The sequence below is a fragment of the Lepeophtheirus salmonis genome, chromosome 5 (genome assembly GCF_016086655.4).
Source record: "Lepeophtheirus salmonis chromosome 5, UVic_Lsal_1.4, whole genome shotgun sequence".
NCBI lineage: Eukaryota > Metazoa > Arthropoda > Copepoda > Siphonostomatoida > Caligidae > Lepeophtheirus > Lepeophtheirus salmonis.
The window spans coordinates 7,118,453-7,406,810 of NC_052135.2; the positions used below are offsets into that span (position 1 = coordinate 7,118,453).

The 288,358-nt window shown below is 31.7% G+C and overlaps 8 protein-coding genes and 4 long non-coding RNA genes across 16 annotated transcripts; 2 read left to right on the forward strand and 10 right to left on the reverse strand.

The window, feature by feature from the left end:
- Positions 1-31,741: 31,741 nt before the first annotated feature.
- wb (wing blister) lies at positions 31,742-60,629 on the reverse strand. Its single transcript, XM_040713666.2, is given in 26 exon segments — positions 31,742-32,186; positions 33,380-33,691; positions 33,931-34,245; positions 36,613-37,015; positions 37,873-38,073; positions 38,978-39,288; positions 39,347-39,796; positions 39,863-40,580; positions 40,639-41,261; positions 41,316-41,477; positions 41,480-41,785; positions 41,844-43,299; positions 43,958-44,295; positions 44,886-45,026; positions 45,086-45,456; positions 45,514-45,982; positions 46,048-46,366; positions 48,832-49,076; positions 49,136-49,361; positions 49,421-49,677; positions 49,734-49,981; positions 50,051-50,528; positions 50,592-50,828; positions 59,413-59,691; positions 59,757-60,286; positions 60,347-60,629. Coding segments are annotated over 26 exon segments (9,771 nt in total). The 5' UTR covers positions 60,417-60,629; the 3' UTR covers positions 31,742-31,880.
- Positions 52,307-53,254, reverse strand: LOC121119053 (uncharacterized). Its single transcript, XR_011779953.1, has 2 exons — positions 52,935-53,254; positions 52,307-52,876 (listed from the first exon to the last, which is right to left on the reverse strand). It is a non-coding gene; the product is annotated as an uncharacterized lncRNA (long non-coding RNA).
- LOC121119054 (uncharacterized) lies at positions 53,440-54,754 on the forward strand. The gene is made up of 2 exons (XR_005864658.2): positions 53,440-53,677; positions 53,747-54,754. It is a non-coding gene; the product is annotated as an uncharacterized lncRNA (long non-coding RNA).
- A 6,579-nt stretch (positions 60,630-67,208) lies between the features above and the next one.
- On the reverse strand, positions 67,209-67,886 carry LOC121117974 (uncharacterized). The gene is made up of 2 exons (XR_005864288.2): positions 67,601-67,886; positions 67,209-67,524 (listed from the first exon to the last, which is right to left on the reverse strand). It is a non-coding gene; the product is annotated as an uncharacterized lncRNA (long non-coding RNA).
- Positions 67,887-69,022: 1,136 nt separating this feature from the next.
- On the reverse strand, positions 69,023-71,788 carry LOC121118384 (uncharacterized). 5 transcript variants are annotated; one of them, XM_040712954.2, is made up of 6 exons: positions 71,644-71,788; positions 71,437-71,553; positions 70,666-71,380; positions 69,996-70,600; positions 69,631-69,939; positions 69,023-69,569 (listed from the first exon to the last, which is right to left on the reverse strand). In XM_040712954.2, exons 1-6 carry the CDS (start codon positions 71,695-71,697, stop codon positions 69,300-69,302), a joined length of 2,070 nt encoding a protein of 689 aa, XP_040568888.1. In that variant the 5' UTR covers positions 71,698-71,788; the 3' UTR covers positions 69,023-69,299. The 5 variants fall into 5 exon arrangements, with proteins under 5 accessions (XP_040568888.1, XP_040568890.1, XP_040568889.1 ...); XM_040712956.2 differs by having other exon boundaries at positions 71,649-71,787; XM_040712955.2 differs by having other exon boundaries at positions 71,437-71,566; positions 71,644-71,778.
- A 9,065-nt stretch (positions 71,789-80,853) lies between these two features.
- On the reverse strand, positions 80,854-194,522 carry LOC121118473 (uncharacterized). The gene is made up of 4 exons (XM_040713054.2): positions 194,174-194,522; positions 174,405-174,943; positions 84,816-85,311; positions 80,854-81,203 (listed from the first exon to the last, which is right to left on the reverse strand). Exons 1-3 carry the CDS (start codon positions 194,385-194,387, stop codon positions 84,931-84,933), a joined length of 1,134 nt encoding a protein of 377 aa, XP_040568988.1. The 5' UTR covers positions 194,388-194,522; the 3' UTR covers positions 80,854-81,203; positions 84,816-84,930.
- Positions 110,129-112,316, reverse strand: LOC139905308 (uncharacterized). The gene is made up of 2 exons (XR_011779956.1): positions 112,190-112,316; positions 110,129-111,211 (listed from the first exon to the last, which is right to left on the reverse strand). It is a non-coding gene; the product is annotated as an uncharacterized lncRNA (long non-coding RNA).
- Positions 194,523-221,802: 27,280 nt separating the features above from the next.
- On the reverse strand, positions 221,803-225,820 carry LOC121117715 (sorting nexin-25). The gene is made up of 5 exons (XM_040712196.2): positions 225,468-225,820; positions 223,976-225,403; positions 223,492-223,916; positions 223,242-223,430; positions 221,803-223,171 (listed from the first exon to the last, which is right to left on the reverse strand). Exons 2-5 carry the CDS (start codon positions 225,321-225,323, stop codon positions 222,212-222,214), a joined length of 2,922 nt encoding a protein of 973 aa, XP_040568130.1. The 5' UTR covers positions 225,324-225,403; positions 225,468-225,820; the 3' UTR covers positions 221,803-222,211.
- A 13,589-nt stretch (positions 225,821-239,409) lies between these two features.
- On the reverse strand, positions 239,410-240,373 carry LOC121117238 (uncharacterized). The gene is made up of 2 exons (XM_040711608.2): positions 240,274-240,373; positions 239,410-240,203 (listed from the first exon to the last, which is right to left on the reverse strand). Exons 1-2 carry the CDS (start codon positions 240,283-240,285, stop codon positions 239,580-239,582), a joined length of 636 nt encoding a protein of 211 aa, XP_040567542.1. The 5' UTR covers positions 240,286-240,373; the 3' UTR covers positions 239,410-239,579.
- Positions 240,374-242,717: 2,344 nt separating this feature from the next.
- LOC121117239 (uncharacterized) lies at positions 242,718-243,681 on the forward strand. The gene is made up of 2 exons (XM_040711609.2): positions 242,718-242,817; positions 242,888-243,681. Exons 1-2 carry the CDS (start codon positions 242,806-242,808, stop codon positions 243,509-243,511), a joined length of 636 nt encoding a protein of 211 aa, XP_040567543.1. The 5' UTR covers positions 242,718-242,805; the 3' UTR covers positions 243,512-243,681.
- A 4,951-nt stretch (positions 243,682-248,632) lies between these two features.
- Positions 248,633-249,528, reverse strand: LOC139905309 (uncharacterized). Its single transcript, XM_071888146.1, has 2 exons — positions 249,437-249,528; positions 248,633-249,374 (listed from the first exon to the last, which is right to left on the reverse strand). The coding sequence occupies exons 1-2, from the start codon at positions 249,446-249,448 to the stop codon at positions 248,796-248,798; spliced, it is 591 nt and encodes a 196-aa protein (XP_071744247.1). The 5' UTR covers positions 249,449-249,528; the 3' UTR covers positions 248,633-248,795.
- Positions 249,529-252,562: 3,034 nt separating this feature from the next.
- Positions 252,563-253,641, reverse strand: LOC121119117 (uncharacterized). The gene is made up of 2 exons (XM_040713752.2): positions 253,394-253,641; positions 252,563-253,323 (listed from the first exon to the last, which is right to left on the reverse strand). Exons 1-2 carry the CDS (start codon positions 253,403-253,405, stop codon positions 252,736-252,738), a joined length of 600 nt encoding a protein of 199 aa, XP_040569686.2. The 5' UTR covers positions 253,406-253,641; the 3' UTR covers positions 252,563-252,735.
- Between the last annotated feature and the right edge of the window lie 34,717 nt (positions 253,642-288,358).

Here is a 288,358-nt window from a genome sequence, read left to right on the forward strand (position 1 = left end):
AAGAGTTGATGTTATTATAAATTCCCAGGAGTCCAACTTTATTGAATTAATAGAGATAACGCTCCATGTAAGGAACTGTGGAAAACATTTAACTCTTCTATGTATACAATCTTTCGTGGATTGTCCCACTGTTTGGGTTTTAAAACAATTTATTGCCATAAATTTAAAGTGACTGGATGACCCGGAATCAAAATTCATAAAAGCACTGGTTTTGTTTGGACTTTTAAAAAGCAAGGAATCCCCAACAAATACGAATACGTTATAATTAGCCTTACATACTTACATATTTGGGTAATTTATTTATCCAATGTGACCATACAGCATTAATCATTGTTTTACAATCATTAATTTTTATAAGCATTATATAACATAAATAAAGTTTTTTTCTAAAGCTTCCCTATGGAGCAAAAAGATAGAATAACATCACCAAATTTTGATTTTTCCTTTCTGAAAAAGTGAAAAAATGGATGCACGCTTTACCTGGATCATCTTTTACTAATTTTTTTTTTTTTTGTTCAATAAGACATTTTTGGAAAAAAACATTTTATGTACTTTTTATAGGTTAGAAAAAATGTATATCAAAACAGAATCCCCCCTGTATATAGTAAATCTGTATAAAGTTTACCGTTATCAAAGGGAAAATCCAATATTGTTAGGATGCTGTTATTGAAGGCGTTTTTACCAGGTTTAGGCCAAGCTTAGGCTCAAGGCCTTGGAGGAAAGACGTATACTATACATTTTGTTTTAATTGTATAAATAAATTTCATCGTGATACACCTATTAAATACGAAGTTGGGCTTTTATGTTCACACCTTATAATTATAAATGATGTGATAAACTATGAAATTCTAGATACATAGAAATCTAATGGACCCAATTTTGTTTTCCTTTTTTCTTCCCTTGAGTCATATATCCTAATTCTTATATCAATGTAATTCATACACAATATTTGAAAAATCATTCTAGCCTGCTTTTGCGTTGACAGAACAAAAAAACTTAAAAAACATTACATTTTTTGAACACAAAAATATATATTCAAGTGGCGTCAAATCGAAAGAAGGTATAGAATATATTTTCTTAATAAATTACAAGTTCCGAAATTCCCCTAACCAAAAAGAAATAATTTTTATAAAAATATATGCTTTTAAAAAAATTCATCCTAGGGGCGTTATAATTTACATATTTCCTCCCCCAAGAAAATTACTAGATATGCATTTGTTTTGTCCGTAGAAATAATTGTAAAACGAATGCAAAAAAGCATTTTATTTTTGTCCATGATTCAATTTCAGAACTTTCTTAATAAATGTACCGAAATACTAAAATTTATTATATTAAATAAGGTGTTATTTTGACAATCTTGTATTGTTCTCGAATATAGGTTGAAGAACGAGGGATTCCTTATATTTTTTTTCCGATTTATAATGATCATTTTAATCATCATTGTTTTACTTTACATAAAGCAAAATAGTATAAGATGCAGATAGATAGTTATTGCATTATTAATGTTTGTGTTATACAAGCTTTTCTAAATGTTTTTAGTGTCTGTATCCAAACAAAATATATAAATAGCACAGCTTTAAATGTTAATGTTTGCTTTTTTAACTGATTGCGACTCGGATAGTAGCAATTAAATAATAATAAAGTATGTATTTATTTGTCACAAACAAATAGCTATACTAAGAATCCTCTCAAGATCCAAAAACACATTAAGATGACTTTTTTTTCTTTTTTTGGTCAAATATTATATTAATTAATTATATAGTTTCTACTACACTATTGATTAATGCTAGGGAATGGTCTATTTCTCAAACTACTTACGAATCATATTTATTTTATTGAAGTGAGTTATTAAATAATTACATATATATGGAGGAATTATAAGACAGTCCAGGCTTAGACCCAGGGGTGTTACTTAGAATATATACCCCAAGAATCAACACTAAAATTCAAAATTATCATAGTTTACAGAATATCAATATAATTGGACACTCACCCTGATATTCTTCTTCTACTTTAATGCTGCTGATAAGTGAATTGAATCATTTTCTGTATGTGTTTTAAACTTATCTTTGTATCGTTGTTTAACATTCCCAATGGCAAGTTTCGTTATTAAGTCGATATGAGAAGTTACCAAGATCTTGGGATAAATTCCAAGGAGAGGCATCACACTGTTTAGACCCCTTTTATATTAGTTGTAAGAACGTTGAAGTATACAATTAGTTTATGACAGAAAGTATATGATTCGTGTTCTTTTATTTTTAACCCCAATTTCAACATCAAAATACATTCTACTCTATCAAAGAACCATTCCCCTTAGCGTCATTGCCCCACAATTACCGAGGAAAGTCCTCCTACTATCCGACATAAAGTCCTCGATTCGACACTGTAACGTTCGACTCCCAATGTTCCACGAAAAGAGTTCAAAAACCGGGTTATTTAGGGCATAGTGAACTTTTAAAGCTCATAGGGTAAAGGATTGTTCAGGCGAGATTAATAGCGTTCTATCCGCGCTCCCTTTCCATATTCTGAAAGATGTACCTCCCGTTGATCTTACTTCTTCCCATAAAATTTTAAAATTGAAAGTCCTGAAGGAATGGGCCACATCTGAACTCAAAAGTGGGTAAGAAGAGCCATAGGCAGAAGAATCGATGTCATCCCAGAAGTTTTTTGCGATCTTGAAGGCTCTATTGGACTTATTATACGTTACAAACACCGTCTACTATGAGCACAACCAAATGTTCAATCTGGTTTCGTATACATCAAAGATAGCTTGAATGTAGTAAAAATAAGGAAGTTAACTCATTTGGACTAAAATAATAGTGATAGGAGTTTAGGAAAAGAAAATTTATTCCATAAGTTTCCAACTCCAAACACATGTTAGCTAAATTGTGCCACCGATTTGCATCACTTTCTATCCTGTTTCCGGTTTAATATTGTTTTCTCCTACACATGACTTTGGTATAGTTTGAGGCTTTTAGGGCATTTTTGAACTGGAACAAGTAATTTTAATTTGGTATTTATCAAACATGACATTTTTGAGGTATTCCTAGTTGAAGTGATAAAACCGTTAAGCTCCAAATCGTTGAGCACAAAATAGACCTATTACATTATTAAGGACAACCTGAACAATATTTTCTCTCAAAAAACCAAATAAGCCTAATAATATTTAACTGCATTCTGATCAATAAGGGCAGGAAGTAGAGGTTTGAAATTTTATTTATATGTTCTAATAATTATAATAAAGACTAAAGGATTTGTGGGTCTTGACCACGTCCACAGAGCAGACTTTGTCCCAGTACTTGATGATAGATCCCTTCAAAGAGCTGATGCTGTTGTGTAAATTGGCAGGGACCTTCTTCTCTAGCTCCCTCTCAAAGAAGTAATCATTGGGAATCATATCGGGGGAGTTAGAAGGCCGGGTTTTGGGGTTCCAAAATGCTACTTTCTATTATTTCAGAAATTTTTGGGTCTTGAGGTCCATGTGAGAGGGGACCGAGTCTTGTTGAAACAGTAACCCAACACCATTGGCCTCAGCTTTCATACAAGGTATCAGTTGGTCAGACAGGAGTTCATAACCTCTCAGTATCCACCCTCCCTTTTGGCTCAAAGAAGATGGGAACAAGCCACTGGCATGGTTCCCAATGACCCCAAGGGTCATGATGCCAGCTGGAAGCATTGATTTAAAGACCTGGGGGACATTAACTCTCTTTGTGAACACCATTTACCTTTCTGGATGTTGTAGGATCTATTTACAGTCAATTGTTTCTCATCCGAATAAAAGATGGTTCGGTTATCATGAAACTTCAAATCTTCTTGATGTACTGTGAGCGGTGTCTCGCAACTAACTTAAAGCTAACGCTCAACCTCTCACTTAAAATTGAAATATCCGAGTTAAATGTTTTCACTATTGTTCAGGGGATAGTTAAAGATGAACCGGATATTCCTAAATAACCCTGTAGGACTCAAAACATCATATTTTTTACGGTAAAAGAGTCTTGAAAATGACATATTACGACCGAAAATCACATTTTCATTTAAATTTAAACAACTTGATAAAATACTAATTTTTTTATTCAATCTGTTACCTCAATAACTTCTCATTCATGTATTTTTGCATCACAAAATTTTTGTTTCAATTTTTGTCACAATTTTTCTTACTTTGCAATTATGTACTTATACTTAGTAAATCTTTGTAGGATCCAAGAAGACTTGAGAAATGTTTATGTTCATACATATTGCGTTTTGTATATCTTGGTAGCTCTAAATCTACTTTATTCTGGTTCTATTTCCAAATAAAAAAGTCATATTTAGTATAAGGGAGAGTATCTATAAATATTATCATGGGTATATATGTATTTCTTGAATTTTTATAACATAACATTTCATTGATAATAGCCGGGTGAAAATGACCAGTAAGACAATTTCTGTACAAAAGTTGACCATTATTGTGCGCCTTTGTGTCGGTTGCACGCCCAATGAGATTATTGACTTAACGAAGCTGCCAAATAAAACCAAAGCTTTCATGAGCTTGATGGGTCAGAAATACATACCTGCAAGGATTTGTCATGATCGTTTTTAGAGCCAAAATCGCACTAGAGACTTCCTGAATATTTTGGGGAAAGAAAAAGTGGCCACGTAGATACTTGAATCTGAAACCTATGGACTGCTATGTGTGAGGCGTCCTGAAGAAAATTTCCATTGAGCGCGCACTTAGCACGGTTGGCTCCTTGCAGGGTTTCATTCTTGAGGCAGTGGCTAAGATGGAGAAGGAGTCTCTCATCAAGGTTTGGGCCAGGTTTGAGAGTGTGGTTGACGTTGACGTTGTTTGGTCTGAGTGATTAACTACAAAATAGACTCCTACATGTAAGAGCAAAAAAAAATTGTGAATTCCGGAATGGATTTCGGAAAATAAATAGGAACATAAATTATCCTTATATTTTACGGATTTAAAATCCACACCCTGTATATATTTGATAAAACATAGCTCTTCTTCTTTTCATTACTCTAGTTCTACTATGGGTATTGATGATATAAAGACATGGAAGATATAAGGTAATTATAGGTTTTTAAAATCCTATCCCTTATTTTGTTGGGCGGTACTGCACAAATACAATTTAGACGTCTTGGAGCAATGCATTATAGTAAATGAATGTTATACAGGATATATTCAATAGAAATGTGCATTATATAACTTTAAAGAACATTAAAATAATCAAAAAATGGTAAGGTCTTACGTATTTTTTCATACGAAATAATTGTTTAAGACGTCTTGCACCACCTTTAAAAGATTGTTTTTTATTCTAAAATAGTGATTTATCATAAACAAAGTGTTGAATTGTTTGTAATGAAAAAAAAAATGAAAAAAAATGCGAGAGGAGAATACGTAACAAACGTGTTCCAAGCAGATCTGGTTGGTGCAGCAATTTATATTTATGCGCAATAAGTAGAAATGATATATTTGTGATGAAAAAAAGAGTGGGAGACAAAAGACGAGGGGAAGACATATTGTACACGTGAATTAAGACACTATTTCAGCTATAATTACAAAGGAAAACCTTTTACATTTAAAATAGTAACAGTGGAGGGAATTTTATCATAATTATATTTAAATTCATATTTATTTCGTTTATTATTCATTTGACACCAAAGATAGGTTGTAATGCATACTTCAGAGTCGAGGAATTAACAACACGAGGACCAATTAATTAATGAACAAAAGAAGAAAGAGCCTACACAAGAGCCGTTTTTCCATTTTTCATTTCTAAAGGTAGTTTTTTCATTACAAATCACTCAAACTCTAATTCAGAATTACTCTACTTTTACTTATGCTGACTATTTTCCGGTTCAGAATATTATTATTCTTTAAATCTAAAGAAAATGTAAATACTTTAAGGCCAATTGTGTAACATCTAAACATTAATCAATTTGTATGTATATTTCTTACTTTTTTTACTAAAAAGTACAATGTTTAGATGACCCATTGTTCTATTGAAATCTGAACACTTGCTATTTTAATAATTAATAAGGGTCGAGGGATGGAAATAAATTCATATTTAAATATATATTAAAGCATAAGCAATTAGTTTTTAAAACTCAAACTAGAGCTTTCTAGCTTACGTACAAGTCGAACAAATTACCCTTGAAACGAATTTCCATCAGCGCACTCGCCGTAGTTTCGCATATCCAGGACCACCTTCTATGCCAAGTCAAATACGTTGAAGAGGAAGAAAGGCTCTATCAAATAGGCCAAACTGAACCCGAAGGAGTTAAAGAAAACATGCTAGGCCATTCTTCTCAAGTATATGTGGGTCAATACGTGTGATCTTGAGGTTGTAAGCTAGACTGTCAAGAGAGCTCTAATAAAGTGGGCAAAAAGAACCTTGTGATGTCAGAGAGGCCACTTTTGGCAACAGCAATGAAAGAAACCAATCTCCTCCGTTGCAAAACTCTTTTGAGTTATTTTCAAATCTTTTTTGACACGTTTGTATCCCCTACAGCCCTGTTGTATACACCCTTGACTACACCTTTTTAGTGCATATCGAAGGGAAGGCCTGCAATGTTCGTTATTCAAACACTGAGGCCCTCAAAGCCATTGTCAACCATCACTGGGATGCCATGACAGATGACTACATTTGAAGCGGAGAGAAGGCCTTCTGCGGCTAAGAGCAGTTATATTAATGATTCAGAGAGCTCAGGCACACATCTATTTATAGAATTAATTTGGATGATATTATACATTTAATTAACTAATTATATCTTGTTGAAGTTTAAAATTCAAAGTGTGCAGATTTTAATGGACCACACGGTATCCACTCAAAAGAAGAAGAAAAAAACAATTTAAGATCCAATTTAATGAGGAAAAAAAACACTTTGATGAAACTTTAATTTTTATTTATTTAAATAGCCATCCATATTAATGGTAACTTTAACACCTCGGTTTCAAATTTCCTCTCATGTACACACCTTTTACATAATATGGTTGACAACCATGAAACCATAAAAAATATGATGATAGATTGTTTTATTGATCATAATTATTCCTATATTCTCCGATAATTTTGAATGAAATATACCTCATATAAATATGTATATGTATCTGCAGATAAAAGTTATATTTTCTAAATTTGTTTACACACCTTCATATTTAAAAGTAAAGTTGGAAGATAATCCCCCCCCACAAAAAAAAAAAATCTCTGCAGGTATTTGAATAATAATAATAATAAAAATACATCTACTCTGAATTTCGTACTTAAATTTATGAACTTCTTTATTAAAAATATAATTTGTTGGATATTTTTTAAATATAAAAAAATTCATTTTTAGATTTCCTTCTTTTTTTTTATTCCAAATTTATATATGTCAAAATTATATTTTATTGCATTATAAATTATTATATTCATGTCATTTTTTATATCTATGCAGAGAGAGTTAGATTTATGTGGATAGTTACCAAATAACCAACAGGAACTCTAAATACAGGTGAGAATTAATGGCATTATTAAGTTTTTACGACTTTTAATTTGCATAATAAATATTAAGCAAAGATATATTTTATGGAATTCATCAGAAATATGGTATTGTTAAACAAATATAAAGAAGATATTAAAAATTCTATGTTGAGACGTATTGATAGGAATCCAATGGGTTGTGTTATCTTTTTCTAATATTTATGCGGTGTGTATGAGTTCCCCTTATTCATGATGTTGCTTTCCAAACTATTATAATCTATTTTAAAAAAGCAAGGTTTATCTGTACGTAAGAGTGAATATATAATTGTATGTTGGAGTGAAAAACGGTCATTTTTGATCTGATAAATTGTAATGTAGTCATATTAATATTTTTCATATAGCATTGAGCGTGTATACAAGGTACACTGTATATAGTACTCCCAGATGTGAATCATTACAGCTGAAAATCGTTTGTTCTTAAACATAGTTATTATGACAAATGTATGTCAAAATTTTAAGAGAGAGTAATTGATAAAAAACATCGTCTATGTCCGTTGCATTCATAACGTTTGGAAATTTTAGTTATCAGTGAGGAAAAAATAATTTTGAGCTCAATTTTATAGAAAAACTTTTTATTCATTACAATTCGTCAATAATATTACGTACTCATTATGTTATGATCTAATTAGTGCTTGAAATATAAAGTTTCAAGATCTAATGAGTTTTTTTTTAATATTTTCTTCGAAATTTCTTACCGCTCACGGGTTAATCTCCTTTTTAGTAAAGTATATCTACAAGAAATTTTTTAATGTTGTTACAGAAATATATAAGTTCAATTTATTTAGAATTAAAAAACCCAACAAATTAGAGGGAAATCACAATAAATCCATCCCTTTCACAAAACTTTAAATAAATATTTCAAGCTAAATTCGAAATATAATATTGGGACTATAAGCGTGCACAATTTTCTATATCATCTTTGATGATAAATGCTAAAGTTATGGCAGCTTAAAATTGTTGAGACATTGGTGTCCCTCTGGGGTTGAATGGCTTTTTTTTCTTCTCTTTTTATTAGATATAAATTGTTTCTACAGGTATCTTTGATTTTCTTCTTTTAGAGTATTCATATAAAAGTAACCTTTATTAGTGGATAGATTACAATGTAAAACATGTGCATTCACATATTTTTTATGAACATATTTTCATAGAATATAGAGTTGTTCATAAACTGGATAAAGTAATGAAAACAAAGAACAATATATTTTAACCTTTTTCAGCAGAACTATTTGTCCCACAATTTATAGCATTTTAGACGAAGTAGACACTGCCAATGAAGAATACATTGACCTTTTATTAAACAAATCATATATTTAATTTATAGCTGATTAAGAGTACTCATAGAAAGGAATGCATAGGATGCTTCATTGATTGCTGAAGCCAGCATTCACGTCGTTATATATGATACTTTAAAATTTTCATTTTGATGATAATTTCAAAGATAATAAAAGTGATAACGAATATAAAGCAAGACAACTGATGGTCTATCGGGACAAAAGTTCGCAACTTTTTGTCCTAGGATTGTAAAGCTCAACAACATAGGCAAGGGGAAACATCTAATTGTTTCATAATACCTACATTGCAAGTAATCAACACGTTTTTATCAAAGAATCTTCTTTGATTTTTTTATATAACATGCACAAATAGCAATATTGTTAAATATCCAAATAAATATAGGTTCTTGTCTACAAAATTGGAATTGCTAAGAGTCTGATTATATATTATGAAGGGCGTCAAAGGGGACCCCAATCGTCTATAAGTATCTCTAACATACCAGAAAATAATAACAGATGTATAAAACCTACCTCTGTCATGGTCTGGGCAACAATTTTATTTAAAGGAAAGACGCTTATACTGATTTGTCTTTATCAAAGAGTAAAAATCATTTCCCTAATCTACACAGACAACATTCTGGAGCCGGTAGTGTACCTTTGATTCGTAGAAAATACAACAAGTAGCAGATTCTACTTCTATCTATTATTTTACGTAGGGATTCGAAGTAAGGAAGGTTAATCAGTCCAGCGCATGAAATAAGCCATTTAAAACGTAATATTTTACGGGAATAGAACAAAATACCTGAGAAATATATTCATCACTACTGCACCACTCTGAAGAACTGCTTGAGGCTGTAATTTAAAAGCAAGGATATTTTTATGTACATATATAGAATGAATAAAAAACAATAAAATTGTTTTTTCTAGTAGATCTAATATATACAATTTATATTGGTTTGCTTTCATTTTTTTGGATGTAAAAATCACTATGTATAATTCAGTACAAATGAATGGTGTAGTATTTGTACTCATATATTTGTGCCAAAAAAAAAAAGAAGTTGAAGGAATTAAATCAATATTTCTTTTATAGTATACTTTTCAAAAAGTATAGAAGATCTGGAATCCTTAACGCACATATTTAGAAAATGATCATTTTAACAAGGATATAATTGTGAAAGATTGTAGAAAATATATTAGTTTAAATATAGTTTATTTTGAAAACAAGTTTATCTAAATGACACGTCCATCAAAAAAAAAATATAATAAAAAGAGAAAGAGCTTTTGGTTTGCTCAACACCCAAATCCCTCATATCAAAATAAAAAGAGAATAATGGAGGTTCCTTGAATTCCATTTTGAGACTGCAATCAAGATTGCTGACCATACGGAGTGTACAAGTGGCATGGAAGGATTTTATTACATTTAAATTGGACGAATATTTTCTACATGACTTTCAAGCCAGCTTCAAAGTATTTTTTTGCCAAAAAAGCCGAATAAAAGGTTTTGATAAAAAAAGTTGAGAATCACAGTAGATTAAAACTTTGTACCCTGAGATTGATATAATTTGGCAACAGAACTCGACACCTTCGCATGGAGAAGAATATATGATAAAAATGGAGAAAGAAATGTCCTGGAAAAAAGAGAAATGAAGATCGCTTTCCTTTGACCTCGATCCTCTCAATTTTTACATTTGGGTTATAATTAAAAGCCATGTGTCAAATTATGATTACCATTTCTGTTATTTCTGTATTTTTTGAGTTATCATACAGTTTTAAAAACTAAATAGTTAGTGGATATTTGAACTTAACCTGATTCAAGTGCAAAAGAAAAAGAAAACAAAAAAAGGCCATAATTTAAAATCAAAAATTATGATAAACATAATATGTTTGTATTATGAAAAAACTAATTAGAGATTGTGGACTAGCGTGTCAAGTAGAAAGAAAGAAGGGCTAGTTGACACGAAATGAAGTTTTTGGCATATGACTCAACTTGTTGAAGGGATATTGAGACGATTTAAAAAAATAAGTTCAAAATAATTTGCAACTTTTGGCATTAATTTCATAGTACATTTTAGTTAATTGTATATTTGGTAGTTGTAGTATCAAGTTTATTGATTGATTCGTGATTCTCTTAGTCTTTTTTCATTATTACTAATGCCACAAGCTACTCCAAACAGTATATTTCCAATTGTTCTTCAACTATTCTATAACTTCAAGAACAGATATCTAAGTGAATAATTAATCGGTTAACAACATTTTTAACAACGGTTTTTGGGAACACAACAGATCCACATGGCTTTGGGACTTTTTTAGTCGTAATACCTATAAAATGGGAGCTATTATTTTTTAAAGTACACTTTTATTATATTTCCCTTGTTTTTTTAGTATGGTTAGGGCATTAAAAACATTTTATTCATCATAAATTATTTAAAATAATTTATACCAGACAAGATACTTAATTTTAGATTTTATGGTAATTTGGGTATTTAATTGATTTTTATCCTGGTCATTTCAAGCAGAAAGTTTGAATGCTAACCAAAACTTTAAATTCCAGATGTATCAAATCAATTACTTACAGGACACTTCCCTCATGAAAAGTTATACACTTCTGTTTTACGAATTTATAGGCATATTAGAAACGAACTCTTCAACTACAACAAAAATTCTTGTGTGCCTCAATATATAGTTTTTTATCATTTATTATCATGAAATAACAAAAAAACATGATAATATGGTAATATACCGCACTATACAGAGGGTTAGAATAATTCAAAATCCCGACTTATAAAAAATCCATGTTATTTGAAACCTCCTTTATATTAACTTCAAAGACAATTCTTAGGTCATATGGGGAGTAATTGTAATACTATAATGTTAATTTATAATTAATCAGTGCTGTTAATTTATAATTAATCGGTGCAACCCCATCTGACTAATTGAAGTAATATTTAAAAAAATCCTCTGCAAATATTTATATATTCATAAAGTAAAGTATGTATATCTGCATGTATCTATGTTGAAATTAAGCCATCTTGGAGTGTAGATACTTGATCTCAAAAAAATTAATACGATTAAGTGTGGGCGTCATATTAAAAAAGAAAAAATATAGTATTTATTAAAAATTGTATACAAACGTTATGTAAAAAAGAATAAAATCTGGCAAGTTAACTCTTATTAAAAAATAAAAATAAATCGGAAGTACTTTATATGAAAAAAAAAATGTATGTGTTTCTTCATGAGGTTTAGCAATGAGCTAAAGTACTCCCTGGCACATCATATTATATTAAACAAAAAGCTTAAGCTGTTATTTGTAATTTTTTTTCTTGAGGAGAGACTAATCTAAGTATTGAGTAGTTACGTGTGAGTGTGCTCATGAACAACGGAGAGTAACACTTATATAGGATTTATATGGGAGTTATGATTTAAAATATTATATCAAAGTTTGTCGGTTCGTTAAGCCCTAAAACTATAATGCCTGGCACTACCGCTAGTATTTTCATAAAATAAAGAGAATTAAGCTAATACTTGAGCGTTAATTGAAAATGAATCAACATGAAAAAGTTTACTCTAATGGGAACCATTTAGAAAATAATTCCGAGTACAAGATTGGGTGTACTCCCCACTCTCAAGACACCAAGGCTAATAAAGCAATAATTGGTACTAATACTAGGTTATTCCATGAAACTTGCTAGAAATCGAAGAAAACCTAACTTTCCCTATGTTCTAACTAGCCCCGCTCTCCAATATAATATACAGAGTGTAGCAAAATAATTGGATCACTTGTGATAGCGCTTAAAGGGGGGGGGTAGATTTCGTGATTGTAAAGTAAGAAAGAGGGAGTGAAGAACCATTGCTCACCCTTTCAAAAAAGCCGGAACACCTCTATCTTTGAAAAGCCCACTTGAATGACTTGAAGTTGCCACCTACTGTTCGTGTCATCAACTTCAGAACCACGAGAGAAGGGTTGACATAATCTTGGCTATGTGGCCTCCTCTGACATTGCCATTCCTCTTATCTGGTTCCTAGTGGTCTATAACCTCACAACTGTTTAGTACGTGAACACGAACAAATCAATTTTATTCCTTTGATCGATGAGGGAAAATGAATATCGCCAGCAGGAAGGAGCACCTACTTACACCGCCAATCTAAAGCAAAACTTACTTAAGGAAACTCTCCTCTTCTGGGCCAAGAAGTTCTTACCCCCATAAAGCCCCGATCTCAATCCCTCCAACTTCACTGTGTGGCTGCACGCCGAGTTTAATGGCTGCTCCGTTTGCCACCCAAACATCATCTCCTTGAAGGCCTCTGCCGAGGTGCACTTTGCCAACACGACCAAGGAGATGATCATCAACAGTTCTAGAGCCTTCAGTAAATCCCTAGAGGCTATCATAGAGGTTTACGGATGCAGCATTGATGATTAAGATGGAGGAGGCACATGAAAAGATTTTCAGAAATTTTCATTAGTAAATTATTCAAATGAGACTAAATAATGTTAAATTAAATCAAATAAGGCTTAGTGATACAATTTTTTCGTAAGACTCCTTAATTAAATATAGAACTAAAAGAATATATTTAATGATTTGTGTAATTAATCAACACGTCGGTACATATTTTCGAAATCTCATGAAACATTGTACATGAATTGAAGAATGGAAGTATGTAGAAAAACTTCTTGTCACTTTCCGATTTTGACAAAATTTAATTTCGCATTTCGATAAAGGTGTTTATTATTACTTATTACTATATACATATGTACATACATACATATAACAGAAAAAGCCAATGTCTGTTATTTTTTATTAGCATGTTTAGGGGAAGGAAGATTATACCAGTGGATCATTCTAACAAACTTTGTCATTTTTCATTTCTTTTGCAATAGAATGATATATATGTTTTATTTATTTATTAGGTTATAAATATCATGTCATTCTTTTCTAATGAATTGTCTACTTTGCTGACAAGGGTCTCTTCTACATTCATGCATCCCTCTTGATTTATTTCATTCCTATAGCCAGCCATAACAATAAATATTAAGGCTATAATTACACTATGCAACATGGTTGAACGTTCGTATCTGCTCATAAAAGACGGAGAGTAACCTTGAGGGTTTTTTGCAGAGTTATAGTTTCAAGTCCTAATTGGATTAAGAGTAGAATTGAGGATGGTCAGCAGAGTTGTTCTTGACAATGCCGTTGTTTATTTATTTCTCCCCCTCCTCCCTTGTCATGGCCGATTTAATGAAACATCATAACAGCTAAGCTGCTCTCTTCAAATTGTCAGTGTCACCATGATCATTTTCGGTTTCTTTCTTTAAAACAATCACAATAGGTGATCGCTCTGCCCCAACCTTTTTCGATCTTCCTGCCATGCGTGTAGTCTTGAGGTTTGATATACTGATGTTAAATAAAGAATTTCACATAAATTGTAAAATATCACGCGTTGGCACATTCTTATTTTCGATCAGTGCTATCTCGTAAAAAAATCATTTGTTCTTTTTTTTTACTTTGTTATATTTTTGTACAACTCAGCTATCTGCAAAGTTCTAAAACATCTTCAATCGTTAAATCTGGAGCTACAGGTTTCTAGACACACATTGTTCTTTAAAATCCTAACGTTGTTGAGTTTGCCGTCAGGATTAATGTTTAAGTCACAGTTTTGACAGAAATAACGTCAGCATTGATTAAAGCAAGTAACGCTGACGCAAAGAAGATTAATTTAAGTTATGCTTTATGTCTACAAATATCGTAATGAACCCGTAACGAGTATTTCAAAACAAATTAAAAGTTCTTGGAGACCTCCATCCATTGTACTAGGATGGAGTACTCATAGTTACGAATGGTAAATAGAAATCCGTGAAACTAAAAAAAATCGCAGAGAAAAAAATTAATCCCCCCCCCTCTCTTTTTGTCCGGAAAGGTTTCTGTGTGAATTAAAAATGAAATATGAAATAAACTTATTTTTTCTTTATATATAAAAAGCTTTAAGTGCTTAAAAAATGATGTTGAACTATGTAATTTTTTTCTTAAGTTAAATCTCTTACTTCTACAGCGAGATAAACGTTGCACCCCCGGATTTAGTGCGAAAATAGACGAAAAAAATAAAAATTACTTATGAAAAGGAGACAATTCTGCACATGTATTACTTTCTGCTCTGTATGAAGATGATGTATGGTTTCAGGAAGAGGTAACTACATTTTGGAGAGATCATGGTCAAAGTAACAGGAAACTTTAAAAAATGTATAATGGACAAAAACTTTGAAATAAGTTGATATTCACTTTGATTTTAGGAGGACTTTTTACGCTCTCCCAAATGCCGATTCTAGCTAGTTCATTATTTGAAATGGGGTACTTAAATCGGATGAATATTATCTTAAAAGGCACTCGGCTTCTTATCCAGTGAAAGAATTATATGCACCGTTCCTGTGTATATCAGTATTAAAGCATTTTCTTCCTTGAATTTGCTGCCCAGTCATCAAGGGTGCATTCTAAAATCTTTATTACATTATTTCTTGTTGTTTTTTTCGAGTAAATACATTTCTGAAAATGATGAATAACATCTTTTCTCTCTACCTTACATAAAACCCACATTTATTTTGATGTTAAAGCCGTCAAACATAAAAATGAACCCTTATGCCTTCAACCGACATAGATTTGGCATTTACAGTCTTTTTTTAATCACACTTTTAGAGCAATGTTATGATATAGAGACAATTGATAAAAAACATTTTGCATTTAAAAGATAAACTATTCATTAAGTTATATTGAATACAATTCTTTCAAAATGTATCTAATCATACAAAAATCCTGTAAAAAGAAGGATCCTATTAGGAAGCTAATGTTTTTTTTCAATTTTTTAATATTACTACTAAAAATAAAGAATCAATTTCATAACACATCTTTAACAATTGGCTGTAAAAAAAAAGGTAGATTTTGATTGATTTTCAGTTTTATTTATAATATTTTATGGAATATTTAATAAATAAGTAGTAAAAAAAGTTTGGTGAAACGTTGAGAAATTCAATATAAATAAGTTGATTAGATGATTTAATTTTTAATAAATATTAATCAAATAAAAAGGATATGAAATGTACTCAAATTATATTTAATCTCCTTTCCTATAAAATATTGATGACTTATTACAATTAATCGACTAGGATATATTTCATTTCGAAACATTTCTTTCAAACAACCTTCAATTGGTTATTGTTTAAATATACCATAAGAAAATTAAAAGTTGAACTGAAAAAAATGAATCAAAATCGAACTTCTTTTTTTTTTAAGTGTGAATCTTTTGAGGTTGTAATATTATGTTCATTCTTTGGTTATAGCTTTAATATAGATCGCTTTTTTACAGTGAAACTTTGATTCGGAGCCTTAGGTAGATATAAAAATAAAGTTTAAAATAAATTGATAAAAATACTTCAGCATATTATGAATACAATTTGTAAAAAATGTTTCTAATCATACAAAAACCAAATAAAATGAATGATTCATTAAATTAATTTTCCAAAATTAAATACAATTCCAAATCTGTACTAAACACATTGAATATGAAGCATATTTAAATTGCAGTTAATTTCCTTCCTCTAAAAAGTTAATTACATATCACAATTAATTAAATAATTGAGTTAATTTCTATTTTATTTCCAAACATTTCTTAAAGCAACCTTAAATAACTTATTTATTTAAAAGTTTAAAAAGAGTACTAAATCTTGTCATATAGTCTATTCCGACCATGATAAGGTCGTGGCAATGGGTTTTCAACTCCTACAACTGCCTGGAGAGCACCTCTTTGTCCACTAACTTCATCACCCGCTAACGCCGCGTGTTGGGTTCATGGTTTCCCTTGAAACAAACATGTCTTTATCATTTCAGAACAGGCTAATACAAATTTTGTATGTCACTTATTACATTTTTTGACCCCAAGATTCAAGCAACAAAATGTATCCATTAATTATCGTAATATTTATATTTTAAAAATTATGAAGCAAGGTACAGGAAATGAAAAATTCTTGTTTGAAGGTTCAACTCTACAAAACCACCTTGCATAATCTCAAAACTCAATTGCAACATTAATACGTTTGCAAGGGGCTTGCTTTTATTAGTTCATATAAACAGATAGGCTCATAAAGAGTTGTATTTTTTAATGATATAATAATTTATCGATTAAAATCAATGTATAAATGTAGATATTATGAATCTTGTACTACAAATCATTGTTAAAAAAATATTTATGTACAATAACATAGAAGTAACTGTGAAAAAGGTGGTAAAATGAGTGTTCATTTTGTTCATTTCCTCTGCCATGGAAGTTGAACGGAGATTATATCTTTGCCTTGAGTTGTTAGGTTGTTTGTAAGCAGTTAGGGATATATTTTAGTGAATCTTTTTAGGAATGTTATATATGTATGTTAACCGTAATAGTCCATTAAACTTTGAGAGATCAGTATGACACGAAACGTTATTTATTTAGTTCCAGGATTTGAGAAAAAGTTACAAATCAATTTAGGTCAAATGTATATATCAAAAGTAAGAGGACATTACATTTTGAGAGGTCAAAGGCACACACGGTGTAAAAAACCAAAGTGAACATAAGTGTTGAGCAAATCGAGATGCAAAATTCAAATTATACTTTTTTTTTTTTCTTTAGTAAAGATATTTTTAATTCCTATAATAATTTAGATTGGATTTGAGATTTTTAAGATACATTAAAACCGTACATTTCATGAAAATTAAATGACAGAAGTTTATGCCATCTTGTGGCAAAAATAAGGAGCTCCCTCAATGATCATATTATTAAATATAAAATATAGGCGTATGTTACTCACATAGAGAGAGCCGTGAAAATTATTTTCAGCATGCACCATTTAAAAAGAAATAACTACTTCAATTAACAAGCTACAGACTGTTACACCACCTTGTACATATTTTTTTTTTTTTTTTTTGCAGTTTTATCATCCTCCATAGATACGCACGTACGTGTGTGTTTTCAGAATTTCTGTTTGTAGTGGGGACTGACGTAGAAAGTTGATTACTTTCTTTTAGAAAGTACATTTTTTATTTTTAGGTGATTGAGGTGGGAATTTAAAGGATTTCGTCATTGGTATGCCAACGTATATGACGTAGTGGAAGCTACAGGTATCAGTTCCATACTTTTCATTTGAGTATAGTTTTAAATAAGTCAGTATCATTAAAGTAACGCTATACCAAACTATTTTGTAGGTACAATTTGTTTCTATAGAAATAAAGAACTGAATATATTCGGACCACAATTGTGACCAGAATGCCCAATTTTATAGACAAGTCTGCAAATATATTTGTTTATTTCACATTTTCCGATGGTTAAAATTTATTTTCACTTTTTCTAAATGTATTTAAAATAGCAGCAATTACCGATTGAGTATCAGATCAAATTATTACGTTTTTAAATGGTTTTTCTTGGTTAAGAAAAGCTACCACTGATTGTGTGGTGGCGATGATTTCTGTAAAGACGATATTCGTTATATCTTCTTTACTGATGATTGTTGAATTGACATGTCACCTCGATTTATAGCCCATCCTTTACCGGTGTTGCATTTCTCATCTCAGGATCTGTTTGTATATATATAAAATTGTAACAGGGTGTTCAACTTGACGGTTGTTGACCCAGATACGATTGCCGGTGATAAAGTCACTTACTGTATTCAATTAAATTTGATCACGTATTTTATCACAAAGAAAACGATGGCCACGTCAAGGTGAGTGATGCCCAACACTGTCTCTATTCCTGTTGTTGGCGTTAATCGGAGGGTATGAGACATGCCCAAAGTGTTTTTCTCTGAATGGTGGTTAATTTTCTTATTCCACGATTCTTTACAATAACGGTGTGCCCACATACAAGACACCCATAGGGGATGATTGGTCGGATTATTGTTTCGTAGAGCCAGAGAACTTTGTCTAATGTTAACCCCTACTTTTGACTTATGACTGTTTTTTCCATGTTCCATATATAGAAACACTTTGACGCTTTTTCTTCCAGGTGTTTGGTAAAAGTGTGAAAGGAATGGTTATTACATACAAAAAAAGTAAAAAATGTTAATAGCAACATATCTTATTCTATAATTGTGGATAAGTAATTGATAACATAATTAATATGGGGCTATTTTAAAAAATTCTTAAAATGTTATTTTTTCCGAATTAAACCGATTTTAATTACCCAATTTCAAAAAGTTGCAAAACCTAGAGTTTTTTCATGATACCACATATGATGACATAAATTTTATCCGTCTTAAATTATTGTATATGGAGGTGTTTTTGTTCAAATTATTTTGCAAATTTCAAATAATAAAATTGTATTGAACAAATTGTTTTTTGTGTTTTAAAAGTTGAAGCAATTTACTGATTTTCATCAATCGTCCCAATAATAACTCAAGCACAATTGGACATTTTCTCGAAAACTTTATTCCAGAAAAGGACATCGCCGAATGCAATTTTGCCCAAGGGACACTTTGCCAAAAAAATTATTAAATATATTTGATGATGATTCATACAGCAATAATCTGTAATAATGGATCCCATTTATGTTGCACAACTTTTAAAAGAGAAAATGTTTAATTATTTTCCACTAATTGCAAATGATTAAGTTTTGATTAATTAATCATTGATTGATATCATTATGAGGATACTTCAACAGTTGGCTCAAGTCACTATTAGAACCATTGTCACAAAAATAATGACAACCGCCTAATCAATAAATAAATTAGACAGATAAAAAATGTTTAAAGAAGAGAAGGAGTGAATCAATCCATGATCCAAAGAGGGGGTCACGACCGATGTGAGGAGCGAAGAAACAACGGGGGGGGGGGTTGTAAGATGATTTCCAAAAATTGACATTACTTTGAGTGGCATCAAAACTTAAATAATGATGAATGTTGTATATATTTTTTATAAGAGATTGTAAAAGTATCAATAACAAAAAGTTATGTTGCAGTATATAGCCATAAATACATTTTTTCCCCTCAAATTGCAAATCATGGGCATTTCATATGATTAATAAGCTCCCCCATGATGTTAACTAATTCCTCCAAATCAAGGAAATACAGGTCCAGGAATTTATGTTTGAACATGGAGAACAGGTTCCTCAGTCTGTAGTATGGTATGTTCTGAAGTCTTTGCTCAAGTGGTCTGAAGCCCGTAAAAATGATTCGAGACGTGAATAATAAGCATCTCTACTTCGCAAATAAACCGATAAAGCTTTTTCTAAGAAAGTAAATAGTGTTAAGAGGGCAAAATAAATTCCTAACTCAACAAATTAATATTGCTGCGAAAACATAAAGATCTTCATATTTAATTGCACATGCAAAAACAAAACAAAACATGGGGATGGAGAAAGTGTGATAACCCCTGCTGCTATGGCCATGAGTCAGGTTATGCACGGAGAAAAAAAGGTTTCATAGCTTCAACAAGCCCGTTCTCAGATGGAACTGTGTATCGGTGCAACAGTGACACTGTACAGGATATTAAGTATCAGTTAATTGATGCCTTGAAAGGTGGAAAGTATTCCAGGCAACAAGATTAATCTAACGATATCTCAAACTTAGCACAGCCTCTTGACTTTGTCAAATTAAAAAGAGTATCTATCAGTATACACAGATGGTTCTGGAGCAATACTAGGGGAAAATAAAGGATTGAATTCACGAGTTCAGGAAGTTGCACTCCATGTCTATTTTACACACTATATTATACGCCCACAAGTCCTATGCATGTAAAACATTGACTGCAGAGGTGAGAGATGGTTTACACCCCAAGAAAAATTGTTAATATGAGATGGGGTCTGAGCATCAGGTTCTACTGTTGTAAACTGATGTGAGGTGGCCATTGCAAGGCAACGTGCTAAAGGGGTATTACGAACTGGGGGATGAGGTGTGCATTTTCCTCATTGGCCAAAAATTTCGTCTCGTCGAGGAAATAAATGAATCTGACTGGGTTACAAAACTAGCGTATTTTTCCTCAATATTTGATCAAATGAATTCACTTAATATCTCACTTCAGTTACAAAATACAAGTATATTATCTCTCAGTATTAAAATACGTACTTTTGTTCGTTTATTGGAGCGCTGGATTAACAAAATTAAAATACGACATATAAACTTTTTGCCTGACATCGTACTTTTTTCAAAAATAAATACAGATTGCAGTCTCAAGTTTAACATTATTAACCGCAAAAAAGAGAATTGATAGTATAGAAATGATTCCAAGTTGTATATATATTGCTGATTTTAAATTTATACTATATTCAATTATTTCTTCTTGTCTTTTTTTATATTTTTCAATCATATCTTTATTTTTGATCAATAAAGTCAAATAATTTATATTATCAACTTCTGAGTCGAATTATATAAGGTTGATATGGCATCTATATACATAAAATGCACTTCAAATTTTATAATAATCTCTCAATGGGATGTGTAAGGGTTGCACGTGGTCTAGCTACATAATTTGAAGGTCGAACTCAAAAAAGTTTGGGAACCACTGGTCCAGTAAATAAATTCATTGTATTACAGCATGAATCATCATCAAATACAGGGAGCGGGGATCAAATTGTCGCCAAAATATTTTTCTACAAAAAACAACACAAAATATACATTTTTTAACTTTTTTATTGAAAATCAAAACTATGACGAGCATATAGGTATAGAGTAGCCATTCATTTGATATAATCACCGTTGGCATCAATAACGGCCTCAATACGGCCTCTGAACCGGCCGCATGCTCTTCTGACCATATCATTGTCCATGTTGCCGAATACCTCCTTGATGGAGTCCATCAGCCTGGCCTTGGTGCTATGGGGATGTCTGTAGATATGTCTCTCGACATAGCCCCAGACAAAATAGTCCAAAGGATTAAGGTCGGGAGAGTCAGGAGGCCACAAATCCTTGGTTACGACGTCATAACAGTTCTCGGTTAACCACTGCATGGAGATTTTGGACAAATGGCAGGGTGCTGAGTCCTGTTGCCACGCCCAGGGCCTGTCTCCGGCCACCCCTTGGATCCAGGGCATTACCACCTTCTCCATAACATCCAGGTAGACCTCTGTATTGACCTTTAGACCCGTTTCAAACATGTGGGGAGGCATAACATGACCTTGGGTGCCCTCTTTATGGTGACATCAACATCTCAGGTGTCCTCTAGCTTCTTACGGATACACCTAACAGTCCGTAAATTCACTCCTAAGGTTGAAACAATCGTTGAATTGGAGATTTCACCTCCATTATTAACCAATGCCATGACTACGGCGGACCTCGAAAGCTCCTCGTTCCACTTATAGCTCTTTATCTTCTCATATGATGACGGCATGATGCTAACTGAACTACGTATCGTCAGTTGACGAGAATACTTTCCTATTAGGTAACCGGTTTTTTATTTGATAATGTCCTCTTCAAGTTATCAAGGTTTTAAGTAGGCGAAAATTTGATCCCCGCTCCCTGTATATTTATTATTTTTTTGGCAATTTGAGATTTTGTAATATTTATTTTCAACACAAACATACGTTACTGACTACTCTAACGTAAGATACAAACTAACTCTATTTTCAAGAACACATTAGAATTTTGCCTATAGAGTGAAGCCCCGCCCACCTCGCTACTACTTCTACAGCCGGATTGCCACGCAATATAACAAAGGGATTAACTTTGTAGCACCCTGTATAATAGGTATATACATACTAATGAATAACCATAAGCCTAGATAGGAAGATGCAATAAATTGTAGAATGGAGTGGTTTGATTTTCTACTTTTTTTCGAATATAGATTAGGGCTATTGCAGAAAAGCTGTCATTTAGTATTAAAATAACCTATACAAAATTACATTATCCTAGGAGGCTAGCTTAAGGTCGCATATCTTGATCAAATTAAGAAAAAAAAGAAAAATAACTATTAACTTAATGAATAAAGATACTATGAAGACATTTTGAGTTATTTTGCATTTAATAATTTGGATAGACATCATTTTGACCTAAAAAAAGTGATAATAATTATTTTTTTTTGTAAAACTGTCCTAAACAACAAATAAAGAGAAAAAAGTTAGAATAATTTGATAATCTGCGTATCCTGTTTTAAAATTTTCAAAAATTTTATTTCAAAATTTTTAAATGTTTTGATCTAATTTTTGCAGCATAGTGTAGATTTAGAAAAAAAGTTAGAATATTCCTATAGGTTATAATAATGTCTATCATAATTATTTCATGCAGAATCCTTATTCACGAAATTTAATATCTTTTGTTTCCATTCAAACTTTAAAGCTAGATATGCTACCTAAAGATGACATTTTGCAACGGTTATTTTCTTACAACATGACAACTTTTCCAAACTAGCGGTAATCGAAGTTCAAGAAAAGTTGGAAAACAAACCACCCTATTGTACAACCATATTAAGTAGTTATTTTAGATACAAATATTTATAAACAAAAAGATGACCATACTACATCGTACTTGTATACCAATAAAGGAATAATAATCGAAATAAAATAAATATGTCGGAATTGAATTCTTTTTATTTCAATTTAAAAAAGAATTTAATTAAAAATATAGTTAAGGTTTTGTTTTTGTTTTCTTCTCCGTTTTGTTTCTGCTTTCAAAAGATTTCAACAACTTAATGACATGTTCAAAAAATAGGAGAGGGAAAAAAAGTATACTATTTTATTATTTTGCAGTTATAGGATTTGCAATAAGTATTACTAATAAGGAAATGAATAGCTAATGTAATCATTCATTTAATATTTTCCTATTATTTTAATAATATCAATAATCAAATATGGCTGAATGAGCAAGAAAATAAATAAATCTGTGTAGATCATTTATCAATTGGGTAAATGACCAATGAAATCCATCTTAATATGGACTATATAATATGTGCAATCTACATAATATATTGCCCGTTTACACAAACGCTAGATAGAATAGTTTTTATCAAAATAGAATTTGGATTCCATTTGTATTTTTCTTCAAATTTTCCTCAATTTCGTGGAAAACAAATGATTCTTATTAAACCTTTGGAAGTTCTAAAAATCGTGATTGAAGTAGACTAAATTTATCCTCACAATAAAAAAATGAGAAGTTGATAGATTTTATTTGAAAAGGGAAATATGGCGGCCAATATAAGTCATTTATATCAAATAAAGGCTATAAAAAAATTGATTCTTTTATTCAACCTCCTTTTTAGGGAATATATGTTGGCCATTAACACAAAAGCAAGTTTGAATGATTTTTTTATAAAATTGGGTGCGGATTACATTTGTATTCTTTGACGAATATTCATCGATTTCTATCAACAAATTAATAATTCATATTAATCATTTGTGTTTGTTGCAAATTAGGATATAAATAACCAAAATTAATTCCAACAATGAAAGAAAGAAAAATTTATTTACTTTATTTGAAGTGGGCTACATTGGGAAACTATGAGTATTTTAAATCAAATATAAGTTCTAAAAATTTTAATCTTTTGTTCAAAGTTCCTTATAGTGAAAATATTTTGCTCGTAGGTCAAAAACAAGATAGAATGATTTATGTCAAATTTAGTGTAAATTAAATTTGTATTATTCAGTGAATTATCGTTCATTTCTATCAACAAATTATTCTTATAACCCTTCGGGTGTATCGCAAATTGTGCTTCAAATAGCCAAAATTAATCGTCACAATGAGAAAACGATAGATTTTGTGAATGAATAGGACCATGTTGTGGACAATAAGTCTCTTAAAGCATATATAGGCAATAAAATTTTGAATATTTTTTAAAAAATATTTCCCTGATTTCCCTACACCCTGTAAGTGCACTGGCGACACCATTTTTTGCATGAATGTTTCATCACCAAGTATCACATTTGAGAGAATAGTTTAGATGATCCTTCAAAAATTTAAAAATCTTTGGCGTTTAATGCACCCTAACTATCATATATGAAGGAGTATTATTATTAATTTATGCATACTTGATTTTATTATCTAGTAGGTATGTAATGACCTTTGGATATTAAGTAATCCTTTTTCCATATTTGATATCTGAAGCTAACTTTTTAAACTAAACTCGTAAGAATATTATATGTATGAGAATATACATATTATGTAATATAATTGATTTAAAATTTAAAGGCTATTCAGAACTTCGTACACAATTTTAAATAAAAATATGTCATGCATTAGTTAAAGGTAACTATTTCACAGTTATTTTGTGTAAATTATATATATTTACATACTACATAAATAATTTTTTTTATTACCAGACTACAGCCTTGGTGGCTGCTGTATTGAAAACAGTAGGTGCAATTCTTGATGAATTTGTTAAATCTACCTTCACTGCAAGACGAAATAAAAGAAATATTCACCATAAAATATCAAGCAGCTATGGGAGGGAAGGAAATAAACACAAACCCCAGTCTTTATCAAACAAGGACATCGACTTGAATTTCTCCGTTATGGTCCTTAATTCTACTCTGTATACAATAAAGACTAGAAATAGGATCCCAAATATCTGAGTTCGGTATTTGGTAAATAAACTTGTATTATACGAAAATATTAGAGTTCCAATCAGGCTCCTGATACTCGAAGTTTTACGAACCTTAAAATTTCCAAAAGATTTTACGGATTTTAAAAGCTTATAGTATTACTTAATAGAGATTGAAAGTGTTTTGGATCAGGATTGAGTAATGGGTACGGTTAAGTAAGTTTGTATTATCCAAGACTTGAGATCCAAACCGGCTTAGGGTACTCGAATTTTTACGAATCTGAAAAGCTTATAGAATGGCTTAGTTCTTAATCCTAGTTATAAAAAATATTTTACCAATATGAAAGTATCATTTCTATTTATCTTGATTATTGCTTGTAATAGTATCTACATACACAGTTTCATCGCCTGTTTATTTTAATATTATTATACTAATCATTAAGAAAAGTTATAATTGTAATAACAATGTGTTTTTCATTTATAAGGAAGTAGTAATCAGAATAAATATATATACCCTTAATCTGAACACTATTTTATTTAGGTCCGAACTTCAGGTAAAATTCTTATAAAATTCGAGACCAGTATAATTTGGGATTTGGATACCTGAAATTTACTAAAATATTTACATCTGAAGATCCGAACATGGCCGACAAAAAATTTGAATCTGTTCTAATTTTAACAATGACTTACATGTACAAATCCTTAGTGTTACTCTGCGTTTTTCATGAGCATACGCACTTTATACTTTGATTTAGTCTCCTAAAGAATTAATGATTAATGCTATCAGGTTTGAAAAGTAAGAAAAACACAGTTAACATTAAGTAAAAAATGCTTAGAATTTACAACTCTGTATATATAGGGTGGTGATTTTAAATCAGGAAGATTTAAGGGTAATGTATATTGAAATTTATTTCACAAAATAAATTCAGCAATGCACAAATCTTACCTTAGTTATGTCCATCACTTAAACCAACCACCTTTAACAGAAAACATAAAAAATATTTGAATTGTGGTCATCAGTGTATTCAAGAGTATATATAAATAACCATGGAATATTTCGTGAATCAACACATCAAACTTTTACTATAGTCGGGTTATAACCAATAATTTTTTGGTGGCACAGATGCTCATTAATATGAATGCATATTAATGAATTCTAAAAAAAATAATAGTTTTCAAAAGGCAAACTTTATTTCTTAAATATTCATTCATCAAAAAGATAAATTGATTTAAAAAAATCCTTCTTGAATAGATTATAATAAATATTCACATTAGATACATTAACATTCTTATCCGGATCGAATTTTAAGCAGATTTCTTTCAACTATGGACGCGAAACTTTTCAAATACGAGTAAAAGAAATACATAAATATTTGGTAACTTTGGTATGTGGAAAATACTCAAGTAGCAAAATTCAGCCCGCAGCACATCACTAATTTTTATTATTATGGGAGTAGGTACCTAAATAGTGATTTTTTAAATTGACTAATTCTAGGCTTTCTTTGAATAATTGAAGTACTTTGAGACTGTCAAAGAAGTATCATATATTATATTTCCATTTATTTACTACAGAATACAAGGTGGAGATTTTAAGGGTACACTTTTCTCAACAATCAACATACTTCTACATTGTGTTGTCTGTGGTTAAACATAAATTATACATTCTACGGAGAAAGGATATCAGTCTAGGAATATTTACATTATATAATCAGGGGCATCTGCAGGGCGTGGCTTATAGGTTGCTATAGCATCCCCCAAAAAAAAAAAAAAAAAAAATCCAGAATGTGGAAGAAAAAATTTAATAATAACTTTTTTTATGGATATCCTTTTACAAAAAGGGAGGTCATTTCATCAAATACATGGGTCGTAAAAAAAATGAATTCAACCATCTTTCCCCTCCCACTGTCAAAAAAATAATCCTGCACCCCCCTAAAAATAGGACCTTTGTTTGGACGAATTTCGAAGAAATTTTTAGATACACGAGACAAGTTTTAGGTGTATATCAGTGGTGGGCATTTCCCTAATAACTTCCATTAATTTGTAGTCTAAGGAAAAATTAACAGATTGATGGATTGAGGGATATAATTATCCCTCCAGCCTCGATCATGGCCTTAATACGGCTTCTGAAGCGGGAGAAGGCCTATATGACGAGATCCCTGGGTATAGATTCGAAGTACCCCCGAACTTACCTTAGTTTTTGGGACGTCTATTAGTCTGTGCCTCAAGATAGCCCTTGACAAAATAGTCCATCACATTAAGATCAGGGCTGCTGGATGGGAGGGGCACTGGTCATTGGTCACGAGGTTGTAGCTGTTCTCCTCAAGCTATACATGTACACATGTCAGTTTGCAGAGTCCTGCTTCCACACACTGGGACAGACCCTGATTTGTGACAGTTGCTAATTTGTCCTAGATTATTAATTAGACATATAACTACAGGGCATTTCTGTTCCTCTTCTGTGAACGGAATCTCTGGCAGCTTCGAGTATAGTTCGTCCATTGTGACGAAATTAGACTGAATGAATGGGTATTGTCGTTTTATTACACTGGATAAAAAAAATGATATGACAACAATATTTGATTCTAGGGCCACCAAATGAGGGATAGGATTTCATCTTCAAGCCCTATTCCTTTGCATTAAAATATTTTAATTAGTAAATTAATGTTAGTGGACCCATGAACCAATTAAATTATTTAAATTATATATTGCAGAACACCCTACAAAATTGGCTCAAAGATTAGTTTAATGTGTAGCTGGATCTAGGAGGTCAAAGGACGGGTGCGGGGGTAGTTGTCTGGGCGTGGGTGCAGGTGCCCAAAAGTCTTCTAAAACATTTATATTTATACTATATTTATTATTTGAGGGCACTGAGATGCTATTTATTAGGAGTATATAGTCCCATTGAATAAAGAACCTCTTGTCATAATATTTGACTCTTTTTCCCCATTTGGGGAGCGGTAAGGGATTTTATCCGTTTTAAGAAAGTTTTATTTCAAGAACACGACTAATTTCTGTCCCCCACTTAATTGTCATAATTCCTCCCTTGTTGTTCCTCCCTAGACAGATTCCTTGGTAATCTGTAAGTCATTTGACATAACTTTGCATTGAAATAATTTAATTAATGGATTAACATTAGAGGTTTAGCGTTATCGGACCCACAAACCTACAAAATGTGATAACCGAGGGGCCAAGAAAATTAGCTGATTAGCATTTAGCAGACTAACAAAAAATTAGTTGGTTTTCAATCCTGGTATCATTTTTACTGACTTAATAAAACTCGAGTACTAATTGACGAGCTTTGCTGCCGGCACACCATTAATAATAATATATCTTTCTATTCCTTCCTTTTTCTGACCATTTTTATGCAAATCCTAGATTCCAACCATACAATTATATATTAATACATGCATTATTTAGTATCTTTAAGGGTGCACTTACTACACCCATCATGCATTAGAGGGAATATATTGTTTATGTATACAGGATGACAGGGCCTTGAAAATGCATTTCCCTCATTTTATCGAATGTTCCATGTTTTGCTCCAATACTCCTTGCCAGAAAACCCGCAGCACTGAATTAATTTAACAGCTTGAATATAATACATACATACTAGGTTGGGGAAAAAGTAATTGTGTATTCCCCACCCCAAAACTAAATATATTGTGTTAATTATTGTAAATAAAGTGCTGTCAAGGTGTAAGTGTATACAACAAATGTTTTTGTACAGTATTGCAATTGACCGGTTCAGTCTTGAGTTATCGTGCGTCAAGTATGGAGATCACAAACGAAGAAATTCACCATATTTTACATTTTACTACCTAAAAGGGAAACATGCATCGAAAGCAAATAAGAAAATTTGCGATGTGTGCGGGGCTAATACGTTTTTGGTTCATGTTGCACAACAGTGGTTCAAGCGATTTTATTAAGGATTAATTCTGCGCCAGAAGCACTGGGAGATTGAATGGGAAGTGTTTATGAATCCACCATACAGTGCAGACCTGACACCAAGTGACTACAACCTGTTCCTGTCTAGGGCCAACGAGCTTGGGGGTACGAATTAGGCCTCAATAGAAGCATGTGAAAATTGATTGTCCAAGTTTTTTGACAATAAGACAAGGGCATCTACAAAACGGGTATTATTGTGTTGGATTCTGGCTGGCAACAAGTTATGGAGCATAGCAGGACATAATTGGCATTACTCGGATGATTCTAACACTTCTAGTAAAGCATTGAAATAAAGAGAAAAATACTCAAATACTTTTTCTCCAACATTTTATGATCATTTTTGAGCCACCCTTTCGATTTGTACCTAAAGTGGGGATATTATAGACAGACAGATAAAGAAGCAGGGAGAGGTAGGAGGCGTTCCAATGAACTACCTACAATTAGATTGTCACGAAAAGTGGTAGACGTACAATTGTTTTTATTATTTTTTTGTTTTTGTTTTTCAAAGTATAATTTGAACCTGTCAAAAATAAAGTGTGTGGAGCATAAATTTTATCAAGCTAGGAGTGAAGCAATCTACCGCTTTTGTATATATGTACGTACATTAGAGGGGCTTGATTTTCAACTATTTTCGAATTTTGGTTACGGCTAGTTCAGAAAAGTTATCATATGGTATGAAAATTACCTATGCAAAATTTCATTGTTCTTCAATATCATCTTTAGATCGCATATTTCGATCAAATTAAGAAAAAAGACAAAAGCTCTTTACTTATTAAATATGAATACTAAGAAGACATTTTTGAACCTACAAAAAGTGTCAAAAAAGTTTTTTTTTCTAAAATTGTCCTATGGAACAAAAAAAGAGAAGCAAATTAGGAAAATATGATGATTTTTGTATAGCACGCATCATTTATTATATTTTCAGAAAGGAATTATCAAGTTTCATATGCTTTTCTCTTTTGATCCATCGGGTAGCTTTATTAAAATTAAAATAAATTGTACTGTTTGTTTTATGTCAATATAATGTCTCTCATAATTAGTAAATGCAAAATAATAATGAATGCTGTATTTTAATCTTTATTAACGAAGAAAAAAACTTTTGTACCTTTTGCAACGTTGAACTACCTAAAGATCTTACATCTTAGGTAAAATGACATTATACATAGTTTCTTACCATATCACAACTTTTCCGAACTAGCCCTAATCGAAATTTTAAAAAATTTGAAAAATAAACCACCCTATTGTACATGGTTTTGTTCCTTAATAAATAATGTTGAAAAAAGGGTTTTGTAATGAGAAGCCTGGGATTACTCCTCTGTTAAATATATATATTTATGTATTTATATAGTGTATAGAATAGTGACTTACTTTTTTAAAGTAATTTTTTCACTCTTAAAGTAAAATAAGATGTGTAATAATACAATAAGAATGAATTGTCCCACGAGGATCCACGCATGAAAATGCAATCCCTCTAGTAGTATCACTACTACTCTGTTTTGTGTTAGTTTCAAAATAACTATGATATTTACCTCATATAAAAGTAGATAGGCACAAGGCAGATACTTGGGTTGTACGTACCTATAGTTAGGGCTGTAAATCCTAAGCATTTTTAGCGTCCAAGTTTTCTTGTTGTTGGAAACTTACTTTTACGACGGTGTATCAAATATATTTCCCGATGCAGAACCCGAACTTCATTAAAAACTATGTACTTAATGAGTCTAATGTTGTTACACCTTTTTATATTTAGGTACTTTTTTACATATAGTTTAAATTTACTACAGCTCAATATGACAATATGTATAGACTTAATGATGGTCTCCAACCTGGGTCAAAGGCAGGGCATAATCTCCTGAGTAATTCCTTGTCCATATCATATCAAATCTCACTGACAGAGGCTTTCAGGGGCTCAGTTTTGGGGTTGCCTTGCTCTCCACGTTCACATAGAAGGCAAAGTCCTACGAGTTGACGTCTAGTGAGTATGCTGGCCACATTGTCTTGTGCCAAAAAATAGTCTTCTTCTAGAGAAAGGACTGGATCACTTTGGCGGTAAATGCAGGCGAAAATAAAGTTTTACCATTGCTACAATAAAACTCTCGCTGGTTAGGAACGTTTATTTATTAAATTTGAATGATCTACTGTTTAGCAGTGAGTAATAATTTCATAGTTGGGTTGAATGGCCTGACTGCTACAAACTAATTTTCAGGCTTTTTTCTGTTTCTTTTTGAGAAAAGGTTGCAAAATGGAACATAGGTAACGACGTGACATAGGTAAAGGTGTTAACTCATGGACACAAAAATATACACTGTATTATATTGACAATTGTAAATGTTTTTGCGTATTTCTCAAAATCAGTGTTCTGAGCGTTGATTGGTTCAATTTCAGTTAGCTCCTTTTAAACTCCGAAAAATTATCAACAATCATAGAAAAAATAGTTATAATGTTGGAAAGAATTGTCAAACTACGACCTTATTTTGTGCATTTTCCCCTTTTTTTTTCTCTCAGTTGGAAGGTTTTGTGATAAAATAAGGGTAACAACGTGACATAGTTATGTATAACCACATGCATGTTCTTTATAAATATATGTTTCTCATAAATATAGTACATTGATATAAATTTACAAGCACAAAACTCTTTTCAAGTTAAAACAACAAAGAAATTGAAATGTCTTTAATTTTTTTTTTTTTTTAAATAGAGCATCCATCCTCTACGACCCCCTTGGATGTAATCAACTTCATGGATTCCATGTTTTTTCCATTGATAAATACGTTTCGGAGACATCCCATATAAGAGAGCTCCCCGCTTAACATCCCGAAAATTATCTCTGTAAAGTTATATGAAAGAACTTGATCTGTGTCACTGGAAGAATCCGTCACTCCGTCCACGATTAACTTGACTCGCTTATCGTTGTTTACGGAGATCTCTATTTTATGCCACACATTGGGGCATATAAATTTGGAGCCATGGAGTTGCTCACTCCCCAATTTCACTTCCTAATTGAAAGAAGAAAAAATATGTACTTATTATTAGTGAGACTCGGTCCAGCACTGTTTTTTAGTTTTTTTTCTCCCTTTGATCTAAAGTGATTTTGTCAAAACTGATTTAGAGCACTTTTTTTTTCGATCCAGATATTTACATAATATTAAACAAAGATCTTAGATAGATTATAAGCATCTGGATAATTTTGAAAATATAAAATGTACACAAAATGCTTTAGAACAAATACTTTATACATATAAAATTCAGATTAATTCAGAATCGGTCCATCGATATATTACATGAAGTTAGAGCCATAAAACTAAATTATTTATCCAATTTGAAATTTAGAAATGTTTTTAATTTGATAATTGCTAAAGCCTATCATTATTTTTTATTCATTAAGACTGGATTAAGTTGAATTCTGTGTTCTCCGAGAGAGAGAATGAAAGGAATAAAGTTTTAACTTGATCATTCATCTCCAGAGATGCTCAAACTCAGATTTCTGTATTCCAGGAATGACATCATAAACAATTTATACGTAAAATCGATTTCAACCAAATTTTGAATGGTACTAGGTACTTTGCTCGGGGGAAATTTCACTTTAAAGCCATTTTACCTGAAGGATATTTCGTCTTAAAATATCAATAAATTATGATAAAATTATGTCTCCAAATTGGAATAGATACATACTTTTAAAATCTCATTCTATAATGAGTTCGAACAAAACACAAAATATTCCATAAAATTAGTATATTATAATAAGAAAAAGAAAAATAAACAAACTGGACAAGGATTCGAACAGAGGAAGTGTTAATTACTACTCTGTTAATAAATAGGCATTAGACATGATTGATTATTCTTGTTAGAAAAGACTCATAGATTGACGAAATATCATAATATGAGGAAAAGCAGAAATCTTTAAATCATTGATATATTTCAGGCAGAATAGCTTTAATGCGAATTGTCCTAATGCAAAAAAGTTTCAAGCGAAAGTAACCAGACACCATTTTAAATAAAGCTTTTTTGGGGGCTCAAACTAGATTGAATTGGTTTTTTGGACTGATCTCCTTTAGACTGGTCCATATTGATTATTTTGAACTTTTCTTTCAAAACGGTCCAACCCGCACTTTTTATTGGAAAAAACAGTCTGAGACCGGAACCCAACACTAGTATTTATGTAACGAATAAATAATCAAATATGTATTACAAATTTCCCATTCAATAGAGAGGCAGTCACACCCGGTGTTCCCGTCTCTAGCTGTAAGATGGAAAATAGTCTTTGATCCAGAACAGAGGGTGTTTTAAACTCTAAGGATATGGTGAGGTATACACTTGGCGAGGGTGAGACGGTGGGGAAGTCATAGACAGCATGGCTTCCATTGGTGACAAAGTAGTTTCCACTTCCCACTTGTTGAAAACATGGAAGAAGGGGTTTGGTGGACTTGCGATTGTAGCGAAAGGAATCCATATTTGAATTGACAAATATTTCCTTCAGACATCCCACAAATGGAGAGTACAGCTGAAAAACAGGTATATGTAATGTAAATGAATGTATCATGAGTAGTCATAAACGTAAATATTTAACGTTGATTTATGAGTAATGGTCAAGAAAATTCATGTATGTAAAGACGAGTATTTATTCATATTAAAAAAAGAATAATGTTGTTTGACGAACATTATTAATTAAAAGTATACTTTCACGTTTAGTAATTTGTTTTTCGTTGGTTGGTTTGCTCTACCAAAAATAAATATATGTACCTTTGGACTAATTTTTTCAACTGCTTTGGGAGCCCTTCCAAAATAAATTGTTTTGGCGAGGGGTGCAAGGGGTCGACTATGAGCAAATTGAATTTTTTGTACACGCTCCTTATCCACAAAAAGCTCTAGAATATGAGCTGCAGACTCGATGCTATACTTCATTCCCACATTGTTCCACCTAAGAGGGGTTTTGGTCTCTTGTAATGACTTCTGAAGATTCAAAGCTCCAGAAGTGAGTCCGAGAAGGGCACAGTTGAGGACATCATCATTCAAATAGATAATGATATACTTTTGATTTTCACCTTTCTTACGAAGCTGAAATAAAGTTAGGTATTATGTAAGTATGTATAATTCATGTGCTGAAAAGTCTCAGGCTTAACAAAGAAAACACTTCTTTTTTCTCTTTATTCAAAATTGTGTGTTTTTTTTTTAATAATTATTATTTTTTTATTAACTTTATGAACTGGAGCCCCTATTACACTTTTCAAGGCATTGCTTAGGTTGAACGGTATTTTTCTCCAGTTCAAAAATTACTGTAAAATAAAAACACAAAATTGTTTTTCATTCATTGTTTTAGAAATAACAAAAGTAACGTCACTCTCAGCAAAATAACTCCGAAACTACAGAACTGATTATCCTCCAATTTTGACATCTGTATTTTGAAGGTTGATACCAATTGAAAATGAGACGAATTTAAAAAATAGGACCATCTATGTGTGAAGCCTGCGACTTTTCAACCCATTTATTACATCATAATTCAAACAAATTTACAGAGTTTATATTTAAGAGTTGTGTAAAATATGAAACGCGGGTATATAAAAATGAATGAAATATCGCAGGTCTTTAGTTGAACCATGGAATTTTATATCATTTCCAATTCCAAATGAAAACAATCCAATTCAAAAGGAAATTATCGAATAGTCTAATTCAAAATGAGAATAGTCAAATTCAAAATATATAAATAGTAATCAAATTATTGTGTCATCTTTTTCAAAAGTACTAAAAAATCTATCTATGTATTATAAATATAATGTTTAAAATGTTGCATCTCATTTTATGGTTGCAATGTTTACAATCTGCTTGTACAAGTTATTAATTGCAAAGTTGTAACTTGTATACATATATATATATATGGAATGATTAAAATTAGAGAAGGTTGATCAAGAAAAAGTTCAAGGAGCATATACATATAATTAATTAAAGGAATTAGCAATTTGGGGTGGATGCACAATAAATTAAGGAGAGGTTCGTTTAAGAAAGAAGATGCTCTTAACATGATGAACCTTTTGTACTTGAAATCGATCATGCTCCTTGTCATTTGGAAGTGAAAGATATTCTAACGGGTGAATACGCTTCATGTAAAATAATTAAAATGGGCCCTTATAGTCTTATGCTCAATGTCTGGTTAATTGTAAAGAGTCACACGAAAAAACAACTTGCCAAGAAGCTGTGAAATACTTTAAACTCCCAACCCCAAAATCTAACCATTCAAAAAAAAAGAATCAACACAACAAATTACTCCAGAAACCTGTGCAAAATGTATCGCTAATATAAAAAGTAAAGTCAGTTCTTCTTTAAATCTTAAGGATATGACTTTTTAAAAGAATATCCAGCATCACTTTCTTGTTATTATTTATATATATAGTGTATTCTAACACTAATATATATAAATATATTATATTATACGTAATTCAAAAATAAATATACCTTTTAAGTCCTAATTATATGCCCATCACTTTGATTTTAAACTCTGATATATATAGACCTTCAACTTTCAACAATATACATATTCGAGTATATACTACTATTTTTTGACTACCCTTATAAGTTAATATAAGTTTAAATATTCTCATTTTGAATTTGACTGGTCTCATTTTGAATTGGACTATTTTCGTTTTGAATTTGACTATTCCATTTTGAATTGGACAATTCTCCTTTTGAATTTGATTATTTCATTTTGAATTGGACAATTCCCATCTTTAATTAGACTATTCTCATTTTGAAGTGGAAATGGTATAGAAACATGGAAAATCATGCATAATTTGTATTCCTAGATGAGGGGAACATAAAATGAGTAATTAGTTGAATATAGTCAACATATTTTTTTACTCAATTCTGTCAAGAGAAAAGAGAATAAAAAAACAAGCTAAGCTGCCTGCATAATTTTTCCATGAATCTGGAATTCCATGGTTCAACCAATGACTTTTTTTTAGTTTAACACATATTAAAAAAAAAGAAAAAAGGAAGAACTTTATATATATTTTTTTCTCAATATTTTGACATTAGATGAGGTTTAGCAACGAGCTAACGTACTCCAATGCTCATCCAGTAATATTTTGAATAAATTATTCAGCTGTTATTATTATTTTTTTATTCTTGAGTAGATAAATTCAGCTGAGGAGTATTGAGTTACTATAACCACTTATATTGTAGTTATGGGTATTTCCTAGAGGCTATTCATGTTCGAATTATTGATAATATAATGGGAAGAACAAATAACAAGGATAAAGTTATTGGCATAGAAAATTTATTGCTACTTCAATAAATAAAGTTTTTATACCATTTGGAGTATATTTACGAAGGGGGCTACAACTACAAGCTCAATAAATTACACTCATTAAAGAGGTACTCCTGAAAAGGGAATAAATTCTCCTAATTATAGGTTTAACTTTAATTACTCACTTTAAATGCGAAAAGAACTCCATTAGAACGACTAGTACGAAACTCTAAGGATACTTCCAGATGTTTTGGAGAATGAAGCGATGATGACTTTCGAACAAATCCCTCAATTCCACCAAATCCAAAAGCGCCATCCTCCAATTCAGCTCCTTCAGCGATCATAGTACACATTCGCTGATTAAAGCTGCCCTCCTGTTCCAAGATATTCATTCTTTGTAAACCCTCCTCTTCTTGATCTTGCATTTCCAAAGAGGACGTATAGGTAAGAGTATTTTGTGAAATGGAGGAAGAATGAATGTAACTCGTCATATGAAAAAAATTGGTCATCTTTTCATAATTATCATCACGACCAATTCCAGCATTTAAGAAACTAATAGGATTGGTCATGGACACCATGCGCACGGACCTGCAACACATGTTAAGTAAACGCACATGGTTTTTTCCCAAATACCAAGTGGTCCATTAAAATCTGGACACCTTGAATTTTACACTTCAACAAGATTTAAATTATTATGCAAAAAAATTAATAGTATAAATATATGTGTGTCTGAGCTATCTTAATCATTTATGTAGCGGCAATTATGCCTTCCAAGCAGTGGTAGAAGGCCTGGTGTTAGATGAAGGACACTGCAGGCCTTCCCTTTGACATGCACCCAAAAAGTTTAATCTAGGGTTATGGCATCAGGGTTGCAGGGGTAGGATGGGTGGGGCAAAAGTGTCAAAACAGAGTTCAAAAGACTCATTCTAAAATGTCTTGCAACAGAGGAGATGAGTTTCTTTCATTGCTGGTGTAAAAAAGGGCATCTCCACCTTGACAAGTCTCTTTCCACCCACTTTTTTGATAACTCTCTGGGCAGTCTGTTGTCAAACGCCGAGATCTCTTGCAATGGGCCCTCATGGACTTGAGAGGATTACCATGGGCTGTTTTATTTAACTCCTCGGGTTCCAGTTTGAACTTTTTGACAAAGTTCTTCTTCCTCTCCAACGTTTCGGACTTGCTGATGACGTAGATGGTGGTCCTGTTGACACCTAACTGTTTGGAGTGCGCATAATGGAAATTCTTCGATCACATTCAAGTTTTATTTTTCTCGACTTGTATGTCAGCTACAGAGCTCAAGTTTTTTTGCTTTTTTTTTGTAACTACATAATTATTTATGCTTTAATATATAGAAATATGATTTAATTTCAATCCCTCAACCTTCATTAACTATTGAATTAGTAATTATTCAGATTTCAATGGACTATCCGGTACTCAAGACTTACAAATCATCAATAAATACAATGTCCTTAATTAGACCGTTCAAATTATGCATAGACTTTCCCATTCCTGAGACAGAGGATCTAAGATGATTTGGAATCCCTCCTACATAGAGTCCTCCCGTTATGGGTGCAGGTATTTCATTAACCGCTAAATAAACTCCATCATTTCCACTAATGACTCCGTCATCCACGTAAATGGAAACCCTAAGAGATTTATTATAACGATAATATAAATAAGCATTAAACATGTTCGTTATGGTTAGTTTGACAAAAAAATGAGTTGATATTTTATCTGAAAAAGGAATAATCAAAATGAAATATTGTATTTATTTTAAATCTTTCTGTGATGTCAGCAAAAGCATATTTATCAACTTAATTTTTTACTTCTATACAAAATCTATCAAAAATTTCGATGACTTGTACGAAAAGAAACAAATTCCTTTTTATTTTCTCTTAATTTAATAATATATATAGTTTTTTAAAAAGAGGAAAGGTGTCAAAAAAAAAAAAAAAAAACTCAAATATTCCTTTGTCTGATTTATTAAGTTTATACATCTAAATAATATATAACGAGTTCTCAAAATACCTCATAAAAAGTATTCTAGGAACTTTGATTCCGCTCATTTGAGCAAATGTCACCCGAGCAACATTCCTTTGGTAGAGTTTCCTTTCAGTGACATTTATTCCAGCAACATTTTCATAGAATAAACCTTTCAAGATAAATGAACTCTTACTAAACTTAATTCCTTAGCAAAGCGGTGTTTAAAATCTAACGATATAAATCCAGCAGGATCAATTGAGGCTCTGTCAGATTTCCTATCAACTCCGTTAGTTTTCCTGTGCAGGAAAAAATTAAAAAAAACTCATTGAACTTAATCGATGGGTTTTTATGTAGTAAGGTCTTGAAAAAAAGATTCAGATTATCCGATCATTCTGATTGTGAATATTATGAAATTTGACTCATTGGGCATTTTGTTCTTTTTTGTGTTTTAATAATGACGTCATTCATCTTGTAATGCTTATTATATGAAAATGTAACTGAAATTAACCTCGCTGAAAATGCTTGGCAAAATAAATTGTCGTTGAAATAACTGGCGTATTAACTTACCGTCTTCCTCTTTTGATGGCAACAACAGTGTGCATTTCCCCATCATCATAAACTTCCTCACTTACAAAGCTTCGAGGAGATGAAGTGTCATCCTCGGAGCCGAATAGAAATACCAATTTCCCATTCATCAAGGTCACAGAAAAGTAATTTTTGTCCGAATTTTTGATTGGCTGTCCCATAAATGTAGAGAGAATCAAAAGAGCATTAGGTTGCTTTGTTTGGAGAGTGAATCCAAAAGTGCAATCCCTTCTCAATGGTTGGGATTTCAGCTCTAAAAAACCATTTCCTCGGAGTAGAACAGATTTATGTGCCTATCAAATAGAGAAAAGAAGTCATGCTTTGTCTTGAGATATGTACAAGAACTCTAACCTTTGGATTACAGTCAGCTTCTACCCCATAAAATGTGTTTTTAAGTTCAGTTGCTGTAAAGAGTGGATTGATCATGGTATTATATCCGGGATTTGAGAGCGTAATTCCTTTCAAATGACCAGAATAGTGATCTTTATAATTCAATCCATGTTTCTCCAGAAACTTCTTTATGGAAAAGTCCGGAGGAAATCCTCCAAAGTACATTGTACTATTACTCATATCAAACTCTACGTCGGGTAAAGTATCCATAAGATCCTCACCGATCCCATTATGAACAATACGAAGAACTCCAGTCTCCATCGAGTTTCTTAGAGCTCTGGCCATTTCTACTTTCACCCAAGTTCCACTATTATAGGATTTATTGGACAAAAATTTCAATTTCTTATTATGTCCATAATGTATGATGAAATGAATCCGTCCATTTTTTAGCTCCAGTGCCAGAAACTGCTCCTAAAATAGATATAATCATAATTTTAGAAAAGTAATTATTTTCTTTTGACACATTTTGATATATACGTTTTCGTGTTTTAAAGAAAAGAAAATCATGGAATCTGTATCATAGCTCATGAACTCCAAGGATATCGATAGGTATCGTGGGTCAAAAGCCTTCAGATTCATTTGAGTAGCATAGGATCCCCTTCCATGAAATACATAACAGGAATGTAATTGAATGCTACTATGAAGGATTCCGGAATGTGTAGCTCTACAACCTGAGGTTCGAACAAAGTTCCAAAGGCCAATATTATTATCATCTAGAGTAAGATCGTATATTGCTCCTGAGAGCTTTCCATTAGATCGAAGGTCTGGTGATTGATAAGCCTCTGGGACACCTCCAACATAGATTAAGTCATTTTCTTTGACATCAAGAACACTAGCTTCAGGGGATGACTCTCCAACTACCCATCTATGAAAATCGGGTATATCATAAATTGGTTTAACTTTTCTCACATTCAATCGACCAATATGTCCAATTCGTTCTGCTGTAATCCGATACCAAGCATGATCATCTTTTAAAAGAGATTTAGCAGTATCAATGGTGACATTATGAGTAATTACTGCTGTTCCCTTTCCGTTATTCCATAAAAAACGTATTTTACGGTCCACCATTTCAATGGCCATAAAGTCCCTATTCTCTATGGACTCAGACTTCTTTCCAGAAGGTAAGTATACAAGAAGACCACTGGTTGCATTAGGATTTTCTATTCCAAAGATGATACTTATTTCATTGCTTACACTGCTCAAAAAAATATAATATATATAAACATTGTTTAAAAAAAAAGCTTTGATCTTACCTAGGGGAGAGGTTTACTTGATAGGATCGAATACAATGATTATCAGGAGATTCATTCGTAATAGATATTTTGATGGTGGATGCTAATTGATTTCCAAGTCCTACTCTGTCAATTATCTGTTCAAAATTTTTCATAACAAATGTATCAGCCTTAAGTATATCCAAATTTCGTCGCTCCAAATAAATAGCTTGTTTCTCAACATTGTACATGGTACGAGATGTCTCAGTAATTTTATGTGGAATGTTCTCCAACTCTCCTGGAATAAAACTTTGTAGTTGTTCAGCAGCATTTCTGAGCTGGATTTGAATTTGAGACTGAGTTTCAAGAATTTCATTGATCATTAGTTCCACTTCTTTTAAAGCATTTTGAGCAAACGTCTCAGTGTTCTTAAACGATCCCACAATGATTGTGAAACGCTTGATTTCGGGAATGAATGTCTCCAACATGGAAAAGTGATCAACAATATTGTTTTTATAGTACTGCCACTTTTTTGTTATTTCACTCAAGTAAAATTTTAAATCCAAAGAATTTTTTTTCAAACCTTCAGCTTCTTGAAGAAGATCTTTGGACTTTATACGAACCTCTTCTGCTCGATTACTCAAAGGCTTATTATCATTTTTAGCCTATAAAAATGAAAAAATAAAGATCAGGCAATGAAAAATATCCTAACAACATACTTTGTTAAGAGCTAAATTCGCTTTCTTTAAAGCTGATTTTGAAGCTATTTGTGCCCTTTCGATGGCAGTTACAATGTTCCCATAAACATTCACGGCCTTAAGTGTCTGCTCAACATGATTGCCCACAGTATTTTGAAGCATTTTTGCAAGTTCTTGGGCTATTTTTGAAGTTGAAGACCATGTTGTTCACAAGGCTCAATATATCTTTGTCGATAATCCTCCACCACTCCAGATATTCCAATTTCTTCATCCTCCAAGGTTTTCCCTACCGATCCAGAAAGAATTTTATACTTATCAGGAAGAGCAGAAAAGGACTCCCATGCTTCTCCTAGAACATCATGTCCATTTTGATACATATTTAAACTAGTAAAAATAGTCTTGTCACTCTTTTGATTCAAAAGAATGGTTTTGGTGAAGGAATTTAAGATTTCGTACAGAGTTAGATTATTTTTTCGGTTCTTGTTAGCTGTCTAAGAAATAAAAACTATATATTAATACCAAAGTATGATACTTGCATGTTAGTCTTACAAAACGTGAGTTCCCTAACCCATGGTCAATGAACTTGAGCAAATCATTCAGCTTATTTTCACCCTTATATAAATCCTCTTTCAATCGGGGAATCTCATTTGTACCATAAATAAGCTTTTTCATGTTTTCATGTAATATTCTGGCATGACTAAGCTCAGTACGAGCATTAATATCAATCTCCCCAAAATTATGGGTTTTCATTTCATTCAACCATTGTTTTGCCTCAAATAATACTTGATTAATTGAAGCCTCCGATCCAATACCACTCACAGAATAGCTGTTGAGTCTATCAACAATGTTTCGCAGATTCTTTCGTATTATACTAATATCTGTTTCTATGTTAATTGATTCTTGATAGATGTTCTCTGCTTCGTATGCTAATTTTTTTGCTGTTTTAAGATTTTTATTTACTTCCAGTTGAATTATCTCAGATTGAGGCTCTGTTCCAGAGCCAATTTTATGAATTTGGATCATTCTGTTTTTATTTCTGAGTGCAGCATTAATGTCATCCTCTAATGCAGATGATCTTCTTTTTAGATTCGTCAGACGAATATTAGGTGCTGGATCTAACTCTGTTACATTAGCAGCCCATAACACATTTTCCATTAAGTCCACAAAATTTAAAAGATATGAAGTACAACCTGAATCTTCACAGTTTTGACACTTTTGGTTTCTAGTCAAGATATGACGAGGTTGACACTGTGAGCAATCTCTGCCAACAATGTCAAGACTCGCACAAGAACACTGACCGGTCTTGGAGTGACATTGATCTGAAAGACTCCCCAATTCATTGCAATTACAAGGAACGCATTTTCCATTTTCTGACTTTGGACTACCATAATAACCATAGTCACATTGCTCACATTTAGGCCCTGTATAACCTTTCTGACATTCACAAAAAAAAATTCCCTCTTCATTCACAGAGCAGGTAGTCGCAAAATTTCTACTGGCAGAGGGGCATTTACATGGTTGGCATCCTCTTGGCTGATTTGGAGATCCATAATAACCAGAGGTACAAATATCACAATGTAGTCCTGCAGTATTATCTCTACAATTTAAACATAGTCCAGTTTCCGGTGCACATTCATTTGTTCTTCCATTACATGAACACTGCCGGGAGTTACCCACATATTTGATAAAAGAGGTGGTTATGGTCTCCTCTTCATGTTTATCATAATTACGGTAATAGCCTTTTCCAGGATTTTGACATGATGAAGAGGAGTATTCCTTGGGACAGTCACATTGCTCAACACCCACGGCAAGTCTTAAACTTCTTCCTTGATCTAGTAGTGGCTTTCCAACATCGAGCGTCACACCTTTCAATTGAATTTTAGTTGCCTTCATTTTGTCTGTTGCTCTTACTAGAATTTTTTTAACGTTTTGTAGAACAATCATAAGAGTTTCTCTGTTGACGGAAGTTCGACTCTTCCTCAACTTCCATTCCTTCTCCAAAAGTCTATGAATAGAAACATATATTCTAAGTCCTTTATTACCATACTTGCCTTAAGGATATTTTATCTTTTATATTAATAAATGAAGTTTCTACAAAGTTATTGTATACTTGGGTTAGAATTGATGTTCCCTTTGAATTTTCTAAATCAAAATATGTAATATGTATTACTTTAAAATGCAATAAATGGTTGTTTTATGCATTTTTAAAAAATGATGAAATTATGCTCTTGCTTAATATTATGTTTGTCCATCAATCCATAAGTCTTTTCTAGTATGAATAATCCATCATGTTTAATGGCAATTACTAACGGAGAAACGATTAGCAGTTCTTCTATTCAAATCTTTACCGTGTTTTTTTTTTTGGTTTTTTTTAATACCAATTTTATCACTTACTTTGTTTTTGGTTCAAATTCATTACATAGTAAGATTTTGTTGGTGTATGCATTGAAATTTGGGGCATGATTCCATGATTTTTCTAACAGAAACAACCATTTAATGCATTTAATAGTAATCCACATTACATATTTTGATTCAAAAATTCCAAAGGAACATCAATTGTAACCAAAATAACAAAAATGACCAACAAAATATTATTTATTCATATATTCCGTCGAAATATCCGTAATGCAAATTTACTTTGCGACAATCATAACATTACATACCTCACTTCATAACGGCCACTACTACTTATTTTTCTTTGATAATGCTCAATGACAATCCCATTCACGCCCTGTATCTGAACAAGCGGAAATAAAGGTGCAGATTTGAAGCTTAATTCTCCATCAGAATGTATCGTGAACCGTATATATCCGTTATAAGAAGTGAGCTTATCTCCAAGGAATTGAGTCGTTAAATCCCAATAGAGTGGCTCTTCATAAGGACCTAAAATCCCAATTGAAACGTCAAACTCTTGGAAGGGTATTAAGGTTAATCCTTCGGTGACGTTCAATGGAGAGTTTCCACGAGTAATACTCAATGTCCTCCCTTCAGGAAAAGCCAACTATAAAAACATATTATTAAATTCATAGGAGCTCATTTGATGCAAGTAAAAACGGTTTATTTTTTTAAAAGAATATCAATATGTTAGTAGGTATGTTTATTAAGTCACTTTTTCATCAGAATTCCAAACAAATACTTAATTTATCCACAAATAAAATCACTAAAAAGGAAGTTTTTATCTCTAACATACATTGTTGTTTTTTTTTGTTTCGGGGTATGCTGATCCCAAATAAAGTCTAATTCCTAGTTCAAAATTACCATTTCATTTTGATAGAAGGACTCGTATGTCTATTTTTAAGTGTATTCTCGTATTAGTTTCAAAATTTAAAAAAAACAGTCTAAAGCACAAAAGTATTAAACATATAGAAATCAAAAATTATCTAATGTTGATGGGATTTTTTTTGTAGATTAAATAGAAATAAAAACGTCAATTACTTTTAAAACATAAAACCTGGAATCGATTTTTTTTAATTTTTGTCAAGTAAAATTTGGTAGAATTTGATAATTAATTTTACTTCAGAGTAATTCATAAGACGGCTTTTAACTGTTGCATATATTTATATATATATATATAAATATGATTGATTTTACCTGAGTCCAAAAGTAATCAGCTTGTGTGCAAGACTGAGTTCTGTCAAAACAAAAACAGTTTGTGCATCCCAAAGGATTTTCTAAAGAAAGTCCAAACGTTCCAAGCTTACAAGATGCACATTTTTTCCCTTCCACGTTTTCCTGAAAAGTGAAGCAACATTATCTATCTGTAAACATAGAATATATCTTTAAATTCATACTTTACAAGAACATGCTCCATCTTCATTACATTTACAAAGCCCATCATCAAAGCACTCTCCACTTGCAGTTCCTGCTGGATTGCAATTGCAAGGTCGGCAATTCGGAAAATTATAATATCCAGGACTGCACTGATCACAAAGTTGTCCTTCAAATCCAGTCATACATTTACACTGTCCATTAAGAAGATCACATTGCTCTGACAAGGACCCTTTCGAATGGCACTTACAATATTGACATCCTTTATATGAATGATAGTCCCAAGTACCTGATGCACAGAGGGAACAATCGTCTCCATGGGTTAAAGGGGGACAAATGCATCTCCCAGTATCTGGATCACAAACATGTCCAGGTTTATCACAAGGAAAGCATTCTAAATAAAATATTTATTATGATTGACTCTAATAAAGATTTTCAAGCTTCTGCTTACTTTTGCATCCCGTTGGTGAAAACCCCCAAAATCCAACAACGCAAGCATCACAAAGTGTTCCACCAACACCGGGCTTACATGCACATTGACCACTAATATCATCACAGTCATTATGAGCAGAGCCCATCATATCACATCGACATTTTGTACAACCCTTCTTGGAATTAATATTCCAATAGTTGACCATACATTCTTCACATTGAGATCCATGAACATTGTCCTTACAGTAGCATTGCCCATTAAAAAGGTCACATTGTTCTTCTTTCGATCCATGAGGATGGCAATTACAGGGGCGACAACCATCAATAGAAAATCCAAAGTTGAAGGGCTTGCATTTATCACATGTTAGACCATCAATCCCCGGCCTACAGTGACATTGACCTGAATGAGCATCACAAAAATCTGAGACAGATCCCGTAGGGTTACAATTACACTGTCTGCAACCCGCTCTCAAATTTCCAAATCCATCCTAACAAAATAATATTGGAGTTAAATGCAATCTATATCAGGAATGTCCTTCAATCCTTTTATTACCTTACATTTTGAGCAAGTCCGTCCCAAATATTTTTTCTCTCTACAATTGCATTGTCCCGTTGTAGGATGACATTCAGTACTGGAGGATCCATAAGGATTACAATCACAAGGTAGACATCTCCCAGCTAAAGCATTTCCGTAAAAACCAGGCATACACCTTTCACATTTCCGCCCAATTGTATTACCCATACAGATGAGACATTGACCTGTTCGATGATCACACCAATCTGGAGAATATGGGTTTGAATTTCCATTACAATCACATGGCTTACACACGTTTCCAACAGCAAGGGGATTTCCAAAATATCCATTCTCACATCTTTATGTAAAGTAATAATTATTCAATCAGTACATGTTAATGTCGAAAGTATATCTAAAGCAGAATTTCAATTGTCTGATAATAACTCGGTTTTAACCGTTTAAATTAGTTTATCGGCGACATTTACTTGAACAATCGGAATGACAGGAGGGAAAATGATATTGTGTTCCTGTTTTTTTTATTGAAAAAAAAAGTATATGGTTATTCAAAATATTCTCACCAAGCACTTTTTGATATCAATTTTAATCATTTGTTTGCTAAGTACAACTACCAATAAATTGTCTGGTGCTAATTTTATGAAGTGGTAATTCTGGAGTTAGTATATGCTTAATACATATATGGTCAATGCATGAAAAATTTACTTTTTAATTAAATTTTTACTTTTTTAACTCAATTTGAATAAAATTTAGTAGGGATGTCAAATAAACTATGATTTGGATCTCAATAATGAAATTTCAGATCTTTAACTTCATCTACTTTTGAGCTCTTTTAAATGATGAATTGGATCAAAAGTCGTCTTTAAGACCCCTTGGACTGTGTATTGTAGTTCGTAAACAACTCAACTGATGGATTCATGAAATACATTATTCCATAGTTATGTAACATAATACTATCTACATTTTTTTTTTAAATTCTGTTATTAAAAAAGTATTCTTCACTTTCGCCATATTTTTTAAATGTCACAAAAATCGCATTCTCTAATTTCAATATTTTTTTATCAAATCCAGATCAAATTAATTTCTCGCTTTCGAAAAAAAAATTAGTGTGGCAGGTCTATGGGTTTGGGAGATTTGAGAGGTTTAATTAGTTCATATTTATAGGGTTCGTGAGCAAAGCGTGGACTTTTAATTAATGTTAATTTTCTAATTAAAGTAGGAAGGTTTAGTAATTATCTTTTGACATTCTGGTTCAGCTATTTTTTGTGCATAAACAAACTGTATTAAATCTTTCGTTATCATAAGTGAGCAAAAAAAACAAAAAGCATCGCATCTCAGATTTCCTAGATGTTGAAGTTGCTGCAAATAGGATTATAGACATTGTGAAGTGCTCCAGGAGCCTTATTTTCAAGGTGGCCAAGATCAAGATATGATTTAAAGAAGATCCAGAGTCCCTTTCAAGCTTTGAGAAGAAGATCAAGAAGAACTCCATCAAATTGATCAATTGCTTTGTTTACGACTTATCCGTGGCTGATAGGACAATCAAGAGGGCTGTGAAGGGCGACTTTGGGTTGCCCTCACTCACGAATACCCCACAAAACTTTTGGACAGAGGTGCTCAGGAGGCTAGAGAACCTATACTTTGCTGATTATGTAATCAAATGCCACATTTAATTGTTTTCAGTGGGGTAATGCTTATTAAATCAAGGGAATCTTGTTATTTTGAGCCAATTTACTTATAATACTTTAATTGTTTTCAGTGGGATAATGCTTACTAAATAAAGCAAATCTTGTGATGTCGAGCCAATTTACTTATAATAATCATTTCCATAAAATGATTATTTTAAAAATGAATTTCTTAACCTAAACCAATGGTTTAACTGCACTATTGGCTGTAAAAATCAAACAATTAAACTAAGAGATTATCTTAATATCTAACCAATATATACAGAATTATTTAAATAGTAACGATACTCTATAGCCAATAGGAGAGGTTTAATTTGTTTCCATATTTTTTCCGACATTCAGTGGTTTCTATGGCAGTAATGCTTATATAATATATTCAATCTTAAAGTTAGAATACAAGAACTGTTTAGTAATTAAAAATAGAAACTTAATTTAATTGTTTACAGATTTTAACCCCTTTATACAACCAATGGCTCAAATAAACCATTGGTTTTGTGTGAGAAATCTTTGCAATAATATAAATTATTAGAATGAATAGAATGCGTGAATTGGTTTAAAATCACAACTTGGACTTGTTGCTGGCAGCTCCCCCGACTAGCAGGGAGGCCTCATGTTAATGGACACACTCAAAAGAAGCTTGACCATTCTAGACAACTTCTTCTCCTTTGTGGCAGTCGTAAAAAGATTTTTCTTCATCTTTGCTCTTGGTTTTGCTCCCAAGTCATAATTTAAAGATACAGTCATGATAGATAAAAACAATTGTAAATGATTATTAGAATATTAGACAGTCTCATTTTTCTAAAAATTCCTATCAAAACTGGGGCTGTGGGTATTTACTTAAATGTAAACTTAAATATGACGCATTGGGGGTAATAGCAAGTACTTCAAGATATTTCGTTTATAAAATACATTAAAATTTGAAAAAAACATATGATTGATATATAAGATGGAGATGGAAAAAATATATCTATGTATGTTTTTTGGGAATCATTTTGATAGCTTCATGTATATTTCATTGATATATATTTAAATATAGAGATATATATCATGTATTATGTCTCTTTTATGCTCAATCACATTTATTTATTTAAAATATTATCTGAAAATATATATGAAGACTGACCTCTCACAGTGTGGTCCAGCATAACCCCGTGGACATGCATTACACACATATTCGTTTGGGGCAAGAGAATATTTGTCATAGTCCAAGCTGGACACTTCTTGGCATGTAGGACTGAAATTATTTGATGAAATATCCAATGGACATTTACACGGCTTACAATCAGCCGGTGTTCCACTAAGAGGATTTCCATAGAAGCCATCAATACAACGCTCACATTGATCTCCAATAGTGTTATGTTGGCACTCCTGTTTGTTTTGCATAAAGAGGCTAGTATTTTAGACTACTACTTGTGTATGAAACTTACAGCACATTTCAGGGTGTAAGGATCACAGGAAGCAGCATGCCCATTACAGTTGCATTTTCTACACATTCCTTCGTAGAGTGTTTCATTGTAGCGGGTATAGCCATAGCTACACTGTTCACAGGAAAGGCCTTCATATCCAGGTGGACAAATGCAACGTTCCACTGCCAAAGTTTTTTTTAAACTCACGCTCCGTTCTGATCCAAACTCAATTTCTGCCGTGTGTAGTCTACAACCAAAATGAGGCTGTTCATATGGGGATATGATCTCAAATATTTATTAACTTACGTTCCTTCTAACTGGTCCGTGTGGTATTTTGATCGAAACAACATCCTTGCCATGGATCCTAGGACTTTCATGAATTCAACTTTGGAGACGGGGAGTCCCACAAAATCAGGAATTTCATTATCTGATCCACTAGCTTTTATTTGCCTAAGATTGCTGGGTATATGATACCATCCTTCTTCAACAAGGTTTACATTGATTGTGGCATTGTTTCGGTTTTTATATCGAGTTGTTCCATATGCAATCATCATGTTTTCCCCCTAATTTTGTCAAAATATTTTTCTAAAACAAAATCTTTAAAAAAATGAATATTTACCTCTAAAATCACTTCTGGAGCTCGTATTGGAGATCCTGCAGTATCTCCTCTTGCTTTATGCCATGAAGTTCTCACTCGAATTTCCTGACCATAGCTTACTAGTCGATTTCCAATGTATTGAGAGGGAGCTTCCCAAAAATAAGTTTCTATTCCTTGCATATCCTCTTCAGCAACAGTTACTCCATTTGTCACGGTTGACCAATATGGTTCTACAACCACGGAACGTCGTAGATCAGTAACTTTCCATCCTATGAAAGAAAAAAGTAGAATCAAGAGTTCATGCTTATATCTATTTGAATCCATATCAATCTAGGTACCTTCTCCATGCTGCAATACTTCTACTCCTAAATAAGCGGCTTCACAATCCTCCGTTACTCCATAGCAAAAACACTTCAGACAACCATTGGAATTAGATTCATGAAGGGCAAAGTATCCTGGTTTGCATGCATCACAACTACTCCCTATTACGTTATCCTTACACTCACAGTATCCTATGCATGCTCCATTCTTTGTTCCAGCCAAATTACAGGTACAAGGGATGCAATTAGGATAACCATGGTATCCACGATCGCACTTCTCACACTTTTTCCCAGTATAACCCTCTTTACAAACACAATCCCCACCTCGTTTCTCACTATCATGGACTTGATTCGGATAACAACTACCTGTGGATCCCGGATTATTAATGGAATCACAATCACATCTTCTACATGGCTTTGAATCAAACTGACTCATATCATTCGGCCTATAAAATCCTTCTCGGCAGGACTCACAATTGATGCCAATAGTTTCATCCTATAATGTAGTAGGTCTATGATTATAAGAAGATTTCTAGTCTGCGTAAAAGAAAATTCATACACGACAGTTTATGCAAACTCCTCCACCTTCATATTTGCCATCAGAGTTCAAAGATTTTCGCTCTGCTTCCACTTGAGGATCAAAGTAACATTCATCCGCATGATTAAAGCATTGACACCGCTCACAGTAATTCCCTGATATAAATTTTCCTGGTCGCCATCTTTTTTGGTTATACATTGGGCAACATTGATTACATAGAGTACCACATGTATTGTGCTTACATTTGCACTCATATTTCTATAACACAAAAAAGCAATTAGTTTAATATTTGGAAAATTAGAAGCATATTTATTATTTACAATATTTAATCTACCAGAATAACATTTTAAGATTGGCTTTTCTAATTAAATAAACTGATAACATAAATCACCAAATAAACTATATAAATATAAAACATTTTGCCTTGATAATTTGAAAAATGTTAAACCAATGTAGATAGATCGATTGCATCGTTTGTAACTTAAAGTCTTAAGCACATTTGATTCTAACATAAGCTTATAGTCATTTGAATAAAAATAAGATGAGTTAAAGCTTAAAGAAAGTGTTCAAATCGCAACAGAAATATGATTCTTTAGTATATAATAAATAGGTAATCTTAGTAGATCAAAATGAAATGACACAATCAACTATTAGTTGCTGACACAATGATATATATGTAGTTGAATAAAGCATAATTAGACGTAGAAATCTTTACTTGTACAATCTGAAATTACTTGTAAAACTTGTAAAGAACGTATATATATTTTTTTATGGCGGTAGGTACTTTCGCCTTAATCTATTTTCTTCAAGGATATTTCGTCATAATATATAAATAAATGAAATTTATACGTCGTTATTATTTATTTTTGGTTGACATTTTGAATTTTGAAATCAAAATATATAAAGTTTATTACATTAAAAAAAAATTGATTGGTTTTTTTAGGCAAAAGCAGTTATTTCCAATTTGTTATGAACCAGAATAAGTCATAAGAAAAGGCGTTGGGTGTAGTGAGGCAAACTACTTAAAGGAATCGGAGAGGTACTCAAAGGTAGGGGCATAATTAACATCTAGACACTTCTTCTTCTGACACGTTCTGAATTATAACGAATTAATAATCACTGTTCTTGCCTCATATTATGCATGTTCGTGATAATAATTCATTATTCGAAGGATAATTAATAATGGATACTGAAAAAAGCGATTAGCATTTCTTCCAAAATGTCTTGTAGGCGAAACGTTCTTAGGCAAAATAGATTATCTCGAAAGTACTAGACATCTTTTTTATATAGTATGTCAAACCTAAGTTCTCTATAGTGTAACCAATGAATATTAAAACAATAAAATATTATTGGTATAACCATGGAATCTAATGTGTTCCATAATAAAACCAATGAGTTTAGTTAATAATACCAAACACAATTATATTATTAGGTTACGTGAGTTTCAACAAATAAGTTCCGTTATATTATAATTCTTATGGTGTTATTTTCTGTTAATTAGATGAGTTAATTTGATAATATTTTTAAATTTTGTTCCTTACGTAAAGTATTGACGCATATATTTTTTATTAAAGAGCAAGAATTATTCCTTTGTTTGAAAAAAAACTATCATAAAATAAAAACTAAGACATTCAAAAGGTAGAATTTTCCTAAATTATATAGAAGATGTTACATAATTCATTCAAACAAGAATATTTACGAATGAATAATCAAAATATTTTGTTTGATAATGATGATGGCGGTAATCTTTACACAGATGCATTTAAAATTTATTATTTTCTAATTTAATTATAAAATAAATCTACAGACAATAAAAAAATAGAAAAAATAATATATATGACTGTAAATCTATAAAAATCGTTAAGGAATTTTAATGTATTCCTTTATTCTTTGCATTTTCTTCCTATGCAAAACATTTCTAATTAGATTTTGGATGGAAAATATTTCATTTATGAAGTGAGAAATAGATTCAATCAGTCTAATTATTATGGAGTCTAACTAGATAATGAAGCGTGGAATGATGAAGCAATGATATCATAGCTCTAAACAATATTCCTGTTGGAAAGTGGGACCATTGTAGCTTCTTTATGGACTTCCATTCGAGAAATTTTATTACGAAAATCTGTATGAAATATGGAGTACATTGTCCACCAAATATAAATATGCATCCCAGCTATAATGGCTGTAATACCAGAGGCGTAAAGTGGGTAAAGCCCCGATATAATGTTCCAAATGCCTATTGAGACAAAGACAGTAATAATGACAGGATAGAAAAAGAGCCATGGAACAAGGAGTGCATGTTTAATCTACGGAAATAAAGGAAAATCAATCTTTAATATCCGGAAACGGAATGTAATATTTTACGTGTTTATTTTTATAGAGTCCTGCAATAGCTAATGTGTCCACGAACAAGGAACAAATGATGATAATCGGAGCAAGAGAGCCAAATTTATAGGGATCATCAGGTCTTCTTGGAGATGACGTATCTTCTGGTCGATCATATGATGAAGGGAACCAATAAATGATGCAGGGAATGTACATCATCCCGAGGGTTGTCCATAGTAAGGATGAGAGGATCGTGGACAAAAACACACCTCTTTGTAAGCTATAACAGAAGCAAAATCTCTCAAGAATCATGATAGAGGAACTTATGGTGTGAGGCAAACAAAATTCATGTCATCAGTAAAAGTAGAATAATAATAACAATGAATATATGGGGAAAAATAAACTATATCGAAGGCAGACTCCAAAAACTGGTTTTCATATTTTATTGGGGATGATAACACATGCCGAAACACACAACCACTCAAGCACGATGATGTTGATATGTATAGACGTAGTATATACCTGGTACTATGAACTTATCTCAATTGTCACGGAATTTTTATATTAAGTATTTATATTGCAATAAACTGGTGAATAGAGACATCCGTAAAATTAATAATTGTCTTTACATTGGAGCTAAACAACAACAAGTTACTTAAAACAAAACCATATCAATTATTTTTCTAAACAGATGAAAATATATGTATATTTTGATACAATTCTACGAACATCAATTTCTTTCATTAACCTCTATCCTTAATAATAATGACATTCTAATATAGGTAACTCAGTGAATTGTCTACAAGCATAATTAACAATCTTTCTTTTCTAACTGCTTATCAAATATGTAGATTCGAGCAAATACAGCAAGAAGGTACTCTACTAAAAATTAATAAAGTTAAGAATGTCCGTCTGGTTGACGTTAGCTGAAAACTTTTTTTGATGATGTCACAACGGAGCCAAGTTCAGTATTACTCACCACTGATAAGTGTTAATTAATCATAATGAATAAATACTAGGAGCCGAGCGAGGGTAAAAAAGTTGTGAACGGCGTGGAAATACATTTAATTCATAGTAATTCGGTTGGATCTTCCGTACGAAGGATTCGGATATATTCATCAGCATCCACCCATACTTTCCTAGGAATTCATATCTTTCCATTTGGATAATCAATACGTCTTCTGATCCTCTCTTCAACTTCATGTTAAAGGGACTTCGCCTCTTAGTTTTTGCGCCTCACTCGGTGGATATCATCTTATTTAATGGAAGAATTGTGCATTGTACAAATGCGTTTCACATCAAGGTCTATGATAGTGACTTTTGACCTCGTGAATCATTGCCTCTACGCTCAAGAATTTATATTTTTCCAGATATTTTACGAGATCATCGTATACTTCTATATATAAGAACTATGGAGTTCCATAAAACGACAGAATAATCGACTGAAAGATCCAGTGAGGACCATTGGTACTTCTCATTCTTCATCCACTGCTCCTTAATTTAAGTTCTTGAGTCCTTTTCTTCTTAAGTAAACTCTACTTCGTCTTTTACTCTAAGAAAACTATTTCATTGATAGTATCCTTGATGTATATAATGCAGAAATGTATGGTCTATATGAATAATTACATAACCTGGACACTTTAAGCCTGAACCCTAATTAGTAATTTCTTTATTACTTGTGAGTTTTTTTTGTGATTGGAAAACAAGTGGAAGATTATTCTAGAATTTATGGGTAATGTGTCTCTCTTTTCTTGATAGTTTTGTCTGCAAAGCATATTCTATTCTGCTATTGATTATATGTAAATAGTTATTCGGAACTATTAAGTAATTATATGTGAAAAAATATAGTGACTTCTTAACTTCTGTAGATTTATTGGAATATTTGAATGTCGTTGTAATTTCCAAATTTATTGACTCAGGAATCCTCTTCTAAGCAGCGAAAATCTGGGATCTTTACAAAAATAAATAAATTACTAAGTGTGTGCCATACGAGCTAATTATAAGTTGTTTGATTGAAGACAATATTTTAAATGTATCAAAATTATATTACAATTATTTGATTCATTCGGTTTTATTTTGAACTTGCAAATGCTATTTCGTTATTGAAATTCTTTTCAGTCGAGTAGAACTGCAAAATCATTCCTATTATTAGTCAAATAACTATTATTGGTTTGTATTACTAACTATTTCATGCTATATAAAAGTGGGGATGTTTAGGAAAACTTGATTGACGAATTGTTGGTTTTGAAAATCTATGTGAAGTCACGTGCTACAATTAATATATTTTCCATCAAGAAAACATTTTTGAACTGAAATAAAAATGTTTTTGATTAAAAAAACCTGCGTAACATAAGTGTTTCAATCGGAGAGTGATAAATATATTACTTTTAACATTTTTCTACAATGACAAAAAAATTACTAAAAGTAAAGTTTAAATTGAACATTTTATCCGTTAAAGTTAAGAGTCATCTTTTTGTCGAAGGATGTACACCTGTACAACATAACATATTAAGTAAATCTTTAGTAGAGAATTAAGAAAGAATGGGAGGATCGAAGGGTTGAATGATGATTACTTGATTAATAATATTATTATTATAGTAAACAGTATTGTGTGCGTGTCATTTTCATTTTTCACTGAATATTATAAATTAATTTTGCTTTTAAGCATATTTACTATATGTTGTTGAAGGGCGAATTCTAAGATATTCATCATAAGAAGTATTTTTGATATTTTATTCAAATGTACATATCAAAGTATGTGATTTATTTTTTGAACTGATGATAAACCAAAAATATATTTAAAAACTAAAAAATAACACTGCAATTATTTATTGCATATATATGCTGGAAAATGTAGTATTTTTTATATGCGCAATTCCATTTTGCCTATGATTTAATATATGAAATTATTTTATTAAGTATTATTATACAAACTATAATTTAAAAAGATTTTATTAAGTTTTTCAAAAATGGTGTATTGTTTTTATATATAAAATAATAGCAATTCAATTACTGCTTAACAAAATGATGGGGGGCATCTTCTAACAAAAATACTTTGAAGAGGTAATTGTAGATTACCTTTTCACATTTATCACAGATAGAATGTATTTTTACAACTACACTACTAATTATGCTATTATTATATTAAAAAAATTAATAATAATTTTCAGTGATGAAATGAAAATGGCACATACACAATATTGTCTAATATAATATTAATATTATTAATCATAATTCAGCCCTTTGATTTTCTCTCTCATTCTTAATTATCTATTAAGATTTATGTTATATATGTTGTACAATGTACATCCTTTGCCAAAAAAATGACCCCAAATATTAACAGATAAAATTTTCGATCTACTTTTGGTAATTTTTTTGTAATTGACTTGTAGAAAAATGATAATGGTAATATTTGTATCACTCTCCGATTGAAACACGCAAGTTTTTTTTTAATCAAAAACATTTTTATTGCAGTTTAAGATTTGCTCGCTACCATATATATAATCGTGGAGATTTTCTGTATCTTTTTGTAGGAAAGAGTTAGAAACACAATTGAGATTGCTATGTGATTTATAGTCCCTTGAACGTTTATACATATACTAAATATGTATTATATACAGAGTTGGGAATCAAAACGTGGACTTTGTTATAAGATGGTTTGGGTTCCTTGTGTATGAAGACAATCTAAAGTCGCCTTCACGGCCCTCCCGGTAGTCCTAGCAGCAACGGAGAAGTCTTTAAAGATTTGGTGGGATCCTCCTTGATCTTCTTCTCCAAGCTGGACAGGCCACTCCGGATCCCTCATTAAATTGTGCCCTACACTTCGTGCTTTCCTGGAGAGGTCTTCTTCATCATTCTTCATGTTAGCCTCCTTGAAAACAAGGCTCCTGGGGCACTTCACAATGTCTATAATCCTCATCACCTCTCATAATGAGATAACGAAATGTTTATTATAGACAGTTTGTTTATGCACAGAGAATGGCTGATCCAGAATGTTAAAAAATAATAACTAAACCTTTCTATATTAATGAGAAAATGAATATTAATTAACAGTCCACGTTTTGTAGTCCAACTCTGTATATATAAATCAGCTGTAAATATACCATCTATTTAAGAAAAAGTTCAATAGTTGAGGAGAATAAAATAATTTTCCTTCTGTCACATTGTCATTACATTTCTGACCTTTTTGAAAGATTGAAAGATGCAATTATTTAATGCTATGTAAATTATATACATTAAACATTAGAAGAACAAATCTTAAATAAAATAATTTGTTTCATACTTTGTTAAATCATTTTTTTAAATTCTAAAGTCAACTCAAATGCTCATTCTAACTTTATGATGAGGTTTACCGATATTCATCTAACGAAGCAAATATGGTGTAATGTTTGAAAGGGTTGTTTTTACATTTTATACTAAATTTACAAGAATTATGTGGAACAAAAAGAGCTGAAATTTACTAATATGAGTAGAGTAAACCAGTGTTTTCCTAAGGTTTATTCTACATATGTATGCATTATGTCACATGGTCAAAACCCTGGACTATATGTGCAGGGCTGTAAAGCAAAACGTAGACTGTTAAGTGATTATTTTTGAGTTACTGGTTCAACCATTCATTGTGTATGTATAAACAAACAACATATAATAAACATCTCGTCATCATGAGCAGCAAAAGGCCAAAAGCCTTTCTCAAATTTCAGATGTTGAAGTTGAGGTGGCGAGGATAATGGGCATTGTAAAGTGCACCAGCGGGGGGGGGTCATAATTTGAAGATGAATTATGAGTTCCACTTTAGCGGGCAACTTGGGATTGTCCTCAACCACAAGGACCCCACGCAACCTTCTGAAAGAGGTTTTTAAGGTCAGAAACCTCTCGAGTCCACGTTTTGCTACCCACCACTGTACCTTAGAGTCAATTTTAAAAGCCAGATCCCTCAACTCTCAAGCAATGTTAAACGATTAATTGATCTGTATTCTGTCACTCTAACAGTACCATTATTCTTAAAAGTAGGATAGGGATTTTAAATCCGGAACAAGCTTAGACCTTAACATCTTGGTAACCCTGAGATCTATACTTATGAAAGTATACTCATTAGATTTAGCTGACAAAACTGTCTAAGAAAAAATACAAGATACTTGAGATGTTCTCTGAAGTACGCAAATAACTCAATTAATAATTATGTTAAAGAGCTTAAATTGATTTTAACAGATCTGATGTCAAGCTAGAAATTTAAACTGTTGGGATTTGTCCAAATCGGGTAATTGAATCCGGATTTATTACGGAGAACCAACATTTTTAAGACCTTTAGATTTTTGGCAAAGGAAATGTGGTCTCCTAGCTACTCTGACCCGAACCCCTAGGATTACTATTTGTTGGCGTCTGAAGAGAGAGTCCATTAATCGTGCACATAGCACTGTTGACTCCTTTTTGGTCTCTATTCTCGAGGCAGTGGCCAACATTGATAAAAATTTCGTCATAAATGCCGTTACCAGGCTCGGACCAGGTTTTAGACTGTGGTTGAAGCTTGTGCTAGTTGTTTTAAGGGATGTCCTTCACTATGGACCCCGTCATGTCAGAGTAAAAGATTTGTGAATTGCTGAATTCATTTTTGGGGAAATTATATACATTCTCTGCATTTAAAATCTCCACTCTGTCTACAACAAACAAGTAATTTTAATAGATCAAAATGACATCAATTAATAGTTGGTAATAGTTGTACAAACTGATAATACCAGTTGTAACTTGTATAAAATTGCAACTTGTACACAGCCTAAACGAGGGTTGTCTGAAACGTGTCAGACCTCAACGTGAAGATGGGAGTACTCCTAAATAAAGGCTAGTCACATCTATCTAGAATCTATTGACAGCCCTTCCCTAAAGTTACGTCCATTTTGGACGCACAATTGTTAAATAAAGTCGTTTGAGTGAGTTGATGTGACTGTTTTTGGGAAAATGGACAAAATCGAGTGTAGTCTTGTCATTAAATATTTATTTTTGAAAGTGTAGCCTTTAACTAGATTCATACAATTGCAGAAATATGTATAAAGATTTGTTGAGTTAAAATTTGACGTGTCTAAGTCAATACAACTCGTTATAATGGAGCAAAAAGCAAAAGTGTCTTGTGAACAATTATTTTAGAGAGAAAAAGGCTGAATATTATTTGGAAATGATCAAGAGATGGGAGAATCACTGGAAGAAGTGTGTAGAGTTACAAGAAGACTATGTAGACAAATAAAAATTCAGAAAAAATGTCTTATATCTTTGTTAGGTCGGAAACTTTTCAGACCACCCTCGTAAATACATAATAAATTTACTATTGATATTTTTATCCATAAATCTAATCCTCCAACTAAAGCATCATTTTATTTAAAATTTTGGAGAGCGGAATTGTACATAATATTTATATGTAAGTGCATATATTAATGCATATGTGGGCATACATGTATCATATTCAAGTACAATACATATATTAGGTTTTGTTTTTGATTTCAGGTAACATTAAATTAAGGGCTCTTACCATAGTTTCATGATCAACTGGGCATTCATTTGCATGTCCATTACATGGACATTGTCCACCAATCGTAATGTCCTTAATACTATAAAAATAACGCCTGGCCTGAGTTGCAATGGAATCATCTGCTCGAATAGCATTAAATCCACTCATTAAATAAGAATCTGAAGGTAAAAGTTGAAGTTTTAAAAATCGAAAGCGTATAAATCTTGCTTGAATAAAATCCACGAGCGTTCGAGATGGACCTGATGCTCCGGGACGGCCATTTACAAGACTAACATGTATCTGAAAATGAAGAGATGGGAATATGTAAAATGATTATCATATTGGATGTGTTCCAATTGCAGTACTTGTGCATGCTCCAGGGGTTCTAATTTGGAATAATATGATGTACAAATAACTTCTGCATCCGAATGATAAGAGGGTTTATCCTTTCTTGGTTCTACGCCAAAGGCAGTCCAACATTCTTCATCTGAATCCGCAAAGAACTGCCAGGGAGCCCAAATTTTTCCATCTATTGACCTTTCAAGAAGCCAATTTCCGGGTCTTGGACTTATTCCTGTCGTTATTAATACATATGCAACTTGAAAAACCTCTTTTAGGTCAACTGTAATTGTTGCATAGTTGGATTCGAGGCCAGTTTGTAGGGATGAGGCCTGCCACCATGTGTTTTCATTTCCGTCTATAGCAAACTCAATAGGGTGATTTTTATCTTTCTTTGCAGCATCACAAATTCCACATTGACGAGCAGAAGAGGTTTCAGAGAGTAGTTTACAGTAAATTTCTTGTTCAGAGGCTCCACAGGTCGTATTACTGAAAATATCTGCTCCCTCTGCTAAGTTGAAGACGGAAGGGAAAAGACCAGAAGATCTTCGATAATCTAAAAGAACATAAAATAATGTAAATAGCCCGATTTTCTTACCATTAGAGTAACACTTACCATAGGGATGCTGAGTGATTCCTACTCGTACAAAGGATAATACTACCACGACCAATAATGTAATGCACATCCTGAAATAAATGCTGTCCTTTAATGCAATGATACCATTTTTATAAAAACTATGGTTTCAGCTAAATAACCAAATACTTTCAAAATAGAAATTTATCACAGATGATTTAATAAATCAGTCACTGAAGGAATATTCTTTAAACTAAGGATTTTTTTTTCTTTTGGGCACCCGTAGTATGATGATAGTTGTCTTCTACATATACATATTTTCCTTGAGTGCATCGCGCTCCCCCCAAGAAGAAAACCGGGCAGAATTTTATTTGTACCTGAATGGGTTATTTAAAGGTACTATGGATGGTACAAGGTATGGATAAATGGAGAAGAGGCAAAGGTAATTAGCAAGAAGATAGATAGACACACACTCAGATCGTTACACTCATATTACGGACATATTAGAGTTGATAACATTGCTTGAAAGGTAAAAGTTTGAGAGACTGAAGGAACTATAGCACATAAGTATATGTAGCCTAAAATTTATAGGGATTTTCAGTCCCTACCTGATATATTTAGGCCTTCAAAGTAGGAACAATAAATTTCCAATAAGGAGCATTTAATGGAAATAAAACTGTTTTTTACAAAATAATGTGGTATTTCAAGAGAAACATACATATAGAGAGAATGACTTACTTGACGCATCAAGCAACTTAAATATATTCGATTTCTAGCAAGCTTATACGGTTTTAATGAAACATTTTCGTGGAATAACCCCCTATTAGCTCTACACCTCTCCTTAAGAGGGGTGTTTAGTGTTATGTCAGTCTTTATTTAGTACTGAACCCTACAATCTCGTCTAGCCCAGTCTCGGTCCGTTCCAAATCAGTCCTAAATACTTATAACACTCGGACCTTGGTTACTTTATTTCTTCTTTCAATATCAGTTCTAATATTGACAGTCCATAGTACTGACAGTCATAAGGACTAATGACACAGGTCTTAAAACCGGACTTGGCTGGACTGAATAAATAATGACTCACACAACACTATTGGTGATCAGGGGCGTTGCCAGCTTTCACCATTTGGAGGGGTGGGACTTAGAGCCAAAATTTATTTACACTCTTATATTATTATTAAGGTTGATAATTTTGGTAAGAATACAAAAGCGTGCGAGGAGAAGGGAAGAAATAATTATGGCATCATTGATTAAATAGCACACATCTTCTTCTATCAAGAACGTTATCATTCCCGCCTTTATTATTCAATCTTTTTTGATGCCCTTAATAAGGAGTTATATCGCCGGATATTACTAAATAATTATTTTTTGCACTATATCTATACGATGGATTTAATTCTAACATTTTTATATAAGTATATTTATTGTCTAATTTTATGATTTTGATATTAATAATTATTTAGATCTCATCAATATCTATCCTGTGCACATTGTATTACCATATTAGGAAAACAGGGTGATGATCTTTTTGATTTAACTCCACGTTTGGCTTGTGTTTAGCAACTAAAAGTTATGACATATTTAACTGAATTTATGTCAGAACAAGAAAATATTATTTGGATCAATCTATTATTTCAATATTCTGTATTTATAATTGATTGTTATTATTAGTTATTTGATTACAATTGTTTAATCTTGTATATTTGACATAAATGTATGATGGTTTATTTTTTAGTATGTAGATTATATTTAATTTAAGCCTTCTTTTTAAATTTGGAGCTTCAAATATATTTCGAAATACTCTACTTTGTCGTTTCATTAGCTATTATTCTGAGAATATGGTTCATACTGAATTACAATTTCATGGAGTGTTACGCTTTCAAATCTACTGTAACGGATAAAAAATGTATAAGTCAATTATACGTAGTATATCTTCATTAAACATTTTGGTAATAAATACTTTCGTTATACCCTCAAAAATCATAATAAAGTAGGCAGTTGATAGTCACCTCAGTATTTTAAACAATGATACCATAAGTCTTTTCCCCCTCCCTTCTCCTTGCACACGTTTTTCTCTACAGAATTATCAACTTTGATTATTACTAGGGCTGGGCATCGAGCAAGTGTGTGTAAAAAGCGGGAGCGAGACACATGGTACTATTGATTAAAATTTACGGTTATGGAGGATAGAATATCACTTGATGCTGGATAAAAATGAAAATCTTCTATATTTAATATTACACTAGAAGAGTGAATATAAAAAGTAGTTGAAATTTTCAATTTCAGGAATACCTGACTTACTTCGTGAGAATCATGAAAAAACTTCCAAATTTCTATATTCTAGATTTATTATAAATAATAATAAAAGTCACTAGTATGATATGTCATACAACGAGTAGTCAAAAACTTATGATTCCTCTCCAATTTTTTAATGAATTCTGATATCGGGGGCTGGCTAAACAACGCACCATCCCTAGAACACCTTGAGGACGGACTGCAGTAGGTTACCTAATCCGGTAAACTATTGCTAGGGCACCGAAAGTTAAAGTTATTTTTACATGTGCCCGTACTGATTGTATGTTGTATATTAAGTGTAGCAATAAATGTTTTGTTTTTTTAAGTTAATTACTTGTGAATTTATAAATTAAAGTATTATAAATGTATATTTTTTTATTAAGTTAATTACTATTGTATGTTGTAATTTAAATAAATTAAAGTATTATGATGTATATTTGTGATATTAAGTTAAAGAAGTATGAGTAAAATAAAAATATGCTTAAAAAACGATTAATTATAACGAAAAATATTAATTGTAAATTTTAATTGTAGCTATACACAGAAAGTGAAACAAATTAATAATAACAAACGACACTAAATATTACAAATGGATTTAACAAATTACCTATTAGGGAAGTATATATTTAATTAATTTTGGAATATTTAAATACATCAATAATAACTTAACCAAGTCTTTACACGAAGAAACTGATGTTAGACAACCTATTTGCACTCCATTTGAAGCTAAGACCCCCTTTGACACCATTCATGCTGTTGTTCTTGACCATATTACTGTTTTTAGGAATAAATTACATTTATTCCTAAAAAGTTATTTGAAAAATACTCCTGTTACGAATCTAATATTTCAATATTCCATTTTATAATTAGCTTGCTCCTGAAACTTTTTACTGATAAACAGAATCTTTTTTTTTTTTGTATAAATGGCTCTCAATATGCTAAAAATCCTCTTTATGTCACGATTTACAATAGGTGTATTTCCGTAAATTGTTTCCTCAGAATTTGCTAGGACTCGCAAATCCTTTTACGCTGGGTTTTCATATAAAAATGTATTTAATTTTGTTTTGAATGGCTCTAGCTTGATATCAACGCGTAAATGTTCGACAATAGTTAGGCTAACAAGTAAAGGGAGTCTCCTTCTAACACGGTATTGGCCTTGCTAACTGTTTGAAATTATGATTAATTATTGACAATTCTTCATCAATAAACTCCTCATTTATAATCTCCTTAGCTTTAACGACCGTTGGTGTATTTTCATTAAGGTTGTTTAAATATTCCCTGATTACTTCGAAGTTATTGAAATAGTCAATCCAGGCGTAGGGATGATTTTTTTTTTGGTATTTGACTAATTTTATTGTACAAATTCAAAGCTACTCGGCGAACAACAGATTCTTGGAGGAGATGTTGGCACAATAATAACTCGAGGAAAAATGAATAAATAAGAAAGTTTCCCTTTTCTAATCTCAAAATATTAATTTATTTCACCAAACAGCCCAGCTTTAATTAACACTTATATCAATAGATTTATTTTATATATATACCACCAGAGGAGGCCGTATTGCAGGGCTGAAAGGAGGGAATATAAATAAAGAATGAGGGTTGAAAAAAAGAGAAACAGAGACTAGAATGAGACAAAAGGTGAAGAGAAGTGAAAACAGGATCTTAATGACCTTGGAGACCAAAAAAAGATTAAATTTAAGACTGATCTGTTCGACCATTTTGAATATGTGATAACACCAATAATATAAATGATTTTTTTTTTAAGGGGGGGGGGGCAGCTAAGCCCTTGAGTAAACCCAATTCAAAGGTAGGACAATTTTCTGAATTGATTTGGAGCTTTGTGTTAATTTTGTTATATTCATTAATTTTCTTTTTCAATTCTAGTAATTGTTTATATTCTGATCAAAATATTATTAAATTATTTATGGTTAATATAAGGGCTAAGAATTCAGGGATATTTAAATTCAAAGTGTAGCTAGCGGGAATGCGGGGTAACACTGGTAGGACAACAACAAAAAGGGTGGGAAAATAATGGCACAAAGTCTCGAATAAAATTTTTTGTACATCCTGTTAAATGAAATACTAATTGGTGCAGTTGAATTCGAGTTAAAATTCTCGAGTTTTATTATTGAAGTAGAGGTAAGTTTGAGTAAGGTGATGATAATCATATTTTACTTTGAGTTACTTTGAAAATGGAGGTCGTGTTGGCTATCAAGAAATAACATGAATAAGAGATGTTTGGTTGCTTATTAATTGGATATATGAATATTTCATTTAAAATCACTGATTCACGTTTGGTTAAAATAGGGAAGTTATTTCAAAAGATGGATGCATCAGTTTTGATAGTTACTGAATAATCTACAATTGAATACTTTATTAAACGAGATTAACATGAAGGGTAATGAGCATATCTGTTATATTATAATTGATCCTATTTCTCTGCTTAGACACTATTTCCCCAGCAGACAAGAAGACCCTCTTACTAGGAGCTGAAGTTGTGGGTTTTGATAAATATCTAATGGCTAACTTAAAACGGTTAGAAAAAACTTCCTTACCTTTAGTGTTCTACACCTTTAGCGAGTCATTTGATCAATCAATACAGGGCAATTCTAAATATTGATTCTTAAAAATAAAACATAAAGTTTATAATATTCCGTGCCCCTTGGCCAACGCATTTAAAAATGCCAGTTATAAACTGCAAGAGTATGACGGCCCTTATAAATAGTTATAACTTGTATAATTGTTATAATTCGTAGATGATGGGGTCATTCCTATCCTTTGTATGAATAATTACATAAAAATATATTTAATTTTGGAGGTATCAGTATCCTGTATTGTGAATAGTTAGTTATATGTACATTTGTATTTTGCAGGAATAATTAAACATTATCGAATAATATCAAAGATATATAAATAAACACTTGATTACTCGAAAGTCATATGTATATTTCGATTTTCCGTAGTTAGAGTTATAACTATATGAAATTTTTCAAAAGATATTTTTGACAAATTTGAGTAATTTACAAAAAAATAAAAAAATCGTCCGTACTTATATCGAGTATTTTTCGAGTTGTAGTAATACTCGAATCCAACTCTGCTAATTTATGATCAAAGTTTATATTTAATTTTCTATATAATGATGTAGTATACATATGTTTATTAATTAATTAGATTATTTAAAATATATTTTTTTGATTACTCTTGTTTCATTTATACCGATAAACTCAATTATTTTCTATTTTAATTTAAGAATAATAACTACTGCTCAACTACTTCTATCGATGGTACAAATTGACCACAAAAAATTGCCAACATTAAAATGGATATTACAGATAAAATACCATTAGATATTTAATTAAAATTACGCCCAAAATCGCATATTTTGTGTATATATGGGCTCTGCAAAAAATTACTTAAATCTCAATCTGTCACTTTTACTGACTGAGAAATATTCCGAAAATGGGGAAATTCACCAACTAACCCAACTCCTTCCCTCACTTTAGAAAAACAGAAAGCTTGATTAATAAAAAGTGATGGTTATTTCGGAAGGGCGAGGAGAAAGACGGAGTGACACTTTACATTTTGTACTATTGATTTATGGACAATTTTAACATCAGCTGCCTGTTATATGATTTTCACTGGATAAAATGTATTACTTTTTTAGAAAGGAAAACCTTGAACATTTATAATAGCATTAATATTGGGAAAATATTGTAAATCGATATTTAAATATATGCAGATATTCAGAACAAAATCTGGTGCTTCAGATTTCCAGTTTTTTTTGAATAAATTTTGCAATTTTTTTTTTTTTTTTTTTGTAAATATACATAAAAACGTTTTACTTAGTAGACAAAACCCCGCCCTTGAGTCAACAAGTGAAGATTTCCAGCCTATTACATTTTCAAAGGCAGAAAACGGGGCCACTGTTTGGATGATTTTGGTGAATAACAATCTAGATACTAGCAATGCTGGGGTGTCAAAGATCTGGCAGCAAGACTCTACTCCCTTCCATACCTCCAACACGACTCAGGATTGGCTCCAGGAAATTTCTACGACTGATTATTTAATAAAATTTGTCTCGTAGCTTCTCCAACCTTAATCCGATAGATTATTTTGTTTAAAAATACCTTGAGTCAAAGATCAACAGAGGTTCTCATACCACCAAGAAGCTTATAATCGACTCCATCGTCTTAGAATGAAGGAATTGAGATGAATTCCTAGTTTCCAGGGCCTGCATGCGGTTCAACATCTGAATTGAGGCGTTATTGAGGCTAACGTAGACTATATTGAGTGAAATATATTCTCAATGATTGTATTTGGTGTTTTTTTTTTTTTTTTTTTTTGAATAAGTCTTAAAAAATGACTATATAAATGATCAAAAGCGCCGAATTGTACTGTTATACCCTGTATTGAAAAAAAATACACCCAAAGTAGGCGGGAATTTATCATTTTGAGCGAGTTGTTAGCCCAAGAATTTTGTTTAAAGAATGATTAAAAAGAAAGACATCACCAACAGTTTTTCCTATCCTAAATTCAAAACTACTTTTTTTTCCATATGTTTCACATTTCTATTTCGGGCTGAGTCCTTCGATTTTGTAAAAAAACAAACTTGTACTTTTTTCTAATAATTTAATTTTTAAATAAATAGAATAATTAATTGTACATGCAACAAAGTTAATGGATACTCAACAGAATGAATTAAAAAGAAAAATTATTAAAAAAATCCTTGACTTGGCTCAAGTCTAATGCATCATGGAGTAACAAAATGATGTAGATCCACTTGCAAGGTTTTTTAATTGTGAACTACGACGGCGAGTCATGCGTTGATATTTCATATTTGGAGGTGCCTCAGAGATGGAGGGACTTCTTGAGTTCGGAGCACTAGCATTTCGAATTGGAACGGCCGATAATTGATCATCAGTATTCTACAAAATACCAATTGAATAAATAAACTAGTTTATAATTTGAGATCCTTAGCATGTATATTATGTATGTACTTACAATTGGCTTGCCAGTCATTTTTAAGTATTGGTTTATAGGTAGTAAATATTTTATATTCTTTATTTATATTTTTTCCCGCTTTACTCTGGAAGAACTGATTGAGAAGGATAGGATCCTTCGTATTTATACTTTAGTTTTGCTTATCTTATTTGACGAATTTAAACAAACTAAATGGCGTTGTTTTTCTCTTATCATCAAAACATGTGTCGCATTGTAATCAGATCCATCTTTTCAAACTACATACTTTGTCTTTGGACTTGTTGCAAAATTATAAGTACATATATCATACGCTTGAGGCATAATGCATAATAATAACAAAATTAAATGTTCATATTTCAGGTTTAAAAATAGCTCACTTAGGTACAACATACAAATTCACATTGTACTTGTAGTCAGCTGTCAAATTTACTGCTCCCCCTTCCCTATATAATTATTCTGAATGGTGGAGTTAAAATTAGCTCTTGTTAACCTGTGAACCATTCCCAACCATTATTATTAAATAATAGGTAAATATTTGGAGTAACTACTTTCATCTGATTGTTGTTATTTTTACGTATTTCATTTTGGAAGAACAGTTGCAAGATACAGTCAATGATGTAGGCTACCGGGGGGTCTATTGAAATTGGAGCACTTACTTATTCTTTAATAAATTAAGGTTGAGTGATTAATATATTAAAACATAAACAATTAGTTACAAACAAAAAAATCTGAACTCTTTAGCTCACGTTGAGAAAATGACACTTGAACCTGATTGACGAATTGCCATTCGCGCACTCCAAGCAGTTGGGCGTCTCCAGGACCACCTTTTTACGCCATAAGCAAATTCAACACGTTGTAGAGGAAGAAGGGCTCCTTCAAAAAGGCCAAAGTGGATCCGGAGGAGTTAAAGAATACAGCCCTGGCCAATCCCCTCAAGTCCATGAGGGCTAATTCAAGAGATCTTGGGGTTTCTTACCAGACTGAGAGCATTAAAAGAAGTGGGTGGACAGAGTCTTGTTAGGTGGGAGAGACCACTTTTGACACCAGCAATGAAATAAGCCCGCCTCCTCCATTGCAAGGCACTTTATCAGGAGTTTTGAATGAGTTTTTTGAGTTCCTTTACGCTCTTTTTTTTTTAATATCACTTTTGGCCCCCTAAAGCTCTGATGCCACCTCAACTAAACATTTGGGTGCATGTCGAGGAGAAGTTCTGCAGTGTCTGTCATTCAAATATCGAGAGCTCCTCAAAGCCACGGTCAGCCAGCACTGGGACGCCATGACAGAGTACTACATCTGCAGCAGGAGTCAGGCCTTCCACCTCCTTCTCGAATCCATCATTGCCACTAAGTGTGCCTACATTAATGACAAGAGAGCTCATACACAAATCTATTTATAGTATTCATTTTGTTGAAATTATATTTTTAGAAATAAATTATATTTTGGTGAAGTTTAAAATTCAAAATGTTCAGATTTTAATGGGCCATTCGGTACTGAATGATTTATTTTATATAATTATCAAAGTTTGAATTCAAATTATATAATAATTGATCAATCCTATGGCAGGTACAGAGATATTCAAAGTCTCTTCATTTATGGGCTGTAAGACTCGTCATTGATGTAGTCTTTCAGGAACACCCTTTCAAACCAAGTCGACAAACCAAGTCCATCTTCCAATGAAGAAAATAATTACATATGAGTACCATTGCTTTAATGTATGGACTTATTTAGGGAGACATTGGTTAAACCAATTTGATGGGACAATTGCTGATGCTCCATTAATTCGCTCTGTTGAGAGTTTATTCCTGAGGGACATCTTCCATTCTTTTTTCTTAAAGTCATAGTACTCAACGGATTGAGATGATCCCTCTCCACCGGCTACTACAATCCACTTTCTTTCGATTATGCCAATTCCAGGATATCTCATTCTAGCTTCAATCATATTTCCCAAACTAGATACAAGAGTTTGCTGTCCTTTGTTCCAAAAGATAGCCTGAATTGAAAAAAAAAAAATGTATCGTTAAATCATTTGTGTATCTATGGAGCACTTATACCTCCACAGAATTGATGGGCTGTTGATATGAATCCATTCCTCCTGCAATCAGAATTACATACTTCCTATTAAATTTTGTTGGAAAGCAGGCATGAGTGGCTCGTGGAGTTCGAATTTCTTTGACTTTCTCCCACGATTTTGTGCTTTCAAATTTGACTACATCCTTCAGCACTACAGATCTCTTTTCACTTGAAATAGTCCAACCCCCAATGATATATATATTTTTTTTAATTGTCACGGCACAGTGTCCCCACAAGGGATAGGGTAAATTTTCTTCTCTACTCCAAACCTCTGTTCTCAGATCCATTACCTATCCAAAGAAAAATATGTATAGGAAATAACTAATAAAACAATACAAATTGTTACTTGAGTATCCACCATCTCTTTCCCATGAGAAAACCCTCCTATAACATATAACTTTTCATGAAGTATCGTTATTGCTCCATACGAGAATCTACTTGGCATATAGCCTGAGATTCGCGACCATTTATTTCCATTAAATCCTCTTTTATATTTCCAACATTCATTGGAATCCACACGACTCGAGTCTACACCTCCACATAGAATCAACGAATTTGAGGATTTGTGGAAAATAATGGAGTAGCCTACCCTTTTGAAAGGAAGGTGAGCCATATATTCAATAGGGAAAATACAATTCCCGTTTGATTTTGTAATTATATCAAAAGTATTGGGTTCCCGATTCCCACCAAACATCATAAGCAAATCAAATGAGTGTTGTGTAGCATATTCATTATATTTCTTTGATATTGTAATGTTCTGTAGACTAAAGGAAGGAGAGGAGGATCTAGAAGTCATTAATATCAGAACAATAGCGATTATAATCAAGAGAAGTAACACAACTCCAGTAATAATTAGTGCTCTAACATTGTAATTTGATGTCTTTGTTGAAGCCTCAACTTCATTAGTATCATCATCTATTTGTGGAGGATTGTGTACTACTGGATTAGGATCTGTAAAATATAAAAAATAAATTGGTCATATTTTCACAAATATTAAATCCATATCTGTAACCTACCGGGTGCTGGATATTTTTTTCTACTTCGTTTCTTCCTTGTGTCTTTGGGAGGAGAATGAATTTGTGCTGTGGTTATGATTCCACTTGATTCTGTATCTACAGATTTGATGGCATCGAATTCATCAGTTCCAAGAGCATCGTTGTTCAATCGGTCCATAGATTCCTGGACCCTACTGGACATTGATTCATTCATGTCTAAATTTTGAATGGAAGGAGTTCTTCTTCCAATATCATCATGACACTTCTTCACCATTACATCTTTTAGCTCATCAATAACGAGTTTGGGTAATGGTTCATGGATTTTCTCTTCGGTTTGAGTGTTTCCATCGACTGGATCTTCGTATGATGTGGTTTTCCCCTCTTGAATATAATCTCCAATAATTTCTTCTCTCTCGTAGTTATTACTACTTTCCTTCACTGAAATGGCTCCTTTATCAACTAATGATTGATTACCATTTTTTTCCAATGGATTGGCTGCTATAATTTCACTAGATTGGTTACCATATTTCTCCTTTAAAGTGGCTCCTATATCATCAAAAGGTTGTTTACCATTTTCCTCCACTGAAGTGACTCTTATATCATCCAGAGATTGGTTAGCATTTTTCTCCACTGAAGTAGTTCTTATATCATCAATAGTTTGGTTACCATTTTCCTCCAACGGATTGGCTGGTAATACTTTATTCGCTAGATATTCCCCTTCGCTCAGTTCTGGGCTCTGATTAATATTGCTTTCAGATACTTTATGGGCTGTTAAAAGTAAACGATGACTACCTTTAACTGAGTTACGCTTTGAACTCGGACCGCTTGATATTGAGACTGCAGAGCCTCCAACGTTTGAATTCTTTTTTGTGTTATTTGAAAAATGGTTGCATATCCTTGATGTGTCACCTTAAGCAAATGACTAATGTTATTAAATCTTTGGATCAATTCGTTAATTAATTAATAATAATATTGGTCATATAATAGGTATATAATTACTTTACATTGATTATAAAAGTATATATTGAGATTTGGCACATTCCCTTGTGACATCCTCACTTTTTTGTCTTTTCTAAATTGTATTTTTATTCATTTTCTTTTAATTATTAATATCTCACTTATTGCTTAATGTAAACTAAAACATTTTGATCCCCTTTTTTCTTGCTTCATCCACAATTAAATAAACAAATCATTTTAAACCCGTCCTGACGTACAAATTGCGAAATATTACATCTGTGTAATCATTTGAGACCAATAAATAATAATTCAAAAATAATTCATATTTTAACAATAAATATATTGTTCATATCCAACTTTACTCATTAACTAGCATCCTTGTTTTTTCCCCCGGAATGGAAATATTTAAAGTACATACATTAGTTTGGTACTAAATTAATACAAAATCTGAAAAGACCCTCACCTGCTCTATATTACGATTAAATCGTGTCCCTCCCTCTCAATCCCCTGAAGTCTTTATATATATATATATAATACCTAATGAGAGCGTACTGCGTAGTACTGTCACCTATACATACCCTGGCAGACAGGCAACTGTCAGGGAGTATGTCTATTTAATTGTATTGTTAATCATCTTTTCAAGTCTCCTCCATGCTAGTGCGGTGTCAATCATTATATAAGCCAAAGAGTAATGTGCAGTCCAGTCTGGTGGCCTCCAGTCCCACATGTCAGTCCTAAAAGAAGAAATTGTTTTTTTTTCCTTTTTATAATGACTCCATGATATAACAGAATAAATTATTTAACAAAGTAAAAATAATATATTATATTATAATGAAATATGAATACTTTTTCAAGACATGTGCAATTCTTTAAGTACGTATATCATCACTCAATCCCCCCCAAACAAAAACCCTCCCACTGCTCCCTGTCAATGCATGAGAATTGTGGCAAACAATATTTTGCTTCTATATTTTTAGTAAAAATATATCTTTTACTTTTATAGTAATTTTTGAACTATTCATTATTATAACTGAACATCATTCACATCTTATGAACACCACACCACACCAAGCAAAGGCCATTTTTAATATAAATATAAATATCTTGTATTGAATATAATCACGTATTTATATACTTTGTATATAAGTATTTTTGTATATTTGTATTGAGATATATTTTATAAAGGATGTGCTAGCTCTCTCTGCCGCAAAAATGATCTTTTTTTCAAGCACAATTTTCTCTCCAACCAGTTATCAAATTTAAAACAATAAAACCAAAATCTGAAAGCTTGATGGATTCTGATTTAATTTATATAACAAAATCACCTTCAGTCTCTATACAAGGCCTCAAGCGTGAGTAGGTGTTCACCACTCCTTCTCGATTCGACTCATAATTTTGTCTTTGGTGTTGCAAGAGGATCGGTTGGTTTGTTATTCTATCCCATCCCATACAAAAAAAAATCCATCAGATTCAGATCTGGCGAGTTTGGAGGCCAAGATGAAGTCGTCAAAATTGTCTTGGAGCCATTTGAGACTTTGTCTCGAGGTGTGGGAAGGAACCGAGTCCGTAAAAGTTCTCAAACTCCCTCCTAACCTCGTAAAATAACGTCTTGCTAAGTACCAGAGTTCAATTAATTGTGATGTTGTTACTCCTGGTTTTGGACTCCAAGGAGGACTCCGTGCCTTTTCAAAATATTTGGGACCACCAATTTCCTTTTTTTCAGTAGCGGAATAGATAGCATGCTCATTCTGTATATATTTGAGCCAATATAGGCATAATTAATCCGATTCTTAATCATTTCACAATGGTTTGAAGCAAAAAAGTTTATGGCAAAAATACCGAGCACCAGTAATTACACTATCGAAAATTACTTTTTTTTTTTTTTGTCTATAAACGACATATGATGAAGTAAGTAAAATTTGATCACCTAATTAAAAATTTGGCCTAATTTTTTTTAAGTAAACTCATGTCATTCAAAAAAAAGGCCATGATTTTTTATATAATTTTTGGCTATCATTATTATTTAAAGATTATTTTAAGCGCTTGGTGTTGAAGATAGAGATAAATTATCTTATAAATAATATATTTTCATTTCTTACGTTTAAAAATTCTAAAACCGTTCTTTCATGTTCATACCTTGAATTATTTTTGCTTAAAGTTGCAAATTTGTGCCTTTTATTCCGAGACTCATAGCTTCAAGATGGACAAAGTGAGAAAGTTTAAAATATCTCATATTACAACTGAAAGTGTTAATTTAATTTTTTTAACCTCCTCAAACACACTCTATATTGTTGTCAAGTTAAGATAAGGCACCTCCAGTATTTGAACGAAATAACTCATTTTTGAATAGATCTTAAAAGAGAAGTCCATATATTAGAGTGGCATATCATGGTGTTACCTTGTTAATACAAAAATACCATATGTATTGGGTTTTTAGCTGTCGATTACCTTTTCTCGCTTGATACGTCATGGCTAGCTCATAATTTATTCTTTTTGATAAATAAACAAAATAATATGTTATTCTGTACTTATGCTCCGTTTCCAAAAGGGCAGGAATATGTTGATCCCTAGTAGTATATTTTAGTGATGTGTTGTTCGAGAACGTAACAGCTGTATTAGCCGGCTCTTTGAAGTAAACGACAGGAGCAGGTTCCCTCTTTAATCCGGATCCAGTTCAGAGTGTCTCTCCCCCGGATCGTCCGGGAAAATTATGCAGCAGATGAGGGGCGTCCTCAGGTTTTTTTTGGGGGGGTGGAAGGGGACCTTGTTTTTCATATATATGCTGGACATAGCTCCATCCATGACCATACATTATTATATCAATTTACTTTTGGAATACTAAAAATAGGTATCTGGTGCGTTATACAATGGCCTTTGAGATCTTATGACTACGGTCGACTTTGATGTTAATCTGTCTCAAGATATGATGACTAAACTTTTTGAAAATATATACCTTGATTTAGCTCCAAAATATTAGGAATTGAGTCATTCTTAGCAGTAATATGTCAAAGGGATTCTGATGATGATCGTTGCAAGTCATATTATATTTAATTTAAACATTTCAAGTCGAAACGTGAATGTGACAAACAATAAATTATAACGATAATTAATATTAAATAAAATGGCTGAAAGATAAAATACTACTTAGTTATTTTAATTTTGGTTTAAATTGTTCTGACAAAATTTCAATAATGATAAATAGTTTTAAAATTTCGAATCTACATTTTATAGTTGATACACAAGGAACAAGAAGAAGACTATTTAACCAAATTTATCTGTAACCTTTTGAGGAGAGAGACTTGAGTAACCGACAATCATCCAGATTCTTCCCACTGACGATGATTTTACTTTGAGTCATCGTAAATATTTTTTCATGTCCTCCTTTCATCACCTTTAGAAAATGTTAATTAGATTTTTGCATCATATTGCTTTCCTGAAATTGATTTTCACAAATTCTGGGTGTCTTTCAAAGGCGACTCATTCAATAAAAAGTTATTTCCCAAATCTTTCTCCTTGAACGATCTTTCAGAAAATCCGGTAAATCACATTTTTACGTGAGTCAAAAATGGCAAACACACAGATCCAAGATTCATTGCGGGATTCAATCACCAGTCACTATATTAATAGAGGTTTAGGAATTTTTAAAAATAAAAGTTTTATCTAATTACTATGAATGGGATTAAAAGGCAATATTTATATGAATATCATTTATATTTTTCCTATCAGCTCTGAAAACAATTCTTCTATTTAGCTTAAGCAGCAGTCGGTAAGGTACAACAATTTGAAAAGGAGGGGAGGCCTAATGTATGTTATTGACATATGTACATTCAATTTCAAGTTACCTTGATTATTTCTATTAAATTTTAGTAGTCATACACAAATGTATAAACAAATAATGTAAAGCTACGCTTTTAATAAAATATTAAATAAAATATTACAAAGCAATATTGTAATACAGTATTGAATATAATACGATGTTGGATTTTAATATTAAGGAATATATGTGTATATGTGATTCATTTTAAAAATTGTGAAGAAATAATATGCCAGTCTAGGTGTAGATAATGATGAATAGCAGTTGGTATGATTGACTTATTTGGATAACTACCATATGATTTCAGGTCTTTTTTCTGTTTATTTTTTGGAAAAAAGGTTGCGTATTACAATAAAGGTAAAGACGTGACTTAGATTATAAATTTAAAAAGAGATCAGATGAAAAAAAGGAAAAGCTACAAATAACAAATAGCTTAAAACATGCTTGACACTTTACACGTATGGGAACTTGTAGAAAAGTGGAGGAAAGACAGAGAGGAACATAAGTGTCAAATTAAATCCCTCAGTAGACTAGAATCCCGAATTTTACATGGTTGCTCATCAAAAAACAGTCTGCATTTGTGGAAAGGAATCCCTGGCAACAAAAAACCCCACTGAACTACCCCTGGCAAATAGGAGTTGATTTTGTGATAATCTGCTGCAATGATTCTCTTGAATGTCCTTATCTTCGAATAAAGTAATTATAATTACTTAGTACTTGATTTCATACCTCCATGAATAAAAAATTAATAGTATCTGCTTTAACATTTAGGTTGCAACTACAAAAAGTCTTGCAAGTCTTCCAAATCATATTGATACAATTCTATCAACAAAACTGAAGGAGAATAATAATGTTGATATGTTGAAAAGTATTTGTTAGTTTCCTATACAACAAAATGTAATTTGAATGATCTATTCATTGGCTCATGTTCTGTCAAATACTGCATAAAATCCCTTAGTTCATAAATTCAATCAAGATTATTTGTACGTATGTGAGTCTTTTTGCAGCTTTTCCACCATAGTTGACATAGAGAATATGAAATAAAAAAATTGCTGTTGTATCTCTGCTTGAATTTATTTTACAGACATGAAATAAATTTTTGAATTAATTATGCTTCAATAAATGTATACAAAAATTTAGAACATAATAAAAAGAAAGTGATTTATTGATGTTGAAGATTTTTTTTTTTTTTTTTTGAGGAAACTATATTTGATTTTGATAACTATAAAAACAAATATCTCTGAAATGAATGAATCATAAGAGTCTGCTCAAGAAATCTTGAGCGCCATCCCCACTCAATTAAAAATGAGGGGCACTCATTTTTCGCTCGTATTGGAGTATTTGAAAACTCTTTATGATTGAAATTAAATGCTTGAAATTTTATAAATTGTTTATTCCAAAAATGAAGAGAAATAGGGATAATAAAAAGTATTTTTTCAAAGTTTTCAGCTTTCAAACTCTGGTATCTAACCTTAAATAATTGACCACCTTTAAAAAATAATCTCTCAACGGTAGCTGAGGACAGCAGTGTATAAATCAGCAGCTAAAATATGTGCTTGATTAGATCTAACAGCAATTTTGCCAAATATACAAATTCATATTACCACATGCAAATCAGATAATATTATGTGCTAATGGATAGTGGTTCTCAAATAGGGTCTCTTGAGGTAAGTTCAAATGTTCTGTACGATTTGTGACAACCATATATAATTTGCAATAGCTTATAATAATCCAAGTAATTGGCTTAATTAAATAAGTGAGCCAAGAGATTTTTATTTGTCTTTTCAAGTTCCTAGGGCAGAAAAAGTTTGGGAATCACTGTCTTAGGAGAATTATAGTAAAAGGTTTGTGCACTATCATTCAGTTAAACCTGGTAATTAGTTAGAGATTAAACACAGGGTTCTCAAGTTTTTGAACTTAGTCTTGCGTGAGATTTTGAGATATTATGTCAGTATAATACATTAAAAAAATAAGGAAATTGTAATTTTGTCAGGAAAATTCGTTTACTACAAAAAAGAAAGATTTATCTTCCAACATAATCTCTACACACAAAGGAGATGGGAGTGTCTTTGAGGGAACTGATGTCTGAGTCTTCTTCGAGTAGACAGCTACATAAAAGGCAAACTCGTCCACCGAGGACAGGAGAAAGCCACAGATACAGCATAGAAAATTGATTCCAGTTTATCTTGAGATTTAACTTCAACTGCCTTTTCTTACAATCTTAATAATTATTCTTTAATTCTCAAATTTGTTGATGTTATCTCAAAAGACATAGAAAAAGTAAATTAAATTTATATACATGAGCGAAAATCCGAGCAATTACGTTGTAATCTAGGGGTATGATTTTAAAGACCTTTCTTTCAAAAATAGAAGATTTTGTGACACTTATAAAGGTTTTATTTGTTTATAAAATGAAATTTTTATCCAGTAATGATTTCCTAATAGAAAGAAACATGTGTCTTACTTGATGAATACTTGTCTTAGTTTCAAGTCTTTTTTTTTCTTGGAAGAAGAGGTTAGGAGATGCAATGAATATATGATCAAAATAAATTAACTATTCGATCTGCTATATTATTTTTGTATTCGTGAACAAATTTTACACAGCTCAACTTTATCAAGATTATTAAAAAGTGGAAGTAGTAAGACAATTAGACTTTATAAAGGTATTTATTTTACATAAGTAATTCAATCTCAAAGTGAACACCGTTGGTCTCCAGCATGGCCTTTATCTTAGGCCTGACGGCCTACTTCATGTATACCTTTGACATATCAACCGGAGCAGACATTTAGGACATTCACATTGGAGCTGACATAGGCTTTCCTCTTGATGGCAACCCAGATTGCATAGTCAAGAGGGTTGCATTCTAGTTAGGACGGAGGCCACATTGACCAGGGACATAAATTTGTCGAGTTTTTTTCACAGTAAGGCTTCCTCTAAAGATTCTTGTTGCTGTCCTTCAGTTTTTTCAATTTAGCAATGAGAACCCTCGAGCAGGGAACGATGCAGGAGATTTGTCTTAGCTTATTCCTGCGTCAAATTGCGCTGAAACACGATTTATTTTTACCTCCATGAAGTGACGGCTGGTGGCACGAGGGTGCTTTTACATAAAACATGGGGTGGGTGGTTGGTGAGCAAAGTGAGCGAACAGCTGGGGGAGTTGGGGATCGCTGTAAAACTTCCCAAATAAAATTTTGGATAATTGAATAATTTTAGGGTCTTTTTGAGACCTATTGAGGGAGTGAAATCCTGAAATTTATAGTGGTTTTCGTATGATAATATGCAGTAGATTTATTAGTTTAATATTTGTTTAAATTTTAATTCCTATAAATTGAAATGCATATTTCCACAAATAAATTTTGTTTACTATTGTTATTTTGACAAGTTTGTTATATTAATTTGAACAGTAACCTTTTAGTTCGGTTTCAAGATTTTAATATATAAATATAAGGAAAAATGATCTAATCTGATGTTTTGTGATTTAATAAAATATGATATTCCAATAAAACAACCAGAACTTTCTTAAATATAAGGATAATTGAATGAAATTTACATGAATTACAGAGTAGAGTATTGTGCAAAAGATGATACTTTCAAATTTTTACAATTAAATTGTATAATATGAAATTCGAGTACATGAAAATCTCCCCACGCTTGATAATTATTGAAAAAGAAAAAGAAATTGGTTAGAAATTAAGACAAAGTACTTTCATATTGCGCAGTAATAAAGATTGAAAATTCTACTGTCGGGTTGAAATTTATGTACTTTGCATTTGATTGGAAACTTTACAAGATAAAAAATGTAGGGTATCCTCTAAAAGTTTTCCCGCGTGTCATCCTTTCTCTTTCTATCTCGAAATGGAAGACAGGGACAGAGGATATTTGTATTTCAATCATCGCAATTTTTTTATAATAAGGAAATAACTTCGGTACGAAGTGAAGAGGAGAAGGATCTCTACTTTTTCGAGTTATTCAGATAATTAGGATTTCGATAGGTCGCAAAATCCTTATTATTAAAAGGTTGCGAAAATTGAATTTCAACTATCCTCTGTCGCTGTTGCCAATTTCGAGATAAAAAGAGAAAGTATGACGTGAAGGCAAACTTATACAGGATACTTTAAATCAAGACTACTAAAAACAAATGGAAGTGCGTCTTAAAACCCGGCTCACTTTTGTTCCACATGATGAGGCTGACACATTCCCCCTTTGTTTTATAAATTATAATAAAGGAAAACGTGGGTCACAAAAGTTAACTAACTTGTTTTGTCATTGCTTAATTAATAATGTTGTACATGAGTTCTGCTCCTGGATATAAACAGAGCTATGACGGCATTACAAAGGATCCGGACGTGAGCTTTCACAAATCCCCTTATAAAAGACTCCAAAAACCTACCAAAATGGTCATGCCAACAGATACGATTAACAGTTAATTAATAACTAGACACCAACGGGCAACCTCGAATTCAAGACTGCATTTTAAAGTGACTGATTTTGTCACTGAATCTTTAGATCAATCCCGTAATAAAGGAAAATCACTTCAACGAAGGTAAGCATTTCTTCCCAATGCTATGAAATTGCTTCATCTTTGCAAACCTCTGAGACGGCTCTTTCTTTGCTTAATTTCCTTTCGAATATTTTTAGAAGCACTGTCTTATGCTCTTCAAATGTAAGTACAAGAATTTATAGTTAAGAAGTATTCCTTTCAGATGTCTTCCCCTGTAATTTTAGTAATCAATAATAATTATCAATGATATATTCACAGGCGATTGAAAGATGATGCCATCCCATCAAAGTGGCAGAATCTGGCAAGCTATCTCTCATTAATATGACATTGTAGGTCATTTTAGACTATTGTGGAAAATCTCCTAACTATAAAGCTTTTTCCAGGATCTTCAATAACAAGAGAAATAGTATTTTATATTGGCGGATATATATCACAATCATTGTTAATACTCCAACGGAAAGAAAAGTCAAACTTTAAAACGGTTGTACGATTTACGATATCAGAAATGGCTTGTAGTTACCAAGAAATAGTTTGCAGTGTGCATCAATTGATGAAATCTGCCTCTGAAATAATAAAATGATTCTAGTTATTGCAAGAAAAAAAAAACAATTTTTAGTGAGTTCTTCATCGTCTTATCAATTGTATTGCCCATACCAGGAAAAATAATTAGTGAATATACATAATTGTACATGGTAATATGCTAGCATATATAGCTTGGGTATTTTGAATATTTTTAACCATTATTCTGTAAATAAATTCCCGGATTCCATTTGTGATGACTTTAAAAAAAAAAGATAACTTATAAAGGTCGTGATAATAATAAAGTCAAACTACAATTTGTTATCAAAGTTTATTCATAAATTCAATTTACTTTTCACTCCCTAAAATAATGTACAATTTATTTCGATGTATGTATAATGAAATAAGATATAAGACTTTTTTTTTCAGAATGGTGAATTTCTTTATTTGAACTAATTTGACATTGATTGATTTTACGCTTTACATTATGTATGTACAATAGCACTGTAATTGAATTGAGACGTTGTAGTAGAGCCCTTGAGGATTCCAAGAAAAACTTTCAGAAAAAATGAGTAATGTATTATCACAGATCTTTGTTCGACGAATTGTTTTTATTTTCTAATATATACATTGTAGCAGTTTGTTCTTCAACTTTCCATAATTTCGATAATGGATACTGCGGAGACGTTGTAATATAGTCTTAAAATCACCTGTACAAACGTGAATTGTTCTACAAGGTCATCTTTAGGTCGCACATCTCGATAAAACTATGGAAAAAGACAAAAACATTTTACTTTTTAAATATAGTTACTATGAAGATATTATTCGTTATTTTACAAAAAAATAATTTTGATAGATATTTTTCTAACCTAAAAAAAGTTAATTTTAATTTTTTTTTCTTATAAAATTGTTTTACGAAAAAAATTAGAGAAATAAGTAAGGAAGATTGGATAATTTGCGTATAAAATAAAATAATGTGTATGATAATTAATAATTGGAAAATAATAATTAACCCATTAAGACCAAAGTTTTAACATTTTTTCTGAATTTGAACAGCTCCTTATTTTTAAATGAAATTTTTTTTAAATAGAAAATTAATTGTAAGTCTCAAAATATACACATATTTTATCTGACTATTCCTTAACAATAATTATTAAGGTGTAAAAAGGTATGTCTAAAAATTTTACCGAAAAGACTCTTTCAATTGTTGTGCAAATAAGAATAAATTTGATAAAACCTCCGTCAGTTCGAAATGATATTTTTTAAATAGTAGACATGAACTAAGTCTACTGTACTAATGTCATATTTTATTGAAAGCGTAGCTATACATTTGTAATTCTGTTCTATCCTAGCTATTTTAGAAACAGATACCAAAACTTTACAATAAGAATCTGGTCACCCATCTATGACCTGTGTTCCTTCTCTTACATCATCCTCTTTTTGCTGATTGCTCTAACTTCAACTAAGTAAAAGGGATGGCGGGAGGGACTATTGACAAATGTATGGCTACGCCTTTAATAATATGACATGAATACAATACTTAATTCATGTCTACTATTTTATGTCATAGCGTAGCTATACATTTGTAATCCTACAAAGTTGTTTTACTCCAAACCAGTTGGAATGAAGGAACACAAATTAAATCCCAATTATTATTTACTTTACTAAATATCCATTTGCAGTACTTCGTAAACTTCGAATTTTAATACCGGCCTGTAATGAATACAATAATAGTTTATCAATATTAAATTAACTATTTCCTTATGGGAACATTATAAAACCGATGAAAAGCTCGTGATTCCTACCACTAAAAACCTTGCTTAATAACTTCCTCAACTGAACTGTCATTAGTACTTTTTAAACCTACAACATCCCCTCTTAAGTTATGAGCTTTAAAAACTTTAATATTAATACCTTTCATTTGCACGATCTCTTAGCCATTTATTAGCAGTCTGAGTTGTGAAGGGGTGGCAATTTCCCTCAAAGTCACAAGCTATTTATCTTTGAATTCTAGTCTGATTACATATTCAATTATATGTCTGACTGGATCCAGTCTCTTCTCTGAGAAAAACTTGCTAAATTAATTCCACTTCTAATATGGCCTAAATTTAAACTTTTATAGCCACAACAAGGGAAAGGGAAATAGAAAATCGCTATCTATTCTTTAGCTCGAACTTAATAAAGTTAAGGAGCTAGCTCTAGCTATACTTGCCAAAACTTTTAAAATAAGGGTATTTTTTGCCAGTATTTCATATGGTAAAACTATCTAGACATCCTGAACCTCTATACTTATTAAGGATCATTTTAACATTCTACTTATCTTGATATTTAAGTAATGGAGGATTTACATTGCATGAACCTCACAAGAATCTACCCAACAACTTATCTGACGATAACACCTCCGACCTTAATTAATTCTTTACTAAAGCCACTTTTCTTGTTGCAAGGGTGTTATTGGAAAACGTGAGATGTGATGCTTAGTAATTAATTACGACGTTCTCTCACATGTTAAAGGGAGATAAACCCTCTCCTAAATAAAACTGATAAGAATGTTTAAAACCCCGATGTGTAAGTCCTCGTGGTTGAGGATCGAATATTAGAAAAAATGATATTAAAAGCCTTAGAATCGAAACCTTGATTTAATAAAGGTCCCTCTAAATCAACCATGCTAATATAATTCCTATTTGTGCGAGGTTCTTAGTGTCTAGGCACGAGAGAATTCTCCTCGCTGCCCTCAATCATACTGACTCCCTCAATACCTCCTGCACTGTGTGAACCATTTTGTCCCTGTTCATTAGGGGGTTATCAGAATTGCTGGGGAGTAATTTTGTTTTTCCCATCTGCTTGTAACTCTCGGAAGCATTGGAACTGGAGGGAAGAAGTTAATCTTTTTCTTCCACATAATGAAATACGCATTTAAGGCCTGTGCTTGATCGTCTCTCATCAAAGATACGTTATTTGACTTTGCGTGGAAATCTCTTGAGAAGAAGAAATCCACCTCGGATTGGAACAATGGGAGGTTATTTGGTTAAATAATTCTTCTTTCAATCCGAACTCCCAAGTGTGAAGAGACTGCATTGATAAAAAGTCCGCTTGCGTGTTCTTTTTTGAAAGGAATCCAGACAAAATCTGCCCCAAATCATCTTTTCCTCAAACGCTTCCATGTTCTTAATGCAATATCGTTTAGACATTTCACCTTGGCATCACCCTTCTTTAAAAAGAGTAGTTGTATTATCCACATGAACTAATATCTATGAGTGATATGAAATCGAAATAACACTTTCTCTACAGATTACATTCTGAGCTCGTTAATATGAAGACCTCGATCATTCCCTGTCCACCAACTCTGTTCAAAGGAGCTGTATGATAATGAAATGCCATAACCTGGTAAGGAAGCATCCGTCAAAACTTCCAGCGTTGGATTAGATTTTTCACACTGATGAACAGGCTATTCTTAGTTCTTCCCACTTGAATTTCTGGATTGAAAGGGTCATCAAAATTTCCTTTTTTTTTTATTTAGCTGAAGGTTTGTCTGAAAGAGTGGGGGTAGCCTAAAGCTGGTCTCACACTCCCAATTTACCCAGTTATTTGTTGAAGCTCTCGGAACTACAACCATCTCCTTTAGTGAAATTTAGCAACAAGATCTCGGATCTTTTGTGAAGTAATTTGTTGAATGTCTCAGACCAACAAACCTTGCCTTTGGCGTAATTTAGCAACAAGATCTTGGATCTTGTTGCTAAATTATTTGTTGAAGGTCCTGGACCGACAACCATCGCCTTAGGAGGAATTAAGTAGCAAGATCTCAGATCTTTCGCACAGTTATTTGTTGAAGTTCTCGGAACTTCAACCTTCTCCGGTGGAGGAATTTAGCAGCAAGATCATGGATCTATTACGCTTTTTCCTCAAGAAGGGTAAGAGTCATAGACACATAGTACCATAACAACCCAAGATGAATAAGCTGTGGAGTCTGTTTCTAAAATAGCTAGGATAGAACGGAATTACAAATGTATAGGTACGCTATGACATAAAAAATTTGATTTTCAAGTCTTGCATTTTTTAACTTGCTCTTATAAATATAACGACATATTTAAAGTACTTCATATCTAAAAAGAAAAAAGTATTATCCCGATCATCATAAGCGTACTTTGCAAAAAAAAAAAAAAAAGGTACAAATAAGTGACATATTCATGGAAATATTACATGTTTAAATAATATAAATAGCCATGTAGAAAAATCTACACTTCGGTCTTAATGTGTGGTTTATTTAAATCTTTTTTGACGAATTATAGAACTTCAATCTCCTTCCAAACATTGCATTGGGTTTCATTTATAGCAGGGCTTTACAGAGAAACAAAATTTCATATAGGTTATTTTCTTACCATAAAACACCTTTTTCGAACCAACTGTAATCGAAATTCAAAAAAGTTGGAAAACAAACCGCTCTAATGTGCACATTTATGAACGAAATTCAAAATGAGTAGTTGTCGGGGTCCTCTATTCAAGGTTATCTACCATGCTCGTACCTCTCGGATGAGCCTCCTCATTTTTACCACAAATAATAACTCCATTGAAGAGTCTCTCCATTCCACATCGAATATCCTTTTCAAGATGAACCGTAAATAGGGGTATGAGAATAATAAAGAGGAATCCCACCGTGTATTTGACGATGAGAAACGTAAAGTAATTCTCTGTGAAGTAGGCCTCTGATAAAAACATGTGGATAGGATATGTAAAGAGGAAAATGAAGGAAAAGACAGAGATGAGGAGCCAACCAGGTCCTTTTTGACTAAAGTCTGTCCGCTGTGTCTCTTCGTTTCCGGTGTCAAAATGAGTGCAAGATTTGCAAATAAAGCGTCCAATGAGAGCAAAAATACCCTACAAAGAGAAAAAGGGGATCATAAATAGGAATCTAGATTTGCATTTTATATATTTTTTAAATATACATGTTCCAATAAATCATACACTCAAAAAAAAAACTAGACTAAAAAATTATCATTTTTTGGTGTATAACATGACATTAAAATAAAATTTATCTATGTCTCCTACTAAATAAATAAAAAACATTTAAAATTTATGAAGGGTAATATTGAAGAGCATATAAAGTTTAAATAATTAAAACAAATAATTAAAATAATAAATATAATTTAGGCTCTTAAAGAATGATTTTTTTACAAAAAAAAAAAAGGAAAAAAGAAAAAAACCTTTTTCTGTGCATTGATGGCGTTTTATATCAACTCTTAATTTCTTCCTCTACTTCACTATCTAAATTTCCTAATTTGTATCAATTACCAGGTGATTGATTGAAATCTGAACTATTACTAATTCAATAATTAATTAAGGTGGAGTGGTTGAAAGTAATAAGTATTTTGATATATTCGAGTATAAACAATCAATTACAAAACAAATCAAACCTGCTTACGTACAAGTCGAGAAAATGACACTTGAATGTGACCGACGAATTTCCATTCGTGTACTACAAGCAGTTGGGTATCTCCAGGAACACCAACTACTCCGTTAGCAAGTTCGAAACTTTGGTAGGAAGAAGTACTCTGTCAAAAGGCCAAACTGGGCCCACAGGAGTTAAGGAAAGCACCCCAAGACAATCCCTTCAAGTCCATGGAGGCCATGCAAGAGGTCTTGGGGTTTGACACCAGACTATCCAGAGAGCTATAAAAAAGTTTGTGAAAAAAGCCTTTTGAGAGTGGAGAGGCCACTTTTAACACTAGCAATGAAAGAAAACCATCTCCTCCGTTACAGTCCTCTTTTGAATGAGTCTTTTGAACTCTTTTTTGATACTATTGACTCCCCTATAACCCTAATGCCAACCCTCTTGACTACACCTTTTGTGTGCCTATCTAGGAGAAGGCCTACTGTGTCCGTCATCAAGACACCAATACCTCCAAAACCACTGCCAGTCAGCACTGGGACGCCAGACAGAGGAATACACCCAAATTGTGTGCCAGGCCTTCCACCGCCGCGTGGAATCCATCTTTGCCCCTAATGGTGGCGTCATTAATTATTAAGAGAGCTCCAATGCACATTTATTTATAGTATTATTTTTGTAATTATAACGTTAATTAGTTAAATATATCTTGTTGAAGTTTAAAATACAAAATGTTCAGATTTTAATGGATCACTCGGTATAGGAATACAAAAATATTTACTGCAATCGTTACACAAGCAAAAAGAGCATAATGTTCATTTCATGCTGAGAAAAGTTCCACCCAGAGACAGTAAGGAGAATGATTATAAAAATATTATTATTAAAAGTGAAAATTAGAATATAGCTTAATTTGATATACTGGTTGTAGTATAAAAAGTCAGATTCTTTTTTGAATAGATGGGTTTTTGTAATGTGTATCTGGTGTTGTAAAAGTGTAATTTGGCTTATCCTGGATGGTGTTGGGAAAATAAGTGGCCTTATCTTAAATTGACAACGATATAGAGCATTATTGGAGAACCTCTCTTTATAAATTAAAGTTCATACTTTCAACTATCAAATGCAATACTTTTAAGCTTTTTGAATCTGTTAGTCTTGTAGCTATGCGCCTCTGAACAAAAAGGACATATTACCCACTTTAAACAAAGATAACTAGAGTCAAAAGTATGATACAGATATTTTAAAAAAGGTTTTGGAATTTTGTAACATTCAGCTTTAAAATATATAAACATAATTTATCCTTATCTTGAACACCGAGGGCCTATCAAAAAAATATTTGGCCTTTTTTTGAATGTCACAAGGCTATGAGAGAAAAAATAAGGCTATATTTTGAATCAAGGGATCAAATCTATTGAATAGAGCATATACTGTTTTTGTACCTTTTCGCTGTCGGACAGTGTTATTAATTAAACAGCTGAATTACTTTAAACTGACCGTATCTTTTGTCCTTTTTTTCTAAAACAGGATTTATCCTTGCTGTGTACTTAACTTATGGTTGGGATGGATGCAAGATTTGTGAGTTTGTATCCCAGCATTCCTATCAGGTACTTCTAAATCATTCTATCAGCTATTTACTATTAGAAATAATAAATAATGCATACTCTTTGGAGATAAACAAAAGGTTCCTCAATTCTACTGCGAGTCCAACAAGGTTTTCAATGTGTCTAATAATTAATAAGAATTAGTCAAGTTTGTCTGCTTAGCAGTCTTGTAATTCTAGCGGTTCAAGTAATTCTGCTACTTGAATTGCTAGAACCGGTACCGACAAAGTCGAACCGAGACCACAATATATTGTTTATCAGTCTCGGTTCTTGTGCTTTCGTTCCTATATAAAATGAAATATATTTTATAAAAAATAAATTAGCCAAGTATAAGGTAGCTGCAGACCTGTTTTTATGGGATATCATTTCCTGGGGCAGAATTTGTTTTAAGTGCATGTTACCGAACTGATCATTTATTAAAAAGAACCGAGACAGAAGACCGAAACCGTTGAAATGAAAGAGCCAAGACTGGGAACGATAGAACTTCTGAATCTGAACTGGGCAAAACCTTGGAATTAGTTTGATAATAATTAAAAGTTGGCAGCAAGGAAAATACGGAAGGCTAGCTACTTTAGGTTTTTTCGAAATTTTTATTTTCTCGTTAGTTAGTCAATTTTGAGATGAGATAAAAAAGTATATCATTGATATAGCACGGATATGGGCAGATCTATTACGATGTCAACCCTCAAATCTACTCCGAGTCCAACAAGGACTTACACTTATACCTCCAAAACAAATCCTCTCAGTTACTATTTGTCTTTCATGCACAAGTGATTATTTTATATTTGATGCTGTCTCTTCAAGAATAAAAGAATAATTATGACGTGGTGAGGTAGAAAACAAAAACAAACATTAAAAGCCATTACCATTATAATATGTACTACTTTCATCTATGATAATAACGGATAAAAACGACTGAAGAAAAATTGAAAATCAACTCTATGAGAGGAGAGTTAAAGAGGATATGCTTCTAGATGAAAATAATCACATCCGGCAGTATGTTAAAAAAAAAAAAAAAAAAAAACTTGAAAATTAATATCGTCATGCTGATAATTAAAACAATATGTTTAGGAGGAGAGCAGCTGCGCTATAATGGTCTTTCATTAAATCTGCTGCAAGGAGCTAAGAGAGTAAATAAGCAATAACCTCACTCTGTATCTTGCAATGATATGGACAGGAGTTACTCCGGTACGTGGAGGTCATTGAGGTAGGGGTATTTCCCTAATTGAAGGCATATTATGCTAAGGGCTATTATTTTTTCGACCATGACTCTGCTCCCGCCCATAATGGGGGGAAAATTAAAAGTTGAATGAAGACAACTTGGCAAATTTATGACCCTGGTCAATGTGGCCTCCGCCCTCATCCGTCTGCGACCCTCTTAACTAAGGGATCTGAAGCGCCATCGAGAAAATGGAATTTGAGTTTTGTCAGGCTTTTCATAATTTAGGTATTTCCGGGTAGTTGGACTAGTTTTCAGAAAATGATCGACTTTATTAAAGTAGAGTTCCAGTAATACACCAACCAACACTATTAGGTAGAGGGAGCGGGGATCAAATTGTCGCCAAAATATTTTTCTACAAAAAACAACACAAAATATACATTTTTAACTTTTTTATTGAAAATCAAAACTATGACGAGCATATAGGTATAGAGTAGCCATTCATTCGATATAATCACCGTCGGCATCAATAACAGCCTCAATACGGCCTCTGAACCGGCTGCAGGCTCTTCTGACCTTCTCATTGTCCATGTTGCCGAATACCTCCTTGATGGAGTCCATCAGGTTGGCCTTGGTGCTATGGGGATGTCTGTTGGTATGTCTCTCGACATAGCCCCAGACAAAATAGTCCAAAGGATTAAGGTTGGGAGAGTTAGGAGGCCACAAATCCTTGGTTACGACGTCATAACAGTTCTCAGTTAACCACTGCATGGAGATTTTGGACACATGGAAGGGTGCTGAGTCCTGTTGCCACACCCAGGGCCTGTCTCATGGCAGCCCAGATCCCTCGTCATGGCCTTCATGAACCTGGTAGGGTCATCCTCAACCATCTTCTTCACCTTGTCGACAAAGTTGGTGTCCCTGACCTTCCTGTCGGCGCCCTCCTCCTTGGGTGCCCTCTTTATGGTGGCATCAACATCCCAGGTGTCCTCTAGCTTCTTACGGATACGCTGAAAAGTCCGTAAATTCACTCCTAAGGTTGAAGCAATCGTTGAATTGGACATTTCACCTCCATTATTAACCAATGCCATGACTACGGTGGACCTCGAAAGCTCCTCGTTCCACTTATAGCTATTTATCTCCTCATATGATGACCGCATGATGCTAACTGAACTACGGATCGTCAGCTGACGAGAATAGCTTTCCTATTTGGTAACCAGTTTTTTATTTGATAATGTCGTCTTCAAGTTATCAAGGTTTAAAGAGCGGGGAAAATTTGATCCCCGCTCCCTGTATATGAATAATGAATATACATGCGCCTATATAAATTCTCATTTGGGAATTCATTTTACTCCATATTGGAGAAGGTATAATAATCAAAATATTTATTAATCTATTAACTGTGTTCTACATCATTTTTTCAAGTCTCTATAGAAATCAAAAGTTTTTGTATATATAAATTATAATTGTTGTATATCTCATTTTAATTATTAATAAATATTATGAAAGAGAGGGGATCAGACTTCAAATTGATTGTGTTCTTTTTGTATACAAAAAATTATGTTAGAAAATTGTGAACCCCGATTTTTTATCCAACAATTTCTCCAAACATATTATTGTATTTTCGTATAGTATAATCTAGAACTGGGAACTCGGAGTAGAGTGCAATAAAAGTCTTAAATATTTCTGGCCAAAATCCTGGTCAAAATCCTAGTCAAAATGTTATAGACTGAATCAGGACTCGTTTTTCAAAGAAACTATCGAACCACAGTGAAAACTTCAGGTTACCTCATACGATTCACTATTCTATACTTTAATATTCTAAATACTTCAAAAACTAAGATGCTAATTTAATAAGATGAAGCAAAATATTTATTTAAGGAATTCAAGTCTAATTTCATTTTCACACGTTTTAAAATAAATATCAGTAGTAACTATTATTTTAGATGTATTTTTACTATGTTAGTATACTACTAATATCAGTTGGCAGCCTGTTTATTCTAGAATAGGCTTTCCCAACCTTTCCCCTCCTCCCCCTAAAAAAAAAAAAAAAAAAAGATATTATAATCCTGTGGACACCCCTTGTCATATCCCCCTTTAACGTATTGAAACATAACTATGTACCTCTAAATTAAAAAACAAACAAGTAAAATAACCCAATTCTATTCGTTTTTTCCTTTGTGAATTATAATGATAATTTCGTTTTTACGCATTCAATTTAATTATCTATCTACAAGATTATAACTTAAATTCTCTAACAGATCTATAATGAGAATAATCGACTTAATCCTTCATATATTAAATTTATTATCTTTAAAGTGTGACTAATCATAATAAATGCCTTTACTCAATTTAGCCACTTTTTGAAGCAATAATCTTTCTCAATCTTCTCGGAACAGTTTTTACACAGGCACAAACAGTATTTAGTGAAATAACATTCCGTTCTTTCACCAATATTAATTCAATGAATTAATATTTTGATGATCCATTTGGCAGGGTTTTTCTTCAAGTAATGACCAAAGTGAAAAATAAAAGGGATTTATATCTGGGCTTGGAGATACCGGGCCGTGCAAAATTATTTACCGATGATGTAAATATACTTTTTAAGAGGTTTGGTGTTTCGTATTTTTACAGTTAAAATAAACAAAAATCCTTTCTGTGAGAGCGTAACAACTTCCACACGTGAGACCATGTCCAATCAGGAAACAAAGAGGATCGAAATTGCAGCCCTCCTCCGCGCGGGAGTGCCTCATAACAACATTAAGGAACAGGTTGGGGCCTTGTTGAAGACAATTTACAACGTTTCCAAGCCCTTGGAGGCTGGGGGTGATCTCAAGCATTCCCCTGGGGCTGGCAGGAAGCCCACTGTCTCAACAAGGCAAGTAAAGGCAGTGTTCAAGAGGACTCCCAACAGGTCCATTGCCGACATGGCCAGAAAGATGGGAACGTCGGGATCAACTGTTTCAAGGGCATTGAAAAGGGCTGGAGGAAAGTCCCTGAGGCGTAATGAACGCCCTCTGCCTACTGAACGTCAGCGAGAAGTCAGACTTGAGCGTGCCAGAAAATCTTGAATGATATCAAAAGCTCATCTGGACGCATCATCATTTTTTCAGATGAGAAAACTTTTACGGTCGATCCTGTTTTCAACAGGCGAAATGACCGTGTTGTGACCTTTGGAGATGTGCAAGATAAGCACCGCTATGTGGCAACAACAAAGCACCCTGCTTCGGTGAAGATATTGGGTCTTGTGGCCTCCAACGAGAAGGCCATGAAGCCAAGGTCCTTCCGTGGATCAAATTCATAGTCGGCAACTCTGTTTGGGGTTTTCAACAAGATGGAGCACCCGCCACGCTTCTAAGAAAGCTCAGGAGTGGCTCAAGGACAACATGAACTTTTTGTCCAAGGACTACTGGCCCCCAGAGCCCAGACCTGAACCCACTAGACTTCTCTATCTAGGCGCACGTGGAAACCAAGGCCTGCAAAAAACGACACAAGAACATAAATGCCTCAAAGGCTACTGTCAACAAGGCCTGGGCCTCCATGGACGCTGATTACATCCAGCAAGTATGTGGCAGCTTCAGACGTCGCCTGACCAGTGTCATTGAGTCAAATGGTGGCTACCTTGATTGAATTTGATCACAAACTATTTTATTATTCTAAAAATGTATGATAATTGTTTCTCCAGTCATTTGAAATGCCATTATTGTCCCCGATATGTTCTAAACAATAATCGGTAAATAATTCTGCACGGCCCGGTATTCCCTAATATCCTTGGCTGAAGTTAGAATCCGACAATGGAGTTAGGAATACATTGTGAATGAATACTAGAAATTGGTATACTATGTATCATGACACCAGATGCAATCTATTTTTTTATAAGGTGGAGCTTGTAATATCAATAATGGATAAGAATCTCGATATTTGTGTTCCCAGCTTATGAGGGAGGTTTCTCTTTCTAACATATTTTTCTATTTTATATTGGTGAATGTCAAAGGGGTGATTGTCCATATTATACTAGAGATATATTAGCAATATAATTTCTTGTATTATATGGTTGTAGAGGTTGTTTACTTGAAGACAGTCACAACTCTTTGCGGATAACATATACTTTTAGCTTGCTCATGCCCTATTATTCCTCCTTCTTTTAAAAATTCTAACGTATTAGCAAACAAATAAAATTAAACTTTATTGCTTTGTACCCTCTCCAAATTTAGCTAATATTCCCATCTCTAGAATAACAACTAAGCTGATCTCCTCTGGAGCATTCTTCAGATTATTATCACTTCACTTATCGTGATTTTTTTTTAAATAGAGACAATACCTTTGATTCACAACTCTAATCATAGCATTACAATGCATAATTAGAGCTCTAAAAAAAAGTACTAACGCAACTTTTCATACATACCATCAATTGTTGCTCTATTAGCCATGGTTAAACTCATATCATACAAGCAGGAATTATTAGACGTCGACAATAGGCAGAGAGACAAACTTTACTTTATTAATATAGCTATGTTCCCTTTTCCTTATCTTTCCTTTTTTAGTATGACTCACTGAGCTTAAGCTACAGAGGCTTGGTTATTATTTCTTAGATAAAAAAGTAATCAAATTCTAAAATATTCCAGCGATGCTCTTATCTCTGTAGCCCGTCCAAAGAAAGGGTAGGGGGAGAAAAACGTGGACTAGAAGAGATGGATTTAGAAGTTCATCAATAGTTTTATATTTTCTAAGCAAAAAAACAACATTAACAAATTATTTAGACAAAAATTCACCCAACATGGCCACCTTCATTATCAATCACAACCTTTACACGTTGCCTGAAGGCCATGCAGGAGTTGATGACAACGTCATCTGACAAGTGGTCGCATGCAGCCACCACCATAGAGGACTTGAATGAGTCCACATTCGGGTGTGAGGTCCTGTTGGTTTCCATCTCCAAAGTCCAGTGGGCTCAAGTCTTGTGTGGAAAGGGCTATATATCTTTGGAACAGAATCGAGCCATGTTGTCTGCCCAGAAATTTTGGCACTTGGCGGACGTATGTTGGGGTATACCGTCTCTGGATAGTTGGTCTTGAGCCATGGCAAGAAGGTGTACCTACACCTTATAGTAGGGCTATCTTTTTCTCTGCTAAATAATTGTTTAAGATGCACTTTTGTTTCGGGCTCAATTACTCCGATTTGGATTGACTAAGATACGCCATATTTTAACACAACAAACCTGGAGACGTCTGCTATTGCTTGAATCTATTTATAGATTACATTTTTAAATATTTAAGGACAACTTGATACTCGAACTTGTCCATTTTCACAAAAACACTTGCAGTAACTCACTCAAACGACAGGTACAAAACATCTGCGCATCCTAAAAGCATAAAACTTTCCTGAGTAACTGTCAATAAATGCTAGATAGATGGAACTAGGTCTTGTTTATGAGTGCTGCAATCTTCACGTTGAGGACAGAAACTTTTGAGACCCCCCTTGTAAATACAATTATAACTACGTAAGAAATGAAAAATGATGTCTCGCCAAATATACAAACAGACTAAAAAACTTTCTTGTATTAATATACATAGATATAAAATGCAAAAATATAAAATAATTATATTTGCTACTGCAAACTTTCTCGATTAATTTTTCTTTGTTATAAATTCCATATAATTTAATGAACATTTAGATTAAATCTAAACTTTTTCTTTTTTATAAAATTATTTTTAGAAGGTTTCTAAGGAATTTAATTCGAGGTATTTATTCTATAAAAATATTCTTACACATGTACGTATGTAAATAACTATAGGTATGTAGTATTCCATTCTATGTAAACACTGCAAGATTCCCTTCAAATATCTGCTTCAAAGACCTTTCACATTAAATATATATATTAATTAATATTATATACTCTTATAGCTCTAAGCTTATAAAAACGTACAACCTTTGAAAGTACGAAGAAATTTGTCTTAATGTAAACCTTTATTTTTAAGTATGTCAGAAGGGTGGTTCGTTTTTCAATCTTTTTCGAATTTCGATTATAACTAGTTCAGAAACATTTTCATGTCGTAAGAGAATAGTCTCTGTAAAATTTCACTTCCCTACGATGTCATCTTTAGATAGCGTATCTAGTTCAAAGTTTGAAAGAAGACAAAAATTATTTATTTCACTAAAAAGGATTAAATAATCATTATTTTGTATTATTTGATATTGATAGACATTATTCCAACATTTCAGAAACATAATTTAAGTTTTTTTTATCTAAAGCTACCTACCTTAAAATAATTAACCTCATCCAGATCCTGTTTAAGTAAGATTTACTTGTCCTCTTTTACAAAATAACTAAATTTAATAATTTTCGAGAGTAAAAAAGTTGCCTGATTTAGAAGAAAAAAAAATTGTTTCAATTTAGTCTCTTTTAACTCTAAAATTGAAGATAAAGTTGTTGTCCTTTCTTAAAAAAATTATTTCAATTTAAGTTTGAACATTTGTAAAACTGACATTGAAACTTTGTACATTACTATGTCGAGGTATTTTGATGAATGATCAAAATTCATGACAAATAAATTCACTATTCACGTGGTGTGGTAGGTATAACATTGCAAAAACAAGAATAAAAATGATTTTTTTTAAATATATTCATAGCTCCAATATGTAATTATTAATGTTGTTCATCACATTGTTTTAATGATTGAAAGCAGTGTTATACTTTGTTTAAGAGCCCTTTTAAACTCACTTTAATTATGACACAAAATGGTGGTTTCTGATGTTGTTGTGAGCATGTTATTGTATACATTTTTATGAAGAAAAGCTAGAAAGAACAAAATAAGATTATGTTGGTATATTAGTACTCAAGGAGAGTTACAGTTCACAAAGAAGAGTTTTATCTTTAAGAGGCTCATTTATCAAGGGATTTCCTTTCATTACAATAATTGAAACTCATGTCACGACTACCAATAGAGAATAATGCTACATGAAATAGCAAAACTCATTCTTACATAGCAATTATGATCTGGTAAAGAATACTAAAAATATACATATTACTCAAAAATAGATTTTCGAATATTAACTTTAGTTAGGAACCTTTATTGGATTTCAGAGACTTAGATTTTAATTGAAAGGGAATATTGGGGCCAATATATAAATTTATCATATTTTCATTCTGACGATTAATTTTTGCTACTTTAAGTGCAATTTCGACTCCTGCAAAGAGAGTACATATTTTGTTGGTAGAGTTTGACGATAATTTGTCCAAGAATTCAAATGTCATTTTTTTTTCACACTCAATTTTGAGAAAAATAAATCCAGCTTGCTTTTGTAATTAATAACCCACATTTACTTATTGCTAATCTATGAATATTCGAAATATTTAATAAAGACAAAGCGTTACCCCAATATTACAAAAAATTACTAGAATTGTTTTTTCACTTGTCGGTTTTTCTAGATACTTATCTTCGACTTATTAGTGTTTTAAATGTCAATTTTACTGAGCTCCTGTTAAGCAGTAAAAATTATCCACAATTTTATTAAGAATAATTCCACTTTAAAAAAATATGTGGTACGTCAACAAAAAATCAAGTTAGAACGTTTTTCATAATTTAGTATAAATTATATACATTCTTCATCGAATTATCATCAATTTTAGAAATATAAACTATTGTTACTAATCCATTGGAGACGTCAATTGATCATCACAATGAAAGAATGATAAATTGATATATCTTAAAGAAGACGGACTTGACTCAACCAACACAATAAAACAAAGATGTTTAGAGGATCAGTAAAATTTAATTGATTCGTCTTCATTGGATACATCTTCAGAAATAATAATATGACAAAATTATTTAATTACCAATCTTTCACAAACAATAAAAAAATTAAAATATTAAACTAAGAATATTTAAGATAATAGATACGAGTACATTAATAATTAAAAAGTATCAAAATATTGTCCGTGTACTGGATCGTAACATCATATAAATTTATAATTATATTACGAAAAAAGGGATTTTTTTAAAACGAAAATGTTATACAGTAAATTTAACAAACGTCCCATTCAATGTCTATTCATTCCAGTGGGTGTTTTGGAATGAAATTGATTGATATACCATTTTTCTTGAACCAAAAGCTCTGTTTCATATCAGCATCAGATCTTATAGGCCGGACTTGTTCTGTACACTCATATCAGATTTATTATGTCCTATCGAATTGAATGGTTCTCCAGTGGCTTAATATACTTTGTTGTAAGACCATATCATGTAAATCTCTTAATTTAAATAAAGATTATGAACTATAGTTAAATTTTTTGAGTATTTTAAAACATCTCACAAATTTGAATAAAATGCCTATAATTGGCTCATATAGATTTTTGAAATATATGAATTAAAACATTCTATTAGGATTTTTCCTGTCTGGAGTTTTGTGCAAGATTGTTTTTATGTTGCTGCATCACGTCTTATACTTTTATAAGTCTATTTTTGGTATTATCATACATGGAGACCAAAGCGGTCAAACAGATTAGTCTGAAATTTTAGAAGTAGACGTATAGAATAACCAAGCATGTTCCTATGATATTTTTGTGGGCCTCCTAGGCCATTGAGAGACTGTTTTTTTTTACCAAAACAACAACTCCTCTTCTCTTTTCTCTCTGTCTCATTCTACGTCCCTCTCTCTATCTCTTTTCTTCTACTTTCATTCTTTGTTTATATTCATCTCTATTCAGCACTGCAACGCGGGCACCCTCTGATAGTATGCTATAGAGATGTAAAAAATGCTGGACTCTTGGTCAATTTACGTTTGTAATATGGAACACATTTATGCACTTATTAATTATTGCTCTTTATTTTGAAAATTCAAACGTTATTAGCGGGAAAAGAGCACAATAGTAATCTTATTTTGGGCTATATTTTCTTTTATGAGGAAAAGTTGTCAGATCCTATAAAGAGAAGTTTGTGAAGAATAGTCCAACATTTGGAAAGAATTACGTAGTTAACTAAATATTTCGGGTCTATTTTTATACATTTTTTTATTCAGGAACATTGAATAAATAACTTTATCCCTATGACTCAGATCTAAGATTATAAGATGATTATGAATATAAATAGATAATTTGTTATCCAATGTTTTTCAATATTAATGCCTTCAAAGGAATTCAACGATCTACAAGGTTAAACTAATATATGTTTTCGATAGAATACGTAAATATTTAGAATGATTTGATGATTGACGAGATGTTATTCTCTGATTTGAAAATAACTTACTGTTTTCTTTTAAAAATATACCTACCTTAAGAGTCAAATTGAAATTTTCTTCAAAATATAGTAACACATCTATTCTAATTGTACACGTTGTTCATAAGTGTATAGTTTTGGAGCATACATATATATCATTTATTTCTAAGGACATTGTATATTTGCTTTTTGTATTTCTTGACCTTTATTTATAGAATTCATTTAACTTAAAAATATATTATAACACCACCAGTGGTGTCGCCTGCCCTTTTTTTTTTTTTTGTAGGAGGGGGGGGTAAATATATCTCTTATATATATATATATATAAAAGACTGTTTTCCCAAATGGTACAAAATATCACTCTGAAATTTAGTAATTGGAATTATAAAATAACCAAAAATGATCTGAAGATATTTTTTGAGCCTCCGGGGACATTAAGAGCCTGCTTTTAACCAAAATAAAAATTTATATTTTCCTTCTCTCTTTCTATATCTCGCTTCTTCTCTTACCTCTTCTCTTCTCCATTTGTTTCTTTTTACATCCCTTTCTCTGGTTCTTTTTTCTACATTCATTCTTTGTATCTATTCTACTCTATTCGTCCCCGCAACACCCGCCCCTTCTACTATTACAAAAATGTATATAATCAACTTATTTATAGTATAAGTAATTATATAACAGTTTAGCTCCCCCGAAAAAAAAAGGATGCAGTTTAACGCGTATAAACACTTCCATATTGAAATAACATTCGTAGACAAGTTTATAAAAAACAAAACAAAAGCTCCGTAGTTATGACTTAATAAAATTCGTTACACAAATAGTCAATAAAATAATCTCCAAACTGCTACTTACTAAAAAAAAACACTTATATTATGTTTTGCAATATTTACTATATTTCATTAGTGTTAATTTTCTCTTGTAAAATCTTTAGGGTACCAACTTAAATTACTTTGTGTGAAAATTTAAAAAAAAAAAGGGTTCAAATTAGTTCTTTTTGATATAAAAACACGATTCACAAAGTTTTAACAATTCTTATGAATATTTAGAGGTAGCTCAAATGCTTTACAGTTTCAAAATTTTACATATTTTAGGAAAAAAACGTTATTCCGTTTTAATATAATCCGTATACTACACAGTTTTTTAGCAAAATTGACAAATTTAAGTAAGTTAAACTTTAATCAAAAGTTTTTTGATAAATGTTTACGTGTTTTAAAGAACGATGAAAATTTTTATATAAGATGTAGCCTTTTTTGCATTCTAGTCTGTTAGTTTGCGTATCACAGTCAATGAGCGATTACTTTTAGGAATAAAAAATTAGAAGAAATATCAGCTGTAATTTGTCATTCGTTAACAAGCCACTATATTCTTTTATAAGCGCAACTCCCCTTTTGGCAAGATCATTAATGACATTGAGATAACCAATCATTCCTGATACCTACTTGAAATCATCCCTATAATTCAATGATGCATGATCAGCTTCTTAAAGTCCATAAGGTGTTTGAGCTTTAGTAGTTTAATAAACAGGTTAGAATGCCGCTCTCTTTAGCACTAGGTACTGGTCAAGGGAATTATTATAAATATGGGATTTACCATGACGTTGGATATTTAATATATTGATTATTAGTTCATGATAATATATTCTAAGCATAACATAAGGAAGGCTTATAATTTTCATAATATATTTCATCTTATCTGTGACAAAGTCTCATAAATTTTAATGTGCATCTTTACATGGAACTGTTGCAGCTACCTATTATTTACTTTTAAAGAGTTCAGCATCTGCCTTTTGAATGAAAACTTACTCGACCATAAAAAAATATGAGTCCTACAAGTTCCTACGACATGTATAATGAATGTCAGGAAATTTTCCATGATGTTATTTTGTAAATTTTACTATAAAATAGTTGAGTATTTTATTAATGACTTCATTAAATTAAGGTCGTAGTAAGGAGTGTCTAAGGCCTTAGATGCATTGATCCAGACTTTGTTATATTTTCTTACTATTAAAACAAATATATCACGTAATCCTTGTTCTTCTTTCGGAGTTAAAATTAATTTAAACATTCAGATTTTAAGACTATATAAGACTTTTGATAGCCAAGAAACATGGTTCATAAATTTAACTCCTCGCTTAGGAGCAGCACCTACAAATATTATGACTAGTTTACTATCCCCTATTATCGTCCCTTGGAATTTTATTTTTGAGATATTTATTTAGGAAATTCAATGGTGCCTTGTCGTATGCCTTCAACAGGCATAGTCAACACTTTATCTGCCTTTCCCTAATCATGCTTCGTTTTATTAATCGACTGCCAATTTTTTTTTAAATCTTTTAAGTAATGGAACTTTGGGAAAAGGTGTGCCAACCAAACATCCTTGAAAAATAGACCCGATAATTAATCCCAAGATATGGTCACAATATGCAAATGGAAAGATATTTTTCCCAAGCAATTTTTCAAGCAAGACACAAGCTCAAGTATTCCTAGCAGAGTCAAAACACATTTCTTTGACATTATTGATAATGCCCATTCTTTTATCGTTGTGAAAACAACTGTTGCTTGTGCCTCCCTCGTTCCTGACGGAAGCTCGGGGACAGATAACAAATTTGAAATTCCTTTTCCCGAAACCAATATAGGTAACCGATCAACTTTTTTCAATAAGATTTGGAATCATTTTCCATCCCAATAAATAACGAGGGGAACTCTAGGTTGGAGTGCTGTTTTAACATCGTTTGGTTTTTTACATCTGTGTTTACTTCTTATTGTTCGAATTGTGTCTTTATTAAGAATAAGCTCATCAAAATTATCATCAAATCTTTTTACAGTTTTTTTGTTCCAATTTTGAACTGTTTTTATAAAAATATTTTCATCGTTCTTCAAGACATATAAAAAATGATTTGTCATAAGCATTTATAAATAAAACTTTTGATTGAAGTTTAATTTAACTAAATTTTGCTCAAAAGCTGTATGTGTAGTATAAGGATAATATTAGAACGAAATCCCCAAAAAAAAAAATTCTAAAATTTCAAAACTTTAAGGCCTTTGAGTTAATTTTAAATATTCATAGAAATTGTTCAAACTTTGTGAATTGTATTTTTATATAAAAAGTAACTCATTTCAAACCTCTTCCTTTTTTTTTTACTTTTCACAAAAAGTGCACCTTGAACCAAAAGAGGTACAATTTGATAGATGAAATTCAATATTTGTTGATTTGATACGGGCTGATTTTTTTCAGATGGTTCCGTATCCGTATTATATTTTGGCTCTGATACTGAGTTGCACCTTTGATACGGAGCTTTGGGGTTTCTAATATTCGGCATACAAGGCACTCTCCTCACTTATCCTGAAAAATTATCCGTTTCAAAATAAATATGCCAAGATGAATTAAACTTTGAAAGTTGTAAAATTTTCCAACATGGATTTTTCTCTCCTCCGAACAGGAAACATTTCAAATCACAGAACCTCTATATTTTGAAAGTGAGAATGATTGAGGTTTAAAGATTATAATATGCAAAGTTCTTACTAATAAATCACATGTACATGCATGAAGGATATAATAACCCAACATATTTTTTTCTGCATATTTCTTTCTTCGAAATAAGCACACTATTTTATACCCTTTGAATGATTTATTTTGATTTGATTGAGGGCTTGGTAAAATAAGATGATACATTGTGCACTTCATAATATTTTTTATTTATTTTGGCTTTGACAAAAAAGGTATTCATTATTTTCACAAATAAATAAAGTTTAATTATTTATGAATTATTATGCAAAATGTATTATTCTAATTTTTTCAAGACATTATTCATTTGCACTGTTAAGAAAAGACATGCATAATTTACTCTCTGATTCCAAGGTTACTTTACATGTAATATTAATTCACTTATTATCTGATTAAATGAAAGGAATCTACACCATAAACAAGTAACAAAGTTTTATTTGAGGATAATGTTATCATATGATTTCATGTCAGCTGTTGCTAAGGTAATTTTTTTTACTTCATATATACAGGACCCTGCACTACAATTGGAACACACTTTGACATCATCCAGATCCCTTGAAAGTGCATCCCGTCCGATTTTTTCCTGTTCATACAAAAGATTAAGTGAATCAATAAATGAATTACCCCTTGTTTTCATTTTGAGTCAGTTGTCGAGATAGAGGAGCCTAGAAGAAACACGATAGTCGAATTATTCCACACGGGCTACACAGCAAAATCCATCACCACACAAGCCAAGGACAGGTCTTAGGTGAAGAATGCGACTCCTACATTCAAAGAAAGGGCTGACGAAATCCATCAAGGCTAATCCAGGGACCCCCATGTATGGACTGGCGAAAAAGCGCTCGCTTCATTGCTCGACCATAAGCAGGGATGTCAAAAGCATGGGTTCGTACTCATACAAGTGGATCAAGGCCCATTACTTGACATCAGCCGTGAAGGACATAGGTAGAAAGATCTTGAAAAGCTTGAAGTCGATGTCTACGCCAAGCCTGAAATTCTTTTCAGATGATAAATGTGATTGATGCTGAAGGTGGCCATATTGAGTGACCAAGTTTGGAAAGAGCCTGTCACCAAGTTTTTGCTAAAATTATTATTTTTTGTTGTTATGGATATTATTTATATATATATATATATATTTCGAATAGCTCAAGTCTACGTTTAGCTTCCTAGCTAGTATACTGTGCATAAATACAGTAAAAATATTATAGAAGTAAACTATACTGACCCTTGAATTTAATCTACCTATTTATCTTTATTTTTATACTTTACCACATTTACACTAATCAATAATAATAATAATGAACAAAAAAAAGCATTACTTTCTAATTTTATATCCTTTTTTTGCATTTTTAATGAGTTTTTCTCCTGTATCATTACGTTTTTTAAACATTGAGAAAACAGGCTTCTATTAATACACTTAAAAATAAAAATAAATCAAAGCGTATGAAGTCAAAGAATAGATACCTATTGGCTATGTTTTAAGAGCAATATACACATCTTGGAAAAAATATTAATATTTTCATTACATATAATGTATTATAAGGACATATAGTTTATCTATTTGATACTCATATAAAAAGTAGTTCTTTTAAACGTTTGTAATTTTCTCTGGCCTCATCCCATCCCCTCCTAATCGGGTATAATACAAATACACAATAATGGAAAGAAAGTTCGGTCCGAACCCCACTCTACTACGACATTTGCTGATTATACTTCATTTGGACGACATACCTCATATTATTATTTTAATCATGAACAAAAACGGTGTTCCCTTTTTTGTATTCTGTGAAATTTAAATGGTAGAATGGACAACGTATTTTGTAAAGCCGTCGGGTGTACTACTTAATGCGTACAGTAATTCAGAAAACGTGTCAAGAAGGATGATGAAGACCCACTGACGATGATTTTCCGAAAGCTTTGTTACTCGGAAGCTGGCAAAATCGTCCAAAGCCCTACTTTATTGAGAAAATTAAGAAGAATCCCTGCCAATCAATGATTGTGATCGCTGACAGCATCGGCATAACGTCCTTTTCAACTGTCCATCGTGTCATCAATGATTACATACGGTACACTAATGCACGTTGCAAGGGGCAGCGTCTAACCCCGTCAAACAGGGAGAAAAGGATTACCTAAACCAAGGTTTTGATCATCCTAAAATAGAACCCCTCCTTCAAAGATGGTCCGGGTTCTTCTCAGATTAGAAAAAAATATGTCAAACCCTGAAGAATAACTTGAGGAACAATCTATGGTTAGCAAAAAGTCATTATAACGTCCCTAGTATCATGAAAGCTAAGTACTCATCAGTGTTTTGCGTACCAAAGTCTTTCTCTGGATCGGCAGCATCATGAAATACCGACCTTGGATCTGGAAGCAAAACAGAGCACACTGTTACACCAGCAAAAGAACACTCCATTTTCTACTTTACGAGAATGTGATGTATGTTATACTAAGTTTTGGCCTCCTAACTCAATGGGATTGGACCCTTTCGACTATTTTGTCTGAAACAATGTTAAACAGGTTTATAAAGAAGGTCCCCAGAGCCCCACAACTTTTCTGAGAGCTGGGATAAGGAAGGTATTCCGGACTTTACCAAGTGGGACGTTAAATAAGGCAGTGGGACCTTTCTGGGACGTTGCGAACGTATGCCCAATCTAATGGCCATTTTATGAATTGAATGTCAAATTTATGTTATAAAGTTGATTTTTTTTTAAATTTTAATAAAATCCGTTTATAAATAAAGTCACAGCACCGTTTCACTTTTTTTTCTCGCTTTGCGAACGTTGAGATGAACCATCCTTTAGGTGTGTACTTTTACATGTATGTGTTACATATAATTGTATGGAACTGAACCCATTTTCGCTTGGAATATATTATAAAGAAATGATACGCGAACAAGACGTAATTAATCTCAACTGACATTAATTATCTTACACATACAATATATAAATATGTACAAAGTTCAAAAGGAAAGGAAGTATAAGTTCAGTCAAGAGGTTGTATAATAAATTAGATGTTGATTTATGGTCCTACAAATAGAGGGGATGCTTTATCTGATAATACAGGGTGCGACAATAGAACATCTTTTTTATAATGTGTGGCAGTCAAGCTGTAGAAATAGTTGCTGGTGGGCGTAGTTTCATTCTAGAGACAAAATTTTAAGATTTATTTTTGGAAATACAGGCAGTTGCTATCATGCGTTGGAGTAGTGATGAACATGCGTTGGATGTGGAAAAAATTTTTCAACTTAATTCTTAATTGAAAACTTTGAATGCAAAAGCGCCACAAACAATAATACTAAAGAGCTCAAATTGGAGCCATCGAATTTGGTGTCATTCAAAAATTCTAATTTGGTAAAGTTTGTCTAAATCGCGTAACTGGAACCGGATTTATTACAAAAAAGGAGAAAAAAAACAGAAGCAATCACTAATTGTCTAGCCAACTAATCATCCACAATCAGCGCATGCGATAGGATGCCTATTAAATTTTGCATCCTTCAGTATAAAATAATCATCCTTTTAAATCGTCTCAATGAAAATTTATTATAAAAGAAACAAAAAAATGAAAATATCAATGGTTTCGGTTTTTCGGTGTATGGACAATGGGCTATAAGATATATGTGTACTATACCTAATAGTCCATTAAAATTTGAACACTTTGAATTTTAAACTTTAATAAGATATAATTAACAATTGAATTTTAACAAAACGAATACTATTAGTAGATGTGAGTCTTGTAACGGAGGAGAATGGTTTTTTTTTATTGATGGTCATAATTGCTAGCATAATAACCCTAATTAGTTATAATTGAAGAAACAATGTGGATATTGCATATCTAGAACACTCAAATTTTGCCTTTTCCGTAGACATTAGACATTTGAAACATCCAAATTGAGATGTAGACCTAATAAGGAAAAGGATATTACAGCTTCTCAAGCTTTCACTACCTCCTCCTCTAAAAAAATAGATAGTCCATGTATCGGTACTCTATACTTGAGTGTCTGGGGTCTATTATATAATATAACAGAGGAATTATATATAGGGCAGATGTATATTTGTTTTAGCTTTTATAAGTCGTCCGTCTTCAGCAGCAGAAGTACTAATTACCTGATGAATATAGGGCATCCCCCTTTCCTTAATCCAGTATTTCTCCAAGTGTGTGTCACGGTTAAAATGGTGATTAATGAAGATAGGACGTTGAATATGAGATAAGGTGACATGGAATTGGACAAATTTTGGATATAAGTGAAAAAATCGTACCCAGCGGCTTCAACTTGTGCACTTGTCTGTGGGTAATGAGCTTTTTAAATCTGACGTATATCAAGAACAAGTACAGGGTAAGACTGAGGACTGTGGACCAGGAGCTTCGTGTCTGGCTCTCATCCATCCCTTCCAGGATAGGTTGGTTGTATGCGTGATACCAGGTTCATGTTTCGCATTGATGGTAAGCCACCTACCTCCTCTCTCAATTGTTTTTAAAGGTTAATGTTAAGTTATAATTATTTACAGTTCTTATAATTATCTGTTCACTACTGCCTCGTCTAATTTAATAGGACATTTTCATTTCATTGCCATTTTGAATAATATTTTACATTGGGTGCCTTCATATTTTATGCGCTTAAGAAAGGTACAAGAAGATTGTGAAACAATGCCCTCATTTAATTCTGGATCCATAAACAGCTGTAATTGCATCCAAGACATCCACTCATCCTATATTTAGAAATGCTATAAGGAACTATGAAATTCACTTATTCCTTTTCTACTCCCTTGCTTTAGAAAATGGCTAAGTAATAGGGCCTATGTTTTTTTCACACAAGACTTTCGAAAACATTCCTATTACATGAAGAGTATACAATAATTAAAATACGTTTTCTCAGCTTATATTTCCATCATCATGGAAATGATTGAAAATAATCTTGAGCGACATCAAGGATCACAAAAAACATTTCCAATTGAAATTTAATGAGTAGACCTACAACTTTACAAGATATTTGCCTCTCCTAGAAGCCATACTTGTGAATTGAACAAAACTCTCGATTTGAGATAGATTCTTGAGTATTGCAGCTCCCCCAGTAAATAATGAAGGCCTTTATTTTTATAAAATGTCAAATAAAGTACCCCAGACGACTGATAAACAGTAATTAATTAATAAAGGTTGCATGCAGATTGAAAAATGCATACTTATATGTAATGGTAAATTAATTAATTTATTAATAGGATAATAACATTATTTGCTCTGTTAAATATGTATTAGAATATTATATAATTAAAAAGAAAAAAAACATTCTCAATGACGTCACAAGGGATTTGTTTTACCTTTTTTTAAGGACCGATCAGTTTGACTGGACTGGACTGCAATCCTATGTACTACTTGACTAAAAGTGTATAAAAGCATATCCTAAAAAGTGGGAGCCGTTTTTTCTAGTTTGTCATCTGAGCAGGATTTTTATTAATTTTTGAGGACAGAACATCTAAGTATAAAGTAATAACTAGTGCGTGTACCCATGATAAACGAAGAGGAACAACGAGGTTTTGCTCGGAAGTGATAAGTATAAGACTTTGTTTAACTTAGAGTCTCGATATTGGAGTAATTCCTGCCTATATTAATGCTAATTATGGAGTGGGTTTTTGGTATATTTCCTTCCTCTCACAGCTACTTGCAACGGATCTATTAAAACGTAATGAACGCTAAGCTGTTTTCCTCCCAAAATATTCCTCAAATTGTCAGCGTGACTCACCACATTCAGTTTATGTTTCTTTTATATACCAGTGGGGCATATTTTATACATGGTGATTAAAATGGTGTGTATTTTGGGAATGTTAAAAGAAAAGAAAATCAACTTGGTAACCCTGACAATTTGAAGACTGTTTTAGAGAAGAGCAGCTGAGCTGTCATGATGTTTCATTAGATCAGTTACAATCAGCTCTGACAATGGAGGAGTGAGAGAAGGAATGTATATAAGGAAATTGTCAAGAATTACTCCGATATTGATCCTCAATTGTACTCAAAGTACAACAAGGGCATACTATTATAACTCTGCAACAAATCCTCAAGGTTACTCGCCGTCTTTTATGAGCACACACGAATGTTCAATAAGGTTTTGAATATTTGAATATACTACTTAAGAGTTAAATAATATTAACAGAAAATTCATTCTTCAGATTACCAATTTCGATTTACATCACCAATTATGCATCACTGTAGATGAGGGCTACAACACTAGGTATAGGCTGTTATGCCAATATATTGCTGAACATTTCAGTACGAGACGTGCTATTTTTGTCTTTGAATCTTCTACATAAAGCTTTAAAACATCTTTTTGAGCATGTTTATGACTTTCGAGTAGTTTTTATTAACCTGTATTATTTAGAGGTGATCGTATTCATAATGAAAAAAAGTAATGATCAAAGATTTGCTTATAATAAATTTATGATTGTTTGGGGTGTTAAATTTCACATTTAGACAAATTAAATATATTAAGCTCTATTAGCAAGGAGTTCTTATAGTTTTTGCATGTAAAAATGTATAAATAGAATTGTTATATTCGTAGTTTATGACTTATACAATAACATGAGCATATTTATGTTTGTTCATGCTATCAATATACACTCTTGATTAAAGGACGGTCAACAACGTCTATTTTTAAGGTTACACAAATATTTTTTTTGCGAAATTATAATCCGAAATGATAAAACAGTCATCAGTTATTTTTAAAGTCTTAAAGAATTTTATGGAGAAGTAGGCTGACAAAAGAATCTATTCATTTTACATTATACAGCCAGTGGATCAAGTATCTTGGATTTTAATAAATGATAAAGATCTAGTTAACATAATAAATTATGTAAAATTTGGACTCATTTTAATCAGTGATTGCATAGATATAGTTGCTTGTGTTCCTTACCAATTTTTCAAATTTTAAGGATAATTTTGTTATAGAAGGAAAATTAACATATAAATATGTTGGCAATAATAAATCACAAAAAGTTGCAACTGTTAATATTTAATCCTCTTTTATTGCTATGTTCAAAACAGACCTTATAACTCAAATAAACGAATGAAAATGCTCCAAATATAATAATTTATTCTTTTTAAGTATCTCCGTATTTCAACAGATAAATTTATATCTATTAAAATATGGCACATTTAAGTTAAACTGAAACTTTAGTGTTTGATGTTAAAACTTTTGCGTAAATGACAATGAATTGATGATGATATGTGTATTTTGAGTAATTCATTTGTATTAGTGTTGTGTCGTATCTTACTTAGGACCGACTACCGGTATCCAGTATAGTCTCACTTGTAAGTCCTTAAAGAAGGTAAAATCGATTCCTCGATATGTAATTTGGAGTGTTTTTCCTTGGAATCGACTAAACTGAGAAAATAAGCACGAAGACAACACTTATTTGCATTGATAATTAAAATCTTTCTCCTTGTAGAGATGTAAAAAAGAGCCTTCCCGGCTAGTGTCGATCACTCTAAAATCATGTCAGATACGTGGTTGTATATCAATATTTTGAGATAAGAAAATTGTAGTACATATTTCGATGAACACAACTGTACTTTTGATGAAAATTTCCAGATACTTACTTTCAAAAATGAGGTTGAAAATTATCAAAAAGGTAAAAAGATGGAGGTGTTTTAAAATTTTTTGAGCCATTAAAATGAGTTATGTCCAAAAATTATAAATTGTTGTAGTTAAACCATTTACCTTGGTTATGGGGAGTTATAGTCTCTTTTTTCTAATTTAGCAATAAAAACTAATGTGCTAAGGTTAATTTGAACATAATGTTACAGCTCTTTGCACAGATATTCAAATTAAATTTTTTTCTACCATAAAATTAATTCTAAAATTGGATTAAAAAATGGAACAAAAGCACATTGTGTAGATTGAGTCCAATTTTCGAATGATTCACTATTTTAATTAGATCAAAATACATGTTTAAAAAAAATATATTAAAATCAAAGAAACTTGTTTCTTAAACACTTGAAACCTCTGCAATATGATATGAATTGATACAAAAGGCAAATTCAGTCAATTGCATCATACTCAAATAAAAACAAAATGACTTCATAAGATACATATTTTATGCCAAAAACAATTCAAATGCATTAGAATACGATATATAGGGGCGTCCGCAGGGAAGGGGACTGGCCTGAAGAGGAATTATTTTAGGGATTTATTTTCTAAGAAAATGGTCATTTGATTATATTATTATATAGGTATAGACACCCCCAAAAAAAAAAAAAAAAAAAAAAAAAAAATATATATATATATAACCTTGCGGACACCCCTGATACATGCATGTCAATATGTTTATTATTTAAAATTTATTTTGACAAAAACAAACTCTATGTAAATAAGTACAACTGATAAGGAGTTGATTAAATTAAAGTTACTATGTACATTACATTTTTTGCTGGGTTTAAATTTCATAAAACAAAAAGAAAAATGTTGTTGAAGTTTCTTAATCATTTCGTGAAAGTAATTTAATTACTCCTGATTCAACAATAACTTGATGTATTATATTTTTACTTTGAATTTATATATTTGCTCTTTTGTAAGGTGTCCACTGTTTATACAAATAACGAGCAACAGATATACTTGAATATATAATTGAAAATAGGTAAATAAAAGGCTGTCAAAAAAATTAATAAGGTATTACGATCAAAGCCAATTTAAGAGGGGGGATATATAACTTCATCTCTTTGTCTACAATATTAGACCACATAGGATCGACACATGTGCTCATTGTCCAAGTTGTTTATACAATTCCCCCCCAAAAAAAAAAAAATATATATATATACAGGGTAGGACAGCAAACCGTAGATTCGAGAGTTGGATTTATAAATACATCAGTGATTTTATATTTTCAAAAATAGGGGAAAAATAATGTTAACAAAACATGTAGGCAAGGTTTTGCCGAAACTTTTTTCACTCAAAATGGCCACCTTCATAATAAATCACAGCATTTACAAGTCGTCTGAAGGCCATGCAGAAGTTGATGACAAACTTCTCTAACACGTTTTTTCATGCCACCAATATGGAGGGTTTCAATGAGTCCATATTAGGGTGTGAGGTCCGGTTGGTTCTCTCTCTAAAGTTTTTCATATAGAAAAGTCTAGTGGGTTCAAATCTGGTAAGGAAAGGGCCATACTATTAGGACCAGAATTGAGCCATGTTATCTGCGCAGAACTTTTGGGACTTCGGGGACGTGTGAGAGGTGGCGTCGTCCAGAGTCCAGTTGGCTTCAGCCTTGACATGTTGGTGTACCTAAGCACCTAATAGTAGGTATCCTGGCCGATTTTCTCTCCAGCCTTGAAAAAGAACGGAGGTATCTTCTTTCCATAAGAGGCCACAACAGCCGATGATCATTGTTCGGGCTGGATATTTGGTAAAACCCTTGGACCTTTTCTTTTATTTACACAAGCCAACGGTCGTTCCGGCGGTTGTGGAATTGATCAACTGTGAAAGTCTTCTTTTCCGATAAAATTTTCATAATTGACCCATTTGCATTGCACCTCTCAAGCCTCCTGGCTTTCAATCCCTTCGTCAAAAGGTGACGTTGTGTCTTTGTGAAAGAAACTAATCCCAAGTTCTGCTTTATATAGGATCTTCATTTATATTTTGATCCAAACTTAACAAAAACTCCATATTTATCTTTAAATTATGCCCTCCACTTTCCTGACATCCATAGAGGTATTTTCCATTTGGTTACATCTTGGCTAACTTAAAAACCAGGCTCCTAGAACACTTAACAATGTCCGTAATCTTCATCATATCAACTTCAGCATCTAGGAGATCTGAGATGCGCTACCTTTTTGCTTGTTGCTCGCTCATGATGATGAAATGACTAAACGATCATATAGTTTGTTTATGTGAAAATGAAGACGGAAACAGAGTATCGAAAAATAATCACCAAACCTTTAGATAGTAATGAGAAAATAAAAATTAATTAACTGTCCACGTTTTACTGACCTACCCTATACAAATACGCATATAGAATGTTTACTAATAATTATTAGTTAGAACTAACTCAAGATTCTCTCTTCATTATATTATTTATTTATGAGATCTCTGGATTAGCAGGTGTTTTTTTTATCCTTGTGTAGTTGACTTAATTTTAATTAAAAAAGTATGTGTCGTTTCTTCTTTGCTTTTTAAAATAATGAATAGTGATAAAACTCTTTCAGTTATTTTATAAATGTGTTGTTCAGAATGAATAAATAAATATATATATAAAGGGATCCTGCTTGTTATAATTTGGACAAAGGAATATCAATGATATACTCGTATTTTAAATGATTAATTAATCGTCGGTTTTATTACAATTAGTGATAAAAATCGTGCATATTTTGAGCTTATAAATAAACAAACCAAAAATTAACATGGTAATCCTGACAATTTGAATAATGTTTGAAAATGAGTAACTACAATCAGCTGTGACAAAGAAGGGGCAGAAGGAAATAAACAAGGACATTGGCAAGGATTTTGATCCCCAATTCTATTCTGAGTCCAACAAGGACTTACAATTATAACTCCGCCATAAATCATCCAGGTTACTTTACTTATGAGCACACATGAACGTTCAATCAGGTTTTGAATATAATTGAATCTATTTAGGAAAGGAAGTTCACTACTCGGGAATAAAATAATAAAGAAAACTTATGAAAAAAAAAAAAAATTCAGATTAACAATTCCAAAAAATGGGCCTGCTAAAAAATTCACAGGATTTACATCACTGCCCGTAACATACAGTGTACGTAATCAAAATCTGAGAAATGTTAGTCAAACAATATTTGGCCATATATCTCAAGAACAATAAGAGATAGAAACTTTAAATTTTATTTAATAAATCATCATATAATTAAATTATAATTTATTCAATTTAATTCCCATTACCTGCCACAACGGCCTCCAAACGGTTCCTGAAGACAATCCAAGTCTTCCTTATGTAGGCCTTATCCATTTGTGGCTAGCTAAAAAATACATACGATTTACATCACTAAGCATAACACTAGCGTTAGTACCCAGCATTGCCCGGAAATATTAGGCTTTGACGAACATGCAAATTTTGCTTCAATAATATATAAGATAACTCTGCATAAGTTTCCTTGGTGTTCCTCTCAGTTTGAGCACACTCACACGTAGTTACTCACTCAATACTACTTAGGCGTTCTCTCCTCGAGCATAATATAATAATAAGAATAACAACTTGGAAAAAAAAATTACTGATGAGCCAGGGAGTTCTTTAGCTCGTTGCTAAACATCATCTAAAGTTCCTAAAATCAACCACAAATTTCATTCCGCTTTGTAGTACACTATACAAATGTATTACACATATTAAAGTTATATATATATATTTAATATATATTAAATTTCATTAAATTAAGCAGGTTCAACATCCCACATTTTTCTCTTCAATATGAAAAATAAATTATATTTCATTAAGAAAAAATGGCCATAAGAAGAGGTTTGCGCTTTACTATACTAGTTAATAATTAATTCTTTCATTTCTTCTTTAACCATCTTTTATCTTTCTAATTTATTTATTTATTGGGGGATGGGGGGGGGGGGTATCATATTTTTCGTCAAAATAGTTTTATTAGCAATTCGCGCCGACGGTTGAATCCTTCTTATATTGAATTGAATTTACTATGCATTAATCAGCACTTAATGAATTCAATTCATAGCAATTAATTAAACATTTTATCTTTTAAAATTAGATTAATTTAAATAATTAAAAAGTATTGTAACAAGAGTCACCATAAAATAAGTATATTTACTATTTTTTGGGCAATGTGTCCTAGAACCTTCAATGCCTATGAAAGATAGTGGGGCGAATTATTGATTGATAATTTATCTATAAACTTGATAACCTATTAACTTAATTTACAATTTTTAATTTTCTAGAAATGTATAAGTGTAGATTACTAATTTGCACATCTCTACACATCTCTAGATCCTTAACTTTAATGTTAAAAGCATATTTTTTCAAGTCATTGACTTCTTGTTGTCAAGCTGAACATATAGTTTAAAAGAAAGTGACAATTCATTAAGAACAATGTATATATAAGTCCATAGAGTCACTGTTTTCACTAAATGGCTATTAGAGCTGTGCTGTTGTTTTATTAAGTGAGGGAAAGTTATGAGTGTAATTAAGACGAAATACATATACATAACTTAATTGTTTCTGGTTGCTTAATACAATTAACTTACTCCAAATATGTATTTACTATGCAAAACATTATTGTAATTAATTAATAACCATGGCTCTATTTATATTATGCGTCATCCGTAAAGTGTGCTTTTATGACAGCTCAGCTTACAGTGTGCGTAAGCAAAAATGCACCATGGATTAAATTATGTCTGAGCTCTTGAGAATTTTGTTAATTTTGTCCGCTATAAGGATTTTTGCATTTTGATTTTGTAGACACACTTGTCTTTGTGACCTTTATGCAAAAACCTTGCACACGCACTTGTGATTACTTAATACTTAGATTATCTGTTTTCGATAATAAAATATTAATGGCAACAGCATTGCCAAAGAAAAAGTTATGCTCAAATTATCAACTAGAAAAAGCTGCTCTCGCTTTATGATGCATGTTTTATACACCTTTAGGCATGAGTAGACTAGAGTAGTGTATTACAGAAGAAAAAAAACCTTTAAATATTAGAAAAGAAAAATGGGTTATTGTGTGTGCTCTTTCTTCTTTTTTATTCATTATTTAATCAGTCGTTGTGGTGTTAACTTCTCCCTCTGCAGTATGCACCATTACCGATCCTTCGTCTAAACTATTTTATATATTCATAATAAATTTAATATCTATGAAATTAACTATTTTTCAGTGCAAAAGGCTCTCTTTTTAATAGCTGTTATTCATTTACTCATCCCTAGCCCCTCAAAAAAAAAGTAATAATAATCATGTAACATGCAATTGATAATAACAAGGGTCTTAAATCAAGTGTACAATATCTATCGCTCTTGCCTTTTCCCTTCCCTCTTTTTTCATTAAAAGCCTAGGCATGAAGGTTATTTACTTATATAATTTTGTTTACATAAGGTTAGAGAGTGACACCGTTTTGTGGCAAAACTATACCACTCCATGAATAATATTTTTGGATCAGTTTTAAAAAACTACAAAGACTACAGTCCTATCAGTCCGGCCGTAACAAAATTTGTAAGACCTACGACGGGTCCTTATCGGTCTTTTATGGTAACTACAAGAGCTGAAATTATGTAGTAGAGGGATACATTTTTGATAGATTGTAAGGTGTAAGTCCTTGAAAATTTGTTGGCCCCATTTTGACGTGATCCAATAGTTCACTAGTTTCCTTAATATTAATGAAAAAAAGGTTTTCATTGTTATACATCTTGATTGTTTAAGCATTCCTAAATGGAATATATCAAAGTTGTGATGTCACGTGTACGTTTTGTAAAATTTATGTGACAGATAAATGATCATTTTGGTTCATCATTGATAATTAATTGAATTTTAATTTGAAAAACTTAGATAGAAAAGAACAGCAAACCCCATTAATTATAACTAAACCTCATTCATTCCAATATATATATTATAAAGACACAACATATCCTTTCAATTATTTAATTCATTTTTCAAGCCATGGACAATATGTCACAAAAGAACCTCATTTCTATATTTAAAAATTTATTAATGTTTTTGTATTTTTCATCATTTTTTTTTTTGTTAGTAGCAATTTATGATATCTACATTAGGATGGCCCCTTTTTTTGGGATAAAACCAGTTATTGGGCAATTGATGGTTATAAAAAGTTGATAAGTTCTGTTGAAAAACAGCATGCAAAATTTCAGCTCTGAAAATATTTTTTTTATCTGCCGAAACTCGATTGAAATTTACAATGTTTTAATTTTTCTAAAGTTTTGACTTTTATTATATCAAAAAGTATTCAATGCAAAAAGATTGTTTATGTGTTGTCGCAAATTATATTTATATAAAAATATTATTAATTGTGTAACAAATAGAATCGAGAACGATAAAGATTTTAAGTCCAAATTAATCAAAAAAAAAAAAAAATCTGACTTAATATAATAATACCTGTATTTGTTTTAACAACAATTACTACAGCCAATGCTTTTTAAGGGAGTACTTGCCCTTGGCCTCACGCTTTATGTCAAATATAGGAGCCCCATATTTTATCTTTATCTAAGGTCCCACTCAATGTATAAATAGGCCTAACGACAGCCCTTTTCAGAAAATTCAATCAATGTAAACTTATAATTCCTACTTATTATGTATAATATAACAAGTCATAATCGATTTACTAACTTTTTGAGTTGCGGCCCGCCCTAATGTACATATTATTTACAATACATTCCTATAAACTATATTTAGCTCACATAATATTTATGTAATTTAAATAACGTTTCTTCTAATCTACATACATAAAGAGATTCAAAGGAAACCTTATAGGAATATTTATATCCAATGTGGAAGTTGAATAAATAATTTTAAATAACCTATTTTTGATAGGGTAAGAAGCAATCCCATGCTATATTAACTTGGGCAATGTTAAGATCCATTACATACATATATTGAGTGCCTACAGCCATTAAAAGTAGAACCAATAAATTATTTATACTTATTGATAGTTAACAGGTTATAGATAACCAAGCAAAAAGTACTTATAAGAAGTCTTGTGTCGGTCTGTATTAAACCCCATCTAGTTTAGTATCAGTCCTATCCAGTTCACTCCTCTATATTCGTCCTCACACTTTTAAATTTCGGGAAGTTGATGACATCAATCAACTTTATTTCTTAATCAGTTCTAGTACTGACAGTCTGAAGGACTGGTCCTAAAACTTGACTGTACAAGACCAAATAAATAAGGACTGATACAAAACTACCGAGTTTTGTATACAAAAAATCTGAACACTTTGAATTTTAAACTTCAACAAGATATAATTTATTAATTAATAATAGAATGTTAATAAAATTAATATATGATTAAATGTGTGTCTGAGTTCTCTTAATAAAATAATGAAGCACCACCCATAGAGACAATGCTGGGTTCCTGGTGGCAGCGGAACGCCTGGCCCCTGCTACAGATATAGGACCTTGTTGTCTGAATGACGGACAGTGCAGGCCTTCCTCTCGACACGCACCCAAAAGATGCAGTCGAGGGGGGGGGCGGCAAAAGTGTCAAAAAAGAGTTGAAAAGAGCTAAAACGACTTCTTCAAAACTCTTTCAAAAGAGTCTTGCAACGGAGGAAATTGATTTTTTTTTTTTCATTGTTCGTATCAAAAGTGGCCTATCAACCCTACCAAGGCTCTTTCTACCTACTTTTTTTAAAGCTCTCTGGACGTTCTGGTGTGAAACCCTGAGATCTCTTGCATGGGCTCTCAGGGACTTGAGGTTTTGGCCTCGGCTGTTTTCTTTCATTCCGCCTTGTTCAATTTGGCGTTTTAACAGAGTTCTTCTTCCTGACCAACGTTTCGAACTTGCTGAAGGTGCTGACGGCGGTCCAAGAGACGCCCAGCTGCTTAGCGAGAATCGAAAGTTGTTTGTCACCTGAGATAGAAAGCTCAGGGTTGTTTTGTTTTGTAACTAATTCCTTATGGTTTAATATATCGGAATATAAATTAACTTTAAGCACTGAGCCTTCATTAATTGTGGAATTAGTAAATGATCAAATTTCAATGGATCAACTGGTACTTAAGACAGTAGAATGGTTTAAAACGATTGGATTTATAAAAAAGAAAAAGACAGAAAAAGGGGGGAGACTGATTAGGAAATATTTCTTAAGGTTGATCCAATACCATAAATAATTAATAAGATTACTTATATCTTGTAAGTTACCCCCTATACTTTTTTTAATGTATACTCGCGAGGATTTCGACAATTTTCACATCCTTATAAATAGTCCACAAAAAAAATCAACGGCAACAAAATATAAGTACGAGCAACAAAAATAAAAAGAGATCAACGTGTATGAACCCGTGAGTATTGTTGTCCGTCGTTATTTAGGACTAACGACTATAGTCTCGTCCAGTTTAATCTTGGCCCGGTGTAGTTCAGTTCGGTTTGTATATCAGTCCTAAAAATAATTAAGTTATGTCTTCAATAACTTCACTTAACTGTATTTCTTCCATTTTTTTTTATCATTTATAGTACTGACAGTAATTAGAACCTACGGTTTTAAGTTTAAGGGAAACCAATGTTACATATCAAAATTCATTTATTCTTAATTACATTACTAGTTATGTTATAGTTTCTCTTTCTATCTCAATATCTTCATTTTGTTGTTGTTGTTGTCGTAGTTTCTTAATTTCTTTTTCTTCATCTTAAATATACTTATCATTAAACAGATTCCTACAGCTACATACCTAGTTGATAAGTATCTTCAGTTTACCATTTTAAAAGTGGTACACCTATTAAAAAATATTTAATATTTACATGTTTTTTAACGATTGAGTTTTAATCGTTTAAAGACCAAACCAAAAACCATGAATAATTTAGGTTCTTTCGGGTGCTTGGCCTTTTGGAAGACATAACGGAGTCAGTTATGGAAAAATCATTTTTACTTTATAAAATAATAGTTATTGTCTTTTTTATGAAAGACACAAAAAACTCGAAAACTGAATTTTAAAAAAATCATTTGGAAAATTTTGATTCAAAAAAATTTGTTTTCACAAATAAAATTCAATAATTAAAAAAATTCTATATATAATTAGAAGCTGTCAAGTTAAATTTTTTTTTGTAATATACGCAAAAATAATACAGCAGGATCAAAAAGTTTGTAAATGTACACAATATTGCTATAGTTTACAACAATGAGTTAATATCTTCTTCATCTTATTGATTTTATTTTTGTCAAGTTAATTTACCATTTTCCATTTTTTTAATGTGCATTCAATATACGTTCTCCCTTTTTCCGCAAGTATAATAATTTTTTTTTTTTTTTTGTGGTACATTTTCGAAGCTACAACCATAGCTTAGAAAAACTTTGAGACAGGGGATATTGCTCTTTTGCTTTATGAAAAAAAATCACTAATTTGTAAAAAAAGAAGAAAAAAACTTACTCTCCAGAGCCTATGAATCTGTTCTGATCAAAATTAAACATGATCCATGGTAAAAACTGAGAACTCTGAGCAATTTATATTTTATGTCTAGAGTATGTGACGGGTGGCCCATCTAGCGGTTGCATTTTGAACTACCACTTTTTTGACGTCTGACAGCTGTAGTAACATTCTTTTGTGTCTAATATTTTGTAAAAGGTCCCCGGTTTACGAAATGGTTAAGTTTACGCTCAAAGAAAATTGGGAATACTAAAGACTTACTTCTAAAATGGAGAGTCTTCAAACAAAGCTCCAAGAAAATTACGTCAGTCGAAATAAAGCGCCTTCCGGGAAGTTTGTGGATACATTTGTGAAGCGTGTGCGCGAAACTGGTTCGTTAATTGATAAAACAACGCGTTCCTGTATTCGTCCAGTGCGCTCAATCGAAAACTTTGCTGCTGTTGCCGAAAGCGAAAAAACGAGCAAGGAACTGCCGTTACGGTCAATGGTGAGCGCTATCGGGCCATGTTGGAAGATTTTTGTTCCCCAAATGGAAAAGGAAGACATCGACGACTTTTAGTTCCAACAGGATGGCGCTACGTTCCACACAGGTAAAGTTACAGTGGATCTTTTGCGCACTATCTTTGACAATCGCATCATAAGTCGAAACGGCAACGTCAACTGGCCACCTCGTAGCTGCGATTTGACTCCGTAGGACTATTTTTTGTGGGTAACCGTCAAGGATAATTGTTATGTCAACCATCCAGAGATGATGAACGATTTAAAACACGAAATTTGAGTCACCATTGCTGCTATTGAAGCTCACACAATCGAAAATGTATTGAAAAATTGGGTCGACAGAATGGGTTACTGTAAGGCCAGCGATGGCGGCCATATGAATAAAGGGGTGTTCCATTATTAACCGGAATGTTAAAGCTTTTAAATAAAAAATAATTATTGAAAAATATCCATTCGTCTTTTTTTTATAGTAATATCAAAAAGAAAAAGGTTCGTGGGCAACTCTTAATCTGTCTCCATTTTGGCAAAATTTCACATTTAAAAGTAATACTAAAATTTTGTACTATAATATAGAAAACAGGGCTCCGCCAACTAGGCCCTTCTGTCAACGGCCTTTTACTTGGGTTCGCCAACTTTAAGACATACCAATATTACGTATTTTTCAACAAAATAATGATTAAGTATAATAGTTTTAACTTCCTCTGCATAACTGATTTGGTCGTTCGAACAACGTTGCAGAACTTTCGTACTTAAAACAAGTCATTTTTGCATCTTTATGTAGTGTTAAAGAATGTCATCTTAGCTTTGAATCTTCAAAGATTTTCATATCATTCCAACCGTGTACATTTACAAGGTCATCTGCAGTGTACTTTACTTCACCATGACAATGATTAGGTTTTTTATAGAAAAGTCAAGGATATTTTTATAGTTCTAACAGAAATATGTTCCTCCTACAATCATCATTAAAATACATACCAAGATTATACGATTTTTAATATAATATTGATGGAGGAATCATGTACATTGGAAAATACTTATAAATAAATACACTTTATTATTGTTATTAAATCCTCAACGGGAAGTGAGAACCCTTATATAGAAAATTTGATTATATACATGTGTCTACAAAATAACTCAAGTGACTTACATATTTTGCAGAAATGCATTTATTTGCTTAGAAAACGATGTATATTTTATTAACTTAGCTCTACAATGTCCATTAAGAGTGTTAGAGCGTCTCAGGCAACCCTACTTCCCTTCTTTCTCGTTTGGGCAGAACGTTGATTAATTAATAATATGTGGACTGTAATATTTTCTTTAGATAAATTATATTCTATTGTTATCAGACGGGAATCAAATTGCAAATTGATAAATATACTCTCTAATACAAAAAGAATAAAGATAATACCTTTTAATGTTCCTCCAATCACAACCCAGTGCTGCCATACATATATAAATCCTACCCTACAAAACCCTCACTCGTTTACGAGTAAATAAAGGGGTATATGAAGGACCAAACAATGAGCTATCACGGGGGCAGACGTCTCAAAATGGGTCATTTGTAAATAAAAATCCTTTTATTAAAATAAAATTGCCCAGCACTCTATCCGACGGGCCGCCTTTTTGTCCAGAAAGGTTTATGTATAAGGTAAAATAAAATTCTTATACATTAAACTTTTTTTTGTGACGAATAAAAAAGCTTTACCTATTTCAAAAAATGACTTTGTATTTCATCTAATATATACATTTAAGTTAAATCTGTCACTTTTAGAGCACAATAAACGTTGCATATCCAATTATTGAGTTAGAAAATAAACAAAATATATACAAAGGAGAAAATTCTGCATATACGATATTTTTTTTCCAAATAAGTTTGTATATAATAATGTGGATAGATTAAATATTATTCATATTTCCTTAATCTGTCATGACTATTATTTTTACATCTATGACATAGAATAAAAAAATAACTCATTATTGATATTTGATTTTTATTATAATTATTATTTTTCCAATTAATATATATGTTTGTTGGATGATTATTGAAATTTAAAATTAAATAAGAGCTTAGACTCAAATTGCAATCTTTTTGTTTCATAAAAAGCTGAATACTCAAGTTCTTATACAACTAAAATGTCCCTAATGTTTAATAGGGCACGAGCAAACTAAAAAATATGTACTATTTGCAAGGTAATGTGACTCACTGTCGCTTGGGCTAATATGAGTATTGACATCCAACCATTTCTGTGGCAGCAATTGGACGTTCATGCAATTATGGACAGTCATATTCCTGCTTCCTCTCTGCGAAGAAGAAGTAAACCAGATACAGAGATCTTTCCCAATAAGAGAAAAAAACAGTCAAAAAGCACGGCTTCTTGATTGTTGGTCGATTGTTAAGTCTATTCCCCCATTGTTTTAAAATGAAGCATTCTGATAAAAAGAAATTGGAACCAAATTTGTGGTCTTCTTTCCTTACAAAATTTTCAATGAACTAAAATTGAAAATGGACATCAATAGAACAAATTATTTAAATACAAGAGGGGGTAGAGATGGAAGATGATGCATTAATGAATCACTTGATGTCAATGAATCCTTACATCATTTGTTTTCAAGATATTACGTCGGAAATATCTTCTTCTTGCAATAATATCTGTCTCATTTACTTACCATTATATTTCATTGTTTTTTTTTAGCGGAAATAGATATAATAGAAAAGCATTGTCTCTCTTATATAAAAAATCAAAAATGTTTCCTGTATTAAAGAGTTCTCCTACTGAAGCGATTGGTATAAAATTCGAATTTCTTCATATGGGATGGGTTTTTCAATTTAATAAATGCCTATAGGCCAAATGGAAAAACCTCCTTTTTACAAGAAGTTTTAAATAACCAAAATAAAGGATTCCACTCAATTCCTGCTAATCGGGGATTTAAATATTGATCTCTATAAATTTTATTCACACTATCCAAATTTTACTTCTCTAGAAATTATAAGTTTTAAGTTAAACCTCGCTGACTTGAGTAAAAAAATTCAGTCCGTAAGATAGTATTTCCCAGAGGAAAAGGGAATCAGTAACCCATTCTGTCGACCCAATTTTTCAATACATTTTCGATTGTGTGAGCTTCAATAGCTGCAATGGCGACTCAAATTTCGTGTTTCAAATCGTTCATCATCTCTGGATGGTTGACATAACATTTACCCTTGACGTTTACCCAAAAAATAGTCATACGGAGTCAAATCGCATCTACGAGGTGGCCAGTTGACGTTGCCGTTTCGACTTATAATGCGATTGTCGAAGATAGTGCGCAAAAGATCCACTGTAACGTTGCCTGTGTGGCACGTAGCACCATCCTGTTGGAACCAAATGTCGTTGATGTCTTCCTTTTCCATTTGGGGGAACAAAAATCTTCCAACATGGCCCCATAGCGCTCACTATTGACCGTAACGGCAGCTCCTTGCTCGTTTTTTTGCTTTCGGCAACAGCAGCAATGTTTTCGATTGAGTGCACTGGACGAACACAGGAACGCGTTGTTTTATCCATTAAGGAACCAGTTTCGCGCACACGCTTCACATATGTATCCAAAAACTGCCCGGAAGGCGCTTTATTTCGACTGACGTAATTTTCTTGCAGTTTCGTTTGAACACTCTCCATTTTAGAAGTAAGTCTTCAGTATTTCCCAATTTTCTTTGAGCGTAAACTTAACCATTTCGTAAACCGGGGACCTTTTACAAAATATTATACACAATGAGAATGTTACTACAGCTGTCAGACGTCAAAAAAGTGGTAGTTCAAAATGCAACCGCTAGATGGGCCACCCGTTACATACTCTAGACATAAAATATAAATTGCTCAGAATTCTGAGTTTTTACCATGGATCATGTTTAATTTTGATCAGAACAGATTCATAGGCTCTGGAGAGCAAGTTTTACAAACAGTTGCATTGGGCAATTCGTTAACTGTATTCTATCCTAAGTATTACTCTTTGTTTTCCAAGAGCACACTCACACGTAACTACTCAATACTTATATCAATTCATATGACGTGTTCTGCCCTTAAGAATGAAGGAATACTAATAAGATTTAGAGAAAAAGTAATTAATCTGTTGGGATGACTGATGAGGACATAGTCTCTAGATCACTCACCAACAAAAACAAACAAATCAGTACTCCCCGTAAGCTAAATACAAAACCCCTCGGAGAGCTGATTCATTTTCAGATACCATCATCTATATTTTATTCAAATCTTAATATATACTACAAATACATATGAATTATGATAAACATAAGCAAAAACAAACAAAAACGGTGATACATATTCAATGCTACACGCATACGCCTGCAATATTTCCTTAATACGACTACGTTGTTATTTATTTCATCAAAAATATGTATATGAATACGTCAAGGAGTACTACATACAATTTACCCTTTGATTCTATATGGACACGCCTGTTATAGTTCATTAGTACAGCTACATTGTTATTTCTTATATCAAAATAGGTGTATGGTATATATCAGACAGCACTATATACAGTGTACTCTCTGACTTATTTTCACACATTCACTCAGACAAACTTACTTTGCTTTATAAATATGCATTAGTGCAGGACAAGTATTTTAATTATATTTAACTTTATAAATCTTAATTTTACTATGTATTTTAAAACAATTTACACCAAGGATGGATTAGAATGCTAACTTCAAATTACACGTAAGTTAAACAAGTCATCGAAAAGTTTACTCATATTCTAAATAATTTTACGAAATATTATTCAAATTAAAAAGGGCTCTGAGTTTTCTTATGTATAATTATGATTATTCAAGTTATTGGATTATCCCAATCACAAAAGCTTCTCGCGTTAAGTGTATGTATGTATTATACATCATAAGAAGGCAATTACGGAGAGGACGGTTGGGTATCATTAAAAGAAGAAAACAAAATAATAAGATTAAGATAATAGAGTCTCAACAAATGTAAATACAAATCTATAGCATGCAACCGTTCTTTAACAGCGAACTTTAAGCACCAGCAACAGCTGTGCATGTGCAGGTAGGACGTTATTTAATGTATTGGCGGCTAACTATAAATGGTTGGCGTCATTTAAAAAAGTATCATTCAACAAAGTGTTTATTCTTCAAGCGTGGAAAAGTTCAGAGTGTCCTTGTTGCAATCTGCCAACAGACGAGACAATGTCGAGATTGCAAACTTCTTAAAATCCAGGCAAGTACTTTGTCTGGAGAGTAAGGAAGGAACTGAAAGAGTCTGGTGGTGATTATGAATCAATAACAAAGCTGGCGGATTACAAAATAAAGATCTTATTGCAAAATTATTGATGAAGAGGCATACAAATCTATGATGGCCAAGGATTTTAACTACTCTGAATGGTTGATCAGAAAGTGGGTAGCCAATGAGCTCAACATAGATCTGGTTGCCATAATTTTTATTGAGTTTGTTGAACACAGAGTTTGGCCTACGAGCTCACTGAATCTCAACCCTATGGATTTTTTTGTGTCGGGTGCAGTTGTGTGACACAATATTAGATCCTCCAATAGATAACATATGTATTATTAAGGATTTCTTTTTAAATGTGGCATAAGCTTCAATTAACATAACAACATATATTAATGAAAAAATTTGTTTAGATGAGAAGGCCAATTTTTTTTTTTTTTTCAAAAAATGAACAAATCAAAATTTTGAGAAAGAAGTTGGGAAAAACTCCTAATTTTGAAATAAAAATAGAAAATAGCATTTATTAGAATTGAAAATAAGAGCACAGATATTTTTCGTGCTTGCAACAACAAAAAAGTAATGAAGAAAAATGTCGTCGAAAAAAATCATCTTTACAAGTATTACAAAGTTAATTAATAAAATTTTCGAAAAATTGAAAATACAGTACGTATTGAAGTTAGAATTTTGAACTTGATGTCCAAAATCAAATCTTTTTTTGGTATTTCTTATTAAAAATTGACGTGTGATGAAAAAAAGAGAAAAAATGCAAGAAAATGCCAAATATTAACATCAATTTTTATAAGTCAAATATATATGCAAACGTATGTCCAGATAAGTTTCTACAAACTTTATTGTATTTACGAATCCTATACTTCATTAGAAGTTCATTTTTTGCAACTGAAAAAATAAAATTTCAATTTTGACCGATTTTTTTTTTTTAATAACTTTTTTTGAGACGTCAGTCACTTTTTGATTTATTATTCAACATCCTATTTAGTCCCTCCCCCTCCCGCCACGCACACACATAATTGGCAAACCCAGCCTTAACTTGACCAGGTTCAAAATTAAAAAAACCTCTTAGGTCCAAATATGTGGGCACCCATAACAAACTATTTATATAAACACAGATTAATATAATATAAAAATTACAATAAATGTTAATACTCTACAAAAGTATAAATTTACTATTATTTAAATATTATATGTATCCATAAATATATTTTTTTAAAGTATTTACATTTACCATATGAAACACCTTACGAAATATATCCATAACTTTTTTATTATTTTTAACTTTAAAAATTGATGAAATATGAGCGGGAAACATATTTACATGGTATTATGGTATGCATAATCATCATATTCTCGTATAGAAAATTTTATAGGTACCTAGACTGAGATTATTTAGCTTATTGTCGTAAAGAATTATTTGCGAAGCATTGATAAATCTTTTATAACTTTTTTTCATTGTTAAAGTTGCTGTTTATACCTTTTTCAACTTTTGCTCATGGCATAACTTTAATTCTAAGAGGCTTAAATATTGTATTTATTGTTTTATGTTTAATAATATACTTTTTAACTTTACATGGTATCAAAGACTTAATGACATGCAGTATTGCAGTATGTTTATGTTTTTATAATGCAAATATACAACATTTTTATTTTTTTTCTTAAAATGTCTTTGATATGATTTGCAAAACTTTGTTTTTAGGTAACAATAAGATGATGAAGACACAAACAACTGAAAGAATATATAAGCCACGTGAAAAATGGTAAATAAATGGCCTTCTAAACTTATTTTATGCCATTGTAGTAAACTCCCAGATATTCTACCCCATTTTAAAGAGCGCACTTGAGGCTACGTTTTCAGTTTTCTAGTATTGTATGATGTTATTTTTGCACTGAAAAAACTAGGTTTATAAGTTAGTTAAGGAATAAAGGTTGCTACATGTGCTCTTTCTTCATTCTTGCTAATTATTTAATAGGGTATCGGGGGTTTAACTACTACCTCTGACCTATCTTTCTTGTAAATTGTTTTAAAAATGTACAATAAATTTTTTTTTAAAGAAGAATATTCTCCTCAGTATTGAATTAATTCATTTTATCTTCCCAATTTACGAGGTATACATGGTCATATTCAGAAGGTTGAAAAAAATAGAAAAACGAATAGGAATTGTGTTTCATCAAGACAAGCACATTTCTTTGCTGATGCAGCAGAAACTCCGGGAGTTCGGTTGGGAAGTTCTTATTCATCCACTCTACAGTCCAGACCTGGCAACAAGTGGCTACCACATGTTCTTGTCCATCACCAATGCGCTTAGGAGTACAAATTTGGCCTCAATAGAGGCCTGTGAACATAGGTTGGCCGTGTTTTTCACAAATAGGGGCAAGGGCTTCTACGAGAAGGGCATTAGGAAGTTTGGTTCTCATTGGCAACAACTTAGCGAACAGAACAGTCCATACTTGTCTTAAATTTGGATCATTTTAACACTTCTTATAAAGCATTAAAAATTGAGGGGGAAATACTAAATTACTTTTTCCAGAACCTAATACATCACTGCTTATATATAACTAAGCTAAAAAGACATTTTTCTTCCTCGATTGGCATTTAGAATCACCTCATTTAATGCCTTGTAGTCATTTAATTTATGGATTTAATTGGATATATATCGTTATTTTAATTCTTTGACAGATTTAATATTCTATTTTATTATTTTTTCTTTGACGTGGAATTAATTTTTCGACTCTAATGCATAAATTACAATAATATGTTCGTATTTTTTCTTTCTCTATATTTTTCGTGACTTAATTATTTTAGGACTACTGTATTTATTTATATTATTATATAGACATATCTGCACAAATGTCTTCCAAGGCAAAAACCTTTCTAAATAAAAGTATGCCTTCATAATTCTATGATGTTGATTTGGTATACGAAAGTTGGTTGTTGTTTTAGAATTGTAATCTATGAAGGGAAATATACTCATGTGTACGTATGTTGAGATAAAAAGTTCTGTGAGCCCTTACCCGAAGTATCCGGGTAGGCTATAATTAAACTCAAATTATCAAAAGAGATCCGAGTCTTGAACTGGTTGCATCTTTTGAGGTTCTTAAAAAAGATTCGGGTGATTCTTAGGATCAAAATAAGCTAATAGTGTGATATTGCTGGAGCGATATCTAGGTACATAAACAATTACATCCCACATGTCCTTACTTTATGGTATCATGCAACATTTCCTCCCAAAAACAATTAGAAAAAAGACCCTAAATCAATTGGTAGTTAGCCAATTCTTCTCAACCATCGAATTTTATGCAATAATTGTTGAGAATTGGTTGAATTCAAATAAGTTATCATTAAGCTGTGAAAAATTATCTACTGATATTGAATTTTGGAGGATAGGTTGTGATGAATAGTATAGGTATTGACATCTCCAATGTTATTATAACAATAATGCTAATAATTATATTCTTATAGTAATATCCCAATGTTATTTTGGAATCAGTAAAAAGGTAATCGTAATCCGACTCCTATTTTATTAATGTCCAAACTTCAAGTAAAATGCTTACAAAATTGTAGACCAGTATCTGTTTAATTTTGGTTTCTGCTATGGATTCAAATACAAAACTTGGGGTACCCAAAATTCGAATCCGGAAGAATGTGCATCCGTCGTATCGTTATACGAAATGTTAAAGAGTAAAGAAGGTTTATCATCATTGATGAAACCTGTTCCATCGTCTAGGAAAAATAATCCAAACAAATTTCAGCTTAAATGGAACATATTTATATTATAAATTATATACCTACCATTCATACATTATGTTTATTGAATTTGTTTGGTGATAACAGTTTTGTCATATTTATAAATAAAGCAAAGTTAGGGTTTGTTGACGGTTTTTGTGCCCTTAATATATTATAACTGCATGATCTAAGAAAAAATAATGTATCAACGAAAGGTAAAGTTCGAACCTATAACATAAAAAGGGAGATAATATGTCATGTGGCAAATTTACCGGTGGTATAATATACCAGTGACACTTAATTCCATAGTTGAGAAAAATAGGCTAACTACCAACTGATTTTAGGCCGTTCCCTCTGTATTTTTAATAGATAAGGTTGCGTGACTTGATTTGTCTTTATGAGCCACCCTAGTTAGATTATATATACAAAGTGTATTATAAGAAAATAAACAAATACACATAATACGATGATGAAAAAAACAAGTTATTTCTTTTTCCGAGTTTGAATGTGTTTATACATCATCATAGTATCATTAGAATTCTCCATACATTAGAGAAAAAAGAACTGCATTAATTTCTACACAATGGATGTAATATCATATACCTGCAACATGCTAAAGGTAAATCAATAATGCAAAGTATATACTATTGAACATAAATAGTAGGACTATTAAAATAGGGTACATTGTACAGGGTCAACACAATATTTTCGACACTTGATATTATTGCACATTATGACCGTTAGGCAGCAGTAAATTACTTTAGCATTTTTTCAGAATATTGGATAAGTAGTTGAGAAAACGTGTGCTGATAACAATGAAATCCAACGACTTTAACCCATCCAACCAATGGAAAAGAATAACCACGGTGATGAATATTCGCACTGGTTTTAAGGACTGTGACGTCATGAAAGTGACCTGCATGGTGAGGAACATAGGGCAATTTTATTATACTTTTTTTAAGCCCACGAGTCCCAGATGTGGCTGTCCAAGAACTTCGCGGACTACGCCAGTCCCGACATCTGGCCTCTTACAGCCCCAACTGCAATCCCTTTGACTTTTACCAGTGGGGCGCAGTTGAATGAGACACCAACCGAGCCTCGTGTAACACTATGGCCGAGTTCAAGCAGCACAGCATCGTGATTTTCAATATTTTATCCAGGGACCAGCTTGAGAACGCATGTAACAGGTTCAGGTCAAGGCTGGAGAAGGTCATCGCCACTGAGGGTACCTACTTTAAGTAAAATTCGAAGCCAGAAGTTTTTGATTTAATAAACTATTAAAGATTTAAAGCATTGTCTTGAAATTTTTTTGAAAAGTCTCAAAAATATCGTGTCGATCCTGAATAAGTGGATAAGTGTGAGTGGATAGTTGACATTCAATCCTTGCAACTTTTTAATCATAAGGAACTAACATTGGTACACATTTTGCTATAATACTATAAAAGATTACACCACAAAAATCAAAAAAATGATTCAATGAGCCTTTAACTCATTGCCAACCCTCATATAAAGTCAGATTCATTTTTTTAAATTGAATACGAAAGTACTTCCCACTTTTGTTTTATAATGTATTGGTAAATGAATGAGAGAGTTACTTTATACAGTGCACTCGGTGGGGTGTTTCAATACATTAATAGATAAATTATATTTTAATCTCTAAATGGCTCTTAAATCAATGTTATTTTTTAAATACTTTTTCTAGAGAATTCACAATATTTTTTGTAAATGCACAAATGTGTCATTCGATATAATAGACTCAAATTTTATATCATAGTAATATTTCGCAATGCCTTAATTCCCTTAATGGAACATGCTTTTAGATTGAAGGAAAAAATACTTGATGTTATTATTAATACTCAGGAGTGCAACTTTGTTTTAATAATAGACTTATTGTGTTGTAATCGTAGGAGATTGATATCAACTCAATCTATCCCCCGATTGCTCCAATTTGTTTCCAAATATAAATAGACTATCAGTGGAATTTGTAATGTTTATTTTTACCTATGAATAGTAATTTTCTGTTTTTGGAGTTAATGGATCTGAAGACTTAGAAGTTTCTCTTCATGATACATATTACTTTCATCCGATAATGACTGTAATGGTTCATGGTAGATATAACAAAAAGTTGTAATGTTTTACTTAAGGAGTTGTGTTCTCCTCCAGCCTCACTCCGGCCTCATTCCTTAGTCCATAGATCTGTGTATATCTAGTCCCTCCCCCTCCTGGAGTACTTTATAGGAGACAAACTCATAAGTTCCTCCACATGATGAGAGTTTTCCTTTATTTTCATGATCTTCCATAGAGCTAATTGTCCTAATAGCTCGAAAAAAGTCGGGATCCCTAATATATTCTTCGTTATACAAAGCGTCGCTTCGTTACACTAGGTCAATGACTACTATTGTATATAGTATTCAATGACTTAATGAAGTTAATTCTTTATTATTCAAAGGTTGTAAGGATTGAATTTAAACTATAGGTACGCTGTTGCTGCCTTCAACTTTGATATAGAAAGAATAAATATGACCTGCGGCCAAACTTATACAATGTATCTATTAAAATGTAGAATGATAATAAAATCTTTTTATTTCTTTAAGTTGTATAGAACAAGTATGAATGTTATAATTTTTTGAATGCAAAAAAATAAAAAATGTTTTGTCAGCTGTTGTGTACTGCCAATACCAGCAGTTTCAAGATACTGTACCTTCATTCAATGTGTAAGTTTTTTAGGAGCCGTCACATATTCTAATGGACACTTTTGACTTTTTTTTTCTTCTCATTAACATGATTACATCTAGTTTATTTATCTAACGAAATGGTCGCATAAAATCACTCTGACTTAATGTAGTGGGTTGAGCGCCAAGTAGTAGCAATTACTCATTTTGTCATATAGAAAAGGGATGATCAAAATTGTGCATTGAAATCAATTTCTTATTATTTTGATAATATTACATGTTTTGTTTCCGGTTCGAACTTATTACATAGTGAGTTTTTGATAGTATGTATTGTAATTTTGGGGTAGAATCCCATAATTATTTCAAGAGAAAACAACCATTTAATATTTTTTAAAGTAATAAACGTTACCTATTTTGATTTATAAATTCAATGGAAACATCAATTTAAACCAAAAATAAACAATAACGACGTATAAACCTCATTTAATAATATATTCAGGCGAAATTTTCTCAAGGCAAAATGGCTTTAAGGCGAAAGATCCTAAGGGGAAGTGGTTTAAGGCAAAATGTCATGTGGCAAAATAGTTTACGGCAAAAGTAGGAATGAACGTCTTATATTTCTTTCTGAGCAACCTACATATTTTTGGGGTATCGGCTCTTTTTTACACTCCTAGCACGTCGTTACCTTTATTGTATCACGTAACCTTTCTTCCAAAAATAAAGCAAAACAGGCTGTAATTCATGTGGTATTTAGCCAAATAAGTCAGTCACACCAACTGATATTTATATCTTAAGTGCTCCCAATGTCATACTACTCCTCCACAATTTTTATAAATGAATTACGTATATCTATTTCAAAATATTAAACTCCTACATAGCATTTTATTCGATACTGTGTTATAATATTACTATGTAATATTTTATTAAAAGCGTAGTTACATATTTGTTTTTTATACATATGATAGCCAAAATTTCTACACTAAATAATCAAAGGGTCAATATATGTATATAGGTAAACGACCAAAGATCAAAAGACCCCAACTTTCGATGAATTTTTATCGCAATCACAATATAAAAAAATTCCCTTGTCTAAATCATTTACAAAGCCAAAATTTTCGAAAATGTATTTCTTTTTTATCGTTTACCTCTTCTGAAAAAAAGTTATTCGTAGAAATTGCTTTAAAAAGTTTCAAAAAAGTTTTTTATCAAATTTGGTAATTATAAAAAAAAAATTGTCAAAATTGTGAAAAGACCCCCCCCGAGCACCCTTGACGACGTCGTTATCTTGTCATTTGCTCCTGCCACCCACAAATACATTCTGACACCTGGTGATTGAGGATGAACATCGCTTTAATTCCTGCCTACATCATCCATTGATGCGGAGTTGGATATATCTGTTTATTGCATTCATCTCATAGCTACTCTCTGCTAATTTAATAAACTTTATATCAGCTGAGCTGCTCTTGTCCCAAACATTCTTCAAATCGTCAGGGTAACAACTTTAATTTCCAGGCTTTTGTAGCATACTGACAGATCATATCATTTGAATTTCACCCTCGCGCAATCTCTCATTTCAAGAAGCTTTCATCAACTATATCACTGATATACTAAACAACACTAATATTTAGTTTTTTCGTTACAAACTGACTGACATGAGAGCTTTTTCTTCCAAGAAACTAGTTGTTGGCGGAGGGTTATACTACTCGGGTTGTTTATGGATTCCAGGTAGAGCTTTAAAGTACGAGTTCCTGATGATTATATATATTAAGTCTAGAGTATTTCATATCAAATACAGGCAAGTAACTTTATAGGTAATTTGAGCCATTAGATAAACTGTTACTTAGTTACATAAAGACAACAAGAGTGGACACTCGCTAGAGTGCCAAATTATGGACGATAAAACATTTTTTTAGGTCTCTTACTGCGACCATATAGGTATAATCTTCGTACTTGATTTAGATATTATATTTTGGTGATCAAACAACAAGGTATGCGCAGTTTAAGCTAATACTGAATATATAACTACACAATTTAATATATAATTGTTGCAAGAAAAAACAACATTCAATTAATTTCAGTAATGAAATCAAGAAATACTTTTAGTTTTTTGATAGTAAAATTTAATTATACTTCCATATATGTTTTAAGCTTTCTTCTTTCTAAAAGCTGAAATATATATGCCTATATTTATAGTACGTGTATATATGTAGGTACTTAAACGAATCAAATCAGGAGTGTGCGAGAACCCTTTTTTTTAAAATAAATTTAATGTGGTTTATTTTAAATTGTTTTATTACTATCGTATTATATAGTATTTGTTCGTGAAAAATAAGTTTTTGGACAATATATATAACTAAGCACTGTTTTTTAAAATAATCTTTAAAAATAGCAAGAAGATAGATACAAAAATATGTAAATACTAGGAAAAACAGTGCCTCTCCTTACTAGAGATAGGATGTGTCGTGGAACCGGTCCAAAGTACCCAGGTATGCATAAGAAAGTTGTATATATTGATACATCTTCTTTATATCTGGAGTAGCCAGGATACCCAAAACAATACTAAAGTTTGTTAATTCAACAACTTTTCTGATATAAAAAAAAGAGACGCCATGAAACAGCTGTATCATAACAAAATTGCCGGTGCACGCAGGTGCCAATTTGATCTTAACGCCTCTTAGTTCAAATACTAAATACGAATACTTTTCTAATATTAATATAATTATGTTATTGATTGTTTTGACATTATAAATCATAAAAAAATCAACCATAATCCAGATTCTATTTTTAAAAGTCAAAAATTGGTGTAAAATACTTATAACATTCGAAACAAATATCCGTCTAATTTTGAATTTGGATCTTGATCCGAAAGTTGAAGTACCCAATATTTACGTCTAAACATCCGAAGTGACTCTCATACGAAAAGTTATCCAGACAAGCCAAAGATTTTCTTTATTCTTTAGTATATTTCTGAAGCCTAACTAATAAGAGAACCTACAAATACCCTAAAACTTTAAATTATCGTGACAACAGATTTTTTCATAATAGTATTTTAAAATGATATAGATTTCAAGAGTTATACTCATTTTAACAAAAAGGGCCTTATTAGGATTCAAGTTATATTCATTTTTTTATTTTTTAAATCACTGGGGTAAGCCAAATATCTTCAAATTAGCCAATATTCTAAAGGATGTAGATACTGCTTAAATATGAAAATTTGGAAAACTTGAAGTCAATTGTCATATTAATTACACAGAAATGAACGTTTAAAATAAGAAAAATAAAATGTTTTTTTTTCAAAAAAATGTTCCAAAATATGTATAACTACACTTATACTTCCCTTAATCCATTTGGAAAATTTTATTTTCTGTCCTGCAGAATTAAATTCAAAGAGTAAGAATGAAACTCAACTTGTTCACCATATTCAATATGTTTATAACTATATTCAATACTCAAAGTTGATAGCAGCTCAGAAGTTTCTTGAAGGTCTTTAATAATGTATTTATAATCCTCCAACGAGCTCACCTTTCACATAAATTTGTGGTTATGCTTGCCAATTAGAATAAGGGTTCAGCCCTTGGCGAATTTCTTCATCCTCCAAAATATCAGAGATAGTAAAATTTAACATTTAAATGGTGCAACATTTCTATGAATTGTCTGTTAAACCCATATTTAGGCCTACTAGGGTTTCTTCTATGAAAATAATGATGGTGAATTGGTAAATAAGTTCTTTCAATCTCGGATATAAATCTTTTTTTTTTCTTCTTTTTTTTTTTAAAGATTACCTCTAGTTCCTTTGTTTCATGAATTTCATTTGGGATGCCGAGACCTCCAATGAGTTTTCCATTGACGTAGAGTTGAGGATATGTAGGTCAGATTGAATAAGTCGTAAGCATATCCCCTTAATTGGACTTGAAATGTAGTGTAGGAATATATGTATTTTTAATAATTCTAACTTAAGCTTTAACTATTTTCCCAATCACAAATCATTCTATCTATAAGAAATTACAATGAAACTTTAACATTTTCCCATAGTCTTTGCATAGCTTGATATAATTTATCATATCATTGGATATCTGTAACTGAGAGGTGAATGTCCTCCTGTCATGAATTCCTTTCATTGAACACAGTATTTCTTTCTCCCAAGATACCGGCAGATCTAGCAATGATTTATACTTTCTAAAAGTGGCTCCCGCTTCTACAGGTACTAGGAAAACTGCCGTGAGGGAAAATTGCCAGTATTTGGTTAAGCTTCATGATGATAAATAACACATTATAAATTCTCTGTTCCATCCCCAAGAGATTATCTTCAAGTGTCAGTAATATTATTACAATATAAGAAGGCTTAGGGTCTCTTCAAATATGGTTGAATACTATTCGCCCTTGGATCGGCCATTGTACCGAGGGTAGTGGGAGATTGTTAAAAACCACTGCCAATTGATTCAATGCATCCAAGGATGTATTAGATGAACTGGCGGTGGCTTTTAAGGATGCAGGAGTACAATAGCAATACAATTTTCTTGCAATATTTTCAATTCAATCCAATCTTCTAAAAAATACATCGAGAAGATTGGCAAGGAGAGGAGGGGGGATAAATAGCTTAGGGCCTCTTAAAATATGGTTGAATACCCTCCTTCCTCGGATTGGCTCCAGGGTAGTGTGGTATTGCTATAAACCGCCGCCAATTCATGCAATTCATCCAAGGAATCCCTCTAATACCATAAAATAGTTCGAAACTCTTGTATTGTGCGGAGTACCCCCTGGATCCTTAAAAACCACTGCCAATATATCCTTGGATGAATTGGCTGTGGTTTTTAACAATCTTATTTTACCCCTGGAACACTGTGCGATCCAAGGGCGGGGAGTAATCAACCATATTTTAGAGGCCCTAAGCTATTTATTCCCCCCTCAATTTTCTCCAGGGCAGTTTTCCACTCACGGGTTCCAAAGTCTTCACAACCCCATAATGAATTGTGATATACCATGGCATCAGAGGTAGGTGAATTTTCGATGCTGTCTGAAGAGCAAAAAAGAACTATCCAATATTAAAAAAAGAATTAAGTTATAGATTGTTAACTGTAACGGGTTTTCAACAAGAGCAATATTCTCTAGCTCTTCAGGTCCTGGAAGGTTTTTGAAGAAGTGTCTTTTATGTCGATTTTGTTGGATGATATCAATCTTACTATTATTGTCAAATCTTGGAGTCTTGGACCAAACAATTCTTTTTACAGCTGCCCATTCAGTAGATATCGCACTGATGGAATAATTTGAGATAACCGAAGCAAACATAAGAATGTCATAGATTGACGATTTCGTGATAAAACCTCTCGATTCTAATTGAGGCCTTTTAGTAATATCAACTAATAACTTACAATATATCATTGGAAGAATATCTGTCAATAAAGACATTCCTCCCCTTAATTGCTAGGAGGAACTTTTTAAGGCGGAAATATATATATTATGGAAAAGTATTTTCCGCCAAACTTCTTCCTCTTTCATGACTTCATCAACTTTTGAGGGAACAAAGGTCGCTATATAAGTTATTTGTGAAACAAACTTGGTATTATATAGATCGACTCTTTGTGCAAGTTAAATTTACGCCATTCATAGCAAAATCTTTCTGCAAATGAACGTAAGTACGACCAATTGGAGGCGCAGGGTCTTTCCAAGTTCCATAATATCCCAAAATTTTCACCTTGTTGCTCACTTTGCACGAGTTGATAACGATGAGTGGTAACGGTTTCCATTGACCTATAGGGATAATTGAGGTCTTCTTGCTATTGATTTCTAATCCTGATTTCACTTATAACTTACTGAAAATCTTCGAGGAGGAAAATCTATTCTTTGCATATTTTCCTGATGATTCAAGATCCACATTAATATCCCCAGCCAATAAATGTGGATTATTCTCTTTTCTTTGAATATTTATTATTGTCTGAAAGAATGGAAAAGATTTTTCGTTCGGACTATACGCATTTATTAAAAAAAAGTTTATATCACAAGTCAAAATTAATATTCCATTGATATAAGAGTCATTATAAGATTTTGTACAAATGAATTTTCTACTTTTTTCAACACAAGCGTCAGTACCCCTCTTGTTGAACCATTCCCCGTAAAAAAATATAAAATGATCTAGGTAGACAAAAGGAACATTCTATGAAACAATACGAGGAAACTTTGGATTTCACATCCAGAAGACAGATTACATGAGGTCTGCAAGATAATAAATGATTTATCAAGGCATGGCGTGACCTCCAATTTTTTCCTCCTCTTATGTTTAAGGATATCACTTTATCAATTGCGAGGTTCTTTGATCTACCATTCGTAATTTTCTTTATTCTATATTGCAAAAAATTATCGACTTTCATTTGCATTTTTCCCTCCGTGTTTAATTTGATATTACTCATGACAAAATAATTTAAAATTAATGAATAAAATCATTAAAAGACCGCCCACAATATTTTGGAGCTCCTCAATGCTTAAGGATGTTCTACCTCTTATTTGGTGATGGTGATTTGCGGCTTATTTTGCTTCGCAACTGATTGTTTATTTACACTTCCCTTTCCATTGGGTTCCTTAGAACTACTAATATCATCATATTTTAAACTAATTCCTTCGCAAATATTCGAAACTAAAATGATTTTTCTAAATAATATGTCTATGTTGGAGTTGTATTTTAGTTTATGGTAACCTCTTCTTGGACACCAAAATTGTTTACTCTGTTATTTTCTAGTATTTTTTCTTCACTAGTTGTATTTCTACACCCATTTGAATTTAACACATTATATGTGTTATATTTAGTCCTGTCAACAGTTATGCAATCAGTATCAATGCGTTCACTTTTTTTATTATTGTCTGTTGCATTGTCTTTGGATAGAACTTCCTTAACTGACTTAATATAATTTCCCAATTTAACATACTGATTGATATAATTTTTTATAAAGTGAACTGTTTTGCAACACTTTGTACTTGTAATCGACTGACCTGCGCAGCTAATCCGAGTCTTTAAACCTCTAAAGCCATCAATCCTGGAATGGCATGCCCTGGTATAAATCCAAGAACAAAATATCCTTTATTAAGGTCCTGTAATTACCTATCTGTAAAAGTAGTCTCTTTTACAGGTTTTACAATATAGACGAAATCTTTTAATACATTATCTATATCGCAGAGCTTAACATCCTCATGGGGAGTGTGAATTGTTATTTTCTCTCAAATACAATAGGATTTCCAGATTTTTCTTTATGTTGGGCTCTTAACTCTCTTCAAAACTCCTTTAATTCCCCCACCCCGTCTTTGACTTCACTTATTACAAAGGTATCCTCGATGTGAGAAAAGGCAATACTAATATCCAATTCTTTTTTCAGTGCTAGAACAGCCATTAGGTGAGATCCAGGACAAATATGAATTCCTTGAAGAAGTGTGTCTATATTTAGAGCTCCAATAATTAAGTTCTTAACTTCTGGAACAGTAGGCCGTTTAGGAATGCGACCTCCCTCAATGCTTGTAATTATTATCTTCCTTCTAATTACTTTTTTAGCCAAATCTTTTTTCAGTGCATTTAAATAACTATGTTGCCGTGACATCTCGCAACTAGATGATTTGTTAATTTTAAGAAGTTAATTCATCGGAACTTTTTCTTATATGAAGTGATAAACAAATATGTGAAACCTCTTAATACCTGATCGATGTCAATAAGAATTTAAAGAAGATATGCCCAAATTATAAAATCACTTTTTTCTCACAACTATTCCACTCTTTAAGATATGGATCTTACTAAATATAGACACGAAATATATATAGTCCCACTTAAATACAAATTCAATGGAAATTATAATTATATTTTAAAGAATATTTTTTGACTGTCCCTCTAATTAGTTTTTAGGGTTGATTTTGAAGGGTACTCAATCCAATGTTTTAAATGCTATAATGTTATTCGGCATTAATTCTTGTTGGTTATTACTGAGGAAGAAATGGCATTGAATGTCGCCATCAGTAATATCAAAGCTTATGTGGTTATTTTTAACTGAAGAAAAATCATGGAGCCTTACAGCTTTCAACAGCTGTGGGGGAACCAATTGGGATGTTACCGCAAATTTAGCGAAATTTTATCCAGCAGGCGCAGCACAAGGGCACATATACACGTGTGCGTGCAAATTTTATATTTAATAAATCCGTGAAAAAGGTATTAAAGTTTATTACATTGAATTATGTACCCAATAGAAGTGTTGTTCTTGGCAATTGTAGAGTATATCATTATCCCTACTGTAACAAAATACCAAGAATAACTAGCACTGAATGGAAATTTTAATCTAGCTATCTGTATTTATTAATACATATTAGTTTCATAATATATTATCATAATTAAAATTCATTTCGAAACATCCCTTTCTCAAAAGATTGAAAAAAAAAAAAAAAATCAGGATAACTTTTCAAACTTTCGATCCACACTAGAACACTAAAAACGTTTAAACTTTCTTCATTAGAGCAAATGCGTTTTTTCTTTTTGTGTCACTTCGTGAAATTAATAATTGACCAGATCTTCATTGTCAATCAAATCTACCCTATCTTTTTACATATTGAGAATTAATAGTGAGTTCAACCTAGACTGTGACATTGTCCCTCTCAGATAGGATTTGAGGCGTCTGAGTGCACTGATAAAGCGTTGTTCCGTCACAGTTTAACCCAGATGCACAATATAGAGTCTGCAGAGTTAAATAATAATTTAGAGGATCATATTGGTCTCTGAGATTGAGTGAATAATGTGCTTCACTGTTATATTTTGTACCGGAGTATGTCTGCCGGTATTATTTCTAATATATTTATATAAGTTTAACTCCTTGATTACTTCGAAAACACCAATACTCATGCAACCACAAATGGGAATTCAAAGCTAGTAGAAACATCTTTTAACAATCCATTTCCTCTTGATTGGATGTCTCTGTTATGAAGTAGTCATATATTATGATCAAGCTTCCTTCACAGCTCTTTTATTTTGTATAAAAACTTCTGTTTCAAAATGAAACGTGGAGAGCATAGAGGCCAGATATGAGTCTGCCGACAGCCAATAGCTTCTTCCACAGTCTTAACACAGGCAATTATCTTTAGCGAATCTCTGAAGAAGTTGTGAGGAAGTTTCTAAGCTAGGAAACATGGTTGACGAAAGTCTTCCACATCATGATTAACTGAATGCATGAAGCTATGTGTTGTTGTTGTACTTCGTTCTTCTTCCTACAGCCTAGGGTCAACATCAGTGTGCTTGCCTTGAAACGACAAAGGCTCAGTGAACGATTTTACCTCTTCAAGGCATCCTTTATTGCCCTATGAAGTTTTCCTCAATGACCAAATTATCTAATGCAATCTGAACGCAGATGTAGAAGTGCTCAATTCTTAAAACAGGCTGGTATTTATTTCTGTAGCTAGCTGGTGCATTACTTTTGAATACATCATGTTAATAACTTCTTCCGTATTTGATGTGATGTCCAAGAAGTCTTCCTTTCGATCCATCTATCCAATCCAAGCATTTTACTTCTGCACAGCAAACTTGAAGTAATGACATAAAATTACTGTTCTGATTACTATGTCCTCTGATAGATAGTCCTTGGTTCGCCAAGTACTTCAACATAGTTATTATTGTTAGTAGTGTCTAGTCTTCTCGCAACATTCTCATTCAGACAGAATTTGCTCATCTTGTAGCTCAACAATCGATGGCACTCACACTTTTCGTGTTTTAGGAATTTATTGGTAGCATTTTTCACACTTCCAAAACCATTTTTGCTGAAGCTTTCTTCACATTTGGCACAACAGGGAATATTTTGCAGTTTAGCTTGTGGGCAGTTGTGGCAGAATTCTGCACCATTTCCTTTATTAGTCTCTCTGCCCCATTTATGCCATGGGAAAGTATTATACCATTATTTTAGAAATCGGCGCCCGTATTTATCCTTTTTGAATTCACATTTTGGCATATTAAGCCGAGGCCGCAGATTGTCTGGTTAATACGGCTGAGTTTGTATCTGTCTCTTCATGATATTCTCGTTATCTGAATGAATTTTTACTACTATTTTTTCTGGTCCATCACACTCTTCAAAATTGCTCGTTTGCACAAGCTCACAATCCATTAACAATTCTAAGTTAAAAAAACTTTTTAAGAAAGTACTTTTTGCCACAGCTAAATAGAATCCCCTTGAATGAATATGTAGAGGGTAGAAATTAACTTCTAAACAATGAAATAAGTTAAGTTTAAAGTTAATATCTTGCTTATTTTGTAAGTCTCATGAACTACCCACACACATACAAAGTTTTAGAATTTAATACATGTTGCAGAAAGTTATGGTTTCTTTACTGTAAAAAACATTCTAAACTTGATTAATAATTTCTTTCCTATCGAAATTTCATTCCTGAATTTTAGTATGAAAAACAGTAAGCATCAAATTAAAGAAAACTTACCAGACTCCTATACAATTCTCATTTTAAAACATCATTGTGGTATCAGGTTTGCTGACTGTAAAACGGCATCGAATCAAAACACATGTGATCAAGGGATGCGGTTCCTGTTATAATTACTAGTCATGGGACGATTAATTGGAATTGGAAAATCGGGTGTTTTTTCTGGAATCAGCATTGCAAAAATAATGTTTAATTAGCAATTCCGATTCTTATTTATTACTTGGGATTATCTGTTTTCCTTTTTCAAGCCAATTATAACATGTAAATCTTCGAAGGCTGACTTCCTTTTTCAGTGAAATTTAATATTTATGTTTTCCCAAGGACAACACTATGTAGAAACTTGTTGACTTTTGTGCAATGTGTACTTTTAATTCCAGTTCGTTTAAAAAGTTGTTTTTGTGTGATTTTTTTTTTAACAAGGGGGAGTAATCGAAATTCCTTGGAATTACGCAATTAATAAAGCATACACTCAAAGCTCCTCCTCAGACCAATAGACATAATACAAATTTGTCTGCATTAATATAGATGAATCATAATTAATAAATAAATATTTCCAAATGCATGAGGGAGAGGCTGCAATTAAACATAAATCTGAGTGGTCAAGTATGATTTTCAATCTGCTAGCTACAAATTCATTTGGCATATTCTTTGATATTTGAGCCTCAACATAATCCCTATTCCTCTAGTAATTGCAGCATTTTAGTAATATAGTAGTTAACGATCAATAGTAATTACTAGCAAGGTACAACCATTAAAATAAAAGGTTGTACCATAACGCGTGTACGACTGATGTTTGACTTTCACCACGCTTTTAATATTAACGTCATAATAGATGAGTGGTTGCGTGTTTTGTCAAAATCTGTTTTTCTTGCCCAGCAGTCAATACAATACATTAAATTGAAAATTCTAGCAATAGTGACGTCATAGACTATGAGTGGTTGTGTGTTTTGTCAAATCTGCCTATCTTGTCAAACAGTTGGTACCATTACATCAGATTGAAAATTCTAGTAAGGCCGATTACATGATGGTCTAATCTTGTATTTATATTAAACTTGCTTACAACTTGAAGTGAATTAATTCACTGGTTAAAATTTTAATATGTATTCGTATTCGACAAATATATATATTTTCCCTCTTTAAAGATGTATATGAAAAAGAAAATATTAGTCGTCTAAAAACTTTTATTTTTCTACGCATGTTAAAAGGGTTCCTCCGGCATTAGAAACACAGCAGTAGTGGAATTTAAACTGCCTTGGGGCCCAGCACGTCACCTGTGGGCCGGGGAGCATTTTGGAATATTAGAAGGGTACCTTGATGCTCAGGAAGCAGCAACAGATAAATTTAACTTGGCTCGGGGCCCAGTAGTTCACTGACACAACCTATGGGCCAGCTTTCTATATATTATATAGATAATAAGAAAACATAAACATATATCAATTTCAAAAGAAATAAATATTCAAAATGCAATATCATGTGCAATAACTCGTAAATAATAAAAACTTTCACGATTCTCATAATCCTTAAAATAGTCACAATGAGTTTGTTAAAATCATGGTATTGTCTCCTTTGAACAGGCAGAGGATGACTTGCAAGCTGTTGAATGATCTCTATGTGGATCAAGTGTTCTTCATCCTTTCAATACTCGAGAAACTTCCAGAGAACTGGATGGTATAAAGAACTTTTCAGAAAAACTGACAGTGCCATCCTTCCAAATATTTGGTTATCCGTGGTAATCCTTCGTCCGTTTGATTTAGCACATTCCACAATTTGATGGAAAACCTAGGACTACCACTATACACCTAGGTCTACAAGAAGGAGTTTACTCCTAGTATGAATATATATTGTGACGAAAAGGCTACCAATGTTAGGCAACAATCAAGATCAACGGAAAAGGTGAATTTATTGAACAAATCAACGATCATCCTCGCGTTCCTTCGTAAACGGAAGCACAAGTGACTATTATGACAGCCAATATTAAGAGAAAGGCTCAAGTAACAATGGATACTTCACAGCAAATTATATACACATAATTAAGAAAGGTAAATGATGATGTTGTTGCTAATCTTCCTACAATTGAAATGATGAGAAGAAATATCCGAAAAGTTAGGGAAAGAAATGACCTATCCCTTAAACCATTCAATAGGCAAATATAATAGTTGAAATTGAAATTGGTTTATTAACATAGGTGGAAATGACCGGGGGGAATTCACTCGGTTACTAATCATATTTTATTTTATATTTATGTTACACGCACGTGCAAGATTTGTTGTGTTATGTCGGCAATTTATTTCTTGTTCTTATTTGTTTTCTTTAAATATTTCACATACGAGTCTATGAAGTTTAAAATGTAGTGATTGATGTCCCACTTAAAGATGGGCTGTTTGGTCAAATAAATTAAAGTTTAGAGATTAGAAAAGGAAAACAGAAGGCAGATTTTCCATTCTTCATTTTTTCCTTCATTATTTATATGTATTTCTTTTGTACAATATCTCCCTCTAATAAAGACTATAGTTTGCCATTTACCTAAGTAATATTGAATATAATTAATTTTATTAGTCCAATGCCTTAAAGAAAGTTCCCCCTCCTCCTGTATTGCATTTAATTGGATCTCTATTTATCCATTTTCCCTCGTAATTCATATTTTCCCATTAGGATATCCTAGCAACACGCCTTCTGAACCTCTCTGTTCTGCTCAAGGGAGTTCATCTTCTTTAAAGGAAGAATCGTTCATTGTGCAGATGCCCCTACCCTTACAAGGTCTGTGATAGTGATTCCTGACCTCGTGAATCAAGGCCTCTATGTTCAAAAATACATAAAGTCCTCCAAATCTTCTACGGAATAATCGTATACTGCTATAAAAACTAATGAGTTCCATAAAAAAACAGAACACTCCACTGAAAGCCCAAGCGAGAAACAAAAAGAGTTTTCATAGTCCACCACTGCCCCTTCCTTGAATATTCTTAAGTTCTTAAGTCAACTCTGCTTCCTCTCTTACTCTAAGAAAAGTATTTCATTTATAAGAGTCCTTCAGTTTCCTTGATGTAAATATATAACGCAGAAATAACTTATCTCAATCACAATTCCATTTATAAAGTGGAATTTCTTATTTATAATCTATAAAGATAACCTATATAACGCGCACCCTTGATTTCTTTATTACATGTGTGCCTCTTTTGTCATTGAAAAATGAGTAGAAGATAATTCTAGACTCCTAAAGATAATAAGCCTGTCTTTTCTCGATATTTTTCTTCTGTATTGCCAATGCATATTCTATTCTGTTAATAAGTATATTTATTTCTGTATAAAAATGTCTCATTTCATTTTGTATATGTATAGTCTCACTAATTATTTATTGAATATATATGTTTTATTTTATATGAAAAACTTCTATATCGTGTCAATTGTCCTTTTAAATTTGTCTGATTCCCTGCTTATGACTTCTAGTTAAAATTAATATAATTTTTTTTTAGTTATACTTTTTTTTAAATTGACCCATACGTATTTAACTTACTATTATAGGCATACTTTGTAATACTTATATAAATGAATTTAATATTTCAATGTAACGATAAAAACGTCAAACTTCGTAATAATTAATATATTTATATAATACCGTGCTTTGTAGAAATTCAAATATAGTAAATAATAACTATATTTGAAATATTGAAATTCCCTGCTCCTCCTCAATGGATCTCTTCAATGTTGGAATCTTTTAATCTCCTTTGCAAGGAAGTATTCGAATCTGCTTTCTTGAGATGGATGATCAATTTAGAAGTATTTTCTTCAATTTCCTCTATCTGGCTTTGTTCTCTTGGAGAATATATCTGAAGAGTTTTGTATTTTCGTCTTATCAAATATACAAGCCCTGATTTTCGCAGTTGTAAGTTCAGTGGTATTTGGATTTACGAACAACAAAGAACATAACCCTATAATGGTATTATAGGGTTATTAACTTTAAATGGTGAGCATTATATTTGTCTAACATCTGTTTCTTCTTTGTTTCTTTTTACATGCACTCGCTCGATGCACATCTCTATGACTCATACTATATGGAAATGTGTTAGTACCTTATATTTTTAAATTATAATTTAAAAATGTTATTACCAACTGCATTTTATATATTTATTTCAAATAAAAATTATTTGTTTTAAAAAATAAACATCCAGTAGTTCTTCGGGAATCTCCGAAACACTTTTAAACTTCCACACACGCCTCTTGCAAAATAAAATTCTCTACGTAAATCAGGATTTTGCTACCTATCTAGTCATAGAACATAATTGTGTGGCCAAAATACAACGGCTTATAATGCTCTATCATAATAGGCTATAAAATCTTTAAAAAATTATTTCAATATTGATGCTATGTTCTTTTAGCCTTAACCCTCTGCATACACTTTTTGGATTGGGGAGGGGCTGCCCCCTTCCAGCGCTTATGTCTGCCAGACATTTCAAAACTTTAAATTTTATCATGAGCCAGTCTAGAAAACATTACAATAAAAATTTAAGTCTGATTGTAAGACACTTATTATAGAATGATAGTCTTTTTGATTAAGTTTTTTATTGTTCCTATTCTTTCATTTTTTTATTGATTTTACCTTTCAAGAAAGGGTTTCTTTATACATTTCTTTGTCGGTTTTTATATTTTAATTATATATGTGTGAATATGATTGGTTTTATTTTTATTTTTAGGTATATAAAATGAAATTGATTTTTAACTTTAATGTTGAATTATGTTTTTACAAACGCAATTTTCGTTTTATGTTTTTATTTTTCATTTGTATATTTATATAAATATAGACTTTCTGAAGGGGAAAAAATTGAAATTTTCAAAATTCCTTCTATATATTTTCTTATGAGTTAATAATCTAACTTAATTTCTTAACGACCCCTTGTTTGACAAATTTTGGAGTAGTTGTTACCCATTTGTCATATAACCACCAATTACCAATAATCATAATAATTATTGATTTGATCAATGATATTGAACAGGATTGGCTGTACATATTTTACGTAAAGCTTTCTAAAAAGCACAATTGATAAACTAAACTGTTGTACACAGTGTGGCAACATAACCTCGTTTTTCCGTTAAGGCCAAAAAACCAGAAAACTAAAAACAAGTGTAATACCTTAAAAAGTTTAATTTTTATTGAATAATGATAGCATACATTTAAATTTTTGTTATACAGAGTTTAAAAGATCACATGAGATAGGTGACGTCTCACGTATCCCATACGTGAACTAAGGTATTTTCATACCGAGGATTTTTCTTTTTTTCTTCAATTTACTATTCATTAAAAGGTTTTAAAGGGAGAATTGCTTTATACAAAAAGATTGGAAGTGAAATGAAGATTATATCATATTTTATAACTGTAGATGATTAGTTGATTAGATAATTAGTTATTGTCGATTTTGCAAATAATCTTAAGAGTGTTGGTGCTTCGGTAATTAATCCAGTTTCAAGTACATGATTTAAGCAAGTTGCATCACCATAGAGTTCTTGCATAACACTGCATTTAATGGCAACATTTGAGCTCTCCAGCATCATTCTCAGTGGAGTTATATGAGTTTAAAGAATTTTACAAAGATTTCAAAATTTGAAATCTTTGTAAATTTTGGGAGAAAGCTCCTCTACATATAAACAGGATTGAATTTACAGAAGAGGAATGGCATTGCACCGTGACGATGATTTTTGTCCTCAACAGCGTAGATTTAATTGGAAGGTCTAAAAAGAACGGCAATGGATCTAGTAACAAGATTCAGTACCTTTTCATGTCTCAGAGAAGCCAATTTTTTTTTTTCAAATTAATATGTACAATTCAAGTAAATCCACCGAAAAAAAGTGGCTTTAATGATAATTCAAAGATTTTTGAAAAAGTTCCGATTCGATCTTAACACCCTGTAGTTTAACTGCCAATTTCTTTCCATACACATATAGAAAAAATATAACAATAACCAAAAATACTTTCTCTTAATACCATAATACTACAAAACATATACATTACATACATCATTTGTCTTTCCTCAAATAGAAAATATACTTTTATTTACATATGCTTCATTTCCTTCAATAGATTGTGGCCGAGTCTTTCATAATGGAACGGGTGGGAAATGATGGTCCAAATTTAGTTTCTATATTTTCAATTTATAAGGGACATCCAGACATGGTATTAAATCGTTTCAATAGCAGAATGGTATTTAGAGTCAGCTAATATGTAGGTACAGTATATGTGAACATAAGACCAAACTAGCTTGATTGTTCTCAAACTTGGGTGCGGATTACATTTTTATTCTTCGGCGAATTATCCGTATTTCTATCAGCAAAGTTTTCTTTGTAAACCTTTGGGCGTACCGCAAATTGCCCTTAACATACTCAAAATGTATCGTCACCAGGGACGTTTCTACATTTCATCATTGGGGGCATTTGGGGGGGACTTAACCAAAAAAAAAAATCAGCACCTTTATATAATTACGGAAATAAATAAGTTTATTTTGTTGAAACACCAGGGTACCCGCATTGCAGAACTGAATAGAAACAAAAAATGAAGTTAGAAGAAAAGACACCGAGACAGGGACGTAGAAAGGTACATAGGGAGAAAAAAATAGGGAAGAGAGAGTGGGAAGGAAAAGGATGCTTTACATTTATCAAGAACAAAGTATTAATGACCTCAGACTCCCAAAAAAATCTTATAAAACATTTTCGGTTATTTTATACGTCTGTTTTCTCAATTTCAGACTGATCTGTTCGTCCATTTTGGAATCCATAGGTGATAACACGAAAACTTATAGACTTATATATAAGATTTTAGAAACTCAATCCCCCCCCCAAAAAAAAAAGTGTTTGAACGGTGCAGGTTTGACTGAGTAAATATTCTAAAAAAACATAAAACTTTCAATCAGCAAAAGATATAAGCTACCCCAAAACATTATGAGCATTAAAAAGTAGAATATGACTAATTAATTAATCCCTCTAATTTAGGTAATTTGAGAATTATTCGTAATGCTAATTTTTTTCAGCAATCGTGTTATGAATGTCTTACATAATTAAAATTACTTCTTTATATATTAATTTGTTTTATCTTATCAGAATAATAATTAATAAGTAAAATTCCTTTAAATACTTAAGACATTCATTACACAATTGTTTTAATTAAATTGTTTCTTTTATTTCATTTCTCTTATTAACACTAATAGTAAGATAAAAAATAGCCCTTAGTAGGTGAAAACGGAATAGTGTACAATAAATATATGGTAGGGTGTGTGCTATGAAACCAACTTAGGGGCCATGTAGGGAATATAAGTATTTAGATCACGAACATGAGCTATAACAAAATAAATACTTGAGTTTCTTTTTCCAGAGAATTGTCTTTGAGCAGGATCCAAAGAAAGCATCTTTTAGATTATTTTAAAATTGTATTTATCACCCAAAACTTCAGAGTAAAACATAGTGCTTATTAGATCTGGAATATTTTGCTATATAATTGTTATTCCTCAAAAATCTCTAAATGAAATGTTATTTATAGAGATTCAAATAAATGAAAAAAAAAAAAGAAGACCGGTTATAAAAATACTAAGTTCGGTTCATGGACAATAAGGGACGTCCCTATCTGATAGGACTTTCATAACTGTGAAAAGCAAAATATTATTTTCTATCATCATTAAACAAAAATATTACTTTTCGCATTTATAAAACTAATTTAATTGTTTTGGGGGAAAAAAAAGTTATGTTGACGCACACATCACGAAAATATAGCTAATTTCAAAATTTCATTTGTTATTTGCAAATATAAATAAGTTTTTACTATGTATCCCAAATTGAAAATAAAGTAGTTTATTAGGCGGAAGGGTTTTTTTATTTATAAGGTTGCGTGATAATAACAACCTTTGAGGGTTTTTAGATTAAAATATTTTTTATATCGACTACATTGGTGAAATGAAGCGATACGAAAACATGTGGTTAAAATATCCTCTTGCGGTAAATCTGCCATTTTCCCATCGATATCAACATATGTTTGGTTTTAAAAGTGAATTTAATGTTCTCAGCTGCATCATTGCCTTCTCAGTGGTTATATATATCTATGTTCGGCTGTTGGAGACTCTGTCTCTCAAGTTTGAACTGCCCAAAAGACAAAATGATTTGCTTTTATGACGTTAATGATACCTATGTATCTGGCGAGCCTTTTCTCCTTTTTATTGTCAATAATTTTTTTTTTTTTCACTTAGCTCCATAGTCCACTTTTTTATCATATTCATGGTTATTGCTGACATACCAATGTCCTCAACCATCCCTGTAATCATACGTTAGGGATTTCGTACAATCCCTCTTTAATGGCCTTCACGACATCCTCTGTATTAATATTCATCCTTTTCCATTCCAGGCTATCTAACAAGATTTCCTAGAACTTTATAGGATCTTATTATCCACTGCTGATGTCCGTGGGAGATTTACTGCGGGAAGACATTTCAAGCACAAGTTGTTTTTTTGTTTTGTTTTTCTTATCCATTTCGGCCATGAGGTCGATCAAAAAATATATTTAAATAAAAACAAACCTTAAGATATATTATTTTCACGGCAATCCATTCACTAAAAAAGGTGCTTCCAATTTTAAAAAAATCCAAATCCGTTGCTTAAAATATGGTTATGGGCTACTTAAGAGTACTTAAGTGTATAAAGAGTTACTTGCTACATTTTTGAGCATCCAGCCTATCTTCCTAAGTTATCTCCTTTTTTAGATAAGATTGCAAATATACATAGTGTGATATATTATTGTTTTTTTATGCTCTCTTGAGCTCTACAAATAAATAAACAATATTGTTTATTGTTCTTCTTTACATTAGATAAAAAATTGTGACTAGAATTAAATTATCGTTTGAGAAAGAGAGAAGAAAAATTCGTCTGTCACTACAGGATATTTCTCTTTTCTAATACAAACCTTTGACAGCCCGAACCTACTCGAGCAAATACATATTTACAAATACAATAATAATTCAAATTTTTTTTTTTTTGACACAGTTCATCGTTTATCATTCAAAAATGATGTTTACTTGACAAGCAGTAGAAGTTATTGTCAACTATGAAAATATATACCATATCACTGAATAAGTTCCCGGTCTGACGCATATTTGGCAACATTGTTGACAGAGCCACATAATTTTCATTTAGCACTAACATAATGAGTAGTGCGTGTCAAAATTTCATTGCATTCTGATCGTTAGTTACAATCGTTTTAGTGATTAAAGTTTTATTAACAACTTTCACCGGCTCCTGTACACTGTACTGACGATATTTTTGACGTATCGCTTGAAGGTTAATAAAAACAAAAAATTAAATATGCCTATCAACAGTGTTGCCACATATGTGTCAGACCAGGGACTTATTGATTGATGGTCAAGTAGATCCCTCAATATAATCTCTTACTGTATTTATATATGATATGCATCTGGGAGCACTATATACAATGCACCCAGTGACTTCCTTTCATGCATGGATATGTTATTTTTTACTCACTAGATAGCTCTTAAATTGGACCAAAGTTACTATTAAATACTTTTTTATGACAATTAGCTAGATTTCTTGCAAAAAAGACAAATGTTTCACTCAATTCAGTAAAATTGTATCAATTTACTGAACATTAAAATTGTATATCATGGTCACATAATGAAATGCCATTATACCCTTACTGGAACATCCTAATAGACTGATGAAAGTAAGAGTTGATGTTAGTATAACTACACGGAGTTCCATTTTGTTTAATCATAAAGATTTCCCATACCCCCAAATACTTTTGCAACACCAGTATAATCGGCTGTCATACATTAAAGCGTATTTTTTTTATCAAAATTTATTTGGGCGCACTTTTTTTCAGGGATGATTTTTTTGGCGTCCTTATCATAGCGAAACTTTATATAGCAACTTTTATTTTATGTGGTTGCTTTGAACTTTACCGTTCTATTTCTAATTAGTTGTTACGTCAGAGGTAGGCAATTGAAAATAATTTGTCTATCATCATCATTCTCTATGGTCGAGTGAGCAGTTACATTATGTTCATTCTTACGAGAAGATACTTAATTCAATGGATAACGGTCAATGACTTTGTGAGCTTCTTGGATTGATGATGGTGTTGGTACTCATAAGCTATGAGTATGATCAAGTTAAGTTATTTTTAAGTGAAATATTGCTTCGTATTATGATTTGTACAAGCCAAGGACTTAATTTAACTCCTTTGAAGGAATAATATACAAGTGGCTTTGAAATGCAATTGTCTAACACTACGCAGGCTCTATTTAACTACTACCAAAATCCTGTTTTAATGAGAAAAAAGAAAATAATTTAGCATGAAACTGTTATGTCGATTCAACTATCAAGTTCTTGAGAATACTTCGTAATAGCTTTGCAATCTTAGGAGGATAGCTGATATGATTGGATCTCGGATGACATAACTCAATTTCATAATGGACTCTCTCCTAATTTTCTGGACCTCTGAAGATGTGGTTTAGTTGAAGCTACAAGCTTGTTTATGATTGTCAATGCTACCCAAAAAAGTTACATGCTATATCCAACAAGAATATCAATGCATTAATTTGGAAGATAACACTTACGAATCTAGCCAATTTTCGCTTTATTTTTGTAAGATAAATTGTTGAAAAATATTAATGTTTATTTTTCTCAAAAGTTATGAATTATGTTAAAGAAGAACACAATGAAATGATAATAATTATTATAAGCATATTTTATTATCCATTTACCTTTAATTATCATTTATGATTTATTATAGAATATTTAAAATACATTTGATCCTATCACCACATCCAAAAAATTGAATATGTAAATGATAAAAGATTTTATTGATAATGGATGGATGGAACCTAAGATGTGAATGGACAATTGATTGCAACAGTGCCTTAATTGAAGATTTAATTTGTATATTTTAAAGTTATCCATATTATCAATAGTAATACAAGCCTTTTTTTTAATTTATAGTATGTTTAAGGTGTCGACTTTGATCTTGCACGTATCAAACAATTCAATCATAACCGATTAAGTTTCATTATTATCAAAGATGCAAAAAACGAGTTAAATAGTTTAAAAATGATTGTGTAACATATTAAGCTCAATATCTACATTGAATTGCTTCACTTCTTCGTTTAAATTTCAATTGAAACTAATTTTATTTTGGAGAAAGGATGAAATTAATGTTGATCCATATTTTGTTTATTTTTCACCTTGGTGTATCTCTAAGTATTATTAAAGTATTAAACGTTTTTGTAATGGATTCGTAAAAATCAAAGGTATTTATAGAAACAACTTTATCCTCACATGTATAACAGTAATGGTCATCGTAAAATTTATTCTTCATTAAAGTAATATTGAATATATTTGTTTACCTCGATACATTAAAAACCAAAATCAAAAGCTGAAAGTAAATGTTCAAATTTGTAAAATTAAAGTAAATCATATCTTGAACATGCTTCTTAATTTATTGAATGAGTATTTTTTGTTAATTGAAAATAGAAATCAATTGCTGGACTATTTATAAGGCTGTACTTTAAATTTTGAATTAAATATATAAATTTTTATAAAACTTTATTCTATTTGAAATATTTTAAAAGTGAAACTTAATAATATAAAATAGTCCTTATAAGTTCACATGGTGTCCATTAACTAAGTCTACTGTATACATGTCAGATATCAGTATAGCATGAAGATATGAAGAAGTATTATTACATACAAAATTACACCTTACATTATTATACTTTTCCAGATATAATTCAAATATGAATATAATGATAAAATAAATCAAAATCAAAGAAACTGGTTTATTACTACAGTAATAATAAAAATTAACTGACATTCGTCATTTCAATATATGGAATTAATTTTCAGAAATTAATTAATTTAATCATACTTTGGACTTAAAAATTAAATTGTGAATGATCTAAATAAACATTGGCAGTTTCGTCAAAACCATATTGTAAATACAGTAATCAGATAAAAATAGAGGTGATAATTTAGCATGAAGAAGACAAATAAACTCCTTGGAAATGAAATATATCAGAGCTTGGAGACTTTATCATGATGAATTGCTATGATTTGATACACTGATAATTTGATTCATAGTCAATAAAATACCACTAAATTGATGATATTTTATCTTGGATTGAATGATTGAAACAAGTTTCAAGAGCTATTACAGAATAAGGATTCCACTCCTGAGTTCCCTATTTGATTTGAATCATGTAACTCATATGAAACATGAGCATCCCTCATTCCTCACCAATATCACTATGAGGAACCGCAAAGTATTCACTTCTTTCACTTTGACTCATATGAAACATAAGTCTCCCTCATTCTTCACCACTGTAAGGAACTGCAAGTGATCCTCTTGTTTGACATTGACTCATATACTTCACTCCAATATCAAAGAACCTCAAGGGGTTTAAATGTATCATTCCTTTTAGTAAAATGAAGACATTGTCGTGGTTATATATTAGAATGCAGAGTGAGAGATTAATAGCAGAGGGTCTTTTTGTATTTCTTGGATGACCAATGATCCAGGAGACGAATGAACTTTAATTTACTATCAAAAATATTAATTTCTTAAATCTCGAAACACGGATTCGATGACGAGTAAGAGTATGGATAAAACCGACGACAAAATTAAAAATATGTAAATGTTCTTGTAAAAATATAATTTCAAAGTTTCTTATGAAATGACGTCATTAGTAAACAATTATCATTAGTATTGTTTTGTTCTAATGTAAATTACTAAATCCTCGCGTAAATGATCCTAGCTGTAAAGAAGCCCACCTAAATAAATTTCGATATAAAAAACTTCACTATATCGAGCCTCGCTGAAAAAATCTTCGATATAAAAAGCGGACACCGTATAATCATTTTCATTTATCTTCTCTATTTTCCACGTTGAAATCTTTATTAAGGGGGAATCCTTTCACGATAAAGTAGAAGAAAGTAAGAACCAAAATTATAATTACATATTATTTGTCTAATACTGAATATTTTCTATTTAATAATAATACCATTATTAAACAATTTGATTAGGAAATAATGAGTTTTAGTCATGCATACACCTATATAGTCATACATAGGCGTCTATGTACATACAAACAGAATTGCTTAAGAGCCATAAAAAGTTCATTTGGTTTTTATAACTATATTTACATCAGTTATGCTAATTTACTTTTACTTTATTCTATTGGAAAGTTGTATTTTTTATGAGAATTTGTATAAGATATATATTTATGGATATGTATGTTTATACATAACATAAAAGTAGTTTCAGGCATCTATCTTTAAACAAGAGTTGTATCAAGGCAAATAAAGCTCAAAACCAATCAAGCATATTATGATAAACAGTACTGGGAAAAACTTTTGCCGTTGATGTAATCGTATTTTGATGGATAAAAAGGTATTTAAAGCAAGTCAGAAAACCTACAAAGTCGATTAATTAAAATTTGGTCATAGTATATAGAAATGTTTTTATATGACTCAGTGTCAGTTTTATGAAGAAGGAAATGTCACGCCTGTGGAAGAACTTAGGATGAGTTAAAGAGGAATCAATAACAGGATCCTCCAGCAATATTATGGCAATTCGAATGGTTAAATCTAAGAAAATCAAAATAATCTTAATTTGAAGAAAGATAAAAACAGTAGCTGCAAGGTTAGTGAAGAGATGATTGGAAAAGCTTGATTCCATATCACAAGACATATGTCCTCAAATCATTCATCCCATCCCCTCACAGCTTGGCCGAGAAAATGTTTCCGATATGATCTTGTAACCTCCTTCCTCTATACGAAAAAATCAAACAAAGAAATCATTCTCTGCTTATTTTGTAAGACATCAGTAGACACTTCATTTACCTTGTCCACTATTCTCAAAAAGTGAATCTCATTATAAAAATGGTGATAATCTCATTTCAGAAAAGTATGGAAAGAAACTCATACCCATAGGCTTACTCTTTGCTTCCTCTATTAGAGGAAAAGTGGAACACAAAGTGGAGGCAATATCTACTAAAATTCTTTGGATAATATCTACAACTCCATATCTAAAAAAAATCACCAATAGAGCGGTTTAATTTTCAACTTTTTTTAAATTTCAATTACTGGTAGTAAAAAAAAAAGTTATCCTATTCAAAATTGAATTTAATCAAAATTACCTATGCAAAATTCCATTGTCGTAAAAGGTAATCTTTATGTCAAACATCTCGATCAAATAATGAAAAAAGGCAAAAACTTTTTACATTGTGAATATAGATACTAAGAATACATTTTTAGCTATTTGGCATAATATAATTTTAATAAATATTTTTCTAACCTTTAAAAACTCTAAATAAATTTTTTCTAAAATTATCTTATTGAGTAAAAAAAGAGAAAAAAGTTGGGAAAATTTGATGATCCGCGTATAACTCACATCATTTTTTTAAATTTTATATATATATATTATTTTTTTTTCAGAAAAGGGGGGGGGTTGATCAAGTTTTTCTTAGGTTATTTTCTCTTTATTCTACATAGAGTATCTAAAGAAAAAAACTTTATTAATGTTTTTTTATATGTTATAATAATGTATAAAATCATTAATAAATATAAAATAAGGATTAGTGCTGTATTGTAATCTTTATTGACAATGAAAGGAGACTTTTGTCTCCTTTCAAACTTTGAACTAGATATGCTAGCTAAAGATGACCTTTCAGGAAAATGAACTTTTGCATTCGTTATTTTCTTACTAAGTCCCATTTTCCCGAACTAACCTTGAATCGAAATTTGGAAAAAGTTGAAGAACAAACCGGTCTAATAACAATTCCAGTTGGACTAGAGGAGATGAAATGATTTTTCATGAACTCTATAGAACAAAGAAACTTTTTTGTGTACCATGTTACTTGTATTTTTTAACAAGATAGTAAACTTAAAATTTCTCTAATTTCATTTCGAATTCTAACCCTTTGTAATGCAAATGTTTGTTTGTTCTATTAAATGGATAACCTTAAATTTTTATTTAATTTTAAATTATGTTAAACATTTTCAATAGTTTTATATAAGCTAATTTGTGTAGATATACGTAATAAAGTTAGTATAGATACACGTTTTCTCACATTCGGGTTCATTCGGTTCTTTAGACGTAACTATTTGGTTAAATTTTGAATCTCCAAACTTTAAGATCCATATCCATAACCAAAATTAGAAAGATACGTGTTTTGAATTTTATGAGTATTTTACCAAAAGTTCGAACTTAAATAAAATAAGATCCGAATTAAAGCTCCATTTTTACTGAGAATACAGGGAAACAACAAATTCTGCTAATGAAATGAAGCCAAGAATATAATTTAACTTTGAGCACAGAATCCAAAACTGATCTTCAGTTTTTTTCTGTGTCGTCAGGCTTCATAAATATTTGAGACTAATATCGTTCAGAGACATTTTGCATAATTAAGAAAATCACAAAATTAAAGTTAATAAATAAAACTGATCTAAAAGGGATTTTACATTATTATAAAAATGTTTTTATTGGCTCTGTATCTTGATCTGAACTCGACATATTTCTATTTTTAGGCTGAATAATGATAAAAAACGTTACTCATATTTGGACACATATAACTTATTCATCATTCATAGTGATAAGAAGTAACATAGCTCATATTATATAAAAATATTCCATGTTTTATTGAAAAATAATGAATTGGTTGTGGAGTATTTTATCTAAATATTGTTGGAGAAGGGTTTGTCATCCTTTTGTTCTTAACTGTGCAATCCATGTGAGTGGAACCTCATCCATAATTGTTAATCTGTTTATCATCGCATATCTTTTAACAGTAAGGTGTAAAGGTTCATATTAAAAATAATCTCCATTACTTTTGTTGGTGTTGATCGCATCGCTCTACATATCAAGAGACAGGCTAGTCTATTGACCCTTCGAAACTTAGTGATGTTTCCCTGTTTTTCTATGATCCGAGGTATCCATATTGCTGGGCCATAACATACCACTGATTCCAAGCATGCCTCTCGAATCCATTTGACGTATATAGGCCGTATGCCCCATTGCTAGCCAACTAAGTTTCTTGCAGCGAACAATACCTTTTTAGTTTTTTAGACTATATGATCAACATGAGGTCAATTCGGTCAATTATAACACCAATGTATTTGTATTGATTCACCCACTCTATTGCTGTATCATTCATTTTGATCTCAGGAAAACTCACTTTACGTGCCCAGGTACATAACATCCCCTTAGTATTTGACCCACTAAACTTGAGATCCATTTCAGATATGCAAAAGTGTATCTTGTTTATTTTCTTTTGAATTATATCAGCCATTGAAGTCAGATCAATCCCAGTTATCACCAAGGCTATGTCATCTGCAAAACCAATAGTAAATAATGACCCGGATTAGGTTGAATAATGTGCTGAATGGCGCAGTTCCATACGAATGACGATAAAATTCCCCCTTGAGGACATCCTTTAGTTGGATTAAAGAAGAAACTTACTCCCTCATGAGAACAGGCGATTTGTCTGTTTAGCAAGTAATGTATGTACCATTTAGTTGTGCATGGGTCAATACCATTATTTTCAAAAGATTTTTTCATGGTACCGTAAGGAAGGTTGTCCAATGCTCCTCGATGTCGAAAAAAACGATTATGGTATGCTTCTTATTAAAAACGGCGTTTCTACCTAATCAACCACTTTACCAATTGCCAAATTTGTAGACTTTCCCCTTTGTAAACCAAACTGATTAATTAATTGTACTTTTAGCTTCAACAATTCGATATGCCAATACACCACTCTCTCTAGTCCTTTAACTATTGTGTTCGCTAGGGTAATTGGTCTGTATGCTGTTTGGTCTTTGGATGTGTATAATCATCTTTAGTGGGTTTTGGTAAGAAAATGACCCTAGCTCCGCTCCATATCTTATCTTATAATATCTTATTTTCATATTAGCATTTGAATAACCACGCAAATCAACTGTTTATGTAGATGTCGTTCCAAGTACTAGTCGAGAAAAAGAAATGCTACTTTCGGTATGGGCATTATAGTTTTATTAAACAAGGATTTCATATCATGTAATACTATAAATTTATTAAAATCTGCAAAATCCTTTGGATCTTTCGTTAAGATCCGTAATAGTTCTGCTATTCGAAGCAGGTTCGGATTTCAGATATTTTCGGATAACACATGTTGACTTATATCATAGTCAGTTAAATTGGATCTGACCCCAAGACTCATCTTATCTCTAGTCATTGTTCCATTCATAATTATTAGCTATAATAACGTTGGAATAATCAAGCGATCCAACTGTCTATATAAGTTGTACATAGACAGTTCAAAGCACCAATCATCTAGAGAAATAGAGATGCTACGTTTGATATAGAGAATTTTTTTTTTTTTAATCTAGGATAAGCAATAATAAAAGCTAAGATATGTATAAGTTCGAGTATCTTCAAAGTAGGTTTGGGTCTCAAATCTTTTCGGATAATACAAGTTTACTTATAAAGTACCCAGGTACTTCGTATCTGGGTTCAAGATCTGTTCTGTATCTAATAAGTACATATAAGTGACACGTCAACACAAAATTAAAATTATTTTTATCAAAATTGAGTGTGAATTACATTTTTATTCCTTGTTTCCTAATTATGGTTCATTTTTATCCACGATTTTTCTAAATTAACTCTTTGGGTGTGTCATTAATTGCACTAAAATTTAAATAATTTTAGCGTCAGAATCAAAGAAGAAATTGACATAATTTATTTAAAAGGGGCCATATCGGGACTAAATTAGGTCTCTTAAATTAAATAAAGGTTACAAAACTATAGCAAATATTTTCGAGTATCATAACTAATCCCAAAAATTTCAATAACAAACCTATAGTTGACTCAAAAATGTATTTATAAATAAAACAAATTGTGTTTTTTTTATATTTTTGTTCGAGATTGTTTATATGGCGACCCACCACACATATTGATGTTATTGTATTTTATTGTATAAATTCTCGTTCATATGTATATATGCTCAGATCCTTTTATAAAAGGGGGAGCTGAGGGAAGTAGTTTCATCAAAGGAAATCATATTTACTTATTTGCGTATATCTTTATAAATGATGGGGAGAAGGCGTAGCAAAGTTTTTACAAGATATATTGGAATAAATGATAATATCAAGATCTTTTCTGAAAGTATCTTAGGATCCCGTTTTGGTGGAATCATTTGAGGCTTTAGACCAGTTTACCACGGAAAAGAAAACACCGTGAGCCTTAAATACTTTTTTACAACTCAAATTAATCTATCACTCTATTTATTGTTTTAATTATTATTTTTCTTTTAAATTTATGATTTACTCTTCAAATTCTTAAAAAATTAATAAAGGATGACAGGTTTAAAGTATATTTCAAGAAAATACTGTTAGCTGTCATCTTCGTCGTCCTTTGGGGGTTTTGAGACATGCATCGGAGCCTTGACCTGAATTTATAAAACAATAATTCATTGAAATATTACGGTGTACTGAACACCATCACAGAGCCGCAGCATCAGGATGAACTAGTCGCATGCGGCTCCGCAATTACGATAAATTCCCAATAACAAAAAATATCGTCCTGAATATCTTACATTTGATTATATCATAATATAAACTACCTTAGTGTAATTCATTCAATCAAAAGTTGAATATATACGTTCTCATATCTGTAAACTGTCCCAAAGCGTTCCGTGCGTTTTTCTCTGCAATGCAAAATAATTGTTACCGAAGGCAATTGCTTCTTTATTTGACGAAAATCACTGTAGAACCTCTGTTTGTACTGTATAATTGTTTCGGGCATATAATGATGTATCCAAATTTCATCTATAGTAATAAATTGGTGCCAAAACTCGGATTTATTGAACCTTTTTAAACAAAAACGTTACCAACATCAAACGACTGTTACATTACGTAACTGTCAATTGATCTAAACAGATGTGACTAGCATTTATTTAGGAGTACTGGCATCTTCACGTTAAGGTCTGTAACTTTCCCCCTCGTATATATTCATGTACATACCTCCAAACGGGGATGTCTGAACAATGGTCACCCTACTATTATTCAATATATTTTTTTTTACAAATTCAACTCAAAAAATTCAAAGATTTTTAACAAGTCTTCATGAATCAAAACAGCTCTAGCAAAAATATAATTTGCTCAAAATCATTTTTTTAATGATAATACAATAATTATATACATGCATAATATGAAAATTAGAAGTAAATATATCCGCATTAGGCAAACAAAGTAAGCAATTTGTATGCAATTGATACATTTTTGCATAATGAACATACTTCCATATACTTATCTTTTATTCATTTCACTTTGTGCAAAAAACAAAAGCTCCAATTCTATGAAAGTAGCAAAAAAAGAGAAAACTTATTTTTAAAAAGGCTTTGAATAAGAATCAGCAATTTTTTTTAGTCAGACCAATAAAAACCCATTTTTCTTTCGCTGTCTCTCTCGATAAAAAAAACCAAAAACATGATTCAAGATATATTTTTGATAAAGCATAAATTATCTTCAAGGAAATGATAGTTCATGAAGAACATATGAAGAACACACATAAGAAATATAAATTCTTCAGATTTATGGCTTTAATCAATTTGAATCCCTCACTCTTTCTTTCTCTTCAAGCTCTTATTCGACATTGACTATAAATCAATGTAATAAATATTAATATTATAGGTTTTCTGTCCGTTAGCGAAAATTTATTAAATACCTGAGTAAAACTTAACTAATTCTTAATAAAGTACATTACGACTTTACCTTACTTAATCGAATTAATTGATCAAATTCATGGAAAACCCGCAAATCAAGTTGATAAATTGACACATTAAGTTTGTTTTTTTGTCATCATCATATTATATAATTCAAACTTTTCATTACAACGAAATTTATGAAACATTTATTTAGAATTCATAATTAGTTAATTTTTTTAATAACTCGTTCTTGAAATAATTAAGATACGAGTTTTCAAGGCCGTCAACTGAAGTCAATAGTTCTACATTTTTGTATTCTATAATTTTGGGCTAGAACAAAGATTTTTGACTGCAACACCATAGTTAAGATCGGTTATTATTGAATAAATGATAGTTGAATAGAGATATATAATTTTAATCATTCATTACTTGGATTATAGTCAAGGCAAATAATTAGAAACTTTGCCAATTCTCAGTGAACTTAAACGTGAATAAAAATATATCATTCCTATTTATTTAAATATGCCATAATGAAATCTTCACTGCATCTCTCAAGCTCTACTTCAATAGAGGATAGAATAAAGAACAATGAGAAATTAGCCAACTCAGTTATTATTTCCATTATATTTGATTATAGGGATTTTCACAGCTTAACAAAATTTAATTCGAGTTCAAAAAACAACATTGATATCTGTAAAAAAGGACAATTCGACAGACAATAAAATTTTTGAAAATATTAATTGTTCAAAACGTTAAATGTTGTCTTCATATCTTACAATGCCCAAATCTATAACCCCAATGCACTTCATCAATATCCACATCTCAGAGATGTTATTCGTCTACCTTATCTTAGACGGACCCAAAAACAGAGAAAATATTATCCTCCATTCCAAATTCCAATGTGCTATATTTTAAATGTATCAAATATACAGGTTGGTCCAGACAAATGGGGAATAATTTCAAGCGCTAATATCTTGGCATCCATAAGTTATGGGACAAAACGTTCTTTAGTTCCGAATAGCCACATGTGTTGTTAATAAACAAAAAAATTAGTCGACAGCTAGAGATGAAGCAGATAAGAACAACCGTTATATGCGAATTATGTTGGGTAAGATTCATACCGCAGGACATTATCAAGCGTCTCAAGTACTCGAAAAGTACAGTTTACCTGATTTGTGACGAATTTGACGCTGAGGGGAAAACCTGAAGGAAATAGACAAGGTGAGAGCTGACAAAAAACAATCCCTAGGTTTGTGTCGGTGATCAAAAAGCCCATCGATGCCATCCGACCACCCCATTGCCAATCAGTAAAGAAGCCAGGTGGAACCATGACTCTGGGAGTAATCTCCTGTGGGCATATTATACTTCTGTGATCGAGTGAAACCTCTATTGTTGATGGTGGAGAGTGTTACCCTATCCTTTTAATAACGTTTTTTATATAATTTTAAATAACAATTTTTAAATTGGTTTGTTTTTATAATTTAAACTATTGATCCCTAGTGGATTGCTTGTACATGTGAAAGGATAATGATAATAAAAATAAAAAAAGAATGGCGAATCTCACTATGAATAATTAAATTTCCTTAAATGTAGCCTTAAATAAATATGATTGTAGCCCTTCTAGTACGTTTGTCATGTAACAAGGACTTACTCTGATAACTCTCCAACAACTCACCGTGCCATTCTTCTTTAATCATGAGCACACAACACGTGGTAATTTTATACATAGATGTACGAATTATAGCATAACACTAACAAATTTGGAAAATAAAATATAAATTGGTCTATTTAATTTGAATGACTTGTTCCCAAGTACTCTTTTTTGGAAAGCCCAAATGGAAAGAAAAGTCTCCTCCAGTAAATATGGCTTAGCACTAAAGCATACATAGCTACCTCACTTCTGGGTGTCTAATATACTTTGACACTCCGAGGAAAATTTGTATTGCTTCTGTAACAAGGTACGTAGCCTTTTTCGAAGGATTCCCCGTTCCGATGATTGAGAATGAACCTACACAGCAGATATTCTTAAGTTTTTCACATAATAGTCATGTAAGTTCTACCCTACCCTTAAATATTTAATAAGTCAATATCTGATAAGAATATTATGTAGAAGTACACATAAATATATTTTCACATAGTATGTAAAACATACAGGGTTCGGAAGCAAAACGTGGACTGAGTGACTGATTTTAGAAAAATGTCAATAATTTTATTTTTTGATTAATAATTTTGAAATTTGTTGTAACAAAACTTTGAAAAACGACCTTTGTGAACATGTTCACTCAATATGACCGCCCTCAGCAGCAATCACAGCCTCCACACGGTGGAAGAAAGCCTTGCGGGAGTTGATAATGAACTTCTCGGACAAGTTGTTCCACTACTTCACAATTTCGGCCTTCAGGGAGTTCACGCTCAGATTAGATGTCCGGTTAGTCTCCCTCTCCAAAGTGTCCACACAGTAAAGTCCAACAGGTTTAAATCCGGCGAATATGAAGGCTAAATGTCCTTGGGCCAAAAATCAGCCATGCTGTCAGCGCAGAACTTCTGGCATTTGGCCAATATGTGTGAGGGTGCACTATCTTGGGTCCACATATAGATGTAGTAGGTGGCTTTGAGCCGAGGCAGTATGGTCAACCTCAGTACCTTGTAATAGCCCTCCTGGCCAATTTTCTAACCAGCCTTAAAAAGGAAGGGAGGCATTTTCTTGCCGTCAGACGCCGCCACCCCCAGGACCATTGTTTGGACCGGATGTTTTGTATAGAACACCCCCTTAACCTCCTCTGGTGATCCTCCAAACCAACAGACTTTCCAACTGTTGTAGACTTGGTCCACGGTGAAAATCATCTTGTCAGAGAATTTTTTTACTGTGGATCCATTTGCCTTGATCCATGTACCAACTTTCTTACACCTCTGCAGTCTCCTTTCCTTTAGAGTGCCCTTCAACATGTGGTGGGGGATCCTTGTGTAAGAGGACAACCCCAAGTCCTCCTTCAGAGCCCTCCTGATTGTTCCCTTGTCCTCGTAAAACTCGTTAGCGAGGTGATTCATGGATTTTGTGGGGTCCTCCTTGATCTTCTTCTTCAGGTGCCCAAGAAACTCAGAATCCCTATTCATGTTGTGTCCCCCACTTCCTTCTTTCCTTTAAAGGTCTTTTCCATCCTTTTTCATCTTGGCCACCTTGAAAATGTGGTTCCTGGAATACTTCACATTGTCCATAATCTCTACAACCTCAATTTTGGCATCCAGAAGGTATGAGATCCTCTACCTTTTTGCTTCTTGCTCACTCATAATGACAGATTTGAGAATTGTTTATTTTTGTTTACTTATGCAGAAAGAACAGGAAATTCGGAATATACAGTAAAAAAGCACAAAACCTCTGCATTTAAATTTCATAATGTGAATTTGTTAACAGTCTACATTTTGCTTCCAAACCGTGTAAGTGTTAATATTAAAAGGTTAGCGTTTGATCTAGAGGGTTAATTGTAAAGTATAACGTTTGTTTATGATAAATTTTATCGTCATTTTTGATGTGTTTTATTATTTTTTTAAATCTTTATTTCGTTATATCCATATTAATAAATCTAATACAAGCCCAATCGAAAAAAGTAATGCTCAGATTGCCAACTACAAAAATTTCACACGCGAATGATGGCATAAATTGTACAAATCTATGAATTATGCCTTGATTTGAATTCTAAACACTATCTCCTACCACTGTCACAGACTTATTTGAAAAGATAAAAAAAAACCGCATGTATGTTTCTTTTAGAGGAACATGAATTAATTAAGTAATTTGTCAAAAAATACAGCAGTATTTCCAAACATTTATTTGATCTATTTTTAATGCATCATGTAAAGGTAATTGAAGTCTATTGAATAAATGATTTCTTATATTTTTACCATAAAAATATTTATATGGGAGAGCATAAATAGTATTTGTAGATTTCTTTCTTCATGTTTATATTTTTGAGTATCAGCTTTACATAGAGAGTAAATAATAGATGTAGTAAACAGAAATATATTATTTGTAATGGATCTTTGAGATCAAAGTTACCGGAAAGGAGTAGACGAAACAAAAATACCCCGTAATTGACTGATACTATATCAGCATCTTAAACACTACTCATATTTTCAGCCACTTGACTTGCATTTTATCCATAATGGAAGAAAAATTATAAAATATAATGTATTTTCTCATTGCTTTTGTCCATTTTTGACGTCCATTAAAACAAATCTAAGTAATACAATTATAAAATTGTTTTTTTTTAAATACGAAATTGTATCTTTTTAATACTATCTAGCTTACGCCGATCGCACTTATATAACGCGAGATACACATTACTAAAGATATAAATTGAAAAAATAATGGATATATTTTCACTATGCCTTGTATAAATATTATCTCATACATCAATCTAATAGCTGATTGGCATAATTGAAGTCCGTATTTAATCAAAAAGAGAGGGGAGGGATTTACAATATAACATATATAGTATGTACAATTATATTATATGTGTATTCTTTCATATCCTTCGATTAGAAAGGCAATAATGAGAGAGAGAGATTTATTGTTATTTGATTAATATTATGCATATAATAATAGTTATATTAGTATTAATGATCAACAATTATGCCTTATGAAAACATCATTGATCATATAAAGATTATATAAAGAGAATATTTCTTTACATTAATCTTTATTGTTTGTAATGACAGATGTTAAAAGTGAAATATTGTGTGCAAATTAGCCATTCAAACGTCATATTTAACCAATTATAGCGTAGATTTTTATTGCCAATATCCTATTCGTTTATATTTCAGGGATGTATTATTTCACTGCAACAGATTAAATTCCGCAAATATTATAAAGAAATATATACAATGGAGTAAGGGCGTTGCTAGCTTTCATCATATTCTTCTTAGAAGATTAGCCCAAAAGTTATCATCACTGTTATATAATTACTTATATAATAGTTGATTTTATATAAATATTAGCAAAGAATGAAGGCTGAAGACAAGAGACAGATGTAGAGGGATGTAGAAAGAGACGGAGGAAGACTAGAAGAGGCGAGAGACAGAGGGAAGGAGAAAAAGAGAGAGAGAGAGAAGGGAAATAATTACTGTATTTTTGCTATCAAAGCATCTATTTTGAACTTTTATAGGTGACTGGACGCCGTTGACGCTAGCCAGTCACCTTTCTTGATTCTGCAGTTCCATTGCTTCTGTGACATCTCCTCCACTCTGTTAATTAAGTGCCGCACGGGCGGACATAGGAAGAAGAGGTAGCCTTAACTTTCAATCGTCAAGGCACAGAAAGTGTTGTATTTATTTTTCATTGCTGATTTGTTAGAGTAGAGTGAAAATGTAGTCATTCAATATCAAAACCGGTTTTTTTTGTTTATAAGATGTAACAGGGTTTCCTAATTCTGTTATAGGTTCCATGTTAAAACCTAAGATCCTCAGTCTACTGCAGCACTTTTGAATAATAAATGAGCCACTGTCCAACCTCTGAGCTTTTCCCTCTTCAATGCGAACCTATTTGTTTTTGAGGTAATAGTCCAAAGTAGATAAAAGAATGATTTGACTAGATAGATGAATGCACTTGAAGTTCTTGAAGTTAAAAGGTTTTTTTTGAAGGAGAGTAAAATGTTTAGGTCTGCAAAAAATAATTAAAAAGTAATAGATTTCCAGTTAAGTTGTATTTTCCCAGAAAAAAATACTTCAAGTGACTTATACTTGATGATGTTCATGCTAAGATACTATGTAATTATCTACTAAACATCTTCAATGATAAACACATTTTGATGATCATAAGTCTGAGACAAGCTTGAGATAGAGGAGTGTCAATCAAAACTTGACATAGAACATCCCAAGCATAGATTAAACATCTTTATTTATTAGGCAAGCTAAATTTTAATATTACATATTTTTTGCATGTCTTCTAGAACTTAATTATTACTTGATGTTGTAAGCAAAAAGTTCCTCATACTCAATGCACAGTAAAATAGTTTAACCTTGAGAATAGTTAAACGTGAAGATAATTTATTATTAATATATACTAAATAATAAATAATAGCAACTTATCAACTCCTCAATAATGTTGGAGTATCGACAGTTCGAAACCAAAATTGATGAATAACTGGACACCAAATATATTGAAAAAAAATAGTTTCTTATTTAAACACATTTTATAAAACATAACATTGAAAATGTAACTAAATATACTTAGGAATCTAAGTAAAATTAATATTCCTAAAATTTATCAACGATCATAGCACCAATCCAAATAGTATTTCCATTAATATAATTGAATTAATTTTTATACTATAATCATTAGTATAGGGTCATTTCATTGACCCTGGCAGTGAACCACATAACTCAGAATTTTTTTTTTTTTTTTCATAGTACAAAGCTATGAACATCCTGAAAGTTTTAGATCAATCAATCTATAAAGCTCAGAGATTTGCTTAAAACAAGCACCGAACTCTCACTCCAACATCAATAATTCGCTCGTTTTTTATGCAATTATGTTCAAAACCGTGTTCATTTTTTCTTTATTAAACGTTTGTGCGTTGGAATGACCCATGGAAGTATATGAACGTCATTTCCCTTCTTTTTTTTTTTCTCACTTGAGGCATAGATCCTTCTTTTTTTATAAACATTATACTCTGAGAGTGCTTAGTGCATAATTTGTATTGAGATATATTTTTCATTTGTAAATTTTTTGGAAATAAATACATTAAACAATATTCATGGAAAGTAATGAATTTTAATAATGAAAGTTTTTGTCAATTGCTTGGATTCAAATGTGTAATAAAATAATGTGAGGAATACGAAACTTTTACTGAAATTTGTAAATTGACATTTTAATAAGGTTAAAAATACAAAATTTGGGCCTTATTTAACGCTGATATATTAGTATTCTATAAATATCATTTAATTAAAAAAATAACTCATTTGGGAAAAGGAAATGTGCCATATCTATTCTAGGTATTCCAAGAATAATCCTAACAGATTATTATTATTATTATTTTTTCATTAAAAAGTAAATTATAATTAGTAATGAACCAAAGTTAATTCTATTCAAAGGAATAATATTAACTATCTTCTGGATGAAAGTTCAACCAGTAAAATTTTCTATAATCGGTCAATTTAGACAAATCTATTTTAATAAGTCTCTTTCACAGTATTCTGCCTAAAGTATGATCTTGAACAGATCCATATTGACTCTGATATACAACTTCCATATTTTAGTAACGATAAAAACCAAATATCCTTGTTAGATACGATGTGGGATTTGTGTTATTTACATCCTCTCATAGTTAATTGTTAGCAGTCAAAATATAAACCTATTATACTATTTTACTGACCCCTTAGATTTACAGTCACAACATTTTCCTCATTCTAGAATGAGATAAGTACTGCTGTCGATCCATATGAAAGCTAAAGCTTTTTATCAGCAAAGGTAAATATAAAAAAAATATTAAAACACGAAAAATATCAAGGAACGATCTATACGTTTACAATAACGTACCTAATTAACAGTACAGTGTGTGACGATAGTTTAACAACAAACTTTAAGCACATGAGCAGGTAGGATGTTGTTTGTTTTTTGGCGGCTATTCAGAAGTGTTTGAGGTCAATTAAAAAAAAAATGACATCGACCAACAAAGTATTTATTCCAAAATCATAAAAAAGGTAGAGTCTTCTTGTTGCAATCCACAAAGGGCGAGACAATGTTGAGATTGCAAACTTCTTAAACGTGGATAAGTCCTTTGTTTGGAGAGTCATGAAGGAACTAAACGAGTCTGCAAGTGATTATAAATCGACAGCAATGGATGCCCATCACAGGATGAGGATTTCATTGCAAATTTGCCATCCAAATCAATAAGACTCATAGCCGGGGATCAAAGGAGACTGTCATCAAGACCTGCTCCCGTTTACGAGGTCGAGTTGAGGCTGCTATTAATGCTAGAGGCAATTATATTAAATGATAAATAATAATAAAAAATATTTAGCTTTAATTTGACACTGGTTTTTATTAAAATCAGATGATTTCTTAAGAAGTTTTTTTTTTTCTAATCATGCAGGCTGCTGAATAGAGGTCACACTCCGTATTTCTACAAAAGTATTTACTCTATCAGAATAAAATAAGATAAGACTGAAACTCAAAGGTCCATTTGGATTTTTTTTCTATCATATATATCATCGGTGTAAGGAATTTATTGACATGATGCAGAAATGATCTACAATGATAGTTAGTGTTGTGTCGGTCTGAGGACTGAGGTTCATGGTCCAGTCTAGTCCAGTCCCATTTAGTCCCACTTGCCAGTCCTTAAAGAAGATAAAATACCATAGATACCTTGTGACGTCATTAAGGATGTTTTTCCTTCTTTTAATTATTCCATTATATACTAGAATATATTCTATAACAAAGTAACAATATAACTTGTTCGTATTAAATTGTATTAAAATGAAAAAGAACTATATCCTAATACATATACCATATATACTATTAGGCTTAATAAACTATCAATATTTTCATGAGAAATTCCAAGGACTGACATGTAAGGACCGGTCTCAAAAATCGACATTCGTATTGATCAGTCCCAAGAACTGAGGTATTAAAGACCGGTCTCAATGATCTACAGTCCTAAAGGATTGATAAGAACGGCCCTAAGACCGAATAAATTAGGACCAACACAACACTAAAAATAGCCCTTTCATACTCTCAACTATTGTATTTATTGAGTTTTATTGTCATAAATACTCAATAGATCTAGTTTGAAGGTAAGAACTAAAAGATATAAACATAATCAATTCTTTAATATCGAAGATAAGATATGTTGAACTTTCATTGTAAAGTTTATAGACCTTATTTTTTTTTTGTAGGAATTAAAGACATCTAGAATATTTATTTTGGTTCATAGATTGAAACTTGGAGAAAGTTTGCTATAAGATAAAAGAATTGGAAAAAGTATTATCCTTTACCCAATGGAGTTACCTAAAACTCTCAAGGGATCAAAGAAAGCCTTTCTCTAATTGGGTCGTATGTTATCCATATTTATAATATTCTTCATTTATTAAAAAATTACTTCCTTGATATTTATCTAAAAAGGTATACATAGCTTTAAAGGAAATGCAACTATTCAGTCTAGAAATATATTATTTTTATAATAGATTATAACTGATTACAAATCATTGGTTTTATTAGAAAAAAATGATGGTTTCCAATTATAAATGTTCTTTTGAATTCTCCAATCAAAACGCAAAAAAATCAAATTGATATAATTCAAAAAGTTTGAGACAAGTCAAATTCAAATTTTTCAACGGTGTCAAAAGAATATTTAGAGTACCAATAAAATCACTTTTTGTGAAAAAGTAAAAAATGATGGTTCAAATGTGTTCCTTTTGATAAAAAAATATGATAAACAAAGTTTGAACAATTTTTGTGAATATTTTTCAACTAATATTTTACATAATTTTGGAAGATTTTGTTTTAATATCATCCGTACACTATCATCATAACAGCTTGTTAGTAAAATTAACAAATTTATTTAAGTCAAACTTCTATCAAAAGTTTTTTATAAATGTTTCTGATAAATCATTTTTACGTGTCTAAAAGAACGATAAAAGTATTTAAATGAAATGTAACCATTTTACCTATCTGTCCGTTTCACTGCGTATCACAGCTAATGAGCGGCTACTGACATCTACGAAAAAGTACGTTTTTTTTAGTTAGATTGACAAAAAAATAAAATGTTTATTTTCTTTTTAGCTTTTTAGCAAGATTTTTTTAACGTGGCTCTTTATAATCGATCAGCTATTTTATTTGGATTGAGTATTTGACTATATAGTGTCCCAATCTAAATATTTTACATTGAGTAAATTTTTCTGTTATTATATCTTCAACTTTTATAGGATAAGGTGTATTATCGATTACAAGTGCTAAAGGTTCACCAAAATTTCCAATAATTGGGGTTGAATGATTATATATATTAAAGGAGACATACTACATATATATGAAGTTTGAATATTCTCATTTTGAATTTGATCGTTTCCATTTTTGAGTTTGGCTATTTTGTTTTGAATCGTTCTATTCCTATTTTGAATTACACTATTTCCTTTTGAATTGAAATATTGTCATTTTTAATTCGAACATTCTCATTTTGAATTGGAAATGCTATACATATGATTTGTAATTCTTACAGTAAAAACACTCAAATATACTTTATTTTAAAAAATTAATAAAACCTTAAGTGAATTATGGGAATCAAATGAGTACCATCAGTTATTGGTGAGGTTGTGTGTGTTGTTTAAATTAATAGCTACAATATTATATTTTTGTAGCTACTGTTGTAGTCCTCAGTCACCAACCTATATAATAACTGGATACTCAATAGACAAAGGGAGTTTTATGTTATGTCAATTTAGTAACAACATCCAAGTATTAGTATTCAACGGCTGATAGACGAGTAGCTCTCTTTCTCCTTTTTATTCAATAGATTGTGCATTCAGTTACTATAAATATAGGTCGGGGGCATCAGTCCTCACATGGAAAAAAAAAAAGAAAAAAAAAATCCAAGAAATCAAACAGAAAAACAAAGGAACGACTTTTAAGCAAAACAACTAATTTAAATAGTTAAACCTCGATTAAAATGACTCAATATACGAATAAATCTTAAACAATATATTATCTAATTATATAAATAACTGCATATTATGAAATTGATTGTTTTAAGAGCATATTGAAGCATAGTATGGACGATAAAATGTAGGTTGAAAGAAATAAGAAGCATTTTTATACATATTGAGGTGTATAATATCGCAGTTCCCTAATGGAGGGCTAATGAAATCATATCTCTCATATATTTCTCAACTAAAAATAGCAGCTTTCAAATCTGAGAAAAAAGAAAGTTAAAGATTAAAAAATATAGTTTTTAGAGATATTCCATCGTGGATTAATAGCCAAGATCGTTATTATTTGTACGTTTTTATTTTCTTTGTTTTCTCAGGCATAAAATTGCCTTAAACTAAATAAATATGATAAAATACTCTCAAAATTGGAACTGATTTTTCTCTTCTTTTCAAACACAATGTAGAACACTGAAAAATTGATGTTCTTATTTCACCGAAAGAAAGATTCACAAGAATATAGATGTGTATGTCTAGAGTTGTAGAAATAGTGATAAAAATCGTGTAAAGTTCGGGCATGTTAAAAAAACCGACAATCGACATAGTAAATTTAACAATTTGTTAAAGAATGTTTTGGAGGATAGCAGCTAGGCTGGCATGACGTTTCATTAGATCATCTACAAGCCGCTGTGACAAGGGGGTGGAGGAGATGGAAATGAACAAGGATAATGGGGAGAATTACTCCGATGCGAATCTCAATTCCACACTATTTCTAGTAATGATATAGACAGGAAATACTTCAAGAATAATATTGACGGCTTTGATTAAAAAAAAAAATATTTTCAGGTAGTAATTACAAATCTTCAAATGTTATATTTGTTTAACCTTAGACCTTGTTTAACCTATGCTGCAAGCAGCCATGAGAACAAATAAATAAACACAAGCACCACTCCATATCTAGTAAAGACATAGACAGAAATTACTCGGATTTTGATCCTCAAATCTACTCTGAGTCTCACTAAGACTTTTACTTACAACTCCCAAGCAAACACTCATCGTTGCCCACCTTCTTTCATGAGCACAGGCAGTAATGATTACATTATACTTACAGTGATATATCTTTCCTCAAGAATGATTGCATAATTATACATAGGTATGTGAAGATTGTCAAAATCCTAGTAAGTATAATTTTGAAAAGAAAAATTACGTTATTTAATTAACATGTCTTATTAATTGTTTCTCAAATTTTTATAATTCGAACGTATTAGACAGCGAGGTGTACCATAATTTTAATAGTGATGTCAGCAAATCTGTCGCCGATCAAACTTGCCAATATTTAATTTATAGTCACACCCCTAAAAGATTGCCAAAATCGTTCTCAAAACATTTGTAGGCTGTTTAATATTCACTGATGTCTATATGTATCAATTTTGAGATTTTGAAAAGAAATATTTGATTGTTTTTGGGAAAATCGACATTTTGTTTAAAAATTTTCTATTTTTTTATTGGCTCAAGAAAAAGAAGTTTGAGCTGCAATAAGTCATAGACAATTCAAAGTTATATAATTGTTAATTAAATTAAAAGTGTAGTATTGCAATATCACTAATAAATCATAAAGTTATAAAAAAATAGTAAGAAATGTAAATATCATTTAAAAATCTATTTTCTCAAACAAAGCCTTATATTTTTTTTAAACTCTCAAAATCGATAAATATCGCAATCAAAAATGCTTCAAAATTTTTGGGAAAGATTTGGAGAAAAAATAAAAGTGCGCTCATGAATATTTATTAAATTTTCCTATCGCTAATTATAACAGCTTTAGAAAATAAAAAGCTCTTTACAGATTGCAAAGTATAAAAATATCATACGCGTTTTAAGTCATATTTTCTATAACTTTATACATTATTTTATTCAAAAAGAAGAAACAAACTTTTCTGGATCCACTCCCCCCAATTAAGAAATATTTGTTGTTTACTAGAAATTTTTTTCGTTATTCGGGCAAATAATAGAGCACAGCAAAAAATTCAATTTTTCAAACTTTTTGTGAATGGCTGTGGTTTTTCGATTTTTTTAAAAGTTTAATATTTGAAAATTTCTCCAACAAATGTTTATTTAATTTTTTCCAAAAAATATAATTTTCTTTGAATAGCTATGGATTTAGTAATTATTTTCCATAAAATTTGTTTTTTAGCTGTAGATTTTATGATTTTTTTCTATTTTTTCAAAAATGTAATACCTGAAATTTTAATTTTTTAAGCAATCTTAAAACTAAATAGATCCTGTTTCTTCATCTTATATTAGGAATTTTACAGTACTGTTTAATTTTAATTTTCATATTCTACTCTTATCTTCTTTTATATAGCCTGAGTGAGCACTATTATGATTTGACCGGGACGGAAATATGCCCCCAGTCCGGATCTGAATTCGATGGATTATATTACCGGAAGCTACGTTGAATATAAAACAGATCGAACATCTCACGGAATCAAGGAGACAATGACCAAGATGCCAAGGGACAAGGCCTCCCCCTCTTCTGGGCCAGGATCCAGATGTCATTGATGCTCGAGGCAAACACAAATGACCTCTTTTTCAACATTCATATTAAAAATTGTTAAATTTAAAATCATTTGTGAAATATTTCATGTGGTCCAAAATTACAGCATACTTTTGTAAACTTTATCTACAGGCCTCAACGCTCATATTTAATTACTAAATTAGTTTTATTGATTTGAACTATAGAAGATAAAAGTTTTCACGCTTATTTTCAACAATAGTTTACTCCATTAAAATCCATCGAAATAAAACGTTATTCCGATGTTACAACACGATTCAATGCATTAAATGTATTATAAAGGAAAACACATGAGCCCTCAAACCAAAAGGTGCGTTCCCCATGAGAAAAAAAATAATATTAGCTAAACATGTAATTGTATATTTTCAAATTATTAAAAAAAAATTCACTAAATGGAAATAAAGTGGGTGTTGAGAACACTTTTTAAATGAAAGGAGGCGTGTTAAATGTATATAAAGGGACATGTTTATGTATATTTATATAATATGAGTAGTATGTACAAGCATATACTTGAAAGCAAAAATAACTTACAGCTGTATTTTTAACTGCAGTCAACCTTACCTGAGATATGCCAATTAAAACTGGTCCAATAATCAAAGGAAGAACAAATGTCACAGTGAGAGAAATATAATCGAATACATCGTTGATCCCCGTTCGGATTTTACAAAAAGTAACTTGACGACTCGTCTTCTGCCCCAATATTTTATCTTGAAATACAAATATGAAGCCAAAGAGAAAGGAAAGTATCCAAATCCCAGAAATGATTGTCTTTTGTTTGACTGTGGGACCGTCTTCGAGAGTACGGGAAGAGCTTCTCCCTCCTCCTCGAAGACTTTCACCGGACTCCACCATATTGGAAGTGAGGGATGAGGAGATGTAGGGGATCTCTTCCTCAAAAATCTTGGAACCTTCGTTCTCACTTTGAGACTGGGTACAGCAGAGAATCCCGCAGTAGGTGCATCGACATTGTGATAAGAGTTTGATCCAGCACATGGAGACGAGAGTGAATGGAAAAACGCACCATGTGGCGTTGTATACAATGGTATAGAGATTGCAGAATGTCAGGCCTACTTCCCAGCTTCCAGAGGAGATGGCATAGCCTACGGGAAGAATATAAAAAGTGTTTTATAGCTTACGATTATAATATGTATATTAATAAAGCAAAGATTGTTTTTTGTCTGTCTGTCTGAATGTATGTATGAATATATGACAACAAGTCACAGGGTGAACTGCATATAGCGCTTCATGATGTATATCATAAACATGCCTTTATTTAAGGAATACAAATGTGGTCGTATTAGTGATATATTACAGTTGTGTTCATGTAGAATTGAACGTGTATACAAGATGCACTGTATATAATGTAGCTCAATATAAATATTTTGACATAAAAAATAATAATTTAGTCGTATGAATGAAATATTGCAGGAGTCAGTATAAAACAAGACAATGTTTCTGTTTGGTTTTCGTCTCTTATGAATGTAATAGATTATGAATAGAGATTGTTTTTTGTAAGAGCTCGAGAAAAAGGTTGGAGCGAAACATATGGTACACCTAAATTAAGACCCTTGTTAATTTTATCTGCTTTTTTTTTTTTTGGAGGGAGAAAATTAATTACGGCTACCTTCTACATTTAAAATAGTTTAAGTGCAGGGAAAATGTTACAACTATATTTTAATTCGAATATATTTGTTTTATTATGCGTTTATAAATAAATTTACACCAAAGATAGCCAAGAATTCTTCTTTTAAAGTGAAATGACTTATTAAATAATGAACAAAAAAGAAGAAAGAGCATACGCATCAATATTTTTTTTTTTTTTTTTCAAACTTTTATTATTATTTTTTCATTATGGAAGACAGAACACTTCATATTAACGATTATACGTATTGATTAGTTACGTGTGAGTGTGGACATGGAAAATGGAGAGTAACACCCAGGATTTATTTGGGAATTATTTTCTATATTATTAAAGCAAAAATTTATCTTTTAGATGGCGCCTAATTACTCCAGGCAATTCCGACTACTATCGTTAGTTAATATTAAGGGATTTTATGTAGGTTTGGTCCCAAAAGTTTGTGGGATATACTTTTCACCTAAAAGTACTTACTAATGACGTGATTTGTAATGGTTCTTTTCAACTTTTTACTTATGTTATTTTTCTCAACAAGAACATACATTAGAGGCAAAATATTTTTTCGGAAGCTGAATAATGGGGTATGCTACTTTTTCTATGTACCTATTATATAATATTTCTTTACATTCTCTCTCCAATATAGTTACAACATGGGTGGGAAGGATTATTTCTACGCTCATTAATTACAAAATACTTACATATATATGATTTCTATACGTAAAGGGATCTACATTCTGTACAGCCTCTAATAAGAAAAGTAAAGTAATCATTTAAAAAAATTGTCATTCATTGTCAAAATCATTCCTCTTTGCAAGAAAAATTAGGAGATAAGTGCACTTCCTTTGATATAAATAAGACGTTTTTAATACACTACATTAATTACCATCTAACTTTGTGTTCTACAAATCGGACGTACAATAGAAATTTAGAACTATATTTAGGATTATAGGCTGAAAAATGCCGGTTTAAGTTTATGAAAACATTTTTTTGTTTGTTTAAAATTGTTTTTTTATTGTTCAGATCGGAGTCTGCATTGCAATTTTTAAGCCACTACATAGATTAAGTAGTATTTTTGCCTATCAAGAATTATTGTAAAATTAAAATACAAAATAGTTTTTATAAATAATTTTAGAAAAACTGAATATGATGTGATTTTTTTTTAAATAGCGCTATCTATGTGTGAAACTTGGTACTTTACCACCAATGTGTTATAGTAATTAAGGTTGTGTGTATTTTGGCCATGTTAAAAAAAGAAACCAAAAATCAATATGAACACCCTGATAATTTAAAGAATCTTTTAGAGTTCAGCTTAGCTGTTATAACTTTAAATTAGATCATATACAATCAGCTGAGACAAGGGAGGAGAGAGAACAGGATATAAACAAGGACATTGGCAAGAATTACTCCGTTGTCGATCCCCAATTCTACTCTGATTCCAATATGGACTTTTATAATAATTAAAATTATAACTATGCAACAAATACCCAAGATTACTCTCCGTCTTTTATGATTACACGAATGTTCAATCAGGTTTTGAATACAAAAATAAAATTAATTGGTACTGTTACAATAAGTTATTATAAATAATATATGGCCTAAAAAATGACCCAAATAGATAAAATGATGCAATTGAAATGAGATTAAATCAATGATAGTAAAAACATTATTATTATAGTAATTGCTTACATGTAATGATACAACTTATTTTCTAATTATTATCGATTACTAAAAATAAAAATATACCAATTGTATATTGTACATGTTTTGTATAATGTAAGACAATTAAATTTGTAGTAAGTATTTGCAATCTATGCCGTTTTGCTGACGGAAATTAAAGTATAACAAAAAGAAAGAAACAAACTCAAAAAACACAAATCAACGAAAAAAAAATTGTCATCAAATAAATTTCATATTTAATTATAACTACTTAATTACTTGACCAAATGATCACGAATTGAATATTAAATAGGTATATGGTTATCAATGCTTTACATATAAAGCCAAATAAGATATGTATTAAGAGGATTGCACATATCTTGCAAAAAACAATCACGCTGAAACAATACTGAGTTAAACAATCAGAAAAGGTCCAGTTGATTTATGAATACAAAATCTGATCTTTCTAACGGTTCTAGTGCTAACCAATGGCATTTAAACAATGCAAGAAACATATAACTAAAGCCATCTATTCGAAAAATAATGGATTTCTTTTTTTTTACACCTATTACGACAAAATAATTTTAAAAAAAGAGTAACAACCTCAATGACATCACGATGGATCGATTTTACCTTTTTTATGATCGACAAGTTAGACTAGACTGGAAAACGGTCCTCGGTCCTAAATAAAGACAGTCACTGCTCTATTTTTCTTATTGTCAAGTGTTAATTAGTATTAAGATATTAAAAATTATATAGGTAGACTAAATAAATAATTTTATCAGCATATAAATCAACTACAAAGTATAAAATAAGACGTGTTTTACTAAACGAAGGCCCTTGATTTTTATAAGTTAATATAGTTGTTTTAAATCATACAAAAGTTAAGTCATGAAAACAAACGAGAAAGAAAAGTTTTACATTAAATCTTTGTTTATTTCAAAAAGGGAAATCGTGAAATTAAGAAAACTGTGAAATTAATTGCTTCATTATTCTATATCCCCCTCCAAAAAAGCTCTTTTTTTTAGGTCCATTCTTTTTTGTATCTCTACTTTAATCCTACGTTTTCTGAATTTTAAATGATATAAAATATATCTATGTAAGGTGAAAATGAAATTTCTTCTATTACAAATATTTGTTAAGTCCTTAATTTATTCGATGGAAGGTGGGAAAAAGCCTTATCAAAGCAAAAATAAACGAAAACAGGACATAGGCCCTTTATTGGAAAATATATATCTTCTTATTGAACAAATGAGTTTTTTTTTTTTACAAATTCATTTAAAGAGATAGGCATGACAAAATATTTAAACATGCTCCTAGTATATAATTATTGAATGTATTTAAGAAATGAATACAATTTTTATGATAATGTATCCATAACATTATTCAATGTTTTGTCGCTGCATTTAATTTATTTAAATATATAGATATATAGGCACATTGGAAAGTACAAAGTGGTATATTTAGGCACTATTGCATGAATATTTTAGCTTTTTATGCCTAATGCTTAATTCTTGTTTTTTTTAAAAGGAATTCTAAGTTAAATTTTTTCCACGGAGCATTAATTTGAAATAATCTTTTTTGATAGAAAAAAATCTTTTCAAAATTTGTTTTCCCCTATTTTTCCATTAAAAAAATTATGACAAATTTTTTCCATGATTTTTTTTTTTAGCAACAAGTGGTGTAGCAAAAGTCAGCAGAACACTGCAAGTACGACACTTGTTCATGACGTTCGAGCCGAATATATTGGAAATTGCGCAAAATAAACTTAAAATCGAATAAAGTACGGTAAGGAAGATTTCAGAGATATTGGATCTGATCCGGACACATTTCCGGAAAAAGCAACAGATAATTGTCGATTAAGTCAACTTTATGAGCAGGGAACTGAAGGAACCCTTTGATAGTTACTACAATGCTTTGATATCTTTATTTCGAAGTGCAGAGCTCGAACAGGAAAACACGGATCAACGTTTAGTATCTAAAATTGTGCACAGATTCAGTGATTTGGAGCTAAGGGAGAGACTACTATACATAGGCCATATACTTGCATCGCAGGAAGTGTAGAGGAACAGGATATTTTGTTATAAGCTGCAAAATCTAAAAAGAAAATGAATGCAATCGAGTTGAAGGCATCACGAACCAGGAAGGCTCCGACTATTCATGCTATATTGAGGGCCGGAGATAAAATGATAACTCGAAGAATACTTCAGATTCCGGAGCTGATTGAATAGTTGCCACATCCATAGTTATCAAGGATTTTAGCTCTGTTCAAAGGCCTAATCAAATATAATGGCCCAGATGTAGGCCAAATTGGATACGGTACATTGAACATAATTGTGGAAGCAATGGTTGAGTTTGAAGATCAAGGAATATATGTCGAGGAAAGAGTTATCTTCTCACCAGATATAGATGGGATAGCACTTTCATGGTTCAAATCGAAAGAGTAGGGGATCTTATTCCCATGGTATCCAAGAATAAGATAAGTAGAAGAATGTATGCCGGAAGGTAAAATTCCATTAGACCCTACTTTAGAAGAAAGCGAGCGAATTCGAGTAGGATTGATAAATGAATATATGGACGTGTTTTCTACAGAAGAAGAACTAGAATGCATGAAGGGGGATCCAATTAAAATTTATTTAAAAGAAGAATATAAAGAATTTCCTATATGTACTCCAAGGACAATTCTATTTGCATTGAGAGATAAAGTAAAAGAAGAACAGGAACAAATTGTGAAGAAGAAGATAATCATAAGGGTTGATGAGCCAACCGAATAGTGCCATACAATGGTGGTTATTCCTACAATTAATGGTGGAGTTCAGATTTGTACAGACTTAACAAAATTAAAGAAAGATATAAAAATACCCATTTATCGAAGTAAGACTCCAAGAGGAATTTCCGTCCAGGAATTAAATATTTGAAGACAATGGACGCACGGCATGAGTTATTGCAAGTATTATTGGACAAACATAGTCAAAAATTAATCATATTCATGACACCGTGGGGCCATTTTATGTATCTACATGATCCAATAGGATTTGTAGCGACTGGAGATGAGTATTGTAGACGTGGAGATTATACCCTTATTGAAGTGGAACAAATGCAAAAAGTGCTGGATTACATCATCAGTTACGACGATAAATTTATTAATCATTATAATAGAAACAAAGATATCCTCGAGCGATGTAAAGAAAATAGAATAACGTTAAACTCTGATAAGGTTATATTTACAAGAGAGGAAATAAATTTTTGTGGTCATATTAGAAGGATTAGTGGTACAAGACCTGATCCAAGGAAGATGGCTGCATTTCAAAAGTTCCCTTCTCCAACAAACAGGACAGAATTGAGGGGATTTATGGGATGAGTAAATCTGTTGGAAGAATTCTCAATCGAGATAAGTAAAGCCATACTACATGGACAACTTTAGAAATTAAACGCATATATGTGGACAAGTGTTTATGAATAATCCTTTCAAAATATGAAGAAATGTAAATTTCACTGTAGGTAATCTGTAATTACTTTCAATATTTTCCACTAGTACCATCGATCCAAGTTAATGTTTTATATTTCCGTCCGTCAAAGTAAATTACTCATATAGTTTTATGGAAATTTGAGTACATGTGAGCTTCACAATTTTTTATGTTTGTCTGTAAACTTTTTGATGATCAATCATATCCTTTATATTTTGATGATCAATTATTCCAAAATCTTGAAGTACTGCATTATCAATCATAGCCGCAGCACGGTTAAAATTGCTGCCCGGTCACAAAGTTTCCTTAAGGCTGATAATTATTAGTTGAATTATTGTTTATATAATTCCTTACATATTTGTTTGCCCAAATTTCTTCATAATGAGACGTGCATGTACTTGTACAACTTGATGTTTCAGAAAACTCATTAATAAGATGAATTGGTTCAATGTTCTTTTCAACGAAATTATATTCTTTATCATATATCCAAGAAATAGAAAGGAAAAACAAAGAAACGACTTTTAAACAAACATTTATTTGAATTAACTAAACCTCGATTAAAAAATGACTTAATCCTTTATCACAATAAATAAAGAATTAAATATAATCAGATTTAATGTTTAAGAGGAAGACTGAAAAATATTACTTTTCAATTAACAAAGAGCTAATCGTTGGCCCATGTAGAACAAAAAGAAAACACTTATGAACTTAGTGGAACAAGTATAACTAGGATACAATCCACCCCAAAAAGGTTATTTTTTGAAACACACTATTGTACATATACAAGGTGCAGGCTTATCGCGGCTTTTGGGGGAAAAAAATCTGCTTTAAATTAAATTTGTGTTACACGGGGACTTTTTTAGTACTAAAACTCACAAAATGGGATAAATTATTTTTCAAAGTCCTCTTTTTACTATTTTTCCTTTATTTTTCAGTATGGTTAGGACATTAAAACATTTCACTCATCATAAATAATTTAAAATAATATATACCAGAGAAGATACTAGTAGAATAAATATAAAATTTAATCTTAATCGGGTATTTACTTTATGTTTAATCCATTCACTTTAATACTGTAAATTTTATATAATGGGAGTTTAATCAATATTTATTCTGCAACCTTTTTAATTGCAAGTTTGTATAATAAGCATAAGTTTAAGTATCGAATCAAATACTTATAGAACACTCCCCCCTCCTCCCCTAAATTATACACTTTTATTATTCAAAATTTATAGGCATATTATGAACAAACTCTTGAACTACAACAAAAAGTTCTTGTTTACCTCAATATATAGTGTTTTTTTATAATCCATAGCCATATTCATATGAGGAAAAAATACCACACAGTTTGGGAAGTCAGAATAATTCCAAGCACTGCGTTATGCGAAATTTACGGTTTTTGAAACAGTGTTATACGGGGACCTCCTGTATTATATGCATGAGGGAAGAAAAACGAGACTAACTTGATTTTATCTTTAATTTAATTAGAGTTGAAAAAGCAGTTACGTGGATATGCTACTATGTGTATAAATAAAGAGAAAGTTGTCGACAAATGATTTATTTATTGTTGAAAAGGCCAAAAATACTACATGATATGTAGAAAAAATATAGGCTAAAAATAATATGCTCAAACATTGGGATTACCATGTGACATACTTAAAATGTCACATGAAATGACCACAAAAAGGAAGAAAAAAAGTGGTTAAAAGGGTGCTCGAATAATACTATTAACAATACAATTCAAAGTATGCTCACAATGAAAAAAACTGTATGTACACTTGATTGTCCCATTTCCAGGTTGATATATAATTATGTAAATTGTGTGTATCTTTTAGCTTTTTTTTAATTGGTAATCTGAGGAATGACTTTTTTCCCTTAGACTACCGATTATATACAACAACTGATTAAACATTCGTGTGTACTCATAAAGGATTTTATACGGAGTTATAATTTTTAAGTCATGGTGGGACTCGGAGTGGAATTAGGGATTAAGATAAACGTAATTCAAGTACATGTATTTATTTATTTCATTCTCCCCCCCCCCCTCCTCTCTTGTCACATCCGATTTTAGCTTATCTAATAAAACTTTTGACAGCTAAGCTTTTCTCCTACAAAATTAAGAAAGTTATCATGGTGATTTTTGTTTGTTTATTTAACATGCTATTAATATCCCCCCTCCTCCCTCCCTTCATGAAGACATTTTTTGCAGGGTATTATTAAAAACTGACTTTGGCAAAGTTTGAGATCTCTCAATTCATTTTTAATGTGGTAAAGGCCATTTAAATTTCGAAAAGAATTAGCCATTTTTATGCCTCTTGTAACGTCCCAGATATGATTCATTGTGTCCAAAATTGTACTTTAATATTTTTGACTATTTGGTTTATCAGTAACATAATTATTAATTTAAGGGAAGTGTTGTGTTGGTCCTTTAGAGAAGATAAAATCGATCCCTTGTGACATTTTTGAGGGTTTTTTTTCTTCTTTTATTTAATTACTCTACTAAATATATAACTGAGTAAAAATAATTTATGTTTGTTTTATATTGCCTTATAATGAAAAAGTGAATAGTTTTTTCAAGATGACTGCAATTATCTTTATAAGATTTATGATATATCTTATTTGGCTAAATAAACCATCGATATTTGTATGAAAAATCCATGGACCGGTCCCAAGGACTGACAGGACTAGACCGAATATATAAGGACTTACACAACACTTTTTAAGGTGTCCAAGATGTGTTCAATGATTTGGGGCTTCCTTGTTTTTCAAACATAACTCGAGTTGAATTGAAATGATAGTTGCTGCACAAAAAGAAGAAACCCTTTCTTTGAAAAAACAGGGAAACGCCAAATCATTGAGCACCATTTCAAAAATGACCCAAGATGTCTCAAACGTTGTCAAGGTTAGTTTTTTTGTGTCTCCAGCAAAGCAGGTATTGGAACAGGGTGAAGACATATGAAACCGTAAACCAAACTGTCGAATACACACACATACATTTGTGTACAGAGAAAATCGTACGATTAATGTTTTTCCTTGGAAGTGAAAATTATAGGATTTCTGTCCTTAAAACTAAATTACCTTATGAAACAGATTGCATTTGTCTAATTGCATTCTATGACTAGCCCAAGAGCCATTACTTGATTATAAATTGTCTCTGAAGGATGAACCTTCGATCTATTTTGTTCATTTGATGTGTGGTCATTAAAGCTGTAAAAAGTAATTTTTAGTTGTTGGGGATCTGAACAGTGTTTTTTTTTTATAATGCTGATATAATTATTATTTCATTCTTGAGGAGAGAGCATCTAAGTATAAAGTAATCATGAATGAATGACGGAGACTAATACTGAGTATTTGTTGGGGAGATCTAAGTCTGCGTCCTTTTTGGGTTCAGAATATAATTTGGATCCATATAGTAGTAATTTATTCCTAACTCATGAGCTGAAAAGTCCCTTGCTTGAAAGATAGATCGCGCTATGTTTTTTTAATTCGTCTCACTTTCAGTGAATATCAACCTTCAAAGACAGATGTCAAAATTTCATGACAATTTGTTTGTTAGTTTGTGAGTTATTGTGCTAAGTGTGACGACGCTACTTTTGAAATTTCCAAAACAATGCATGAAAAACAATTTTGTGTTTTAATCTTAGATTGCTGGTTGATCGAAAAATTCCGTTTAAGCTAAGCAATGGCTTGAAAAGTGTAGGGACTCTGCTTCATCTATAAATAAAACAAATTAAAAAAAGACAACTTTGAAAGAAAAAAAAAAAACATGTTTTCTTTGTTCGGTCCTAGACTTTTCTGCCCATGTGCTAAATAATTATTAGGTACAGAGTGGAATTTGTGTATATTTTATATAGGTGTCATATATGTGGATATCTGATATAACGGAGCGTCATGACTCATGATAGCTAAGCAGCTCCCTTCCTAAACAATTTTCAAATTGTCAGGCTTGTTATATATTAAAAAACTTGAGTGATCATCTACAAATCGTACAAGTTAAGGATAACTGCTAGAATACTAAAATTGAGACAAAGTTTTTACTTATAATAAGTCTCTAAATCATAATATCCCCTGATTTGGATAAAACTAGGACAAGATTATATCGATAAACAGCTTTAGAAAAAAAAAAAGATGCAAGTACAAGGTCTATGAGTTAGGGAGATATAAGAGGTTTAATTAGTTAATATAGATAAAAAATTTAATAAAATTTTACAGTTAATGGTTTTTAGGGCTGTAATGATGATAAAGTTTAGCAAATCCTGTCATTTTAAACCAATTCACGTTTAACATTCATTCCTATAAATGGGTAAAGTTATAATTTATTTTTTTACACAAAAATAATTGTTTCAGATTATGGAATAGCTTTTGGAAAATAATATCATACCTAAGTCGAGATTATAGATAGATTCAGACATTACTTACTGTTCCATGGACTCGCAGCATGAGGAGTTGTACTCAGAATCAGAAAATTCAAAAGCAGAAGAACTTAGACTTGATCTGAAAACTGAACAGGTGGATTCAAATACAGCTCTGATAATGGGAATTTGACTCTTTTCTTTAGGTATATTTAGAATAAGTAATTAAATTTTTCTATGGAATATCAAGAGGATCTAGATGGAGATGCAAAATAATTAATAAGAATTATTAATATTGGTAGATACGAGTATAATATTAAAAATATATCTTAATATTTGGTTTCTTATATTGATTGTACTATGTAGGTTTTATTGATGATAATAACCTCGACGAAAATTGTAGTAATCTCATTCATCAGTAAACATTTAAGTAAAATATTTTTCTTGCCTCTGACGAGACTACAGATAAATCCAGATATTATTTATTTTCCCATGTACCCGGAGCATCATAACTTGAACTCAGAACCAGAAAGACCCGAAGCATGAGGACTCAAACTATACCTGAACACTGAAAAGATGGACTCAAATACAGCTCTGAATATTAAATCTCATAAATCTTTACTCCTTTCTTAAATTATAATTACTATTTAGAATGAGTAATTAATAATTATTTATGGAATATGAAGAGGATCCATAATGAAAACACAAAATAACTAATGAGAATTATGAATATAGGTAGATAGTATAGTATTATATCTTAATATTGGGTTTCTTATATTGATTGTACTATGTAGGTTTTATTTATGATTACCTTGACGTAAATGTGTGGTGGCATCATTCATTGGAACACATTTAAGTTGTGCGTACAAATTTCCCCATAAAAGAGGTTTTATATGCTTGAATGGATAAGGTTTTTGATTTATTGATTGTATCATTTTTTTTTTTTTATCCATACCATTGAGACTGAATTGAAGGGTTCAACGTAGTCATTGATCGTTTTCGTTCATCAGAATTAAGAAACTAAATTTTTGCTCTAGTGATATCGTAGTTTCGTCTAAGGCAAGAAGATTTCCTACAAGTGTTTTTTTAATCTATTGCAACAATACTTTACTTTAGGACTCCATTGACTTGGGAGGAGCGATGCTATGGTGAGAAGAAATGGGTTTTCCAGTATAAAATTCCAGATTTAAACAAGATTTGGATGGTTATCAATATGGACTGGGAAATGTTAATATCGGACATAAAAATAAAATATCAGGACTTGATTCAACTATATTCTTTGAATAAAGCTTAAAATTATTATGATGAATAAAACTTTTATTATGTTGTTGAAGTTCCATTTTTTTATAAGTTTGGCTCAAAAAATCACAAAGAACACATGACACAATTTTAAAAGCCTTGTCATAAATCTAGAATTTTCCACCTTCATTTTCGGCAAAAAAAATTAAAATTTATATAAATGTTATGCTATGTTATAAAATTGAATGTTATTTGATGTTAGAAAATTAAATATAATCGTTTTATCTATTTATTCATGTTAGATGCATAATATTTTGTTTAAAAAAACATAAAAAATCCTAAATCAGCCTCTGAGTCATGGAATTTTGCAGGGGAAGAAATTCGGTACCTTCCATCAACTTCACAGAATCATCGAATTATTTTAAAAAGGGGTTTAAGAAATTTTAACAAATATTTATCATAATTGTTAATTTGCATGTTTGCTATTATTTTTTTTTAAAGATGGCTATTTCGAATATTAGTTAAAATTCTACCCCGGAAAATTTAGTATAAACTATGATGTTTATTTATGTACTCTTTACGCCATTGCTCCGGTTTATTTACATATGTATGTTCTATATAATATATAAACCAAATAAAGAATGTTGAAAAAAAGAAATATATTTTTTTTTAAAACGTGTTAGAATTCATCATAAGAAAAGTAAGTAATATTGGAATTGTAGGTACAAAAATTTTAAAATGAATACATTGAAAAAAGTTTAAACTATTTATATAATATATGCATTATATTTTATACAAATGTAAATATTTTTTATTATTTCATCTAACATAAAGGAAGACTACAACCTATAAAATTAATTTTATTTTTAAATCCCGCATCATTTCTATTTAACTTTTAATCAAACTTCGGAAATTTTCATCACAATTATACATTTAAGCAGTTTGTGTGTTTTTTTTTGTTTTTTTTTGGTCTTGATGATGATAAAGCAATTTTTTTTTGACGTTCTACATAACATTGCGATTCATGGAAATGACAATTTTGTAATTAAGGGGCTAATATGATTTCATTATTTAGAAGATATGGTAATTATATATTGTAACATCAAAGATCCATATAGTCAACTCCTCTCATGCCTTTATTAAAAGAAATGTCATTTTAGGACACGAACAATCCCGGACTGGATCATTTTCTTCAAATTTGAAGATTTGGTAATTCATTCAACCTTAATATGAACTGAGTAAGATAATTGATTAATATTGTAACCATTCTTTGCTATACAACATTGGTTGGGAAGTTGTGATTATGGTAGGAAAGATTAGAAAAATAATAAAAATGTAGCAATTATTTTTGACACAAATACTAAAATTTGAAAGAACAGATTCTCTAAATACTTGCATCAAAGTTTGAACAGTTTATAACAATTCTATATACTATTGAAAATAAAAAGATTATTTTCAAAGAAAAATAACTTTTGTAGCTTAACAGTTGAACATTATATCAAAGCTAAAACAGAGGAGAAGGTACATATTAAAGTTAATTTTAAATTCAAATACAGGGATATCCTCATCGGCAAGCACATATCTCATTTCCTGGTGATAGTTGCTTCCATCAGAACATTGAAAAGTAACAATAATTCTTATAGACGCATCGACTATATTTGTCGAAATAAATTTAAATTTCAACAGCATCATACAAATGGAAAGAGAAAGATAATTGTCGTATGGTCCACTTTTTAAATTAAATTCATAATCTTAAATTTGCTATCAATTATATTTCAATATCAATGAAGTATTAGTTTTTAGGATACTTGAGTTTAATTAAATCATTAGATAACAATACATACTAAGAAAGTTGAAAAACTATACTGAAACTGAAAGAATGTGTACAATTAATTATTCCTTATGACTATATTTAGTTATTTTCCACAGTGATTTGTTCTTTAATGCCGAAAGCGACGAAGTTAAACGATCTTTTGTTATATTCAATTCCACACTGTCGCTAAGGAGTCTCTATATAGTATCTTCTATTTGATGAAGAAGGCTTATGATAATTGATGGCCATCGGAACAAATGACAGCCATACAGATTAGTAATTACAATACATATGGATTGAGTACATTTGGTCTTGGATTGAATGATAGAATTAATGATTTATTTCATTTTCCAAATAAATTTGTGTGAAACCAGACAATCTTCTTCGTTCCTCGCTGTAGTGCACTATGGAAAAGTGACCTCTTGAGAAAGGGAGACTTAGCTTCATATGCTTTACTACGACGTGGAAGGTCCTCAATGGGTTTGAATGACTTTAATAAAATGAAGACCTTGTCAAATTGTAGAATCAAAAATGTAGATTGCTGAAACAGACTCGGAGAAGACTCAGGATTCCAATTCTTTGAAATAAAGGACGATATAGAGTTGTGAGATGAGAGTCTGACCCAGGAATTTTCTTCACTTTAATAGTGGAAATAAGGTTTCTTAATGTCCCAAAACCAGGAATAGATGAGGAGGATGGATGACTGAATCAAAAAAGAAATAGACATCGACGCCTGACACGAATTATCGTAGAGATATTAAGCAAAGTCAAATTCTGTAATAATTCCATTTTTTACTTGTCTCTGACTAAGACTAGAGTTTAGGATCGACTTCAAAGTAATTCCTGCCAATGTTTTTACTATATATTATGGATTAAGATTTGACTTTACTTCCTTTCCAACCCTCTCAGGGCTGCTCACAGCTGATTTGAGCTGCTTTTCTCCAACCCATTCTTCAAATTGTCAAAGTTACCAGGTTAATTTCGGTTTCGATTTATTTATTATATCGGTGTATAGCATTTTGGACATCTTTGGTAACAATTATATAATGTCGTCAATTATCAGATCTTACACACCGAATTGTTTAGTTATCAAAATATTTATAATGATAAGCAGTCAAATTTGCTCTCCCTGGACTGGTTATGAGTTTGGTTTCATTATTTATGGGATTTTAACCATTTATAGAACCAATGACTTAACTAAACCGTTGGTTTTAATTGACACATAAATTGTAATAATAATATTTATGATAATGAATATTACACGTGAATTGGTTTTAAATCACAAGATTTATTTAACTTTCTATGCATTACCCCAACTAAAAACCATTACATGTGAAAATTTATTATGGCTCTCATATCTCCTAAGCTCATAAATCTACCACTCTAATTTTTTATTTTTTAAAGTGAGATATTTTGTTTTGATAAAAGTTTCACTAAAATCAAAGGATAAGATGTTTGAGATATGTAAGATAAAAAAGGTTGTCAAGGTCAACCATAATTTTTATATAACAGAATAAAAAAATTGTTAGAAGTGTTTTTTTTACAAAACTTAATAGCTATAAAATCATGTATTATATAAATCTATAAGATAAGTGGTTTACAAATTACAAACGAAAATGCAAGGGTCTTTCAGAGGTGTCTTAATCAAATTAATTATAAAAGAAGAGATCAGAACTCAGAGCTGTATTGAGTTATAGATATAAAATTTATTTTTCAATAATAGTTTATTTGAGATATCAAATTTTATTCCACTCGAAGGGGGGGGGGAATATAAGAATTGAAAATTTTCCAAGAAATTACCCAGATTGTTAGTGACAGATCAGTTTTTCACTTCCATGAATTGAATTTCACACGTATGTCCTTATACCGGTATTCAAATTCCTGATGCCTCGTACCTCTCTGAATGTTTTTTTAATACTGAAGAAGTTCAAAGTGAAATTATAAATATGTGTTGCTCTTTATCCACTGGACCAGACAAAATCAACACCTTATTAATTTATTTAATCATGATTTTTTTTTTCGTTGTACTAATGCTATACGTTATTTTAAAATTACTTTTACTAAGAATAATAATTTTTACATTTTATAAGCACTAAATATAAGTTGATCTTTATAGGCTTTGATATTTATCGCCGCTGGTGGAATACCTTGTCACTCTTAAGAAGTTAGGAACAAATGCGATTCGACTTTTTATTAATGGAGAGCAACTGGGTAAAATTGGAGGACAACTTTTACTTCAGATCTATTGTGATTATGTTCAAGAGACTACGAAAACGTCATCAAACTTTGTTTGATCAAGAAAAATATCCTTTTGCCGCGGACAGACAATCTATTGGAAGGTGGATATCTACAAACAGTTATTTTGATTGTAATATTTGTTTATGCAGAAAGTACTCAAGATGGACAAAACAAATAATACGTAAAACCCCATTTTTACCTGTCTATGTTTGCACTTGTTTCTTTTTTTTTAATATAATATAAATAATTCATTATCATATCATTTTTAGGAGTTCTTCTGCGCTTAGCCTCGAACAATTCATTCAAATAAAAAATTTAAAATCAAATTAGTATAAATTAAAGTTTTTAGAAGTAGATACTCTTTTTTTTTAATGATAGAATAATTACTAAAGGGTTTTACATTAAAACTCGTCCGGGAGAGGCAATTTGTTCTGTTGGACGGGAAAGTACAATGTAAATGGTATTGTTATAAATAGTGTGTATTTTTAGCAGGCCTGCTTTTTGAAATGGTTAATCTGAAGAATGAATTTTCTTTTCCTTAGCTGTTGTCATGATTATTTCACTCCTGAGTAGTGAATTTCCTTTTTAATACATTCATTTGAATTTAATAAAACCTGATTGAATATTTGGTTGTGATCGTAAAAGATGAAAAGTAACCTTGATGGTTTATTGCAGAGTTTTAATTGTAAGTCCTTATTGGACTCAGACTCGAATCAAAGATCGACATCGTAGTAACTCTTGCCAATATCCTTGTTTATTTCCTTCTCCCCTCCTCCCCTGTCACAGCTGATTGTAGATTATCTAATAAAACTTCATGACAGCTAAGCTACTTTCCTCCAAAACATTCTTCAAATTGTCAGGGTTACCATGTTTATTTTTAGATTTTGTTTTAACATCCCCCAAATATCCACCATTTTCATCACTATTTTATGCTGTCCGAACGCATAGAGGGCCCAATTCATGCAAAATAAGTATATTTTACATGATATATATTTGCATTATTGTATAATCATTGAACTCTACTTTATTTTAACAAATTTAGATGGAACACCATTATTTTCTGCTTTTAACTCAACATTATCATTCAACAAATCCTAAAATCAGTTAATTATACATTGGTAATTGTCATAACAACTCCCTCTAAAGCACTGTTTACACCAAACCTTTCAAAACTGTAGGTCAGGTGTATTTTTTGTAGGACAGGTAAAATGTTTTAAAAGTTAATGTAAAACCCTCACTTAATCTTCATATGAATACTGTTGGCTATAAAAAATCGAAAATGCTATTACTTTCTAAACAATGCCCATAAACATGTATTTTTTTTTATTTAAATTGCATTTTCTTATGATTGTATGACCCCTCATAAAATATAGCCCCAGCCCCATATTTGAAACTTGCAAACAATTTTGCAGATATTGATTTTATTTCTTTTAGACTACAATTAAATTTTTCAGTTAATAAAAGTAAGCTCAAACTATTAAAAGGGTTGTGTGCCACAATCAAAATTTATCTAATGGAACTGGAGTTTTATGAAGAAAACAAAAAAAAAAACAACACACAATCGGTTCGTAGACCTACAATAAAAATGTAGGGTCCTTTTTTTCTTTTTCGAGCACATTATAGCATGGAAAATCTTCCTTGAATGACTTCCTTTCGCTGTGAAATCTAGAATTTAAGTTTTCCCACAGACAAGACTTCGTAGAAGTAGTTTGGTTTTTGTGCAATTTGTACTCTTACAAAACACCGCTGTATTTCTTTGTGACGGTGGCACTATAGGAACTTTGGTCCCCAACTTTTGTATAATTTTATATTGATATAAATAAAAAGATGGAGTCTGGCCCAAAAAAAATTAAAATGTTAGAATCATAGATTTTTTTTTCAATAAAAAATTTACTAAACATGCTTAACATCATTTAATAATAATATGAAAATCAAGAGGGAAAGGGAAAATTAATATTTTCTAGTTTGAAATAACCGCCCTTAATTATAGCCCAGCTTCTCATTTATCTCCTTCGAACATAAAGGGTTGATAAACAACTTTCGAAAATAATTGCTAAATATACGTAAAAGTTACAAATATTTTCTAACATAAAATAAGATTATTGATTCAAATTTTATCCCTTTCAAAATATTATAACTCCAAAATTATTCAAAATTTTATCAAATCAAAAAAAAAAAATTATTTAACATTCTGGCAAAATGGGCAAAAAATTCCAACAGCTAAGTATCCCCCCCAAATGGCGTCACCATGTTATAATTTGCAAACCTCTCCCCCCCCTCCTTACTTGAAAATGCATTCCAGCACCAGTAGCACTTTTTTTATCCGAATTCAAAAAGTTTCGCGTCTACAGGAGGAAGAAATCTGCTTAATCTGAACTGGTAAAGAATGACATGCGTTGTGATGTAAATCTTGTGTATTTTCTAGCTGGCCCATTTTGTTGGAAATGGGTAATCTGAAGACTTAATTTTATTTCCCTCAGCTGTTGTCATTATTAAGTAACTCCTAAGGAGTGAACTTCCTTTCCTTACTATATTAAAATTATATTCAAAAACAAATTGAACATTCGTCAAAGGACGGAGAGTAACGTTGAGGATTTGTTACGTAGTTATAATTGTAAGTCATTGTTGGACTCAGAGTAGAATTGAGGATCGATATTGGAGTAACTCTTGCCAATGTACTTGTTGATTTCCTTCTCTCCCTCCTCTCTTTTCAGAGCTGATATTAGTTTATATAATGAAACGTCATGACCACTAAGCTGTTCTCCTCCAGAACATTCTTCAAATGTCACCATGTTCATTTTTGCTTTCTTTTTTATTAACATGTCCAAAATACACACAATTTTTATCACTACTGTTGTATCTAATTGGAATCTTAATATTACTAAATAGATAAGGGAAAAAATTCAGCTTGTGGTGTAGCACTAAAAAAGTGTAAATAAACTCCAAAAATTCAAATAGAAAATTCTCGAAAACCAGATTAGTTGTTAAAAAACGAAGTATACATAGATTTTTAATCAATGTAGAGGGTTCTACCCGATATGGTCTTTCAAATAAAATCTACCAATTTATTATTATTTTACTGTAAAGATCAATTTGGTCTACTTTAGCCGACATTTGCGGTACACCCAAAGGGTTATAAGAACAATTTTTTCATATAAATTCACCCTAATTCGTCAAAGAATACAAATATAATTCATACTTCATTTTGACACAAATCATTATAGTTAGCTTTGGTGTTGATAGACCACGTATTAAAATTTTAATAAAGTTACATTCAGTATGGAACCCCAGTCAAGAATAGGGCCAAAATCAATCCCTTAGTGAAGTGTCATTTCTTATTTATTTTGTCCAGTCCAGTCTTAGGATCGGTCCTATGAGTCCTTGGGACCGGTCCTTAAGATTGTCGGACTGTCAATACTAAAACTGATTAAAAAAGAAGAAATAAAGTTGAGTGAGGTCATGAAGGACCGAATTTTATCAGTTTTAGGACTGATATGCAGGGCTGACTGAGTTGGATCGTACTAAGAGTGACCTGGACTAGATTGCAGTCCTAAATAAGGACAACAATAATATTAACTGCCCTCAAAACCGATCATTGGTGTACATATTATACATATATGCATGTACCAAGTCAAGAAGGAAATTGCAAAAAAAAATATTTTGAATATGTAAAGAACTACCTTGCTTATATTCAAAAGGTAAAATAATTATGTATCGAATTATGCAAATGTACATTCATAAAAAAATAATAAAATATACCCTAATGTAATTTTAGACAAAATAGAGATCTGCAGGAACAGAACAAAATGTACATAAGCGGTATCTATAAGAAGATAAGTCTAATTCTATGGTAAATCTAAAAAAAGTCCGTCTATAAGATATCCAAAAGGAAATATGAATATATTTAAATATCAAAAGAATCTGATTACCTATGTAAATAGCACTCATGGGCTTGACCAAGAAAGCAATGACAAGGTTTGAAAAGCACAAATTAAAAAGGAGGAAATTATTTGTGGATCCACGAATAGACTCTTCCTGACGTAGTGTTGTCACAACCAAGAGATTAAAAACAATGCCAAAGAAGCTTAGACCCATTTCCAACATGACAATCGTAACACACTCAAAGTTACCAGAGGTGGTCATGACTAATGAACACGCAAATGTAGAACTGGGGTATAATATTAATATTAATTGCTGAGAGAAAGAGAGAAACTAGCACCACTGGATGATGGGGTTGTCCTGAGTGAACTGTTTGTTAAGAAGGAAAGAATTCAATTCATCCCTTTTCTTGTAGGTTTTTATATTAGATATTGTTATTGTTAATCGTAGGAGTTCAAAATTCTCTTAGTTTATGCTCCTCTTAACCATGCGACCATACCCAGTGTCGTTCCTCCCTCTTCTTCTCCACATTTAATATAGGGTACTCCTCTTAGTTATTTGCGCTCAAGAAAGGATTACAGTAGCACAAAAAAATATATATCTTTCAAAAATAGTAAGTTTTCTATATACTCGTAGGTATAGATAGAGATTCAAAAAACGTAAACCCAGTTAGAGATAGGACGGATCTAGGACCCGAATACGAAGTACTCGGATTTGGTATAAGTCAACTTGTATTATCCTAAATGATCCGATACACGAAACGGCTTCGAGGGCCCGAACTTTTAAGGATCAGTTATCAACTATTATTAAATAATAGTTCCATATCATGGACAACGCACTCGGTAAAATGGCATTCTCTTAAACTTAATGTGCGTAGCTTCGCTCCCCAGTCATTCCTAGTGAAAGAAATATAATTTATGTATATGGACTTCACACAAGATTCCTGGATTAGATGGAGTAACTGTAATACTAAAATCTTTGCTTCGGAATATATCATCGATGCAGTAGTATTGCACTCCATGGACTTGGTTGCTGTACAAAGAATTATATGGAGTAAATCAACTGTTTTGATTTCTATAGCGCAATAAATATCATCCGCCAAAATGCAAACAAGAAATCATTCTTTAATAACCTCCAAAAACAACTGAGAGAGCTGGAAACGATTGCTATTATTGAGGACGTTCTTATATTTCATGATATGATTACAAATCGATTCTGAATACTGGAATAATCTATTAACCTCTACAGAGATCAGCAAAGTGGCATCTTCCACGGACTCCTTAGTATCTGAAATTTAATTCTTTGTCTTGAAAAGTTTTGAAATTTACTGTTGCATCTTATCACTTATAAAGAGATTAGATCTTCCTCAAACATGGGAGATATGGATTATGCGTTCCTTAAAAGGTATCAATGACGGTCAGAAGTTCACCTCACAATTTCAGATATCAACTAGGTTGATTAGTTTTTCTCTATATTGCAAAGGCTGGGGAAGAATATATACATGCTTTTGTTTCCAGTCATTTTTTGAAAATTATAAAGGATTTTATGTTACTTAATTCCAAGTATATTTTAGATTTTGAGGCAAGATATTGGGAAGCATTTTTTCTGTTTAGTATTCCGTCTAACAGGAAGCAGTTTACGATTGAGGAAAAAACCATTGATGGGGCGTCAGTTATTATAAAGCTTTTATTGTTCAACAGCTCACAGAAAATAGAGTGATTGACCGAAGAAATCTAAGGACTATCTTAATATTGGGTGCAGTAAGATACACCACTTTATCCTGAGGATTCCACAATCGCAAGAATCATTGTGGAATTATGCTGCCGATTTAATTAGGTATTTTCCATCGATATCACTTTGGTATGAATGTATTCGTAGGATGATTATTTGGCAATATAAGAAGTATAAGAAAGAAAATACGAATTGAGTTAGATTTTTCTTTTCCTGTATCATTTATTTGAATTGTTTTGCTGGTTTTTTTGTTAAGTGCATTGGGTAACAGTATTTAATTATGTTTATGTTAAACGTCGTACTTATCAGTTTGATTGTTTTGAGTTTTTAGGTCTTTTAAAAGGAAAATAGTTTTTAACTATAATGTTAATTGATATTTTTTATACAAACGCAAATTTACTTTTATGTGTTTATTTTTGTTTTTGTACAAAATTTTGCAAAATACAATAAATGCAACGATGTGCCCAATGTTATTCTAACAATACCTCTTATAATAGCTAATAAGTACATATGTTTTACTTGTAATAACATTAGATGTTTTATTGTTTCGGCATTAATCAGCAAGTAAAAAGTACTCTTAATTCGGATCCTATGCTCTTAAAAATTCAAGATAAGTATCTGTCTAATTTTGTGTTCGAATCAAGATCTAAAAGTTTGGAGACACAAATATTTATGTCTAAAGATGTGAACAGACCCGGATCTGAAAAAATGTAGATCTGTCCTATCTTTAATCCCGCTATGTCAAAAAAAAAAGACAAAAAAAAAACTTAATCACACTGACAAATATAAATTATACCATTTATTGAATCAAATTCAATTATTACCTCATCCTCATCTCAAATATGAGTACTGTAAATCCTTCATTTAAAATCAGTCATCTCATTTTTTGATTGTGACTTGTACAATTTGGTTATACAAGTTACAAATTGTACACAACAATATATATATATACAAAAAGTTGCTAAGTTCTCTGATTTTTGGCTAGATCTAGCTCAAATAGTATCATTTAGCTGACAGCCAGAGAACTTAGTTGAATTATGCAAAAGATTATCCGATTTTAGTAATGTTAGAATAGCAATATAAAATTTTATATTGTTATTCTAACATTACATGGGTTCGATTTTGGGGATGCAAATTGATTACATGTAGATAAAAAGATCCAATGCAACATATATGTATTACTAGAAACCTGTAAGTGAAGACCCAAGTACGCCCGCTACAAATGGGAGTAGAAGAAATGATAAATCACTAAAAATGACATAGCAGAAGTTCATAAGACCATTTGTCGACCATTAGTCAAATTTTTATAATAAAAAAAACACCCACTTATTAGGTTCATATAGTCGAACATATACCCATATAAAAAGATCAGGCCTGTGAACTTCATAAATCACAGTTTTTATAAAGATTATTTATTTCTAATATCAATCCAATCAAAGGACCCCTTTGTTAATTTCATTTTGTCTCATAAAATTAAAATGTCGATATTTTCAAAAAAAAAAGGTATTTTTATTTTCTAAAAAAGGTTATTGGTTCTAATTGAGTAAGTTCCAAAAAATTAGTAGGTACAAGTTCTTTTAAAATAATTGTTTCCCTCTCAAAAAGGGGGTGAATATTTTTTCCAAGTTTTCCGAAAGCTGACATTCATATGTTTGGGCCAATCAAGCCCAATTGAACAACCGGTGTGTTTATAATAACAAAATATGAATAGATGGTGACTTTTTTAGAGATAAGATTGCATATTGTTCGCAAAATTAATAAAAAACCCTATAGACGAAAAATTTAGTGCATTTCGAATGACTTTTTTTAGAAAACAATTTTTTATGACCTTTTTTGAGTACCTAGAGAAGGGTTATTTCAATCTATTTTTTTAAAAGTCCTTTTGAAAAAAGTATATTTCATTTTTTCAAAAGACCTTGATTTCAATAATCTTCAAGTTATTATCCTACTTAATCAAAGAATCCGAGAGACTTTCAATTTTCGCAACGGACATGCGTGAAGGAATTTTAATAGTTTAGTTTCCGCTATTTTATATTCAGTTTGGTTAATAATGAAGGTACAAATACTTGGAGATCTAGATATTTTCTAAGGTGATCCACTCTCTAAAAAAATTTGAGAACCACTACAATAAACAATTAACGTTTAATCTTAAAAAAATTTAAAATTCCATGTTATCCTTATTTTTAAGTTTAAAGTGAAACAAACGAAATTTTTATCATTATATTGTAGCTCAAAATATAGAGAAGTCCGTCCGTTCCAAAAAATTACAAACGACGCCAAATTACATGAAAGTAGCTCTAAGTATATTAATTTAGTACCTAGGAGTAGATACAAAGAAGGTCTAGTTTCAATAAGAGATCTAACATACCTTGAGCATTATTTTTATGTATAATCGTAATAAAGAATGTAAAACCCATGTCATTATTTATTATTTTTTTGATATATACAGCGGACTCAAAAGAAGAAAAAAATATTATCCAATAATTTTGAAAAAAAAAATGAAATGAAATCGTGAGAGGATTGTTTGTACCAATTATTTTTCGTCAGTTTACTCATTTTCTTTGTTTTCTATGTTTAAATGCAAAATATATTATATGCTCGGAAACGTCATATTAATAGATAATATATTCCTTCGTTACCTTTATTGTATTGCGCATTAGAAAATAAACAGAAAAAAGTCCCAAAATAACTTGATAGTGAACACTGTGAAGACTTTACATTTTTGTAATGATAAAAAAGTTTAGTAATTAGAAACGAAAACCGGTTGTTGCGTGTGCTGTTTATTCTTTTTTGTGTATGTGTGTGTTAACTTCTTCCTCTAAAGTATGTATTTTTATTACCTTATATGTAAATTGTTTAATTAATACAAGGGTTGCAGAACCGATTCATAAATTCCCGACTCCGACTCCATTATTTTGAATGTCAACGGCTTCAACTCCGAGTCCAACACACCATTTTACAATAATATACTTTATAGCCTATATAAGTGCTAATGAGGCATTTGTTAGTAAATCATATATATGTATATGGATTTGACTTTCGCTTTAGGTAGTTAGTACTTCTATCCAGTAAATAATTGGGCGACGTATAGAGAAAATATTTTGAATAAAAATATTATACTTGATGAACAAAAAATTAAATCAATCAAAAGTTAAGGCGGGTTACCACATCGACCCGTCTAAATGTATCTACAGGTTTATATACATTATACAGTGTATATTTTTTGTGGGAGCAACTCTTCTCCCAATATTATTTATATTATGCATAGAATATTGCCCTGGAGAAAATTACCATTGATAAAGTTGCCACAGCGGAAAATTGCCGTGGAGGAAAATGCCACTGTAGATAATTACCCTTGGGAAAATTTCCGGTCATTTAATAATAAAATCCCGATCCCACGCCCAAAACTTGTTCTGTGCAATGTCATGGCCACCAAACAGGATAAAAACCTCTGACAACACTTCACAAAGCATATATACCCTCCATATACTTAAAAGTGAAGCCTTAGTGAATTAAGCTTATTGTATTTACCGTAATATTAATCAGTTACACAACGGCTGAGTTTTTTTAGAAAGGAAATCCTAAAAACAAAATTTGTATTTCTTAATGACTTTTTTTTTTAGAAAATAAATCCTTAAATTGATTTGGGATTCTTTAAAACATCTCTCTCCATTTTGGACGGGAACTACAGCCCCTCCAGACCCCCCCCTTCGGATGCATCTGCTAATACATCATGATTAGTGTATATTTCCTTTCTGAGAGTGACCGTGAATCAAACCTACTCACTTTGAGTTCAAGAGAATAATTACACCCGAGTGCATTGTTTACTGAACTATGTTGCATTCTTGTTTAGCTGATGCGAACAGAGTTTTTATTTAAAGAAGCTACTTTAATTAATTTCAAAACACTTTTTAATATTCATAGTAACTTAAATATAAATATTTTTAATTGACTTTTCTAAGTATAAGATATGCATCGATGTATAAGTGATTTTAAGTAAAAAAAAGGCGTTAAGAATGCTATAAATATTCAAGTACATAATATGTATACTATACACATAATTGCAATGCCTGCTTTCATTGTAGATCGGCATTATTAATTAACTCCATATGTCCTCATGTGCACATCTACAATAGTTAATACTTTAATACTTGTGAGTAATGTTACTGAATTTGTATATATACTTAGTTTTATGACACAAGTACATGCAAAATAAATGGCAATATTCAATTTAATTTTTAATGTCCTCAAAGGGCCCTAAAAAGCCATTTGAAATACATACATACATATGTTCATCTCTATTCCTAGGTCTAGGAACAAACTTAATTCATTTTTGTTGAGTAAGTTCCCTTTATAAATACCTTATAAAAAATCGTTATACATATCGACGATAAACGAAAATAGCCTAAAACATTTTATGTAGAACATGATAATTGGAAGAAATGAAGTTCCATTGATAAGAGTCCATAGTCACTGCATCCGAATATATTTATTAGTATTGAAACGCAGTGATTTTTTATCCCTGTATTCCAAATTCGCATTTTTATATTTAAACTAATAAAATGTAGTTAAAAAAAAAAGTAAAAACAAAACAAATCGTTTTCAAATCATGGACCCATTGTTTGGTCTCAATTTATGGACTGACTTCCTTCCTCAATCCTGATTTATAAGTAGTACCAAATCTGATTTATCCAACATAATAAGCTTCATGTGTCGTTATTGTATGTAGATGTTCCCAATTTTGAAACATAAATGACGTCATCAACAATACATTTTTAGAATCGGTCTAGATCGAATTTTAAATGAGATCGATCCAGACTTGAGACCGATTTTTTTCTTTAAGAAGGATCTAGGGCAATTTTTCTTTTGTGACCATTCCAGACCCCAACTTCTTTACAGTACCGAATTAGTTCAGTCCTCTAAAAATTATAACGGCTACTGTTTTTTTTTTTTACACAAAAGCTATCTCAAACCCAGCCAGTGAACTTTTTAACAAATCCCGGACGTAGCAATATAAAATCCCAAATTTAAAAATAAAACCCAGGGCTACACGAATATTAGCATAATGAGTTATTTTCTTAGATTAATTCAAAAATCAAAGCAACTTCTCGTCTTCACTCTCCTCAGTTCCCATTGTAACCGCCATTGATACATTTTTCTCTTATATATATTAGATAAAATTTTAGTCTTATTTTTTTTATACAAAGATGTTTTTTCGAAGCATTCACCAAGGACTCCAAAAATTATTTTTTTAATATATGCTTATTTAATCTAAGTTTACTGTAATTTCCTTTCTGTTTTTGACAAATTTAGCAACATTTAAAAATGTTTCCTAATAAAATTTGTACAAACACTAATTGTCTTAAACGTGTTGCGGCATTGTAGCAATCTCGTCACTATAGTTTGAAAAATGTTCATTGAATGTAAAAAAAAAAATAAATAATAACGATACACTTATCAAAAGGTAATATAAAGCAAAAGACTGCATCTTGTAGTATATACGTTTGAATCAAATAACTAAACGTAATATATTTTGTAATATAATGGTTATTTACTAGCTTATTATATACGTAAAACCCTAAGATTTAATACATTTTCTATACTAAAATCCAAGAACCCAAGAGTATACTATAAAACCCAATATCTGTGGGGAAACCAAAGCACTGGTAGCCCTCCCCAAACCTATAAAAAAGGTAAGAATACTATTAAAAAATTATCAGCAAACAGATTTGATACAAAAAGAAAAATTACAGATTTGTGATCAAAACGCCTAGCAAATTTGAATATGGAATTCTACAAATTTGTTTTGTTGACTTGTGTTATTAATGGGGCAAATTTTGTAACTTTATCACATACAATGTGTCATTTATTCTTTATTGATGCATGACTTTATATGAATAACCCCTGTTATACATGATATCACTAATTTTAACAAGCAATAACAATACAAAAATATGTAGTCATTTATTACTATTGCTACGTGATGTATTTGCCAAATACAACACACACATAGTGGTATTCGTATAAATTTGAAAAAACGGTAGAATGCAAACACTGCACTTAATCAAAAGTATACAAACCTAAACGATTTTTATTTATATTTTTTCTCATTTTGAACTGTTCCCGATAATAGCTAAGAAGCTTATTTTTGATTTAAAAATCTACATTTTAAATATTACAATAATACCTCGTTTAGTCCGTATTCGATCAATTCGAGTTCCTCAATAGAACATTTTTCAAGGTACGCTTAGTAATGTTCATAATTGATATATGATGTGTACAGTGTTGCTAATGGGGAGTATTTTGGGCACGTTAAAAAAAAGAAATCGAAATTCAACATTGTAACCCTAACAATTTGGAAAGTGCTTTGGAGGAGCGCAGATTAGTTACATTTTAGTACAACAATATTTGATATTTAATAAATTATCATGTATCAGGTCATCCACATTCCGGTCGGAAGTTCGACAGGGTTCTCTCTCCACAAAGTTCGATATTCTGTAATACAATGGATTCAGATCTGGTGATGATAGGATCCAAATGGATGTGGACCAAAAGGCACATAATTTTGACTCAAGGCAAACTTTGGACTTTAAGCTTTCAAGTTGTTCCAGATCCTTCAAATATGTCCGTAATTGCATACACAGTGATGCCAGAGCACCCCAAATGGTTGACAATATCCCTACGCTTTATTCTCATGTGGAGAAAAATGCGGATGATTTTTCGTTTTGTTTGTTGCGTGATTTAAATACGACCATAATATTAAAAAGGTTACTACTAAATTTTCTTCATAAAATCATAAAACACTAACCCTTACTTTAAACTTTTTATGCTTGTTCAGATTTCGGTTAGGCACACTGTATATACCTTTGAAAAGCATTGATAAACGAGACAGTACAATTATTCTCCAAGAAAAAAAGTTGGCGAGAGATGATATCTTCATCACAAATCCCCAAAACCCATATGATCCTATTATTATTTTTTTTTTTTTTTTATACTACACGTTGTGTTATTTTTTCATAAACTAGATAATAATAAAACTAGCACAAAAAAAAGTCATACTTAAAAGATATTTTACTCTCGACTTTCTTAAATAAGTACAATAAATTTATCGCCTGAGATAATTTTATAATATATCTTTGAGGCTCAGATAGCAACCAATAAATGTAGGAGGAAGTTCTGTATAATTTGTAACAATTTCTCTGATAAAATCAGCTCGGTCTAACACATAAAATTATTTATTGTTTCACTCAACCTTTCTTTCAAAAAAATAAAAATAAACTTGACATTATAAAGTACTAATGGTAGTAGCCAGTATTGGGGGGAGTTATTAGGGGTCGACGATTATACAAACCTTGTTTTATTATTATGGAAGATAACTCCCTAACAAATCATCGTTGTAACTCTTCGTTTTTCATGAGCACACTCACACATAGCAACTCAATAATTAGACGTTCTCTCATCAAGAATACAAAAATAATAATAATAGCTTGATAAAAAATTCCATATGATTTGCTGAACCAGGGAATAGTTAAGCTCGTTGCTAAACCTAATCTAAAGTAACATTCATTTTTTTAAACTTTATATAAATGAAATTCATTTTTTTAATTTCATATAAAGATCATCCATTTTTTTTTTTTTTTTTTAATAAATTGACAAAAACGCCTATAGGGTTTTATTTATTTTACATGTCAGTGTATAACATTTTTACCATTTTTAACATATACTGTAAATATATATTAATTATGATAAACATCAGAAATCAATATTCTACACTGCTCCCTCTTTAAAATACTCCCTTTTTCCCTAATACTGTATATATACATGATATACATCAGGAAGCACTATATGCAATTTACTCTGTAGGGAGGCTCGATGCTACATGTAAAACGCCTGCCCGTCTTCATTAGTATGACTACTTTTTTATTGCCTCGATAAAAATATGTAAGTATATGATATACATCAGGATAAATATATACAGTGTACCCAGTAATAGTTGTTGAACAAAAAGAAGGAACGTTAAGTTTGATAAAACGGGGAGATTGAAATTCATTGAGAAGATTTTAGACCCCTTAAATTACAATATTTTTACCCTTGAATTGAAATGGTGCCTTCATGATTGCTTTTACTTCGAGTAAGGTAAAAATAACTTTTATGGGATAAAATTGTCGTTTTTGCAGTCCATAAAGAGCCTTTCATATACATTCAATAAGCTGAAGAAATATAAATAATTTTTTTTATGAGCAACGAATCTGAAATATCTATTAAACATAACTTTTTTTTTTTTGGTGCTAGTTTTATTATTATCTAGTTTATGAAAAAAATATATATCTATTAATTTTATATATTATATAAAGTCACGACGGACTAAAATTTTTGTCATTGTGATGAAAAAGGATAAATTTATTAGACTTTTGCAAAAAGGGTCAATCTAGTCATTATTTTATACTTTTTAGGGATTTCTTTGTCCAATTCAGAAGAGAATACATAAATTATTTTTGAATCTGGAAACATGTATCTTCAAAGTATTTTTTATGGAGCTTAATTTTATTTAGATCTTTCAATGCGTAAAATAAGACTAAATCATATAGATTTTTGAGGAAAAAAAATAAAATTATAAATTATAAAGGTTATTTTCATTTTCTTGGGATAAAGTACGACCTCAATCAAGGTGGAGGAAAAGTTGATTTGTTTAATTAGTAGTGTTATTAAAGACATGATGTACAATACTTCTTACTGATAATCAAATACTCAAAATTATCCCAGGTGCAACGCTGAAATCAGAACATTTGGTTATGCGTAAATTGAGTTTTTTCTTAGATAGACAAATATAAAATTATATATGTTGAACTTTTTATAACACTTTGTAGAAATTTCATTTGTTTAACTTTCTTTAAGTTATCAAGAAAATAACATCTGAATGTGACACTTGTCTGAAGATCTGCACCCATTTTGTTGCAGGAAATAAAATCAGGATACTCACTTCCTCCCGTGGGTTTGGACTAACTTTTCGGATAATAATGTGGTCCTGCAACTCCTGGCTACACTCCCAATGCTACTCAATGATGGTTGAGCAATAACATCCATTTCTTGCCAAAATGAATATGGCCCCATATTCACGCCTTCTTGTTGCATGTAAAGTCCAGCCATATACCTACGAACACATCATGGACATGCAGGACACCATAAACGAACAATGGATCGATATGTAGAAGGATTATATAAGAAAGACGTATCAAACCTTCAGGAGGCGTCTTGTGGCCATCGCAGACGACAAAAGGGGCTACATCGAAGCTTAGATGAGAAATAATAACGTTACAGCTTGTCTCCAAATATTTTTTGTTCATGTCTAGTTGCTACGAAAATATTTATCTCGATAATGTTAAAATTATTTATTGTTCAGGTTTTAACATGAAGCCCGTTAAAAACTACCATTTTTGACTCATAACATCATTATCTTTGGCATGGAAGAACAAGAGGTCTACAAAAATTCAATTTCAACCCAAAAGTTCCATTTTTCCAACAGAGTTTAGCTGTGCTACTCCAAAGATTGATTGACAGACCTCGAGCTTTATCGAAATCAGTTTTTTGATTTTCTTCTTCAAAAAATATTTTTGTGCATAGAATAATATATGAACCCTAAATCGGGGCAGTCTAGTATGCACATTGAATTTTTTTGTTTGAAGTAAAAAAAAATTAATAAAGTAAACTTTTTTTTTCGTAACTAAAAAAAGCTTTACATGTTTAAAAAAATTACTTTTTATTTAATGTAATATATTTTTAAAGTTAAGTCCATTACTTTTAGAGTATGATAAACGTTACGCACTCCCGTATTTAGTAAAAAAGTAGACAAAAAAGATAAAAATCACTAATGAAAAGGATACAATAAAGCTTTTGTGATATTTTTTATTCTGTATAAGTTTATGTATAATTATTTGGATGGAATTAATATTAAATATTAATAATATTTCCTCAATCTGTAGTGAATATTATTAATACATCTAAGATATATATCAAACTCGATGTTGAGACATTGTTTTATATTTCCTTATCTTTACTCTTGGTTCTAAAGTTGACAAAAATGTATCAGTGGCTTTGATTGTACCTGTAAACCTTAGAAGACCCCTCTCCAACAAGTTTCACTCTCCTTTCCATAGATTGGGAATGATATGTATATTTACGAATTTTAAAGGTTCATTCTTTGCTTTCATGAGTTTTTCATCTACCAATATTACAAGATTGGAAGAATTGAGATTATAATGTTTTTGTATAACGATTCGATACACAGTTTCCATGATGGCTCATTTTTTGGTTCGTGTGATCCCCTGTAACGTACATTTTTATATCAACATTTTAAATAACCCACTATAAAGGGGGAAACTCTTACATGGCAATAAATCTCACTTTTTATCAATGCCAAAAATGATTTGTGATAAAAATTATTTTTTCTTTAAAAAAAAAAAGAATAGATGTCAATTATAAAGAATATGTAACGTTATTATACGTTTTTTGAGGGTTATAATGGAAAAATAAGGCTTGTGAATTGGAGATAAGATTGTTAAGGCATAGAAATATGCCCCATGCTACACATAAAATGCATAAATATGACTAAAAAAGAGCTCATAAACATAAATATTCATTATTATTTATATGTTTGGTTATCACTCAATTTATTTTCATCTATTTATGCCTATGGAGCCAATCTACTAAATTACCAGCTAAGCATAAAACGATACAAACATACTTTATTTTATATATTGAAATGCATTCATGTAAGATAATTTCCTTTATTTTATTTTTTTATGATATGAATTTAGAATTAAAAAATTGAGTTATAAACTTCAAATAACATACAACAAAAGAATGAAAAAAATTTATAGATGAGATGGCTATCTTTTATTTTTTAAATTGCCATATCGAAATTCGCGGGAAAAAAAGGGGAAACTGTTTGGAACTAATTTGGCAAAAAAAGTAATTATTGGCATTGAAAAGAGGAACACAAACCTACCAATATTTATTTTTTTCAATCGCAAAAACAAAAGTTATGGAGAAAAAAGTCGTCGAAAAAATAATCCTTGATATTTGTTTCATTTTTGTGAATAATTTTTGTCCCAAGCAAAGTTTCAGCCTCCTATACCCAACGGTGTGGGCATCCATATAAGACCATCAAACTGTATTTTATTTATATATACAGATAAGTTCTAGAATTCCTTTCCCAGCTTATATTTTAGATTTTGTGTACGAGATTTATGGTATGTTTCAAATTTACAATTCCTTGGTTTTTTGAAATGACTAATCTTATGTGAGAAGAATTTTTTATATTGTACAATGAAAGAAAACAAAATAATGAGTAAGGTTATATCTAGGTACAAAAAAATACAACAACAGAGATAATAAAATGATGATTTTTAGTTTTTAAGGGAATTAAGTAATATCCGAAAATTTCAGACAATTTAATCGACTCAACGATATATTGGTTATTTTGGATTCCATGTAATTAAAAATTTAACTTATAATAAAATAATATAGTTTTCAATGAAGCTACTCATTGGAAGCTCCAGGATATGTTTATAAGCACCAATCAATAAAAAAAATGGATAAAGTGAGCAATCTTATGCAGTTGCTCATTTTATTTTCCACTGTTTTTTTTGTTTTGCATTATGCGAAAAAGTCACTTAATTGTCAGTCACTACTTATATAAAAAAGTTTGAAAAGGTACAAATAAATTTAATCAATCGCAAATATAACAAAGGTAAAAAGAAAGCCTTTACATTAATCAAATTTATGTAAGTAAAAAGGCCAACAAAAAGGAATGTGTATTAAATTATATGTACGTAGATAAAAATCACTTTTGAAAACCAGATTTAATACAAAAAACTAATTATCGATTTGGGATCTTTTTATTAATGAATATTTTTACACTTTTTATGCAGTCCGAGAGCCTGCCACAGAAGAATCCACCCCATAAAGTACAAAAGTTTGAGCCCCTGAAATTAATTATGTCACCTAGAATATTGGATTTTTGTTTGTCAGAATAATCCCAACCCTGCGGGGTCTGGCCTCCAGACCCTGCTGAAAATACTCTCCAGATGGTTTATATAAAAAACCAAAACTGACAAAAAAACCATTCTGGAAACTTGAGATCAGACCTTCCACAAAGTACCCGAAAACCCGTAAATTTAAAATTTTCACCCCCATAAAGTACATGAACAAAACATGCATTTGTGTATAGGAATATATGTAAGGACATCAAAAATGAAGAAGGCTCACAAAAAAATCTGTCGGAAAAGTGAGGTAGGACCCCCTTGGGGGGGGGTATGGGGGCCCCCTCCCTCAAAGTAGCCCAAAAAAACGTTGGATTTACGGTTTATTTCATCCCATAATGTATATGTACAAAATTTTCATCAATGTGTAGTACTATCTCAGAGGCCATCATAAAATATCAAGACTGACAAAAAATTTCAGTCCAGGAAAATTCAGTCAGACCCCCAAAAAGTACCACTCCCCCTAAATTAAAACAACATGTTGATAATGCTTTATAAGGACATTATAACAATCCCAATTTCAGTGATATATAAATCAGATGCATTCAGCACTTGGCGATACATTCTGCAAATTACTTCCTCCCATCATACCTTCACGAGTTGGGACTATACATCGTCATTCAATGGAAAGTGGAAAATAAGACCACTATAACTCCTTCAGAAAAACAAAGAAGTAAAGTCAGCTTGTGTCAGATGGAGTCAGCGTTCACTATTGCCGCAGTTGAAAAGTTTGTGAGCAAGAACAAAATTACATCTGTAAATGATTTGTGGTTCCTGTTGTTTTCGAAAAAGTACAGACCAAAGAAAGCTGAGGATCGAATAACATGTGTGCATAAGTTAAATAGCAGTTCTTAACCACCACGTTCAAGATCAATACACCGAAAGATATATTGCAATCATTTACTTGCAAAACGGTGGGTTACTGCAACTATATCGACCCAAACATAATTATCTCTGCCAAGAGTATGGATGGAAGGATGTAAATGGTGGCTACCAGTTGGTGTGGTTTGAGCGTGAGTCTTCCCCAAAATCATTAATTGTTGTTCGCATAGAGGCAGATCTCTTCCTGGAAGATAATGCAGAAGGTAAGTTACAAATTGCATATTTGCCTAATATAATTTTGTGTGTACAAAATTTTTCAAGAAAAAAACCTGAGAAAATGTGCAAATTCCCCTGGGCGCAAACGTACACACATTGAATTCAAGAGAATAACTTCTCCCGAGTGCGGTGTCCATGAGCTACAGCGATTCCATTTGGTTTTTATGATGTCCTGACATGGAACCATACATTATACAACGATGCAACGATTTTTGTTTATGGGGTGAAAAATTTAAATTTATGATTTTCGGGGTGCATTGTGAGGATCTGATCTCAAGTTTCGAACCGATTTTTTTTTTGTCTGCCTTTGTATTACGTGATGTCAAGATTCGGAAAGGACGCCTATGACCATATAGCAGGTAAAACAGGAACTATGGAAATTAAAATTAAAAGATAAGATTTGATGTTATCCGGAAATAAAGCTCCATATATCCCCCCTTTTCCCCAGGCCTCTCCCTTAAGGAGGTCTCCTTTATTAATATGAAATAGTTAAATACATTTTTTACTTCATTGTTATATGTCCTAGATACTTTCAATTCTTGAGGGTCACGACATTGCAGTGTTTTTTGTTACTTTATTTTTTTAATGTAAAAGTTTTGATTAATTAATTTGATATACAACGGATTAGGTTATCAAATACATAGTACTATTTTACTCTTGGTAATTATTGATATGATTGTAGCCATAAATAGTTCAGGTATAACATGTTAATTGTTTATATAAGTATTGTTATAATCCCTCGTGATTATTTTTTATATAAAAATGGAATAAATTAATATTTCAATTGCTATTTCTTTTTCTCTTTTATAGTACTGGGGTTGTCTGACAATATGTTAAGCAAATTTCAATTAGTAATGATGAAGGTAGAATCTACGTAGTATCATTAGGCGTGTACAACTAATTTTTGACTTCCACCACGCTTTTTAATATTGACGTCATAGTCTATGAGTGATTTTATCAAAATCTGTTTTTCTTGCCCAGCAGTCAAGCGAAACATCAAATTGAAAATTATTGCAATAGTGACGTCCTAGACTATGATTGGCTGTGTGTTTTGTCAAAATCTGCCTGTCTTACCCAGCAGTCGGTACAATACAACAAATTTGTAAATTCTAGCAAGCCCGATTACATTATGGTCTAACTTTCGATTTCTATTAACCTCGCATAGCATGTAGATTTGATTCCTATGTATAAAACAATAAAGAAAATATTTAGACTTTTAAGAGATTCAATGAGGACTTCTAATAAGTCATATATAGGTTGGGGAAAAAGTAATTTCGTATTTCTCACTTCTTTTTTTAACTAAGTATATCTTGTTCATTGTTGGTCACATAAGACCATACAATACAGTGTCGTAAAGGTGTGAGTGTATTCTAAAAATATTTTTCGGACAGTATTGCGCTTGGTGGGTTCAGTCCTGAATGATCATGTGTCGAGTTTGGAGTTCTCAAAGGAATATATTTGAAATATTTTACATTTTTACTACCTGTTAGGGGAAAACGAGTCAAAAGCGAGTTCTTATTCATCCCCCCTACTGTCCTGATCTGCCACCAAGTGACACCCCCTATTCCTGTCTATGGACAACGCTCTTGGGTGTACCAATATGGCTCAATACAGTTCTGTGAAAATTGTTTGTCCGATTTTTTTTTTAAGGGCATTATAAAGTTGGATTCCCATTACTAATATATATATATCTCGAGAGGCAGAGTCAAAATCACAATGCAAAAGAGGCTTATTCAAGGCATCATATTCGGTTTATGTTAGCAAGGTAATTACATTGAACTCTGTTATGTATTTAATATTTCCTTACATGTTCTTAACTTCTTGTATATTCGTCTATGTATTATAAGTACTGTGTTTTACGTATTATAAATAGTCTCGTATTGTGTAAATAAATTAGAGTATAGTCAAAATCACAATGATCAAAAGTGATGCTTATTCAAGGCATCATATTCGGTTATGTTCCACCTTATAAATAAGTTTGACGTTGAACTCTTACTTTTATTATATGCAAGATACATGACAAATTAAGACCTTTTTACTATTTTATGTTTTTCAAAAGAGCATTTCATATTTAGTGCAAAATATCCACTTATTCTTAATACATATATTAATGATTTCTTTGCAATACCATATTTATTTGAAAATGTATTTTCTAAACTATTCAAAACAACTTTTAATCTATTTTTTTTTAATTAATCTTAGCAATTTTAAGCTTAAGTAAAGAAATCTCTTATGGATACACCTTATATATAGTTACCTTGATCTCTTCCAAGGGAACTTGAAATACATGAATAACTTGAACATTTCATGGAATCATAACTTTATTGTTAGTTATATAAATTATTAGGAGTTGAGGATTGTATAACACTGATTTACTATGAATCCTGGGAGTTCTAAAATGGAAGTTCTTATCAGTTGACATCATCCTACAAATATAAGATTGGCCTAACACTATTATATAAATTAACTTTTGGATTACTAAAAAAAGAATCGGTAGTGTTATCTAATTTATACAATGGCTTCTGAGATTTTAGGACTACCGTCGACTTTGGTGTTAATCTGCCTAAAGATATGATGACTCAAAATACTGAAACTATATACCTTGATTTTGCTGAAAAATATTAGGAATTGAATATTTCTTACCAGCAATATGTCAAAGGGATTCTGATGATGATCTTTCAAATTTAATTTGAACATTTCAAGTCAAAACGTGATTAACAAACATTAGATTATAACGATAATTTATATTAAATAAAATGGCTGAAAGATAAAATACTAGCTTAGGATTGTAATTTTGATTTGAATTCTTGAGACATAATTTCGATAATGATAGATTGTTTTAAAATTTCGAATCTACCTTTTATAGTTGATATACAAGGAGGCGGAAGAAGGCCCCTTGACTGAATGTATCTCTAACCTTTTGAGAAGAGAGACTTGAGTACCAGTCCCTGAATAATATCCTCTTTATTTAATCTACCAGATTCTTCCCGCTGACGATGTTTACTTTGGACCTTGGTAAATATTTCTTCAAGTACACAACATGAAAGCAACACTATGGCGGAACTAACATCAGTAGGTGGTAGTATTTGAGTCTGTTAAGCATCTTTTGGAGTCAATTGCAGTATTAATTTTCCTTTAGCAAAATATACTCATCAACGAATTGTAGAAAAGTGGAGAAAAGTGGCCACAGAGTGTAGGATTTTTCTAAAAAAATGGGCATTTTCTTATATACTCACCGAGGTGAATGCTTGCTATGTCAGCAGCAAGTTTCGGTGTTTGAAGAATACCATATTGGGCGCCGTTATGAAACTCAGCATATTAACTAAAGGTAAATAAAATGATGATCCTAAGTTTCATAATGGCACCCAATATTGTATTGTTTTAATAGATCACTCGTTATAATATTAGGGAAAAGGATGCCTTCTAGAGGGCGTTCAAAAATTTGTATCTTTTTCATGAACTTATAATAAGCACGAGACAAAATAGACATGGAGGGGGGGGGACTTTAGGCCAATTTTAAGTCCCATATTAAAGACCGATAAACAATAGTATACGGGATTTTGGAAGTGGAAAATGTTGCCTCCTTCATCAACTGACCTTACCCCTCTCGACTATGCTGTGTTGGGCGAAGTTGGTAAAAAAGCTTGTGCGACACCTCACAAAAATGTGGCATATCTCAAAGCTACAGTTGAGAGGGAGCGGGCCAATATGTTCAAAGATTTCGTATTTTCGTAAAGAAACCGTCTAAGACATTGCAGGCTGCAGGAGGGGGGGGGGCATTTTGAAAAATACTTTTTGATCTCACTTTTGTGGTGTTTGAGAATCATATTTCCAATTTGGTTCCCAAACTGTATATTATTAAAGCAAAGTGTTCAACGCCGAAGAACTCCGAGCAATTCCAGGTACTCTCACTATATATAAATATATTAGTTTGGGGGAAAAGTAGTTTCGTATTTTTCGCTTTATTTCAATGCTATATGAGAAGTGTTACAATAAACGGATGTAAGCCAAGTACACCCTCTTTTGTTTGTTACCAACTCTAAATCAAGTTTTCTAAAGCATCGCCACTTTTATATAGCATGGAATAGTTAGCAATACAGACCAACAATAGTCTCTACTCGCCTGACAAGAATTTCAATAACGAAATAGCATTTGTAAATCCAAAATAAAACTGAACGAATCAAATAATCGTAATATAATTTTGACACATTTTAAATATTGTCTTCAATCAAACAACTTATAATTAGCTCGTATGGCACCCACTTAGTAATTTATTTATTTTTATAAAGATTACAGATTTTCTAGAGAGTAATATTCAAATATGCTGACAAGTAATGTAGGAGCTTAGAAGAGGATTCTTGAGTCAATAAGAAAGAAATTGGAAAGACATTCAAATGTTCCAATAAAATCTACAGAAGTTAAGGAGCCACTTATATTTTTTTAACACATAATCACTTAATAGTTCCTAAAAACTATTTATAAGCAATAGCAGAATAATCTATTAAGAAAAGAGAGGCACATTATCTTTAATGTCTAGATTAACCTTCCAATTGTTTTCCAATTATAAAGGGACTCACAAGTAATAAAGAAATCACTAATCATGGGTTAGGCTGAAAGTGTACAGGTTATATAATTATCCATATAGACAATACATTTCTGCATTATATGCATCAAGGACGCTTATCAATGGAATAGTTTTCTCACAGTAGAAGACGAAGCCCATTTGATTTAAGGAGAAAAGGACTCAATAACTTCAATTAAGGAGCAGAGGATGGAGGATGAGGACTATCTATGTTTCTCACTGGATCTATCAGTTGATTATTCTGTCGTTTTATGGAACTCCATAGTTCTTATATGTAGAAGTATAGGATGATCTCCTATAAGATATGGAAGAATTTATATATTCTTAAGCATAGAGGCAATGATTCACGAGGTCAGAAGTTACTTTCATTGACCTTGATGTTAAATACATTCGCACAATGCGAGATTTTTCCATTAAATAAGATGATATTCACAGAGTGAAGTACAAATACTAAGAGGAGAGATCCCTTTAACATGAAGTTTTTGATGATTTATAGAACAAATAATTACTTTCCAATTCGAACTTGAAAGTTTCATTGCTCAACAACTTGTTCAAAAAACCATAACATTCGTTAATTACTTTGGTCCTCTATCATATACTAACTGTACTTCTCAATAATAATTATAGGGGGTTAAAGGGTTCAGGGGGTAGTTGGCCTGGGGTTAAAGGACAAGGGGTAGTAGGTATGGGGTTAAAGGACGGGAATACTTTTTCCAGGGGAAGGAGCCCTATTCCCCCTCACTCTCCCCTATATATTTAATTCATAGCTTCCAAAGTTTTCGGAATGTCGTTTCCACTCCTGCAGCTTACGATTCCGCATTAATCAGAGAAAAGACAAAGTCCTTATACTGGAAGTCCACGTAAAATATCTAGTCATGTCCAAGTCCTTGAATATTTTCATTGAATCCTCAGATTTCATTCAAGGTCACTTCCCAAGTCCATAACTATAATATGGGGTCCATAGTGTTTTCTTGTTATCTTGAGAGCACAATATAATAGCTTTGGAGTCAAAGTTGAGTTGCAAGGCCTAGCTATGGAGTCTAAGTCTAGTCTTAAGTCTTTGATTGTGAGATCGTCGTCAAAATATGGACTCAACTCCAAGTCGAGTCGCAAGCCTTGATTCCAAGTTGCCTACTTTGGCAATAATTAACCATTATATTTTAAATTATACATTTATTATTATATATTAATTATTATAATAACAATTAATAAATCATAAATAAATGTATAGTTAATTAAAACTCCTCTTTAGCTTTCAAAAAGTTACACATGATCAGGTCAAGAGAAGTATGATACATCACTAATACTTACGTCACTAAGTTAAATTAATAATTATGTTTGTATGGTTGTTAAAAGAAAGAATGTTTGGTGGTATGATTGCTATTTGTTGTACAGGGTGGAGAGGCAAGGGATAAATGGCTCGAGGGTAAAAGGAGGTATTTGGTGGGAGATTAAAGGACAAGGGGTCGGACGATAAGAGCCCTACTACCTATTTATATGGTCTACAAATTTTTGGCTTTAAACTAGGGTTATTCGAAAATATGTAGTTTCTTCGAAAAAAAGGTAATTTCTGGTTAATTTACGATAAGTAAACCATCTTTCTGGCAAAATTAGAAGTTTACTACTTTGATAACTTTATGTATGTTTATTTTGATTTTTCTTCGCTATTGAATAAAAGGGTTTAGTGTAGGGATTGAGTAGACTTTCTTAAGAATGATACGGAAATTGTAGCTAACTTCAATATGAATGGTAAAATTGGTTGTTGGATTTCAGTTTTCTTGGAAGATATAGATTTATAGTGTCGTAAAGCTATTTTTGTTTACAAAAGGTGGGTATATAGGAGGGTCAGCAACAATACAGATATCATGGGTTCTACCTTTTATTGGATATAAACATTCCTTCACCGACATCTCCCATTCCAAAGATGGTTCATAACACTTGATGATTTCTTATGAGCCTTCGCAGAATCCCTCTAGTCTTGGAGAGTAAGTGGAGAGTGTCTTTTAATTTTAGGACACTCCATTGCAGGGATTACTTTTTTTAATTTTGGCTTTGTTTCATAAAAAACTTCTATAGATGAATGCTCCATAAATGATCATTATGTCCAAGTAGATCGATCAAATTGAAATTCAAGGACCTCCAAGCAACTGCCAAATCGATAACTGATAGGACACCAAATTTCTTGGAGTTTTATAGTCTTTTTCGTAGCTAATTTTTTTTTTTTTTTTACTTAATACCAAAAATTACTTACAATTTCACAAATTATCGTTAAAAATATCAACTTGAAAACTTTGTTGTCCACCATAATTCCCGGAAAAATATTTCTCGATATAACTCGTAAACCGGATATTGAATGGAGAGCAATTGTCTCAAATACAGCTCTCTACACATTTTTTATGATGGGAACTATTCTATCTAATGAAGCTATTTAAAAATTATCCACAGCAAGGAGTGCTGCTCATTGTATCCTTTGGTCTGGAACACCTACATATGAGTCCAATACAACGATTGATACCGTTCATCAGAACACATCAAAAAAAATATTTCTTCCAAAATACAGAGGGACTCCGTTTCCTGGAGGATCTAGCCTTACGCGATGATATTATGGTTGTAGGGCTCTTACTCCCCGTCCTTCAACCCCCGATTAATTACCTCCTTTTACCCCCAAGGTTTTCACCCCTCAGGCCATCGACCCCCAGAACCATCTACCCCCAACATTTTGCTCCCCCCTGACAACAAATAGCAACAATACGACCAAACATTCAATCTTTGAACAACCATACGAACGTAATTATTAATTTGACTTAATTACGTAAGTATTAGTGATGCATCGGACTTCTGTTAACCTGATCACTTGTCACCCCTTGAAACTTAAAGAGGAGTTTAAATTAACTACACATTTATTTATAATTTATTAAGTTTTATTATAATAATTAATAATATAATAATAAACGTATAATTAAATATATATAATAGTTAATTATTGCCAAAGATGAGAACTTGGACATGACTTGATATTTTACGTGGACTTGTAGTATAAGGATTTTGTCCCTACTCTGATTAATACGGTGTCGTAAGCTGTAGGAGTAGAAACGACATTCCAAAATCTTTGGAAGCTATGGGTTACATATATATATATAAATGATATGACACCTACTAGAATTCAAGTGTGGGCTCATTACATTTTTGAATAAGGACTTTGAAGAAGAACCTATCCATCAACAAATCCTATCGTCTTACATGCCATGGACTAATAAAAAGAAGCAAAATAAAAAATATATGTAGTTCCATTTATATCTGTACCCGAAACACACACCTCAATCTTGCTAAAGGTGAAATACGAATCTATAATACGAAAAATATCTTCAGAAGCAAGAAACAGGAGATAATTGAAATTATTAAATGAACAAATAGACTCGTTTCACTCCTTCCATCAACTGAATAATTTGTCAGATATCCAATTAAGATTGTTTTTAGAGCAAGAAGTCACTTTTTATCCTTATCTAAATCATAAGAAGCTTCCAGTTTTAAAGCTTGTGTATATTATAAATTTATATAATTGTCAATTAATACTTAGGACCTTCAAATTTTCTAATATATGGGGGGTACAAAGACGGTTATTCTAAGTTATACGTCTCTTCTAATATTCGTAATATGAAGTTTTAATATATCTCATGAAATACGAAATAATAATTATATGCAGTATTTTGAATCTTTCCATTACAAATATACCGTTGATATTACTTGAGAAGATTTTGGATGATCCTATTTGATTTGTGTGATATTGAAACACATATATTAAAAATAAAATATAATGAACCTATTTATTTTGGATATGCATGACTCCATTTCACCGCATTTAAGGAGTTATCAAAAATCCCTTCTCAGACATTTATTAATAACATCATGTGTATACTCGTTCAATATAATCTATCCCTAAATTCATCGTATAAATAAACTACTAAAACCCAATGTTTTGGCAATTTTTTGTCATGGGTTTAAGGAAATTAGAATAGAAATATTCAAATATTTATTGCATCTTATATGGCATGCCTATGGCAAAACAATCAGGCTAAGTATCTATTCTAATTGAAATTTTTATTTCTTTTAGTATTTTAATTTTGATAATTTATAGAACTCATAATTACTTTTCGATTCGAACTTGAAAGTTTTATTGCTCGACAACCGCTCAAACATCAATAACATTCATTTATTACTTAGCCCTCTATCATTTACTAACTGAACTTATCAATAATAAAAATAGAAAAGGAATGGGTAAAGGGTACAAGAGGGTAGTTGGTTGGGGGATATAGGACGAGGGGTAGTTTGATGGGGGGGTAGGTGGTATGTTCCCGATATTATAACAGTTCATGATCTTGATAAATAACCCTGGCATTTGAAAATGTGTTATGAGCAACAGTTAGGACGTGGTGTTAATAAGCTATGCGACTATTATATTAATCTTTTAGACTTACCTAAGCCCTACATAAGAAAATTCAAGGCTTGCTGCTCCACATTAACGATGACAAGTGGTTTACAGGACAACTTCAAATATCGGCAAATCTTATTCTTTACGACGCTCTATGGAAAGACTGTGGGGGAACTTTTAATTATGACATTCATGCCTTTGTTGATTGTCTTCATGTTCGGGTTTTAAAGGGTTGTCATATTGAATGTCAACGGGCAATAAAACATAAAATCTAATTTAACAAAAGCGATGATATTGTTGATGATAAAATCTTTTTTTTTCGGTATGATACATTAAATTGAAAATTCTAGCAGTAGTGACGTCATAGACCGTGAGTGGTTGCATGTTTTGTCACAATCTGCCTGTCTTGCCCAGTAATCGGAACAATACATCATATTGAAAATTTTAGCAAGCCCGATTACATGATGGTCTATCCTTGTATTTCTATTAACCTTGCCTCTAATCATGTTTTATTAATTGTCCGAATTTTTTTATTGCCGACTATCAGCAAGTACAGAAATGTTCTTCGGGAGGGGAATGATTTTAAACTAAAATATTTATTTATGTTACATAACTCAATTCCTCTACCTACATATTTTATATTATAATATAAGTGTTCATGAGCCTAAATAAATATATATATATATCAGCTTGAAGAGGAGTAACAAGTAAACACGTATAACTTTTGGTGCAATACAGGTATTCCCTAGGACTACATGAATTAATTATTAGGGTACTTCATTTTCTTGACTTATCCCACATATTTAAAGTAATCGAATTAAAAGACTTAACAGCATACTTCAGGTAGATAAAATGTCATTTTTTTCACATATCCATGACTGTTTTACTTTTCCACTTATCTTGAAAAGAGGGCATTATTTTTGAAAAAAATATTTTATGGACTTAAAACTTCTGTCTTTTCTGCATAAATTTCAAGAATATTTTTCGAGAGTATGTTTTCAAGATTTGCGTCATATTTTAATGGATGTTCAAGTTTGAAGTGGAGTACCATTAAAATTAAAGTCAAGTAATCTCCATAATATAAGCATATTAAAAAAGAAGTTGAAATTTTAACACCAATGATTATTTTCATTTTGTTGGATATATTACATTAAAAGGTCGATTGCATAAAATAAAAAGTATTGCAGGAGATGGGTCTTTTTTTAAATACATTTTTGAGTTCCAAATTAGAACCATGTTCTAGTTCTCGATAGGATAACACCAACCATTCGAATAATCTAGTCTCCAAAAACCTTTCTGTAAAGGTTCTGGATTATTTATTTGTAGATCAAAAGCTTTAGAAAATCAGTTGCCATTAGTGATACATTATAATCTGATTCTAATAGGGTTTGCATGGCAAAAACCATATTGTCAATTATTTTGTCTTTAAAAAACCCTACATGGCAGTATGCACTATTTTTTTTAAACTAAACTAAACCTATTAGCAAGAACGTATCAAAATATTTTATATATTACATTTTGCATTGTTAAATGATGTAGGTTATTTAAATATCTAAGATCTTTATTGGGTTTTTGGAGTTAAAACAATATTTCAGTCAGATGTAAATCTAGGAAAATATCCACTTGGCATAACCTTCTCATAAAAACAAAGAAGAATTGGAGCCAATTGGTTTGAATATTTTTTATAAATTATAAATCCAACGGGACAGGTGCTTTATTTAACTCAGCGTTATTGGCAATAACTTCAACACCCATATGACATTCAATGATATTGTTGTCTTATTCAGACACATTGAGGGAACTATGAATTTCGCTAATATAGTCATTCTAAAAGTATGTATTGTTAATATCATATCAAAAGCATTTATTATTTTTTCCACAATCAAAAAACCATGCAGTTTCGAATAAAAAAAAATCAATTTCAGCACATAAAATTTTTGGATATTCATAAATTTCACAATCCCTTTTAAATATTGATATATTTTTTGTACTCTGTCGTTGTACAAATTGTAATCTTGAGTGTCATAAGGCCTCAATGTTGTTCAGTTTTAGCCTTACTCTGTACAATCAATAAGTATTTTTCTCTTAACATAAGAGCAAGTTTAATTTTTTTCTTATATGGACAGTTCTTTATTAGCAATGTTCTCCTAAGTATTTTGACTACTAATTATTTCTTGTGTTCTTCTAAGTCATTGCTTCTTCTCACTCGAACTTTTTTGCACATTTTTTTTAATGTCTCTTTACAGAGGTGTACGCATGATTATATAATATATACTAGGACTAATGAATAAACATTTTATCTATTCCGATTATATATATATATAAATATATATGGATTTTTTTAAGGGGAAGCTTGGATATATTTTTTTTTAAATAAAAAAAATTTGAATTTTTTTTTCAAAATCCATAGCTATTCACCAAAAATTTCAAATTTTAAATTAGTTGAAAAAAATTCAAATATTAAATTTATTAGAAAAATAATTTCACATATTAATATATTATATTTTTTCATCTTGACCTACAAAAATTCTAGTAAAAAACAAAAATTCCTTGATGGGGGGGGGGTTACATTGGTGCATTCAATTATATCAATAATTTCGTTATTAACATAACGGTCATCTAATAGGATAGAGATAATTTGCTTCCATGACTTTTTATTTTTAATCTCCTTTGAAAAAGTGTCAATTTGGACAAAAATGCCTTTATGGTCAGATTGTTGTGTTTCTATCACCCTGTATGACTTCAAAGATTATTTTAAGAAACTTTTGTATAGAACAAGATCTATACGGGAGGACATAGGCCTAGAAAATGTGTCTAAGAAGGAGAAAGTAGGATGTAATTACGAGCTTTGTTACCATCGTGGAGAAAACCATAGGATGCTATAATTGAGTTAAGAGCTTCAGTAGCTCTAGGATGGGAGTTTGGTATTCCCGTAGTTGAATCCCTAATGACTTTAAACTTGGCATTAAAATCCCCGGCTATTATAATAGGACTGCTTGATATTATGTACAAGAGTTTGGATCTAAAAAATTCAGGATCCTCATTATTTGCACCATTTATTCCTATAATGTCAGTATGAGTGTCTGAGAATTTGCTTGCTGCCTTGATAAACCTATATTGGCTGTTATTCTAGACTTGAGCAAATCTTATTTTTGATCAAGATAGTAACGCCTCTTTTCGGATTCACCAATGTGTCCAACATCTTGGGATTCACGAAGTTACTATATAAAGATGAATAACAACCCCGTAAAACAAAATTATATTATATATGTCATTGAGTAGCATACAATACAATTGTATCAGGGATATCCAGGAACTTTAATTGTTGGGATAGATTATATCTCCGTTTGAGACTATGTAGAAAGTTTACATTTAAAAAGAATATTGAAACTATGTTTTCTTTAATTGTTTTTGAGATTGAATAACTTCATTTTGCATCTGATGAGTTTCTGACTGCTTTTCGGATTAGATCCAGACCTTGATCTCGTCGATAAAACATTTTTCATCGAGATAACTATAGAAGATTTTCTAGATTTTTTAAGGGACTTCAGGCACTATGAAGCGAATCAAACATAACAATATCAAACGTAAAAACTTTTTTACACGTGTTATCAACATTTCATGAGCTTTTCATATTGACTTTATTTGTTATAAGATTCACAACCAATTTCAATGCAAATGAAATTAACGAACCCCATCCAAATACAAAATAAAGGTTTCGGAATATAACCCAGACAATAATAAGTATACATTAAAGATGGTGCTTTTTTAGTAATACAGATAACTACTAGCATAAAATAAATAACTCATTTTTAAATATATTTAAGTAACTCGCTCATTACATACATATACTACAGCAAATATTAAAATTTAATGGTGTGTCGGTGGTCCAGTCTTAGGACTGTCAGTACTCGAACTGATTAAACAATAAAGAAATAAAGTTGAGTGACGTCATCAAGGATCGGACATCATAAGTTTTTAGGACTGAACTCGACCGGACCAAGACTGGGGCTGCAGTCTTAAGTCCTAAATAAGGACGGACACAACACTAATTACAATAATACAGATCAACTCATTGGAGGTATTAAACGATCAACAATAACTAATAAATTTATAAACGACGCTTGTTCAACCACTGACATGCTACTTGGTTGAGACATTTCTTTGGTTCTGACTAGATGAAAAGTGCGGTCGGTGAGAATTGCACTCAAAAGGAATTAAGAGGATTTTTATTTCCATAAATACTTTGGGCCAACTTAGGATACATCTCATTTATTAAAGCTTCAATTATTTCATAAAATAAATGTTTGTTGAGAGTTTTATCCTGGAGTGTTTCAAAAACTCTGATGACTCCATTTCGTGCAGTTTGTTGTCCCACTAAAGAGTGCATAAATTCAGGAATATTTAATAGAAGTAGTTTTTTCGCTTCAGCTCTTGCGTCTTCTTCTGAATTAAGATTGACTTTTTTACTTGCAGAAGCGTTGTATTTAGAGAGTGCTTTATTAATGGAGCGGATGTAGGACACAACCATGGTCTCTGAAGTTAAACGAATAACAGTTTCTCGAAGTTGACGATTTATTGTAGATCCATAAGTTATTTGAACAAAAGTCATAAGGGACTTACGAAGCCATTTGAAGACACCTTTCATGTTGAAAACCTCACCAATAAGATTATAAAATGAGTCTAGGACATCATCTTCGGCTACAACGGTTGATTCAATTTTATTAGATTTGAAAGAGGGTAAAAATAAGTCTTCATCTTGTTTAAGATCATATTTAGAATGGGAATCTGATTCAAATTGAAGTTGATTGACAGTTTGATTCAAACCTTCCTTGGCATCCTTTTTCTCCGATCCATTAGATTTAAAAAAATCAGGCAATCGGAATCTGTTCATTAAACTTTGATTCTTAGAAGATATAACAGAGCCAAGTCTCTTCAAATGATCCGGACTTGGACTTAAAAAGGAATACACCGCTTCACTATGATTAAGTTGTTCGTCATTAAGAACTGTATCCATATACTGTTGAACCATCATCCTCGTTTTTTCTAAGCCGGCTTTGTTTGGTTGCCGTGAGAATATTGACTTTGGAGTCGAAGGAACCTCCATATTTTTAATCCAAGTAACATAAGGTGTAATTTCTTTATGAAAACTATTTATTTCATGACCCTAAAACAAATTTTAAATATATTTAATGTTATCATATTTTTAAGGATATATTTGTATAGAAAGACTTAACTCTACGAACTAAAGTCCAAGAAGAGGGCCCAGTACATGAAGAAATATCATTAGCATTGGTTATGGGTACAAAAATAATTAAGACGGCCTCAAAATCATCTGAATCTCCGGGTAAATGTCTTACTGATTGACAATGTGACCGCCATTGGCCTATCCTTTCCATCCAAGATTCAGTCTTACTCAAATGAGACTAAGAAATATTTCAAAAATTAATTATAAATAAATGTAGGGGATATGCTATTTTATCTCACTTCAACTTCTTTTTTTTGAGAGCCCAAATGTTCCAACTCATCCTTTAAGAGATTCAATACTTTGGAATCGGGTTTCAAGGATTTCTTAAGAGCTTTTAATGCTTGTGATTTATTTCGATGTTTTTCATTGATTCTGGATAAATGAGATCTTGCAAATGTTGAGTGATCCGAAAAAGTAAAGCTATCATTAGGTTTTGAATTTTCTTCTACGTCTTGTGAAATAGAGTCTTCGGTTTTACCATCTTCTTGTACGCTTAGAGAAGTAGATTTGGAATATTTATCTGTTATACTTATTCCACTATTCTGAGCATCTTCTATCATATTATAACATATTTCAGAAACAAGAAATAAGTGGTAATATTCTTGTTCCAAAGTTTTTGAAACTTCCTCTTGAACTTGATAAAACACGTCTGGTCCCGTATTACCTATTTCAGAATAAAATGATATAATATTATATCAAACTTTTTATAATTATAATAAGAACCTGTCAAAAATTCTTCCATTTGACGAAGTGCAGACTTGCTTACTGTGATTTTACCATCTTTACCGTGGATATAAGTATAAAAAATTTCAGTAGCCAGCTGATGCCAAAGAGTTTTATCAGACTCTTTCAGTTCTTCGACCGCAGACCAGAATCCCAGGAGTGCCTCTTGATTTTCTTCGGCTAAAAAGTAATAAAAGTATCTTCTAGTAAATGCTGAGCTCATAATAGCTCGAAAGGAGAGGCAATTTGAGTCATCAAGAAGTGAGTCCCAGAATAATTTTTGACCTGACGATGAAGGAACCTCGTCACCTAATTCATATAGTCTTTTATCACATATATTTTTTGCATTCATGAGTCGATTAATATATTTCGTGAAATTATTGCTGAATTTATCGTTGGATAAGTTGTTCACCGCAGTTGCTTTGATAATTGCACTTACCATATTATAACGAATTTGTTTTAACTCTTCAATATCATTTGACTTGATAATAGATTCAATGCAGCGTTTATAGGCATCATTATCTCGAAATATATTCAATTCTTCAGAATAATTGACTGTACGTTTTTTCAAATCTAATTTAAGACGATTCTTTCCGACAAATGATATAATTTTTCGATTGATAAAATCTGGATTAGTTATAATCTCAAACAATGGGGACATGAGTTTATGTGCAAGAACTTCCTTTAACAAGGAACGCACGGGTCGTAACTCCTTTGGAAAACTTTCCAATACCAGAAACTCGGCTAATCGTTCTAAGAATTTTAATTCTTTATTTCTATCGGACAAATAAGCATGAATGTAGAAACACTTGTTATTTTGTTGGGAGGCAGTTCTTATTCGTTCCAAATGTGAGTGAAATATCTTAAGGACATCCCCAATAAAGAATTTATAATAGTCAATTGACTCCATTCGGCAGCCCACTTGCTCAAAAACACTCCAGAGACTACGGTTAATGGCATTTTTCATACGAACTTCACCCTTGAACAAAAAGCCGAACCATTTCAAGATGAAATCTTTGTTGATGGTCACGACAAGATCATTTAAGACTGAGTCGATACAATGCCCAAAGAGTGGTTTCCATTCTTCATCTACTTTATCATATAAAACTTGGTCAGAGTGATCCAAAATAGTCTCCCTTGTCTTAATTATGGAGGCAGGAAATTTAGTGACAATGTTTCCTTTGGGCGAAAGAGAAACGCGGAGTAAGAAGTATGTAGATATTCCGAAGCACATCGAAGATATGAGTCCACATGAGAAAAAGAAAAAGGAGGCATGATTCCAGAGGAACACACTCAATACAACAACTCCAGCAGAGATGTACGTCCTTGAAGATGAATTTAGCTCCATGATGATACTGATAATAGCGATAGGTCCGATATTATTCTCATCACAGGATCAATCATTTTTACTCCAAAAAAAAGCCTCCTCTAAATAAAGAATACATTTATTAATTAATTATCAAATAAATATATTATATACTTATTGGTTTACCATGACTAATAATCCCGAATCCAACCATCGATTTTTGAAGAATCCAAAACAGACTTCAGTAAAAAGATGAACAAGAAAATGAGCTCATAAAAGCATAATGACGTCAAACTCTCCAGTAACCAATAAAAAGAGAAAAATCTATATTATGGCGTGCCTCAGCGAGGAAAGTTTTCACAATCTTCTTTTTTTTAATATATATTAATATTTTCTAGCTGCCTTAAAAAAATTCATAATCATATACCAAATGATTGGCTTCACATTATTATCGTATTAATTGTAATACATTACATAATTTAATGAACATTGAACTAGGAGGAATAACCGGTGCTTGTTTCACTATACGGATATGTAATAAAATAAGAAATTTTATCAACAACTGTGTATAACTGAAAAATCATTATGTGAGATAAATAACAAAATGCCGTAATAATAGTAACAATGCACACTTGTAGAGTTATTAAATTTATCGAAGAATGTGAATATTATCGAAATTTGTAATAATTAGTTCACACAATCTCATAAATGTGCAAACACGTAAATACATCTATATAAATGAGATATTATGTATATAATTATTATGAATACATATTCAGTATGAGTTAATGTAGTGTTCATACTAACATTTTATAAAATGATTCAAATGTAATATTGTGTAATCAAATTCACGCATTTTCATCCAATTCCATGCTCTCACGCCCTATACTGCAATTCCCACACATTTGTATTATCAATCAAATAAGCTTTAAATGATTGATTTGGAACAACAATTTTCAAAAGGAAGTCACTCATTTCTGCCATAAAAGCCTTAAAACCAGTCACAAGTACCTTTCAATGCTTTAACTTGAGAGCACGGTTGAAGGGTGTCCCATCAGTTATCTCTGAAAATGTCACTTAATAAGGTTAAAAATCTAATGTCAAACTCAAACATTGAGAACTATGGTTCTCTCATGTTTTTAAGTTAGTTTTGCATGAGATTTGTAAATCAAAATTAGAAGTGTTATAGAGACCAAAACGCACCTCGAGAACCACATCAATACAAAATTTCAAAATATCAAATTTCCCAAAGATGAGGAAATTTCGATTCTTACATCGCTCAGTGATAGACTGAACTGCATTCTTTGCCACTTTTTCACTTCATATTTATTATGTACAAGTTGCGATGTCTGTACAAGTTGCAACTTAAATAATCAAATTGTACAGGTTGAAACTTACATAAGCAAACTGTACAAGTTGCAATTTCATTGTCTTAAAATGCCTCATTTAATTACAACATTGGTCATTATAATTACGAACTCATTTTGATCTATGAAATTAAAAGGTTATTATGTATTTATGAGTAATATAACTCTTGGCATTTGAACTTTATAACTTGCTACATAATGCTTATATTTTATTTATTTGTATTAAAATAGCCCCACATTACACCACTAATACATCAATAATCCATGGAATATTTCATTATTGCAAGATCCTCATCCCAAGAACTGTAAATCTTTCATTTAAAATTATGCATCTTATTTTTTGGTTGCAGCTTGTACAATTTGCTTATACATGCTACAATTTGTACAAAATCCCAACTTGTACACAACATATACATACATCGATATCAAAGTATTGTAAAAATTAATAATTCGTATTAGTATGTTAAATGTGGATCAAGAGAATAGTTTAAGTGTAAAAGCGACGTTGATTTTGCAGAGTGGTTGAATTGTATTTGATTGTAACTATTTAAAATCATGGTAGGTCTGCCTATTAGTATTGGAAAGTTTCGACTGGGGCTTCTCCTAAATATACATTATGTGGTTGTCAGCATATCAGTTTGCATGAGACAATAGGGACTGTTTGATGTACAAGAACATCGAATAGGATATGTCTCTATCCAGTCAAAATCTGACGATCAAAGCCAGACGTTAAACAGTCCTTATAGGAACTATTTAATGTTTATCATATTTTGGCCCAAAAGCCCGCGGGATGGTCCAACCCCAGCCCCTTGTAGCCCGACTTAGCCCAAGTCCGACCCCCCTCTAATTCTGCATATCTATGTTATTGTAGTTTTTAAATTGATGATGGATATAATTACAATCCCTTATTTTAGTTCCACATAATTCCTTATATTTGCATCTTCATTTAATCAATCCAGCTTGAATCATCCATACATCCTATGGGATTAAAAAATTATTCATTAAAAAACAATGCATGCTCATTGGAGTTATGTAATTAAAAGGTGAATTCGACCGACACAACACTACTAATATTTGTAAATGTACATTCACTAATGAAAAGAGTATATAAAGTAATTAATTATTAAAGTTATAGGATTTCAAAAAATAATTCTAAACATGAAAGATACAAATACTATCCGAGGACTTCATGACATAATATAGACCTTATATTTGCAGTAGTGTTGTTCTATTTATAAGAACGATGTTAAAAGGATATTAATTAGTTATCAATTTTTGTGGCAATGATCTCTTAACTAGACTAATTGCCTAATTAGTCCTCCCCCCTCCCCATCAGTCTTTATGGGATCCCATCTTTTTCACCATTCAACGGTCCTAAGGACCGATACGTCGGTATTTCAGTCGTAGACTCCCGGCTATCTTTATATCTACTCTTCACTCATAGCTAAGATTGAATAATATAAAACGAAGAAAATAATAAATAATAGCTAGAACGTATAATAATAAGTTGTTGCCACACATCTCCAACTTTCAACTTCAGGTATCTTATCTCTTGAAAAGGGTTGCTTCATTTCAGGTGTTGTTTTTTCGATGAAAGATCGATATGGACTTGTCCAAGGACTCTAAATTTTGTTTGGACTGATCCAAAACTAGCATCAGGAGGGGATAATATATCTTCCGAAAAGAAAGAGGAAATAAGTTGGTACTTAGCTAAATATGCCCATCATACCAAATGCGTTTATGTATGTATTACAAAACAATTATAGATTGTCAGATAGATATATCTGTCTATATTAATAAAGCAAAGTTTAGTTTGTATGTCTATCTGTATTAATATATGAAAATGAGTCACATGGTGCACTGTATATAGTGCTCCATTATGTATATCATAAACATATTTTGTTCTTAGAAATAAAAATGTTGTCCTATTAATAAAGGTTAATAGAAATACAAGGTTATACCAGAACACGTGCACGACTAATGTTTGACTTCCACAACACTGTTTAATAGTGACGACATAGAATATGATTGTTTTGTGTGATTTGTCCAAACCTGTCGGTCTTGCCCAGTAGTCGGTACAATACATCAAATGGAAATTCTAGCATGCCTGATTACATGATGGTCTAAGCTGGTATTTCTATTAACCTTGATATTTATGAAATATTGCAGGCGTGTGGATATAGCATCGTACGTGTACGCAGGGTGCACTGAATATAGTGAATATAGTATTCCATGTATAGCTTGCATATTATATGCACTTACAGTATATGGTAAGATTTGACTTAAATATAAAAAGTAGTACTTAAAATAATAATAAACTCTCGCAGGCGTTTTGAATTTAGCAATCGGTGAGCAATAGTTTGTTTCTGTTTGTTAGTGAGCGCTCTAGAGTACAAAAGTACCCATTAGTCACTCCATCATACTGTTATTATTCCTTCATTTTTTAGTACAGAACACGTCTTATGAGCTGATTTGGTTATAGTATAGTTACGTGTAAGTGTGCTCATGAAAATAGTGAGAATGTTCTTTTATGTGATTAAAGCAAAATTAGTTTTTTAGTCGACGCTTTATTTATCTGGGCAATGCCGGATTCTACCACAAGTAGTAATATAAATTTGGGACAGCTATGTATAATTGATAATAGATGCAACACAACGTGGTATTCGATATGATCAGTTAAATATATTTGTTGGAAGACTTTGTCCCTTTTGAAAATATCATTACAATGCGGGATTTGCAATTCAATGTATATACATTTTGTTCTTATAATGAGAAGACATGCCTTAGGTACATCAGTGTATGACATGTACTAAATACTTTTGCTGTGTCTGCACCAAATGGAAGGATTATGTCTCGTATTTATGCCATTAATGCTCTCACCAATCAAATATTTTTATCATCTATTCTCACTAAATTTTTGAACTTTAACAAAAATGCATTTTAATGCTTACAAAATTTCACAGAAATTCATTTAACATTCTTTCCTTATGTACCTTATTAGAAGAAGAATTATGAATTCTTTTTATAATCTAGAGTCTCTCAATTATTTGAAGCAGTAGTTCTCAAACTTTATACAGTCCCTTACACCGTTTACTTGCTGGGACACTGTATATAAAATAGAACATATACCTGATTTACATTGTAGTTGCAACCTGAATATATTTTTTTATATTTTCAAATAAAATTATCATTTTTTTTTCATTCTTGAGTAGAGAACGTATACGTATAAAGTATGAAATGTAACCACGAATGTGTTTGCTTGTGAATGACAAAGAGTAACCGAGGGCATAAGGCTATCATGGCAGTGTAAAGGGGGTTCATTTACTTTTCTTACTGCCATTTAATAGAAAGAGTATCGTAACTAAGATGCTTGTACCTATCCATCGGAAATATATATGCAAAAATTATTTCAATATTATTCTACTCAAACGTCAGAATTGTAACCACCTGTTAGATTCTTGTGATTACAAACAATCGTTTATGCTAAAATGAAGCCTTACCAGGCTTCTGACTACAAAGGTTTGTTATAACTAAAATGGTATAAATGTTATAAACATAGATTTTTTTATAATAATAAAAAGTCATTTAACTGTTGAATCAATCCACAAAAAAACCGGGACATTATAGGAAATGATAAAAAATCTTCGAATAGCCCGGACAGGATTTAGAAAGAAGAGATGTTCAGGGAAAAAATACATTATCAGCCTACAACATAGAAGAAAATTCGTTCTCTATGACAGTATGAAATGGTTGTTTTTACTCAACTTTAGTAGCGTCTAAAAGTTACCACATAATGTTTTTACGTAACGGCATCACTTTGAATGTTAACTCATTTTTAAATGAGAAAAAGGACGAAAAATTGATGCCATATACAGCTGTTCATGGTAAAGGTACTGAATCGGTTCTAATTTGTAATGCATGCCTGCATGAGTCACAAAGGGGAGCCATTGTAACTTGAATTTGTGCCGGAAGGACACATAGTGAGATTGAGCTTTTCAATAACCTCTTAGTGAACACTGTAAAAAACTTTGATAGAGTCTAGCATAAGTGTATAAATGCTGACTTTGACATCAAGAGAAAGGCCCACAAGCGCTGCAAAAAAGATAGGAGTCTATCGTGAATGTTATCTATTAAGGAAGGTGGAACGTAATATAATTCGTCGCCAATTTAGGAATAAATGAAGAGTCGTGAAGGAGTAATTAGAAGTAGGATTTATTCTCTAGATAAAGGCAATTCTGTACTAAAAGATAAAATGATCACGTACCTATAAAAAGGATTATACTAAGTACATTTATAAAAAAACCTGCAGTGGAGACTGAGGCTGTCTTGAGGAGGTCGTCATGGCTAGAGTGGATTTTATTCACAAAGTTTGTTGTACAATTGCAAGGGTGTCCGCAGGATTATATATATATATTTTTTTTGGATGAGGGATGGTTACTTTTTCTTATTTCATTTTCTCTATCTCGAACGATAATTTTTCAAAAATTCCATCATTGGAGGGAGCTCCTCCAACCCATCCCCTGTAGACCCCTTGATATGATTTAAACTGAGTAAATACAAAATTCATACACTTATTTGTATTTTTGATCAAGATATGAGAGTTCTTGTACAAGTCGTCAATATCGTTCCCACTTGTGTTTGGATGTCACTTTAGAAGCAGTAAAAGACGACATTTACTGTGTACTAAAAACCAATCCATCTTCATTATATACCAGGCCCAGTTATGTACTAAAAATAAGGTATGATATTGCTAAAAATTCACATCTAGTGTGAGATAATACTTTGCTTAGACAGAGTATTGAAGTATTTTCAATAACAAAGATTACACAATTTCCTTTATGCTTAGTGAACAAATGAACTTATACAGACAAATAAGTTATTGCGATCCTTGAAAAACAATGCAACCTCACATTCATAAAGATCTACACCGACTATTAATTTGATTTGAATCAAATATCGCTGTTTTTTAATGTTCCTTTAATTGGTCAGATAGAGTTGCACCGATTAACATTAAAAAAGAAAGGGATTTGTATCAAGAAAAAATTAAATATGGCGAGTAAAAAGAAAAGACGGTTTATGCGTGTGCTCTTTTTCTCTTTTGTTCATTATTTAATAAGTCCTGGGGGTTTCAAAATTTCCCTCTAAAAGAAGAATTATCGCTTATTTTTGGTGTAAAAAAAATTAAAAAATGCATAATTAAATGAATATAGGGTACATTACGCATCGACGCACACATCGAAGAGGTGTTTATGTTCATATATTTTATATAGACATTTTGCGTTATTTTGAGATTTTTAAAAATAAATACATTGATAAATATGTTAGTAAGAATTTTTGTATCAAAATATTTTCATTAAAAGATCGCATAAAGAGGTTATTAGATTTAAAAACACTATTAAAAAATGCCCAAAATTCACAACTTCAGACAAGTTTCCAGTCAAAAATGTTAATTTTGGATGTTATTCGAATCATATTTCTCAATTTCAGACACCATGAAATAAAAAATATAGGAAATAAATTTACATAAGTGTGCAAATGCGGTTTGAATATTTATCACTTGGGTGGATAAAATTCAAAATACAACGTACCTACTCTAGTACGCAGAGTATTCCATGAATGCTTACAATATCCGATTCATTGTTAAATCTTTACTCGGATTCTAACTCTAGCCAAGTAGGTATGGAGTCTTTCAGAGTCCGAGTTGCTTCACTTCAACTCAAGGAACCTTGGGAAATAATCAACTTTTCAAAGATGTGCTATAATTCTCGTGTCTTGTTTGCTCCTATCGTCAACTCCAGAAAGTTAAATCCTCATTTCAAATACGATCCTATATTCCACTGAGACTCTTCCATTTTAAAATTTTCTCGCAACACTTTCTTTCACCATATTTAAAAACTGATTTAAGTAAACAACGGTCATGGTCTATTCGTCACGTTAATAAAAATGTTCCATAATTAATTCAACTAAAACTGGATTACACAGTTTAGTCTGGGGTTCGTTGAACTACAGTTTATCATATTTACATAGAATTAAAATCATACCTAAGAAACAAGACGCTACTCAGTTTGGACGTTCGAGATCAATAACAGTTTTGAACGAAACATATAGAACCCTAGCAGGAGTAATTTCAAAACAAATTGAGCCTATCCTTAACCAAATGATAGGGAACCACCGAAAAGGATTTCTAAGAAATAGGAAAATAACTGATGTATCTAGAAATAATAAAGCCTGCGTTGATTCTTTGAAGGGAAATACAAAATTTGGCAATCCTTGCAGTGGATTTACACAAGGCATTTGATTCTATTAAACACGGTCATATACTTCCAGCTGTTACAAAGTTATTGCCTAAGCGTTTTTTTAAATCTTATAAGAGCCTTGTTGTATAATGGATCATCTACAATTGAGATTGATGGTTGTGTAGTGGACCTATTCTTCTCAAAAGGAGCTGCAGGCCAGGATGTCCAGCAGTACTTTTGGGGCTTTGGAATTTCCTTAGGTAATTCTATACATTTACTTCATACTTATGCAGATGATGTCACATTATTTGTAGAATCCGCCACTGAGCGTCAGTTACTTAGAAGAATTGAAGTCATTCTAAAGTCTTTTAAAAAATATTCCCACAAGCCTTGATAATTAATAAAAGTAAAACTGCTGTTCTCTGTCAGGGATTTGAAGGTCAGACTCTTCGACTAAACTTTTTAGATTGTAACGCCTAAAATAGGTTGAAATTTAAGGTATAGAATGGGAAAAACATGGTTAAACTTACACAAATTAAAAGTAAGAGAATTAAGAAAAAACAATCTCCTGACAAGAATTGAATTGTATGCTGCTAAAATATATCCCTTGGTTTTATTTTAGGCTCCTTATTTGCCTCTTTTAGCTGAAAATGCAGTTACTGAAGAAAATGTGTGGCTAATGGCCCTTTTTTATTCGAAATAGTCCCCTTCTCTCGAAAGGCCTAACAAATTTATAGGAGGTATGCTAACCCTTATTTTATCCCCAAGATATACTAGAAGATTTTTATTGATATCACGAAAAATCCTATCTTAAACTGGAGAGTTGCTGTATCAGGTACTCCCCTATCCATGCGTCTGATGATGGTTACTATTTTATCAAAGGGATAAGTCGTGAAAATCTCATTTTCATGGGGTGCTGCTCAAAGTGTTTTTTGTTATGGAACGCCAACGTATGAGTCAACCACTACCATAGATGTAATTCATCAAAACGTTACAAAGAAAAAGATGATCCAGGCTGCCTATAAAGTCTATATATACATAAATCTATTTTGACTGAAATGACCTTCCAATATACCTTGGTTTGGTATTTATGAAGGGTAAATTTTGTTTTCTGCTTATTATGACTGATAAGAACCACATTACTCCAGCATGATGGTATTTAAAAATGTTATATTCGAGATCTTAAGAGTAATGTTACTGTGATTTGTGAAAATTATAGAACAATTTTAGATAAAAACAGGGGAAAAACTTTTAACTCCTTCATTCACACTTGCGTAGATGGTCCCAGTGTTCAAATTCTAAAACTATTTATTTCTTTAAACGTATAGGGACTAGATGACCAAGAATCAAAATTAACAAAAGTATTGGTTTTGTTTGTGCTTTCGAAACGGAAGGGACTCCCAGGAAAGAAGAAGGAGTTATAATTACCGATATTGAATTTTTTTTGTCGAATATGTCGATTTAAGTACTCTTACAGTCCATCGTCCAGAGTCAAACGACACTTGATGTCCTCGTCTCACATCAAGAATATGAACAGGAACGAATAACATTTGACTCATGATGATTCTCACAACTTTAACACCCACCTCATAAAGATGTTTGTTTCAAGTAATATACATTTTTTTACCATGAAAACCCCCATTTTCTCAACCTTTTTTTGGAGAAATATGCCAATAGTACCGTCCCTATTAGAAGGACTCTAAATAGATTAATGGAGGCTATCAGCAAGGATGTAGTCTCCAAAATAAAAGGGAAAATTGGAGATAAAGATATTTTTGTAGCTCTTGATGAGACTAAAGACAACCGTGAACGATTAATGATAGCTATATTGATGGGTCCATTGAAGGACCGTTTCTTGGATTGTCCTTATCTAATCAACATGATAGACATCAAAGTTACTAATGCTGTTAATATTGCAAATTTTGTCGTCAGATTATTCAACAAACTCTTGGTTTGGACTTAGGTGAAAATATGTTTAAAGTTTTCATCACGGATGGAGCGTTCTACTGTAAAAAAGCGGGCGAATGCTTCAAAAGAAGCTACCCCTTAATGAAAGATATTTTTGCAGCTCATGGTCTCCATAACGTAGGTGAACTTGCATATAAAGAATTCCCAAATACAAACAAGCTTGTTTCAGAAGTAAAAAAAAAATGTTTTTGGATATCAGGCAAAGAAAACAGAACTTAACTGTTTCTTACCAAATCCCATTACCTCCAGCACCTATCGTCACAAGCTATGGAACTTTGTTATAAGCATTTGATTACTATTTGAATAACTTCAAAATAATCAAAGAATATTTAAACAACCTTAATTAAAAACATCATCGGTCGTTAAAGCTAAGGAGATTATAAATGATGATTTTATTTATGAAGAATTGTAAATAACGAATAATAATCTCAACTCAAATACCAAGGCAACTACGAATTTAGAAGGAAGACTACCTTTACTGGTAAGCTTGACTATTGATGATAATTTACGCATCTATATCAAGCTAGAGCTATTCAAAACCAAATTAAATACATTTTTATATGAAAATCCAGAGTAAAAACGATTAGCGAGACTTAGCAAATTCTGGGGAGTCCATTTACAGAAACACACCTATTGTAAATTGTGAATTAGAGATGATTTTCAGTATTTTAAGAGCCATTCATGCAAAAATAAGGTTCTGTTTATTAGTAAATAGTGTCAGAAATATGCTTATTATAAAATGGAATATTGAAATATTAGATTCGTATGAGTAAGTATTTACAAAATAACTTTTTTATGAATAAATTATATTTATTCCTAAATACAGTAATATGTACAAGAACAACAGCATGAATGGTCTCAAAGGGGGGTTTAACTTTAAATGGCGTGCAAATAGTTTGCTTAACATCAATTTTTTCGTGTAAAGACTTGGCTAAATTATTATTGATATATTTAAAGATTCAAAAATTAATTATACAAATACTTCTTTAAATTTAGGATTAGCATATGGCAAAATCTTCATAATTTCTGAGATAAGGTGTCAGGAAACTATTGTAATATGGTCAAGAACAACAGCATGAATGGTCACAAAGGGGATTTACCTTCAAATGGCGTGCAATTAGTTTGTCTAACATCAGGTTCTTCGCGTTGAGAATTGGATATGCTACATAGTTTCCAACATGACTAAGTGTAATTTATTTAAGATAAGTATAACTCGTTTTAAATACGGAACACATTAATTTATTTTTCTTTCTTAGTTTTACAAATGACAAAGATGACCAAAATTGAGGATTCTAAATGGAATTTGAAGTATGATGGGGAAAAGACGGATTTTATATCTATTCATAATTAGTATATTTTTTTTCTGTATAAAAATATCTCATTATATTTTGGATAATCGTATATATAATTTACATTCGTCCCTAAGAATTTGTTTGACTTTTTATTTATAAATACTATTAAAATTTCTAATTAATATTTTTGTAATGGTTCATCGTTTTTTTAGTTGTGTTTTTATTTTATCTGTACTTCTTTAACTTAATATCACAAATATAAGTTATATTACTTTAATTTATAAATTGACTAGTAATCTACTGATACGGGTAAAGTGATAATCATAAGATTTTGATAACTCATTGTAAGACATATCATATTAGCGACTTTTATAAATATTTGTTATAAAATCTATAATATATAAATTTGGAAGTTTTTTCATGATATTCTCGAAGTAAATAAGGTATACCTGAATTTGAAAATTTCAACTACTTTTTTTTGAGCTCTTCTAGTGTTATTTGGAATATGCTAATTCTTAATTCCGTTTTTTAATTCGTATTCAATATACGTTCTCCCTTTTTTCCATTCCATTAGTACAGTAATTCGTTTTTTAATTTTTTGGATACATTTTCGAATCTACAACCCATACCTTGAAAAAACTTTGAGTCACAGGAAATTAATCTTGTTTTATAAAAAAAAAAATCATCTTATTAGCGAACAAATAGACTTGACCTCGAGGAATCTAGTCTATCTAGAATGAAACAACCTTAGGTAAGTAGCTTTTTTTTTCTATATTTCATCCAATGCCCACCTACAATGTAAAATTTAACAAACAAATAAAATAAAAGAATTATCAAAACAAAAACAACAAGACAAGTAACACTGGCAGAAATTGAGGTGTTAACATTTCTCGATTAGGATGATTAAAAAATACAATTGGTTCGCTATCAATAATCTTAAGGGTGTCTATAGGTGTTTTCTAAAAGTTGATTTCTCAAAAGTTTCCACAGTTTGACGTCCTGATTCTCTACTACCATTAAATGTAGAGTTAAATGATATTTTAAGCTATCCATACTTCTCATAAATTTTTCCTTCTTGAAAATCAACAAAAACTTTATTATCAAACACAAAAGGTTTCTCCCCAAAGCTTATCTGTTACCCTTTTCCATTTTCTTTATGCTCTTTAGTGAGGAAAAAATTGACTTGAACTTTTTTTCTCCTTCATCCTGCTCCAGACTCCCACAATGGATTTTAAAAATGGACATTGTTCTATATTATTTCTGTAAAATCCCAATTTTAAACCTAATATATATCTCCCTCTTTTAATTGCCGGGGGTAACTCTAGATTAAAAGAAGGCACCCTGCTTTTATAAATTTGGTTGTCCAAGTGCAATTAACATATTAGTGATCTGATAGCATGTAAATTTTATAATTCCTACTCCAACTAATCCATTCAACATATGCCAATCTCTTTATATGTCGCTGATGATTGTCTTTTTTTCTATAGCTGCCCTTTCTGCAGATCCCACTTTCTTTCTTACCCTTCTGTGACTCAAGAGTCTTCCCATTTTGATACAAACAGGATAGCTGTCATCTCCAATATCCCCTCCCAAATACAATTTTCTTCCAAAATACCAAATGTTCATCTTTTATTTCGTCAGAATATATAATATTCTTTGACCCGAAAAGTAAACACCCAAAATCACACCCTGTGTAATGTCCATCATCCATGGAAAATTTTTTTTTTTTAAATTCTAAAAAGCATTTTTCCAAAGATCTTGAAAATTATTGTTTCAATAGACTTCAATCAAAATCCTCCCATTCTTTTGGGCACTTCCAGTTTTTCTATATTGTATTTCGGAAATAGTACTCTTCTTATATTTTGCAGCCTCTTAGCAATATTAGACATCCCTTTCCAATCTCCAGACAACAAATATATAAGTTTTGAATTTAAATAAAAGTTCATATCCTTCTGTCCCATACTTAGGATCATTGTGTTTTCTTTATTAATTCCGAAACTAGACTTCTTTTTGAAGCGATCGTACATCCTTATACAAAACCTCCCTATTTTCTTAAGTTCTTCCTCATTTGGAGCCTCTATTAAAATGAAGTTGTCGTCAGCATAAAATTCACATGAGATTTTTTTAATCTCCAAGTCCTATTCCAAGAAAATCACACCGATTTATTTTGTCCAGTAGAGTGATAAGTGATAGATTAAATAGATGGGGTATATAGGATCACCTTGACGTACGCCTCTTATACAACTAATTGCCTTAGAGTATACATTGTCAATGTATAAATAAGATTTAGAATTGGAAATAAATCCTCTGACCATATGGTAGATATCATTACCGAGATATATGTTGACTTGTCTTAAAATTATCTAAGGACTTTAAGAATCAAAAGATTTGCAGAAATCCACGGCAAGTATTACCCCATACGTCTCCCTTTGTTTAATGTTCTTGATTATTCTTGATGTATTCAACATTATATCATAAATATGTCTTCCAGGCATGAATCACTTCTGTTCTTCAGTAATAGTTGTAGTTAAAATGGGCATAATCTTTTGGGTAATTGTTCAAGGTATGATTTTATAAAGAATTTCCAAAAGTGTTATTGGTCTCAAACTTTTGGATCAGATGCATTGCTGCATGGTTTTGGTATAAGAGTTATTATTCCATTTTTTAGAGCTGATGGGATGTTTCCCGTCTTCCTTATTCTCATATTGTATCCCCTTGCCGAGCTCTTCTTCCACAATAAATTGCCTTGGAATATACTCCGTTTACATTAGTTATAAAGTTCTAATCATGTTGAAGATGTCCTAAATCAGATATTTTTTTATTTCCCTCAATCTCTCAGTTTGTGAGAAACTGTGTCGAAGGCTACTGAAATTCCTCTGAAAAAAATGCACAATGTTTTTTGTTTTCTCAGTTTTCACTAATTTGTATTTATCGGAATTAAAAAAAACTGTATTTATCGGAGTAGGGTATCATCAAATATATTAGTTATTTTTTTCGGCAAAGTGTCCGTTTGGCAAGCTGAACATTCGGCTAGTTCAGATAATTTATTTATTAAAACCAACGCAACAGATACATAAGTTCCCAATTTGGAAAGTGGGTAAAGACCTTTAGGCAACACCATGTGAACACCTAAGCTACGGTGCATCCTACTGCAGTCCTAACAAGCAAACATGAAGTATTTGAATAAATCACCCAATATACCCCCACACTGTCATTTTTGATAAATAAGAGATATCATTGAAGAGAAATAAAAATAATAAACCCATTATATCATTTAGTTTTTCATTTTAATTTTCTAAAAAAATTTCATGAAACCTTTGGTTGGTGTAACGAAGTGTTTTCATCTGAACAAAACTCGCAAGCAATTGAGTGCAATACATAAAAACAAGACTAGATGGTTCTTTCTAGAGATATTGAATAAAAGGGATAAAGATATTAGTAGGCTTTGGCATGGGCAGCGAAGTGACCCGCACGGGCAGCTTGGATCTCAGGAGACTCCACAGGAACAACAGCACCGTTAGGGTGAGCAACGAGTCCGTTGTATCCATGACCATATCCAGCTTGGTGGCCAGCATGAGCAAACCCGTGGTGAGCAGTGCCATGATGAGCAAAACCATGGTGGGCAGCACCGTGGTGAGCAGGACCATGATGAGCAAGACCATGGTGGGCAGCACCGTGGTGAGCAGGACCATGGGCATGAGGATATCCAGCAGCATAGTGGCCAGCTCCTCCAGCAGCAACATGGGCGGCCTTGGCAGCAGCTACGTCAGGTGTGTCTGCAGGGGTAATAGCACCGTTGGGGTGAGAGACCAAGGGAGTGTATCCAGCAACAGGGTAGGCAGCAGCACCATGAGCGTATCCATGGCCATGAGGAGCAGCGTGGTGAGCATGTCCATGAACTGGTCCGTGAGCATAGGCACCTCCATGAGCGTGTCCCTTAGCAGCAAAGTGTTGAGCCTTAGCATGAGCGATGGCGGGTGTGTCAGCGGGGACAACAGCTCCATTAGGATGGGAAACCAAGTAGGAAGCGGAGGCAACAGCCAAAAGAGTAGAAAGAACCTGAAATAAAATGGAATGCAAAGATATATTTCAAACGTCCAAAATCTCTAAACACTTTGTTTCCTCTCACCAAAAACTTCATTGTTGTATATTAGGTAAAAGTGCGCTAGTGTTCAAAAACAAACTGACTTGCTATCTAAAGAATACAAACCTCTTTATATACTAGGAATATATTTATATTTTTTTCACATGATATACTTAAGACGGGGGTACGCCTTGTCTGCATATGAACGGAGGGCTTAACTTCACCACTGCAGTGGTTGAAGTTTTCTTAGATTGTATGTTGGAAATTTGTCAATTGTCCTTAATGACTATGTACATATCTAATATGGCGGTGATTTTCCTATAGTATATGATTTGTGACTTCAATGAAAACACTTTATAGTTAATTAACTTTAATCTTGGTTTTTTTAATGTAAAGTTTTTCATCACTAGAGCCATTTATTAATATCTAATGTTTACATGGACAAATAACAAAATGTTTGTCCATACAAGAATTAGGGATTACTTTATACATGAAATGCACTTTATTTTTCCAGTCGTTTTTTGCCCTACTAAAAGGAGTTTGTCGTATGTGGCAATATTTTTTTTTTTTGCTTGGTTTGTAGCTTCCTAAGACCTATTATAACAAAATAATAGGTGCTTGCTACAATGATTATGGTAAAAATTTTGAAGGAAAAATTGTTGCGGTAAAATTGTGTTATCCATTATGTTTGTGAGACAAAATTGTTGTAGGGAATATCATTATCTGAGGAAAATTATTCTTAAATGTTCTCTTATACCTTTTGGCAGACCAGTATTGAGTTGTTTCAACTTCCGATTTAACATCATGAATTTCCATCAATTTTTCTATCTTCAGAGAGACCCCAACAAATTATTCCATGAAGTATGAAAAGATGGACCCTTCAATTTTGAAGCCTCGTTAGAGAAAAAAAAAACTCAAGGATTTTCCACAAGGATCTCCTGTTGCATTTTAGAGTAGAACTACTCCAAAACATGGAGACCATGGAGAGTAATGTTCCAGTAGGTATCAGCTTACAGTGCGCAAAAAAATATATTCTAGTTTATATCTAGTTATTTTCTTGGAGGCAGAAATAATAAAAAAATACCGCCTCTGGCGGACAAGACATGTTTCACCGGCTTATTGTTTTCTTTCCCGTTTTGCCACTTTTTTTTAAAGTTTTACTTGGTTCACATCTGAAAAAAATACCATCAAAGAAACTTGTACACGCTAGTTTTTATATTTTATTAAAAAATGAATCTTCATAAACCTTCATTCCTGTCTAAAAACAAAGAAAAATAGTGCATTTCGTGGTTACTCAAACAACTCGAATCCTCGAATTTTTATATCGAAGACTTTGAAGTCTTACTTCCAATGAATATCAAGCCAAGTTATAAGAATCATCACAAGTGACTTAAATGCTTTTATGTTCATTTTTCTAGTATGATACGGTGACATTTGAATATGTAACTACGTTTGTAATAACGGTCTTTAATGATATTTATGAATATCATAACTCTATATATTTGTTCATTTCAATTTAGAATGAGAATCCGGCACAACTTCATTAACTTGTTTAACAACTATTTATGTAAATTCATTTCTCATTCTTTAATTCCATCAATTAATTTCTTTATATGTATTTAATGACTACAGAAACGGTACTAAAAAAAATCTATTCGACACTCATGAAATCATTTAATTTGGTTAATTATGGTACGTATGGATGGAACAACTTTATGTGAAGATTTCAGGCCCTCAAAAATTTTAGGTGCCTTATATTTCCTAATATATTATGCTAATGCTTGTTAGTCAATCCATGAGATGTCCAAAATCAATAATCCATCATGTCTAGTGATATTATATTTGATAACGGAGAAGTAAGCGATTTGCGATTCTTTCCTTGATGTTCGAGATAGGAGTACTGAAAAACTGATTTTGGGCCCAGCAGTTCACCTATATTTTATAGCTTATTAGAAATGGTCCTTGATTCTTAGAAATGCAACGGCGGTGGCGTTTAAACTGCCTTGGGCCGTAGCATTTCACCAGTACAACCTGAGGGCTGGGATATATTTTTGGATATTAGAAAGGGTCAATGATGATCAGGGGAAGCGGCATATTCTTCCAATGAAATTACTTCATGATGATATTCCTTACAACAATTTTGTCTCACAAAAATAACGGATAACACAATTTTACTGCAAAAAAAAATTCTGCAAACTTTTACCACAATCATTGTAGCGGACACCTAGTGATGAAAAACTTTACATTAAAAAAACCAAGATTAAAGTTAATTAACTATAAAGTGTTTTCATTGAAGTCACAAATCATATACTATAGGAAAATCACCGCCATATTAGATATGTACATAGTCATTAAGGACAATTGACAAATTTCCAACATACAATCTAAGAAAACTTCAACCACTGCAGTGGTGAAGTTAAGCCCTCCGTTCATATGCAGACAAGGCGTACCCCCGTCTTAAGTATATCATGTGAAAAAAATATAAATATATTCCTAGTATATAAAGAGGTTTGTATTCTTTAGATAGCAAGTCAGTTTGTTTTTGAACACTAGCGCACTTTTACCTAATATACAACAATGAAGTTTTTGGTGAGAGGAAACAAAGTGTTTAGAGATTTTGGACGTTTGAAATATATCTTTGCATTCCATTTTATTTCAGGTTCTTTCTACTCTTTTGGCTGTTGCCTCCGCTTCCTACTTGGTTTCCCATCCTAATGGAGCTGTTGTCCCCGCTGACACACCCGCCATCGCTCATGCTAAGGCTCAACACTTTGCTGCTAAGGGACACGCTCATGGAGGTGCCTATGCTCACGGACCAGTTCATGGACATGCTCACCACGCTGCTCCTCATGGCCATGGATACGCTCATGGTGCTGCTGCCTACCCTGCTGCTGGATACACTCCCTTGGTCTCTCACCCCAACGGTGCTATTACCCCTGCAGACACACCTGACGTAGCTGCTGCCAAGGCCGCCCATGTTGCTGCTGGAGGAGCTGGCCACTATGCTGCTGGATATCCTCATGCCCATGGTCCTGCTCACCACGGTGCTGCCCACCATGGTCTTGCTCATCATGGTCCTGCTCACCACGGTGCTGCCCACCATGGTTTTGCTCATCATGGCACTGCTCACCACGGGTTTGCTCATGCTGGCCACCAAGCTGGATATGGTCATGGATACAACGGACTCGTTGCTCACCCTAACGGTGCTGTTGTTCCTGTGGAGTCTCCTGAGATCCAAGCTGCCCGTGCGGGTCACTTCGCTGCCCATGCCAAAGCCTACTAATATCTTGATCCCTTTTATTCAATATCTCTAGAAAGAACCATCTAGTCTTGTTTTTATGTATTGCACTCAATTGCTTGCGAGTTTTGTTCAGATGAAAACACTTCATTACACCAACCAAAGGTTTCATGAAATTTTTTTAGAAAATTAAAATGAAAAACTAAATGATATAATGGGTTTATTATTCTTATTTCTCTTCAATGATATTTCTGATTTATCAAAAATAATGTTATTGGGTGATTTGTTCAAATACTTCATGTTTGCTTGTTAGGACTGCAGTAGGATGCACCGTAGCTTAGGTGTTCACATGGTGTTGCCTTAAGGTCTTTACCCACTTTCCAAATTGGGAACTTATGTATCTGTTGCGTTGGTTTTAATAAATAAATTATCTGAACTAGCCGAATGTTCAGCTTGCCAAACGGACACTTTGCCGAAAAAAATAACTAATATATTTGATGATGCCCAGTTTTTTTTTTACTCAAACGATAAATACAGTGAAAACTGAGAAACACATTGTGCATTTTTTTCAGAGGAATTTCAGTAGCCTTCGACACAGTTTCTCACAAACTGAGAGATTGAGGGAAATAAAAAAATATCTGATTTAGGACATCTTCAACATGATTAGAACTTTATAACTAATGTAAACGGAGTATATTCCAAGGCAATTTATTGTGGAAGAAGAGCTCGGCAAGGGGATACAATATTACCTTATTTACGTGATTAATTTAGCACTGGTCCCTTTAATGGAAAAACTAAATTATTTTGCCTTTCTTGGAGCATAATTTGGTTGTAAAAAACTTATCTCCGAATTCTATACTTACGATAAGTATATCATCATGGAGAGTTCTTCAGAAGATGACTTGAAAAAGAAAATCAAAGTAAGTTTAAGACTCTATGATCACTTTGGAAAAACATCTGGTCCGGAAATTAATAGGGGAAAATAAATATGTGTGCTAAATAAAAATCAACCAAAATCAGCTAATTAGGAAAGGTATTTTGGTGGGGAACTTTAACGTCAACCTTCCTAATTGTTATATTCCTTAGAAGGAGATGGGAGAGGGATATCCAAGATTATAATGGTATTATAAAGTATTCGCTTTATTTTATTTAATAAGTGCAACCTTGTAAAACTGGAGGTACCAAAAGGTATTGGGGATTATGAGTTACTCGCAAGAACGTATTGTTTTTAAATAACTTAGAATAATAAAAAAAGATTTTTGAATCAAAATATTCCATGGATAGTACATATGAGCTCAGATTTTCAACTGGTACTATGTGGGTCAAGGAAATTCATTTTTTGTTCGAACTTCCAAAATAATGCCATAAGACGAAAAGAAGGAAATGTACTCAATTTTCGTAAGAATCGAGATACTTCTGCAATGGAAAAGCGTGTGGGTACTGGGTAGGGAAGAGGTCATTGGGAGCAACAACAGTGCCCTACCCCCATCTTCTTTGGGCCAAAAGAGAGGGGGGTCCTGACAGGTACTGTAAACTTCTTTCTGACAAAGTGATACCTTGAATTAAAGCTGAGACCATTGGTGTCAAGTTCCTGTTTCAACAAGACTCGGCCCATCCTTGAAGGTCTCTAACATCAAGTTGTGGAAAAAAAGTATCCCTACACACTCCTTTTTGCTTCCCTGATTAATCAAGATACAAATAAAGGTGCTCCGGATTATCCTGAACGACCCTGTACAATGCTTTCCCAATTAAATTCTTCCACCATAGAGGATATGAAATACATATATGGTGTAGAAATGCCCCCCAGTATTAAGAAGAACCAATGGAACACAAGATTTTAAGGGTGATTCAAAACGAGCGGTTTTTTTCCAGTAGTGATTTTTTGACAGGCGCATGCGAGTTCTGTCAAATTCATACGTCATTCTTACTCAGTATTATAATGTTCAGTATATAATGAAAAACCCTCTAGTCAGAACACATTGAAATATACTGGAAATAGGTGTAAAAATAACAAGACCTTACCCATATACAGATCGTTGAGAAATGTTTGAGGCATGTGGTCAATCCCATGTAGACAACAGAACGCTTTCCTTCAAGTACTTTTCTGGGAAGGCAGTAAAAGGCAAAGTAAGTCCATTAGTTTTGGAAACATAGATGATAAATTCTAATTTTTTTTCTGAGAACATTAAAACTGAAGAAGTTACGGTGCGATCGTTGAGGGTATTGGATATATTTTAATTATAAGAAAAAGTCATAGATGTTCCTTTTAAGCCCATTTTAAAGAGACGAAAATGGAAAGAGGAGTCAAGATGGTTGAAATAAAAAGTAAATAAAAGCAATGTGTATGAATTATGATCAGGATTCACGTAAACTTGATAATAAAGTATAGAATATAAATAACCTTTCTAGATGATATAGGCAATTATTTTTGTATTAAAATAACTTTTATAATTTTTTAAAGCATAATTACTATTCAGATACTATGAACTATGTTATTTATTAATAGTTAATGTTTCTGGTTTATTCTAAAGGAAAATGCATAACCCTGTCCAATACGTCGACTTGTATTAAATTACATTGGATGAATCTTAGTGAAAACTTAGCATAGTTTTTTCCTTTAATATAACTAATAATAGATTTAATCCTGAATCTCCTGAATGCAAACTCTTCGTTAACCGAGTCAATCAATGATTTGATTCCTCATCCTTATTAGAACTGAATATATATTGAATATGAATTAACTTGATTAGTAATACTGAATACAGATAGTTCAGATATGGTCCAGCAAATCACTTTTAAGAAGAACACGCGTGACTAGAAGATAAAAATAAATGCCTACACTCAATATTAGGATAAATCCATTAAAATCATCAAACTCACTCAATATTAAATTAATACCCAATGATCGATTACTTAATTATTGAATTATCTAATTGTACTCAACTAATGATCTATTTATTTTTATAGAAATAAGTAATAAGTCATTTACATCAATGTAAATTTAATAGTATCTCATTCTACAAATACGCTATAATTTATTCTTATTCTTAAAGCTCTTAATGAAGAAGAAATGTTAAGCTCCTACATTATTTAGTGAGTAACAATTTATGAATTTGCCATGACTAAATTCAGTTTATAATAAATGAAAAATTATAGTTTGATTTCGATATTGTTATTATTATTTAAATAAGATGTTAAATAGTTTCTTCATTAATTGATACCTATATATATACTATGACTAGATTTTGCTTATTTTTGATCCTTTCTTTTGGTTATATACTTTAAATATAAGCTATATTTAAAGTATATGATATGTTGTTAATAAAAAAATATTTACTTGATTCGATTCAGGCTGTGAATTATTTTTTGAGACAACTTTATTCATAGATAATGAATATTTACAACTTATACACGATACCGAGGGATTTTGTTAATCTTTTTGTATTACAACGACAAAGACTTCTCTTTAACAGTTAATTCATCATAGGTAGACTGCTGAGATAGTTGATCGGTAAATTGCATTCTTAACTATTTTCATTGAGTGAGCAGGAAAAGTTATTGGAGTATGAATGACATAAAGTAAGGTTGTATTTATTTCTTGTAAGCCCTTCTACTACTCTCTTCCTATGTAATGAAAGTTTTCGACTTTCATGGTAAAGTGGTGGTAAAATATGATTTAACCGTATAACTCATGGCGAATAAAATGAAGAATATAATGTTGTGGAGTTTAACCGTATAATACTTCCCTGATAGCGTCCATAAAATATGGATTTTTAACCCTCTATGACCCAAATTATTTTCGAATTTGATTTTTAAATTTTCAAAAATACGTGCACACTAGTTGAATGATTATAATATAGCTGAAATACCGGACGTGTTTTAGAGTAGTACATAGTGTTAGTGTTTTTACTTTACCGGTATGATAAGTTTCTAACAGAGACATTCACAGTTATTTCTTTTATAAGTAATTTTTCCAATATGCCAAATTTGGCACGTTGAGTCAACACACAACTTCATCCCTTTTGAGGAAGTGAAAACACCTTTAACATTTGAAATGTGTTTGTGTTGTTTTAAGTTAATTATAGTGTTTTTTAACTAATTTAAATACTAAACGGGTTCTAATAACTGGGTCCTACTAATGGCAGCCTTATACTTGACGACACCAATTTATATAACAATGATTTTCTCCTTCGGACCGATCTAGAACGAATTTTTCTATGAGGCTGATCCTGATTGAACTTTTTCATGACGTAATTATTCAAGTACCAAAAAATCATAACTCTCTCACACCGATATAGGCTTTTCAAACAGAAACACAACACTGCTAGTCGGGATCTGATGGCTAGGCCGGGTGCACAGCGGCGTTTAGCTTTGCCAAGATTAAAGTAAACAAATGTTATATAATAAAATTAATTTACTTTAATAAGATTACTAAAGAAAGTTTATCTTTCAATCTCAATATTTTCTTCATATTTTTTGGGTTGTTGTTGTGGCCATTTACTCAATTTCATTATTTCATGTGTATTCAATATACTTTTTCCCTTGGTACAATAATCATTTTTTCTGGGTTTTTATTTTTTTGATGCATTTTTGAAGGGACAACCAATAAAAATAAAAAAGATTTTATTTAAAAAAAAAAGAATTTATTAGCGAAAAAAAAAAACAACTTAATGTCTTAACGTCTAGAGAGTATGGAGAATGCAAATGGGAATTTGAGATGAAAGGATATAAAATAAAATGAGTTTTTTTATCTAAATTTAAAAATATCGGACCCACCTAACATTAAATATATATATATATATATCTTTTTTCATTTTGTCAGAATTTTAAGGTAAGGACGTTAAAAATAATTTGAATTTTAGTTCTAATTTTCTGATGGAAAAACATAATTCGAGCACTCTAGAGAAAATAATTTCGAATTTGTGGCCAAGCATACGATCTATGATTGAATATATATGACGTAGTTTGTTCGATTATATTTATATAGGCAATTAAAGTTAGGAATTATTCATTTAAACAATTCTACTTCTGGTCAGTAATGGGTTAAAGTATTTATATCAAGAGCCATGGCTTCCATCTAATAATTAATTTCATGCCTGAGAATGGGCTTATGAATGGATTTATGCATAAAGATTGTAGAGGAATAATAAATAATTAATACACGTATTTTTATTTAGTATTTATTTTTATTTTCTAAGAAATTCCAATAAAACATTTGTTTGGTGTAACGAAGTGTCTTCATCTGAACAAAACTCGCAAGCGATTGAGTGCAATACATAAAAACAAGACTAGATGGTTCTTTCTAGATAAAAAAAAAGGGATCAAGATATTAGTAGGCTTTGGCATGGGCAGCGAAGTGATGAGCACGGGCAGCTTGGTTCTCAGGTGATTCAACAGGAACGACAGCACCGTTGGGGTGAGCAACGAGTCCGTTGTATCCACCGGCATATCCGCCATGTTGGCCAAAATGGGCAGCACCGTGGTGAGCGGGACCATGATGAGCAAGACCATGGTGGGCAGCACCGTGGTGAGCAGGACCATGGGCATAAGGATATCCAGCAGCATAGTGGCCAGCTCCTCCAGCAGCAACGTGGGCGGCCTTGGCAGCAGCTACGTCAGGGGTATCAGCAGGGGTAATAGCACCGTTGGGGTGAGAGACCAAGGGAGTGTATCCAGCAGCAGGGTAGGCAGCAGCACCATGAGCGTATCCATGGCCATGAGGAGCAGCGTGGTGAGCATGTCCATGAACTGGTCCGTGAGCATAGGCACCTCCATGAGCGTGTCCCTTAGCAGCAAAGTGTTGAGCCTTAGCATGAGCGATGGCGGGTGTGTCAGCGGGGACAACGGCTCCATTGGGATGGGAAACCAAGTAGGAAGCGGAGGCAACAGCCAAAAGAGTAGAAAGAACCTGAAATAAAATGGAATGCAAAGATATATTCCGAAATTTCTAGAGCCTTTGTTTCCTCTCACCAAAAACTTCATTGTTGTATATTAGGTAAAAGTGCGCTAGTGTTCAAAAACAAACTGACTTGCTATCTAAAGAATACAAACCTCTTTATATACTAGGAATATATTTATATTTTTTTTCACATAATATACTTAAGACGGGGGTACGCCTTGTCTGCATATGAACGGAGGGCTTAACTTCACCACTGCAGTGGTTGAAGTTTTCTTAGATTTTATGTAGGAAATTTATAGATTTCATATAATAACTATTTCACATAAAACGCTCAAGAATCAATCAAATTAAATCTTGGTTTTGTAAAAGTTATGATTTTCATTTCAAAAGCCATTTAATAATATCCAATGTTTACATGCAAATATAATGAAATATTTTTCTATACAAGGATTAGGGAGTACTTTATACATAAAATGTAGATGCTTTTTTTTTTCATCCTTTTTTCCTCAAATAAGTATTTTTTTCTAACTAAGTAATAGTTGAATAATTTTAAAAATAAAAATAGTTAAAATCGTGAAATGATTGTCGTTAATGAAATCCAATGATTTTTTTATCAATATCAAACAGCGATTATTACAAAGCATTGTTGGAGCATTTGAAGGATGAAATCATGAAAAAACGGCCTCATTTGAAGTGTTGTTTTATCAAAATAATACATCATATCATAAATTACCAAAAACAATAGCAAAATTGCATGGATTAGCCTATAAATTGCTTCTCTATTCACCATATTCTCCAAGTGTGACCCTAGTGTTTTTTCCCCCCGATGGTAAACCTCAAAGAATGATCGATAGAAAAAAATCAATAGTAATAAAAACGTAATCGACGAAACTGAGGCCTACATTGAGACTAAAGATAAATACCCCTATAAAAATGTATCAGAAAATTGTATGATGGTTAAGATTGTTACATATAATCAACAAATGAAATTAATGCAATTACATATGTTTTACAATGATTGTCCAGTTGTTCCCAAAGTGGGGGTCGTGACCCCTGTGGGGATCGTGGAAAACAAAGGAGAGGTCACAAAAAAGTAAATTCAGATTATGAATTAACGTCGAGGATGCTCTTTGAGTTATTGTGCCCATAATTAAAACTAAAATAGACCTACTTTGCTCAATACATAGTGCAAATCCGTCAAATTAAGACCTTGATTCGTTCATAAACCTATTTGTACATCCAGAACCTGTAATTTTATTAGTTTGTAATTCTCAATTTTGACTTTATTTACCATAAAAAAGAGAATTGATAGTTTTGAAATCATTCGAAGTAGTAGATATATCGCTGATTTTATGTTTACAATATGTTTGAGTATTTCGTCGTCGCGTTTCTTAATTTTTTTTTTTTTTTTCAATATCGGTAGAATTAAAATCTTTAATTTTGATCAATATAGTCAAATAACTTAAATCATTTGCCTCTGTGTCGAACTTTATAGGACCGATATAGCCTTTAAGTAATCTATTTGCATAAAATGCATTCCAAATTTTATATTTATCTTTCAATAAAAGGTTTATGGGTATTGCATTGCCTAGCCATATGTTTGAAAGGACAACATCAAAAAAGTTTGGGAACTAATGGGTCAGCCTACTTACTTTTCAGCTGACCTGTTAAATAATATAATGAATGAATGCTATGCCAAAATATAATTTATACAATAGAAATCTTTCATATTAGTTTTGTTTCCGGATGCAAAAAACATTTGTTTCTCAATACATGGAAAAGTTAAAAAGATAGAACAATAATTTGGCATCTTCTAATTATATCTATATATTGTTATAGTGTTTATAAATTGACTAATGCCTAATCCAAGATCAAGGGAGAATTAAAAGTAGCTTAACCTATTAGAAAAAAGATTTATGCAATGTTTAAAGTAAATATAATGTAATAATTATAGTTCATAAAATCTAAGATACATATATCTTAAAATTTAATTGAAGGAGATCTTGGATCTGAGTTTGATATTTGGTTTGAATCTTTCATATTTATTTCCTTATCGTGTTAAAAAACCCCAAAACATGGTAAAAAATAAAATTCATAAGCCGATAGAATTCATGAAACGCAGAATGATTTCTTCATGTCCAACTGGAATGGTAATTTCTTTATATTTGTAGGTGGAGATAAGGCAAATAATACTACCAAGTATTGCCTCCACTTTGTATTCAACTTTTTCCCCAATAGAGGAAGCAACGAATCAGTCTGTTGGTGAAAGTTTATTTCCATTCTCTTCTGAGATGACATCCTCAACCATTTTTATAATCGGATTCACTTATTGTCAATAATAAAATAAGGTTTCACTGAGGTCTTAAAAAAGAGGCAGATGATGTCTTTATCTTTATTCGAATTAAGGGATAATATTTGGCTTGAATCTTAACTTTGAGTAACAAGTAAAGATGAACAATGTATTTTTCTTTCTTTAGTTTGTAAAACATGTACCTAGATCTGTTTATATACTCATGATGTATGTTTTGATCGATCATGTATCATATTCGATGTTATTTATACAGGAATTCAAAGTTATTGATTTTTGACTTAAACAATTTTACGTCCGCACGATAATGGGTTAAAAGACTCTAGCTAAGAATTGATAGTAGTTATATTTAAACAAATTACTTTAAAACTGTGGCACTTTTGTCTAATAATATAATTTGCCTATATATTATATAAATAATAAGGAAAAAGAATACTATTTGTTTTTAAGAACAATAAGAATAGGTATATAAATAATGACTATGAGGAAATGTGTGCAAGAGTGCATAGTTTGTTGATGGTTATGGGCTTAATATTTCGAAATTGGTAACTTTAAGAATAAAATATTATTGATTCTCGTTTTATTCATATTTAGATAAGGATTTTTTTAGTGATTCTGGATCTAGCTTTTTTACATTAGTGGAAATGTTTTGGTTTTTACATTTCATTAATTAAAAATTTATTTTCTATTTAAATCGATTTTTTACATGGACCATTTCGACCATTAATAAAACCGGGTATTACATGAATTTATAGAAAAAACCCCAGGACAAGATGAAAAAAGAGCAACTTTGTGTACCTTTAATATAATGTGGCTTTAATCTAATGATTAATGTAATGGCTGAGAGTAGACTTATTAATGTATCTATGCATAAAAATTAAAAGAAACATTTTATTTTTTCATTTTGTTTTTTATTTTAGTTTCTAAGAAATTTCAATAAAACATTTGTTTGATATAATGAAGTGTTTCATCTGAACAAAACTCGCAAGCGATTGAGAGCAATACATAAAAACAAGACTAGATGGTTCTTTCTAGATACACAGAATAAAAGGGATCAAGATATTAGTAGGCTTTGGCATGGGCAGCGAAGTGATCAGCACGGGCAGCTTGGATCTCATAAGATTCAACAGGAACGACAGCACCATTGGGGTGAGCAACGAGTCCGTTGTATCCATGAGCATAAGGAGCAGCATATCCGCCATGGTGGCCAACATGTGCGAAACCGTGGTGGGCGGGACCATGATGAGCAAGGCCATGGTGGGCAAGACCATGGGCATAAGGATATCCAGCAGCATAATGGGCAGCTCCTCCTGCTGCAACGTGGGCAGCCTTGGCAGCAGCTACGTCAGGGGTATCAGCAGGGGTAACAGCACCGTTGGGGTGAGAGACCAAGGGAGTGTATCCAGCAACAGGGTAGGCAGCAGCACCATGAGCGTATCCATAAGCATAAGGAGCAGCGTGGTGAGCATAGGCACCTCCATGGGCATAGGCACCTCCATGGGCATAGGCACCTCCAAGAGCGTGTCCCTTAGCAGCAAAGTGTTGAGCCTTAGCATGAGCGATGGCGGGTGTGTCAGCGGGGACAACGGCTCCATTAGGATGGGAAACCAAGTAGGAAGCGGAGGCAACAGCCAAAAGAGTAGAAAGAACCTGAAATAAAATGGAATGCAAAGATATATTTCAAACGTCCAAAATCTCTAAACACTTTGTTTCCTCTCACCAAAAACTTCATTGTTGTATATTAGGTAAAAGTGCGCTAGTGTTCAAAAACAAACTGACTTGCTATCTAAAGAATTCAAACCCCTTTATATACTAAAAATCATTGGTACTTTTTTTTTCTTCATGTATTATTATTAAGCCAAGGGATACGCCTTGTCTGTAGACTACGCAGGGCTGTTAACACTTAACTTCTTCTACTTCACATATACATACCATACAATATATATTTTACGTAGTAACTATTGAAATCTTTCCATTATACTTAAAATAAAAATAATCGTACGAACAAATAACAATTACTTGAACAATTGTTCAATTTCTATCACCTTTGATAGATGGCTTGATGCATTCAATTGAAAAAAATATTTTCTTCCTAACGTCTGGCCCGCAAACCATATCATCAATATAATTCCATACCCATCTTTCTCATTAAGATCCAATTACACATGAAAAACACACCCATATAAGTATTTATCTATTCCAATTGTTATACTATTTGAACAGCTGTGTACTTGCAAAATCATGATTCCTTTATTATTGTTTATCATATTTATATATATATATATTTTCTTTATTTAGTTCTTCCATGGTTTTTAAATACGATTCCCTTGACCATTTTATTCTTAAATGTAAGAATGTTGTATCAGGAGGATCTATGAACATTTTATAAATGACAAAATATGGTCTTTATAATTTTCCAGCCGTAAAAAAATGAATCGTTTTTACGTGACAAGGAGCTATTAGTCCAATAGGTAAGGGATTGGATTTCATTTAGACGAATGTACATAGATATAATTCTTTGATTTCATTTGATACCTCCTTGTGATACATTCTCATATCATATGTAAAGTTAGATTAAATTAATTTAGGTATATATAAAATAATGAACTGAAGAAGAACAACAACAGTTATTTCCTTGATATAGTTTTTTTAACAAAACTGTTATGTCTTTTGGGTGTGTTTTAATAGTAAGAATTTTCAATACTTCTTGGTTTGCAATCAAAGGAAAGGTCGTGTCATTATAATCTTCCCACAATATTGTATAAAATATGTATATGTTTGTACTTGTTAGTTCAAAATACATTGATTTGTTGCAGTGGAATCTGATAAATAGTATTATTGTCAATGGTTTATATGAGTAACACACCATGGCTAATTGGTCATACTTATTAACATGCCCAGGTAAGCCTTTCGATGATAATTATTTACGAATAGAGATGATATGGTAGAAAATGCTAGTCCAGAGTAAGAAAAGAGCCCCGCCCAGGTTCACTTCTATTAATGTTTATGAAAGAATATATGTATGGAGGAGTACCTTAGGCCATGTGACGTAAAGAAAGATAGAATGGCCATACCTTCTATGTAGTATACTGTATAAACAATAAATGAGTAATAAGTAAATATACATGTTATGTACATACAAGTTTAAACCAAAAAATGAGATACACAATTGTAATTTAAATACTTTACAGTAATTTGGCGAGTACCATGGAAAAATTGGATATTACATACATGGATGATTGATGATATATGTATACAAGGGCGGTCTAAAAAGGTTCTGACCTCGATGTGAAGATACCAGCATTCGTAAAACAAAAGCTAGTTACATCCATCCATAATCTGCCGACAGTTACTTACCAAAGTTTCAGTCATTTAGAACGTGCAGTGGTTATGTAACAATCGTTTGAGTAAGTTGATGTGTGAAAATGGACAAAATCGAGGTTGCAGCTGTCATTAATTATTTGTTATTGAAAGTGTAACATTTAAATAGATATATAAAGGCTTGTTCTGTTAAAATTTGACGCGTCTAAGTCAATTCAACTCGGAGTAATTAAGTCAAAAAAAAAAGTGTCCCAAATATATTAGATAGATAAACGCCCAGTACTATTTGGAGGGTTACAGATATGGGAGCATCGCTGGGAGAAGTCTGTAGAGTTACAAGGAGACTATGTTGAAAAATAAATAAATAAATTCATAAATAAGTCTTGTGTCTTTTTTATGTCGGAAACTTTTCAGAGACCCTCGTATATATATATATATATAAAATGTAGGAAAAGGAAATTCATAAGAAAAACATTATCTTTAATTGATTTTTTTCCTCCATTAAGTTTTATCTCCTTAACGGTCAAAACAGTGATTAAATGACGGTCGGACTCGACAATTTCCATAATTTTATCCACATTTTCGATAATTTTCCTTCCAGAGCGGTGATGATCTTTCAAATTAAAATTACCGGAACGAAATCAACGAAACCAAATACCGCGTGATAGAATTTTATAGTATCTGGACCATAAATACTATTAACATTTTCCGTCACTGGGTTGCATTTGACTCTCGTTCGAGAAAAAACTGTAAAATATGGGTTATTTTCTCTATGCTATTTCCCTTCTTTGTCAGCCGCTCAAACGATAATGAGTCAAACAATCACCAAATTGTTTATAAAAGTTTTTTTAGTACCAAATTTTATCTTTCTAACACTTTTTAGCGTAAAATGAGGGCACTTATACAACATAAGATAAACATTACTAAAGCAATCTATTGGGAAAATAATAAATTACTTTTTACTACACCTATTATATGGGATATCTTTTGACTTTTTAATCAATTTTAAAACGGACGTAACAGTACTAAAATTTTGACATACCGTCCTAAACCCAAAGGAATCTCCCAAATTGGACGCAAAAGCCGTCATATTAAAACAATATTTGTTTTATAACCTCTTCATCTTACTTTAATTAGAACTAAATTAAGGATAATGGGGAAGTATTTCGTCCATGATTGATAATGAAAGTTCTTCTAAACTAATTCCATTGGTAAACTGACGTAGTTACTTTATTTTACTAAATTTTTAATGACCTTTCTATTATACTATTTAGTTAAGTGTAGTAAGTTGCATATAAGTACATCAAAATATAAGTATTTTTTGATAGATGGATCATATATCTATGACTAATACTTTTGGAGATGGCAGGTAATATGTTCAATAAGTTTCAATGGTCAAATAAAACTTGATTAAGAAGAGAAAACTTATTCAGTTAGAATGTCGGAGCAACAACAATAAAACAACACATGTGCTATCTCCAACGCACCAGTGTCAGTGCCAAGAACGCTGCTGAGATTACATCAAAAAGTAATGGTATAGTTTATACATCCAAGATGAACCAGAACTTCTGCAGCAACAGTATGGTTGTCTTCTGGCCTGAGTCCATACTGCCCTCCTCTAGCTGTGACATCAATCAACTGGATTTTGCAGTTTAGGACGTCTTGGAGAATGATGTCTGCCGCACCTCTCATCCAGATCACGAGTGTGTTTTGCGCTCTAGAAACGGTCTTCATTGTCAAGAGTTACCAATCTGTTTACCGGCGTTTCGTTACTTTTATTGCTAGTGAAGGAGGACATATTGAATAAATTATACTATTTAAACACATCACAAGTTGATTTTTAGTTGTCTTTGTTTATTGATTCCATAAAAATCATTCTTCTCTTAATATAGTCATACTACTGCAGGTTTTGCTTCCCCTCTCTCTAATAATAATAAGCCGATATCATCGAATTTATGTAACTGCCTGCCCTGGTTCCTACAGCCCTGCCAACTTTGTTACTAGAACCGATAATGAAGTATTGGTATAGTATATGCAATGTTCATGTTTTATCTCTTGTGTATCAAATGCATTGCTTCATTCCATATACAAAATTAGGGCCGTCCGTAGGTTGTTAGCTGGAGGGTCTGTATCCCCTTTCAATTTTTTTTTACCGTGAACACCGTAAAAAACTTCTTTATTTAAAAAAAAAAAGTTTTTTGTCTCTTTTAAAAAAATCCATACCCACAATCAAGAATACCCTGCGCACGCCACTGAAAATAAACATTGGCTTGAATGGGAATCAAATATTAGTTTTCTATTGGTCATTATTAATTTAACTCTTTATGGCTAAATACAAATGTTTAGACATTAAAGAGTTGTAAACTGCATAAGTATTTCATTCTGAGATGATAATCTACACAAAACATAAGCCAATGGCATATTGAATATTGATATGCATGATCGTGAGATACTACTTAATTATGTTCCATTATCTTTCATTACATACGTGGAATAATGCATCAAATTGTTTCATGTACTAACAAGTGCATTTTTATTAAAATGATTAAGTTTTTACGATATCAACTAATTATATTAAGTATCGCCTTATGTCTATATTATATTTGATAATTGTCACATTCTAAATCCTCCCGTTTACAAATGATTAATTTTCTCTGCATTCATTGTCTTATTGTCTGGTATTCAATATTTAAACTAACAGAAATGGAATGTTACACTGTTTATTCAAATGTGTGTTTATTGTCTGAATAGCCAATTCTTTGATGCAAGTTGGAAGTGATAATGTTTTATATGATCAAGATGATTTTTCAAAAAGTAATAAAGCGTCTCTTTTTCACATGAGCAAAAATATCTCAGTATCTTATAATTGTAATTACATTTATGTATGAATAATTGTACAATTTCCCAGGATAGATTTTTCAAATCATCATTATCTATCTCTCATGCTGTGCCATTGATAACAAAGCCAAGAATCATGCAACATTTCTATATAAAAATTTAATGTAACTGTTTTTGAAAGGTGGGAGATATGAGACATGTATAGGTTCAATTTTTTCTATATTCAATTTACCTACATACGACTTTAATAGTATTCCTATAATTAGTCTCTAGTACTCAAAATAACTCAAGAAGGGATTTAATCCAATCACAGACATTCTTCTCCAATTTGAAGAAGGCAATTGACAAGAATCCCACTTTCCCAATCAAAACTCTGGCAAAGAAGAGAAATTTGAGCCAAACCACGATTAAGGAATCCATCAGGGATGATATTATATACAAAAGTAAGGCTAGAGGAATCAAACATCTACTCACAGATAAGATGAGGGAAATTAATCTTCAAAGAAGAATGAAGATCTTGTCATCAAAATTGCCCTAAAACATTTTTGACGAAGAACATTTATACAAAAGACAATTTGTCAAACGGAAATTTGGCCCAAAAATGATATTTATAAATCAATATACGGGATTGCATATTTAAATTCAATTTAAAATGATAAATAGGTAATTTTTATATACTATATATGTCAAATAGGTAAATTAATTAGTGTTATTTTACATATAAGTATTTTTTAGTTCATAATCTTTATTAATTATTATTATATAAATATAACACAGTAGCATGTTCGAATGTGGCTCGAATATTTACCGTTGGAGTACTTTATATAAATTCTATAATAAATAACCACGACATGGACTCGAATGGAGGAAGTGCTAATCACTTCTCCATTATCAATTAATTATAATTCGAAATGATGGATTATTCATATTGGAAACTACTCATGGATTGTCGTGGTTTCCAATTTTGTATTATCCATGATATGTCAGAAGCAGTTGCATATTGAGAGGCAAACCACTGAGAGGATTCAGGGAGGCACTCAAAGAAATTTTTCTGCAAAAGCCACTTATTAGTTTACCTATATGACACTCTCTATTACTTTGTTTATAAAAGAATATAACACATGGGCTAAAGAGCACGATTAAAACACGATATTTTTCTTGATCCATTGTTTTGGAAATAACAAGGGTAGCGTCACACTTAGCATAATAATTCACAAACTAATGAACATATTGCCATATAATTTTAACAGCTGTCCTATGAAGTTTCCTACTAACTAAAGATGAAGTGAATACCAAAAAATATAGCCCCATCTCTGTGAGAAGCCCAGGACTTTTCATCTCATTTGTTAAGCAAACAATGCTTATACCCATTAATTTGAGTCAGTTGTATCCGAGGTATTTTAATCATACAAATAGGTTCTATCTATAGCAACGTATTAAGAATGAAATGATGGTAAAATAACGTTCGAAAAGGATCCATTATAAAATAAAAGAAGGGTTTTACTTGAATCATTCTTCATCTTTGAGAATATTTTCATCCAAGAACATGACACTGAAATTAAATCATTTCAGCTTCTTATGCTAATGAATAATGAGTAAAATATATGTATGTTGTATACCCACATACATACATAATGAAAAATATAAATGAATATATTGTAGGTATACTTATATAGTATCTGTGCACATTAGGGCGGTAGGTTTTTCAGCTATTTTCGGTTATGCGGAAAAGTTGCCAATTGATTAGAAATAATATCTATGCAATATTTCATTGGTCTAAAGGGTGCAACAACATAACGTCCTTACTACTCATGCTTGACAATCAGGCTGCAGAAGTAATAGTGGGGTGGGTGAGTTTTCATCCTAGAGGATAGGTTTTAAAATTTTCTTCAAAATACAGTCAATTGCTATCATGCGTTGGAGCAGGGAGAAACCTGTGTTTACCACATAGTGTTATTTTAAATTAAACTAATTACAATTTTGCTTACGAGTTTTTATTGGTGCGATTGATGAAAATCCATTAATTGCTTCTTTTTCTAATATACAAAAGAACTACTTTTTCAATTTAACGTCGTAATTTGAAATTTTTAAAATTCATTGAATGAAAATAACTCCATAAATTATAATGATGGAGAGCTAAAATTGGTGACAACAGATCCAACACAGTTAGGCGCTATGTTTTTTTATCTTTTGTTGAATTTTGATTTTAATTTATGGGAAATAGATTTGACTAAGAAAAAATATAATCTACGCAAAATTTAATTGTTTTAGGATGTCATTTTTTAAATTGTAATTCTCGGTTAAATTTTGAAAAATGGCTAACAATCAAAAAAAGTGAAACTTGATTAAAAAATAACATTATTTGTTGATTGACATTTATCAAACCTATAAAAAATATTATTACAATTATTTTCTACATAAAGCAAAAGTTTATCTTGATCTTGCCTAGTTAAAAAATATGTAAAAAAGATGTATTCTTACATCGTTACCTCTATTGTATAGTATCATGCAAACTTTTCCTCTAAAGAAGCAAAACAAAAAAACAACAACAGAAAACCAGGCCCAAAATCCGTTGGTAGTTAGACCATTCTTCCCAACTATGGAACTATTGTTCAATCACGTCAATACCTTTACTGTAAACGAAAAGAAGCAGAAAAAGAAGTCCAAAATCAGTTGGTAATTATCAAATTCTTCCACACTAGGGAGATTTTATTATTTAATAATTGTTGTTAATTGTTCAAAACTTAACGAGAGATAATTCTAATTCAATTAATCAACGTTTAGAACACTGATTAGAGAAAAGAAGCAGAAATATTCATAGTTGACAACAAAATACTTATATTTTGTTGTTACCTTGTTTTAATGTGGTAAGCCTGTAAAATGATTGTTTGGCATTATTTGCAGCTTAACAATCTAAGTCAAGCGATCTTTTATTTTCAAATGACTGTATTCTCCTCACTTGCGTACGAATGCTTAAATGAGTAATAAAAATACCCTTAGATGGTACCATCTAGTTGCAAAAAAAGCAAGTTTAGGGCTCCTATTTATTTAGTATTACGGATATTTTTTGATGTTACAATATTATTATTCAGTAATTTTCCAATAAAGTTATTATTTCCTAATTTTATAATAGCATTCTAATGTTGTAGCAATGCGTTAATAAGTTTCTATTTAAGTAAATTCAGTGGATTCAATTTATTATTATGATTATTTAACCCCTCCCCCCTCCCATTTGCAGTAAAATTGTCAAGCATTGACCGCTACAAAGTTATAAAAGAGTCTGGAACCACAGCTTTTAACTACGTGTCTTTTGCTATACGCGTATCTTCAATATTTTCTTATATTATTCTCACTTATTACTCCATAGGGTAACTATAGGATATAACTTTATTAAATAAAACATTTTTGCTTTATTTGAAACTTTGAATCTATTATGAGACCTAAATATGACATATGGAAGACTGAACTTTTGCATACGACCTTTTCTAACCAATTGACAACTTTTTCCTGAGTAAACTGTATCGAAATTTGAAAACAGTTGAAGAGCAAACCACCCTAATGTACTGCCAAATACGTTATGTAAATGTAAGTGTACTTCATTTAACAATGAGACGGACTAACAGGGCTTGTTCGTTGATGATGTTGCTAACATAGGTACATACAAAATGAAGATTTTACGTATATACATACGTACAATATACTTAGATATATCAATGGAACAACGCCCAACTCATAATGCGAACGGACCGCATATATATAAAACACCAAAATATATTTACCTATGTTCATTTTTATAGTCATCATCTATGCCGATTTTACCGTGAGTAGGGCAAAATAAATGTACATCCCTTTTATTCTGTTTAAATTTGAAATTAAGTTCAAACTTAGAACCTTTCATTTTTTATACCCCTATTTTTTACATTAAATTAGGTGGTACTTTCTTATAAACAATGGTTAATATTTTTTTAAATCATTCTTTTAAAAGGCAATAGTATAGAAAATAAATCTGCCCAAAATCACCAGTGTTACTCATTGTTTTCCATGAGCATACTCATACGTAGTTACTCAATACTTTCATGCTCTCGCCTCAAGAATGAAAGAATAATCTTAAGAAAAAAAAAATCTTATGATTTGTACATCATTAAAAAAAAAAATTATGTTAGTAGGAATGAGTTAGGAAGTACTTTAGAGCGGTACCTGGGAATACCTTAATCATACACAATCGATGCTTCATGCAAAACAAAAACAAAGTTTGATTAATATGACAACATTATTCTTTATTAAATCAAAAATATGAATATGATTTTACACGCTTAATGCTACATGCAAAGTGCCTGCTGCAAGGTTTCCCAAGATGACTGCGTCGTTATTTCAAATATATTTGAAGCCCTCCACCCAATTCTTATCATATATATATATATATGTTATGGGCTATGTGGAAAATCGAGCATTTTGCGAAATGCCCGAGCAGTCTATAAAATTTCCAAAAGAGTGTGGACAATGGTCATTTTAACTTCATTTACATTGTCAAGTGAACTGATTGTGGGTAATTTGATAATAATAGGATGTCCAGGTGGGTAGCTGGTCCAGAAAGGGGATCAAAACCTTTCACTGCCATTATCCTGAGTATCAAGGACCCCTTCTAATATCCTATGTCATACCCCGGTCCAAAAGATGGATTATTACCGACTGCAACGGCTTCTCTGAGCATCAAGGACTCCTTTTGATATCCTAAAATATACCCCACCTTGTCCACAAAGGGGATCAAAACCTATCCCCGCTGCTATCCTGAGTATGAAGGACCCCTTTTAATATCCTATGATACACCCCAGTCTACGGGCTGTAAAAGTGACCCACTGGTCCAAAAGGTTGATCATTATACACCTTGACCGCTTTCCTGAGCATCAAGGACCCCTTTTAATATCTTATAATACATCAAACCCACGGGTTGTGCAATAGAACCGCAGGTTCAAGAAGTGGATCATTATCATCTGCCACCTATTCCATAAGCATAAAATATCCCTTTCAATATTCTACAATACACATAAGCCCATAGATTGTGCAAGTGAGCTGCTGGTCGAAAAGGTGGGTAACCAGCCATCGCTTCAATGAGCATCAAGAACTTTCGTTTTTCTCACAATTCAAGGGATTGAACTTTTTTGGTTATTTTACTTAGTGGGCTTTGTAAAGATATGTATAAATTTGGTGGTGGTTTATGACCTTCATACGGCTCCTCTGCAACCGGTATTTTTAATACTTAAATCTAAGCCAAAATGGTGAGCAATTTGAATGGATGTGATAAAATGTGAGTATATCAGGATGACTACAGCAACAAGTAAAGATCTAATAAAAATGTGCATTCGAATTGTTGATCCTATTTAATAACATTTGGACTACATGATTTTATATTTAATATAAATTTTATTAGTTTCTTCAAAATAAAGATAAACAAAAAACTTATTTTAGTATACTTTTCAGCATCAAATGTAATAGTTTCAAAAAATGATCATTTTGAAAATACCTAATAGTACCTAATTTTTTTTCCTAATTATTTTTACTTAATATATTCTAAACATATATATTTTCACCAAATAAACTACTTTTCTATCATGTTGTGCTATTACATTTTCTATTTCAGAGGTGTCCCCTTTTTGCGGACGGACTTATTTGTTTGAGTCTATGCAATGACACTAATTAAAGCCTTTTTTATTTCCATTTGACATAATTGTTGCGGTCAGTCGCAATGTAACTTCCTTCTCTTTGGAAATTTCATCAACACTGAGGAATGACTCCTTGCATGTCTCAAAATGCTGTCTTACATAAAGCTGTTTTAAGTCATCATTTTTGTCCCTAATCTATAATATCCGTTCTCTGCGACATAGATCGTAACAGCCAAGACGTAGTGGACAAGGTTAATAGAAATACATTTTCTATCAACCTTGGTAGTGGGGATCTGTTTTTCGAAGGTCGATACTTGGAACTTTGACGCACTGTCCTACCTCAGTCTCCTTATCTACCTTGAGGAGAGTTACTTCATCCTGTTTGCTTGGTCTTCATGCTTGCGATTAGCTCCTCTCTGTTGCACTTGGACGTCCTGAGCAGGTTGTCAATGTGAGTACTTTAGATATGTCCAATCATCTTCCTTTTTCCCCCATGGCACCGCTTAAAGGTTCTTAATCGTGGGATATTCTCTCTATGCCCTCCTCTTCAGGCCTATCCTGGTCTATATTCCACACATCTTTAGTGCATGCTACTCTGTGGTTATATAACCCTCTTTGGATAAATGTAAGCTCTCAAGTTCGACCTTGATTGGATGTTCATAAATTGCTTGGCATGAAGTTCACCCAATAACAGAGTGAAAGCAATGATTATTGGCATAATGAACAAACCACTTTCCTTCAGCCAACGTACTTGTCTTGTTGTCACGTTGCCACATTATAAGAATGTCTTCAATGCCTCCACTTGTAATCTCATATGATTCCTTAGATTGTTAGTGATGGGGATTTCCATGCACAAGGTCACTTGCAGAACCTATAGCCGAGGTCGATTATATACTTTTAGAAGGGTTCCTTAATGCTCAATGAAGCAGTGGTAGTGGCTAATTGCCCATCATGTACAACCCGTCGGTCGGGTGTATTATAGGATATTAAAAGGGGTCCTTGATGCTCAGGAAAGCGGTGGAGGTGTGTAATGATCCACCTTTTGGACCAGTGGTTCACTTGTACAGCCCCTGGATTCGGATGTATCATAGGATATTAGAAGGGGTCCTTGCTACTTAGGGTAGCGGCGGTGAAATATTTTGATCCCCCTTGTGGTCAAGCAGTTCACTAGCGTAACCCGTGGGACAGGATGTATTATAATACATTCAAAGGAGCCTTTGATACTCAGGATAGTGGTAGTGATAGGTTTTGATCCACCTTAGGGACTAGCTGGCCACCTGCACAACCTGTTCACCGATGTATATTTTGCAAAATACAATGGAGGCTTGTCTGACAATTTCTTATCATACTATACTTTGATTGTCTGAATACAATATAAATTACAATGAAAATTTACTATATCTGGAATGTCTAACCTTTTAATATATTGGACCACATTGCCACTTGAAATATTTTGATGGGCCATAGAACCTATTAAATTAAGTTTCTTGTCTATATAAAACAAACGTATTAAATACAAATTTATTTCAATTTTAGAGCAAATATAAAAAAGGGCAAATCTAATTTTTCAAGACCAAACTGGCAACCCTGTTAGAGATACGAGATACCTTTAAATATTTTTCAATGTTTGTACGTCTTATGAGCGTTCTACGCATTTTGATGATATTGCGACAATAATGCTACAAAATACTACTTGAAGTGAGAATGAGTAGTGGACCACACCAAAACTACTGGGGGACCGCAATGCAGCCAGCGATCCACAGGTTGGACCACCCTCCACTAAATTATCAAATTTCTTGCAATTAAAGTATATCTTAATCAAATCGTTAATGATCGAATTACCTGCAATGAATTGTTTCATAATCAAATTACCCACAATCATTTCACCTGACAATGTACATAAAGTTAAAATTTGATCACATTATTAGAAATTTTACAAATTGCCTGCGTATTTGCACGTTGCCCGTAACAAATACATATATTTATAAAATAAACCTATTCATCTAAATAATTATATAATAGTATTGATAATTTTGGAGCTAAGCTCCCAAACGATTAAAGTTAGCAACACCCATGTGTATATGAATTTGATATACATCAAGGAGCACTATACACTGTTTTTCATTCATACATACATACAAACTTTGCTCAAAAAATTTTCCATGAATTTGTATAATTTGATTAAATACATCCAAATTGTACGGAGCCAAATTTTTGTTCTAATCAAGCTTGAGGCCACGGAAAGTGCCCCTAATATCTCCCTCCCTAAAATCCCGACTGCTCATCATAAATAAAATATAGGCACTATTAATCAGTTATCTACTAAATCATTTGAAATTTTCAGTTAGAACGCGCAAGATAAATCCATCAAGGATTTGTGATGAGTTCTCATATAAAATAACCCTGAGGATACAATTAATTAATTATTTTGCATTTGAAACGATAATTTGGTATGTATGTGGGTACAAAAACTTTTTTTTGTATGTATTAGAGAAGGAACTCCAGGGATTGAAAGTAATCCATAAAAATTATAGGCGCAATCCGTTTGACTTTGTAACAATGATTGAATAGGAGAACTGTCTCGGGTAATTTGTTACAATGGAAGTTGAATTGTTAATATTTTTGTAGCTTAGATACAATATTTATTTGTTCAACATAAGTATGGAAGAAGTAATTTTATGTATATCACACCAATTTTTAGGTTTTTGTATGAAAGAGGAGTGACGGTGGACTTGTAATAGTGAAAGGGTAGTTAAAGGAAAAATAATGTTTACGAGTATCTCTTTTTAGAACTGGTTTAAGATCCTCTCTGGGGCTACCGATTATTTGCCCACCCCCTCTAAATTATTGATGAGGAAAGGTCTTTTATTAAAATTAGAAAAATAATCAACACCCCCCTCCCCTCATAATAAATCCTAGAATCGTTCCCCTAAATCAGTACCCTGGTCCACTAAAATGGTACTAGAATATCAAACAACACGATAGGTATATTTGTCCCTAGAAGGAGATTTGAAGGATTGTATCGAATAAATTTGTAACTTTTAAAACGTAATATGTGTGGGGATAACATAAAAACAGCCGGGATTTTTTTATTTGCTTAAATGAAAAACCGAAGAGGATTTTTAAAGAGTCAAATACGATATTAAATTACTGACAAACTGTCCACAAGTTATTAATATGATTGATATTTGTTTAAATTTTTACATAAACATATTGTATACAAGTTTAGTAAATTTGATCGTGCCTTGAGAATTTTTTGCAGAGTTATAAAACTATGCCCATGATGGGCTCAGAGTAGAATTGAGGATCGATATAGGAGTCATTCTTGCCAATTTTTTTGTTTATTTCCTCCTTCCCCTCTTAACGTGTCACAGCTGGTTGTAGCTGATCTACTGCAAAATATTCAGAATAAATTGTTAGGGTAACCTTTTTTTAGACATGCCCATTATTCATACGATTTTTCTACCTAGTCATCAATCATGCCAATATATGATATATATTTTCTTTAACTCTTATTATTATTCATTTATTTTTGACAAAGGAGAACGTCCGTACACGAAAAACTACCATTTACTCACAGGATTAGATTAATCATTTCCAACAGAAATCAGTTAGATACCCCCTAACCTTTCCAAAATGAATAACAAAAAAATACTTTAAAATTGAATGTACCCATGGCATAATTATAGAAAAAACAATTATGAGGATTGAAATAAAAATAATGTTATTTGGATGTAACGTAGCATCCATACGAAAAAAAGAGTTAATTGGGTAAAAACACAGAAAAATGCGGAATTCAATTTACACACCGAGGGTTTCAACTAATTTTAGGTTATTAGAGGGATCCTTGGATGTATTAGCGGTGGTTCTTAGCAATCCCACACTACTCCCGTGCCAGTCCGAGGGCAGAGGGTATTTGACCATTTTTATGAAGTCCTAAGGGTTTTATTCCCCCTTCCCCCTCCTTCCCAATCCTCTCGATCCATTTCTTTGAAGATTTGATTAATTTAAAAAAAAAAAATGAAGGTAATTGAATTTCATAATATTACTCACACTTGAAGGTACACCCTGGGGATGGATCAACCAAATATGTTCCAATATTTGTCATAAATAATATTCAGCAAATGTATGTATTATTATTCATTATATAGTTTTAAGAAAATACAGGCAAATTTTCCTCCAGGGAAATCTTCCTCGGGCAATTTTTCTAGTACCAGTACGTCATATGTTTGATATAAGTATTACTGTATTGAGTAATTTCTGTGAGAGTTCTCATAAAAACAAAGAGTTACACTATTCATTTGTTGGGGAATTAACTTCTATATTATTAAAGCAGAATTGATCTTTTAGCTGACGTCTAATTACTCCTGGTACTACCATCAATTAATTAATAAACGCGTATTTTATCTAAATACAGAGTAGGTGGGGGTTTGGTAATGAATGGTCAGCCTTAGTAAAGTCATTTTATGACATTTCACAACATAGCACAAAGCTCGGATTTGACATTTTCATTCTTTGAATTGCCAAATTTAAGTAATAAACAGTATTACTTATTTTAAAACTATTCGTTTATTCCTTGAATGAATACTACTTATAATAAAAATAACAATAATTAAGCACGATTACATTTTTGGCATTTGTCAAAAGTTCTTAGTAACATAGATCTATACTTTTTGAATCTCCCTAAAGCGCGTATGAAGAACATCGATTATAATCAAGACAAATATTAAGATATATAAGATAAATATTTATGTTTGTATTCCCACGGTTTTTTATTAACTATTAAAACATGATAATCTAAGTTTTTATTCCATTGTACTGGGTGGCAGCTTTTTGAAGTAGTTGGTGAAATTAAAACTGGAAAAGGATGTTAAAGTATTAAGAAGTTTTGATGATTTAAATCAGGGGTAGGCAACCTTTGAGACATGGAGTGTCAACTTCAACATTCTAAATCAATGAGTGTGCCACTATCAACATTAGCGGTGAAAAATACACACAAACTACGGGAAAATGTTGTAGTTTGCGCATGCCAGTGAAATACCTCCTTGTGCCAGCAGTGGCACGCGTGCCATAGGTTGCCTTCCCCTGATTTAAATGGTACTAGAAAAATTGTCCGAGGAGGAAAATTGCCAGAAAAAAATTTGACAAAGGAAATATATTGTATCTTATATCTATATTATTAAAAGAAAATTTTGTCTTTTGGTCTATCGGAATGAATGTCTGTATAAATAAATGAAACGAGTCACCGGGTGCACTGTGTATAATGCTCTATTATGCATGTAATAGAACATATTTTGATCTAAGAAATAACAATTTAGTTACATTAATGAAATATTGCAGGCATGTGCATATAGCATCTAACAAATATATACAGGGGGATCTCTGTATAGTGCTCCCTTATATAAATCATATATTTGATATAAGAAGTAATAATATAATATATTACACTTGTGGGTATAAGAAGAGCACTATTTTTGTTAGTTTTTGTTAATGGGCACTCCTTTAGATTAAAGTACTCATCGGTAAAGAAGGGATCTCTGTTAGAAAAAACGACGTCTTGCAATTACGTAGGGAACAAATGGTTCTTTTTTTGTTCATTATTTGTTGTTGTCACAAGTTGTGGTGTATTAAAATCTCACTCTAAAAGAAGAATTCTTGTCTATCTTTGGTGCAAATTGATTTTAAAATGAATAAAATTATAATATTTTCACTGCATTAATGCTATTTTAGATGGGGAAGTTTCTTCTCGTTATAGCAGTAATACATTATCTCCCTCCAATATAAAAAAAGGCAGCTGATATTAACAAGAGTCTTAATTCAGATGAACCCTATGTATAGCCTTCTTCTCACACTCTTACAAAAATCCATCTCTACTTATAACTAAACCTATGAAAGTCTTAAAATTACCTGAAATCCCCTAGGTTTTTTTGTCTTTTTTATTTTTTTCCTGAAAATGTATTTGATTCATTTACTTTCATCACTAAATTACAACATTAAGCCTCTAATTGCATTATTTTTTGAACTTTTGAATAGAATTAGATCGAAAATAAAGTTTGATGGTTAAAAATCATATTTATCTTTAAACTTTGACAACCTCATCTTTTTTATTTTCATTCACAAATTCATACAGGAGACAAGTTTTACCGTTATATTTTGGATTATTAAAAAAGTACATATAATGAAAAAAATTTGCGGAATATACCTGTGTCTCAATTTTTCTTTTGTTCCAAAGCCTTCCTAATTTAATATTATCTGTCTTACAAAAAAATTGCGTAAGTATTTATTTTTTCTAAAAAAATAGATATATTGTTTCGAACTAAAATGGGCTTTAAAGATATAATAAGCCCTAGTGGAATAATTTAGAGGGTATTAAGGAACCTTAAAGTGCATAAGTATATTAAGGAAGCTTTTAGAAAAATCAAAACAATGTCATAAAAAAGAAGAGGCTTTGAATATTAAATAATAATTGTTTCATTTTCAATTGCTGAACATTTAGTTTTTCGAACGGATTTCCATGTGAAAACAAACATTTTAAAACAGGGAAAACGAACTATCAAGAACTGATACAGATTCCAAAAATGAAATTATGGACATTTGTTTATTTTTTTAAACATAGAATATTTAATCCAAAGAGGGCTTCGGTACAAAAGAAAAAACATGAAATAAAGGTATATTCGTCTTTAAAAAAACAAAAACAAAAACATATCTTTATTTTCAATATATGTACTTTTTTCGAAATATATTTTTGGAAAAAGTTTTATTATACTTCGTTTTCATGAATTTTGTTCCTCGAGTAATTTTTTAAGGACAATTTTCACAATTCGGAGGGACTATAACCATCCCAGACCCCCAGAGGACGACCCTGAAGGGCGATTTAGGCTGTTTCTTCCAATATTTCTTTCAAAAAAAAGATGGCTTATAAATGAAGCAAAAGGTTGTTTCTTGCTGGTTTTGGAAACGTCAATGCCCTTGCAAAAGTAAAATCTTAAGGTGCCCTTCTGTAAAATATGATTAAAATTACACCTAAATACAAAGTTCCTGTTTATTTAGACGAGGCACTAACAAACAGAGTAAAATAAAAAATGTAAATGAGTTTAACCTTTGAAAACACAGATTTACAAAGGGATTTAAATAATTGCTGGACCGCCCAAGCGATACAACAACACAAAAACCCAACAAGACCAAGATAGCTCAAATCTCTTGAGAGGATTTCCTTTTTAGAAAACGATGGATGAATATGTTATTTGTGTAATTATTGCTTTAAATGATAAAGTAATAAAACTATAGTCACACAGACATAGTTGGCCTATTGTCATGACATGTTATTGATAAATGATACTTGAAACAGATTTTTGGGGTAAGCCTTATATATTTATTTGTCTAAAATTCATTTGAAATGTTATCCTTTCATATGTAAAAGGAATGTGTATGAATATGTATGAAATAGATTTACCGCGTGTACTATTTAAATTTGAACACTTTCTAATTTTAATAAATAATGAGGTTTGAGTTATTGAAATTAATTCATATTTCTATATATTATAGCATAAACAATTAGTTACAAAAGAAAACAAACCCATACTCTACATAGTTTACATACAAGTCGAGAAAATGACACTTCTACGAATTTCCATTTGCGTACTCCAAACAGTATGGCGTCTTCAGGACCACCGTCTACGCCGTCAGCAAGTTCGAAACGTTGGAGAGGAATGAGGACTCTGTCAAAAAGGCCAAGCTGATTTTTTTATTGATTTTATTAATTAAATTTCAAAATACATTTTTTTAGTACCCCTGACAGGGTCAGGGGTACCCCGTTGTGGCACGGCAACAACTTTGAGAAATGCTTCCTTATGTTTTTCTTACAAGGCGAAATACAAGGAGTTTATATCTGGTATTGAGGAAGGCCAGATTTCTTCAGCGATTTATGCAATTGAAAACATGGATCAAAGAATTTGCATAGTGTAAAAAAAATAAATTAAGTGCCCCAAAACATTAAAAATGTTGACCCTAGCATACGGTGAAACTGTTCTGAGTAAAAGAAAAGTTTCTGAAGGGAAGAAAATCTCTCAAGATGGCCAGGGATACAAATTTTGCATCAGTAGAGACCTGTGAAAATCGGTTGTCCGAGTTTTTTCCTAATGGAGACCAGGGCTTCTACGAACAGGGTATTATGAAGTTGGATTCTTGTGGCCAACAAGCTATCCAACAGAACAGTGCGTACTTGACGCAAATTGAAGGATTGTAAGACTTCTTATACAACATTGAAATAAAGTGAAAAATACGAAATTACTTTTTACCAAACCTATTAGCTATAACTTGTTAATTCTTTTGATTTAATTTGGGGGAGGGGGGGATTTAGTGATATTATAAAATTCTGAGTGGCAGCCTAGATTTAGACCCTTAACCCCCTCCCCATTATCGTCCCTTATTGGACTTAAAGGATTATCATTCTTTATAATGGGCTTTTCAAACTTGATAAATAAGTTAGACACTTATTTAAGTTATGTACTTGTTTTTAGACGGATAAGATTTCCTCTCGGTCAGACATTTTATTATTTTGAAAATCCGGAACAATTGAATCTAACATTTACATATATGAGCTGCCTAAGTATTCATGTATCCAAAATTATAACTGATGATCAAATGGCTCCCGTCAACACAAAAACAAGCTTGAGCAACTTTTCTCAAAATTGAATTCTTCGTCGAATAATTATTGTTCATTTCTATCAACCAATTAATTTTATTAACCTTTTGGGTGCAATGCAAATTGCACTTAATCAAACTAAAATTGATCATCAAAATAAAATAATGATAAATTGATAGATTTTATTCGAACGAGCCACATCAAGGCCAATATAAGTCTCTCAAATCAAATAAAGGCTCTAAACTATAACTAAAAGTCTTGGGTATCTCCACTCATCCCACAAATTTGAATATAAACCCTATAATTGACTAAATAAGTTTATGAATATACGAATGAAATAAAAATGTAATTGTAATATCTCCATGCGTCATATTTAAGTTTACACTTTAAAAAATGCTCCCGTTTTGATAGGATAGATTAAGCATGAATTGCTACTCTATCCATTTATATCTAGTAATTCATGTGTTGCCTTATATTATAATAATTATTTACAATTTTTTTTTTTAATTCATAAATATTGGCCGTGTCTTCAAAGACGACAAAATGGAAGGCAAAATAATTTTGTGCTGGAAATGCTCGTGCGCCAGAAACCCTCAGCCCAGATTGCCATTGATCTCAGGATCATCCGGGATGGTTGTGTATGACATTAAAAAGCGATTCTAAACTCAAGGAACAGTCGCCAGAAAGTCTGGGGAAGGTCAGAAAGGAACTGTAACAACAATGGCCATGATTTTGTTTTTCAAAAATTGCATTGCTAGAGATCCAGTGAGAACGATTCATGGTATGGCCCAAAAAATGAATATGAGCAAGGTTATGCTCCAAAGTATATTTAAAGATCACTTGAGAGCAAAATTCAGAGCAAGGAGGAAGAAACATTTTATGACAATGCCCACAAAGAAAAAGAGGTTGTCTAGAGCCAAGCTTCTCTTAAATGTGTCCAAAAGCACGCAGTTTCCAAAATCCACCAATCTAAATGCTTTGGATTTTCCATCTAGCCAAAGGTCGGCAGAGCTGCCTGCAACAAGCCTTAGGTGTCTGTGAGATCTTTGGAGTTCGCTATCAAAGCTACATGGCTGACTTGTTAGGAGAATACATCCGTATGGTTTGTGCAGCCTTCAGGAAGAGTGTGAAGACTGTCATTGAGGCTGTGGGAGGGGAAACTGAATACAAAATCTGGATTTCTGTTATAATTCAGTAGAAATGAAAAATTATGTTCCCATTGTCTTCACGTACTAATTTTGAATCAAGTTTGAGAAACAATGTTCAATGTGAACTAAAATATGGGGTATGTACATTCCTTTATATTGATATACAGTATATACATACATATACAAATTTGTGCAATCATGAAAATTACATAAAGCACAAATCAGCTTAAAATATCATGCAATCCTGCTTAAAACATGAGTTAAGTATGGGGTATCAAGGAGTGAACTCTTGTTAATGTATCTATCATTGGTCCTGGGTGGCATCACGATTGAAGATTATATGATTAAAATAACGGATTTACATACGTAAAATGGATGAGGATAGAAGAAAAAAAAATTATGGATATATCTCCTTCATATGATGTTTTTGAATCCTTGAATTAACCGAAACCATGACAAGTAAGATTTTGATATATATTCATTTATATTTGATATATTGTACGCTACATATCTTTGTTAATATGACATGTAATCAAAAAATGTAGAATTGTATTTTGCAATTGTTTGTTGGGGAATGTAATAACATCATGATGAGTCATAATAAATTTGTTACAATATAGCGTAAAGCTATTAATTAAAAAAATCATTTACTTCGAATAAAAACAATTTTTTTTCTGTCGTGGGTTTTAGAATGGTCTGAAACAGTTATTTTTTTAACTTATTAGGTTTAACATCGGAAGTTGGACCGGTTTCGTATTAAAATTCGGTCTTGATCCGGTCCCATACACCAAAAAAAATATTCTCCCAGAGCTCATCGAATAGATGATAAAATAGATACACAAATACTAAATATATGTACACACCAGTGTTAACTTTGTCAGCTATTTTCAGTTTAGTCTCGTCTCGTCTTCGTTAGCTTTCGTCTTCGTCATAGTTTTGTTTGCGTCATAATATTGTCTTTGTCAGACATTGTCACGGTTTCGTCATAGTTATCTTTTATTTCGTCTTCTTCAAAGTTTTTCTCTTGTCTTCTGCATGACTTTTACAGGATTTTCTTCTTCGCTTGAATTGTGTCTTTATAAGAGTTTCCTCTGCATTAGAAACAATTTTCCTAGTTTGATTTATATTTTCTCAGTAATAAATAAAATTTGGAAAATATGGTTTAAAGCACAAAAAAAATGTCAATGGCCCGGAGTAGGTTCATAACCCACTATCAAATCATTGTAATTGGCAAAAGAACCCCTTATTTGAGACTCTGTTTACTTTTTCTGACACAAGTTGTGCAATATACCAGCGGGGCAATTAGTGGGCTCATAACCTTACACCAATTCAATGTTTTTTTCTAAATGACTTCTAGAGTATAACCAATTTTTTTAATTATATGATCAATTTGACCTGCTACTGAGTTTGCAAAGGCGGTCACAGTTGGGTCGGCAAGGAGTGGGATGGAGGGTCTGTCGCCCTCCCCAAATTAAGGATATTTGTTTTTTATTGGAAATTTGTTTTCGTTATTCTGGCAAATTATGTAGCAGAGAAAATACTTTAATATTTACAATTTTTTTACAAAAAATTATTTCTCTCTGTGGATTTTTGAAATTTAAAAAAAAAATATAATATTTGAAATTTAACCTTTAAAATTTTCTTCCTAAAAGTTAAATTTTATGTGAATAGCTATTAGTTTTTTAATTTTTTTTTCAAAAAATATTTTTGATTTAAAAAAAAAATAATAACTTTTATGAATAGCATGGATTTTTGAAATTTAGTCAAAAGATTTTAATTTTTGATTTAAATAAAAAAAAATTCCAAATACCATGCCCCCCTCAAAATTTAAATCTGTAGCCCTCCTGGGTCATCATCAAGAATGGGGGGCTGACGCCTAGAAACCTTTAAGAACCAAATAGCATTTGTTGAAGTTAAAAGGTAAAATATTCTCCATGGACACAAGATGACTCGTTGCATACCCGTAGTGAGTGAGGAATTCCAAAAAATACATTCAAGGGAGTCCTCGGAGCAAATCCTTTTTCTTCTTCACTCTCTTTGTTTCTCTCTTTTCTAGCTGGGGCCTTATCTTAAATTGACAACGATATAGATCATTTTTGGGAAGTTCTTTTTTTTGTTTTAAATTAAAGTTCATACTTTCAGCTATCCAATGAGATACTTTTAAACTTTATGAATATATTCATCTTGAAGCTATGAGCCTCTGAATAAAAAGCACATATTTTCCACATTAAACTAAGATAACTCGAACTATAAGTATGATTCAGACATTTTAAAAATGGTTATAGAATTTTGTAACATTCAGCTTTAAAATATATTAACATAACTTATCTACTGAGGGCTTCAAACAGCTTTGATTATTAAAAATACCTACATATAACAAAAAATGTATGGCCTTTTTCTGAAGGTCACGAGTCTATGAGAGAAAAAATAAGGCCATATTTGGAATCAGAGTTTCAAACTGAACTGAATTGGTCATATGTTGTTCTAGTACATAAAAAAAGTGTTATTTTGTTTGATAGTGTTATTTAAAATTGAGTACACTATCTTTTGAGCCGTAATGATTTTACAAAAAAGCGTAGAGACAATAAAAATATAGGTGCCAGTGATTGGAAAAACTTTGTAAAAAATTATGGCAGTGTTTAGGCTACCAAGGAAAATATTTATGTGTATATTTCACAACAAAAAAAAAAAAGCTCTGCCTAATTTCGTCATCATATATGGCGGATAACCCGGAAATCTGAAGTGCCGGATTTCGTTGTTACCCCCTTTTTTATATATTTTTTTAAATATCTTCACTTAGAGTATTTGTATTCGAATTTATCGAAGAAAAACTTATTTTATATGTTTCAAACACGGGAGAAGCTATAGATTTATGAGGCACTATGAAGAAGTGTCTGCACGGGTGTGCACTATCCCATTTTATGAAAGTACAGATCATAATAATGTACTCTAGAAGTTCTTTTGCTCGCAGAAGCAAATATAACCATTTAAAAAAGTACGCGCATACTCCATGAATTGCCTCCTAAAATAATTATTTATTTTGGGTGTGACTGAGGGCAGGGTACGAATGGATTCATACAAATACCATAAAAATGTAACCGTACATTTTTGTTATACGTGTTGAAACACCCTGTATTAACTAACATACTATATAATTTATAAGTAATTTGGAGCGGATCCAAATATCGAATCAAAGTTAGTTTTAAATAGATACATATTACATACCTCTGTAAGTAAATGATTTACGGGTGGTGGACGATGGTACATCATAAAGTTCAATAACATCTATAAAAAAGAACAACAGTGCAAAAAGAATAACTATATTAACATATAGTGTAAACAATCGTTCGAGGAGGACTGTTGCTCATAACTCTACTAAACTTATAAGGATTTATCTATGGATCCGTCTCATCTATAGGTGGGTCTGAACCTTCTAACGATCCGTTGACATTTTTCCGATCTTCAAATGGTCGACAAAAAAAATAACCCTCTTAATTTCCCTAAAAGCAACCTAGACAAACCTAATTTGTCTAGGCCAACTGTAAGACCTCGATACAGGTAAAAACTATCACTGCAACTTCAAAGAACCTCCATCATACAATCGTCTCTGCTTCAGGTCAATTAGTTGTGCAGCATAAACTTCAGGCCTCAATGCAGATTAAAAAGTAACACTACCGTTTCAATACAAATAAAGGGCCCCTCCTAATTTCCACAATAATTTTGTACAATGCTTCCACGGCTGCTATCTATGTTCAATCGTTTTTTGAAGATGGAAAAACTATCTACAGTTTCTTAGATGGACATATCGGTAGATGAATCACAACATATGTAGTACATTTTGCGACAACATGACTTCCTTATGATCTCTATTTAACAACCAGCACGGTTTTTTTTTTAAATGGATTTCTCCTGGACTAATCATCCAACTTTAATAAAAACTAATGCCAAATATTGGTCGGATTAAAGAAAAAGAAAGGATTTTAAATTAAATATAATCGCCTTTAGCGTCAATAACGACCTCAGAAACGGGAGAAGGTCTTGATGACACTCTCTTTTGGTATATTCCAGAATTCTTCCCGGATTCTAGATATCAGTTCAGATTTTGTGTTGCAGGAGGATCTGTTGTTGTGTTGCTCAACTTCTCTCCACACAAAAAAGTCCGTAAGATTGAGGTCCGGTGAGCTTGCAGGTCAACCACTGGATCCAACAAACTTAAAAAAATAAAATAAAAATTGTAACAAACCAGGTAAACGTTTTTTATATAGCGTGGTATGGAGCATAGTATTGATTTCACATCCAGACTCTTGTAGTTCCTCCTAATGATTGCAAAAATGACACTGCATTTTCAATTATTGTTGATCGATGGTATTTTTTTTTTAACTGACGCCAAACACATCTGGCTAGTTGCTAAAATACCAAACATTGTCTTATCTGCGCATGCGCTCAATGTTCGTTGTTAAACAATGACAAATCCCTATGTAAGTATTTATGTACAATATGAACCATAATTCTGCAAAGGCATGCCACTATGAACAAGTGAATATTATCTGCTTAATGACCTAAAGTGCAACTATTTGTTGAGTGTAGGAAGCAAAAAACAAGGGGGGAAAAATGTAACTACTTGTATGCATATACAATAACATATGAGTATCTCTAACTATAAATCGTTCACAATATGAGTTTGACATTCATAGTCGAATAATAATTTTATACTCAAATGTCATATCAAAGATATAAAACTGCTCTCTACAAACTCCTATCTCCTCAGAATCCATATCAACGATTTTCCACAGCAAGAATGGGATACAGGGTGTTGCAACATAACTACGTTTTTCTGAAGGACAATAATACAAGTTTCATTTATCATAAAAGTTATATTTCTTGTTTCAAAATGAAAAATCATATCAGATAGGTGACGTTCTCTATTGTTGCATTAAAATTACTTTAACTTTTTTTGGGGATTTTAGGGTGATAATTATATCATATAAAAAGATCCATGCAAAATCTAATTGACAACATATTTTACTTTATAGTTAGGATTAATTATTAGTGGTTTAAATAATAAGTTATTGGACATTTTGCAAAGATTTTAATTTCTTTTTTTTTTTAAATAAATTACCTGATTTTGACAAATTGTATAAATTTAAAAAAATAATAAAAAAGGAATCCGATTTTGCATAGAAAACAATGCCACATGGAAAGTGAATAAAAATTGTACTATTTTGTCTATATAATCGTCTTTGGCATCAATAACGGCCTCAACTCAACCTTGGAAACGGGAGCAGGTCAAGATGAGAGTCTCCTTTGAAAGATTTCATAATTCCTCCCAGATTCTGGACATAATCACAGATTTTGTGTTGCAAAAGGATCTGTCTATGTGTTGTGCAACTAAACCCAACAAAAAAATTCCATGCAGTTGAGGTCAAGTGAGTTTAGAGGCCAAACACTGGGTCCAACAAAGTCAATATAAAAAAAGTCTGACAACCAGTTCATAATTTGCTTTACAGCATGCCATGGTTCACTTCCACACTCTTTCAGTTCCTTTCTGACAAAGGACTCGTCAAGGTTTAAGATTTATGCAATGTCAACAACGTCTCGTCCGGTGCGGATCACAACAATTTATGCTTCCAATACTTTAATTTTAAAAGAAGTTGCATTTATTTTTGGAATTAATCACTCAATATTAAGAATTTCATAAAAGTTTTAACATTGTTTGGCATCACTATCAAGGAACTTTGTTTTTTTCTTAAAATTGAGTTTGGATTACACTTGTATCCTTCGACGAGTTATTGTCAATTTTTATCAACAAATTGTTCATACTAATCCTTTAAAGGTGCTGCAAATTGCACTTAAAGTATTCAAAATTGATCGTCGCAATAAAAGAATCAGAAATTGATAGCTTTTATTTGAAAGGTTCTTCTAACTTCATGAAAATAATAACACATTATAAATTCGCTTAATAATATTTATGACAAATATCCAAACATATTTGTTTGTTCCATCCTCTAAGGATGTACCATCAAGTGTAAGCAATATTATTGCAATACAATTTCCTTCAATTTTTTAAAAATTTAATCAAATCTTCTAATAAATGGATCGAAAGGATTGGTAAGGAAGGAGGGGGGGATAAATACCTTAAGACCTCTTAAAATACGGTTGAATACCCTCCCCCTCGTATTGTCGCGGGTAAGGTGTGTGATTGCTAAATACCACCGCCAATTCATCCAATACATCCAAGGAACCTCTGAAATACCAAAAATAGTTCCAAGCTCTCCGATTGCACGGGGTACTTGGGGGCTAACCAGGGATCCTCAAAAACCACAATCAATAAATCCAAGGAACCCCTCTAATTTTGTAATGGGTACACTCAATTTTAAATTACTTTTTTGGTATTTAAGAAAAAACTATTATTGGTAGGACTATTGAAATCAAAATCATATTATTTGGATGTAACGTAGTATCCATAAGAAAAAAGAGTTCTTACAATTTCTTACAATAATTTTTTAAGACCTAAAATAGATGCAAATTGTATTATAAACCTTTTAAGTATAACAATTTTTCGTCATACTTTACGGCCAATTTTCCTAACTGGTAATTTCCCCCATAACAATTTTCCCCAGGACAGTTTTCTGCGCACAATAATTATAATCAGTGATGAATATTCTATGTCCCACCGGTATGTTAAAAAAGAAACCGAAAATTAACGTGGTAACCCTCACAATTTGAAGAATAGTCAGCTTAGCTGTCATGACGATTTATTAGATTAGTTGTGAGCAGCCCTGAGATAGATGGAAAGAAAGAAAGAAAACACAAATCATACTCCGTATGACACAACCTCTGAAGCTCACCTTTTCAGTTAGTTATTCAAAGGACATTGTTTATTACTGTTGTGATACATAGGACTTTTAATAATACCATTAACTACATGTTTTTGACACTTTAAAAAGTAAAGGAATCAGTTCCTGAACAGCAGTAAGTCTTCGGGAGTCCTTATTTCTTCCTCAAATCACGAGGCAGATAAGTATCTACTTCATTATCGTCATATGGGATTCAAGATGTCAAATTTTACTCCGAAACAGCAAGTGTATTTCCTTAGTTATAGTGATGGAGGATATCACCCTCCTTAGGAAAAGATTTTAGTGAGAAGAAGATGAAAAACACCAATCTGATCCCTAATTAATTTGGATGGGCCTTTCGGACAGTAAATTACATCAATAAAGGATATAATAATCTATGTTGGTGGATATATTTCAGGATAATTACTAAACGAGTTTTCCTAATTTACATTCTACAATGTCAGCGTATTGGGTTGTATCTACGATATCTTTATAAATGATCAAAAGCGTTGCTGTTTTCGTGGAAGAGTTATCAGCATAAACGTACGAAGATATATCGTATTCTATTCATATATAGCCTTAATAAGTTATAGGGATTTCCCAGTGGTCCGGTGGGACGGTTTCCCTCGCCACAAATGAAATAAGCCTGGCAATGACTCCTCCTAAGTAATTTTCCTTATCCCATTCATTCCAAACCTTACTTTCATCCTTTGACCATGACTCCAAGACCTTTTAAAACGTAACGTTCATATGGTAACTCCTTTCATCGTTTCCTTTACTGTTAATCCCATCATTGACTCGGCATAAGCTTCATATCAATATATTTTATGAGTCGTAACGTTTTGATTGATAATCTCCTAATAATATAAATTTGAAATTTCAACTTTTTCAAATAGTATAGAATGAAAGCTGAAGGAAAAACGAAAAACACAATGCTGAAGGTTATTAGATTACGGTATTTGTGAGCTCTTTAATTTGAAGTATTGTATTAAGATGATTATTACATTTTAGATTTAGAGTTTCTGAAATCTTCATCTAAAATAATGGACACTGTGACTGGTCAATTTAATTGCTTGCTCGAACTTCATATAGTTATTAAGAAACTTACAATGACTTTGTTTCATCAATATTTCCAGAAAGTTAAATACCAATTCAGAATCCCACTACTGAGAAATATGGATACCTATAATAAACGATCGGAACAACGAGATAGAGTCCAATTAAACGAAGCGTATTGTCATTTTAAAAACGTTAATATTATATTAATTCAACTATAAACCTACTATTTATAGAGTGTGTTCTAAATAGTCTCTAATTATTTGATTTTAAACCGCAAAACCTAACCAAATAAGGAAATTTGTGTTTAATATAGTGATGATTATTTTTTATACTTTTATAATACAATTTTTAAAAACTGAAATACATTGTTAAAATTTCTTGTTGGTTGTGTTTGATAGTTATTGTTTAATAAAGTTGTTTTTTTTATAATTTAATTTTTTATATTATTATATAAACAATACATAAATTACTACTTTCAAAGCTCTCCATTTTTGCTAGGAAATCGATGAAAAGAAGCTTCTTATGCTGTTTCACATCTCTCCAAGCAACTTTTCTAATTTTACAAGATAGAACTATTCATGTAGATGGCATTTATGTAGTTTATGTAAAATTACTTCCCTCTCGATTCTCCGTCACCAAGTCAATGTAGTCTCAAAGTAAGGTATCGTTGACCATGATTTTAAAAAAAAACTTGAGGGGAAGGATATATTTCTTTCATTGGACGAAACTTGTAACACTCGACAGTGGTTCATGACTGCAGTGTTGGTTGGTTCTCTGTTCTTCAGTTTTTGAGTTATTGTGCAAAGTCTGGCTTTTTGAAATGATTATTTTCAATAAAATGGATTAAAAACAATTTTGTGGATTAATTGTACAATGCTTCTTAATTATGTGTAGTAACATACAAGGTGCAGAAGCTATCCATGTCGCCACTTTGGCGGATTCTCTTAGGAAAACACGGGAACTTAGGTTGTTTTTTTGTTTTGTTTTTTGTTAGATAACTTGTTCATACATGCACCAGGTGAAAAAATGGAATCAATTGACGAATTTGAAAAGGCACGGACCCCTCATTGGAATCCATCCCATGAGCACAGCATAGCATAATTTATGAAGGTTTCAGAAACTGGTATTATTTTTGCTATGTATTAAGGTGGAACGTAAAATAAATTGTTGACAATTTATGAATAAAAAGGGATTCGTGAAGGTATATGTAGAAATAGGGTATATTCTTGAGATTAGAGTAATAAAAAGTAAAAAGATTACGTACGTATATAAAAGTACATTTATCAAACAAGAAATCTAAAACTGGTATACTCATTCCACCCATCTAATCAGGGTAACAAATCAAATACAAGACAATTTTTGTAATCCAATAATTGGTTGGAGAGAAAATTCTGTTAAAAAATCATTTTCGCGGGACAAATAGCTTGCAACCCCCTTTACATAAATATTAATAACTCCAAACAAAAAGTAACAAATTGTTTTATTGTAGTTGACTTGTGGATACAGACAGTTGATCCATAATTCATTTCATCCCCATATAATAAATATTCAAGTAAATGAGTGTAATGCTTGTTCAAAATGTTTTACTGCTATCAGGGCAGTTAGTTATGACTGAGATAAGCGATTGGACCGAATGACAGTTTTTTATTCTTGAGTTATAAATACATAGATATAATAACTGGAAAGTGTTTTGTAAATAGAAGCCGATTGAACATAATCGTTCTATATATGAGCTGTTTACTGATGGCCGCAGCTATCATGTGGCCCTTTGCAAAACAAATTGTGCGGGACCCAGTGAATTATAACAGAATAAGAACGCCCTGCAACAAAATTCAGGTCTAAGAACACCTGCCAGAGAAAATCTTCAGTTAATATCATTATTCAAGCCATAGAACATGAAAATGATCTTTAAAATTTTCAATTCAGTAGGTTTGGCATTTAAAGCATTTTTTTTATATTCACGTTTCTTAGTATAATTTCTATTTAGGGCCATATTTTAAAATGAAAGAACTATGTAGATGAAAATCTAAATTTATGGCAATCGATAAACTAGAATGGGAGCTCAGTAGAGCACAAGGCCTCCGCTTAAAATCAAACTGAGTTTTGTGTCTTAGTTTATTGAAAAATAATAGTCGAGTATGCATTTGTTACGTTTTGCATTATTATTACAATATTCAGACTCTTAACAAAAAAAAAATGTGTTATTATAAATAATGTATACGAGGGATTCGGAAAAGTTTCCAACCTCAACGTGAAGATTGCAGCAGTCGTAAATAAAAACTATATGGTTAACATTTACTCGCCAAAGTTTCAGCCATTAAAATAGTCGTTTGAGCGAGTTAATTCGAGTGTCTTTGTGAAAATTGACAGAATCAATGTTTAAGCTGTCATTAGATATTTGTTTAAATGAATACATATAAAGGCTTGTTGATAAAATGTATTTTATCTTCGTTAGGTAGGAAACTTTTCAGACCACCCTCGTATACGAGTAAACCTATATGTATACTAATTTAGTAATAATAAAGTATCTACAAATAAAATACTGTTAGAATTTAGAAGGAAAAGTTCTTTGAGCTTAAACATATAATGAGCCGATATTAATATGATTAGTTGAGGTTAAGTGATTAAAATTGAAAAGACTTATTGAAAAATACTTTTTAATTTGAACTTTGACTCACAATTTGAATTTTATCGAAAAATCAATACAAAAAACACTATGCAAGGACGGCTGCAGGGCTAATATTTTAGAGGGGCTTAGGCTTAGAGCATTATTTTTTTTTTTCAAAAATTAAAATTTTATCTTTGAAACTGAATTTGATCAAATCAACTTTTTTTTATCCCCTTTTTCCCCATTAAATTTTTAACTTACAAACAAATAATTTTTCCTTGATCAAGACAAACCTTCATAGATTGAGGGGGGCCTACAGCCCACCCATCCCCCTCCCCTACGAACATCCCTGCTATTCCAAATTTGTTCAAAAGGACTTCATTGGATAGTCAAAGCCATCAACATTTTGTTCTTTATGAATAAACAAATAATTAATTAATGTAATTAGATATTTTCAAATTATTCCTGGGTCTCTCATTTGTATTTTGTTTTTTTATTTTGTTCAGAAACAAATTACATAGTAATATATGTAATATTATTATGACTAATCACAGCAACTAATTAATGCCTCTCTTCACACCCTAAAATTCATGAACCTTTAAACATGTAGTTAAATGTTTATATAATGTTTTGTGCTTTAATATAATTAATTTTACATTTCATATATCGAACAAGCCCTCATAAATGTTGTATGATTGCTCATAATCTACAATGATAGTTTGTTCAAATATAGATAATATGTAGAATGTAGATAAGTACATTTGTGATAGGGTTACTCCTTTCCCGGTAAGTGGTCTTTGAACCGGATCACGAGGATTATATTTTTTAATGTTTTTTTATATTTTTATTTGTTAAGTATAAGTAAGGATGGCATTTTTGTAAAGAAAAAACAAAGAAAAGGAGAAGGTAAATCATCTGATATTACTAAATGAAAACTTGGTTACTAGTGATAAAAATCGGGAACATTATTAAACTTACAGATTTATCATAAAAGAACTGAGAATAACCCATAGGATTTGTTGCAGTGGTATAATTGAAAGTCCATGTTGGACTCAGAGTTGAATTGAGGATCGACATCGACATTGGTAATTCTTACCAATGTCTTTGTTTATTTCTTCTCCTTCTCCATCTAATGAAACGCCATAACAGCTAAGCTGCTCTCGACCAAAAAATTATTTAAATGGTCCGGGTTACCATTTTGATTTTCTGTTGTTTGTTTTTTAACATACACAAAATGCTCTCGATTACCATCACTGCTAGTTACTATCTGGAGCCTGTTACATTATTTTAGGAGGAGAAAATTATTTGCTACGATAAAGGTGAGAATCTTCTACATTTAAAATAACATTATATTTACATTAAAATTCATACCTATTTCATAGGTGTCTGCAGGGTAAGGGCAAGACCCCTAATAAAAAAAATTATATTTTAATCACCCCAATATTATTTTTGTGTGGAAAAAATTTAAAATAAAGAAGAAATCGAAAACGTAACAAGTATTTTCCTTTTTTAATTTGTAGACGTATTTTTTTCATGACAAAAATGACATCTCCAATGATAATTAAGCGTTATGTTATTACAGTGACTCCATCTTTGAAGTCCATATGCATTACATATATTTCCTTATGTAGGAGTAACCGTGAATTGAACCTACGTACATGGAGTTCAAGAGAATAATTTATTTTAGTACTTTGGCCATTAACTTACGTCGCTCCAATATTTTTTTAAATTTCAAGATACCGGGAAATATCGGGACCCTTAGTAAATAATTAATATAATGAAATTTAAATATTTATTTTATATTTTTTGCAGAATCAATACATTTTTGGCTAGTCTTACGCATATATTCTCACTTTATCATTATCACTAATTATGTGCGGGTTAAATTTTTAAAGGCTGCAGGTCCTGCTTTTTTATTTATTGTCAAAAAGCATTAGATATGCAATAAAAAACTTTAATGATGAAGCTGGAAGTTTTGAAATAATAAACCGATCTTCGGGCTATAAATTAACTTTATAATAATTAAAAAATAACTTCCCACACGTATAAAACCCCAAGAAATTCCGTAGAAACGATAGCCCGAGATATAATTCCTCATTTGTGATTATTCGATAGGTGTCTAATTTGTTTCCTTTCTTGGGTCTAACCATAAAATCAAACACCTATTCTACCAAGGTATGTTATCAGAAAAAAAAATATATAAACAAACTCCTTTGATAATATTTATGATGAAGGGTTCTTACATAAATTATAAGATCGGAAAGAGTCCTTCCAGCCTTGTTCTCCTACACAATTAAATTAATTATCTATGATTATCAATTATTTATTTACATAGTACATAAATATACAGTGTGCGTCAGCAAAACATGAAAATGAGTTTTTAGGTTTCTAATAAGTTTAGTTAAAAATATTCCGTCATTCGGCTTCCTTGCCTCAATTTTACAAACATAAACAAATAATAGAAGTTTCTTGACTGGAAGAACAATGTCAAATTACATTTTTTACCAAACACCACCGTCCTTCTGGAGACTTCTGCAGAAACATTGATTCCTCAGTGAGCCTAAAGCGGATAATATAAGCATGAATAGTTAGAATAAGGAGCCCAGTGACATCCTTATAAAACAACCCATAAATTTAATTTTCACATACCTCAATAATAAAAAATAATTGATCAAATTACATGGCAAACTCTTGAGTCTTTGGTAATAATCCAATTCGCACGTTTGATGGGATTGATCCACATCTTACTTCGACTGATATCTTTTGGAAAATTAAACATATTCTTGGGCGATAAGCCAGCCTATTTAATCCAAGTTGATATATTATTAGAATTTTATTATAGACTTTATTAACTCTCATTTTGTACTCCCGAATGTTGGGGTATTTTCGGGTACCACCGATACTGAAGTAACTACTAAGGGCCCCTCACAAACCCAAAATTGTACCCTGAATGTTACAGGGGTTTCGGGGTTTAGTAGTTCTCAATTCTTATTGCCTTAAAATTATAATCTGCTGTATCTTCCTCCTTTAAGTTTGGGATACAATTGTGGAGTTGTGAAGGGCTCTTAGTAGTTTTGTTAAGTTTCATTAGTGGGTTGCATCCCGTTTTGGGATCCAGGGGTACCCAAAAACACCCCCAGCAATCGGAGTACAATTGGGGGGCGGGGTACAAATGTTTGATAGGGGCTCTTCGTAGTTACCCAAGTCTCGGCGGTACCCAAAAACACCCCCCACATTCGGGGTATAAAATGACAATTTATAGAGTCTAGGCCCCGTTTCCTGATAAATTTATACGAAATGGTTTTATACGAATATGTTTAATACGAAGTTACCTATTATCTTAAAATGTCTTGCGCTCGTTTTATTTTCTTCGTTTTTCTTTTATGGATATAATATGTAAATGAGTACTTTAAAAAATATATTTTTATGACCATGATTAATAATTGGAATTGTGTTTTTTATAAGATTGAAGAATGGAAAAAATTAATAAGTGTTAGTAAAAACTAGTTAAAGATTCTCTTTCATGATATAATTTATTTATCAAATCTCTGGATTTGCCAGTTTTTCTTTTTCTGATGTTATGCTTCAATTAAACATACCAGTGTCGTTTCTTCTTTGTTTTTATATGCTAATGTTTCCCTTTTTTTTTATAAATGTACTGTTTAAGGTAAATAAATATTAATAAATAATAATTATATTTATTCCGAAAATCACCTTTACTTCTGGTGGCAATGAGTTTCCATTTCGACTTATAAGAAAACAGTTCCGAATTAAGTTAGCAATGGCAATGACAATAAATAAATCACAATGTCAAACCTTTGAAAACATTGTTTTATATTTACCAAAATCAGTATTTCCACTGTATTTCATTTTCACCATATATTGTATTTTTTAGCTTGTCAAAAGATTTGATTATATTTACATCAAATGGACTGAAAACAACAAAAATGTTGTATAGAAGGAGGTTTTATAATAGAAATTCAACTTTTTATTTTTACAGTAGATCGTTCTATTTTAGAATTTTAATATACACAAACTAACTATAAATAAAATCTTTTTAATTTTTCATTGGCTATCTTTAGGATAGCCTGTTCGTGGTAGTATAACTCTATTATATTATTAATATTTTTTCTGCACTAATGCTATTCTAAAAGTAGAAGGTTCTCCTCTCCATAACACTTATTCATTTTCTTCCTCCAAAAAAAATATATAACACGTAGCTGATATTTCCAAGGCTTTTAATTCAGTTATACCATATGTCTCGCGCCCTTACACGAATCCTATCTCTAACCATAAGTCACGCTCCCATCTTCCCCTGGTGCTCTACAAAAATCCCATCCCGATACGTATTTTATTCTAGCTTATGTTCACAATATCATCCCTTCCTACGTACTTTGTACAAAGTCCCTTGTGTTGTTTATTACCGCCAAATTATCTATTTTATTAGCCAAAAGTAGGTTTTTATCTATTTTTTACAATCAAATAAGTGTATTTTATTTTCATGTCTTTTGACTTATTTTCCCTCTTCATTGACGATATGGTTTACAATTGAGACTAAAAGAACAGATTTG

Coding starts and splice junctions, on each gene's coding strand:
- LOC121117715 (XM_040712196.2), bottom strand. CDS start 225,323: ATGGAGCTAAATTCATCTTCAAGGACGTACATCTCTGCTGGAGTTGTT. Junction 223,431..223,491: donor CTCAAAAAAAAGAAGTTGAA/GTGAGATAAAAT, acceptor AATATTTCTTAG/TCTCATTTGAGTAAGACTGA. Junction 223,172..223,241: donor CTTGGACTTTAGTTCGTAGA/GTTAAGTCTTTC, acceptor AATTTGTTTTAG/GGTCATGAAATAAATAGTTT.
- LOC121118473 (XM_040713054.2), bottom strand. CDS start 194,387: ATGACCACCTCTGGTAACTTTGAGTGTGTTACGATTGTCATGTTGGAA. Junction 174,944..194,173: donor CATGAGTGCTATTTACATAG/GTAATCAGATTC, acceptor TTCTTCCCGTAG/GCTATGCCATCTCCTCTGGA. Junction 85,312..174,404: donor TTTTAATTGGCATATCTCAG/GTAAGGTTGACT, acceptor TTCTCTTTGTAG/GGTATTTTTGCTCTCATTGG.
- LOC121118384 (XM_040712953.2), bottom strand. CDS start 71,697: ATGTCACAAGGGAATGTGCCAAATCTCAATATATACTTTTATAATCAA. Junction 69,940..69,995: donor AAGAGATGGTGGATACTCAA/GTAACAATTTGT, acceptor TTCTTTGGATAG/GTAATGGATCTGAGAACAGA. Junction 69,570..69,630: donor AGCCCATCAATTCTGTGGAG/GTATAAGTGCTC, acceptor TTTTCAATTCAG/GCTATCTTTTGGAACAAAGG.